We start from the raw sequence: 243,793 nt of genomic DNA, 5'->3' as shown, positions 1-243,793 counted from the left end.
TTTTAATTAGCCATTAGCATCCTGGAGGGCTAAGGAAGAACAGCTGATAAGCGGCGAGCAAACAAGTATACCTTTGGTCTTCACCAAATCCAGAGGTTGTTTTGAGTTCTGTGGACAATGGAAGCTTCAGTTCTTTGACATCTCTAGGACTGAAATGAACCAGAGCCACAGGTGACCTTGTCTGGAGACAGACAGGGTCTTCCCATCCATCTTCTGGAACAGGCAGAGCAGGTAGGAGGTGACGGGAGCTCTGTGTGGTACCAACAACCAAAAGTGAAGATGAGGTGACAAAGGCTAGAAAGGAGTCATTTATTAAAAAACAAAAACAAAACCAACAAAACAACAAAAAACAAAAACAGCCCTCAGCAGAATTTGAAGACACAACAGAGGAACGCACCCTCCTGATCGCTTTATGACCTCATGACCGCGCGACACGCACTGCCTATGAGCTCTGTCCATGGGGAAGCACAGCACACCAGTTCATTGCACAGGTCAAAGCAGAGGCAGGTCACCTGCTGAAGGGAGAGAGCGGGACATGTGGGCCTTTCTCCCACCTCTGCTGTCAGGTAGCCAGGCTTCTCTCAGCCTCTACAATGGGCCATTTTTTATCAGGCCGGGGCTGCTGAGACAAAAGCAAGCTGACATGATCAGACTAGTTATACCAGAACGCTGGCTCTCCAGCAAAGACCACAGCACACGGTCAAATTCTAAGGGGACAGAGCAGCTTGCTGTGCCTGGAATGTAGGGCCCAGCTCAGAGGGGCATCGGACATTTGTCCCCAATACCCAGTTGTCACCACAGGTAAACCAAGACTATAATCACAACAGCAAGGACAGGATCATGTTGCTTTTTCCTTTTTTTTTCTTCAAGGAGTGAGGGCATGGAAAATACAGCACACCAATGAAACAAAAGGCCAAAAAAAAAATACAAAAACAATAGAAAATAGAAAAATGTATTTACAAGTAGTACATTACTATGATCAGAAAGCACAAAGACACCTGCTGCTATATTACATGCATTGGTTCAAGAAGAAACTACTAAAAACCCTGCAAGGGAGAAGCCTGTAAAAACAAAACAAAAGGGCCAAAAAGTTTGAACTTTTCATCCCTAATTGGCTACACTGATCAAAACCAAACGAGAGCCCCCGAAGTCCATGAGTGTATCAGTACGAATACTATACTGGTTTTTAACTGCACGTTCAGTTGTGGAGGGGAGAGACAGCAGCGTATCCATATACAAGGAAGCCGGAGTAAACTGCTCTACATGCTAAAAATTACAGCAAGTCCCTGTCTGCTACACAGCATGATCTTAGCAGGTTTTAATTCTTGTTTATTCATATATATTGATGTGTGCGTGTGTGTATGTATAAAAACCGTGCCCTTGTTCACTGCCAACACAACATCTGGGTGGACATGAACTCATTACAACAAATTGTTGTGTATGTTGTAAGAAGTCACTCAATGTCTGTGGATTTAATAAGTCACTTCACACCACAGAAAATATTTAATAAATCCAGAAAAAGGAAAGAATATAACGACAGAAGCTCTTCTGTCTCAGTTCTCTGAAACGGAGTCCCCCATAGGAAACTGGTCCCAAAGTTCTTGAGGGTTCACTGAAGAAACTTCGGTTTGCTAATATTTTTCATCCTTTTAGTGTTCAAAAGGTAGAGAACGACTCCTCGCCGTGGTCAGTTTTAAACAGTCATATCTCCAACCCCCACAGGTAACAGTCTGGTGCAGGTTCATAAAAACGGGGGAAGGAAGGAGCGCTGGGGAGGGCCTGTCACTTCAGGAGGGGATCCGCCTCTACAACGGCAGGAAGAGAAAGAACCAAGCAGGGCTCCAGCACCTCGCTCCTGCAAACAAGCTCCCTGCAAACGCAAAATCCAGTCACACGTCAGTTCCTTATACAGGTACATCTCCAAGTACCAGGCCAGCTCTAAGAGGAAACAAAACCACGCGTTGACAGAAAAGGACTCAGATGGCCATTCTGGTCACTCTCTGGGATCCATCATACTTCCAGGAATCGGGAGCTGCTGGACTTGGAGTGGAATGGCTCAGACCACATTCGCCGAAGGTCACCCTGGGGAAGAAGGAACTTTACTAAGTTATGGATTTAAACATGAGCCACACACATCTATGAGTCCTTTCTGATTCTAGATCTCAGATTAGACAGCTTCTGTGGAGAATCAAAGAACATTCAAATTTTACTCACTGAAAAGTAACCCACCATTCCTTGAAGAACTCACTAAAAAAGCTCTTAGGCCCCTCTAGCAAAGAAGGGTGTGAGTTCTATCATTTATGGGTGAGATGCTAAAGCCAAGTTAGTTTACCTCTCTGCTTCCTCCTCTATAAAACGGGGATAATACAAATCTTGTAAATCAGGTAATGCTTCAAGTCTAGCTATAATCATATATTTCTTAAATATCTCCCAATTTTTTTTTTTTTAAGATTTTATTATCTGACAGCACAAGCAGGGGTAGTGGCAGGCAGAGGCAGAGGGAGAAGCAGGCTCCCCGAAGAGCAGGGGGAACCCGATGTGGGACTCGATTCCAGGACCCTGGGATCATGACCTGAGCTGAAGGCAGTCGCTTAATCAACTGAGCCCCCCAGGGGCCCAATATCTCCAAATTTTAATGCTGAGTATTAAAAAAGCTATTAGGTGACAATATGGTGCTGCTTTTAAGGGAAGTCTCTGTAGCTGGGCTCTAGGGATTTCAGTTAGTTCACCCATCACTGGGAGGCATAGTAGTCTAACTCCCTAGCATTTTCTGCCAGTGGCTGCAACAGGCTGGAAGAAGTTGCTAATACCAGGTGAGCAAAGACTCACCGACCCACCATCAAGGTCAAGAGCTCCGGGGGCAGACCCACCTCTGGCAAGGAGAATACATACCCAAGTCCAGGGTCAATGCCAAGTTACTGCTTTCACAGGTTTCTAACTGCTTCTCTCACCTTTAAATAGGCCATCGTGAGGAGCGGCAATAAGGTGAATGGCACCAAATAGAGAAGGGCGGGCTGGGCCGCTCGGTGAATGCGGGACGCCACGGTTGCAGTGAGCAGACCTATGAAGGGAGACGCATTCGTGAGCAACACCAAGGTGTCAGCCCTCAGAGAGGAGAGCCTGCTATCTGGCTGCTGCCTGCCAGGGTCTTGATCAGACAGCTCTCCTGTGACGCCTGCCGTCCAGTGGGATGCCCAGTGAGAGGCCCAGCTTGTGATCTCTGCCCAGCGTGGAGCAGCACAGCTTTGAAAGTCTTAAAATTCCAAGGATCGGTGAGCGGCCCAAGCCCTCACTCTGCCCTGAGTGTGCCTGTGCCTGGTCCTCCTGTCTCACGTAGTAGGTAATGCTGGACTCAGAGGCAAAAGAGCTGGGGTCAAGTTCTGACTATGCTGCTTCTGCAAGCGGTGTCACCTGGGTCGTTGTGCTTCACCTCTCCGAGCCTCAGCCTCCTCTACTCTGCAACGGGGCTAACGCCACTCGCGCCACCGGTCTCTTGAGCCTGAGTGCTGAAATGAACCACCCTGCTGTAGCCACTGGGGGTGCAGACAGGTTCCCACTATTCCTATAGCCCCATTACGTGGGTCTCTCCCTGCCTGTATAGAAGTGAGCTGGCTAGAGAAAAACTGGCCCAGGGAGAGTCTGAGGTTAGAGGTGACAGACTGGTTAGATCATTGTTAAAACATCTTCCCACAGTGTTCTTTGGACGTGCTGCTGGACAGGGAACTGGGTTGACAAGCACAGACAGCATCTGTCATTTCATGGGCCACTGTTATTCTTTCTCTGTGGCAGTCGACAACAGCAAACAGAGTTACTGCTCTCCTTCCATCTAGTGTCTGCAGCTGGAAGATCTGATTTAACTCCAGGGCTTGGAGGACAAGGCTCTCCGGCTCTCTCTTACCTACAAAGTATCCAATGAGGGTGCAGTGAAAGTAGGAGACCTTCTGCATGCGTCCGGAGATATTGGCGGGTCCCGAGGCACCGCAGGAGTCACCGTTGGCTTGTTTTTTGTAGTTGTCATAACGAAGGACAAAGCACAACAGGAGTCCAGGCATCACGATGTCCCCAATGCCCAACATAGAGAAGTGACTGCCAGTGGAGCTGGAATGCAGTGTCATAGGTCAGGGATGCCACCCTCACCAATCCCATTTCTCCTCCTCCTGTGCAGAGTCGTCTGTCAGCTTTTTAAGAAGGTGGACTTACCTGAATGGGAGATGGAAATCTCTAGAGGTGAAACAACACTAGTTTTTAAGAGTTTAGAGATTACAAGCCACAAGAGTACTGGCAACAGACGTATTCAACCAGGCCCCTCACTGCTTCAGGAGAGCACCCCTAAAGTGACTGCTAAAGTCATCTGTTTAAGTACTGCCACCTCCAGAAATATCAAGCAATTCAGTATTTGTCACACATTTGCTGCTGTGACTTTAAACAAGCACCTGACTACTACCAGACATGGATATTAAAGCAACACAATTTTTTCCAAGATTGTATCATCAGCAATTGTATAATTTTAGCATTAAGACATATTTTTACAAATGTTTTAGAAGTAAAAAAGATCCAGATTCTCCTGTTGATTTCCTCCAGCCAACTCTAAAATATGGTAACAGTAGTAACATACCATTGTTTGATAACATTAATAATAAAACACCTGTATCATTTAATGATAAATCTTTCCAAGTCAAATCAATATTCTCTTCTTCATTTGTAAAAGGGAGAGGATGACTCACAACCCTTTTCCAGGCTAGGATAAGAATGTTGATGACAAAGGCTAATCAAGGTTCGAACACAGAGGCACAGGGAGACAGTGTGTTCACTGTCACAACATGAGCCCGACATGCCGGTCCTACCTTGGGAAGACCAGTTTTCCAGGCAGGGACAGGCGAGGAACATCGCGCCCAACATTGGGCCCCAGGTGGAGCTTCCGGGATAGAACGTCAAGGGGATTGTCAGCCGGTTGCGTGGCCACCTTCACCATGACATTGCTATTGAAGATGTAGGCAGAGAAAAACACCTACCAAATGCCGAACAGAGAGACGTCTTTAACAGAGGAAGCTGGAAGCAACCTGACTTCAGCATCAGCCCTCCTTGTTCTTAAGAGCAAAATCTCAGAATACTGCAACATCAAGCTTTTTTGGCTGTAAGCTCGGAAGTGAAAGAAAATCTTTGCTCCCAGGGCAGAGAATCTTGTCTGCCTGCTCTCTCCCTCACCCCGAGAGACACACACGTACTGTTTAACACGTCTCAACAAACAAAGGCATGGACAGATGCCTGCTCACTTTTAACATGTACAGTTCAGGACCAGAGGGAATGATCTTAGGCAGGAGGTACTCACCCAAATGCCCAGCCAGCATTTGGATACTTATAGTTAAGAACTTTCAGGAATGAATGCTCCAATTAAACACAAGAGTGGTGGCTTCAGGGAAACAGACACTTACCCAAAAGACGTCGTAGATTAGAAGCCCTGAGAGAAGCAGGCAGGACACCTTGAGGCTGGGCAGGCGGACAAAGGCGATCATGGCGACACAGAGACCCATGGCCAGGGCTGGGGAGGAGACCACAGACACTGGTCAGTGTGAGCCAATGGGCTCATCCTCTTTCCACAAGCTATTCTGCTTATAAACCTAACAGTTTATAAGTCCCCTCAAAAATCAAGCAGCTCAGTTTAAGCTCCAGTTTAAGACATTTATACCCTACTTGTGCAAAGTGCCCACTTTAGACAATTTTGACCTGCTGGTCTTTGGGAACATCCCTTTTTTCATGTTCTTGGATAGTGTTCAACTGTGTAAGACCCAGATTCTGTTTTGAATGATAAAGCTCTCAGCCAGGCCCAGTTTGGGACTTCTTAGCTCTGTTTCTTGCCTCCCCCATCCCTGAAAATCCTTCCTCCTTGCTCCTGACTTTACATGGTCTGCCCACACCTGAGATCACATCCCCTTTTATTTACTCAGCAATTCATTCTTCTATCCTGGCCTTACTTTTTTTTCCCTCGCACCTCTGAAAATCTGACATATGCGCTATATATATGTATTTAAATTCTCTCTCCTCTCAACTAAAATGCCAGGTCCTTAAGGGCATGGTTCCCTGCTGCGAGACTAGAACAGGTCAGGCAGATGAATGGTCTCTCCCTGCCTTCAGCTCTCCTTTTTTTTTTTTTATTATTTTTTTAAAAGATTTTATTTATTTGAGAGAGAGAGAGAATGAGAGATAGAAAGCACGAGAGGGAAGAGGGTCAGAGGGAGAAGCAGACTCCCTGCTGAGCAGGGAGCCCGATGCGGGACTCGATCCCGGGACTCCAGGATCATGACCTGAGCCGAAGGCAGTCGCTTAACCAACTGAGCCACTCAGGTGCCCCTCTCCTCCATTCTTCTGAAACACAGGTCTGATTAGACCACATAGCTGCTTCTACACTTCCCGTGGGTTCTCACAGTGGGATGAAGGTCAAACAACTTGGCTAGGCACTGACAGGGATGTAAGGGAGGGTGCTCTCTACTGTGCATGTCCCCTGCCCTCAGCATGCAGTGTTGTGACCCTGTTCTCTAGCCACCTAAATATGATCACACCTCTCAACACCACTATGTTCCTTCCTGTTCTCCACAAAAGGCCCTCTTCAGGGAAGTCTCTCCTGTTCTAATCAGATTAAGTACCTCCCCCCCGCCCCCCCATGATGCCACAGAACTTGAATCTCTCTCAACTTGTTCATCCATTCTCTAACAGTGTGATTAATTTATATAAAAGTGAATTTATTCCCTAAACTTGGTGCTCCTGGTAGACAGAAACCATGGCTTATTCTTTCTGGGAAGGCCCAGCACTTGATACACATTCAATAAACATTTGCTGAATGAATGAAAAATTATGTTCTGTCTACTTTGAATTTCAAATTATTCTAAGGAAAGTAAGAAAAGCAAGTAAGGCCATATTATAGATGGGTATCATTTTAATAGAACTGATAGTAAATTGTCAATACATGTAGCTAAGTGGGCAAATACAGCAGTTTAGACACATCAATGCAACTAATATTTGCTGAGTTCCTACTGTGGGAATGGTGTTGCACAAACAAAAGAGAGAAACCATTCCCATCCCTGGAGACAGCACTAAAACTGGGAAAAAGAACAAACGATCTCAATTTCCCCTGTCATTGTTATCAAGTGGTCACTAATCTCCATGGTGTGCACTGCATTATATGTTTTGGAGAGATGTGGTCAAACATAATTTCTGATTTTACAATAATCTAGGATGTGCTCATTTTACTAGGGTCTCCTTTAATTTTTTATAAATTTATAAAAACAACCAAGGCCCCTGATATAATCAACTCATACCCATTTTTCAATAATGAGATTTTCCATTATAATGATCTTCGGAAACAAAGAGGGCTGTGCCATGAATCAATACACAGGACACTGACAGGGATAAGCTGGCTTGAACAACAACAGTGGTCAGTGGAGGGTGGGAAGCCCCCGGGGGCAGACGCAGGGGTGATGGTGGTAGGGGAGCAAGAAGTAATCTGTTCAGGAACTTAGAAGTGCATATGTGGAGTGCGAAGTGCATCAAGGGAACAAAGGAAGAAATGAAGGCCTGAGATGGACGGACAAGGGACAGGCATATGGCCAGTGAATGTCAGCGGACTGATGATACCTGAAAGTGGGGTATGGTAACGAAAGGGACAGACAAGCAAAAGGACAGGTTCCCAAGGTTAGATGTATATGCCTCTGTGACACACGCAGGTGACTGGTCCGTTCCAGAACTTTTCAATTGATCACACAGTTACTTAATCCTAAACTGGCAGGAGCCTTTCCAGCCATACGGTCTAAGCATCCACTTGTTGCTTTGCCACTCCTCTTATACGAATCCTACCCCATGCGAGAGGAAACCACCCATGGACAAGATAGAACTGCTCAGTAACAGGATTTTCCATGACTCCAGACAATGCCATTCGATCTCTCATCTTCCAAACTAGAAACTCTGGGTCCGTTTTCAGTTTATCACAGTCTTTCATCATGTATACTCACGCTGCAGCCATTCTGGGTACCACCCTTTGTGGTCACAGTACACCTGTTCATGCTTCCCTATACCTCCCTAGTTTGGCATGTGTCCTTTCCCACTCTGGCTCTCTCCCGCTTACTCTTCACTGCCACTGGAAACAGTCACTGTGCATTTCCTGCATATGGTACTAGGTTCCCTACTCTGTGACGGATCCAGTCTAATCACAAGTCGCACGGCCTTGGGCACAATTCACAGGACAGTGAGGCTTCAGAGTCTGTTTTCCTTTGCTCCCATTCCTCAGCTACTCTTTCGTCTCCAGCTAAGCTGAGTGATACCCTCTTGCAGTCATGCCAAGCAGCCCCACTGTGCTGTGAGTCCCACATCTGAAGAGGAAGAAGGCATCTCCTGACTCTTTCAGACAGTAAGTATCCCTCCTACCCCCAAACGAATATTACCACAATCTGTCACATCCCTGAAACACAAGTATTCATCTAGTTTGCCTCTCTTTTTCTTCATGCTTTCATTTAAATAACCCTTCAAAGTCTTACCTCCTCCTTAGGACTTTTCCAAGCCAAAATGAAGAGGAGCGGTAACTTTCCCTCATTCCATGCTGCTTGCGAAACTCAAGACTCTCCCAAATAGCTTTACTAACAATCTTAACTTTTGGTTAAATGTAAATTAACCAAAAGTGTTAAGAGAAGTAAATTACTAATCTTAGCCAGCTATCTAGAATTACTTTCAACGTATTATATAATCTTTGTGTCACTTTGCCTTCCACGACCAGTAGGGCCAGGGACAAAGACAGTAACACCGAACTCAGCGAAAATGTTCTTGAAAAGGAACACGTAACCTATAAGATCTTAAGCAGTGCTCAGTACTGTAGGATCTGTAGAGCCTTTATCTTAGCCCTATGTAGACTAAATGCCAGAGTCTAGCATTTTAAAACAATTACTAGATTTTTGGCACTGCACGTTTTCTAACCATAGATTAATAACAAGTGTATTAAATGAGGGGCTGGACTAGACATCTGTTCAAGACTTCTAGTTCCTGAACTGGTTAGTGGATATATACTGTGGACCTGGTTTAATGATCTTTGAACAGTAAATGTGTGTGCACAAGATTCATCAACTTTTAGCTAATGTACCACACCACCCATTGGTCACATTCTTTCAAGGCTTCCCAAATTTGAAAGGTTAATTTGCCAGATGAAGGTGAAAGTAGATTAAAAAAAAATTCTAGGTTTATAGTTCAAGAACATGCTGAACTCTCTTCTTACTATTAATGTTTTTTAGTATACAAGCTTGAAAATATACTTCATGCCTTGCCCTAAAACAACCACATTTATCACTCTGTTTTCACTCTAAATTAACTTCAAAGAACAGGCTTTCATTAAGAAACATTCATTTAAAAAATTCTACTACCATTCATTTAAAAAATTCTACTACCAAATTATCACTGCCTACGATGATTTTGATTCTGCAGAGAAGTCTACAAAGATAATTTCCATGTCAGACAAGAACAAGTTTCAAAACATTAAAGACCATGGCTAGAAAGCTACATTTTCTTAACAGCTGAAAACAAGTCACACACACATCAAACACTAGAGTCTGAAAAACAATTTAAAAAAGCTCAAAGGTTTCCCTTTTTGGGGGGTGGGGAAGGGGGAGAACTCTATTCTTGGTCACAAGGGCAGTTTAACCAGTGCAAACTAGTAGAGAGAAGAGACTCCTAGACAAGTAAATTTTGGGGACCAGCAATACTGACAGAAGGTGATATAAATGCCTACACATTGGGGTTAAGTGGGGTTTGGGTAACCTCACTGAACCCTCATAGAATTTTAGCTATCAGGTGAATTTCAGGATGGAAATGTATTTCTCATAAGTGATCACTGGGAAAAGAAAGTTGTCTTGTATGGGCAGCTCTCATTGACTCTACAGTCTAGAAGAAATCCTATAGTGCAACGGACTCTGCAGTCTATCTTACGGGGAGCTGCTTATCTCATTCTTCTGTTAGTGAATCTGGTAAGCCTGGCCCTGGCCCTGCCTGCAGAAGTATAATGAGGAAAATTCTGCTGACTTGTTCTAAAGTATGTGTCTCAGATGGCTGGGTAAATCAGTGTATTTTGAAAAGAATGTCACCTTCCAATGCCAACCTTTTCTTTTTTAGTTACATACTACTAGAAAATAGGTATTTTTCTGTTCTTTGCAATGCTTGGGAAGAGTAGAGATGAGAGTATAAACAACACGTTGTTTGCTGCTTCGAGAGGTTATCTTTTTGGGTCAGCAGGTTGGTAAACTTAAAACCCTTAGGTTTAACCTATAAATAGTATCATGTGTGTCTGGACACATGAATAAAGAGTTCCATGAAAGCAGAGCCACCAAAAGTAAGTGGGGTCATAAAGAACCTCAGAGGGGGCTGAGAGACTTCAAGTTTAATACCATCTGTCGTCATCTGGACTTTGAGTCTGCCAGCCTTGAGACTTATCAGTCTGGTTAGGTGATGACTGTCTTATATTACTCTAGTCAAAACAGTGGCACCTGAAGCTTTTGTCGTCTCATTTAACATAATCTTTGTATAGGGAGATCATTTATGTGTAATATTTATGGGACTGGGCTCTTTCATTTAAGGACATCAGCATAAAACACTTTCTTTTAAGAGTATATAGCTAACAGTCCTCCAGTCATTTTTTTTTTTTTTTTTAAGATTTTATTTATTTGACAGAGACACAGCGAGAGAGGGAACACAAGCAAGGGGAGTGGGAGAGGGAGAAGCAGGCCCCCCGCCGAGCAGGGAGCCCGATGCGGGGCTCGATCCCAAGACCCTGGGATCAAGACCCGAGCCGAAGGCAGAAGCTCAACGACTGAGCCACCCAGGCGCCCCTCCTCCAGTCATTTTAAATGGACTGAAATAATCTGGTTTAGATATTAACCAACCAGCATTTCTAAACAGTTTTTGTTCAGAAGTAGTAGAGGAGAAATATCTGTGCCGCTTGTTTCCTCATCAGGAAGCACTGGTTTAGGTGAGGTTAAAGGATATAATCATAAAAGCAGCTATGAGGCTGATTTGGATTAATATTTACCAGCCCTACTCCAATCATTATCATGACTAAGACTCCTTAATTTTCTATAACACAGATTTAAAAAGAGATTAGGCTCTATTAAAGTCTTTCAAAATGACCTATACGCTTTGGGGCACCTGGGTGGTTCAGTCGGTTAAGCGTCTACCTTCAGCTCAGGTCATGATCCCAGGGTCCTGAGATCGAGCCCCGCATCAGGCTCCCTGTTCCAGGGAGTCTGCTTCTCCCTCTCCCTCTGCTCCGGCACTCTCTCTCTCAAATAAATAAATAAAAAAAAAATGACCTATATGCTTTTAGGTTAAGTCATTATGAAGAAATCAAGAGTTAATCTCAGGAAAACTCAAATGGACACACTGGTATTTATCAATAATGCCTAGTATATAAAAATAGGCATTCACTCTTCTACTGTAAGCTGGGCAAGCAACTTGCATGACTTTAGATGTAATTTCTTTTTCTCAAACTTATTCTTTATCAACCTCCAATCCGTAGGAATACTGAAAGCACTGATACTCAATTTGGGAAAATGAATAGTGCTGGTAACCACTTAAAGACACTGCATACTTCAGGATGCTTATACACATTCCAAAGCAAATGATCACAGAAATGTTTTTTACAAGGCAATTTAAGAAGCTAAAACAAGTGACCAAACCTGTCAGAAATCAGCGAATGTGAATACCATACGGTCAGGCATTGGTGATTTTGACTCTGCCTTCCATTCCAACTCATTAAAGATCTCTATATAAACCTAAGAGGTAATTTGATCTGCAACCTCAAGGAACTACTTTTGAGTTTCAATAGGTTGGTATATGGTAGGCACTCAAAAAAAGCAACGAACAACTATGACAATAAATATATACAAATTATTTATAAAATTATAAATATATAATTTATATTTTATGACAACCACTCACCTGTTCTCCATTGCTGTAATTCTTATTTTTTTAAAAAATATTTTTTGCTGAAGAAGTTTATCAGATATTTGTATGGTTTACAATTTGAAAAGTCCTTTCTCCGTAATTATCACCTTGGGTTAAAATAATGTGCCATTTTAATATAGCTTTACAGAGCTCTCAATCCACTTGATAGCCTGTTCCATCATAATATTCCATTTCACCATTTAAATTGGCACACATAAATTTCAAATCCCTGAACTAGTCAAAGGAAATTATGAGGGAAAAAAAAAATCCCTTGAAACAAAAGGGTAAGTTTTTAGTTTCCTCAAGGTTTAAACTTACTTCCTTATCAAGGTTGTATTACTGATTCTGGATTGCATACACACATGTGCAGACAGTTTAAAATCCTTTTTGTCAAATTCTATCTGATTTGACCATGAGCAGAACATTGTGACACAAATGTTTGCTACTCCTGAACTTGAGGCGCGGACAGGGAGCATCCTCTGGGTGGCTCTGTGCTTAGATGACACTGAGTGACATTTCTACCATAGCTGAGTCATCCTCAGAGCTTCGAGGACACAGTGCCTTAGTGAACAGGAGCCTCTAAAGAGCCCTGTTTCCAAAGTCTTGGTTAGCCTTGTGTTCACTTGGAATGGATAACAGGAATAAGTGCAATCTATAACCATCATCTGACTTTCAAATTCCTCCCTTAAATATTCCTTAGATAGTATTACAACTTGTATAAAATTGTCTTTTGTATTTTAACTTCCTTCTCTTCTGAAACACCAGAAGAAAGGAAAAAGTGAACAGACCTTGTAGGGCAGAGCAGTTAGATAAAGCTTCTTGAGATCAGGAAAGTGAACTGTGAAAATGAAAGTAAGGACTGAATGAAAAAGGAGGTGGAGAGGCTTACGTGGTCTTTAAGAAAAGTTTTAAAATGTCTTAAGGGAGAGAAAAGAATAATGGGGGATTTTTGGAAATGTCCCTCCAAGATACTCTGATGAGAAGTATGAAATATACACAAGAGTTCTGTGACTGGGTAAGGGACTTCTCTGAACCTGTTTCCTCTTCTGTCAAGTGGGAACAACAGACGTATCTACTTCAAAGACTTTTCAGGATTAAATGAGATAATCCATGTAAACATCCAGGAAAGTGCCCAATGCATAGCACTCAATAAATGTTATTAGCTCCTCCTGCCATTCTTAGTTCATCCTGACCATCATCATCAACAAAGAGGGATTCTCATGCGCTACAGGCAGGAGTGTAAACTGCTACCGCCTTTCTGAAAGGCAGTACAGTAATAGAGAAAAAAAACCTTTTTTTTAATACAAAAATCCTCTGATCTAGGAATTTCCTATCTAGGAACTCATCCACAGAAATAATCATATTAACTAATCTGACATGTGTATCCAGAGGTGGAACAAGAATGTTTACCTCAGGGTTATTTATAACGAAGATTAAAAGCAATCTAAGGGTCCAGCAATAGTTAAGTAACATACAATGGAATACTCTGGAATTAAGAAGGATATGCTATATCTTTATGTAATGATATAGACATGTATTTATATCATTACATAAAAAGTCTATCGTATACAACACATGTATGACATATATTCCACATATATATTTATATATAATGTTATAGTATTATTCCATTTATGTAAGATAGTCTCCACAAAAACGTGTACATGAATGTTCATAGCAGCACTATTCATAACAGCCAAAAAAGCGGAATCAACTGATGAATGGATAAATAAAAGTGGCATAGCTATGCAACTGAGTATTATTGGCCAGAGAAAGAAATGGAAGTACCAATTCAGGTTATACCATGAGTGAACCTTGAAAGTATCATGCTAAGTGAAAGAAGGCAGACACACAGGTCATATAATGTATGATTTTATGTGCAATGTTCAGAAGAGGCAGATCCATAGAGAAAGTAGATTAGCGGATGCCTGGGGCTCCGGTGGGGGAATGGGGAGTGACTGCTGGGTATGGGGTTTTGGAGGGTGGGTGATGAAAATACTCCAAAATTGTAGCGATGGTTGCACAACTCTGAATATTTAAAAACCACTGAATTGTACACTTATACACTTGTGCATTATTCCTCAAAAAGCTGTTATTCAAAAATATCTTTTAAAAATATCTTAAGAATGTGCCTAAAAATAAAAAACTCAGCAATATGTAATACTGCCTAAGGACACCTAATATTCACAGTAATCAGAGGAAATATTACTAAAACACAGAAAGCAAAGGAAGAGAGGACAAATTTAACTGTATAAACTACATTAAAACTTCAACCTTTCACATGTTACTCACCATCCATGAGAAGCCAATGGCCAGTGAGAACCCAAATAAGGACAAGCATGACAGACAGAGAGAATGATAGTAATTCAGCAGCAGTGAAACGCCCACAGCAACCAAAGGAAATCCTGGAAAACACACATCATTTATTGGACTAATAGGCAATACATTACATTTCAATAACCAAACTCTACCTTGGTCCTTCATGATCAGAGCTCATGATGACCAGATGAGAATAGCAGGCAATACCCAGACACCCGGAATTCAAAAATACCCAAACCTCCTTGGAGTAAGCTACAGAAACGCAGAGGAATTAATTATATTTCTGCACCCATCTGATATTATACTTTTTATCCCAAATTATCAGCATGGATGTTTAGAAGTTAAAGTGACAACACCAATCTTTGGAGAATTAAGTACAGTATAGGGGAAGTTCTGTTTTTATGAGGAAAACAAAATGAGGAAATACTGACCGTCAATTCACTGGGCAATGATGAATACACATAAAATGGGCAATAACTCTATTTCGTTATCACTAATTCCTGGGAAAATCAGCTGCCCCAAGCGACTGGTTTCCTAAGTGCATACAGCGTCTCTGTTAGCACAGCATTTTGTTTCCATGGAGCAATGGCTTTAGGAGTTAAGGTGTGAAAGGTGTGAACCTAAGTGGCTAGTATATATTCTAGGTCACCAAAGATGAAAGGCAAAGAATGTCTAAGTCAACCACTATTTTCACATCCCATTAACTCCCTAGTAAAGGAACGAAAGCATTGCTTCAAAATAAAACTGCTCATCTTTCAATAATCTAAGCAGGAAGCATATTTCAACAACTCAGACTTCCTAAGATTTGTTTACATTTCCTCTGCCATGAAAAGGTCATACTTCCCAGTCTTAAAGATCAAACATCTCCCCCCTTCCTAATCTTCTGGCATTTGTGTGTTCTGGTCAATACCAGAAATTTAGACTCCTAACAATGCTATCAAGTGTAAGATAAAAACATATACAAATTAATAATTTAGAGGAAAATCCCAAGTCCTTACTTATTCTGAGGTGAACAGGGTCTTGTTAAATACTGGCACATCGGGAGGAGGAGGAAAGCAAAAGCTATTGTTGCAAGAACTAGAGAAAGAAAATATATGGTTAAGTTTTGTTTATTTTCAACAACCATAAGAAAAATGGCATGATTTATGGAAACACTGATAGCCCAGAAAACTTTTCTCAACAAGTAGATGCAATTAATTAACTAGAGACCAAAAAAAAAAGTCTTCTGTTAGCACTGTACGGATAGTCTTGAGAAGAAAGAAGTACCTGATTTGAAGTAGGGGAGGCAGAGCCATCTAGGGTTTCTCATTCTCTTCTATCTTAATACGAAAAGAGAAACAGCGGGCCAGGGGATGATCTGACATGTCCAGCATTTTGCTGATGTTTTATACACTTCCATTACCTCTTGGCTTAAAAACTGATCAAGGGGCTGACAGTCAAATTACTTTGATTAGTTATCAACTGTGTCTGTCTACAGAAACATCAGTGCAGGTTACAAATGACCACTCTGCCACACTGGATCTTCTGGTAAACCTCCCAGACAAGGAGCCACAGTCACAGTGGTCCTACTCTGGTGTCATAAAGCCCACACATTTTCAAACCCTTGGTCTTTTGTTCAGGCTGTGCTGGCAGTCCCAAACTGATGATATATGTATCCAGTGGTTCAAGGAGAAGTGTGGGGAGAAAAAAACAGACTTAAGAAAAATGTGCATGGCATGGTATATAAATCTTAAGTTTTGAATGATGATTAAAAAGAGGTGAAAAAAATTCCTTTTAGGTTAATGTTTAAGAAGAGAGAAGAAACTCATTTACCTGCTGTACATATTGTAAAAACTACTTGAACTGAGTCAAAGAAGAAGAACATTACTAGGAGAGAGACAGATGCTCCAATTGGAAGGAACAGGGCCTGGGTAGAGTCAATAGTTTGGATACCTGAAAAAGAAAAAAGAACATATTAACGACTTAAGTAAAAGGCGCTGTGCCCATGTACTCCAGAGACTTTAACACTTCTAGGGTTAGTATATAAGATATAAATTATCTAGGTCCCCCGATTCTTTCCTTCCCACTGAGATTATGAACTCCTTGCTCTCCTCATGGTGCCTTCATTAGCTACCTCCTGGTGCTAACAATGGTTGACAGGGTGCCAAAAAAAAAACAACACCCCAAAACAAACAAAAACAAAAAGAACATCAACAGCTAGTAAAAATTCAGATTAGTTGGGACGCCTGGGTGGCTCAGTCAATTAAGCATTTGCCTTCTGCCTCTGGCTCAGGTCATGGTCCCAAGGTCCTGGGATCAAGCCCCGCCTCGGGCTCCTTGCTGGGCGGCAAGCCTGCTTCTCCCTCTCCCTCCCTCCACCTGCAGCTTGAGCTCTCTCTCTCTCTCAAAGAAATAAATAAAATCTTAAAAAAAAAATTCAGATTAGTCAACTTCTGTACATTTGTAGTCTCATTTGCAGGTCTGGTAAAAGAGATGGTTTAAATCCACTGACTAAAATCATTTCTCATCATCTACGGATTTATTCATGTTCACTCTTCCCCACTGTTGCTGAGGATCAACTCTGGGTGGAGTCGGGAAGTGGAGGGAATATGACATCTGAAAGCTGAAAATCAGAAAAATTATTTTAGGGCTCCTGGGTGGCTCAGTTGGTTAAGCGACTGCCTTCGGCTCAGGTCATGATCCTGGACTCCCGGGATCGAGTCCCGCATCGGGCTCCCTGCTGAGCAGGGAGTCTGCTTCTCCTTCTGACCCTCCCCCCTCTCATGCTCTTATCTCATCCTCTCTCTCAAATAAATAAATAAATAAATAAAATATTTAAAAAATTATTTTAAGGAATAGGAGATAAATGGGAGAAAACAATTACTTGGGATACAGTAGGATTTAGCACGTTGGTTTTCAGTTCTTGGTTACTCATTAGAATCACCTGGAGAGCTGTAACAATTACAATGCTCAGGCCCAACCCAGATCAATGAAACTGAAATCTCTGGGGGTTAGCAGGCCCAGCTAAAAACCCCCACAAGTTTGCATATAGAGTTGAGAAGCATTAATAAAATATTTGGTAGAGAAGAGAAACATGGCAAAATCTGATAACCACTGAATTAAAAAATTACTAATCTTGTGTGTAATCTACTTCCAAATTAACCCTGCTGAGATAAAAAGTTCTTGAGAGGAGTCAAAGAAAAAACATTCATATGAGCTATTATAAAGAAATATCAGAAGCCTCTCTTCATTAAATTAAGGCTATGAGTAAGATATAAGGTGACCAGGATGAACATAACTAGGCACAAAGGGTTGCAATCATCAACCAACGCTTAAAAACTGCTCTTTGGTATTGAAATTTACCTGTCCCAAGAAAGCTATTTAGGTATTTTAGTTAAATAAAATATTAAATATTTCTACAAAACAAAATTACTTCTTACTGGGTAGGTGGATGAGTCAAATAATTCACCTATGAATAGGACATTTCTTCTTTTTCTATTTATTTATTTGACAGAGAGAGACAGCAAGAGCGGGAACACAGGGAGAGGAGCAGCAGGCTTCCCGCGGAGCAGGGAGTCCGATGTAGGGCTCGATCCCAGGACCCTGGGACCATGACCTGAGCTGAATGCTTAGCAACTGAGCCACCCAAGCGCCCCAGGGAGCAGTGATCTATGTGTCAAGACAGAGATGCTCTTAAGAAGATGGCTGACCAGAACTGCAAACTACTTCACTTGGCCCCTGGATCATTTGTGTATGGGGGGGTGGGTGGGTATCTTACTTAGAGTGAAGTGTCTTACGGACATTTATGAGACAAAACTCCATGAAATCTCTAATTGAATTTCACCTAATTGTTTTATTTGAGTGCTCTACACCAGGTCAAAGAACTACTAGAGGAAACTACAGATTTCAGGTGCCTTTCACAACAGAAAATAATGGTTTCTCAAATGAATAATTGTTATATGAGAAACAAATCTTAAAAAAAAATTGTAAATCTTAAAACACACATCCACACCCCCCTCTTTTGTAAAACAAAACATCATATAGTCTACAGATTAATTATATTGGTTTAAAATATGCACCAAAAATTTAAATGGCTGGCTAGAATTTAGTGAGTCAGGTATATGAGAAGTATTTGTTTAAAAAATCTAGGGCGCCTGGGTGGCTCAGTCGTTAAGTGTCTGCCCCCGGCTCAGGTCATGATCCCAGAGTCCTGGGATCGAGCCCCGCATTGGGCTTCCTGCTCCGCGGGAAGCCTGCTAAAAGCCTGCTTCTCCCTCTGCCTCTCACCCTGCTTATGGTTCCTTCTCTCGCTGTGTCTCTCTCTGTCAAATAAATAAATAAAATCTTTAAAAAAAAATCTAAATTTTAGAAGTTCAGTCTCCAATTAAGGTGCAAAACCGAATACAAAGAGCTTTTCTAGAATATTAGATAGAATGCACAGATTTTTGTTTTTTAAAAGTACAGATTTAGACCAAGAGGTATGAGACACTGCTTCCATTAGTTTTATATGCCCAAGGGAGTTTACCAAACAGCAATGTCACAGGGCAAGTGAAATTCCTTTAGTTGCTCACAATATGTTCCTGAAAAAAATGTATACAATTTTAATACTGTACTTCCTAAAGGTCTGGAGATAATGGTCCTGTAGGGGATGGAGCTAATTAATTAGAAATTTCTGCCAAATTTCAGTGACTTCAAAACAAAGCAAAGCAAAACAGAGTCGTCATAATTAGGAGTTACTCAAATGCAGTTGGCATTACCTTTAAAGCCAAAATTAACATCAGAAATAGGCACGGTTTTCTCTTCAAGGCGGACCCTAGAGATAAGGTACTTTAGGACAGTGGCAAGAAGCTGCTAAGAGATGGAGGGCAGTCGCAAAAAAAAAAAAAAAAAAAAAAAAAGAACAAAAGAAAAACAGGCATGGTGATGGAAAATATTATCACTATCACTATCACTTCATTATACAGAGAAATTATTTTTAGCATTTAGTGAACAAGGCTATAGGCTAAATATAGGGTCATGAAATAGATACTGAAAAATATACACCAGCATTATTATTGATAATTACTAAGAAAGTTACCGATTTTGCACCTCCATGAAAGCATGCTGAAATTTCCACTATTTACTGAGCACCTATTACACAGTAGGTAACATGAGGGCTTCAAAAATCTGTACAATCTTCACAGTTCAGATAAATTACATGGGAAGCCTGGTAAAGGACTTCAAGATGTCAGATATTGGGGGTAAGGGTGGGAGTTGTCCTTTCTTTAACCCACTTAATACTGATTAAATGAAGGACTGGTGTGCCAGGAGGAAAAATCTATAGATTTTTTTGGGGCAGATATAGGGATGAGACAGGATTTAGAGCCAGGTTCACGAAAATCAGAGAGGACCTAGAGGGCACTCCCTCTTCCCCACTTTCTTTCTAACTCTTTTTATTGTAAAACACAACAAGCATACAGCAAAGTACATAAAACAAAAATGTAGAGTTCAGTCAATCAGGTAATACCACCCGGGTCAGGAAACCCTGCCAAGCCCAGAAGTCTTTCTTGTGCCCCTCCCAGTCCCTATTCTTTTCCCCAAAGGGAACTACTATCCTGGCTTTTATGATACTTTCTTCTTTTCTCTGTTTTATATGTTTTCTACTCAAGTGCACATCCTAAAATACTAATTTTTGCCTATTTTTTGAGCTTATTTCATACACTGAATTACAGTAGCACGTATTTTTGTGTGTTTGGCTTTTTTTTTTTTTTTAAGGTTTTATTTATTTATTTGACAGAGACAGCGAGAGAGGGAACACAAGCAGGGGGAGTGGGAGAGGGAGAAGCGGGCCTCCCGCCGAGCAGGGAGCCCAATGCGGGGCTCGATCCCAGGACCCTGGGACCATGACCTGAGCCGAAGGCAGACGCTTAATGACTGAGCCACCCAGGTGCCCGTTTGGCTTCTTTTAACGCTCAACATTGTGAGCAGCATCCATGCTGTTTAGGTAACTGTATGTCACTCATTTTTGTGTCTTTTTCACAATTCTTTGATTCTTATTTATTTTGGGAGTAGGCAACTGCAACCTTTATTTTTAATTTTTTTTAAATTTTGCAACCTTTAAAAACAACTTCTACCTATTTACACTTTCTCCTTCAATCAGTTCAGAACACTCTTGCCAAAATCTGAACACTAAACTCATACCTTCCTTTCCTGAGAACTTCCCCGTAATTCTTCTACATTGTTATCATTCAGGACTTCAATCTCTTTAGCACCTACACAATCTCTTGTGTTTCTCTGTTCATCTTTCTGGCTGTTATTTCTTTGATTTTGATAAATGTACCCCATTTTCCATGCTGTCCCTTCAATCTGGAATGGTGTCATGCTCCATGATCAAGTACTGGCCTTCCCTGGTGCAACAGCCATTTCTTTCCTTGTGTTTTTCCTGATTATGTGGTAGTGGAATGTATTCTCTCCTAATCTGTGTCTATCCCTTCTCGTATCCACAGCCCAGATGAGGCACCAAGGAAACACATTTTATAGGATAATTCAGCACAACACAGGAGGTAGATTTAAGAAAATGACCATTTAAACAAACATCTACTACTCTTCAGAAGTCAGTGGTGAGAAATGAAACTGATGTCACCAGGTAACTTCCTTCCACTGTATGAACTGACCTAATCATTTATTTGAGGATAAAATTGTACTTAGACACACAGTGTCCATTTCTCTTAGATTTCTGTGATTCAATGTACAATGGATTTATAATCTGGTTTAAATACATCATTTGCAATATATTCTACATAACACAGGACTTGTAAAGGAGTTTCAGTTGTATAAAGTGATTTGGCCTAAAATGTTGATAGAAGATAAATGCTATAAAATCATTTAACCTTAAAATCAGGTATTGACCCTGGGTTTTACCTGGTTCCTCCTAAGTTACAGGTATGGTATTTTACCTCATACAAGGATCATTGTCATAAGTTTAAGAAAAGACTCATATTTAAATGATTCTATTTGTAATGCCCACTTTACACTCCTGGGGACAACGAACACATTTAACTGGGTGAAAACCAGGCAAGTATAATTTGGCGGGAAGGGTAGTAATTAGAGAAACCGAGTGATCTCTTTTCAATTTAGCTTCTAAAATTCTCCATCAGTATTCTAACTTTACATTGGATCCTCAGTATCTCCTCCCCATTAGGGTGGTAACTTGAGGCTGTCCTGTAAGTCATGCTCATTCTCTCTGTGTCTGTTATCAGATGCTCTTCCCACCCAGATTGACTTCTCCCAGCAATCCAAGTTCACTGTTTCAAATTTCAGGTCAAACTCACCTTCTCTGGGAGGGGAGTCCCTTATTAAATTGACCTATGGTGGCTCACCCTGACTTGCCTTTCTTTTTACTCTCGGTGTACATGGATGTCAAATGAGTTCATCTCTAGTGCTTACTCTGATCTAGTGACATTAGATGTTTGTTCAGAAGTACTCTGAGGCTATGGTCAAAGGGTCTGTGAGAGAAAGTTCTTATTCCAGGGACGGGAAGTGGTATTTACTATCTCTGTCTTAGTACTTTATTAACGCCTTACAAAGTGTTTTGGCCACACTGCCTAGTGATAGCTTGGGTACCAGCTCTTGTGCTTTTTCAGCTTTCAAAATATCTAATAGAATATCCAAAAAATATATATCTAATAAATTGCACGGTAGGAACCCAGTATCAAGCTCTTGATTATCAAATCAAGTCTCCTTATTTATAATTCAATTCCCCTTATAATAAGTATCACCATTTTCTATAACTCTACTGAGGCACAATATACATATGGCAAAATTTACCCATCTTAAGTGTCTAATACTTGCCAGGCAACTACAAATCCACTCTCTATCTCTCCATATTTGCCTTTTTGGAAATTTCATGTAAGTGGACTCACAGAATATGTAGTCTTTCCTGTCTGGCTTCTTAACATAATGTTTTGAGGTTCATACATGTTGTAGCATGTACATGTATCAGTACTTCATTCTCTTTAATGCTGAATAGTATCCCATCGTATGGATAGGCCATATTTTGTTTATCCATCAACTAGTTTATTATCTCTGAGTTGTGTTTCTACTTTTTGGCCATTATAAACAATGCTGCCAAACATTTGCCATCTAGCACACTTCTATTTCTTATAAAGCAAGCATTCTTTTTTTTTTTTTGAGCTAAGTTTGATTTATTTTTTTTATTAACATACAATTTGTTATTTGTTTCAGGGGTACAGGTCTGTGATTCATCAGTCTTACACAATTCACAGCGCTCACCATAGCACATACCCTCCCCAGTGTCCACCACCCAGCCCCCCCAGCCCTCCCACCCCCTTCACTCCAGCAACCCTCAGTTTGTTTCCTGAGATTAAGAGTCTCTTATGGTTTGTCTCCCTCTCTGGTTTTGTCTTGTTTCATTTTTCCCTCCCTTCCCCTATGATCCTCTGTCTTGTTTCTCAAATTCCTCATATCAGTGATTAACTTATTTCATAAAGCAAGCATTCTTATAAAATCTTTACTATCAGAAGAGGTTGTCACAATACTTAGTTTTACAAGTACTTCAAGTAACTATCTTCAAAGAATCCCTGAATGAATTTGTGATCAACACTTACAAAATTATCGACCTCACCAAAGGATTTAAATGAAATCATAAGCAGGCAGGATACCTACCTATCCTACTTGTTTTTAAGAAAATAATCTTAGCAGCAAGCTTTTAGGCATGAGTTAAAAGCAGTACACAAGAAATCACTGGTTTAGATTCAGAACATAAGAATTTTTACAAATTATGCCAATACAGATTAGATTTTATTATTATAACCAAACATAAATCTTTAAACCCAGTAAATTAACTGGGGTTATAGAAAGAATCTAATTAAGACCACTACATGTATTAAAGTTAACTGACATAAAATTCCTTACTATTATTGGTGCTGTTGCCATTGAAAGACCCAGAAGAACTGCTATTGTCTTTCTCCTTATCTTGATTTTCAAAGTCCATATTAAGGGACCTGTGGAAAAAATTATATAAGTTTTAATTTTGAAAGAAAGTAGGTCCAGAAAGTCAGTAATGAGACTATATTTTAATATGCTAAGGCATTAGGAACGATAGGAGAGGCTCTTTTGAACAACTGTGCAAAACAGTTTTTGTAGCCACATTTTGAAAAACAATCTACATTCCTTCTAATATGTCAGTTCAAGAGTTCTCCTGACTGCAAATAAAAGCATTCCATTGTGGCTGAATCTTCCAGCCATATCTCTGTGCACATCCTTAATTACTTCCTATGATAAATATCTAGAAAGAGAAAAGTTAGGTCAAAGGGCAAGCACAATTTTGAGACTTTAACGTACTACACAACTGCTTCCAAGAAGGTTGTACCAATTTACTCTCTGATAGCAGTATATGAGAACATTTTTTTTTTCTCTACACCTTGTCAGCTTTCATTTAACAACAACATATACTTGAGTTTCTGCTTTATATAGGACTGTTCTACATAATGGAGGGACAAAAAATAGTGCATAAAACAGGCTTTCATGGATTGTACATTCAAAGAGGGAGGACACTGACAATAAACAAGAAAAGTAAGTGAGATGTATGTTAATGGTACCAGCTAATGAGAAAATGCAGGAAATGAAAAGACTAAGTTTGAAATTTTAAATACGGTGGGTTGGGAAGGCCTCACTGGTGTGATTTCTGAGTCAAGACCTGAAGGAAGTAGTCACTGCCCATCTGGAGAACTAACAATGCAATCTCTGCTCTAATTTTGCATTCTTTAACTACTAAACAATTTTGTGTACATGAGTTCACTCCTTTCTTTTTTGGTAAACTAACTGTTCAAGTCCTTAGCTCATCTTTAACTATATTAAAGTGTTTGTGTCCTAAAGCACTTCCTGCAATGATGGAAACATTCTATATCTACACTGGGTAGACATTAGCCACATAAGTACTTAATATGTGGGAGTGCAATGAGGAACTGAATTCTACTTATAATTTAAAAATATGGGAGCTAAAACTATAAAATTCTTAGATGAAACATAGGGATAAATCTTCATGATCTTGGATTTGGCAGTGGATTCTTATACATGATGCCAAAGACACAGCCAAAATTGGTAAATTGGACTTCATCAACATAAAAATCTTGTGCTTCAAAGGACACAATCAAAAAAGTCCCAACCCATAGGATGGGAGAAAATATCTGCTATTATGTCTGATAAGGGCCTTGTATTCAGAAGATACAAGAACTCCTACAATTCAATAAAGACAAACCAATTAAACAATAAGCAACGAATCTGAATAAATACTTCTCCAAAGAAGATATGCAAATAAAAAAGATATGCAAATGAAAAAAGATATGCAAATGGATGCCAATAAACATACAGAAAGATTTTTCACATCATCAATGTCAGGGAAATACAAATCCAAACAGAATGAGCTAGCACTTCACACCTACGAGGAGGGCTATAACCAGAAAATCAGATAATAACCAAGTGTCAAGCAAGGACATTGCTGATGGGAATGTAAATTGATGCAGACACTCTGGAAAACAGTCTGACATTTTCAATTTCTTTAATAAATATAGGGCTATTCAGGGTATTGATTTCTTCTTGAGTGAGCTTTAGCAAATTGTGTCTTTCAAAGAACTGGTCCATTTCATCTAAGTCATCAAATTTACTGGCGTAAAGTTGTTGACAGTGGTCCCTTATTATCGTTTTAATACCTGGAGGCTCTAGTTATACCACCTCTCTCATTCCTGATACTGTTTTTATGGCTTCTCTTTTTCCTGATTAGTCTGGCCAGAGGTTACCACTTTTATTGGTCTTTAAAAATTAGCTTTTGGATTCACGAATTTTTCTCTACCCCTAGAGAAAATATTTCACTTATTTTGGCTTTGATCTTTATTCTTACCTTTTGCCTATTTACTAAATTGAGTTTAATTTGCTCTCCTCCCGCCTAGTTTAAGATTAAAGTTTAGATCATTGATACCTTTTTCTTCTATTCTAACCTAGGCATTTAGAGGTGTAATTCCTCCCCTAAGTATTGCTTTTGCAGCGTCCCATAAATTTAGCGTGTTTTCACTTTCTCTTAATTCAATGTATTATCCATTTTCCTGCTTCTTTTTTGATTCATGGAAGTGTTATTTTTGTTTCCAAATATCTGGGAATTTTCTAGACCTCTTTCTATTACTGATTTCTAATTTGATTCAATTGTGATCTGTTAGGGACTGAATGTTTGTGTCAACTCCCCTCCACCACCCCCCAAAAGAGTTCATTTGTTGAAGCCCTAACTCTCAATATGATGGTTATTTGGTGACTGGGTCTTTGGGATGTAATTCTGCTGTGATCATGAGGGCGGGGTCCTCATGATGGAATTAGTACCCTTCTAAGAAGAGATACCAGAGAGCTTGCTCTCTCTCTCCTGAGTGTGCACACACCAAGGAAAAACCATGCGAGCATGCATCGAGAAGGTGGCTGTCTTGCAGGCCAGGTAGAGTGCTCACCAAAACCCAACCATGCTGGCACCCTGACCTTGGATTTCCAGCCTCCTGGGATTAAGAAAAAATAAATTTCTGTTGTTTAAAGCCATCCAGTCTGGTATTTTGTTATGGCAGGCCCAGTTAACTAACAGAGATCAGAGATCATACTTTTTATGCCTTGTATCCACATATTGAGACTTGTTTTATGTCCCAAAATATGTTCTATCTTGCTAAATGTTCCATGTGCACTTGAGAATAATGCATATTCTCCTGTCAGATGAGTGTTCTACGAATATCAGGTCAAGTTGGTTCAGAATACTGTTCAAGCCACTATATCTTTACTGATTTTCTGACAATTTGTTTTATCAAGTACTAAGAGAGAGGTCCTGAAATCTTCAGCTGTATCTGTGAATTTGTTTTATTTCTCCTTGAAGTCTGTTATCAGTTTTTGCTTCATATATTTTGAAGATTTTATGTGATGCATAAACATTTAGGTTTATTATGTCTTGTTAATTGATTCCTTTATCATTATGAAATAACCTTGTCTGCAGTAATATTCCTTGCTCTGAAAGCTGCTTTGTCTGATATTAATATAATTAACTCTAGCTTTCTTTTGATGAATATAAGGTATATCTTTTCCCAGTCTTTTACTTTAAATCTTTTTCTAGCTTCATTATCTGTAATGTACTTTTTGAAAGCTGCAGATAATTGGATGTTGCTTTTTACTTTTTTAATTCAATCTGACAACTGTTGTCTTTTGATTGCCGTGCTTAGGCCAATTTCATTTAACATGATTACTGTTGTGATTAGGTTTGAGACTATCATGTTGCTGTCTGTCCTATCTTTTTTTGTTGTTCCCCTTTACCTGACTTCTTTTGTATTAAGTTTTTATTTTATTTTTAAAGATTTTTTATTTATTTGACAGAGAGAGAGACAACACAAGCAGGGAGAGTGGGAGAGGGAGAAGCAGGCTTCCTGCTGAGCAGGGAGCCCGATGCGGGGCTCGATCCCAGGACCCTGAGATCATGACCTGAGCCGAAGGCAGTCGCTTAACAACTGAGCCACCCAGGTGCCCCGATAGTTTTTTTTTTAAGATTTATTTATTTAGAGAGAGAGCACAATTGGGGAGGGGCAGAGGGAGAGGGAGAGAAATCCTCAAGCAGATTCCCTGCTGAGCATGGAGCTGGATGTGAGGCTCAATCCCAGGACCCTGAGATCATGAACTGAGCCAAAATCAAGAGTCAGCCACTTAACCGACTCAGCCACACAGGTGCCCTAGGATTAACATAGTATTTAAATGATTATCTTTTATCTCTTTTGTTGTCTTATTATCTGTAACTCTTGTTCTTTTATTTTAGTGGTCACTGAGCATTTATATTAAACATTTTTAACCAGTAGAGTGTACCTTCAAGTTACATTATAGTACTTCATGTATAGTATAAAAACCTGACAACAGTGTACAATTATTACTCTGAATCTTTGGACTATTACCATGCATTTTACTTTTACATGTTATCCTATAAACTGTACAGTATACTGTTATTTCTGTTTATACAATTATATTCTAAAAAGTTTTAAATAATAAGAAAATAGTCCTTCTGTATTTATCAATATTACAATTCCTGGTGATCTTTATTCCTTTGTCAGTAGTCCTCGATTCTCTGATGTGAAAACGGGCAGCAGTCATTTAAACTTGATCCAAACACTCTGCATCTTATAAAGTTAAAGATCTAGAAGCAGTAAAATAAGTATGTAACGCTTGTGGAATGTACAGTGCATATCGGCAGGACATGCCTCACATTACAATTTGCCTGCTTGCTGCTTCTGTTGTTTCTTTTGAGGGTAATTTTTCTCTTGCATTTCTATCTCCTTCAATTTTGACTTATTGAATTTCTCAATCTCAGCCATATCGGGTTTGTGAGACGTGGTTACAGGGACACAGAGTGAGGTGCATGAGCAAGCAGTGTCTGGTATGAGCAGTGGCTGCCACTGAGTGCCCATTCAGTGTATTTTTGATCTCAGATGTTGTTGTTTTCACCTCCAGAGGCTTAATTTTGGGTATTTAAGAATATCTTCCATGTATCTACCTAACTTTTTGTAGAGATGAATATAACATCAGTTTTGATGTACTTCTCTGCTAATTCCAACATATGTGTCAGTTCTGGGTTGGTTTTGATAGATTATTTGCCTCATCATTGGTCATGTTTTCCTTCTTCTTTGCTGCTGCCTGGTCATCTCTGCTTGTATGCCAGACACTGTGAGTTTTACTTTGTCTCAGTACTTTTATGTTCCCACAAATCTTCTTGAGCTTTGTTCTGGGATGCTGTTAGTTACTTAGACGTGGTATGTGTTCAGGTATTGCTTTTACAATTTATTAGGCAGTGCTCAATTTAGGGTAATTACTCTCTACCAACTGAGGCAAGCCCTTTCTGAGTACTCTCTACCCAATGCCACGTGAATCATAAGGTTTTCCAATCTGGCTGATGGGAGTAGGTACTCTGCTTCTAATCCTTTCACATTATTTTTTCCTTAGCTTTAGGTAATTTCCTCACATGCATGCACTAATCAGTATTCTGATGAATGCTCAAGGGGTGCACCTGCAGATCTCTGGGGTTTTCTGTCTTTCATACTCTGTCCTATTAACTCTGGCTGCCTCAGGCTTCCTGGACTCTCAGCTCTGTCTCCTTGAGGCAGGGGATGTTTCTCCCTGCACCATGACCTAGAAATTGTCTTTAATGTTTTCCCTTTTTCTTAACTTTTATTTTTGACTAGTAAAAATTGTACACATTTATGGTATACAACATGATGTTCTGATATATGAATACACTGTGAAATGATTACCACAATAAAACTAATTAACATATCCACTGCCTCCCATAATTACCTCTTTTTCTCAATGGTCAGACACCTGAGATCTACTCTCTAAGCAAATTTTAAGTATAGAAATACATTAACTATAGTCGCCACAATGTACATTAGGTCGCCAGAACTTACTCATCTTATACCTAAAAGTTTGTACCCTTTGATCAGTCTCTCCTCTTTCTCCTAACCCTCCAGTGTCTGGTACTACTATTCTACTCTATTACTATCAATTCAACTTTTTTGGGGGCATGGGGGCAGAGAGGACTATCTTAAGAAAGCTAGAAAATAGCTTTTTTTAAAAAATATTTATTTATTTGACAGAGAGAGAGAGCACAAGCAGGGTAAGTGGCAGGCAGAGGGAGAAGCAGGCTTCCCGCCGAGCAGAGAGCCCAACGTGGGGCTCGATCCCAGGACCCCGGGATCATGACCTGAGCCGAAGGCAGACACCTAACTGACTGAGCCACCCAGGCGCCCCTAGAAAATAGTTTACCATTTCTCAGAATTACTGTCCTCTGTTGTCTGATGAACAGTATTCCTGAAAAATCATTATTTCAGGTGGGATGGTAAATCCAGTTCCTGTTACTTCATCTTGGCTGGAAGTAGAAGTGCTTCTAGGTAGTTCTTTTAAATATTCAGGTCCCAAACTGAGCAGATTTTGAAGTGAAGGAGAGGTCTCCTTTCATTTCTTATTCATACTGTTTATAAGTCCTTGGGGGTACTGGAACATTGTTGCGTTTTATCCCTCTCTTCAGGAGAGGTCAGAATTCTTCCTGGAAGGGAATCTTAACCAAACTATGAGGCTCAGGTCCTACTGATAATGTTCTTCACTTCATAGCTTCCTGCCCTTAGAGGACTCCAAATCTGCTAGATCCAAGAAATTTGACCCTCTACTGTAATAGCCTGACTCTGCCATTTGGCTTCATGTTCTATCAACCACTGTCTAAAACTCCCTTAACTGTTACTGGTGCTGGAGAAACCTGCAACTGGTTATGTCTTCAGTTAGAATTGGCGACCTGCCCAGAAAAGTCTGTGGAGTATTAACTGACTGGTCCCCTATAAACTTGGCTAATTAGCTGTTTAACAAACTGTTGCACTGGAAGGGCAGCCCTAACAGTTGACAGATTTTCCAATAAGACCAAAGGATGGGTATTTATACAGATGTGAGAGATGCCCTTTAAAACATGGATAACACTACTCTTCTGAATATGGTCAGGGCCCTGATGTGTTGGCCTTCCTGGGAGTTTATAATTAAACAAGAAAAAAAAAAAGCCCAGTGTTTTAGAACAGTCATCTTCTCATATCTAATACTGGCGACTTCTATTTCTCCAGCAATCAGAGGAAGACACTTTAACAGAGATTAGAAAGTATACTAGCTGTTCTCACCTCAGTCAGCCCTAGTCATTGCTACAGTGACTGGCTCCTGGGACAAACTCTACCCTGTCAACTTTGATTAGTTCCACAACAAACTAGATACAATGTTTTGCAAATATTTCTCCTGCTAAGGCAGTTTTCAGTACATGGTTTTCAGTACATGGTTTCATTTCTATGCTTTTTAAACTTTAATTCATGTTTCTCATGGAAGAGCTAATCATTTGTGGAGAGTTAAACTCTAAAACTGGTGATGTAATTCATGAGGACCTATCTGGAGCCATGGGAATATGAAGACAGTCTTCCCTGTGGGCATGCTGTGGAGAAGACCTGTATTAATTTGAATCACATTTTTCAAGTTCACTTATGAATGGAACAACAACAACAACATTTGTTATGCCTACTCTGCTTCTTAGAATCTTGGAGACAGCGTGGTACATTTACAGAAATTGTTAACCCACATCTCAACCACTGCAGCTGGCTATTACACATTCTTAGCTTTTCCTATGCTTTCTGCTGGCCATTATAATGATGTCTGGACTGGAAAGTTCCAGTCATCTCTGGTTTGACCCTAGGCACAGTTGTTACAGAGCCTTTGTCCTAACATTGGGTAAATGAGACAGGTTGTTGAGAGGACTGTCAGATAGGCTTAGGGGTGATACCTAACTACAGTTCAATTTGTTATTAACTAAGGACTATTTAAGCCTATCCTGGCTGTTTTAAGGCAAGGATTCCCCTTCTTTTCAAATACCAGTAGGTTGTGATTAACTTAAAGCCAGTTTTAGCTGTAACATTTTCTTAGAACCTAGTTTGATAAGAACTGTTGCAGGGACAGGAAAGCTTTAGATAAGCTAATGAGGTACCAAGGTGGGGGTGGGGGTAAGCAAGCATGTTTTATGATTTGAAGCTTACTCTGAATTTCTTATTGCCATAAATAAGCTTAGCTAAAATCAAGCACTGCCTGATCATCAGACCATGGGTCACTACTCCACAAAACAGAAATCTGGTTAAATGAGGTTGTTGGGCCCCACATATTGGCTCAAACAGGAAATTTATGTATTGTAGCTTTACAAAACAAGATCAATGGACAGCCTAGATTTAGCAGATTCCAGGCCACTGTGACAGGGGTCCAGTAACAGTTACCCATACTGCACAAGTGACAGCCAACTTAAGCTGTTTAAATAAAGTCTTTGCTGCCTCCTGAGCAGAATTATGGGCCTTTATCCCACCTTAGGTGGTAATCTTTATTAACTCTACAGATAGGAAATTGCTTGGCTGGCCCCAAAGAGTTTATTCCATCTTCATAAAAGACTATCTTTAACTCCCCACCTCCCCATCCCATCCCAATCTCACTGTTATTACTATACAATAACACACATTAATTCATCATAGTGTTATCACTAGACATTCCAGCCAAACTGTATCTTGGGTATCTGCTTAACAGCAAGTCTGAGTTACTGAAATCTATGTTTAAACACTCACAGAAAGACCTGAGCTGTGGCTATTTCATCACAACCACCTACCATCGCAGAAAGAGCCATCTAAATTACAGCATATTATTTGCTACTTTTAGTTGCCTTCTCATCAACCATGACTGAAGAGAAAATAGTTATGGGTCAAGCTGTAGGAGGCATACAAATTTCTAATTATTGATGCTAGCAAAGAACCTACATGAAGAATCTACTACTAAGAATCCAGGTAAAAGAGATGGTCTTCTGACTAAGCAACTGAAAACTTCCTAAGGGTTAAAATAATGGTAATAGTTAACCTTTATTGGGCTTTTCCTGTCAGACATTATGCTTTACAGGAAAGATTTCTTTTGTTTCACAGAATAACTATAATTAGTAATGTTGACTGTATTTGGAGAAAGAGCATTTAAAGAGGTAATTAAATTAAAATGGGGGTGGAGAGGGTGGGCCCTAATCCAATTTGACTGATATCTTTATAAGAGGAGGAGATTAGGACAGAGAGAGACAGTCACCCCAGGCACATGCATACATGTGAGAGAAGACCATGTGAAGGGCACCATCTACATGTGAAGACAGCAACCTATACTCTGGTTTCTCTTCAGATCGTATAAGCTGTTTCAGAATGAAACCAACTCTGCTGACACCTTGATCTTGGACTTCTGGCCTCTTGAAATACCTGTTTTTAAAGTTAGCTAGTCTGTTACTCTGTTATGGCAGTTGTAGCAAACTACTATGAAGATGCTCTATTATTATCCCTATACGGTAAAGAAACGAAGGTTCTCACTATATACCCTGCCCTGACTATTGTATCAACCCTTCCAAAACAAACGAACTTCTATTTTTTTTTGAAAAAATATAATGATTACTAAAAAACTCAAACAGTAGAAAAAGGTACAAAATAACAGACTCCCCAAATCCCTATCTCCAGAGATCTATGCATTTGGTATACAATTGCCTTTTTTTTTAAATGAGGATTAATATACTATTCACAAATTAATTTTTCATTGGCTAGTATTCCAAGGATGTGTTTTTACATCAATACATACCTTTTCCTCATTAAAAAAACCAAAACAAAAAATGTACACAGTATTTCTCCTTGAGTTAACTTGACCTGATATCATTTTTGGATGAACTGCATATATCCTGCCTTATTACAGAGAAATATTAAGACAAGCAACCTTTTATAAACAGATGATATATGGTTTTATCTTGAACTGGGAAGGGTTCAACTGACAACTGAGCCTGCCAGCTGATTAGTGTCAGAAAGAACAACTGATCAATGTTCTTCAAATTTAAATTAGTGAATAAGTGAAAATCCTAAGTGTGCCTTTTTGGGGTCACTTTGATGTACATTTCATAAGTAATATATCACAGACACTAACGACATGAGGAAGTGGTTTAATGTTCTCTGAGTGCTTCAATAAGATTTTATTTTGGCTGAGGTGGAAATCTGGTTGTTATTTGCTCTAAATTTTTTCAAACTAAAACTAATTCAGCTGCAAGGAACAGAACTTTAGGAAATCAACTACTCATGTCTTTATGTACTGGACTGGATTATAAAGGATTTTCTGAAGAAAGTCCTAGGTCTGTGGGAATTTCCACTGCTTGCCCAGAACAAGGGGAAATATAGGCTTATCATAGGCCTTTTTAGGTTCCTTAGTTCTGATGAAAATACAAATGCGCTCTGAGCACTGTTAAGACAAAGAGGTCTGTATTCAGCTGGCAACAGAGTACATGTCTGGACTGCTGCCAACATTTATCAAGAGATCAATATTCAGGAATGATCACTTGAAGAATGAACAATCCATTCATTTCTCTAGATATTCTAAAATATAATGTTAGACCAGAGTAAGCTAGCAATCTGGACAACTTTCTGCTGCTGGCTGTGTGCCTCTAATTTTGGCAAAATTACTTTTGCTGAAATGTATTTTCACGAAATGACCTTCAACAGCTGATTTTGAAGGGTACTGTAATTCATTCAACAAACATTTGAATGCTTATTATGAAATGCTATGAAACTCCCAAGTTGTAACCTCTTTTTGAGGATCTTCGGGATAAAGGTCTGTCTGATCTTAAGACTAACAACAGTTGTAATTCACCTGAACAACTAGGTTCTTTTTATTCAAGGGCACTAAAAAGGTTTTCTTTTTTTCTTCTGAAAGTTGGCTGCTAGAAAGCTTACTGTGCTATTTGTGGACCACCAGTAGTAGGAAAGGTATTGGCCAATGTGGTTTACATTTTTAGAATTATTTTTGGCTCTCTGTCTCCACCCATACTTTTTCTTTTTTTTGGCCCCATTATGATTTACCTTATCTCATCACAAGTTGGCAAACCCTAGCAAATGGTCTGAAATCCTTTTGAACAGGGCAGAGCAAAAATAAACAATTGCAGGAAGCAAAATGGAGCTGAGAACATATTTACTGAGTTATACTTGTTCATTCATTTGGATTCTGATAATGGAGGACACTGAGTACTGCAGAAGAAAGGCAAATTGGAATCTTTTATCTTAATATTTTAAGAATACCGTGTTTTTTGATCATTCTAATATTAGAAGCAGGTGCAATGAAGAGGGGAATTCACTTGGTCAAGGTAAACACTACATGGTTGGATGTATTTAAGCTAAATGTGTGTTCCTAGAAAATTCAGTGGGTTTTTTTTTTTTTTTATAAATGGAACATTTTAAAGAGTTGATGGAATTGTTAAATATATCAAGGAACTTGTCCGCATACATTACAATGTCCATAACCATTCCCTAATAAATTCAGATTTCTGTATATAATGTTTTCTGAAGGTTATGAGGTGGCTACAAGAGCAGTTCAAAAGATAACATGTCACATGCCGCACCACTGTGTGATCAACACACATCATGACACTGTGGACCACGATGGAATTTGTTTCTATTAACCTGGTCTGACTTTACAATGATACACATTTAGTGTGAAGGGCAACACAATCACAGAAAATGCATTTCTTATATCCTCTGCAGTCTCATTAACTTGATGACATTGTCTTCCTAGAGTAGGTTTGGGTATAAGCAAATAAATTGAGTTTGCCATTAAAGAAAGCACAGGTAAATGTTTGTCTTAAAAAAGGTAGTAGTTACCCTCCAGTTATAGAAGTTCCGTTCTTCCTTCATATAGCAACTTTATATAGGGATTATAGATAAATATATATTAAATAATTATCTAGAGAGATAAGATATAAAGTATATCTTCCTTTTGATTTTCTTTTAGATCTACTCAAACCTGTTATTTTTTTGTCTATGATTCCTGACAGGACAGAACTCAAGTATCTTGCCAGTAAAGAACTGTGGTTAGAAGTCTGTTCTCTCTCTGTCTCACTCACTGTTAATGCTCTTCTACAGTTTGTCACACTTTTTGGGGACATAATGATTAAATGAGTAATTATGCTATTTTTTTCTGAGCAACTGGAAAGACTTGAGGAGAGACAGGTGTCAGTTTAAGTGATATAGGAAATCTAGTAAAGCTCAGCCAAGGGATGGCAAACATAAGGGTTCCTAAATTGAGGATCTGCTTTGGCTTTTAGAATCTAGTTTTACACAGTATAGTTTTTCCTTCTGTACTTAAAAAGTGAAAGCCTGGTGAGAAATAACCTATACAATTAAATAATCTTTTATCCTGTATTTTATGATATTCCCCATGTCTTCACAGCTTTGAATAAAATGTGATAATTTAACGAGTAAATAATATATTCTTATGGTCTCAGAGGAGATATGAACATATATGGTTGGATGGTGGGGGAGGGGGAAAAAGAGAAACAGTTCTATTCAAATTCAGGAACATTTTTTGTGCACGTCCTATATGGAGGGTAGCATGAAAAGTGAATCATGGAAGCTAATGGAGAAAATTTCAGTAGTAGGTGGTGGTAAACCATCAAGGACAGCTCAAGAATAAAGACTGGAGCGGTGCCTGGGTGGCTCAGTTGGTTAATTGTCCGCCTTGGGCCCCGCACTGGGCTCCCTGCTCTGCAGGAGTGTGCTGCTTCTCTGACCCTCCCCACTGCTCATGCTTGTGCACTCTCTCTCTCTCTAGCATGCTCTTGAATAAATAAAATCTTAAAAGACAAAAGAATAAGACTGGAGGGGAATTTTTTTCTTTTTAGCAAAAGGGAAAAACTGAGAACTTCAGGAGAGTTTCAAATAGATTTGTAAAGGGTAAACAACGTATCAATGAATGGGCCCTGAAAATGCTACCAGCAATTAAGAACGACTTAGAAAGTCAGGAAAGAATCTGCACAAAGTCTGTCATGCAGGCCACCTGAACAGGCTTGTGCATTGGGCCCCCATCCTAAGCCTAGTGAAGGAATCTTTCCCAGGTGATTTTCATGCACAATAAGGCCTAAAGACCACTGCTGAAGAAAAAAAATTCACCAAAAAGAGGTTTATTTATTATTTTTTAAGATTTTATTTATTTATTTGACCGAGAGAGCAGGAGAGCACAAGCAAGGGAGAGAGGAAGAGGGAGAGGGAGAAGCAGGCTCTCCGCGGAGCAGGAAGACCAATGTGGAACTCCATCCCAGGACCCTGGGATCATGACCTGAGCCGAAGGCTGTCACTTTACCAACTGAGCCACCCAGGCATCCCCAAAAAGAGGTTTATAAGAAAGCTTCTCATTCCTTCTGAGTTTACTACCAGATGAATTTATTTGGTTCAGATTTGAGATTTTGTTATTGTTCTCAACAGCCAGCAGTAGTAAAATACTTAAATCCCAGCTCCATCACTTATTACACTTGACTACTTAACATTTCTGGGCCCAGTTTCCTCATTTGTAAAATGGGAATAACAGTATCTATCTTGTTGAATTAATATAAGGATGAAATGAGACTTTATGTAAAGCACTTAAGCACTGTCACATAAATGCTCAGTAAAATATTAGCTGTTTTCTTCATCTTCGTCACATTTTTTAATTCAGTCAATGTCACAGTAAAAAGATTATAATAACCAACAAAAATCACACATCTCCACCCAACCCCTCACAGTAAGTAACAGAAGTCAACTTACAACAATTAAAAAGCATCTCAACTGTAGAAAACCCAAATGGTAGGAGTCAGACAGCATACAGACTGGGAAGTATCATTCAGAACCCACAGGGTCTCAATGAAGAACTCTCTGTAAATATTTTCATCAAGGAATCTATGTCCAAATAAGTCACAGGCCAGTTCTTCATCCAGCTATCTCAGGTTTATTTGAAATCAAGAATTAAGGAAATTACTTTGCTACTAGTTTTACCTCACTGACTACTTCGAATATCACTTCTGTTATCACAAAGACATATTTTTGAGAAGAGGCATACATAAAACCCCTACATGATCCTAAGTCCTAAAAAGAATCTGTCAGGTTGAACTACATAAAACTGCCAATATTTGACAAGTTTTGACCTACCAAGGCAGTAACTGCAGTACTGCTTGTTCACTAAATACTCAGAAAGAAAAAGATGTGAAACTTTGTTTCTACTACTAAAATATACTTACAATCCCTTCTGGAAAGCTTAAAGAGAGACAGCAGTACAAATCAGAATAAATGACACTACTATCATTATAAATCATAGTAATACTCATAATTAATGAAATAACAATTTTCCAGACAGGGGTCTACAGAGGTTAAGTTTCTTGCCCCAAATTAAACAGTGGGAAGAGAAACAGAATCAACATCAGTCTCTTGACTAAGCTTTGTTAATATCATGTTTCCATGAAAAGTCTGCTTCTTTTATTGAGCTTTCCATCTCAGAAATGGCATCATTACTGGATCCAGTTGTTTAGACCATAAACCTTGGGAGTCTTCCTTGACTCCTCTCTCTCACACATACTATCCATTCTATCAGCAATCTTGTCCTAAATCCACTGACATTTCACTCCACCACTATTAGCCAAGTTAAGGCCATCATCATTTCTTGCCTATACTTGGCCAACACTCTCCCAGTTTCCCTTATTTCACTTTTCCCTCTTACCCAACAAGCTATTTCTCATACAGAACCCAGAACAATATTTCTAAAACACAAACCAGATTATGTCACTTCCTGCTCTCAACCTTCTGTTATAGGTTGATTTTTCCAACTGCACATGGAACACTCTTCAGGACAGATCATATGTTAGGCCATAAAACAAGTCTCAAATTTAAAAGGACTGAAATAATAAAAAGTATGTCTCTGACCACAATGGAATTGAATTAGGCTCTTAAAATTCCTTTCAACAGAAAGAATTTTGAAATATCCCGAAACAGTAGGAAAATAAGCAACACGCTTATAAAGAACCCATGAGTCAAAGAAAAAAAATCACCAAGGAAGTTAGAAAATATCTTGAATTGAATGAAATGAAATACAACATAACAAAATTTATGGGATGAAGTTAAAGCAATGCTTAGGGAGAAATTTGCAGCCTGAATTGCCTATGTTAAAAAAGAAGGTTTCAAATCAGTAACTTCAGCTTCCACCTTAAGGAACTAGGAAAAGCAGCACAAACTAAACCCAAAGATGGAAGGGTGGAAGGAATAATAAAAATGGAAGCAGATGGAAGGAATAATAAAAATTAGAGTGGAGATCAATGAAATCAGAAAATAGAAAAAAAAAAAAAAGAAAAATTAATGAAACCAAAAGTTGTTTCTTTGAAAAGATCAACAAAATCGAAAAGCCTCTAGCTAGACTGACCAAGGGGGAAAAAAAAAGACCAAAGATACAAATGACTACAAGAAAAAATTAAAGAAGGAACATCACTACCAATCAATAAAAATTAAATGAATTATATATAAACAATATGAACAAACTGATGCCGACAAATGAGATCATTTAGAAAAGATGCACAAATCCTAGAAAGACACAAATTACCAAAACTGACTCAAGAAGAAATAGAAAATCCAAGTAGGCTTAGAAGAAGAAATAAAATTGGTAATTAAAAATCTTCCCACGTGCAACCGTAAGAGCGCTGGAATGGTTATACTAACATGAGACAATATAAGAGTTTCATGACAAAAATTGTTGCTAAAGAGTGACATTTTATCTCGATCTATTAGGAAAATATAGAAATTGTAAACAGAAAGTGAAAAGACAAACCCACAGGCTAAGAGAAACTCTTTGCAAGCATTTATCTGATAAAGGACTTGTACCCATAATATATAAAGAATTCTCAGAACAACAAGAAGGTGATACAATTTTAAAATGGGCAAAAGACATGAATAGACACTCTTCACTAAAGAAGATACACATGGTAAATAAGCACATGAAAAGATGCTCAATACATCATTAGTCACTAAGGAAATGCAAATCAAAACCACAGTGAGATACCACTTCGTATCCACCAAAACAGAACACAGTATCTATAATCAAAAGACAGATAATAACAGAAATTGGAACCCTCATACATTGCCAGTAGGAATGTAAAATGATGCAGCTGCTTTGAAAAACAGTGGCAGTTTCTCAAAATGTTAAAAATAGAGTTGCGTATGACCCAGCAATTCCAGTCCTGCTATCTACTCAAGAGAAATGAAAATTTATGTCCCCACACAAACTTGTACATGAATCACAGCAGCCCAGATGTGGAAACAACCTATCAATTGATGCATGGATAAACAATATATTCGGCAATAAAAAGGAATAAAGTACCGACACATGCTATAACACGAATAAACTTTAAGAATATTATGCGAAGTGAAAGAAGGCCATCACAAAAGGCCATATATTGGATGATTCTACTTAAATGGAAATTTCCAGAATAGGCAGATCTATATAGAGACAGAAAATAAATTAGTGGTTGCCTAGAGCAAGGGAGAAGGCAAAGGGGAAACGACTGCCAATGGATACAAGGTTTCCTTTGGGATGATAAAATTGTTCTAAAATTGGTGATAGTTGCACAATTTTGTAAATATAATAAAACCACTGAATTGTGCACTTTACGTAGGAGAATTTTATCTATGTATATCTCAATAAAGCTGTTAAAAAAAAAAACCCCAATACTTAAAAAAGAAAAAGGAATAAAGTATCGAAACAAGTAGGAAAAAAAAAACCAAAAAAAGCCTCCCACAATAGAAAGCCTGGCTTTAGACACGTAAACTCTTAACAAATATTTAAAGAAGAAATAATACAATTCTAATACAGTCTTTTCAGGAAAATGAAAGGGAGGAAACACTGCCCAACTCACTCAATGAGGCCAATATTATCCAGGTACCAAAGTCATAAGACGACCGGTAACAAGAAAAGTACAGACCAATTTCCCTCATGAATACAGACACAAAAATCTTTAAAAAAATATGAGCAACATTTAGAAGAGTTATATACCATGAAGTGAGATTTACCCCAGGAATACAGAGTTGGTTCAACATTAAAAAATTAATATACCTAGGGCCGCCTGGGTGGTTCAGTCAGTTAAGCATCTGCCTTTGGCTCAGGTCATGATCCCAGAGTCCTGGGATCAAGTCCCACATCGAGCTCCCTGCTCAGTGGGGAGTCTGCTTCTCCCTCTGCCCCTCCCCTTGCTTGTGCTCTCTCTCTCTCAAAAATAAATAAAATCTTTAAAAAAATAAAAATATACCATATTAACAGAACAATGGATAAAAGCCACATGACTAGCTCAATAAATGCATGAAAATATATGACAAAATCCATTCATGATAAAAACTCTCCACAAACTAGAAACAGGAGGAAATTTCCTCACTGATAAAGGGCATTTATGAAAAACCTACAGCTAACACTGTACTTAATGGTAAACAAATGTTTTCCCCTTAATATTAGGCACAAAGCAAAGAAGGATGTGTGCTCTTTTCACTTTCTATTCAACACTGTACTGGAGGTTCTATCCTATACAATAAAGGGGGGAAAAAAGGAGGAGAAGGAAAAATTAAAGGCTTTCAGAGTTGAAAAGAAGAAACAAAACTGTCTTTATTTGCAGACATTATCCTGTGTGTAGAAAAACCTATGGAGTCTGTATAAAAAAAACTATTAGCACAATAAATGAGTTCATCAAAGCCATAAGATACCAGATCAATGTACAAAAATCAATGGCAAGTTCTACATACTTAGCAATGAAAAATCCAAAATGAAACCAAGAAAAAAATTCCATCAAAAATTACATCCAAAAAGAACGAAATACTTAGGAATATCAAAAAGAATGACATACTTAACAAAAGAAGTGCAAGCCTTGTACACTGGAAATTACAAAGCATTACTAAGAAAAAGTAAAGATCTAAGTAAATGGAGAAATATTCCAGGTCCCTGAACGAGAATATTAGGAGAGCCATTCTTCCCAAAATGATCTGTAGACCCACAATACATATAAAATTCCAGAATTTTTTTTTTGTAGAAAATGACCAGCTAAATCTAAATTTATGTGGCAATGCACAAGATCCCAGAGTAGTTAAAATTCTGAAAAAGTACTAAGTTGTAAAACTTGCACAACTGGATTTCAACAATTATAAAAGCTACAGCAATCAAGACACTTTGGTACTGTCCTAGGAGAGACATATAGACCAAAGAACAGAAATCAGCATCCAGTGATAAATCCTTACATTTACGGTCAACTCTGTTTTCACAGTGGCACCGAGGCAATCAATGGGGTAACGGACAGACTTTTCAATAAATGGTGTGGGGACAGCTGGACAGCCATGTTCATAAGATGAATTTATATTTTACTTCATGCCACACAGAATAATTAACTCACAATGAATTATGGACTTAAAGGAAAGCAATAAAACTAGAAAAATTTTTAAAGAAAACATGAGAAACTCTTTGTGCCCATGAATTAGGAAACAACTTTTCACCAAAAACATGATACAAAAAGTTGGTAAGGTGGACTTTATCAAAATTTAAGACGCTTACACTATGAAAGACAGTATTAAGAAGATATAAAGGCAGGGCGCCTGGGTGGCTCAGTTGGTTAAGCGACTGCCTTCGGCTCAGGTCATGACCCTGGAGTCCCCGGATCGAGTCCCGCATTGGGCTCCCTGCTCAGCGGGGAGTCTGCTTCTCCCTCTGACCCTCTCTTCCCTCTAGTGCTCTCTATCTCTCATTCTCTCTCTCTCTAAATAAAATCTTAAAAAAAAAAAGGAAGATATAAAGGCAGAGACTAGGAGAAGACATTTGCAAATCCTATGACTGAGAGAGAACTTGTACCTAGAATATTTAAAGAAATGTTACAACTCCGTATAACAAAAACAACCCAATTTAAAAATGGCCAAAGATCTAAATAGACATTTAACCAAAGAAGAAAAACATATGGCCAATAAGCACATGAAAAGATGCTCAACATCTTTTCAACATTCTAATCTGCGTTATTAGGGAAATGCAATCAAAGCCAAAATGAGGTATTATTTCACATCCTAGTACTAAAATGGCTGTAATAAAAGAACAGTAACGTGTGCTTAAAAAAAGCTCCAACATGCTATGGTTTGAACTGTATAATTAAAAATGGTTAAAAATAGTAAATTTTATATTTTATCACAATAAAAAAATTTTTTATAGTCCTAATACTTAAAAAAAGATAGCAGTGAACAAAGTAGGAAAAAACAAAAATGATCTTCCCACAAGGAAAAGCCCAGCTTAGGTGGTATCACTGGTGAGTTCTATCATATACATAAAAAAGAAATAACACAATTTTGAATAATCTTTTCCAGGAAACAGAAGAAAACACTTCCAGACTTATTCAGTGAGGTCAATTTAAATGCCTTAAAGTATAAAAGACATAATGTATTGGACGGACCAGAAGTATTAAGAACTGGGTTCCAATCCAGAGTTTGTTAGCAAACAGTTGTGTAATCTTTGTGAAGTTACTTTATCTTGTTGGGCTTCAGTTCCTCCATTTGTAAAATAAGAGAGCTGACCAGAAAAATCCTTTCCATCTATATAATTCTACATTTATTATATAAAATTTTGTTTAAAATTTGCCCAGTCATATAATTGGTATAACCTTTCTGGAAAACAGTATGGCCATATGTATGTAGTAAGAGGCAATTCACACTCTCTGACAAAGTTTTTCAACTTCTAGATATTTGTCTTAAGGAAATAATTTAACCAGCCAAAGAACACATAAAAAGATGGTCACTTTAACAATCCACATGTCCAATAATAGTGGAGTAAGACAGTAACACAAAGAAATATCAAATTACTAAAAATTTGTATGAAGATTATGGAAAACATTTTTTGTTAGGTAAAAATAATCAAATATAAATGATTTACATATGAAAATGTACACGGTATATAAATTATATTTTTGCAAACAAAAAGTCATTTCTACTAATGAAAGTAGTATCAGAATTTTGAGTCTAAAAGATTTTGTTTTTAATTACAAAGTAGTTTTTGAAATGTTGATACACTATATACTCAAAGAGAAAAAATAAAAAAACTTGTCCAAAGTATAGATATAAAATATCAAGATTATGTTGATAAGGTTCTAAATTCCTCTAGTTTGATTAATGCTTCCTAAGAGTGGTTATGAACCTAGGGCTCTCAGTAGAAATCTCAATGATTAAAACTTTCATCAGCTGATACCGGAATTATCAATAGTATTTTACCTGTTCTACCCAGAGTTGAGATAAAGCCTAGAGGTCTGATTTTATCAAATACTCATTCAAGTACAGCTATAAAACTGGGCAGTTCAAAATCCTTATACCTGATTATTTCATTTATCACTGCCAACCCCTTTCAAGTTCTCTATTTAAAATTTCTCAGGCAGCCTTCATTTGTAAATATATAATCCACAAAACATCTCAGTTATACAACCACTAAAGTTCCTCTCTCTCAAATAAGGAGGGAAAAGAAGCAGCAAGCGCCTAGCTTCTGGATTTTCCTTTGTATTCCATTCCTACGGCTGCCTGGTAGGACAGGGATTTCAAGAGGATCCAGTCTCAGCATTGCGAAGTTCAGTAGAGAGAATACTTGGTGAATGATTCTTGGGCACAATCCTAGTAATAGTAGGTTGAACTGTATGAAATCATTTCTGTAGGTCAAAAGAGTAGACCATCGGTAACTGCATATGGCTCAACCAATGTCAATGCCTCTATATTAAGGAAAACTTTCTGTTCCCTTTCAAACTCTGTAGAATCACTGTCAAGGATTCTCTCCTTGATCTTTTCAATGAATACACTTATGTGAGTCATTATTTCCAAAACCAGAATTAAAGCAATCTTAAATTTTAATTTTTAAGCATTTTTTACACGTTTGCATTAAAATGAACTATTTTAACAGCAGCCAACCAAAGAATAAATATCAGAATTATTCCACTCTAACTCAATTCTTGTTAGTCATGTTTCTCTTCACAGAGCAGTAAGTTTTCACACTTTCAGAGTAATGCTTCTTCCACCTCCAACTGAAATCCATACATATTGAGAGAAACTCACCTGAAACTACCATAGACTATAAGTAGAATGGAAATCAGAAATGTAGACACTTGACTGGAATCCACCAGGGAATAGGCCCTAGAGAAATAAGAGGGGAAAAAAATTAGATCACATGCCACAAGTCCTCATGGAGTTTACAGTCTGGTGGAGTTTCATTATTGTTTTTAAGTTAAAAAAAAAAGCGTAAATTAGCATGAACAAAACAGCATAATTAAAATGAAATCTGTTTGTTTAATATAAAGAATACATGTGTGGGTTCACAGCTATTATTAGTTAATGCACTCAGGATGTTAAATGATATCAGTGTAAAAATCCCACCTCTGTATACCACATATGCCTACAACATCCACTCCCAATTTAAGAAGTATCAAAATATCTACCATCACTGTGCCAAAGATAAAAAGTCTCAGTGATTACACTGTTACCAGTTTACACTTGAACGGTCAATAGTATTTTACTGCTTTTCCTCAGTGATGAGGTGAAACCTGTATCTCTCTCCTGAATTCCATTTCCATTTTTATAATTGCCCACTGGTTCTCCCCACCTGGGTGTCCTACAGGAGTTTTTCCAAGACAACAAGGTCCAAAATTAAAGTCAGTATTCTTCCCTTCATATCTGATCCTCTCAAGGAATGGAATCACGATTCCCTCACTTCAAAGCTAGAAGTCGGCTGCATCCCTAACACCCCCTTCTCTTACTTCACACATGGTAACAACAGTCAGCAAGTCCTGCAACTGCCACATCCCCAACTACCCCACTTCTCTAAACCCTACTGGCAATTCTTTAGCTCCCTTCTATAGCTTGACCAACAGAAATCTTGTTAAGTCTGTCTCCAGGAGTTAACCCTTCATACCAATCATTCTTGTTAGGGATTTTCCTAAAACAAACTTCTCTTCATTTTTTCATTCAGCAAATATTTAATGATGCCTCTGTGCCAGGCACTCTGCTAGCGACTGGGGATACAATAACAAACAAGACTGTCTTGGACCCTCATTGAATGTTCTAAAGGAATAAAAAAAGTAAACTCCATTCTTTCCAAAGGAATGCAAACAAAAAGTTAACACAAGCAAGTGAATATAATCATGGAAAATGTTGCAACGGGGAGAGAGACAAGTACAAGGTCCTCTGAGAATATATAATAGGTGGATCCTATGGAAGAACTGGGCAGAGATGGGGGGCTTTCCTTAGGGGAATAGATGAATGAGTGAGATACAAGACACAATAATGGATTTGGTGATTGTTTACGGGAGCTAAGAAAGCATTCCCAGCTTTCTGCTGAGCAGCTGGTGGATGGCTGTATCATTAAGCAAAAAAGGCAACATATGGAAGCAGATTCCTTATATGTTGGGTTTTGGACTGTTGAGGAGATAGGTGGATATGTTTGTCTAGAGCCCAGAAGCAGCTCTAAGCCAAAGATATATACTGGGAGCTCATCACCTTCAATATGGTAATTGAAACCATAGGTGTGTGTGAGACTGCTGAGCAGTAGTGAAAAGAGGACCTGGGAGGAAAGCCTGAGAAACTCCTAAAATATAAAGGCCAGGAAGAAGGAGAAGCTGCAAAACACATAGACACACCCCCCAAACTGAAAGAGAAAGAGGAATAAAACCCAGAAAACCCAGGATAGCAGGGTGTGATGGGAGTGTTTCATAGAGGCAGCAGGATCAGATGATGCCTGAATTTAAACCCTTGCTCTGCCACTTACCAGTAGTTACTCAACCTCTCTTAAGTTCAGCTCCTTCACCTATAAAATGTGAATAATGGCACCTACCTTAAATAGATATTAAACAATCAAATGAGGGGTGCCTAGGTGGCTCAGTTGGTTAAACGTCTGCCTTTGGCTCAGCTCATGATCCCGGGGTCCTGGGATCGAGCCTCACATTGGGCTCCCTGCTCCATGGGGAGCCTGCTTCTCCCTCTCTCTCTGCCCCTCCCCCTGCTTGTGCTCCCTCTCTGTCAAATAAATAAAATCTTTTTTTAAAAAATCAAATGAGACAATTCCTATAATGAGCTGAACACAGTGCGTACTCAATTAACAATCATTCATTGTTAGTATTAGGAGGGAGAGGTCACCTGTGCTGAAGGCTGCAGAGATAGCAAGTAAGATAAAAACCGGTGTCCATTGGATTTATTTACCATGTAAGTCACCTGTGACCGTAGCAAGAACACTTTAAGGTATGGTAGTGATGGGGGTCAGGCTGGAACTGGCTGAGAATTAGAATTAGGCAAATGGATACTGACATTTTTTTCAAAGGCATGAGGAAGGGAACAGCAGAGGGAGGGGAATGTAAGGATAAGGGAGGCCTGAAAAAAATTTGTTTTGAAGATTTACTTATTTGAGAGAGAGAGAAAGACTGCATGCACGTGCAGCGGGCGGGAGGGGCAGAGGGAGAGAGAGTCGTAAGCAGACCCTGGGCTGAGCGTGGAGCCCCATTTGGGGCTCGATCCCATGACACCCTGAGACCACAACCTGAGCCCAAACCAAGAGTTTTGGCTTAACCGACTGGGTCTGAATTTTTTTTTTTTAAGACAGGAGATATTCAACCTTTTGTGTATGCTGAGTGGAAATTATCCCAGTGAGGAGGGAAAGACTAGTGAGTACAGAGGAGAAGTTTCCTTTATCTTTCTAAAAAATAGGACACAGTGAAATTTCAGGATAAGATACTGTGATCTGTAGTGTCATTTTTTTGATCTTCAGTTTTTAGAGGCACATACTGAAGTAACTGGGTGAAATGACAGGATTTAAGGTTTGCTTTAAAATGTCCCAGAGGGAAAAAAAAGGCAGGGAATAGATTTTTTAAAAGGTACAATTATTTTTAATTATTGAAGCTAGAATGATAGGTAGATGGGAATTCATTATAAAGCTGACCCTTGAACAACCTAGGGGTCAGGGATGCTGACCCACCTTCACAGTCGAAAATCCATGTACTTTTGACTCCTCAGATACTTAACCGTTGACCAAAAGCCTTACCAATAACATCAACAGTTGACTAATATATATTTTGTATGTTATATTACATATTGTACTCTTATAATAAAGCTAGAGAAAAGAAAACGTTAAGAAAATCATAAGGAAAGTACATTTATAGCCCTGTAGTGTATTTACCAAAAAAAAAAAAAAAAAATCCATGTGTAAGTGGACCTATGCAGTTCAAACCCATGTTATTCGAGTCAATTACACTCTTCTACTTTTGTGTATTTTGAAAACTTCCACAATAAAAAGTTAAAAAAGAAAAAAAAAACACCTTTTTCACAGTTAATGTGAAAATCGGTGAGACAGTTAAAAGTTTGAGAGGCAGATGAATACAGGAACGTCTGTTCTGGGTCATGAGTTCTGAACCACAGCATCCCACCGAACCACCCCTTCCTAAAATTTCACTCAGCGGAGGGAATGGAAGATGCAGGAGACAGGACAGCCACCCTAGCCTCTCTGCTAGCCTGTGTTCAGCGATGCAGCTGTGGTGGGCCAACGTGTCCTCTTTTAGACAGACAATCAGACGACGTAGACAGGGCTTACCCACCACAAGACTACATTTCGTATATTAGGAAAACTTAATCAATTTCTCTTTATTTTAGAATTATGTTTCTTGCTTCAACATAATCACTTTTGTAAATATCTCTTCTTAAAATTCTGAAAACAAATGACATCTGTTTAGAAGGAACATTTTCTTAAAATTAAAAACAATTTTTTTGGAAAACCATATAATCATATGGTACAAAAATCAAAACTATGTGTATCAAAAGGTGCACACCAGAAAGTCTCACTCCCATCTAGTTTCCCCCAAGTCCTCTTTAGATAACCACTTTTATTAGTTTCTTGTAGAGCCTTCTAGAATATATAATATACACATATTATTTCTCACCATTTCTTATACAAAAGGTAGGACTCTGTACTCCCTCTACCCTCCTTTTACAATATAGCCTAGAGATCTTCCTCTGTATCAGTATGTGCAGATTTTCTCTTTATTTTCTTTAAGCTGCACAGTATTCTATTGTGTGGCTACACTGAAAAACACAGGGTTTGTTTTTGTTTTGTTTTTTTAACAAATCCCTTTTAGATGGACACAGTGGTTGTTTCCAAAAATTCTCTTAACTGCACTTCTACAAAAAAAGCCATGTAAATTATACCTGCAATGCACACATGAAATGACACGTCTGTGTAGAACAAAGGTCTTAAAAGTGAGACTGCGGATCACAGAGGAAATACACATGCAATCTGATAGATATTGCCAAACTGCCCTCCAGAGAGCTTGTATCATTTTGCATTCTCACCAGCAACTATTAGGGTTCCTCTTTCCAAAGCCTTGCGAACAGTGAGTGTCATCTAATTTTGGAATTTTTACCAATTTGAAACATGAAAATTGGTATCTCAATATGGCTTTCATTTGCATTAATTTTCTGATGTAATTAAAATTTTAAAAATTGATTAAAAGTGAGCTTAAGCAGGTTTTCACATGATTAAAGGCTAGTAGGCATTTTTAAAAAAATTTAAATTTTTTCCAGATTCCAGGGTTATAAAAAACAAAGGCAGACTTTTTTTTTTTTTTAAGATTTTATTTATTTATTTGACAGAGAGAGACACAGCGAGAGGGAACACAAGCAGGGGAAGTGGGAGAGGGAGAAGCAGGCTTCCCGCCGAGCAGGGAGCCCAATGAGGGGCTCGATTCCACAACCCTGGGATCATGACCTGAGCTGAAGGCAGACGCTTAACGACTAAGCCACCCAGGCGCCCCTTTTTTTTTTCTTTTTTAAAGGATCTTTTCTTTTGCTGGTGTTTCACTTGGAGTGGATGCCTTGGCTTTTTTGTACCCTTTGTATTTTGAAGCCTATTGTCATTACCTAAAAGGTAGATTAGAGTCTAAACTTCCCAAACTCAGTATCTTAAGAACTCATATTATTGTTTATTCCTTTTCCTGCATCTCTCAAATCAGTGGAGACTCTCCAGAGACTCATCACTTAAGACTTCTAGATGTCTGGGGTTGAACTGTTACTAAACCAGCTCTTTGTCTTCCACAGATCCTCTGGGCTCTGCTCTTGTCTCTGTGGCTGACCATCTTGCAGTCACTGACTTTCTTCAGTCTTTTTCAAGGCAAGGGTTTGACCATGTGCAAAATGCCTTCTAAAGAGGCTGACCAGGGCTACCAGCCAATGAGCATGCTACCCATTGCAGAACTAAATGCATAGTTTCAGAAAATGGTTTCTTTTAAACAGTTTTATTTTTCCAATCTATACAAGAAAATTTGGTGAAAGCTGACTCCTGATATATCCATGGTATTTTATAATTTATAACATTTAAAAAAGTTATTACACTGCAAACTGTACCAAGTATCACATAATTAGAAGTTATGGGTTATTTGAAATGTCATACATTTTCAACTCAAACTACCATTACGGAAGTTTTACAAAAAGCTTTTTAACACAAAGAATTTATTATACAGAATACGGTTTAAATTAATTTTAGCCAATTTGCATTTTAAAAACAGTACTTTCTTTTAAAAAATTACAAAAATGGGGCGCCTGGGTGGCCCAGTCAGTTGAGTGTGCGACTCTTGATTTCAGCTCAGTCATGACCTCAGGGTTGTGAGACTGAGCCCCACACTGGGCTCCATGCTGAGCTCGGAGTCTGCTTGTCCCTCTCCCTCTGCTCCACCCCCTGCTCACGTGCGCGCTCTCTCACTCTCTTTCTCTCAAATAAATAAAAATATTTTTTAAAAATTACAAAAATAATTCATGTTTATTCTAACAATCCAAATAACAGGTTAGAAACAAAAGTACAACTGCCTCCTCCCTCCCCGTTTTCTGCACTCCCATTCCCTAGGAGTAGACACTGTTCACAATTGGGTGTGTGCATCCTTCTATATAAATTGCAGAATGTATACACAGCCATAAAAACAGACATGCACATATTCTTCTATAACTTACTCTTTTTGAAAACTCAACTACATACCAGGAGCTATTCTTTTCTATTGCCTTACCTTATTGGCCTTTGGGTATAAAATTAAGACATTAGAAAACCTGACAAAATAGAAAGCATTCTTCTTTTTCTTTTCTTTGAGAGAAATCTTCTAGGTTCAATGAATACAACTTTTAGCCACATACACACTATCTAAAAATTCTTATTTCCGAGGTATTAACTACGGCAGGATCTCCCAATGCTTCACACTTTTTCATCTCACTTTACTTTTTTTTTTTTAAAAGAACAGTTTATTTTATTTATTTATTTATTTTTTAAAGATTTTGTTTATTTATTTGACAGAGAGAGAATGAGAGAGAGAGAGCACGAGAGGGAAGAGGATCAGAGGGAGAAGCAGACTCCCTGCTGAGCAGGGAGCCCGATGTGGGACTCGATCCCGGGACTCCAGGATCATGACCTGAGCCGAAGGCAGTCGCTGAACCAACTGAGCCACCCAGGCGCCCATCTCACTTTACTTTCTAAAATTAGGAGGGTAGACTGTTGTTTCTGACCTCAACAGAAACAAATGGATGCCTGTGCCTGTGTTGCTCTTTTTCGTCAATTTAAGATTTAGTGAAGACAGGAACATTTCTATTGCCCTTTTTTCAAAGGCAAACTATGGAATCCCACAGGTAAAGATAACGTCCATATCCTGACACTGAACAGTCAAATCTCCTGTGAAAAACATGAGGAAGCACTTCATCTTGTGCACTGGCAGATGCGCTCTAACAACTCCTGTCAGGCCTAGAGGCTATCAAAAACATTGATATTATACATAATATTACATTTCAAACGTGTATAGAAATCATTTTTGGAAAATAACATCTGCTTACGAAATGTGAACATGCTAGCACATTTTGTCACAGACACTGAACATGTTAGAACATTCTGCTATCCTAAAACAACTTGACGATGAAGTTTTTCTTTTTTCACATTTACCAGAAAACCTTCTGCCACTTACATTCTCTAAGTTTAGGGACTCAGTCGCATAGATGCATTATGTTTTATCAATCACTTATGTTTACTTCACTAGAGGTTGCCTGTATCAAGTTTAAGTAGGAATATGTACACTTTACTATTAAGTCTTTAAAAATTCCTGAGGACAGAAGGAACTATTTAGCTGATGATAAGCCTAGGATGTAGTTAGAAACACAAGTTCTCCCCCCTCACACCAGCTGTCTTAGCCAACAGTCTGCTGGGTCATGTTGTATTTTAATCAATACAAATAGATAATTACAAAAATAGCTAAAGTAAAGACTGAATGGAACATAAACTCAAATATCAAACTGCACTGTCCAATATATATATAGCAGCCACTAGCACTAAAACGGCCATTAGCCACTAGCCACATGTGGTTATTTAAATTTAATTAAAAATTTGGTTCACTGGTTATACTAGTTGAATTTCAAGTGTCCAGTAGCTGGTGGCTATTGGATTGAATGGCCAGATAAAGAATATTTCCATCAAAGCAGAAAGTTCTTATGACTGCACTGACATATACTTGTATAGGAAGATGCCCATATTTTATTTAAAAACTGGGCTTCTGGGGTTTTCTTGGTGGTAAGAGTAACATCCGACATTTTATTGAGTGCTTAATTCTCACAACCATTCTGTGAGGTTAAGTCCTACATGTCCACAACCCCCTAGCCAAAACAATACCTTGTGAACAGATGTGTTGCAGAATTCCAAATTTTTTGGATCTTACACAGAAAACACCCTCACTGGGGTCTAGTGCAGTACCCCATAATCAAATATTAATGTTTCTGTAGTGAAACATGAATAACCACACTAAATAAGATAAAGATTAGAAACCGCTTCATATCAGCTTAGGTCAGGTTTTGCTTCCAGAAGAATTACAGAAAAACTCTGGGTTTTCAGAATTTGGGGTTTGGGAATTGTGGACATGTGTGATTATCACCATTTTGAGGTGAGGAGCCAGGTGCGGTTCTGAACATAGGCAGCCTCACTCCAGAGTCTCCCAAATTGACTCGATCATCTGATGACAAACTTGGGAGTCAGGAAGCTCTAGTTTCTATCTTTAATTATACTATAACTAGCCATGTGATCTTCCCTGGGCAAGGCTTTACATCTTTCTGGTCTCTATAAAATCCTCTTTTGGCTTAGATAAACTTGAAGGCCCAACTAATCTTTATTTTCAAGATTCTAGGTTTTTATATGTTTTTCCTCCAAAATTTTAAGTATTACCAAAAATATGTCTGTTTGGCTGATCACTGGCATGTTATAGGTAAATTAGCACTGTTTTCAGGCCACTGAAAACTGATTATTTACTTTTTTTGAGTATAGTTGACACCCAATGTTACATTAGTGTCAGGTGTAAAACATAGTGATTCACCAAGTTTGCACATTATGCTATGTTCACCACAAGCTACCATACAACTGTTACATACAACTATTATAATATTGTTGCTTATATTCCTTATGCTGTGCCTTTTATTCCTATGACTTATTAATTCCATAACTGGTTGGTTTAGTCAACCCAAGAAAAATCCTTCTCTTGAGTCACTTTTTAAAAAAACTGGCCAGCCCTAGGGTCTAACCCACAGCTCTTTTGTTCCTCACTGCTGATAATGACGGGAGAAGAGGGCCTCATCCATACCACTCTCTCCTCTTCTCTTGGTGCACAAAAAGAAGTGAGGAAAGAATCAACAGCACTTCCGAAGTATGCAGAGATCCTAGAACTTTACTACAGTATTGGGGTCTGGGCTTTGGGGGTACAACCAAAGTAGGGGAGGCAGGAAGGGAAAGGTATTCCAAGGAAAAAGGGGAGGTAGTCTGCCAATTCTAGGAAATCAAAGCCCTGCCATCTTCTTTATTTCACAACCTCCTCCTATCCCATACTTCAAACTCCCAAAGCCATCAGCAGAAATGTTTCATCTCTCAAGACCTCCTAGGGAGGTGTTTTTTCCAGAGACTCGATGCACATTAAAGACAGGAACACACTCTACACCCCGAAACAAGGGAATTCCTACTGAAATTTAAAAAGAAACTAAATACATGTATTTTAGACATGCCAAAATCAGGTTAGCCAAATGTACTTAAAACAGAGGTGGGAGACTTTGCCAAGTGATGTATTAGTACAGGTTAGCTATTGAGGTATTTTATATGGTCACTATGAAACCCCTAATTCTTTCACTACATTCCCCCAAGCCTTAATAGACAAAGACAAAAAGCTACCAGAAAGTTCTCTCATATACAGTAAGATTATATATTCTACACCCTAAGATTTTTAGAACCATGCTGGATTTTATTTAGTAATTACTCTACAAACATCTATTTCTAGCTGCTTTACCAGCAAGTGCTTATAACACAAATCATGCCAAACTGAGACACAGAGAGTACTGTTCTATAATGTGTTCTATGTGTCAGCCTTCCAGCTATACAATGAAAGCATTCTTATCCATCCAACAAACCAAGCAACTAATATTCCAACCCGGCACAGACAGTGCCCTAAACTAGCACTATGCAAACTTTTTCATCTTGTAACTATTTACACTCTTGAAATGAAGATCCCTTAGCGTTTTTGTTCCTGTGGGTAATAACAATTAGAAATTAAAACTGAGAAAAATTAAAAACATTTACTAACTCATTTAAATCTAACAAAACCATTACATATGAGCATAATTTTTTAAAATATTTATTTACTTTAGAGAGAGAGAAAGAGAGAGCAGGGGGGAGGGGCAGAGGGGGAGAGTGTCTCAAGCAGACTCTGCCTTGGGTTGGCGTTGAGCTTAGAGCCAAACACGGGGCTTCATCTCATGACACAGAGATCATGACCTGAGCCAAAACCAAGACTTAGACACTTAACCAACTGCACCACGCAAGTACCCTGAGCATAAATTTTTTAAAAGAAAAAGAACTATTTTCTAAAACAAAAAAGAATTTAGTGAGACAAGCGGCATTCTCTTACATTTCTTCATAGCTTTTTAATGTCTGGCTTAAAAGGAAGACAGCCAGACTCTTCATACCTGCTTCTGCATTCAGTCTGTTGCCATACACTGCTTTAGTTGAATGCTACAGAGAAGGATATCTGGCCTTACATAGGTGGGTAGTTGGAAAAGGGAGAGGTATTGTAATAACATTTTTAGATAAATGAGGATCCTCTTCTTTCATACAACACTGAACTTCAGCCAGTGGTAATTTCTTAAAGGTTAGCTTCAAAGTGAAATCTGAAACCGTATCAGTGAATTTTTGTTATTATGTTAAAATCCAATGGATTATATGTTATGTTAAAATCCAATGGATTATGCCTTACTTTGAATGGATCTTCTACCCATGGATGATTTTTATAACATCACATATTGGTCATCTGGAAAACACTGATTCACTGAGATACATAGCTTTTCCACATGTTGTCACATTTCGTTATACAGTATCTGAAAAACCACATTTGTTAATATCATTCCTGAGGCTAATGATAACAGATAGACATTTTCCAAAATTCTAATTTTCACTAAGAAGTTCAAATTTCATCACTGGCGAAAGTACTGTGTGCGCACGTGTGTGTGTGTGTGTGTTGAGTGACAGGCTCACTTTATTCATTTTGGAGAAACTAACTGTCAAACATCAAAGGGTGAGTAACTCTAGTTTGTCTGCTAGTCATTCTTTAAGTAAAAACAGTGTTCCAAGAAAAAAGTAGCCAATTCAGCCAGCATCTGACATGACTGACTGCACAAGTGTTTTTTCAAGAAAACCAATGATACTTTAGTAACAGCAGAAGTGCTTAATGAGAACTTTCCATTTCATTATTAAAAAATGTGTTCTCAAGGGCTGAGATTTAATAAAAGTAATTTTCACTGCTTCACCCTAAGTGAAACTGCCTTTTTTTCTTTTTTTAACAGTGTGTGCATGGTGGTGAAGAATACAGTGATTACGAGTATAGTTTGATGACACTACCTTGATTCCTGTTATAGCCCAGCAGTGGTTTTAACCATCACCACTTTTCACCATAAGAAAAAAAAAACAAAACTCAAAATGAAAAAGACAAATAACTTTAATGGCATTATGCAGTTTGACCCTATAGCCCCCCTGAAAGGGTCTGAGGAACCCTGAGGGATTTAAGGACCACACTTTGAGAATTGCTGCCTTATACATTTATCCACAAGCCCTGGCTATACAAACTGCTAGCATATTCTCATGTGCAATTCTAAAACAAAACAACAAGAAGTAGTGAACAATTTTTTTGCTATGCAAGATTTTTGGCTTTAAATATGGTATGTAAAATGACTTATATATAAGGCCTTAGAAATGCAACAATCTTTCCCTTTAAGGTAGAGTATGTTGAAAGAAGATTTAATGTGTATTTTTTTTAAAGGTTTTATTTATTTGTGTGTGTGAGAGAGAGAGAGCACACACACGAGTGAGGAGTGGCAGAAGAAGAATCTGAAGTAGACTCCACACTGAGTGGGGAGCCCGATGCAGGGCTCAATCTCACAATGGCGAGATCATGACCTGAGCCAAAACCAAGAGTTGGAAGCTTAACCAACTGAGAGCCACCCAGGCGCCCCTTAATTTGCATCTTTATCTAAAATATTTGTCTAACATTATAATGCCCACAATCCCCTTCCACATTTTTCCATATTATAAGGAAAAAAAACCCAAATATATATCCTAAGCTTAATAATGGAATAGGTAATCTTATTAAATAAAATTTTAATAAATTAAATCTGTGCAAGATACAAAGTAAGACACTTAAGATGGTTACAATCTAAGAAAGACACAGCATACAAGGTGAAAGAATGTAATGTTTTAGTAGAGAGATAAAGTGTTATGGGAGGTGCTACGGGTTGCCACATACCAGGAGTGGGCAAACTATGGCCTACTGCTAGTCAGTAAACACAGTCAAGCTCATTCATCATTCATCCAGGTATTGTTTATTGCTGCTCTAGTGCTTCACTGGCAGAGCTGTAAAGTTGTGACAGTCTCCACATGGCTCACAAAGCTCAAAATATTTACTATCTAGTCCTATATGGAAACAGTTTGCTAACCCTTGTATACTGTTGTTACTGTGCAAGGCCACCTGGCTAAGAGGGCCAGCAAATGTTAAAATACAACCTACCTCTTCCTCCTAGAGGATGCAGCCTGACATTGGGCACAAAGTTTGATGAGCAGAACCTTGTGTCCTAGTGGGTGGATGCAACTACCTGGTGGGAGGGTCATCTTTTCCTTTCACAAAAGTGACTGTTTATGAGCCTGAGCCCACTCGGCCAGGGAGGCACTATTTCCTGCTTTGCACAAAGAGGTGTGTGTATGTAGTCTAGCAAGAGTCACGAACATCTCTGAGTCACACCATGAAGATGGGTGGATTTCCAATATCAGAATCTTTCTGGATCAGAAATGAATTTTCATTCTTTCATATCCCTTCATTAGCACCAAACACTTTATGGAAAGAACATATATGAGATGTACCATATGTTAATATTTTACATTTTACCCAGCCAGTATAGTAAAAAATTATTTCCATCAGAAATGCAAAATCTGTGGACTGAGCAAATTCCTATGAAAGAAAGGTATTAGTCTCTAAGGCAGTAAAGATGATTTGTAGTCATTTTGTTTTCAGATGGATTTTACTGCGTAGGACAGATTAAGAAAGGGTTTACAGTGCTCCAGTGAAACAGAAAGACCACCCCATACTGAAGGATTCCATGGCAATATATGCTTCCTTTCTTTCCTGTGAACTACTCTTTTAGACAAATCCTCATATTGCAATTTCAAAAGCATGTGCATTTTTCTGTGATTTGAGCATACACTCAGCAACATAATTGTGACCTCTGTGTTAATACATCAGCAGCCAGAAGTAGACCTGTATTAGCTGTAACAGATGTATTTTTAAGGCAAGGGAAAAACCTAGGCAATTGTTTTTCTCAAAGTAGACAGGTACAAGCTGGAATAAAGAGGTTTGTGTATTTTCATTTGACCAAGGAACTCATTTTCAGAAAAGAAACTTATAACGCAGCTTTTCAAAGACATTTTGTATCATTATTCTAATCTCAAGATTGCCTTAGAACTTGAACTAAATAAATTTCCTTACAAATTTACAAAAATTTGTGTTGACATGCTGGCCAAAATTAATATTTCATAAAGGAACTGTTCCTGGATGTCTAAATACTCTCATAATATATGCCCATAAAACTAGTTAAGGCCTATGTATATACCCAAAACAATTGAAAGCAGGGACTCAACAGGTACTTGTATACATGTTCATAGCAACAGTATTCACAACAGCCGAAAGATGGAAGCAACCAAAGTGTCCAGCAATGAATGAATGGATAAAGCAAATGTGGCGTATATATATATACAACTGAGTATTATGCAGGCTTAAAAAGGGAGGCAATTCTGAAAATACGGTAAGCTAAATAAGCCAGACACAAAAGGACAAATAGTGTTTGATTCCATTTATATGAGGAGCCTAGAAGAGGTAAATTCGTAGAGAGACGAAGTAGAGTAGAGGTTGCAGGACTGGGAGTTATTGTATAATGGGTACAGAGTTCTGTCTGAGATGATGAAAAAGCTCCAGAAATGGATAGTGGTGATGGCTGCACAGCAACCTAAGTGAATGGACTTAGTGCAACTGATCTGTATACTTACAAATGGTTAAACTGGTAACTTTTGTGTTGATTTTATCACAATAATTCTTTTTAAAAAAAGGGATTTTTTAACATTGCTCTTAAAAACATGCAGCAAACTGATTTTCACTTCATGAGTCTCATTACAAGATTATTCTCTGCCATTTAATGCTGATAATATAATAACTTTACATATTATTCTGTAAACAAAGTCTTGAAAGCATGCACACAATTCCAAAATTTGGACTTTAAGAAGAAATTTGCAATGCTACAGGGGTGCCTGGTGGCTTAGTCAGTTAAGCACCTGACTCTTGATTTTGGCTCAGGTCATGATCTCAGAGTCTTGAGATCAAGCCCTACTTCAGGCTCCACGCTCAGCGGGGAGTCTGCTTGAGATTCTCCCTCTCCCTCCTCCTGCGCTCACGTGCTCTCTAAAATAAATAAATAAATCTTAAAAAAAAAAAAGTGGATGCTACAGGTTGACACTTAGTCATTTCCTGGTAGCTAACCTCTCCTAGTGACAAATCTATTTCCATAGAAAAGCAAAAAGACCCTGACAATTTAAGTCACAGTGCCTCCATTACTTCTGTCAAGATAAACCAGAGTTAAAAGGAAATGTCCAAGAACAAGGGGAATTTCTAAGACCGTCTGAATTTCAGTAAGAAATCTCCAGTGCCCCATGAAGGTACTTCTACCTTCACAGACTATAGTCACCACAAATTCAACACATCTAAAACCAAACAAATCTCCCCATCACCTTGCAAAATCTAATGTCTGTTATTCACTCCAACAGTAATAACTGCTTCTGTCACTGTCCCATCCTATCTAATGCATCACTGCATGCATGACTATTGAAATTAGTACTCTGATAAGTGCTGGCACTCCAAGATAAAGACCCAGCCCCCTATCACCCAACAAGAATTGTCTGATAAGGAAAGAGAGAAGTAAAGAGGCTATCAAGTTAAGTGGATAGGTGTAGAGGCTCAGCTTGGAGGCTTATGTGAGAGTACAGTCTGCTGGGAGATTACAAATAGTCCAGTAGTTCAGCTGGGCTAGAGAAGACTAAGAGAAGCAAGAGATGTGAGGGAGCAAGCATGGGTGGGAAAAACAGAGCAAGAGAATGAGCAAGAGCTAGAATGTACTTCCACAAGAGTATTTCTTGGGGGGTTACAATGGTTGGGGGAGGGGGAGAGGGTGGTGATGTAGTGAAAAGAACAACGGCCAGAAAGGTTAAACAGGCCAGGTCCAACTTTCTAGGGATTCAGGGTGGATTGCCATCTCTGCCAGTGTCTTCCTGACACAATCTGGCTTCTGCCCTCAGTACTCCATGCAACATGCTCTTCCCCTCCCCAAGATCAACAACAATCTTATTTCATCTATTAAACTTCAGTCAGTATCTTACTTGACATGCTCCCTCTGGCTCCTTGCAAGATCTGACAAGTGACTGCCTCCTTTTCCTGAAACAATTTTGTTCCAGCTTCCACAGTTTTCTTCTGCATTTCTTCCTGTACCTCTGGCTCCTAAACTTCTTAGTCTCCTTTTTCTCTGCCCATCAGGGTTCTGTCATCAGTTCTCTTCATTTCTTATTCCACAAATTGTCTTTGGGTGACACTGTCCACTGTCATGGGTTCAGTTACCATCTCTACAGGCTGATGACTCCCTCCTCTAAGCAATAACAATCTTCTATTAAGTAGTGCATCACGTAGATGAAGTAACTGAAACATAGGTTAATCAGCCTTTTTCTTTTTACTATAGTCATTGTGTTTTGTATAATTCACTCCACCATGAAGAAATTTTAAAAGGATAACATGGAAAACTATTACAGGAAGAAGCAGGCTAAAGAACAAGTTATCACATAATCCCACTTTTATTAAAAATGGGACTATTTCACATTTTTGTATTACGTGAATTTTTAAAATAACACGAACATTTTTAAAAACTGTGTTTAGGATCTCAGAAGACATGTTAAGAAAAAGAAGTGCTTGTGATTTCTGATTTGGCTCTATTTTTCATTTATTTTTAACCAAATGCTAAAAGCTTATGTTCTACAGTTAAATGTAACATCCCATCTACAGAATTTATTTTTAAAAAGCCAAATTTAAAGGTAAAAGTTTTCTTAAACTTTAAAAGCACCGACATTACAATTACATACATATTTTAAGATTTATTTAGTCATACAATCACACCAATTGAGATCCTGATTCAGCACTAAATGCTACTTGCAGGTAAATGTTATTTTTCTGGTTACTGACCACCCCTCTTTTGACACAGGAAATGACAACAAACTCTCACACTCTAATTCATTTGAAAAGGCAGCTTAAAAAAATTTTAAGCAGCTACTATAACAGATTTTTTTAAAGATTTATTCACTTGACAGAGAGAGAGAACAAGTCGGGGGAAGAGGGAGAGGGAGAAGGAGATTTCCCACTGAGCAGGAACCCCCCCTCCCCCCCAATTCAAGGCTGGATCCCAGGACCTGGAGATCATGACCTGAGGACCTGAGCCCAAGGCAGATGCTTAACCATCTGAGCTACCCTGGCGCTCGTATAACAGAATTTTTTCAAAAAGATTTTATTTATTTATTGAGTGAGTGAGCAAAAGCCTGTGAGTGGGTGGAGGGGCAGAGGAAAAGAGAATCTAAAGCAGACTCCCTGCTGAGTGCCAACGTGGAGCCCAACATGGAGGTCAATCCCATGACCCTGAGACCACGACCTAAGCCGAAACCAAGATTCAGACACTCAACCCACTGAGCCACCCAGGTGCCCCTGTAACAGATTATTAAGAACGTTTTTAGAAAGTTTATTTGCAGATAGGGCTGAACAAACATTAAAGAGTAGACAGACCCCTCAGTCCCTTTCCCATAGTATGTCCTCCCCTCTATGACACTACCTTAAATCGACTGGACAGTCATATTTAGTAACACAAATGGAACATCTTTATTACTAAAGTCTTAAACTCTGGGAAGAGGATATAGGTACAGAAGGAGAATAATATCAATAGGAGCAAGTCTCTCTTGTCTCACAGAAGAGTGGAATTCCAGAGAGACTAACTGAAAGATTAGCTTCTATTTAAGTGAGCAGATTACATATGGTATACTAGGATTCTGGGTTTGTCATTAGGATTTTATTTTTTTTTTAAAGATTTTATTTTTATTTATTTATGAGAGACAGAGAGAGAGAGAGAGAGAGAGAGAGAGAGAGAGAGGCAGAGGGAGAACCAGGCTCCCAAGGAGCAAGGAGCCCGATGCGGGACTTGATCCCAGGACTCTGGGATCATGACCTGAGCCGAAGGCAGATGCTTAACCATCTGAGCCACCCAGGCGCCCTATCTGCTGCAGTTTTAATCTCACCTAGAAATACTACTTTTGTCAATGGAATAAAATCATAAAAATGATACAATATTTTGGAAAATCAATCAGGTAGAAATATCCAATGTAGAAGGAAGGGGTAGAAGAGATGAGACTGGAATGAAGGAGACCAACTAAAACTCGTATAAGAATCCAGGCCTTAAGTGAGAAAGCCCAGATTAATAAGTGGAAACAGAAGAGGTAAAACAGTTACAAACTATATTTTGAAAGAAATACCGAGACCCGGTGACAACACTGGGCAAAGGGAATGAAGGAGAGACAAGAGTGAAAATTTCTACAGGATGACAAACAGTGATCCGGCCACTTAGCCTGACAGTGGGGACACCTGACTGGACACCAAAATCCAGGTCCAGGTACCTCACATTGGTAGTAGAGGCAGCTGGAAGTCACCAACCAAGACAGAAGAAGTCACAAACCAAGACAGAAGAATCCTCTAGACATAGACCATCTCCTTTTGGTCCAATGCTTCCCTAATCAGCAAGCCCCAGCAACCTGCAATACCCAGACACTCCACCTTCTTAATAAGGAACTAAGATACTCTGCTATTTTTTGACTTCAAAAGCCCTAATCCATTTCCTCTCCTTCAAATCTCATCTCCTAGAGCCTAGACACTGCTGGACTGGGTTCACTCTCTGACAGCAAAACATTTTCACCCAGCATTTAATCTTTGGTTTCAATTATCCCGAACAGTGGCACAATGGAAATTAGGAATTACTAAGAGAGAGTTTAGAGCTGAGGGGAAAAAAAGGTCATTTGGGGATACAACATGGAAGAGTTAAATGCTGAGCATATGTACTGAGCAAACTGGGGCGGTGAGGCAGATGCTAAGGAATTTGCCCCAAGTTATACAGAAAGTGTCAGAAACAGTATGTGAACACAGTATGGCTCCAAAGGTCCACACTTCTAACCACTACCCCATATTCTTTCCCAAAAAAGCAGAAGAGCGTGAGGGTTGAGAATAGGCCATTTGGTTTAAGAGAGATTATAGGTGATTTTCTAGAGCAGTTTCCATTGAATGGCAGATAGAAAGTGGAAGCAGTTAAGTCCCATCACTGCTGGAGGAAGTCTAGGACTAAACCCTGGAATGCAACTGAATGGTAATATGAAAGACAGGCAGGGTGACTTTGTTTATTGACATACTTTCAAAGATGGGAGACCTATGCCACTTGGAATAAAAGGAAAATGGAAATTCTTAGAGAAAGAGAGATTAAGGATAACCAGAGGAGAGAAATGATTATGTGGGCAAGATTCCAGAGAAAACAGGAAAGAAGGGGTTAGCTTTAGAGAGGAGGAAAAAAACACAAAAAACACAAAAAAACCACAAAACCACCTTCTCTACCAAGACCAGAAAGGTCAGATAAGCAATAATGGGCTGCCGTTACAGATGCGGTTTTATGAAAGTACTCATGACAGAAGGTCTCATCCTCTTCCGTGAAGTAGGATGTAGGCTTATCCAGTACGGAGTGAAGAAGGTGCAACAAGTTCAGAGAAGACAGCAGGTTTGGAAGTATCGTAAGCAGAAATTTCCTTAAATTCAAAGCTTGGTTTCCTAAGATAAATTAATCATGTACTTTTATAAGATTCATGTTAGAAACTCTTCATATTGAATTAATATATGAAAAGGGACAGTTGAATTCCCTTCAAAGAATAGTGAGTATCTAAGCACTGTGGAAATCAGCCAGGTAAAGACGCGAGACAGACATCAAGCGCTGGGTGTGGTGAACTGTGTGGAAGGTTTCCCAGAAGCCTGGTTGAAAAAAGGAGGTATTTTAAGCAGAAGAAATGACATATAAAATGGTAAGAAGATGGAAATGCACAAATTGACCTGAGGAGGGTAAATACCTAATAAAAATATGAGAACTGGGTCAGTGAAGCACGTGGAGCGCACAGAAGCGCCTGTGAGGCGGTACTGGTAAGACAGCAGGCTCTGCGGTCAGACGTCCGGGGTTCAGATCCTGACTCTGTCTTTTGCCAACTGTGACTCTGGGCAAGTTACTGCAGCTCTCCACTCCTCAGTGTCGTTACCACCACTCTCAGAGTTATTTGGTAGACGGAGTGTTAAATGTAAGTTCATGGGAATCACATATTCTTCAGCTAAGCGATGATGAAAAGAGAGAAGCTGGGAAATTTATTTTAATAATTTTATAGAGGATAAGAGCTAATATTTACTAAAGATTTGGCTCATTCTGAATAATTTTGTTATTTAATCCTCCTTACCACCGTAGGAAATGACTTTTATTATCCCTAATTTACATATAAGGAAACTAAGGAATATGGAGGTAAAATATCTTGCTTAGGTTACAAAGTATTAAGTGATAGAGTCCAGATTCAAATCTGGACAGTCTGGGTCCAGAAACTAGATCTAAAGTACACTGTTTACTCTGAATAGCTGCCATTTTGGATTTCCCAAGTAAAGGCTTCCCTCTGTTAGTGAAAATAATCAAGGACTGACTGCAGATACAATTATTTGTCATTTTCCAGCAGACAAATAAAGATCAGCTCCAGGGCCCAATTTTTTTCCAGAGAGACCCAAAGCTATGCTGAGTGACTACAGTGACTTAGGGCTGCTTGCAGCACGGAAGTGGGGGAAGAAATGTTAACTCTGTTGAGGTTAAACTCTTTTTACCTGATTTTACCTGAATTAGATATTACTCCAGATTATGAAGAAAAGGCATACCTACCCTTAATGTACCAGGTGCCAGGACTGGCCATAGATGAAGGTCCATAATAGGAAAACATCAGTAATTCGTGTGACAACTAAACTGGGAGGTAATTCAGTAATTTGCTTCCAAATCAATAGTGAAGTATGAGGTTTCCAAATAATATATTTAAAAGTAAAAGCTTATAGGATTCTGAACGTTGTAACATTACCTTTTATTCTATTTCCAATATATTTTATAAGGAATCTAAGACCACAGGTGCTGAGACTGACTTCAGAACCTGAATGTTCTAGTTACAGCATGTTAAAAATGGCCAACATTTATCAACTCAATGTAAAAGGCAATTCATTGTGCAACATTCATGTAACACACAAGTCTTCCAAAACCAATAAAAAAAGCTTTGTTGCTGCTTTCCCAATATTATAAACACATGTTTACACTAAGGTCATCCTTGAATTCCAAGTTCCCCATAGCCCCACCCCACCTTTATTTGGACAGGAGCCCAACTTCGACTCCTGAGCTTGCAGAGCATAGACCCTTGCAGAAAGAGAAATGCAGTTGTCTACTTCACCACTGCCTTGATTATACCGAGAATTTAGTGATTCAGAAGAAACAGGAATGGTAGGCCAAAACCTTAATAAAATTGGTCACAGGTGAGCTAATGTTTTACAACAAATATAAGGGTGATAATAGGAAAACAGCTGGCAAACTTCAGTATCACTAAACAACAACAAATCTCTTAAATAGTGTTTCCCAGATTCTATGGGACAAAAGTTTCTTAGACAATTGAATTGATTTGCATGACTAATACCGGTCGGTAGTGGACAAGGAGGTTTGTTAAATGCTGAGCTATACAAAATAAACTTAACTGCTGTGGGTTTTTGGTTTTTTTTCTTTAAAGTAGAGACCTTTCTGACGCTCATCATATATTTTCCCACAAAACTTATACTTCTCCCCCTTTTTTCCTTAGAGCAGCTTTTATATTCTATAACACACTTTTGGAGGAACTCTGCTCTAAAAGGAGTCTTTTTGCCAACACAAAGCCAGGTAAAAACTTGGTCTCTAACTCTTCATTCAGAAACTAAACACAAATAACCACAATCATAATAGCAAATAATATTTGTTAAGCATTTATCATGTGCCAAATATCAGCCTTCGGTATTTTAATTCCATTATTTAATTCTCATTACCACCCTATGAGACAGGTAACTTTCATTATCCCTAATTTAAGATGATGAAACTGCTGACCAGAAAGGTGTTCAAGAACTTGTTTGAGGCGCCTGGGTGGCTCAATTGGTTAAGCGTCCAACTCTTGGTTTCAGCTCAGATCATGATCTGAGGGTTGTAAGATCCAGCCCCATGTTGGGCTCCCTGCTCAGCAGGGAGTCTGATTGAGGTTTCTCTCCCCTGCCCTTCCCCCCACTCATGTGCTCGCTAAAATAAATCTTAAAAAAAAAGAACTTGTTCAATGGTACAAAATTAGTACGGGACAGAGTCTGGATTCAAATCCACACTATTTGAGCCCAGAGCTCTAAAGTACTCTGTGCTAAATAACTCCAAAAAGCAGACACTTTGTTGTCTAGAGAGGACTCTTCTGTCCTCAGCAATAACAAGAATATTTAGTTCCCTGTTTTTTTCAGAGCTACATGCAAAGAATCAGTGACTGAGGTCTTTAGCTGGAATTAATCCACTTTTATTACTCTAAAAAGATTCAGATCAATTAACTACTGTCTAGGACTCCAGGGAGCAGGGTGGGGCAGGAGACACAATAAAAATATACTATTAGAGACAGAAATAAGAAAGAGAAACCATAGGTGATTTTACTTATGAATTTTCAGATTAATCTTGAGCAAAAGTGAGACATTCATAAGAAAAATGTCAATATTTAAAAGTCACACTTCTAAGAAAAGACTATTTTTAGTTGGTAGCTATAATGGGTATAGGACTCTGTTCTATAACTGGAGATTTCTGCCACTTATGAGGATATTTTCAGAGGAAACTGTTGACTAAGAGTCACATTCTTGTTTAGAGTTTAAATTATGGTGTTTTAAAAGGTTGGGTTATATAGATTTTCCAAACTTTCCGTTTTCCTCTGCATACATATGACACAAATCCTCAAACAAGTGTTACCTGGCTTCCCATAAATAATAAACAGGAGAGAAAACTTTAAAAGGGGAGTAGTAATTCTTTAAAAAGTATCCAAGCAACCAAACCAGGCCCTATGAAAGTCCTGTGACACCAAGAAATTACACTGCTGTCATATAATAGTAACAATTACAACAGCTAATATTTTGGGGGTCTTATTATGTGTTAGACATTGTATGAGCTGTTAATATCCAACTCACTTTACCTTTACAACATCCCTTTGAGGAAGGCACTATTATTATCAGCTCTAGAGATGAAGGGATGGAGGTGCAGAGCAATGAACCACTTTGCCCAAGAAGGGAGCAGAGCTAGCAAGCCGACCCAGGCAATCTGGCTCCAGATCCAGAGGTCGTGCTCTAAACCACTGCACAATCTTCCTCCTCAACTTTGCTTATTCCCCAACTACAGTACAGGTCATTAAGTTGTGTATGATGGATCAAAACACACCTTCTAGGGGCACCTGGGTGGCTCAGTCGTTGTGTCTGCCTTCGGCTCAGGTCATGATCCCAGGGTCCTGGGATCAATCCCCGCATCAGGCTCCCTGCTCAGCGGGGAGTCTGCTTCTCCCTCTCCCCCCTTCCCCCGCTTGTGTTCCCTCTCTCATTGTGTCTCTCTGTCCAATAAATAAAATCTTAAAAAAAAAAAAAACCCTTCTAAAAGCTAACAGTAAACAAAGCACATGTGGACCATTTTCCAGGATAAGCTCATGCTAGGCCATAAAAACAATTTAAAAGAACTGAAATCATATTCTCAAACTACAATGGGATTAAATTAGAAATTACCCACAGAAAATCTGTGAAATCCCCAAATATCTGGAAATTAAACAACACACTTTAAATAATACAGGTCAAAATAAGAGATCACATGGGATATTAGAAAATACCTTGAACTTAATGAAGATGAAAACAAAACAAAACGTACTAAACTATGTGAAATGCAGCTAAAGCAGCCCATAGAGAGAAATCTACAGCATTAAATTATTATATAAGAAAAGAAAAAAAGGTTTAAAAATCAATGGTCTAAGGTTCTACCTTAGGAAACTAGGGGGAAAAAAAGGGCAAATTAAACTCAAAGCAAGCAAAAGGGAAGAAATAGTACAGAGCAGAAGTCAATGAAACTGAAAACCAGAAAATTTCTATAGAGATCAATAGCTAATTCCAAATTTTTATGGAGGTAAAGGAATTAGAATAGCCAAAACAATTTTGGGGGAAAAAGTTGGAAGATTAACATGAACTGACTTCAAGACTTACTATAAAACTACAGTATTTACACTGTGATAACTGATGAAGAATATATACACTGTTCTATGGAACAGAATAGAGATTCCAGAAATCCAAAAAGTTATGATCAATTGATTTTTGACATAGATGCCAAGTGGAAACGAATAGTCTTTTTCAACAGTGTTTGAACAACTGTACATTCAAATGCAAACCGACAAAAACCTCATACTGGATACAAAAATTAACTCAAAATGAGCCATAAACTTAAATGTAAAACTGAAATCCACAAAGCTTCTAGAAGAAGAGAGGAGAAAAACCTTTGTGACACTGGGTTAAGTAAAGGTTTCTTAAGACACAAAACACACTTATCATAAAAGAAAAATTGGTAAATCGGACTTTATCAAAATAAAAATTTCCGGGGGTGCCTGGGTGGCTCAGGTCATGATCCCAGAATTCTGGGATTGAGCCCCCCAGGGGCTCCCTGCTCAGCAGGGAGCCTGCTTCTCCCTTTCCCTCTGCCATTCCCCCTGCTTGTTCTCTCTCTCAAATAAATACATAAAATCTTTATAAAAAATAAAATAAGAACTGCTCTTCGAAAGACACTGTGGAGAAAATAAACTATGAAATGGGAGAAAATTCTGCAAAATACGTAACAGATAAAGAACTACTAGCCAAATATATAAATGACTCTCCCAACTCAGTAAGAAAACAGATAACCTGGTATAAAAAATAAGCAAAAGATTTGAACAGATACTTCAAGAGATACAGATGGCAAATACATAAAGAGATGCTCAACCACCATCAGTCATGAAAATTAAAATTTATATCAAGATACAACTATGTACCTATCAGAATGGTTCAAATTAAAAAGCGAAAAGCGGGGGCGCCTGGGTGGCTCATTAAAGCGTCTGCATGCAGCTCAGGTCATGATCCCAGGGGTCCTGGGATCGAGCCCCGCATCTGGCTCCCTGCTCAGTGGGAACCTGCTTCTCCCTCTCCCATTCCCCCTGCTTGTGTTCCCTCTCTCGCTGTCTCTCTCTGTCAAATAAATAAATAAAATCTTAAAAATTAATTAAATAAATAAATAAAACAAAAAGTGATTGTAACAAGTGCTGATGAGGAAGTTGATTGAGCTACTACTGGAAACTGCAAACAATGCCAGTGGGGATACAAAATGGTAGTCATTTTAGCAAGTCTGGCAGCTTCATATGAAGTGAAACAAGTTACCCTATGACTCAAGAGAAATGAAAATATATATCCACACAAAATCTTCAATGTGAATGAATGTTTACAGCAGCTTTACCCAGAATTGCCAAAACCTGGAAACAATCTAAATGTCCATCAACCAGGGAAGAGATAAATTATGGAATTTTTACACACCAGAGTACTATTCAGCAATAAAAAGATATAAACTACTAACAGATGCATGTGGATGAATCTCATTATGCTAAGTAAAGGAAGCCTGAGTCAAAAGACTGCAAGACCTCATCTCGTTTATAAGACATTCCAGAAAATGTAAAACTAAAAACAAAGGAAAGAGACCTGTTGCTAAGGACCAGGGATCAGATGAGGGGACTAATTAGAGAATGATTACAAAAGAGCATGAGGGAACTTTTTGGGGCAATGGAAATGTTCTCTCTCTTTCTCTTTCCCTCCTCCTTCCCTCTTTTCTTTCTTTCTGCAAAAGGCATTTATTTGAGCAATTAGAAATTCAGGAGGCACAGACTGAGGTAGAAATCTAACTTGTGTTCCCTCTATTTCTTGATTATGGTGGTCGGTATAAGACTCTGTGTGTTGTCAAAATTCATAAACTCTATGCTTTAAAAAAGTGATTTTTACTGTTTGTAAATTATACCTTAAGAAATCTGACTTTTTAAAAAGTGGAGGAAAAAGCGGATGACTGGCTGAATATTGAGAACAGATTATAGTGGGTTAAGGTAGAAGAGAAAACAGACTACTATAGTAATCCAGGCAAACAACAAGAGATGGTGGCTGGCACTAAGTGAAAGTTATGGTAGTGGTGAGAAGTGATCTGATTCTAGTTATATTTTGAAGATAAAGTCTATAGGATTTCCTCATAGATTGAAAATGGAGCATGAAGAGAAACAGGAGCCAAGGATGACTACCATGGTGTGGCCTGAGCAACTGGAAACATGAAGCCACCATCAGCCGACATTGGAAGGCTACAAGGGGAACATGGGTGGGGACGGGGGGATGGATTCTAAGCTCCAGTCTGCTATCAAAGACAGATAATGTCGTTATTTATCTCATGGTTTTGCATGTATGTGTGTTTTTTGTAAATGTCACTGTACTCCTCCATTTCAGCCAGAAGTCCTACCATGTAGACACTGTTGTGATCCTAGAAGGAAGCCCAGTCATCATATATGCTGCTCATAGTAGCTTGATGGTTCTACCAGCAATCATTTCCAAGTTAAGCAAACTCTTCTTTCAGGAAAGGCAAACTCTTCTTTCAGGAAAGGCAAAAACGTGTCCATGGCTCCTATTTAATCAGGCCTCACTCCTACTTCTCTAACAGAAATTCTTCCACGTCACTATTTCTATACTTCAATTATTATGCCGTTTGCCCCACTGTTTATGCAAGGGAGAGGTTGAATACTTTGGGGATTCATGTCAGAATCACCTGTATCTCTGATACAACATTCCCTTCCTATCATGGAGTTCTCCATTTCCACTAGTAAGCAGTATGCTTAAAACACAAAATCAAAACAAAAACTGCTTCTCGTTTCTCCCATCTCTTCAAGCAGTCAGTTCCTCTGAAGTTCTGTAGCTCCTGATGCTTTTGCAGAGGCTCCCTATTCTCTCCTTTACACTGACTAGCATTTTTTTTTTTTAAGATTTATTTATTTGGGGGAGGGAGGCAGAGGGAGAGGGAGAAGGAGAGAGAATCTCAAGCAAACTCCCTGCTGAGCACAGAGCCCTACGTGGGGCTCAATCTCATGATCCTGAGACCATGACCTGAGCAAAATCAAGAGTCGGACACTTAACCCGACTGAGCAACCCAGGTGCCCCTCACTGACTATCATTTTAATCTGAGAGGTGGGAAGAAAGAATCTGATAACAAAACAAAAAAGCCACCATGGATTCCCACTGAAAGCTTTTTTCTCTGAAGGGAGAGCCAGTCCTGTTTCCTATTGCAGTACTGTCACCTAGAAACCAAAATTCTCAGCTGACATAACATGTTAGGGCTAATCTAATTCCTAGGAAACCACTCCGCACAGTTCAAAACATAAAGCAGCACTTGCCTTTACACTACCACCAATCTAAAATCTCAAATTGTAAACTCCTAATAGTAATCACAGCTGCTTGGTTTTACTGACAATTTAATACGCGTGGGGTGCTGCGCTAGGTGCTTTAAATAAATTAGTCCATTTAATACTCAAAATAATCCTGTGACAAAGTTACCATTATCATTACTCCTATTTTATTCATGTAAAGTTAGCATTCAAGGTCACGTTTATAAAAACAGGAGATATTATGTCAACCTTAGAAATAAGCAAGCACCAAGTACCTAAAATTTGGTTTGAATGGGGGCGCTGGGTGGCTCAGTCATTAAGTGTCTGCCTTCGGCTCAGGTCATGATCCCGGGGTTCCGGGATCGAGCCCCGCACTGGGCTCCCTGCTCAGCGGGAAGCCTGCTTCTCCCTCTCCCACTCCCCCTGCTTTTGTGTTCCTGCTCTCGCTGTCCAATAAATAAAAATTAAAAAAATATTAAAAAATTAAAAATTAAAGAATAAAATATGGTGTGAATGACCAATATTTTGGCAGTATACTAAGGAGTATGACATTTAATTAATCCCCAAAGGATTAGAGAAAATGTTTTTTTCCTTATACTGTTAGTTTCTGGCTCTGACATAAAAAAAAGGGGGGGGAGGATTAAGAAAAATACAGATGTGCCTGCTCTTAAAGAAAACAGGTTATTTGAAAACATCACATTTATGGAAATGAAAATTCTTTTTATTTTACTTGGAAATCCTCATAACCAAGGGGGAACTCAAAGTTGCCCTTATAGCAATTCAGAACTCACTATACTATACAGGCACCTTGTTTTACACTGTAGTTTAATATCAGAGATCTAAAGTGCCCAAGAAGACTTTTAAAATAGTGTATTGGACAGATGTTTTACTGAGCCTTTCCAAAGTATGAGGGATTACTTTAGGTACCACCATCAGCACTAAGAGAATATGGTGATAACTCACGGCTTCTGACCTCAAGATTACAATCTAAGTGGGGAGACAAAAGTGCACAAAAATAACTCTAAATAAGCCACAGATAATTAACTTTCAATAAAAGGAAAAGACAGCTACAGGGACAAGAAAGAGACTACTTCCAACTACAGATGTCAAATTAGCCTCTTCTGAAGAGGTAATATTTGAAATGTTCTTGAAGGATAAGTAGGATCTGCGTATGTGGAATCCAGCAGGGAGAAGAACATTCAGAAGCAAGGGTACAACAAGAATGATGGCATGATGGCAAGGAAGTGTGGGTGGTGTTAAGTACTCGGCGTTCACATGGAGCATGGGGCTCTAAGAGGAAACAAGAAAACAAGGTTGGCCAAATAGGTTAAGTTGGGCTGTGACAGGCCTTAAAAAAGGGAGAGACCAGGTGAGAGCACAGAGGAAGAGCGATTAGAATACTCTAGGAGAATACCTGAATCAAGGCTGATACCAGAAACATTTTAAGAGGTAGGACAGACAGTGTCTGGCAGCTGACTTGGTATGGCGAAACAAGAGGGAAATAGGAATGAGGCTGAGTAAATGAGAGGATGGTAATACAGTGATAAAAATCTGCAGCAAAGGAGAACAGATGCATGTGAGTAGGGACAGGGGAAAGGAGTGCTGTTTTTTATATACTGAGCTTCAAGTGAGAGAGGAACATTCCAGTGGTAAGATCCACTTGTATTTTACATAACTGCAGTGGGCTGGAAATGTGGGGCTAGCGCTCAGGACTGAGATTTCACCTTAACATTTTTACATATATATATATTTCCATATATATATGGAAACTGCTGGTAAATTTGCATAGTGATATCTGAAGACTCAGAATAAACATGCGTCAAGGATTAGACACTTTCATTTACATTCTCCTTTAATCCTAATAAAATAGATAGGCATTTATCTCACATGATTACTTATCACCATTTCCTGAAATGATAGTATTTGGCCTATAAATGTTTCCTAGCTAATGAATTCACAGTTAGAACTAGTTTTATGTTAACCACAATCTGGAATGCAGAAACAAAGCTATCTCCCACAGAGTTTCAAAAGTCTTCATTTCATAACAGGCAACCAAGCTAGTATGAGAATCATTCAGTTCATTTTTACTCCTCGTAGCTCCCTGATCTCTTGAGCCCAATCATGTATGCTAAGCAGTTTGAAGCCAACTGTGCCATGGTTAACAGGGGGCAACAGGGTGGTGAGAGGGCTCAATGGTCCATGAAGGCTGCATGGTTGTCTCCAACAGGGGTTGAGGTGGGGAGCGGGTAGTGACAGGGATTTTGCCCTCTGAAGTACCCTTTGAGAGACTGCTGGGCAGACAGACAGATGGACCATGAGCAGTTTCCATGTGAACATCTAACATTCAGGAGGTGGGAACCAAAGAGGACCATGGATGTCACCAAAGAAGAAGTTAGCAATGTCTACTAAAACAAAGGAAAACCTTTCCTCCTCACTGTCTTAGGTAATACTACCTTCTGTAATTTTAAATTCACTCTCCTTTTCTATCAGACCGAACAGGAATCATCTGTGCCATTCTCACCCCTGCTATCTGAGAAGCACTAAATGAAAGTCTTGAACTACTCTAGTTTAACCAAAAAAAAAACCTTTTGTTTCCCTTTCTGTGTTTCATTAATGAATGCAATTCTTTGTTTCATTAACGAATATTAAAACAAGCGTCCATAACTGTGTACACACGGTGGGTAAAACATGCCAAAAATATGCAGCAATAAATCTTTCAGGACATCACATGGAATCTGATACATCTTATAAGAAAGTATAAACTGGGATGCCTGGGTAGCTCAGTTGAGTTGAGCAGCTGACTCTTGGTTTCAGCTGTAGCAGGATCGGGCCCAGTGTCAGGCTCTGTGCTCAGTGCAGAGTCAGCTTGGGATTTTCTCTCTTCCTCTCCTGCCCCTCTCCCTGTTCATGCATGCGCACGTGCTCTCTCTCTCTCTAGATAAATAAAATATTTTTTTCAATAAAATCTTTTTTAAAAAAAGAAAGGATAAACTACTAACTAATCATTAAAGCAGACATTTCAGAATTACTATCCTTTACAATACTGGAAGAGAGCCAGTCCGCATTTGTTTCACAGGTGTGAAAATGGAACTAAGGTTCAGGCAGCTTAACTTGTTGCCGGTCATGTTCTCTACTTGTTTTGAACTTCTATGTTATCACCATGGTATTATGTATCAGCTATTTGTGTGCATCTTTATTTGCCCTGTTCTAACTTTCCTTTAATGATGTCTAACAAAGTGCCCCAACATAGAGTGTATAGTAAATGTCTGTGAAGTCAGTTATCACTCAAAAGGAAGTCAGGAAGGAAACTCTCAACCAAATAACACACTGTTCTACAACTCAGAGTCAAAAAATTCATTTCTATATTTGAAACCACAACTATACATCCTCATGATTCACACTAAAGGCCCTCTAAGCACATGGCCCTCACTGGGCAACAGCTCTTTAGTTATCTGTCATTCTAGAAATTCTACAAACGCTTATTCCTTACAGTGTAACAGATAAACAATGATTCTTCCAATGAAGTCCAGGACCTAACCCTTGACCCACTCTACTGCCACTCTCACAGCAAAACGAATGCTCTCACAGTAACATTTCACAGTCCAAAAAAATCTTGAGAAAATGCTCTTCTGGTTCCAAATTCTTAGCTGAAATGAGTGTCTCCTTCTACAACTTTATTCCGTTATTAAAAGATCTTTTCTATTAAGTCAATATATCTTAAAAAAAAAACCTTTATGCCTTACCTAAAAAGTTTAATAAAAGAAGAAAATCTGTATGGTCTCTCAAAGTTAGCATTATAGAAATCTGGAAGTATGTATACAAGCCCCTGCTATTTTAAGATCACAAGAAAACAGCTAGCCTGGGAAAATAAAAGAGAGGTGAACCATTCCTAACATTTAACAGCCACGTCAAGCAACCACTTGTTCTGTAAATACCACAGGCCCCTTGGGAATCCTTAGATTTGGTCGATAACTTGAACTCTGGCAACTTGCCTTGCAAAGGAACTGTTCTATTTGAAACAGGCATTAACAGCAGAAAACTACGAATCTTACACTCTTTGTACTTTTTATGGAATTCAAACTAATTTTGTTTCAAAATGACAGACTGTCTGCAAAGCTGGCCACCAACAATCCCTGCACACACCTGGTGCTCCTCCCAAGAGGCGGTATCTACTTCCCCTCCCCTTGAACCTGGGCTATCCTTGTGATTGCTCCAACCAACTGGCTTTTTATAGAAGTGAGGTTGTGCCAGTTCTGGACTTAGGTTGGGAGAGACCTTGCAGCTTCCAATTTTTGGTTTCTTAGAGCCCTCAGCTCACATGTAAGGAAGTCCCGGCTCTACTGCTAGAAATAAGGGGCCATGTGGAAAGAGGCCCCGTAGGAGAGGAGGCTACATGAGAGAGGCCATGAGAAGGAGCACTTTAAGACACCCATACTAAAAGCCAGTATCAAGACTGCAGGCATGTGACCGAGACCATCTTGGATTCTCCAGGGCTAGTAGAGTCTAGCAGATACCATGTGGAACAAAGACAAACCATCCCTGCTCCAAAGGCAAATCCACAGAATCATGAGCAAATATTTCTGAAAAGACAAAATTTAGAAATGGCAGAGAGTGGTTACCAGGGGTTAGGGCTGGGAGTGAGGGGGGCATGTCAGCACTGAGAGGGAGGTGGGTATGGTTACAAAAGAGCAATATGAAGGGTACTTTCAATGTTAGTCCTGTTCAGTACCTTGACTCTGGTGGTGGATGTACAAACATACACAAGTGTTAAAATTGTTCAGACCTAACACACACACACACGTGCAAGTAAAACTGGTGAAATCTGAATAAGATCAGTGGACTGGATCAATGCCAGTATCCTGGCAGTGATACTACACTACAGTTTTGCAAAACTTATCACTGGGAGAAAATGGGCAAAGGATACGTGGGATTTCTCTGCATTATTTTTTTCATAACTGCATGTGAATCCATAATTATCTCAATAAAAATGTCAAAAATATTTGCTTAAGTAGCCTATTACATAGCAATAGATAACTGACACAGAGTAGTAATATTTTAATGTAACTTATTAGCTTAGTTTTATAAGAAAACAGTAACTGGGTATATAACTGATGCTAACAAGTACTATTATTAGTATGGTGCATTATTTTTGCCTAATTTCATTTGCATCTGACAGAACACTTCTCAGTTGCATGCAATAATTATTCCTTCAACAGCTAGTTAGAAATGGGAGGAGACAAAACCAGACATAAAAGAGGTTAACACTGTCTGTCACAGGCACCCTTTTCCCATATTTTAACGTCTCTGAAATCGGAGTACTATTTTACAACTGACAGCATTTTTTTCCTTAGTGGTACAAAAATAATGGTTCATTTTAAAGATTTTATTTATTTGAGAGCACGCGTGAGAGTCAGCACAAATGGGGGTTGGGGCAGAGGGAGAAAGAGAAGCAGACTCCCCTACTGAGCAGAGGACAACTGGGGGCTCGATCCCAGGACCCTTGTATCCTGACCTGAGCCAAAGGCAGATGCCTAGCCGACTGAGCCACCCAGGTGCCCCAATAATGATCCATTTTAAATCCACAGTCTCAGATTAGCTGAAACACATTACATTAAAATCTGAGCTCTTTTTAAGTCCAAATATATATTTAACTACATTTTAAAACACAAAAGAATTGTTTTCTACAGTTCTTTCCCAAATGAGCCACTATTATCTTGATTTTTTATCACATATAGTTAAATCTAATCCTAACTAATAAATACAGCCTACAACAGTGTTTTCCGAAAAGTACCCCCATGGAATCTTAGTTTTGAAAATATCCTTTTCTTGTTAAAGAGTTCCATATATAAGTGAGTAGGGAAAACACCATCCTACCCATTAAAACCTAGATTCCTCCAAGTCTACAAAATCACTTTTCTACCAGCACTGGAAACTTTCAAAACAGTAAAAACAAACCTACAATTCTTTCTATGGGAATGCATACAATGTTCCTGAAATGTTCCTTAGATGACCTAGACGTTTCTAAATGTCATTTTAGATGCCTCAACTTTTCACTAATTCTATATTCTAGCTGTTATGAGATCCCTGCCACAGCTGATGTATAAATTGACTAATTAGTAGTTTGCTAAATTCTAGAGAAAGAATGGGAATAAGAGTTGGTTAATAATTTAAGACTAATCACGAACAAGGATTTCAGCCCTTTTTACAATAAACATAAGAGGCCAGATTAAGAATCACCAAGCAAGGGGCGCCTGGCTCAGTCGTTGAGTGTCTGCCTTTGGCTCAGGTCATGGTCCCAGGGTCCTGGGATTGAGCCCCGCTCTGTGGAAAGCCTGCTTCTCCTTCTCCCACTCCCCTGCTTGTGTTCCCTCTCTTGCTGTCTGCCAAATAAATAAATAAAATCTTAAAAAAAAAAAAGAATCACTAAGCAATTTAGCAAATGTCTTCAGACACTGAGATGAGGAGTTGAACATAGTACCAACCGGGGTTGCCTTCTCAGAGGTAGCAGTAAATAAAATATTAATTTTAGTTTGAACATTTATGGTTTTAATCAGATTAAAATGTACCCAATTATACTCTTACATAATCCTAATTTACTCTAAGAAGTCTGCTTTTGTCAGGCAGTTTCATGCACCTTTATTTCTAGGATAATACCTATAAGCTAAACAGATTATCATTCCCAATACTTTACTCAATCCCTGGTTAGAATCATACACCCATGTTCACTGCTGTGTGACTTTACAATGCCTCCCACTGTAGGAGCAGTGTTATTTCCTGGCCCCATTAATTTTGGGCTTGGCCATATAATTTACTTTGGCTAATAAAACTGGGAGGAAGTAGGGGCGCCTGGGTGGCTCAGTCATTAAGCGTCTGCCTTTGGCTCAGGTCATGATCTCAGGGTCCTGGGATCGAGCCCCACATCAGGCTCCCTGCTCGGCGGGAAGCCTGCTTCTCCCTCTCCACTCCCCCTGCTTGTGTTCCTTCTCTGTGTCTCTCTGTCAAATAAATAAAATCTTAAAAAAAAAAAAACCGAAGCATCAATGTGCCAATTCCCAGATACAGCCTTAAGAGACACTGCATGTTTCTATTCACCCTTTTTCTTCTACTCCTGTGATCTTGTATGACAAGAACATGTAGCTACATACCCAGATAGCCACTGCCTCTCAGCCCAGGCCCCAGAACAAAAAATTATGAAACAGACCTGAGCCTGGCCAGAGGTTTAAAGTTCAGCCTGGTCTAGATGAGCAAAGCCTGTATCAGAGGAACTGTACCAACTCAAAAATCCATATGAATAAAAATAAATGTTGTTGGTTGTAATTCACTGAGGTTTTGGGGTTATGCAGCAGCCAAAAAAAAAAAAAGAAAGAAAAAAGCTATACAAAGAAATTTACTAAACTGAATAAAATTTATATGATACACAGAATGTTTATCTGCATTCTTCTCACTGATGCCCAGAAGAGAATATTTAAGCCACCCAATTTACTGCCTTGCCCTGTTACTTATTAGAATGAGCTAGGGGCACCTGGGTGACTCAGATGGTTAAGTGTCTGCTTTCGGCTCACGTCATGATCTCCAGGTCCTGGGACTGAGCCCCATAGTGGGCTCCCAGCTCAGCAGGGAGTCTGCTTCTCCCTTTGCCTCTCCCCCCTGCTGGTGCTCTGTCTCTGTATCTCTCTCAAATGAATAAATTTTTTAAAAATCTTTAAAAAATAGAATGAGCTGGAAGAGTCATATAGGGATGCTGCTTCAGATAAAATTCAAGTTGCACTGGTCACTAAAAACCCAACCCCTGTATGAAGCAAGACTATCACTGAGCAAAAATAAAACATTCTTTACCATGACAGGTGTCTCTTTAGTATTAAAACTCAGACACAGCGATTTATGAATACAGCCCACACTTACCATTTAAAAGAGAGGAACCATTTTTGTTTGATATAGCTATAAAATACTTTACCAAAACAAATACTCAGGAATAAAAAGGCTCAGACATCAAGGATCTGCAGGAAAGGCTAGAAAAAGAAAAGAGTCGTTGGTCTCTTGAGGAAAGATGGGCTTCCTGAATTCAGTAGGTTATCAGATACAGGCTCAAGTGCAGTTAGATATGTATTTATTTTTTCCTTATCAGCTCTACAGAGAGGTGTGACTGTGCAACGGACCCTTGCTGGATACATCTCAAGCATACATCCTTCTTTTCCTAACTTGGAATGTACTCATTCCCAGCTCTAGCTTATCCCAAATCCTGACCAAAGAAGAGCACACAACCCAAGGCAGATCAATCAGGGACATAATATTCAAGAGGGACTTCTGTTAGAGCCATCAGAGAACTCTTAGAGTGGAAGGACAAGTCTTGCCTGAAGCCAGTACTACCTGGACTTTTCAGTCACTGCACTACAGAAGCCTCGTAACTACTTACGCCATTCAACTGATAAAAATTTTAGAGTAATCGGGGAGCAAATGTGAAATTAGAATTAGAGGTATTACCAAAGTGCATAGCCATCATTCCAAGAAAGGCAGACTCAAAAAACCCAATGAACTTTCCTCAACTCATCTTATTTTTTTTTTTTTGAAGATTTTATTTATTTATTTGACAGAGAGAGAGAGACAGCGAGAGAGGGAACACAAGCAGCAGGAGTGGGAGAGGGAGAAGCAGGCTTCCCGCCGAACAGGGAGCCCAATGTGGGGCTCGATCCCAGGACCCTGGGATCATGACCTGAGCCCAAGGCAGACGCTTAACGACTGAGCCACCCAGGTGCCCCTCCTCAACTCATCTTGAATGTAAGAGTCTTATATTTAAATAACCAAAGGTGGAAAAAAGCATAATATGCCTAGCTCTGTGGCTAAATTATTTTTTCAGTATGTAAATACATCTAACACATTCCATTCACTGGACTGGTCAACAACGATTGTTATTTAAGAAACAATTGTTATTTAAATAAGTTGTTATTTAAGAAACAATAAGACTGTAAAACGGAGCAATTCCATTCTTTGGTACATACTCAAGAGAACTGAAAACACATGTTCACACACACAAACATATACATAGATGCTCCTATATCAGCAGTATTCATAGTAACTCAAAAGTGGAAACAATTCAGTGTTCACCACTGAGGAATGGATAAACAAACTGTGGTATAATCCAAGCAAAGGACTCTTTGGGGCCATAAAAAGAAATGAAGCACTGATACATGCTACAACATGCTACAACCTTGAAAACATCATGTTAAGTGAGAAAAATCAGACACACAGGCCACATATTGTAGAAGTCGACTTATGACACATCAGGAGAGGTGAATCAATAAAAAGCAGGTTAGTGGCTGCTTAGGGTTGGGGTTGGGGGGATAAGGGAATGGAGAGTGACAGCCAGTACACATGGATCTCTCATGGGGGGAATGAAAATGAGATGATGATGGCTGCGCAACTAAAAACGGAATTGGATAGGAAGGATGAATTTTACAGTATATGAATTATATCTCAATAAAACTGGTATTAAAAAAAGAAACAATAAAAGCTTTGAGCTGTTCAAATCTTTATTATTCATGGATTTTCTTTGCTATGCACTTTTAAGTAAAAAGAACAGATTACTTATATGCTGGGGTGTCTCCTTCCTCCAACTCAGTTTTTCATTATTACAGATTCCTGAGACCTTCCCATCTTGTAAAAGGATGAGAAATAAAAAGCCAAGTTACATACTTTCCTTAAAAGAGTAAAAAGAGACACCACCTCAGCTTGAAATCTTTATTATTCATGGATTTTCTTTGCTATGCACAAGAACAGATTACTTATATGCTGGGGTGTCTCCTTCCTCCAACTCAGTTTTTCATTATTACAGATTCCTGAGACCTTCATCTTGTAAAAGGATGAGAAATAAAAAGCCAAGTTACATACTTTCCTTAAAAGAGTAAAAAGAGACACCGCCTCAGCTTGCTCATTGATGTGAATTAGGTTAAATTACTTGACTGTGTAAGTCAGAAGTTCTGGAATATGAAACAAAATGTGTTAATTGGGCAAGTCCCAGTCTCTGCTTTAAACAATTAGCCCAATGTTACAAAACAAGTACCCCTTGTTGTCCAAATCTATTCAGTTTCTGAGTCTGAAAAGTGAAAGGTCAGACAGGGAGTGATAACCGAATTGTCCTTTAGTCAGAGAGTCTCAGTATTTGACTACCCAGCAACACAACTTCTTTCTTCAAAGCAAAATAAGCATCAACATAGTATACCTTTCTGCTTTCACCGGGCCCCTGGGTGGCTTAGTTGGTTAAGTGGCTGCCTTTGGCTCAGGTCATGATCTCAGGGTCCTGAGATCAAGCCCCACATCAGGCTCCCTGCTCAGTGGGAGTCTGCTTCTCCCTCTCCCTCTGCTGCTCCCCCTGCTTGTGCTCTCGCTCATGCTAATACATAAAATCTTAAAAAAAATACATATATATATATATATACAAACACACACACACACACACACACTCATACCTTATACATACACTCTTCTGCTTTCACTACTAATCAATAGCTTGAATCACAGAACTATTGGTTTGTACATTTAAATGTGCACCAGTACCATTAGGCTTTTAAGACAAAATATGACTTAATAACTATTTTATGTCCTAAGCTTCTATCATGCCCCAATACTATCTTACCATATGAAACTGTAAATCTAAGGATCTGCAGGCTCAATTAATTTTGATCACCAACACAGAGTGTCTATGTCTCTTCTGCTGGACTATCACAGTACAGATAGAAAATAAAGCACAGTTACCAACTGTGAGGACAAAAAGAACAGAAGGGCTCAATTTTTGAAATGATGGGTCAGACTCACAGACAGGAAGCTGATACTTTTTAGGTAGAGTATGAAGAGAGAAAGCAGTCATAAAAATCCCAATGGTCTAGCTGACAGATACAAGTAATAATGCCAACAGGCACTACAAAGTTACAGACATACAACATCAGAAACTCTTGTTCCTTAAGCTAAGATAGCAGCAGAACATTAAAACACACACCAAGAAGCTACAGATGGTGGGGGAAGGAAGAGAGGAACCTTGCCAATAGTTTATAAAATGTTCCTGAACAAATTATTTTTCAAAAATAGTGAAAGAGGAAAATATAGTGCTGAAGAGAGAGTTCTAACAAACATTCAGTTAATGGGGAAAAAACACCAAGAAGGTTTTTTTTTTTTTTTTTTAACACAGAAGGACCTGCTGACCAGTGATTTGGAAGCTGGAGGAGGCAACACACACACACACACACACACACACACACACACACCCCAACTTTGCAATATTTCTAACTTGAAATATATTGAATTACATCCTCAAACTAGTAAGTAAGGTTCTCAACACAGCCTATGCCACATTCAGTAGCATTCACACAGTGATGGATTACAGTTCTACTAATACATGTCTGGGTCCACAGGGGAGATACATATATAAATTATATAGTGACATTTCTGTAGATTTGTATTAGGAAAAAAGTATGTCTGTTATCCCAGTTCTCTCTTACAAAACATCATTACCTGTTCTATCTATTCTTGACATAATCCTTCATAATCTAAGAGTTGTCATTAACTGTCTCCTTCTTGCTTCTATTCTCTCCATGACCATTCATTCATATCAACTCCACTGAGAATGTTCTCATTAAGATCATGAATGGCTCTCAAAGTCAACATCCCTGTAGTTCTTATTTAATCTGACCTCTCAGGAGTGTTTGGCAGTTCCTATCCCTCCTTCTTGAAACTTTCAACTTTCGGTTTCTCTGATGCTACAATCCACTGGTTTCCTCCCACCTCGGTGGTTGTTCCTCCTCAGTCATTTTGCTGGCTTTCTCCTGGGGTCCCCAGGGTACTAGTTCTCCTCTTCCTCTCAATCTCCACAATTTCCTCCGTGATCCTCCAAGTCCAATGGTTTGAAATACCTGCTCTCTACTGCTTAATACCTCTCGGTTTGTCCCTCTCCCTGGAACTCGAGTCATTTATTCAGTTGTTAACTTAAGATCTCCAGTCGGCTACCTAATAATAGGTATCTTAAACTAAAATGGACAAGGGGCGGGGGGCTCCTGGGTGACTCAGTCATTAAGCGTCTGCCTTCGGCTCAGGTCATGATCCCAGGGTCCTGGGATCGAGCCCCGCATCGGGCTCCCTGCTCAGCGGGAAGCCTGCTGCTCCCTCTCCCGCTCCCCCTGCTGTGTTCCCTCTCTCGCTGTGTCTCTCTCTGTCAAATAAATAAACAAAATCTTAAAAAAAATTCCTCCAATGGCATCCACCACAGGGATAAAATCCAAGCTCCTGTATACCTATCTGACCACAATGTTATTCTTTTTCCTGAATCACCCCACCCCAGTGCCCCACACCACATGCCTTACCAATACAAACACTATGACTCAGCCTCACTGACCACCTTTCTGTTTTTGAATACTCAACTCATTTCTACTTTAGGACTAATCCTTCTGCTTAGAAAATGTTTCCTCTGATCTTTGCATAGCTGGCTCTTGTTATTCAGACATCAGCTTAAATGTCCCCTTCTCAGACAGCTATTTCCTGCCTACCCAATTTCAGTCATCCCAATTACTGTATCATTCTATACTCATTCTCTACTTACAATTCATTATTGGTATTTTCCTTGTTTACTGCTCCCTACTAGAAGGTAAGCTGCACTAGAGCAGGGGCTTGATACCTTGTTCTACTAAACCCCTAGCACCTAGAACAGTGCCTGACATAACTAGAGCACAGTAAATATTTCAAATGACTGAAAAGTAGGGACACTCTGAGAGGACTGACAAAATAATTTTCTCATTTCACAAATTCATTTCAAACTACATGGTATAGCACATTTGTTCAGCATGTCACTTTATTTTATTGAAGATATATGTGGAGTTCTTCAAATAGATTTTTAATTGTACTGAAGGCAATGAAATGTTACTCTTTTAAACTGATGAAACAACCCACAGTCTCTGGTTTACTTACATAGCTGCTATTTCAATTTAAAATAGTTGTTTTAGAATTTTAAAGCCTGAACATGTTTTATTCTATAAAGGCTCTGGAGAGTAAAATAGTGAGCCAGGGATGTTTTTTGCTTATTTAGTATATGTTACTTAAGACTACAAAGAGAAACAAGTCTTAAAATTGGGAGTTTTTAAAAACTTGGCATCCAGTTAAGTAAAATGTCTTAAGACTACAATCACAAAGTTTTCAAGAAAAATAACCTTTTTTTTTAAGAGAAAGCTGGCAAAACGGGATAGAAGTAGTAGAGTTTTGAGCAATTATTTGAGCCATTTATAAAGTTTCTAAGCCAGTTCTACAGTAGCTCTTGGAATGAATTCCATACTTTTGTTTGCCAGATAGAGGGCAGGAATAGAAAGCCCAAGGGAGTTCACAGGGGTGAAGTGTGGAGGCTTCCTTCAGGTCCTCGTCTGGGTGTTTATATTGTGACAGCAGACTCTGTGGCTAAGCTTGTACAGTAATTAAGTAGTGTGTTTAAAACTTAAATCTCAATGGACTTTTCTAAGATTTCCCCTTAGGCTCAGGAAGAAGTTAAACAGGATTCTGACTTAAAAACACAAATAAATGAAGTTTTATGTTACTCAACGCCTGCACCAATAGCCTCAAGCTTCACTATGCACAGAACCAAACAGACGGAAAAAGGAGAAAAGGAGACTCAACAAACAAAATAAACCAAAAGAAAAGAAGATATAACATTGATTTCAATGCTAACTAGAGAGAAAGGAAAAAAGAGAAAGACAAATTTAGTTAGCCTCTCAAGGGAAGCTGGAAATACCCATTAGGTTTATTTTTGAAGGTAGCCATGTGAACTGGCTTTTAATCTAATAAAAAAAATAGTGCTGATATTCATAATTCATGTTCCATAGCAGAGCACTGGTCTTCCTGTTCTCTTGTAACTACATACCATAATCACCTTGGGTGTGTGCCCTTGCTTTTAAATTGCCACAGTAAACACGAACTGTGTTCGTTTTAACTGCTGAGATAAAGGGGATAAGCTTTGGTTTGGCAGAGAGTGATTTTTTAAAAATTTTATTTATTTCTTTCAGAGAGAGAAAGAAAGAGAGAGGAGGACGGGGAGAGGGAGAGGGAGAAGCAGACTTCTCGCTGAGGAGAGAGTCCGACACGGGGCTTGATCCCAGGACTCTGGGATCATGACCTGAGCCAAAGCAGACACTTAACCAACTGAGCCACCCAGGCGCCCTGAGAGTGATTTTTATAGACTGCTGAATGTCTGGTGACAGAAAGGAAAAGGCATTATGCATGCCTCCCATCCCAAAAACAGAAGAAAAAAAAACCCACAAAAAACCTCAAAACTAGTCTTGTCCATGAACACTGGAATGGGATGAGAAGGTGTTACATGTGTCCAAGAGTAGCTTCAGACCTAGACTATTTACCACTTCTTGATGAACAGAGCAGCCAGAATCTGCGAAAAGAACATTACTAGCAAGGCCCTGACAGAGAAACTCAAGGCTGCTCTACTTGGCACTGTAAACAAAGTTGTACTTGCAGTGTCTAACCTTATTTTCTCCAAAGGCTACTTTCTAATATACTAGGATCAGGATATAAATCTCAAGGAAAGGGTCTGAGAAAACAGGCCAAACCACCGCCATTAGATCCTAAAGCCCTGGAATGAAGCTGAGGACTACAAGGATGCGTGTGGGTCTGTAATTATTCTCATACTCACAGAACTAAGCCCTCAAATTAAAATCCTTCAACATGGGAAGACCCAAGGCAGGTGGCACACCAGCACTGCTATTTCTTGTCGATTCTGAATGACTTAGAACATTGGTACCATTAAGAGAATGGCAAGAATTTATTTTAACTAATTTACTTGTCCCCCTACCCCACCAAGTAAGCTACCTTAACAGATATTAGAATTGCTATATTACTTTAATCATCCAACATATTTTACATGGACTTGTGGAATTAATCTATATATTTAAGATTAAAAGAAGACAAATTTATAGTTTTCATAACTACTTTCTGATTGTTTCATTTCCAAAGTCACACAAACCCAGAAAAGATTAGAAAGGGAAAGGCTAGATTTCTTACAGGTGCTTTAAATTACTGTTCTTTTAACATCTCATTACATCTAACGTATAAGGAAATAAAGAAAGTAAACAGGGCACCCAGATGGCTCAGATGGTTAAGCGTCTGCCTTCGGCTCAAGTCATGATCCCAGGGTCCTGGGATCGAGTCCCGCATCGGGCTCCCTGCTGCTTGGGAGCCTGCTTCTCCCTCTGCTTCTCTCTCTCCCTCTGTCTCTCATGAATAAATAAATAAATCTTTAAAAAAAAAAAGTAAGCAAACAGTAAGGAAAAAATTCTAAACAAATTGGTGCAGAAACTACTCTTTATCACCTCTATATGATAAATAACACCGATAACCAAAAACTGAGCAAGCTATAGATGATTTGTATGACATCCTATTTTTTTTTTTTAAACCACCTTTTGGGGCCCAGGGCATAATACAAATTGATTACTGTGTGAATGTTTTTACGTCAATAAAGTAAAACTAAAGCTAAACTTAATATATATACCTCTCATACTCTCTTCCCTCTAACAAAGTTACCAGGGATGGGATCATCAACTCTAAAAAGCTTTACGGTATATCAAACCATCTAAGTCAGTCTTCTAAGGTAAAAAATAATTTCATGTAATTAGTACCAACTTCTACAAAGACAGTTTCCTGAGCTATTGTTCAGGTAGCTACTAATGGATTAGTGAGCCACCACAGAGGCAGCTGAAATGACTGATCTGTTTACACTAGCAACTGCTTAAAAGATTTGGGACAGTTTGTACCTGGGTGGCCTAGTCAGTTAAATGTCCAAGTCTTGATTTTGGCTCAGGTCATGATCTCAGGGTAGTGGGATCAAGCCCTGCGTTGGGCTCCCCCACTCAGCTGGGAGTCTGCTTGAGTTTCCCTCTCCCTATGCCCCTCCCCTTTGTGTGCGTGCTCTCTATCTAAAATAAATAAATAGATCTTAAAAAAAAAAGATTTGGGGCAGTTAAATTACCAATATATAGCAAATACAAGTAAAATTATGAATTTTACTTAAAAAATCCAAATTGCTCAAAAACCAGAGCCTAACATATTCTGTATGATTTTTCCATATGGCACTGAGACTATGTCCAAGAAAATGTCTGGCTTGTACTAGGCTTTCTAGTTAAGCTGTGAAATAGCTTGATTAGTGAATAATACATATTTTCTATACCTTATAGGACTAGGAAAATCCTAGTTAGTTGAGACTCCTGAAAACAGCTCTGGGTTATAGGCTCTAAATTTTCTCACACATACCGTGCCCCTAAAGTTTTCATGTCCTCAAGACTACCACTTATTTATGACAGCTGCTGCTTTATAAATCCGTTAAGTCTAGGGTGAAAAAATTTTATCTGAAAACCGAAGATTGAAAAGATGTTGACAAAAACTCAGTAAAAATAACCATTCTTAACAGTGTAACAGATACATACAAGCAGACACGGGTCAGATGCTTTCCTCAGCTCAATCACTGGGCCATGGAAAACCCCAACTTTGCACTTCAGAGAGGCTCTGAAATACTATCCTCCGGTATGCAAACTTAAATGACATTAGGCTTGGAGAAACTGTTCTAAAGTAACTTGCTGCACCAAACTCATCATGATGGATGATCGGTAAAGGTCAGATCCAGGATCTGCCAAGGAAGCTCAGTTCCTGGAACCCCTTCCACTGCATTAAGTCTTCTGGAGACACTCTTATTTTAGATGTTCCAGAGGTTTAGGAATCCTCCCCACTACTCCTATCAAATCTAATTTCTTAGTCTCTAGAGCCATCTGAGTGTTAAGGCCAAAGGAAATCTCAACATGTACACACCGTGGAAGTTTAGGCTGCAGTGTAAAGAAGTCTAAAAAGCCAAGTGCTGCTATTCCAGACTTCATGTTATGAAAAAAAAAGTCTTCTGACACTGGTCTAATGGTTTCTTTCTTTCTTTCTTTCTTTTTTAAGGATTTTATTTATTTGACAGAGAGAGACACAGCAAGAGAGGGAACACAAGCAGGGGGAGTGGGAGAGGGAGAACAGGCTTCCCACAGAGCAGGGAGTCCGATGCAGGGCTGGGTCCCAGGACCCTGGGATCATGACCTGAGCTGAAGGCAGACGCTTAACGACTGAGCCACCCAGGCACCCCTGGTCTCATGGTTTCTTAAGGCAATTGTCCCCTGTTCAATTTAAGTAACACCTTGTATTCATTTTTCTATTGTTCCTGTAAAAAATCACCACAAACTTAATGACTTAAAACAACCCAAATTTATTCTTTTATCATTCTGGAGGTCATAAATCTGCAATGAGTCTTACGGGACTAAAAATTAAGGTGTTCGCAAGGCTGGTTCCTTCTGGAGGCTCTGAGGGGAAAATTAGTTTCCTTGCCTCTTTCAGCTTCTAGAGGCCCTCCTGTACTGTGGCTCATGTCCCCTTAATCACGTCACCCCCACCTCTTGCTTCCATCATCAACTCTCCTACTACTCACTTGGATCTCCTGCCTCCTCCTTTTAAGGACCCACCTGGAGAATCCAGGATAACTTCCCCCTCTCAAGATCCTCAACTTAATTACATCTGCAAAGTCTCTTTTACCATATTTACGGCAACAGGAATTAGAATGTGGACATCTCTGAGGGACCATTATTGAGCCTAGCCCCAACCTGTCTAGAGATTTTAAATTCTATAAAGCATACTTAACCTAGAATATCTAATTTAAAACTTACGAGGCGTTATTCCTATTTTATGAATACTAAGGCAGGTCTAGAAAAGTCAATTTCTCAGCCAGTCATATAATTAGCCAAAGAACCAGGACTGAAAACCAGAGTATATGGCCCTGAACACCATACACATCACCACATACTGCCTTCTCCTTGACTGTGCTGTTTACAATTCCCTGGCCTTCTTCCTCATTTTCTTGCACAACTTTTTACTGTACCTAAAGTCCTAACTGCAATTTATCAAAAAAATTTAACCACACCAGATGTTCCCACACTTCTTCAAGTCATTGTTCCCTTATAACCTTGGTCATTTTCTCATGTTGTCCACTGGGCCAAAAGAAATGCCAAATAGTTCCATTAGCTCCAAGCACACCAAGTATTTATGCCCTAACAACTTAGCACCTTTTGGGTGCTCCACAACTTCTCAACTTCTGATTCTTAGAGTCAGATTGGACACTGCCTCCCTTATTTCCGCTTCACATTGATTTTCATAATACAGAACTTGCTTGGTTACAGCAATGGTCAAAATCCCAGCTTCGCAAAAATATGACATCCTGTGGGAAAGAATGCAGTGATTTAATGTTGAATTGTGAACTACCTTACACTAGCAATTTGTGTGATGTCTGACAGATGTCGCTGTGTTTCCTGGAAAATTAAAAATATCCTGTGATGCCCATGTGGTTTTGGTGGGGCACCCCACAGTGCCCAGGTAAACTATTTGGACCTATGGGTATATGCTATTTGGTATTAAAAGGGATAGCTGTATCTCTGGATAATTGTCTAAGACACACAATATAGGGAACTCCTAGTCTGTTACCATACATATTGGCATGTCAATTTGACATTTTCTTTTCTTTTTTTAAGATTTTATTTATTTGAGAGTGTGTGCATGAATGGGGAGAGGGGCAGAGGGAGAAGGAGACTCCCTGCTGAGCAGGGAGCCCGATGCCAGGATCAATCCCAGGACCCTGAGATCATGACCTGAGCCAAAGGCAGAAGCCTAACCGACTGAGCCAGCCAGGCACCCCAATTTGACATTTTCTATTAAAAATACATTCTTTATCACTACCATATCTCCTCATCATATTCTCCTGAGAGAACAGGAGAACAGCTCAAGGGAAATATCTGTATATAGTAAGGATTTTTATTTATAATTTTCCAGGAGTATGTTGCATCTAAAAACAGAGAACCTGTGTTAGACAAATAAAATACACTGACATTTTCATCTGCCCAAAGGAATTGTACTTACTCATTAAGACATCACAATACCTGATACCAAACATCAAAAAAATATTTTCATGAACTTTAAAAATGGAGACAATATTAGCAAAGTAAAAAACTGTTAACATAAACTGTCTTATTTCCTGATTCTTTGGTATCCTTTTAAGACTAACGTTAGGAAGGAAGATATACAGATCAAAGCACATGGAGAGAAAGTTTCAGAGCTTGACCCAAATGATGCAAATTCATGGATCTTCTAGATCAGAGTTCTCAATCCTGAGGGTGCATTAAAATTACCTGGAAGATTTGTTAAAACACAGACTACTGGGCCTCATTCCCCAAGTTTCTGATTCAGTACACCTGGGGCAGAGCCAAGAATCTACATTTCTAAAGAGTTCCCTGGTGATGCAGATGCTGCTAGTACAAGGACCATACTTTAAAAGAAACACTGTTTTAGGTAAAATTCAGATATTTATGGCACCGGAAAAGCTACTAATTATGAAAGCTGGTGAGGAAACGAAACTGCAAAATAACAACAAAAACCCACCACAAACAACAACAAAAAACACCCAGAAAAAAATAAAACACAGTGACAGTCAGTACTTTCTCAAATAAGAAAACTGAGCCAACTCAAATTGAGCTCCTCATGGTCTGTGCAAGTTATCAATTTACCCTTCACTGACTGCTCTGCTCAATGAGACAATACATACATGCAGCAGCCAGCTGGGAGGTGGGCAGAGGAAACTAAAGCTCAGAGAAGCCAAGCGTTCACCATCAAGCATGAGAATAATTTTCCACATCCAGTGGGAGGTTATTAAATTTGTAAACATGGCCCATCCATCCCTCAACTGCTTCAGAATGAAGAAACAAGTAAGTTTTGGTGGTGTTTGTCAAATTACACTCCAGTAGATCTAAGTAAATCTAGTCCTGCTGACATAAAATGGAGAAGTATGCAAGTAGGCAGCAGGTTTTTATGGTTTTGTTTTTTTAATCAGGGGGAGATGTGCTGTGTTGGTCACCTCTCTTTTACAACATCTACATCTAAAATCAATAAAACAGTAAATGATGGACAAGAGTAAGAGGTGTTAAGTCCTTAATTAACTAAATGTCAAATTGCATTAGTATGTTTTATTAAGGCAAGAAAGCATCCTAATAATACTAAACAAACAAACAAAAATGGCTGTTAACTGGGTCAATCTAAAATTAGTCAGCCTGGGGGCGCCTGAGTGGCTCAACTGGTTAAGTGTCTGCCTTTGGCTCAGGTCATGATTTCAGGGTCCTGGGACAGAGCCCCACATCTGGCTCCCTGCTAAGCAGGGAGTCTGCTTCTCCCCCTCCCTCTGCCCCTCCTCCCACTCCTGCTCTCTCTAATAAATAAATAAAATCTTTAAAAATAAATAAAATAAAATAAAATTAGCCTGGGGGCACCTCAGTGGCTCAGTTGGTTAAGCATCCTACTCTTGATTTCGGCTCAGGTCATGATCTCAGGGTTCTGAGATCAAGCCCTGCATCCGGCTCTGCACTTGGGCTTGGACCTGGCTTAAGATTCTCTTTCCCTCTGCCCCTCCCCTCCTCTAAAAACAAAAACAAAAACAAAAACAAAAACAAAAACAAAAAACACAGTAAGTCAGCCTGAATGCCCCAAAGCCTAAGTATTATTAGATTACAGAACTTTGCAAAGTTTATCAATAATGAGAAACTAAATTTCCTGTTATTCCTATTCCTTTCATTTATTTTTTTAAAAGATTTATTTGAGAGAGCGAACGAGCACAAGTGGGGGGAAGGCAGGGGAATTCTACCAAACATTTAAAGAATTAATACCTATTCTTCTGAAGCTATTTCAAAAACTAGAAATAGAAGGAAAACTTTTGAAACTCTTTCAGTGAGGCCAGCATTACCTTGATCCCAAAACCAGACAAAGACCCCACCAAAAAGGAGAATTACAGACCAATATCCCTGATGAACATGGATGCAAAAATTCTCACCAAGATACTACTAGCCAATAGGATCGAATAGTACATTAAAAGGATTATTCACCACGACCAAGTGGGATTTATTCCTGGGCTGCAAGGGTGGTTCAACATTCTCTAATCAATCAATATTATAAACCACATTAATAAAAGAAAGAACAAGAACCATATGATACTCTCAACTGATGCAGAAAAAGCATTTGACAAAATACAGCATCCTTTCTTGATTAAAACTCTTCACAGTGGGGGCGCCTGCGTGGCCCAGTTGTTAAGCGTCTGCCTTCGGCTCAGGTCATGATCCCGGAGTCCTGGGATGGAGCCCCGCATCGGGCTCCCTGCTCCGCGGAAAGCCTGCTTCTCCCTCTCCCACTCCCCCGCTTGTGTTTCCTCTCTCGCTGTGTCTCTGTCAAAAAAATAAATAAAATCTTAAAAAAAAAAAATCTTCACAGTGTAGGGATAGAGGGTACATACCTCAACAATATTATAGAAGCCATATAACGAAAAGCCCACAGAGAATATAGTTCTCAACGGGGAAAAACTGAGAGCTTTTCCCCTAAAGTCAGGAACACAACAGGGATGTCCACTCTCACCACTGTTGTTCAACATAGTACTAGCCTCAGCAATCAAACAAAAAGAAAGAAAAGGCATCAGAACTGGCAAAGAAGAAAAACTCTCAATCAGCTGCATTTCTATACACTAACAATGACACAGAAGAAAGAGAAATTAAGGAGTCGATCCCATTTACAAGCGCACCAAAACCTGTAAGATTCCTAGAAATAAACCTAACCAAAGATGGTAAAGGATCTGTACTCTAAAAAGTACAGAACACTTATGAAAGAAATTGAGGAAGACACAAAGAAATAGAAAAACATTCCATGCTCACAGATTGGAAGAACAAATATTGTTAAAATATCTATGCTACTTAGAGCAATCTACACATTTAATGCAATCCCCATCAAAATACCATCAATGTTTTTCAGAGAGCCGGAACAAATAATCCTAAAGTTTGTATGGAACTAGAAAAGACCCTGAATAGCCAAAGGGATGTTGAAAAAGAAAACCAAAGCTGGTGGCATCACAATCCTGGACTTCAAGCTCTGTTTACAAAGCTATAATCATCAAGACAGTATGGTACTGGCACAAAAACAGACACATAGATCAATGGAAAAGAACAGAGAACCCAGAAATGGACCCACAACTCTATGGTCAACTAATCTTTGACAAAGCAGGAAAGACTATTCAATGGAAAAAAGTCTCTTCAACAAATGGTGCTGGCGAAACTGGACAACCACATGCAGAAGAATGAAACTGGACCATTTTCCTACACCATACACAAAAATAAACTCAAAATGGACGAAAGACCTAAATGTGAGATAGGAATCAATCAAAATCCTAGAGGCAGCAACCTCTTTGACCTCAGCTGCAGCAACTTTTTCCTAGACATGTCTTCAAAGGCAAGGGAAACAAAAGCAAATATGAACTACTGGGACTTCATCAAGATAAAAAGCTTTTGCAGAGCAAAGGAAATAGTCGATAAAACCAAAAGACAACCGACAAAATGGGAGAAGATAATTGCAAATGACATCTCAGATAAAGGACCAATATCCAAAATCTATAAAGAACTTAGCAAACTCAACACCCAAAAACCAAATAATCCAGTTAAGAAATGGGCAGGAGACATGAACAGACATTTCTGCAAAGACATACAAATGGCCAACAGCCACATGAAAAGATGTTCAACATCACTTGGCATCAGGGAAATACAAATCAAAACCACAATGAGATACTACCTCACACCAGTCAGAACAGCTAAAATTAACAAGTCGGGAAACAACAAATGTTGGTGAGGACCTGGAGAAAGGGGAACCCTCCTACACTGTTGGTGGGAATGTAAGCTGGTATAGCCACTCTGGAAAACAGTACAGATGCTCCTCAGAAAGTTAAAAATAGAGCTACCCTATGAGCCAGCAACTGCACTACTATTTACCCAAAGGATACAGTGATCTGAAGGGGCACCTGCACCCCAATGTTTACAGAAGCAATGTCCACAACAGCCAAACTATGGAAAAAGCCCAGATGTCCATCGAAAGATGAATGGATAAAGAAGATGGGGTGTGTATATATATATATATATATACAACGGAATATTACCCAGCCATCAAACATAACAAAACAAAACAAAACCTTACCATTTGCAATGACATGGACGGAACTAGTGGGTATTATGCTAAGTGAAATAAGTCAATCAGAGAAAGACAATTATCACATGATTTCACTCATGTGGAATTTAAAAAACAAAACAGAGGATCACAGGGGAAGGGAGGGAAAAATAGAATAAGAGGAAATCAGAGAGGGGGACAAACCATAAGAGACTCTTAGCCACAGAGTCTGAGGTTGCTGGAGGGAAGGGGGGTAGGGTTAACTGGGTGATGGGCATTAAGGAAGGCAAGTGATGTAATGAGCACTGCGTGTTATATGCAACTGATGAATGCCTGAACTCTACCTCTGAAAACTAATAGCACACTATATGTTAATTAATTGAATTTAAATAAAATTCTAAAAAAAGTGGGGGGAAGAGCAGAGGGAGAGGGAGAAGCAGGCTCCCTGCTGAGCAGGGAGCATGACACAGGGCTGGATCCCAGGACCCTGCAGATCACAACCTGAGCCAAAGGCAGATGCTTAACTGAATGAGCCACCTAGGTGCCCCCCCATTCTTTTTAATTTTTTTATTATGTTCAATTAGCCAACATATAATACATCATTAGTTTTTGATGTAACGTTCCATAATTCATTAGTTGCGTGTAACACCCAGTGCCCATCACCACACGTACCCTCCTTAATACCCATCACCCTGCTACCCCAATCCCCACCCCGCTCCCTTCTGCAACCCTCAGTTTGTTTCCCGGAGTCCAGAGTCTTTAGAGTTTGTCTCCCTCTCTGATTTCTTCCCATCAGTTTTCCCTCCCTTCCCCTGTGGTCCTCCACACTACTCCTTATGTTCCACGTATGAGTGAAACCATATGATAATTGTCTTTCTCTGCTTGACTTATTTCACTTAGCATTAACACCTTCCAGTTCCATCCATGTTGATGCAAATGGTGGGTATTCATCCTTTCTGATGGCTGAGTAATATTCCATGGTATATATGAACCACATCTTTTCATTCATCTGCTGAAGGGCATCTCGGCTCCTTCCACAGTTTGGCTATTGTGGACATTGCTGCTATGAACATTGGGGTGCATGTGCCCCTTCTTTTCACTCCCCAATTCCTTTTAAATAACAGCCACTGTCAAGTGTTTCCAAAACAAAGCATGTGTCTTTGGTACAATCTGGCTCACCGAGAGAAACAGTACAAAAATGAGAACATTCTTATATTTATAAATTCTTATATTTATATATTCTTATATTTATGATATTTATGCTACTTATGTGGACCTAACACCAAGTCAGGATTTTCAGTACATGTAACTGGTGATGACACTCCACAAGGGCAGGGAAAGAAAGAAAGAAAGAAAGGAAAAAGCTTGTTTGACCCTATCTCTAGTATGGAGGAAAGAGGATAGGGAAATCAGTATTCTTCCAAGCCACCATTTCTTCTCTTTATATGGAATGATCACAAGACCCCAGAAAGGCCAAGAATGACTAGGGAAGTAAAGACGACTATCAATAGTTATATCCTTTTTCTGTCACCCAGAAAAGCAGTAGAGTAAAAAAATAACAGGTGATGTAAAGCACTAGAACAGTGCAACCCACCTCCACAGTCACAGTTCTAATAATTTGTGAAGTAGACTCCCTGGTATAAGAGCTTCTGTGTAGCACAATAAATGAACAGAAATAACACAGTATCATTTTTCAACTACTCAATTAGAAATTGACAAATGTATATAAACCAGTTTTTGTCAAGTAAATCATAGCTCTCTGCCACTTAGCATTTTGACTCCAAAGCTTAAGTTACTGGTCTCAAGTAAAACAACACTCGCTTCAGAAATGTGTGAGGTCCTCTTTCAGGCAGAAAAATCTTACTCTTTTTCATAAACGGGGGAAATTCGTCACCCTGCAAAGAGAGTGGAGATGTACCTGTAGCCCAAGAGCCACACCAGGGTGGAACTGCTGTCAGATTCTGCACCTATTCATCATGCAGATGTCCCTGGAAGGCCACAGAGAGAACTCCAGTCTTAAGAGTGAATGTAATTCCAGAAGGCCCAGAGGATAAATCACCTTAATGGAAGCCAGCGCTGTCCAACAGAACTTTCTGTGATGACGAAACATTCTATATCTGCACTGTCCAATAAGTGAAATGTGGTGAGTGCCACTGAAAAACTGAATCTATAATTTTATTTAATTTTAATGAATTTAAATTTAAATAGCCACATATGGCTAGAGGCTACTTTATTGGACAGCACAGATCTAAGCAAATTCTGGAGATTCCAGTTCCCTTGACAGTAATCTGGTTTAGGCTTATGATACAATTCTGGCCAATGAGATAGGAGGAAAAGGTCTTCCCTGATCTAAAACAAAACAAAGCAAAAAGTCAAACACCACACACACACACACACACACACACACACGGAAGAAAAGGTTCCTTTTTTGCCTCTAGATGTGGTCTCAAGGAAGTGATGTCTAGGAAATGTTGCAGCCATCTTGCAAACAGTAGAGCAGCAAGCCTACAGATGAGGCAGATACACTGAAGAGAGCAGAGCAGAAGAATGGAAAGAATATGGGCCCCTGATACTATCACTGAGCTGCCCAACCACTATTATGGAGATAATATTTTCATCTGTTTACTCAGATATTTTAGATATTTTCATTTATTCAGATATTTCCTAAGCACTGACTAGAGATACTGCAACGAGCACAACAGATAAAAATTCCTGACAGTATGAATTCAACAAGTTCTAATTGTCAAGTCAGGATTATTGTTAATTATAGCTGAAGATATAGCAATTCATAAAAGAATGTAAAAGTGGATGAAGTAAACTGTCTTTCTTGGTAGAGCAGTGAAACAAACCTATCTATTTAATGATCAGATGTTGATGTCAATTCCATATTTGTACCTCAAAACAATTATATCCTAAATAATGGGGCATAAATACTTTGCTAAAATTCATTTTGTTAGCATGTATTAAGGCCAGACTATGAAGAAACATAAATAAATATGGTTAACAGTAAACTAACCACCTGTACATTACCATCCAATGACTAATTTAAGGTTGCCATTATTAAGGTATTGGTACAAACAGAACATTTTTCTAGCTTAATTTCTCCTCCATGTATCTCCCTCTCTATCACTTTATATGAATTACAAAATACATATTACTTAAGTTACCTAATTGTTCTCAAACCAAAGAATAGTCCAGTTACACATGAATTTTGCTAATCATATAAACAGATTAAATGTTTCCAAAGTGAAATAATTTAAACCTATTTGGTACTCCTAATGAATCAAGATAGTTTATCACACCAGACCTTTTTCCCACTATATTGTGTTAAACTACATGCACATCTGAAATAAAAAGCAAAAACAAAATACTATCATTTTCAATTTTCATCACTTTTCCGCTCAAAAAAATATTTAAAAAAAATAATTACAGGACAGGATTCTAGAGTGATGGCAGCAGCAAGGGCATAGTTGTTTTTGACTCCTCCTGAATTCTCCCATAAAAACAAACTGAGCAATCTGATTAGCAAAACTGAAAATCTGCATTTACAACAAAACTAAGAAATAAGGTCTGTTATGAAACCCAATATACAAGCAGGCAGGGGCCAACTACTGACTGCTAAAGACCCATGTGCAATTGCCATTCATGTGAGAAGCCGCAGAGGGAAGCAACAGGATATTTGAAGAACGTGAAATTAGGAGAACCCCAAAAGAGATGACAGACACTGTACGGAAAGTGCAGCCTGCCAATCGAGAACTGCAGTTGAAAATGAAAGGAGTTTTACACATTCCAACTCATGGGTGAGTTTCAAGGAGACTGCGGAGGTCTGAAGGGGACAGAGTACTCTGGCCCTACAAACTCAAAGCTAGCCCATCTAAAGCTCACTTTCAGGGCAAAGCCTTGTACTGTGGAGAAACTACTGGGAACAGAATCCAAGTTAAGCATAAAAGAGACAAGAGAGGAAAAGGAAGAATGCGGCCCAGATAAACAACTGGGAGGAGTAAGGGCCAGAAGTGTGACAGTACAAGCTTCCCTCTGCTCCCCCCACCAGAAAATTCAGAAAAGGGAGCTAGAACCATGAAGCTAGAAAAGTTTTCATGACTCTCTATTTTTTTCTAATAGTTCAGGAAATTAATTTCACTTACAAATGAGCAAGGGAAAGCACTGGGGTTATTATCTCAAAATCACTACAAGAAAAAAAAAGAGAGGGAGGCAGATATCATCCTTAAAGACAATGAAAGCATACTAGAAAAACATGCCTTTACAAGAGATGAAAATTATAACATAGTATTCCAAAATCAGCTTTAAAATTTTAAGAAAACTGGGGTGCCTGGGTGGCTCAGTCGTTAAGCGTCTGCCTTGGGCTCAGGTCATGATCCCAGGGTCCTGGGATCGAGCTCTGCATTGGACTCCCTGTTCGGCGGGGAGCCTGCTTCTCCCTCTCCCACTCCCCCTGCTTGTGTTCCCTCTGTGTGTCAATTAAATAAAATCTTTAGAAAATAAATAAATAAATATTTAAGAAAATGACATCATAATGACATAATGGCCAAAAAAACAAAAGCAAAGCAATGGAATATAAAAAAATATTAAACCATAATTTAAGAAAAATTTCATGAAATAAAAAACTGAAACTATCTATCGAATCTATCAAGCCCTAATGACCAATTCTAAGACACTCTAGTACAATGACTAGATTTTGAAAACAGCAAAAATTCTGGCATCCAGGCAAAAAGACCAAATCACTTGTAAAAACTATCAGAATATCTTAGTCTTTGACAGCAACACAATATGGAAGACAACAGAGAAAACTAAATGTGAGCCGAGAATTTATAGGCAGCCAAACTAGTAGGAGTGAAACTGTAGGGTCATACAGTATATTGTTTAACTTTTTATGAATCAATTTCTTTTCATAATCTATTAGTGTTTCCTTTACTTAGTCACTCTATTTAGGGTCCTTAAAATAAATAAGTTATGCTTTCACTTTTTATTTTGTCTCATGTTTCTAGGAGGCACAGTAAGAATAATTTCTAATAGGGAGATTTTATCTATAAAGAAAACTTATAGTGTGCTTATTATAAGCAAAATATAAAAGTAAGTGCTAACATCTCTTCCTAAATAAGGTAAAGATTACTGAATCTAAATGTTTTCAAGCAATAACTGAAGTTAAAATTGTGATTTTATATATATATATACACACACACACACACACACCATATATAGTAGTGTGTCTGTGTATATATAGTTTATTTTGACCCCCCAAAAAAGTACCTGAAACAAAAGTCCTATAGAAATCACCAATTTGGGATGCCTGGGTGGCTCAGTCAGTTAAGTGTCTGCCTTCAGCTCAGTTCATGATCCCAGGGTCTTGGGATCAAGTCCCGCATCAAGCTCCTTGCTCTGCGGGGAGCCTGCTTCTCCCTCTCCCTCTGCCTGCTGCCCTGCCTGCTTGTGCTCTCTCTGTCAGATGAATGAATAAAATCTTAAAAACAAAAAGTCTACTCGGTCACTAAACAGGGTCTTCAAGTTGATAAAGAACACATAAAATTATCCAGGAAAGACTTGGCTCACTCGTGGAAGACACATCACTTTCCAGATATATCTTCAGCATACTTTGGCATATATGCCAAATAAGTTACACAAATATTTTTATAATTATTAAACAAATTAAATAAATTATATAAATACAAAAGTTTTTAAATAATAGATTGACTACTAGAACAGGGCTATTCTTTTTTTTTTTTTTAAGATTTTATTATTTGTCAGAGAGAGAGCACAAGCAGGGGGAGCAGGGAGCAGAGGGAGAAGCAGGGTCCCCACTGAGCATGGAGCTTGATGTGGGGCTCCATCCCAGGATCCTGGGATCATGACCTGAGCCAAAGGCAGACACAATGGACTGAGCCACCCAGGTGTCCCTAGAACAGGGCTATTCAAAATGTGATTCAGCACTGGTGTTGGTTCACAAACTATTGGTAACTGACCCACTTCAAGTAAAGTACAAAAACAGAATAAATGATTTTGAAACCTTTACAGCAATTTGGTAATTTTATGTCTGTTGCCTGTAATAATGAAATTTGGGGGCATGCATTTTATAAGCTTTTATTACTTTTTTTTCTGGTAATTTATTTTAGTGTATTTTACCAAAAAATCTGCTCATGACAAACTGGAGGCAGGGAAGGATGAAAAACTGGCACTTCACCAGAAATAGTGTGAGAAGCAGAAGCCAACAAATATTTTCTTAAAAGGGCTAGATAGTAAATACTTTAGACTGCTAACCATAGGGTCTCTGCTCTAACTATTAACCTTTGCCATTACAGCATGAAAGCAGCCATAGATGATATGTAAACAAAGGGGCATGGCTGTGTTACAATAAAACTTTGTTTACACATAGGTTGATGGGTCAGATTTGGCCTTCAGGCCATATTCACTGATTCCTGTACTATATAACATCCAAGAAAAATAGAATAAGGAAGGAGACAAAGTATAAAATTCTCCAAAAGGACAAAACCTCCAAAAGGACAAAAGCAAAGGGTTTTGCCAATGACAGGAAGGGGAAAATAAGAATTTTGGAATCCAATCCTGAAGAGATTGTTATCAATGTAATCTAGATTTCATTTAGCTATGCCAGCAGCCACATTTTTAGTTAACCAGGCTGTAATGGATCCCTGCTTTATTACAGTAAACTAGTAAACAGAGTCTTGTGGTGATACTACCTAAGTAAGATGCTTTCATTTATATGCATCAGAGCAAAGGACTGAATCCTGGTTTATCTGGCAGGGGAGGGGACACAGTCTCCTTTTACACAATCAAATCTCTAGTAGCTTAAAAAAAAAAAATCACATCCTTAAAATCATAACATATAATAAACAATCCAATTTCCCAATAGGTTAGTCCTGTCCCTTATTATTTGTGTTATGAAATAGTTCCTGTACCTAATAGGTACAAAGCTCTGCTGGTGGTATCCCTTATTGAGGGTGTAAAAATAGGTTTGCCTTCAAAAAAGTTATATTCTAATGATTAAAATAAGATACATCTATAAATAACCAAAGTGCAAGGTAAAAATGACATTACTTTTCCTACTAGACCCTAAGTTACTTGACAGCAGGATCCATGCCTGATTCTTGTGTCTCTTCTACCAAGCACATGTAAAAAAGTCAACTATTTGCTGAATAAGACATAAGGGGGAGGGTGATTAGTATCTGCCTTTCACAGACGATGAAACCAAGGGAACAAAAAATTTCATAACTGGTTAAAAGTGGATTCAAGACCACACTCCAGATTTCCTAAACCCTATTATTCAGGCTTTCTTACCAGACCAAGTTTTCCTCAATATATATAAAGAACAAAGTCCCATCAGCATTCAGACTTCCAACCAACCATCTGAAATAAAACCATAAAACTTTAAAGATATCTGTAATATCTCTTGAGAACAATCTCTCAAACTGAGGGCCAGCCAATAACTATATTACAAGAGCAATAAGGATAACAGATGTGGTAGGGAAAGAGGAAAAAGCAGAAAGAACCTTTCAAATTATGCTCTGGATCCCTGATACCTAAAAGCTTTGAGATACTAAAAAGAAGATAAGGAAGCCTATAAGAGAGGGGCAAAAGACAACTGTCAAAGGATTAAGAATATGGCTTTGGGTAATGGTTCTCAACACTTTCATGTTTTCCACATGGTTTCAATTCTAGAATTTTGGGCAACACATTTAAGTGATTAAGACTTTAAAACAATAAACAAGTCAACAATAATTACAATACTATACTGTAAAATAATACCCACACTGTCTACAGAAGCTGTTTGCAAACTTTTTGATTTCAGGACTCCCACTGGGGACCCAAAGGCTTTTGTTTATGTACGTTATATCTACCGATATATATCATATTAGAATTAGAACTGAGAACATTAAAAATATTTATTTTAAAACAGTAAACCCATTATATGCAAATAAATCAATTTTTAATCGAAGTTTTCTTAGGGGCACCTGGGTGGCTCAGTTGGTTAAGCGACTGCCTTCGGCTCAGGTCATGATCCCGGAGTCCCGGGATCGAGTCCCGCATCAGGCTCCCTGCTTGGCGAGGAGCCTGCTTCTCCCTCTGACCCTCTCCCCTCTCATGTACTCTCTCCCATTCTCGCTCTCCCAAATAAATAAATCTTAAAAAAAAAAAAACATAAGTTTTCTTTAAAAAAAAGAATAGTGGCACTGTTTTACATTTTTGCAAATATCTTCAATGTCTGGTTTAACAGAAGTCAGTTGCATCCTCGTATCTACTTCAGCATTTAATCTGTTGCAATACTTTGCTTTGGTTGAAATATATAAAGAAAATATAGCCTCACACAAATCTGTAGTTTAAAAAGGGAGTTTGTAAATAGCCTTTCAGTAAATTGTGGATATTATTCTTCAATACTGCAACAAAACTCAAGAGATGGTAGTTTCTTAAAGGTTACATACAATATGGAATCTGAAACCACATCAATGTTACATTAAAATCCATTGGTCTACCTTGTACTTTGGATTTTATTCAGCAAGTATTATTTCACTGAGTTATATAGCTCTTCAAAACATTGATACACTTCCTTATTCAATATCAAAAATTCGTATTTCTTAACATTACCACTGATCTCTTCAGAGAAGCCTTTAAATACTGGGAAGCTCAAATTTTACCACTGGCAACAAATACTATCAGTTCTTTTTTTTTTTAAGATTTTATTTATTTTAGAGAGAGTGCATGCGCATGCATGCGTGCAAGTGTGCAGGAGGGGCAGAGGGAGAGAGAATCTGAAGCAGACTCTCACTCAGCGCAGAGCCCAACACGGGGCTTGATCTCAAGACTCTGTGATCATGACCTGAGCCAAAATCAGGAGTCGGACGCTTAACCAACTGAGCCACCCAGGCACCCCCCTCAGTTCTTTCATTTTTTCCCCAAGTTTCAAATATTCTTAATTCGTGTAAACCCCAATACAATACACCAACATGATTTCGTGCGTTTAGAGGGGAAATATTTCCTAGATAAGTGGAAAACTGTACAGATGGCTTCTGGAAGACCTCCATTCAAAGCAGCATTATAGTGAAACATTTCATTTAGAAGTCTGAACCTCCTTTCTTCAGTTTGCTATAATCTACATTCACTGAGTAGAACTTGTATTGATCACTGACATCCAGTTTGTTCCAGGGTTCTGGGTTATTCTTCCTATCCCACTGACAGAAGAGGGGGATCAAGCTCAGATGCCCGTGGATCTGCCATAACATGGCTGCAGCAGAGGCCTCAGGTCCAGATGGAGAAAAGATCAAATCTGCAAGGTCTGGCACTAAGTAGTCCCTACGATAAGGATGAATGGACATCCAAAGTCACACAGAACCTCCTACTTCTCAGTTCTTTCATTTTTGAGATGTCTGCTCATTACCCAAATCAGAATAACTGTAATTTTTCTTTCAATTAATCTTTCAAGTAAAAATGGGTGGCTCAGTTGGTTAGGCAGCTGACTCGATTTCGGCTCATGTCACGAACTCAGGGTTGTGGGACTGGCCACATCAGCTCCACACTCAGCCAGAGTCTGTCCCTCTTCCTCCCTATCTGCCCCTCCCCCACGCATGTGCACACTCTTCCTTCTCTCTCTCTCAAGTAAATAGACGGATAGATAGATAAAAAGTGTTCTATGAAGAAATCTGCTAGGTCAGCATGCAACTCTACTCCTCCAAGCGCTTTTTCTTAAAACCACCACGGTACTTAAATATGCAGAAGTGCCATCTCTGTACTCCTCATCACATTATATAAACTAATCAAAGGACGTGTACTCTTTTACTCTATTTTTTACTTCAACAAGAGCATTCTTTAAAGAAACTGACTTTTTTTTTTAACTGTAGAGTATATGGCAGTGAAGAGTACAATGGCTACTAGACAATCTGGTGTCAATGTGCTGTTTCGTGCTTAGGCACCAACACTTTATCTACCAGTGCGGCTGTACCAGCGGTACAAATTGTTAGCACACAGAAAAAGTCACAATTTCTCAGTAATGTTATGAAAATAGTTTGACCTTGAGGACCCCATTAAAGGGTTTCAGGGTTTCCAGGAGTATAGGGACCACATGTTGAAAACTGCTAATCTACAGAATCATTAACAGTTATCTAACTGATCCCTTTGTGGTCCTTCAGGATTGGTTACTATTTTCTGCTCTGACTCTCTCACATATTTAGGAGACAACACTCTGCTGGGCTTTCAACCTTCTGTCTCTCACCTCATACACATAGTGAATTGTACACTACTCTACGATGTACTGCACGACCGGCTTAGCTTAGCATTTGATTTGCAACAGCCAGTAGAGTGTGGTTAAGAGCACTGGCTTTAAGTCTGTTTGCCTGGGTTCCAATCCTGAATCTACCACTTACTAGCTAAAGACCTTATACAAATTATTTATCCTTATTTGCAAAATGAGAATAACAGTACCTATACCTCAAGAGTTGTGAGGATTCAACCCATTCAGTGTTTGGCATGGGGCCTGACACAAAGGAAGTACTTGCAAGATATTAGCCATCTTTGAAATATCACTATAACTAGAACAGATGTATCCTAAATTGTAGCAAAGAAATTTTGTATAGCAGTCAAAATTAGGAAGCATGCCCAGGAATGAGCCCAGGCTCTAGAGCTTCCCAAGCTATCCTGAAGAATCACCTAGGGTGCCTACAAATCTAGACTCCTGGGCTCTACATAGACTTAGTAGATCAGAGACTTCAAGGAAGAAGCCTAGGAATCCTGTGAGGGTAGGAAACATAACCTCTAGAGGAAACACTGTAATTGAGGAATTTAGATCATGTCTATCATCACATAATTTATACATTTTATTCTTTGAAAAGCGTGAAGTTCATTACAAATGTCACTATTAAAAGGCTGATACGTAGGGCACCTGGATGACTCGGTTGAGCGTCAGACTCGTGATTTCAGCTCAGGTCAGGATCTCGAGGTCATGGGATTGAACCCAAATCGGGCTCTGAGCTCAGTGTGGAGTGTGCTTCAGATTTTTTCTCCCTCTCCACTTCCTACCCCTTTGCCCCTTCCCGCTGAAGAGCACTCCCCCAGCTAAAATAAGTAAATAAATAAATATCTTTTTTAGATAAATAAAAGGTTGATATATAAAGTCAGTTTCTGAATAAACTGAAATGGTAAGGCATGATCTATCTTGAAAAAGCCATGTTTGAAAAGAGGAAAGATTTAAAAGGGAGAAATAACTCATTTCTTCCATTCTAAGATGCCATCCACTGTGAAATCACGGCAACACATTTCTCAAAACAATTACATACCACTTTCCTCTTCAAAATCTGACTGAAATTTGGATTGAAACTTTCTTCAAATTTAACAAGTTTAACAATTTTTCTGAACTTCTGGCCATCAGCAGTCGTGTGTCATATCAGGTTAACATGTCACTTTTCAAAAACTGCAATTCTGTTCTCTTTTGACATCTTTAGAACACATAATTTTGAGGCAAACAGGAATATTTGGGAATCCTCTAAATTTTGTATGTGGTTATACTGTTTCATTTTTTCTTAACTAGATAGCAAGAAGCTGAGCAATTTGTTAAAAATTAGATTTTTAGCGGCGCCTGGGTGGCTCAGATGGTTAAGTGTCTGCCTTCGGCTCAGGTCATGATCCCAGGGTCCTGGAATCGAGCCCTGCATCAGGCTCCCTGCTTGGCGGGGATGTCAAATAAATACATAAAATCTTTAAAAAAAATTAGGATTTTTAAAGATGTTTTAGCACTTGGGTTATAATCCACCACAAGTCATGAATCAGTCACATTCAACTCCCTTATCTTTCAAACTCTGAGATGTGTTCCAATGAGTTAGCAACTTCTATCTCTTTTAATTGCATCATCTGTCCTGGTACAGGCTGTTTCCTGCACATAAAATTATCTTTGTATCATATTCCTTTTGAAGAAATATGAAACAAATTCTGTATCTAAATTTAACTTAAAATTCAGCCATGTGTAATGCTGTCAGTGCAAATAACTTAACTGAGGTGGCAAGTGAGTGAAAAGACACCTCTACACATGGCTAAATTGATATATAAGCAGGCAATGACATTTGCAATACAAAGTGATCCATCAATAAATTGCAGATTTCACTTGCCATTAAGGACTGCAAAGGCACATCAAAAATGTTTAGAAGTGTTGAAAAGGTTCATCCTACAGTTGGTCTTACGGTATCAGATAGTTTATATATAAGAAAATTATAGTGATAAATGTAAAGGATCAGATTTTATGAAAAGTCACATCACAATGAATTAAAACCCAAATTCAATAACAGACTGTTCAAAAAGGATACACTAAAGGGTAGAGTTTACTACTGAACTAAAATAAAAAGCATCTTGGAGTATACCTGAAACTACTATGTTGTATGTCAGTTATACTGTAATAAATAAAATTTAAAACAAAACAGACAAAAAGAGGCTTGAAGTAAAAATTATATATAGAATTTAGAACAAAAACAGTAACTGAGAAAACTGTCAATATATAAAAGCAAGACAAGATATACAGCACTGTTTCTCAAAGTACCAATGGTATTGCCCAGTCATTCATGAGATAGTGGTATCTTCCAAAGAATACTGATAAAAGAATATTTTCACACATATCTGAAATGTACTATTAGTGATAACTTTTCACAGAAATACTACAGCAATCTTAAAAGACTGTGTATGTGCCACAAGGACTATGCAGCTCAGTCCTCTCTGCTATTCAATCAATTCAGTGGCTCCAAGCTTACCAGACTCAAAACCTATTTATTGTTTTTAAAGATTTTATTTATTTGAGAGCACGCGCGCGAGAGAGAGAGAGATTGAGAGAATGAGTGGGGGGAGGGACAGAAGGAGAAGAAGACTCCCTGCAGAGCAGGGAGCCCGACGTGGGACTTGATCCCAGGACCCTGGGATCATGACCTGAGCCTAAGGCAGATGCTTAACCAACTGAGCCACCCAGGCGTCCCTCAAAACCTCCTACTTATAATAAACTTTTTAACAGTTCCTTTATTAAACCATGAAATTATACTGATAACTTACCTAGCCACAAAACTTTAAAAAATCAATACAGTGCCATAACTATAATGTGAAGGAGGAAAAAAAGGAAACTGATTCATAATAAAACACTAATATGTAAAAACTTGGGCATCACTACACCAGAAGATATGATCTAGTAAGATGTCTGCACCAATACCATGAATGACCATGAACTTGACACCTACAAATGCTGACTGAATCAGGTGTGTGAAATGGTGACCAAAATACTGTGATGCATTTTTCCAAAATGGTAAACAACTCTTGGTAAAGCTCTATATGAAAGGACATTACTCACTCCTTGATGTACACACCATTGCATTCATTGACTGCAGTATATATTAACATCATGGAAAAATGCCTTGTGTATATATGTAGAATATTTTAGACCTGAGGCCATCACAGGAGCTTCCAACCTCATATGAGACAGAACAGTTATTCACTGTACAGCATTGTCCTGCACAATGTAAGACATCTCACAAACTTAGCCCCTGCTCACTAAATGCCTACAACAACCTCTAGCATGGTGAAAACCAAAAATGCCCCCCGCCCCAAATGGCACTACTCTAGCTGAGAACTACTCTGCTAAGTTACTAGGCTAGGATATTTAAGTCATTGGCATGCTACTATTTACTTCTTAAATTAGCATTTTTTGCTACTACACAGTATTATTTTGTAGTTACAATTCACTTTAACTGATCAACATAAAAGTAGTTATAAAAATAGAAACAAATACTACATCTAAGCATATCACAAATATATGTAATCAAACATGATTCAAATACCAGAATGGAAATATATATCTTCTGGAACAAAAAGAATTTCAAATATAGTGATTTCAAATAGACAGCTGAGAATCCAAAAATAGGAATATTTAAAAACTGGATTTTACTGGGTCAGCAATCTAACTCACTACCAGGAACTGTTCCTGAATGTCTCAATACTCTCTCAGGCATGTGTCCATAAAACTTAGTAAGACCTAGGTATATACCCAAAACAACTGAAAGCAGGGATTCCAACAGATATCTGTAAAGCCATGTTCATCGCAGTATTCACAACAGCCAAAAGGCAGAAATAACCCACGTCTATCAACAGACAAATGGATATGCAAAATGTGATATATCCATACAATAAAATGTTCAGCCTCAAAAAGGAAGAAAATTCTGACACATGCTACAACATGGATGAATCTTGAAGACATCATGCTAAGTAAAATAAGCCAGTCACAAATGGAGAAATATTATGGAGAAATGTTATATGATTCCAACTAATTTAAGAGTAGTCAGAAAGTAAAACAGTGGTTGCCAAGGCCTGGGGAGAGGGTGCAATGCAGAGTTAAGTGTGTTCAATGGGTACTGAGTTTGAGTCTGAGAAAATGAAAAAGTTCTGGAGATGAACGATGTGGTGATGGTTGTACAACAACGTGAATGTACTTAATGCCACGAACTGTACACTTACAAATGGTTAAAATGGTACATTTTTATTTATATTATATATGCCACATATATATTTAATACATATTTTATTATACATTTACGTATTTGTATATTTAAACCACTTTTAAAAATTAAATGGGGGGGGAGCTGGAAAATTAGAAAGTATAATTGACATAGAATTTGTTGGCCAGGGGCGCCTGGGTGGCTCAGTCGGTTAAGCGTCTGCCTTCGGCTCGGGTCATGATCCCAGGGTCCTCGGATTGAGCCCAGTGTCAGGCTCCCTGCTCCGTGGGAGGCCTGCTTCTCCCTCTCCCACTCCTACTCCCCTGCTTGTGTTCCCTCTCTTGCTGTGTCTCTGTCAAATAAATAAATAAAATCTTAAAAAAAAAATTTGTTGGCCAATGAGGGATACCTCGGTGGCTCAGTTAAGCATCTGCCTTTGGCTCAGGTTGGATCGAGCCCCACTGTTGGGCTTCCTGTTCATTGGGGAGCTTGCTTCTTTCTCCCTCTCCCTCTGATCCTCCCCCTGTTCATGCTCTCTCTCTCTCAGATGAATAAAATCTTAAAAAAAAATTTGTTGGCCAACAAAATGGATAAATCATTGAAAGTATTAATACAATTTAAACAGGAAGACTTCCAATTCTGAACATGAAGTTGTAACTACTACTGGAATTGCCCTACTCTTGTAAACAACTAGAAAACCTGACAAAATACATGAAATAGCAGTTTTTAGACATTGGGCAAACAGCAGCACAAGACTGTGATCCTCGAGAGAAAGGAAACAAAGAAAGTAAGTTCCATGATTGACCAAACTTTACTGCCTGAAAATAATTTCCAGGCTTTACTGCAGGGACAGAAATTTGAAACAGGGTTCAGGTGTCTGTATTGAGGGGACAACAGAGTTGGGGGAAGCTGAGAATTTGCAGCCAGAATTTGAGGAAGGAAGTGCTGAAAAGCAAGGAGTTGCATGCATGTAGGAATCTGATGATCTATAAAGGGGTTCCTTTTGATCCCGGAAACCTTCTCCTTAAGAGCAGGGAACAAACTACCAAAAAGCAAACAGCCCAACAATTCCCAGAGCTCACACAGGCTGGGAATCATTTGTGATCCTATTAGTCAAAATGGAGAAACCTCAGCATCACTAGAAGGATCACACTTCAATAGTGGGGCTACAGTCTAAGGAGAAAGACTGCTGTGACCAGCTATATAAGCCTTAAAAGCTTCACAAGGATCAAACTGACCTAAAAATTACTTAACTATGTGACAACAAAGTCCGACATTCTTTAAAGGAATATAGTGAAATTCACCATCCAGAAATGTAAAATGTAAAATTCACAATGTTCAGCCATAAAAGGAAGGAGGAAAATGATCCACATCCAGAAAAGTTAATCATTTGAAACAGAACCATAAATGGAATTAAAGACAAATGGACATTATCGAATTAAAAGACAAAGATGTTACAACAGATATTATAAATCTGGCTCAATTGGTTAAGCATGTGTCTTCGGCTCAGGTCATGATCCCAGGGTCCTGGGATCGAGTCCCACATGGGGCTCCTGCTCAGTGGGGAGTCTGCTTCTCCCTCTGCCTCTGCCTGCTGCTCCCCCTGCTTGTGTTCGCTCTCTCGCTCTCTCTGGCAAATAAATAAATAAAATCTTAAAAAAAAAAAAGACCCAATAGAACTTGAAGAGTTTTAAAATGAAAACTATGGGGCACCTGGGTGTCTCAGTTGGTTGGGTGGCCGGCTGAATCAGGGTCATGAGATCAAGTCCTGAGTCAGGCTCCATGCTCAGCACAGAGTCTGCTTAAGATTCTCTCTCTCCTTTTGCCCCACCCCCCACCACTCGTGTGTGTGTGTGTGTGTGTGTGTGTGTGTGTGTGTGTGCGCGCGTGCGCGCGTGCGCACGCATGTGTTCTCTTAAAAAAAAAAACCTTTAAAAAATACACTGAATGGGAAGAGACACTGCAGAAGAAAATATTAATGAAGTGGAAGACATAGCAAATAGAAACTATCCATGGAGACAAAGATGGGGGGGGGGGAGAACAGAGCCTCAGTAACCTGCTGGACACTATCAAGTGGTCAAACACAGACAACTAGGGTCCGGAAAACTGAAGGGAGAGCAGAAAAACAAACAAAAACCTTGAAGAAATAATGGCTGAAAATTTGATACATTTGATGAAAACTGTAAGAGATCCAAGAAACCCAAGTCCCACACAGAAAAAAAACAAAGGAAAAAAACACCAAAGCACATCAAACTGCTTAAGAAAAAAATGATAAAAAGAAAAACTTTGAACATCCAGGGGAAAAGGCCACACTACTCAAATAAGAGCACAGATGAAAATGAAAGCAGACTTCTCATTAGAAATCACACAGGACAGAAAAAAAATGTAAAATCCTGAAGTGCTGAAGAAAAAAACTTTGTCAACATAAAATTCTATACTGAAGTGTTTTTAAACACAAAGACAAAGGCTTTTTTAGATCAATAAAAGCTGAGATGATTCATCAAGAGCAGACCCTTGCTATAACAAATGTTAAATTAGGGAAGTTATTCACATAAAAGAATAATATCAGATGTAAACTTGGATCTACAAAAAGGAATAGTGAAACAAATGGTAAATATAAAGGACATGTTTAAAACAAAATAACACACTGTGGTGTTTACAACATACAAAAAATTAAAATGTCTGATAATAGAGGCACAGAGATATGGGAGAGCATTAATAGACTGCATTTTCCAAATCTCAATCCATATGTTCTGCTTCCAATGTGACACTGATATTCCTCCAGTAAGATGGGGGGAGTGTAAATGTGTGTGTTGGGAGTGGCATCTATGTTCCCTCTCCTTGAATCTGGGCAAATCTTTCTAACTACCTCCACCTAGAGAATACAGCAGGAGAAACAGTGCATGACTCAAGATCAAGGCTAGGTCATAAAAGACAAAATAATTTCTATTTGTCTGGTTTTTGTTAGGATACTTGCCTTCGGAACCCAACTACTAGACTGTAAGAAAATTTAGGCTACATAAAGAGGTCATGTGTATGAGTTCTAGCCAACAGACTAAGCTAAGGTCTCATCAGCCAGCCTCAACCACTTGACATGTGAGTGAGCAAAATCTTCAGATAATCCCAGTCCTCAGCTTTGAGCTCCTTCTGCAGAGGCCACATCATTGGACTGTCCCTACTATATGCCCCATTCAAATGCCTCACGATTAGAATAGGTTTATAAAATTAACAGTGTATAGTTTTAGGCATTAAAGTTACTGGTAGCTTCTTATGCCATGAAAGTAACCGGGACAGGAAAAATTAAAGTACACCATTGTAAATCTGATAAAGTTATAGGTGAAGTGGTATAAAATTATTTCAACATAGGAAGAAATTAAAGATGTATGCTGTAAGCCCTATATCAACCACTAAAAATATTAAAAACATAAACCAAGTAAACCAAGAAAGAAGATAAAATGGAATCATAAAAATTCTCAACAAATGTTAAAAAAAAAAAAGAGGAAAAATAGGAAAGGAGAAAGAACACATGGAACAAATAGAAAACAAACAGCAAGAAGGAAAATATGGGGATGCGTGGCTGGCTCAGTCAGTAGAGCGTGCGACTCCTGATCTTGGGGTCTTGAGTTTAAGAACCATGTTGGGCATGGAGCTTACTTTAAAAAAAAAGGAAAATATGATTCAGCGGCGGCCACTGAGCAAATTGGACTTCACTTGTACACGTACCTCGCTCCGCTTTTTCTGCAACCATGTCTGACAAACCCGATATGGCTGAGATTGAGAAATTCGGTAAGTCGAAATTGAAGAAGACAGAAACGCAAGAGAAAAATCCACTGCCTTCAAAAGAAACGATTGAACAGGAGAAGCAAGCCGGTGAATCGTAATGAGGTGCGCGCCGCCAATATGCACTGTACATTCCACAAGCATTGCCTTATTTTACTTCTTTTAGCTGTTTAACTTTGTAAGATGCAAAGTGGTTGGATAAGTTTAAATGACTGTGCTACCCCTTTTCACATCAAAGAATTGAGAACTACTGACAACGAAAGGCGCCTGCCTCTCCCATCTGCCTGTCTGGCTGGCAGGGAAGGAAAAGAACTTGCATGTTGGTGAAGGAAGAAGCTGGGTGGGACGACAGTGAAATCGAGAGTAAAAACCAAGCTGGCCCAGGGTGTCCTGCAGGCTGTAAAATGCAGTTTAATCAGAGTGCCATTTTTTTTTGTTCAAATGATTTTAATTATTGGAATGCACAATTTTTTTAATATGCAATAAAAAGTTTTAAAACCTGAAAAAAAGGAAAATATGTTTAATACAAGCATATAATTACAGAAAATATAAACAGTCTACTTCAATTAAAAGACAAATGTTGTCAAATTGCATAAAAAAGCAAGCCCCAACCATATGCTATTTATAAGAAACACTGTTTAAATATAAAAACACAGATAGATTAAAAGGACGGAAAAATACAAATAAAGGCAGACACTAAGATGAAGTGGTATAAATATCAACAAAGATTTTGGAACAATGAATATTAGGAGGGATATTAATAATAATAGAGGGATTAATTCATTAACAGGACATAACAATCCTAAATATGTATATACCTAGTAACAAAGCTGTGACAGTCAAAGAACTGAAAGGAGAAATATACAAAGCAAATAAAGTTGGGAATTTTCAACATACCTTTCTCAGTAATTGACAGAATTTTAAAAATCAGCAAGGATTTGAACACTATAAACCAACTTGACCTAATAAGATATTTATATAATATTTCACCCAGTAACAGCAATATACACATTGTTTTCAAGTGTCGTGAAACATTCACCAACATGAACCATATTCTGGACCACTTAAGAAAAACAAAACAAAACACTACTCGGGAAGAAGGGAGGGAAAAAAAAAAACCACTTGAATTTAAAAGGATTGAAATAATAAAAAGCATGTTCTCTATAAGAGAATCAAACTAGAAAGATGCATTTTTTTTTTTTGATGCACTTCTAAATATATAAGCCACGGGTCAAGTAGATTATAAATTAGAAAATCCTTTGACTTGAATGAAAATGAAACATCAAAATTTAAGGGACACAGCTAAAGAAGTTCTTAGGGGTAAATTTATAGCTTTAAATGGTTATACTGGAAAAGAAGAAAGGTTTCAAGTCAATGATCTAAGCTTTCCTCTTGAGGAACTACAAAAACAAAAGCAAAAGGCAAAGTAAGAAGGAAAGAATAGGGCACCTGGGTGGCTCAGTTGTTGAGCAACTGCCTTCGGCTCAGATCACGATCCTGGAGTCCCGGGATCGAGTTCCGCATCAGGCTCCCTGCTGAGCGGGGAGTCTGCTTATCCCTCTGACCCTCCCCCCTTTCATGCTTTCTCTCTCTCAAATAAATAAATAAAATCTTTAAAAAAAAAAAAAAGAATAATAAAACATCAATATAACAGAAAGGAAAATACTACAGAACAAGCAATAGAAAGCAAAGTGATTCTTTGAAAAGATAAATAAAATTAATAAACCTCTAGCTAGATTGATCAGGAAAAAGGGACAAGCCACAAATTACCAATATCAGGAATGAAAGAAGGTATATCACAACAGATGTTACATAAATAAAAAAGACGTGTTAGAGAAAATAAGAATATTATCAGAACAAGAAAATATTATGCCAACAAATTATACAACCTAGAAGAAATGAGAAGACAAACTACCAGTTGCAACATGATCTGTGAATACTTGAGTATTCATAGCAGTTTTATTTATAATAGCCCCAAAACAAGAAATAGTACCCATCAACTGGTGAATGGTAAACAAATTGTGATATATCTATACAAAGGACTATTGTCCAGCAATAAAAAGAACTTCTGATACATCCAACAACACAGGTGATCTCAAAAACATTTTTCTAAATGGAAGAAGCCAGAATGGACTGTATGCTATATGACTCCAGTTATACGAAATTCCCAAAAAAAGCAAATAATGACAAACAGCAAATCAGTGGTTCCTCAAGGCCTAAAAATGAAAGAGAAGCTTAAAGGATTATTTGGAGTGCTGGGAAAAATTTTTCTTGACTGTGCTGGTGATCCCTCAATAGCATTTATTTGTCAGAAACTCACTGAATTATACACATAAAATGGATGAAGTTTACTGTAGGCAATTATACCTCAGAAGGAAATTTTAAGAATTAAATGGAATAAGAAAAATTGCGCCTGGGTGGCTCAGATGGTTAGGCGTCTGTCTTGGGCTCGGGTCATGATCCCAGGGTCCTGGGATCGAGTCCCGCATCGGGCTCCCTGCTCCTTGGGAGCCTGCTTCTCGCTCTGCCTCTCTCTCTGTCTCTCATGAATAAATAAATAAAAAGTTTAAAAAAAAATCTCAAAGTTAGAAATAAGAAAGGAATCACAAAGGGCAAAATAAAAGTGAACAGGATTATTAGGGGATGCCGTGCATATTCATATGCTAATAAATTTTTAAAATTTAAGTTCAAAAGGTAATATGCTATTAAAATATTAGATGCCAAAACTGATACAAAAAGACATGAGTAAATAAACCTGCAACAGAAGACAGTGACCAAGATAACAAATTACCCAACCACTCCTTTTTTACCCTGACAAGAGCACTAAAATCCAAAACCCACCTTTACACAGAAATTTTGAAATTTCTTACAAAAATGTGGTATACTGCCCTTAAGGTACTATGGAGGAAACATTACTTGAGTCTTAAAACTGATAAAATTAAAACAGAAAACTACAGGACAATCTTATTTATGAATAATAATGTGAGAAATCAGAAATAAAATTCAAGCAATTAAAGCATTAAAGATTTTAAAAACTGGGGCGCCTGGGTGGCTCAGTTGTTAAGTGTCTGCCTTTGGCTCAGGTCATGATCCCAGGGTTCTGGGATCTAGCCCTGCATCGGGCTCCCTCCTCCATGGGAGGCCTGCTTCTTCCTCTCCCACTCCCCCTACTTGTGTTCCCTCTCTCGCTCTGTCTTTGTCAAATAAATAAATAAAATCTAAAAAAAAAAAAAAGATTTTAAAAACTACTAAATAAGTTTTGTTCCGCGAACGCAAGCATTGTTTTTTTAATAAGTAAAACTATTGATATCATACAAAAGATTTAAGCAAAATGTCATGATAATAGACTACATATTTGATAAAACTCAACCAATCCCATTCCTTTTTATAAAAAGCAATAAAAAACTTGTTTTTTAATATGATTAAAACAATCCACTCCACAAATTTGATGGTTAAACATTAGTGGTCTTCCACTTAAAAGACAAAGAGGCGCCTTATTCAGTTACTCATAATAGCATATATTACATATTCTTTGCTCCAATTTTTTTTTACTCCAGAGTAATTTTTTAAGGTCCAAATAAAACAAGAGAATTACGAAAATGACTGAAATATGTATATCACTACTTCAATCTGTATAAAATTTAAGCAAAGAATCATTAGAATAATTTGTCTACTATAGTTGTTGGGTATTAAGCAAGTCTGCAAAAATCAATGTAATTCTAGGGGTGCCTGGGTGGCTCAGTCGTTAAGTGTCTGCCTTCAGGGATCAAGTCCCGCATTGGGCTCCCTGCTCTGCGGGAAGCCTGCTTCTCCCTCCCCCACTCCCCCAGCTTGTGTTCCCTCTCTCGCTGTGTCTCTGTCAAATAAATAAATAAAATCTTTAAAAAAAATGAATTTAATTCTATACACCAGTAGTAACCAGCTAGAAAAGGAATGGGGAAATAACTCCATTAAAACAGCAACAAAAGGTATAAAATACTTGGTAACTGGTGTAGTAAATGTATAAAAAAAACTAAACTTTAATGGGAGAAAACTTGGTTATAGAAAATTAATATACCATAACATCACAAAGAAGACAATTCTGTCCAAGTTAAAAAATGTAATGTACTTCCAATTAAAATATAACGAGGTATGTTGGACAACTTGAGAACTTAAAAAAATAAACTGGGGGAAAAATCAAAGAACATTCGCTTAAATCATGAAAACAGGATTAGCCCTATGAAATACTAAAGCAATGCCTAACCAAGGGACTGGGTCTCAAACTGAAAAATGACCTTCTCTTGCAAAATAAATGCAAATAGACTGCTGATTCATTCATTTGCTGACCATCACTGACACTAGTTTCTGTTCAATGTTTAAATGGCACACTCCTAATAGAGACAATCTTCCATTTCCTAAATCATAGCTTATGTTATCTGTGGTACACTAAAATGAATAATTCATGACCAAGACAGAATCCTTAACTGAAAGCTCACGTGTAAGAGGTACTGCAGGCCAAATATTTTTTCTTCAATATTTCTAAATGAATGTCTTAAATTCTTCTGTTGTATTACAATTTTACCATATCATACACACTGAAATAAAGCTAGAACTTTTTACTTGTCATGTGGACAACGGAAGTTGCAGTCACATGCAATTCGCCTCTGGAAAAGCAGCTAGCTGTCCATCCGAGTTACCTTACAGATATTAGGATATAAACTGACCCTCACTCTCCAAAATACTACATGCTTGGTCTGTGTTAGGTAATTTCTATAGGCTGTTTCTCTTCTTCACCAAGTTAGGATTTAATTTCCTGTCCTTAGCCTTTGACGAGATTTGATACAAGAAAGAAAACACAACCGTGAGAGCAGCACTTCCCAAAATAGGGTTAAGAGAGAACTGTTCTAGGTATTAAGATGGCAAGCAAACTCTTCCCCTGAGCAAGTGTCTTTTAACATTTAAAACAAAATTAAACACGTTTCTTTTTTACCACCTGTCTTGTCAGACCTCATAATATGCTAGTTCAGACTATGAATTTCCTAGAGAAAGATTTAATATGCAGCCTTTCTCAAGCTTACTTGATTAAAGGTTCCCTTTATTCTCAAAGAAACATTAATGGCAAATAGCCTTTGGAGTTAAAAATGATCTGTGTTCAAATTCTAGATCTGCCATTCATTAACTAACTATATAATCTTGGGTGAGTAATCAGTTTTTCAACTATAAAATGTGGTGGGGGAGCAATAGCTATACTTCAGAGGACTGATTTAAAGATAAATTACATACACACAGAGTGTTAAGAATATATAAACCTGATAAACTCAACAAAATTGCAATTTGTCTTCCTGAGAACAAAAATTAATGACCTTATTCCCATATACTCCCTCTCTCTTTCTCCCTTCCTTGCTTTTGTCTTTTCCTTTCAGCTTTCATTCCTGGATTTAACATTCCTCTCTGATTTTCTTTTAATTTAACTGTTAGTTAAGGAAGCCATTCGCAGAAGCTCTCCTACATACCAACTTACACTGTTCAACTAAATACCGGATAGAACCAAAAAGGAACAGGTTAATGGGGTTGAAATACATTATTAAGTGAAAAAAGGAAGACACAGCATCATGCTGTGTAGAGCACACTATCACTTCATTAAAAATTAAACAAAATAATGAAATTGAATGCTTATCATATACAAAAATTATATGTCATCAAAGTCCTAAGCATAAGAGCCAACACAATAAAACTCAAAGAAGAAAACACAGAAGAAAAGCTTCATGACCTTGGATTTGGCCATGATTTCCTGGATATGACACCAAAAGCACAGGCAACAGAAGAAAAAATATATTGGGACTTCATCAAAATTAAAAACTTTTGTGCACCAGAGGAAACTATTAACAAAATGAAAACGCAACCTATGTAATGGAAAAAAATATGACTGATATGGGATTGATATCCAGAATATATAAAGAACTCCTACAACTCAACATCAAAATCAAACAACCTTAATAAAAAATGGGCAAAGGACTTAAACATTTCTTCAAATACATACAAATAGCCAATAAACACATGAAAAGATGTTCAGCATCATTCATCATTAGGAAAATGGAAATCAAAACCACAATGATACCACTCCACACCCATTAGGATGGCAATTATCAAAGACAAAAAACAAAAAAAAAAACAGAAAATGACAAGTGTTGGAGAGGATGTGGAGAAACTGGAAACCTATGCACTGCCGGTGGGAATGTAAAATGGTGCCGCCACCATGGAAAACAATACGACACTTCCTCAAAAAAATTAAAGAATTACTACATGATCTGCAGTCCCACTTCCAAGTATATATATATTCAAAAGATGTGAAAGCAGGAACTTGAACAGATATTTGTACAACCATGTTTATAGCAGCATTATTCAATAATACAACAGCCAACTGATGGATGAGTGGATAAAAAGAATGTGGTATGTACACAGAATTCAGTGTTATTTAGCCTCAAAAAGGAAGGAAATTCTGACTCATGTTACAACCTGGATGAAATGTGAAGACATTATGCTAAGTGAAATAAGCTAGTCACAAAAGGAGAAATAGTATATGATTCCATTTATATGAGATATTTACAGTAGTCAAATTCACTGAGACAGAACTGTGGCTGCCAGGGAAAGGGAGGGGGACAGAATGAATTAGTGTAACAGGTATGGAGCTTCCATTTTGTAAGATGAAAAAGTTCTGGAGATGGATAGTGGTCGTTGGTACACAACAATGTGAATGTACTTATTAATGCTGCTGAACTGTACACTTAAAAATGGTTCAAATGGAAAATTTTATATTTTGTGTATTTAACCACAATAAAAAAAGAGGATTACATAGGATATTTATACATGTACGTTTATGCATACATTTCTAGAAGAATGGAGAGAAAGCTGGTTATAAATTTTCCTGCAGAGGGAGACTGGAGGATCAGGGATGAATAAGACTTAATAAAAAGGGGTTGAATATAGGGGTCTACTACACACACACTAAAAACTAATCTACAATATATTTAATGGTATGAAAAGATGTTCAAGGAATTTTAAATAGAAAAAAGGAAGATAACAAAATACTATTTGCCATTTAATAACAAAATACTATCTACCATTTAACATTACTTAAACACACAAACACACCAAAAAGAGTCTCAGAGGTGGGGCACCTGGGTGGCTCAGTTGTTGGGCGTCTGCCTTTGGCTTGGGTCATGGTCCCAGGGTCCTGGGGTTGAAACCTGCATCGGACTCCCTGCTCAGCAGGGAGCCTGCTTCTCCCTCTCTCACTCCCCCTGCTTGTGTTCCCTCTCTGTCAAATAAATAAATAAAATCTTAAAAAAAAAAAGAGTCTCAGAGGTGACATTAGAGATCAATAAGAAAAGAAGGGACCATTCAATAGAGCTGTAGAAACTGGATTCCTATTACCCTCTACTAATAGGATACAATATAATTAATCATCCTACAATGCTATTATCCTATGTTTAAATTATAGATGCCTTAATTTAGTCTTACCTAAATCCATCTTAATTTAGATTAAATTCTAAATTTAATCTAGATTTTAGATTAAAAACTTGTACAAGAAAGGCAAAGTGTTAACACTAACCCACTCCTATTTAGAAGAAAACATAGGAGAATACCTTTAAGACCTTGGGCCAGAAAAGGATTTATGACACAAAAGCACTCACCTAAGAGAGACGGATAGATTCTAGCTGTAGGTATAAACCTTAGGAAAACTCTTAAACATGAACCCCAGGGAATATATGCTATATATATAAACATGAACACACCACAGAACTCTTTGAAACAGCTCCAACCTAGAAACCTAAATATCCATCAAAAGGAAAATACATAAATTATGGTGTAATTCACAGGATAGAACATTATACATTCGTAAAAATGAGTGCAATAAGTGGGACACATCTTGAAAACGATATTGATTGAAAAAAAGCAAATTATAAGACATTTTATCTTTATCACACTCAACTGTAAAAATTAAAGTAAAAATAAATATGTTGTACAGTAAAACATTAAAACATAGTAAACGTAAAACCAGTTTTTTAAAAAGCAAGGGAATGCTAAATACAAAACTCATGACAGCAGTAAGGGGAGGAGGACAGGTAGGAGGAGGGATCGAGGAGTGCACAGAAGCTTCAAGAGAATACTGGTAATCCTGGGGCGCCTGGGTGGCTCAGTCGTTCAGCGTCTGCCTTCGGCTCAGGTCATGATCCCAGGGTCCTGGGATCGAGCCCTGCATCGGGCTCCCTGCTCCACGGGAAACCTGCTTCTCCCTCTCCCACTCCCCCTGCTTGTGTTCCCTCTCTCGCTGTGTCTCTCTCTGTCAAATAAATAAAATCAAATCTTAAAAAAAAAAAGAGAATACTGGTAATCCTATAGTTCTTTAGGTGGTTGGTGAGGTTCATGAGTGTTTATTATGTCTCATAACTTATATATACACAGTATATTCTTCTGCAGATATGACATAAGAAGGAAAATACAGTATAAACCTATTCCTATTTTTGTGTAAAAAATGATCTATAATTCCTATAATACCCAGAAGAGTTGCATGAAATGTTGCCATGAATTTTCTAGGTAAGTTAAATTTTAGGTAACGATAATTTTCTTACTTGAGATTCTGATGTTTTATGAATCAGAATGTGTGTAATTAAACAATAGTCACAAGCATATACATTTTTTAAAAGACCTGCAAAAGGGACACCTGGGTGCCTCAGTCAGTTAAGCATCCTGGGATCAAGTCCCCCATCAGGCTCTGTGCTCAGTGGGGAGCCTGTTTCTCCCTCTGTCTGCCACTTCCCTGCTTGTGCTCTCTCATTCTCTGACAAATAAATGAACTCTTAAAAAAAAAAAAAAGACCTGAAAAATATGCAACAAACTTAATGAGGGATTGGCAGAGGAATAAGTGGTTTTCTTTTCATTTTTTGTTCATCTGCATTTTCCAAAACTGCACCAATAATATACGTATTAGAGTTCTATAATCTCTTACCTGATACTCTTGCAGCCAAAGATGTTCCAGAATCCCAATTTTTTTTTTTTGCTTTTAGAAGGGCAACACAGAACATGTATTAGGATTATGTAACATACCCTAACATCAGGCAGTACCCCATAATCAAACACAAATATTTCTGCAACAAAGTGAAGAGTCACACTAAGAGGGATAAATAGATAAAGAACTTCATGTCAGGTCTTGGGGTTTTTTTTGCCATGAGAAGAGGTCTAAATTAGGTTTTATCACCAAAAGAGTGGAACTGTTTAGTGCACAGGACCAGAGACGTAAGGCTTCCAATTCTGTCCCCACTGGGCCAACCAACTTGGAGCTTAGTCACTGCAGGCTGTGCACTCACTCAGTTGAGAACAAGTAAAATAGCTGTTAAATGAATATTTCATAATAGCAATAAATCAAAGCATTTCAAATTCTAAACTAAAAAACATTATTTTTCTCTTAATAAAGCTAAAGCTTTCAAGCACATTTAAAAAATGAAGCTAATGAACAAGTGTCAAACTAAAATATTTGGAAGTTACCAAAATCATAATGTATATCAAAAATGTGACATAGCCACCCAGTAAACTGTTGACCAAAAAGAGAGTACCACTCATGGTATTCTTTAATTCCACAATTGTGCATTGAGAACCTACAACTCGTAAGGACTTCAAATTCAAATCCATAAACCCAACAAATGGGCCCTGCGTCCACACTATCACAAATACCAAGAGTTCAAAAATGAATGCAATAGGATATATCAGGTCAATTAGGAAGTGAGCCTTGTTCTCTCGGTCAAAATACCATTCATAGACTACAATCCAAAAGCAAGTGAATTCCATTTAGAATAACTGCATGTCAATGCTGAGAAAAACCAGAACCATGGCTGATAGAACATTTGTTAGAACGTTAAGACATCCAATAGTCAGCAATACTTTTAATGCAATGGTCAAGTATGGTGAAACTATTTGTTTCTAGTGATGCAGGTGCTCTCAAAGTGTTTTAATCCACTGTCACTGGGGCAGTGATCAGCTATCTCCTTATCCCTAACCTTTGTGGCAATGACCTAGAACTGATCATAGACATCAGGGGGTCACCACTCAACTGCTTGCAGGGGCTAGATAAATCACATAAACTAGTGATGTAGAGATTCAGGGTACAGGAACAGAAAGTGGTGGGCACTGAGGCAAACTAGAAAATAAAAGCTATGGGTGAAGGCACTCAAGTATTAAGACACTTGACCAAATTCAGTCCCTCTAATAATCAAATAATTGACAGACACACCTTCTATACAATGAATGGCCCATTCTGAAATCTCCTCTTGAAGTTGTTTTAATTACATTTGCTGGCATTGGACCCAGCAAATGCCAGCAGTCTCTAACAACAGTGTAAACTCATGGAACAGAGAATCCTATTTATTCTGCCTTAGTTACTATAGTGAAGCCCCAGCAGGCATAAAGTCAGTCATTAATTACAGAGATCAAATCTACAGTCTTATTTTTTCTAACCAAGTGAGCTATGTGGTCAAACAGTACAAGTGGTAGATAACTGCTAAAGAACAGGCCAAAGGAGACTCTGAATATCTAAGAACAACCAGAATAAGGACCAAATAGTAGTTGTTCTTTTATTTACTAAGAACTATAGAACGTAGGGCATCCTTAATGATGAGGGAGACCAATTTTTTTCTTCCTCCTGCTAACTAATAACTACTCACAGCCAAAAATCTGAGCTCTAAGGAGCTTGTCCCTGTACCCCTCTGAAGACCCTCTTCCATGTTTAAAAAAGTAAAGAAAAAAGGCAATAACAATATAAAACTGAAGAACCAGAAACACAGGCTGATCAAGCACTCATCTTTTTCCTAAAGATACAGATCATCATACTTGTGAGGAGAAATTCAGATCATAACCTCTTAGACTTCCTTGATGGTGGTGTTCAATATGGCAGCTGCTAGCCACACGTAGCTATTTTTTATTTACTTGGCTAGTCGGAACTGAGAAGACTTTGTACAAAAAAATGTAAAATATCTCAATTTTTGTATTGATTACATATAATCAATGGTATAAATATTTTTGATACATTCGGTTAAATAAACTATATTATTAAAATTAATTTTGTGTGTTTCTTTTTACTTTTCAATGTGGCTACTAGAATACTATAAATTACATAGGTGCTTCATGTTATATTTCTATTGGACAGTGCTAACCCCCAAAAGGCCATGTTTTACAACTAACTCCTTTAGTGATCTTGCTGGCAAAGAATAGATATGGAGAACACCCCCCCCCGAAAAAAACCAACAACTTCCAGTCATTAAACCAGTCATAGTCCCAAGACTACTGACAACACAGCAGGCTGCCAGAGTAATCTGGGCACTCACTTAACCAAAAATAAAGAACTCATATAACAATCATCTGAGGTTAATTTCTTCCTAAATGATTCTAGCGTGCAAAATATGAAGTAGACTGAAGAAAAATCTGTGAGACAAAAGATTATTTTTTTTCCTTAATGCTAGATATTTTAGGTAACTAAAACTAAGGTGTGACTTTGGTACTACACTGTTAAGTACAAACAGATTTAACATTTTATTTTTTATTTACTTATTTTACAAACAGATTTAATTTTTAAACCACTGCTTTTATCCTCTATAAACCCTTCAATATAAACATTACACAAGTAAAAACCACTTCACACTCATTAGACTGGCTGTAATAAAAAACATGAACAATGACAAGTATTGGTGAGGAGGTGGAGAAATTAGAACCCTCACACACTGCAGATGGGAATGTAAAATGGTACAGCTGTTTTGGACAACAATTTGGCAGTTCCTCAAAATGTTAAACACAGAGAAACCCTATGAGTCAGCAATTCCACTCCTATTTACCCAAGAGAACTGTAAATGTACATATATCTGCACAAACACTTTTACATGAATGCTCATAGCAGCATTATTCATAATAGCCAAAAAAGAAAGAAAGAAAGAAAGAAAGAAAGAAAGAAAGAAAGAAAGAAAGAAAGAAAGAAAGAAAGAAAAGGAAGAAAGAGAAAGAAAAAAGAAAAAACAACCATCACCTGAGAACAGGTAAGTAGAATGTGGTATATCTGTACAATGGAATAAATTTGGCAATGGAAAGGAATGAAGCACTAATACATGCCACATGGATGAACCTTGAAGACAGTACACTGAGTGAAAGAAGTCAAAAGACCACATATTGTATTATTCCATTTATATGAAATAGGCAAATCCATAGAAACCAAAAGTACATTAGTGGCTGCCAGGGGCTGGAGAGAAGGGGGTAAAGGGAGTAAATTACTAATGGATACAGAGTTTCATTTGAGATGAAAAAAAAGTTCTAAAATCATGGTTGCATAACTAGATTGTACACTTTAAATGAGTGAACTGTATGGTACATGACTTATATCTCAGAAAAGCTTTGGGCGCCTGGCTGGCTCAGTCGGTGAAGCATCTGCTTTCGGCTCAGGTCATGATTCCAAGGTCCTGGGATCGATCAAGCCCCCACACTGGGCTCTCTGCTCAGCGGAGAGTCTGCTTCTCCCTCTCCCTCTGCTGCTCCCCCTGCTTGTGCTCCTTCTCTCCATCAGATAAATAAATAAAATCTTTAAAAAATTAAAAAAATTTTTAAAAATTAAAAAAAAATTTTGAGAGAGAGAGAGTGAGGAAGAGGGGCAGAGGGAGAGGGGAGAGAGAATCTTAAGCAGGCTCCATGCCCAGTGGAGAGCCCGACACAGAGCTCAATCTCATGACCCTGAGATCATTACCTGAGCCAAAATCAAGAGTCAGATGCTTAACCGCTTAACCGACTGAGCCACCCAGGCGCCCTGGAATAATACTTAAATAAACTATGTGTCAAACCACTGAGAATAAAAAAACAAACAAAATGTAGTCATGTCTTCAATACTTTACAAGGAAACAAATAAGGAAACAAACAACAATCGAGAGAGGTAAGTACAGTGTACTAAAGGAACACAAAGAAGGGTCATCCAGGAACAATGAAGAGACAAATTTGTTAATTTTATATGTATAAAATCAACAGGACTTACTGACTTGTTTGATGAGGATTAAGAATGTCTCCAAGGTCTCCAGCTGTGACACCCAAGCCAGGAGCTCTCGATGATAGCTACGGGACAGGCTAAGACTGCCTCATTACCACATGTTGACTCACTATCAACTTGGTTAAGTCTACACTGAAGCACAAAGCTAGATTTGCAGAGCTGTATGGGGCCATTTGCACTTCTGCCACACGATGACTCTCGTTCAGTTTCCTATTCTAGTAGCTGGCTATCTTTTCCATTTGGTCTCATTATTTGAGCTTCATGATGCTTGAGTCTCTAACCTTCACCTTGTTTCATGTCCAATCACACCTGCTATTCACTGTTCTTTCCTACTTCTACTTGTTATTCCCTTTTGTTCTAAGTTGGCTGATAACCTTTGGCATTGGTTCTTAGACCCTTTGCTATCCACAAACAACAGACCCTTAGGTCTGTAGGTTATTTTCACCATTGCACAGCATGCAAAGGTACAAAACAAAAACAAACTTCTGGTTTATGTCTATTCAGATGACCAGGTTATTTAATTCTGACCTAAGACTGAGGCACTGCTGTATCTATACAATTTAAAATATGCACACACCAGGCCAAGAGATTTTTTTAAATTGCCCTTTCTGAATTATAATTATTAAACAAGAGAAAAGAAATGAGTTAAAAGAGAAAATAGATTTAGAAATAGGGAAAAAAATGAAGGCAAGATAAGTTTCTATTTTTAAAAAATTTTAAGCTCCTTAAACAAAAGCTTAAATACAAGGAATGTGAATTTCTGAAACAGCAAAAGAGATAGAAAATGTTAAACTGCTCACAAGCTACTTTCCATATAGCTTATTGCTCCTCATACTTCAAAGGAAGTTTCCTGCAAAATATTTCATTTGAGCATGTGATTGAAACTTTCCCCCAATTACCCCCCACAAAAGGCAGAGCTTTTCCCCTTTAAAAAAATAATATATATCACAAAGTGCGTGTTTGGGAGATAAAGTATAAATAAATTGGTAGCAGTTGGTCTGTGGTCAGGTTGAAGAAGATGAGATAAATGAAGACGACGACTTTAAAGAGTCTGTGGTCCTCTGTAAATGTCTCCCTTAGGTGTTCGGTTCAGGGGCTGAGCCACTTTCCCTTCTCAAGGTGCTGTATGGATATTAGCAAGTTAGGCAAATCTGGCCACAGCCCTTGACCCAACTTTACAGTAACAATTTTACTTTTGTATTTTCTTCCAAGAGTTGTGAGATATTAGGTTAAGTATTCTTTTTTTTTTAATTTTTAAGATTTTATTTATTTATTTGACAAAAAGAGACACAGGGAGAGAGGGAACACAAGCAGGGGGAGTGGGAGAGGGAGAAGCGGGCTCCCTGCGAGCCCAATGCGGGGCTCGTCCCAAGTATTCTCTCTTTTATGTGCCCTGTCATTGTATTTTTAAGGTGACATTCTATTCTAAAATCCAGCACCTGGAAAATTTCACCTCTAAAATAGTCAATCTTAAAAAAAAGGAAAATCTCAATCTCTACTATGTGTAGGTCCTTCCACCGTGAAATGAATTATTCTGATCCTATCCTTACAGAATTCATGAAGGTGGGAAGATAGCCACGTCAATATACTCAATACAAGGTCAGAAAAATCATGAAAGTGCTGCCACATGACAGGATCAGATAAAGAACTACAGACATCAGAATATTTCTCCTGGGCCAATCAGAAGGTTCTGTAACAAGAGGACAGCATTTCAGCTGTACCTTGAAAGATGTGTAGGACTTACATATTTAGAGACTTGGGAGAAAGGCTAACCAGGTATAAGGAGTCAGCTTAAATAAAAGGGGAAACAGTGAGTAACCCAGTTTGGCAGAAATAACAAGCATTTTAAAGAAAATATAGGGAAGTAGGGTTACAAGGCAAGAGTGTTTCGAACGTCAGACCAAAGAGGTTGGATTTTATACTGATACAATTAAAAAAAGGAAACAAAACACAAAACAGAAAACAAGACCTTCAAAAGCAATTCAATCCAAACTAGTGGCAATGTAAAGACCCAGAGAAGCAAAGACTAAATATATACACATCAAGTGTTCATTCCCCATTAAGTTCCCTTCAAAATTCCTAACTGAAATCCATGATTAAAATAAACAAATAAAAATCTCTAAACTTAAACTACAGTAAAAGAAAAAAGTATTTCCAAGATCAATTTCTCCTTCTCTCTAGCTTCAGAAAATATACAATTCTCTCCCTAACCAAAAAAATTAAAATAAAACCAAAAGACTATGGCCCTGTCTATACCAAGCATTCTACTTTCTTTCCTTATCTCTTTCTCATCTTATCTTGCAAACAAATGGCCAGTAACCAAAGGATGCCTTTATTTCTTCATTACCCTGACCTAATTTGCCTCTCACCCTCACTACTCTGATCTTTATTAGTGCACTTTCACTAATGACTTCCTTTGCAAATTCAACAGTCTGTTTTTTTCTTCATTCTCTTTGAACCCTGTTGCCTTTTACACTCTTGCCGCCCCCCCCTCCAATTCTCTGTGCCTTTTCTTTCATCGCCGTTGAGCTTTGCTAATTATCCTACTTCTGATGGAGCTTCCTTTGACGACTCTTCTTCCTCCCATTTTTTCCAGGCCTCCATCCTGCCCTCAGAGCTACTCTCTCCATCTTGGTTAACTGACCCCATCTCACATCTTTAACTCTCACTAGCCTCACAGTGGTCCCAGGTGGCATTTCTGTAGCAAGACTAGACTTGAGTCCCTATGAAAGTTATGTTTGAAAATACTTTTAAGGTAGGGCGCCTGGGTGGCTCAGTTGGTTAAGTGACTGCCTTCGGCTCAGGTCACGATCCTGGAGTCCCAGGATCGAGTCCCGCATCGGGCTCCCTGCTCAGCGGGGAGTCTGCTTCTCCCTCTCATGCTCTCTCTCTACCATTCTCTCTCTCTCTCAATAAATAAATAAAAATCTTTAAAAAAAAAAAGAAAATATTTTTAAGGTATCAGACCTTAATACTTTTAAGGTACTGGTGCTTGCACTAATCAATGCAGAGGTAAGAGAATTCAATGTCTAAAACTAACTTTTTTTTAAGACTTTATCTGAGAGCGAGCGAGAGCCAAGAGCATGCACAGAGGGAGAGAGAGGAAGAAGTGGACTCCCTGATGAGTAGAGAGCCAAATACCGGGCTCAATCCCAGGACCCCGAGACCATGGCCTGAGCCAAAGGCAGACACTTAATCAACTGAGCCACCCCAGGTGCCCCTAAAACTAACTTTTACCTCTAAGAATATTTTTTCTTAAGGTTTTATTTATTTGACAGAGAGAGAGACAGCGAGAGAGGGAACACAAGCAGGGGGAGTGGGAGAGAGAGGTAGAGAAGCAGGCTTCCTGCTGAGCAGAGAGCCCAATTTGGGGCTCGATCCCAGGACCCTGGGACCATGACCTGAGCCAAAGGCAGACGCTTAATGACTGAGCCACCCAGGCGCCCCCAACAGTATTTTTGCAAGCATTTTTGAGAAATGAATGTAAATTTCGGGGAGTTTGTAAGTCAGTGGAGCATATAGTAGTCGAAGATTTAAAAGTTAAGGCTGTCAGGCAAAGCCCGAAGATTTACAAGTTTGGAAAGTAAAGCTAGACAACTCGGGCAAAAAATTAAGACAAGGAAACAAAGTCAAACACTGTACTTAAGTCAAAATGTCTGTATAATCAAATTGAAGAAAACAACTAAAACTTTGCTGCACATGTCCTATTTAGGTCAATAGTGAAGCCAAAGTCTGAGGCCCTCCTATGAGCGGAAGTGGGTGTGACTGGCAGACGTGGTATGGAGTAAGGAAACAGATAAGAAACTGCTAACAGCCCCTCCTTGGGCATTTTAGGGTATGAGTATCCTGTGCATTCCAAAGAAAACCAGGAAAAGACTAGCATTATCCACACCACTGTTCTCATCCCTCATTTGAAGGAAACTGCCTTCCAAAGATCAAAATAAAACTTTTATGGAAAAACTTATTTTTATAAGTTTTATTCAATTCACGATTTTTCTTCATTTTTGGACTATGAAATGTGACTAAAAGAAGATGGCCTTATAGTACATTTCAAAGGCAACAATATTAATGACAATTTGCAAACTATTCTTTCTTTTTATATGACATTATTTGGATATCTCAAAAGAATTCTCACTAGAATGGACATCTCAAAGTTTAAATGCTGGTTACATTGTGAAACGAGAAAAATCATTTCTGTAGTGAGGAACTCTGTATCTGGAACCTGTCTGGATCTAACAATGTAGAGCACAAATACCTTGCTTTTATATTTCACTTAGCAATTTACAAGGCATTTGCACATATGTTATCTCACTGAACCCTTGCAACAACTCTTTGGAGTATACTGGACAGGCATAACCACTGTACAGAATACAATACTGTGACTAAGACAACACTAGAGCACAGTTCATCAGAGATGGAAATCACCCTCAAACAAAAACCTTCCCCATTCAAAGAAACCAGAACAGAATTAAATATTAACATTTTGGAATTTCAATTTCAAACAAAAATTTAATCAGTGGCACTGGCAGAATTGAATACTTTTTGAGCGATCACATATATTCAATACAATTCACGAACATGTAAAAACCAAGCAGAGCACATCTCTACTTTAGCACACTTTGGTTTTTTTATCCCTTAGTGGTTCTTCAACTATAAATACCAGAACTCCAAAATAGAGATTATCAACTCTTCTTACCAAGTTAGGGTAAAACCTAAAAACCAAGAAATGGGATTTTCTATTAGGTCTCTATTAGGCTAATGTATATTCATTGGCCTAATACCTTAAAAATATTTTCAAACCTGACTTTTCACAGGCACTCAATCTAGTCTAATCATAGCTAATGAGTGGGTCTGTTTTAAGTTGTGGACCTAGTGAGACCTATTAATAAAATCTGGGAGGTAAGAATTCATTGTGAGGATCATGGGGACTAACTGTAGATTTTCCCTATAAAACTGAATTTGGTTACCTGGAGCCCCTCTAGACACCTAAGAGGTTAAAATTACAGAAGAGGAGCACTCTACCTCTAACCTTTTAACTGAGGATTGGAAAATATTACAGAAACTCGTTGCAAAGTTGTAAAAATTTGGTTTATACATACAACAAATAAAACCAGTATTTTCCTTTAACTCTCAAGAAGCAACCATTAAACTCCAGAAAATATATTCTAGAATTTAACAAATCAAGTCATACTTATGGCTCTATTGCCAGGGACAGCAATCACATAAAGTTCAGATGCCAAATGTAGCCAATAGGACTTGGCTAGACACCCTCCTCTTAGGACATCCCCTGATTTTCCATGAGATAGTTTGATGAAACACAAGAATGATAAAAATAAGTTATTAATGTTGAAGTAAAATACAATTATACAGAACTCCATTAACACCTCAATTCATGGCATTTGTCATCTCTAAAAGAAACGGTCACATAGAAATCTGTTGTAAGAAATGCATGGACATTAGGCATTTTAATTCATAATACCACTTGGCAAATTATAGGCTGATATGGTTACACACTCTCCAGCTTCCCTCTCCCCCATCCCCAGGCTTCATAAGAAACACTGAGGAAAATGATTTCAGTACATATTCCTGGTCTTAGTTTTGGTTAATTTCAGTCTGAATCATGCATCACCAAACCATTATTATAGCATATTAACTCTAAGCAAAACATGTTTTAAAAGTGAGCAAATCTAACATCTATAATGCTAGACACACATTTTCAACTAGTTCCTCTCTGAAAAACTTGCATAAGATGCAAAGACCACAAGATAGGAAGAAACAGGTATGATCACAACAGATACAATGACACACAACAGTAATTGCACAGAAGGGACTTCCAGAAAGTTCTGGAGATCTGTGTTATTTCTCATTCTCAGGTGTAGCACTATTTGCAAATACCTAGCAGGATAAAGCCCATTATCATCACAGTATATTACCTCAATATAATGCAATCCTTAGAGATCTTAAGATACATAGCCCAGGGGGAAGCGTTCTCATTCATTTGTTCAGTAAGTATTTACCAGCTACCCATTACATGCCAGGCACTGGAGAGAGTGCCAAAATAGATTCTTACCCGTGTTAACTTTTAGTTTGTTTATTGTCTGTCAACCCTCAGACACACACACAAGATGAGACTGTGAAGAGCCTACTGAGGAACCTGGATTTTATTCCAAGTGTGACCACTGAAGAGTTTTAAGCAGAGGACAGGCACATCTGATTTTAGTCAGAAGTCCACTCAGGAGAATGGCCATGATGTGGAGAATGAGGAGAGGGGAACCCAGTGAGGAGGCTAACAGGGAACTCAAGCAAAAGATGGGCTGGCTTACATTAGTGATTGTGGAAATGGAAGTAGAGAGATTCAGTGACAGAATCTTCACGTTAAACAGTCTTGACTTTGAGCCCTTTTACCATTTACATGTTATTTGGCAAGTTACTTCAATCCTTTGAGCCTGTTTCCTTACTTATCAATGCTTTAAAGCCCTAGCACCCAGAAAACACACAATAAAATATTATGATACTACTTTGGTAACAAAATTCATCCCGATGAAGTTCACATGTATTTATTTCCTTTTCCCTCTACACCAACATTAACCCTAACATAAGTCATTTTTACCACCAAGATTCAAACACTGCATTGACTCCATCAAGAGAGAAGTTCCTAAAAAAATTTAAAAAGAGAGACAAGTCATGTTTCCCACAGAACTTATGCTAAAACAACTGCTCATAAATATATATCGAGCAAGGTGTTTTCCTCAAATTAATAAAAAAATCTAGTTTGCACCTTCTATTTGTGTTTTCACAGGCGTTCTTTTACTTCCTCGGTACACAAGCAAAAAGTCTACAAAGCTGAATCTTGTGGTTACATCGTGATAAAGATTGTGGTGTTACTACCAATTATTTCAATTTCATCTGTCAATAGCTTTTATTTAAAACTTTATTAAGGATGGGATTCTCATTCTTACGGCACTGTGACGTTAGGAAACTAAATTACCAAAAGCTCTCTTTTACAAGGATTATAATAAACACTCACCTATCTGTAGCTTTCCCTTACATTTAAAATGTTTTTTCAACAAAGGATGAACCACCCTGAAAATTTATCATATTCAATCAATGTATTCTAAGTAGAAGCTATGGGCAAGACAATGTGCTAAGTATATGGGAGGACAAAGGGTAGTGTAACAGTGTCCTTACCCTCAAGGAGTTTACAATCTAATGAAGAAGCTAGATATTCACACACGTAAAGGAAAGAAAGATGCAGACGACTACAAGAATCAACAACAAAGAGATCACTTTCAGTTGGGGTGATCAGAAAATCCTTCCCAGCTACGTGGAATTTCAGGTGAACCCTTGGGTAATGGGATTGTGACAGAATTTGCTAGAAAGAAAATGTGATGAGGGAAACAACTTTCGAGGACAAGAACTTTGTTTTTCAGAGCTGCTGCCTAGCCATTTTACAGTATGATACCTGTAATCACACTCAGAGTCTGGACATTTAGATAAGGATTTGAGTTTAGGATGCCCACAAGTCCCTGCTTTGCTTTTCCCCGGGCACCTTTAAAAATAACCACTAGAGGTAAGCCCCCCAAATTACGGACCTCCACACCAATCACCTTATACGTAATAGGTATTTGCCATCCTAGTCTGTATCTCCTGTTCATGACCTGGGACAGAGCACTGCCCTTTCCCTGGCTCACCGGGCCCCATGGTTTCAGTTACCAGGGTCAACCACAGTCTGGAAGCAGATGATTCTCTTCCTCATGTACGGTCATAAGATTACAATAGTAGCCTAATGCTACATCACAATGCCTAGGTCATTCATCTCACTTCAGCTCGTCACATAAGCATTTTATCATCTCATATCATTACAAGAAGGGTGAATATAGTACATGAAGATACTTTGAGAGAGACCACATTCACATAACTTTTATTACAGTATGTTGTTATAATTGTTTTATTTGTTGTTAATCTCTTACAAGGCCTAATTTCTAATTTCAACTGTATCACAGGCATGTACATATAGAAAAAACATAGTATATGTAGGGTTTGGTACTACCCTCAATCTCAGGCATCCACTGATATCCTGGCATGTAAACCCCACAGATAACGGGGGACTACTGTACTTCCACTGTATGGGTATACTGAAACTGCACCTTCAACTGAAGTAACCCCTTGGGATTTCACTTCCCCAAAGTGGGAACTTGGATGCTGAGAGAGCTACCTGCCAACTACCTGGGTGGCTTGTGCCCCCTCATTCATCAGGTCATAACCTACATATTCTTAACTCAGTACACCCACTCTGGCTTCCCAACACAGAAAGCAAGCACAAGAAACCAGAAAACAGCATGAACAGCATGTGTAGAAGTTTTTTTAATTAACTTTTTATTATGAAAAATGTAAACATGTCAAAGTATACAGAACAAACCTCCAAGTACTCATCACTAAGCTTCAACAATTACCACCTCACGGCCAATCTTGCTTTAGAATTTACATATCTTATTATATGAAAATCTTGGGGCACCTGGCTGGCTCAGTCGGTGGAGCTTGTGACTCTTGATCTCAGGGTTGTGGGTTCGAGCACCATGTTGGGTGCAGAGATTCTTAAAAATAAAATCTTTAAAAAAAGGAGAGAGAGAGAGAGAAAAGAAAATTCTAAGGAACCTATTTTCATCCTTCTGACGTCTACTTTTATATTCTTCACTGACTCGATCGACTCGATCCTCAGACAATACCTCAGACTGTCATAACAGTCCCCACAAGGCTGATTTTCCTAAAGGCAACATACAAACGAAGTACAAGTCTGTTAAAAAAAAAAAAAAAAACAACTCCTATTTACACAAACCAAAGGAACAGTGACAAAGATACTGAAAAATGAGAGATAATCCAAAGCTCAGTTCACATGTACTTCTGGAATACCTTTGTCCACACTTATATTACAAGGAGAATGAAAACAATGATGAGAGAATTTGTGTCAAAACAAAATAAAGCAACACAGGTGAAGTATCTTGGACAAATCACTTGGCCTCCTGAGCCTAAGTTTCCTCCTCCATAAAACAGAAAATGATCACCTACCTCAGGGAAGGGTGGAAATTAAACCTGTACCTTACATGGATAATTACCTACGGTAACTATCAGAACCTAGAAAGCTGCCTGGTTTCCCAATCCTCTCTCCTCATACACCTCCCTCTCTCAAGATGATGCAAAAACTTTCTCCATCTCAAAACTTGCTAAAGGTGAGAGCCTAATAAGCATTCTGATTTCAAGGAGCTTCTCTAGCAAAAGGAGCTGAGATTGAAGTATTTCAGTAGGATAAATACTATAAACTACCAAACTTCACAAAATAGTCCCACCTTAACTAACAGAGCCATCCAACATCACGTATGGATAGTGTGTGGCCAAACTAACTAGTAAAACCCTCTCATTTTCCCCACTTCTTGGCCAGTGTCTGTCTACTCCTTCAACCATCCACAGTCTCTATATGGCACAGTAAAAGCACAAGGGCAGCCATCAGGACTCTCAGCTGGGGCAGTCAGTGTTAAGAGCTCAAGATGAGTTAGTTAAGTTAGTTATGGATATGTGCATAAGAAAGCTCAAATCTTGTGTTCCATATTACCTGCTAAGGAGAGGCAGCTCACTGTTGCTCAAAACTATCCAATTAGTTAACACTTTTAAAAATACACTTGTAGTCACAACTGTTCACCAATGTTTTAATTCTTCTTTTAGTGTTACCTTTTTTCAGACTCTCACACTTATCTTCTTTTTGAGCACTGAAGTTCCCTTTTGAATTATGATCTTCCATCACCAATCCTCTTCCCATATGGGAAGACACAATGAGTTCCTAACTTACCTATCATAACCTAAACCACCACAAAGCATCCACTCCATTAAAGCCCTTTACCTAAAACCATTCTTTATTTTCACATATTACCCATTTTTTTGCTGTTCCCCTAACTCACATATCACCCATTTCTTTGCTGTTCCCCTAACTATAATGTAATAAAAAGCAACACTTTACAGTTTGCCATGTGCTTTGTAAAGTTATTCTTTTACAGCCTATGAAAAAAGGCAATTCCCCTATTTAATAGGTAAGGGAAAGGGAATGGAGAACTTACTATCTTGCCCAGTTACAAAGTCAGTGGTGAACAGGACTTCCAAACAAAGCCTTCCAACTCCAAAAGCCATGCTCTTCCCACTCAATTATTCTCTTTTCTAACAAGGGAAAGCAGTACAATTCTGTCTCAAACCACGTTTGCTTCAAAGAGTAAACCATCTTCAATCTCTCTAGATTGCAACTAGATTGCAATCCCACACCTACCATCCCATTTCTTCCTTCCTCACCCCCCGGTTATTACTTCCTCCCCACTACCCAATTTCTACTCTTCAAGGAAACTATCATCATTCCTTCAATCCCTCCTGGAAATATTCCACCTCCACATGCTAAAGGGAAGCCTCTCACACCCCTCTCCCCAAACACTGCACTTCCTTCTCAGGATACGTAAGTTCTCCCTCCATGAACTACACAGCACACTTCTCAGTCCTTAACAAGCTATTTAATAACTTTGGAAGTCCCACAAAAATGGACATAACTTGCAGATCTTACATCTCCATACCTGATCCAGGGCAGCAGGCCACTTTAAATTCTGAAGAAGAGTACCAACCCTCACAAAGATTCTGCTCATGCCCCACTGCCACCAACGACTTCCTTTCCAGAACGTGGTTATCCGAACAGGATCCCCTCCCAACCTCTTCACAAGGGACTCCCCTCCATGGTTCCCAAGACGCTCCCTTCTTCCGCGGTTTTCCTTCGGTCACACCCGGGCCTCTGCCCACCCCACCAACTCTCCCTTCACTCGCCAGCCAGGTGCCAAGCAGCAGCTCCAGTTAGACGGCTCCTCCTCTTTCACAACTTCCAAGTTCAGCCTCTTATCACCTGTTTTTCCCACCAGCTTCCTCGCAGCCCAGTGGCCGACCCTTGCCCCGGCCCGCCTCTGCCCACCCTTCCAACCCTCCTGTCCAGGAACCACCCCCACGAATCAGTCCCGGGGTGCCCACGAGATTCCACTTCCCATCCGTGGGCTTCCCACCTTTGGGGTCATGCTCCCCTTCTCCATCACCTGCTCCGCCCATGACCAGGTGACATCTGCCGCGGCCGCGGCCGCCGCCTCCATCCCCCGTCTTGGACTCCGGGTCCCCGGCCACTGACCGCCTTCCACGAGCGCCAGCCGCCCCCTCTGGTGGGGACGAGGGGGGCGTGCACCCCCAACTCCCGCCCCCCCACCAACGCGCACCTGTTCCTCCTCCTCCTCCCCCTCCCCCCCCCGGGCCGCGCCGGCGCCCCGACCCCCACCTGCGCGGCGCCCCGGCCTCCCAAGCTCCGCACTCACCACGAGTAGGTCTGCTCCGCCATGGCGCTGACTCTCGTGGGCTCCGCTGCAGGCTCTGGCCGGGCCCGGCGGCGGCGGCGGGGGAACGAACGGGCGGCGGGCTCGCTCGGGCCGGGAGCGGAAGGCGCGGCCGCGGCCCGGCGCTCGCTCGCTGGCTCGCACGGCGGGCGGGCCGGGAAGGCGGCTGGCGGGGAGAGGCCGGGCTCCGAGGCTGCCCGCTCCCTGGGCCCCGGGGCGGGGCGGGCTCCGCTCTCGGCCTCCCTCACCGGCGGCGGCGGCGGCGGCTCCGCTGCGGCTCTAAACCCAACATGGCGGCGGCGGCGGCGGCGGCGCTGAGAACAAGGGGGCCCCGGGGCGGGCGAGCGGCGAGAGGGCCCCGCGCTCACTGCGCGCTGGGCCGCGGGAGCGCCGCGTTGGAGCGGCGGCGGCGGCGGCGGCCGAGGGACATGGCCGGCGGGCGGAGGCGGCGGCGGCTGAGGGGGGCGCTAGGCGGTGAGGCGAGGCTGCTCGGCTCACACCCGCTGAGGGGAGGAGAGGAGGGGGCGGGGGCCAGTCTTGGCCCCGCGCGGGTCACGTGCCCAAAACACGCTCACGTGATGCGCGCGCCCCGCCCCTCGCGCCGGGCCCTTGCGCTAGACGTCGGTTCGCTGGTTCGAGGCGACTGTTGCTCACCCAGCTTCTGGCGGTTGGGCCGCCTCCTGTCGCTTGGTGCCGCCTCCTCCCCACGCGGAGCGGTAGCCTCAGGCCCCCTCCCCTTCCCCTTTAAGGGGCTGCAGCCGCCAGCCAATCAGGAGCCCCGATGCGCGTCCGCTGGCTGCCACTCAGCTGTCAGCCGTCAATCAACAGTGCGCGGGCCGAGGGTCCCCCAAGTGTCAATCAACCTGTCAGTCCGCAGTCGGAGCACTGCATCCCTTGGTTCGTTTGTTCGTTGGTTCATTCATTCGTGTAGCAAATGTTCCATGCAGCCAACCTTTGTTGCGCCAGGCTCTGTGCCAAGTTCTCAGGGTGACAACTCAAATACCCCATACTTGCCTTCATTTAATCAATCAACAGATATTTATTGGGCACCAACCATGTATCAATTGATTCTGCTGGATCTCTGCCCTTCAAGAGCTTACATTCTAGAGGAAGAGACATAGCCCAGGCGACATATAGGTGAAGATAATTCCGGATGCTACGTTTCATGAAGACGATAAATCCAGGTAATGGGACAGAGTGTGTATGGATGGAGGTTACCTTTAGATAAGTTGGTCAAGGAAGGTCTAGCTGAGGAGATGACATTTGAGTTGACACCTGAAGGTTGAGAAGGAGCTGGTCATGCAGGAGCAAAAAGCTCAGGGAACTGCCCATCAGCATGCCTGGAGGCAGGCACAAAGTAAACATAATAGAGCTAGATCAGCGACCAACAGAGTGAATCTGGGGCATAGGAGGAGAGAGAGGAGAGAAGTATTGAGCCTCTGGGCATTGGGGGATGCTTCTCCAGGAGTGGCTTACTAGGAGAAAAGGCATTCTATGAAGAGAGAACAGCGTGAGGCAAGGCCCAAAGATGTGAAGGCTTGGAGTGAACTTGGATCCAGGAGTGGGATAGATGATTTGTGTTGGGGAGTATTGAAAGAAGGGACTGATAAGGTGCACTGAAGCCAGGTTCTGAAGGGCTGAGCTAAGCCTCCTTGCCGGTTAATGTGTTCATGAACGAAAATGATCAGTGGAGCTCCAGGTTTGAGAAGCATGCTTGGGCAACAGACACACTAGCCCCCAGGGCCCCAGTCTCCAACAGGAGCAAAGCTCGCACACCTGAAACCAGCATATTCAAGCTCCTCTGCAGCTTGCCCAATTTCAGGCCGTGATCTAGCTCTGCTCCAGTTTCCCAGGGCCTGCCCAGGCTTACAGGGAACACCACACCCTGAATCTATCTCCAAATGGATCAGTTGGCCATTGCCCATGCATCTGCTGCTTGCCTGTTCCCCAAGGGGAACCCATTAATGAAAAAGCCAAGTACACTTTTCCTTCAGGAGCAATCTCTCCTTCTTCCTCCTTCCTCCACTGCCAGCTGCCAGGACAAGTCAGGTTCAACATGTTTCCTGAAGCTCCACTAGAGAGGCCTGGGAAAGGGCCTGCTGATAAGATCAAAGTCCCAAGGTTTGAGGCAGGGCCCTAAGAAAATACCAGACCACCAGGTGTCCTTCCTCTGACCATTGACAGAAAGATACCAGCTTGCAAATATCTGCCCAGCCATAAATAGCACTGGATGAAGGGATATCATGGGGAGATAGGAAGGCAGAGAGCCTAAATTCTTGCTGTTCATTTAGCTGTTACAGCTTTGCCAGGTGTTTTACAGAACGCCAATATCCCCTTGAATGTGACACACAGTCATTCTGAATCTCAAAGGAGCATGAGTGAGGCTCCAGGCCCCTCGGGGAAGGCCAGAAGCCATTGGTACAAGTGGCTTTGAGAGGTGCAGAAGCTTCTTGTCTGGAAATCTAAGAACAAAACAGACCAGACATGTCACTAATGAGACAAAAAGAGACACAGAACCTTTGGGCAATTCATTTCGCTTCTAGCTCCCAGTGAGTCATTAACGGCAAAGCCAAGTGAAAAGTTGGTATCAGGTGGATGGGACACGAGGTGCCGAGGAAAGAAAGTCGAGGCCTTCCCAGAAGCAATGGGACCATTCTTTGCACTGAGAAAAATATGGTGGAAAAAGGAGGGAGAAGAAGAAAGGTGGGAGAAGAGTTTGGGGTGAAGGTATGGGGTCAGAAATGAGAAGTTTTCTTCTCTCCATCTAAACCAGAGGCTCTCAAGTTGTCTCTTGGGTAAACATGTGAATGCAGATTGTATAAGAAACCAAAGCATGTGACAGGGCTAGCAGCATGTCCAGGCCACAGAGACCCTGTGTATGTGGTCCTAGGAAGATGGAGCGTGAGCCCAGAATTAGCGGCTTAAGATCTCAGGCCAAGGTTGCCAAGATGTAGAAGGCACGTCCAGGTCCTGGGCAGGATCTCTGCAGGCCAGACTGAAATAAATCTGAAGCCTGTGGCTTGGCTAGAGTCTGCGCAGCCTGGGGAACCTGGGGAGTGACTCTCAGTCCCCCTGCCAGCAGGGCTCAGCTCCAAGCTGGAGCCATCCCAGGTGTATCGATGCACCTCTGGGCCTCAGCTGGGTAGTCAGGTGTCCTTGGCAGGAGATAGATGCAGGCATTGGCTTCCCCCACAAGGGATGCCTGGCTTCTTCCCCACCCCCAGCCCCCGAAGGTGAGAGGGTTTTATGCAATGTTTGTTGAAAGAAGCAATGGAAGTTCCTCTAATTATCACCACGATAATTATAGGATTGCTTCTTCTACCAAACGTGTTCAAAAGAGACTTGGTGAGTCTCCCCACGACGCATCATCTGCCTTAGGCACAGACTCCTGGGAGCAGGCTTTTCGGGTCTGGCTGGGCTGAGTAGGCGCTACTGAGATGGTCAAAGGCTTGGGTCTGACTGGTCACTGCCTGCTTCTCCAGCCCATTATCACCTCTATCCTCCACCCCCCCCCCAACACACACACACTTGCGTGCACACGTACACACACACTCTCTATTTACATTCCACAGTGACCAGCTTGCAGCTTTCCAATGGGCTCCCATCTTTTTTGTTTCCAGATCTCTGACCAAGCCCAGAAGGCATTTCCATTTCTTCTTAACTGCTGCTCCTCATTTTGAGGGTTGGCTTCTATGTCACCTCCTCTGGCAGGGAAGTCTAACTTGACCAAACCTGGGCAAGGTTAGATACTCTTCCCTGGGACTCCCCCAGATCCCTGAATGTACATGTATGTAATGTGCATGTAACACTTAGCATGGTGAACTGTCCATGTCACTGCTTGTTTACTTGTCATTCTCTCCCTCTGGATTGGGACTGCCTCGGGGGAAGGAGCTGTGGCGTGTTGCCAGTTACACTGTCAGTTCCCAGCCCACAACTCAGCTCAGGGTAGAAGCTCAAACGCTGTGGAATGAATGCTTGCGTGAGCAAGAGGGAAAACCAGGTTTCGAACCAGGACAACCGGTTTTGCCTGATATTCCCATGATTCTCTCCATGATCTCGTCCATATTCGGCATCCTGGCTGAGAAAGAGAATCCTTCAAGGCAGCTAAATCTCTGTTAGAGATGTTATGGGAAGACAGAAGATCGGAAGTATAGGTTTAGGTCTATGGTGAACTTATAAGGCATCGGCTCACCTACATTGTTTGGCCATGGGTCTTTAAAAAAAAAATCTTAATTTTTTTAGAGCAGTTTTCAGTTTATAGAAAAATTGATGAGAAAGTACCAAGGGTTCCCACATACTCCCTTCCCCCCTCAACATACAGTTTCCTTCATTATTTATATCTTGTATTAGTGTGGTACATTTGTTACAACTGATGGGCCAATAATGGTATGTCATTATTCACTAAAATCCATAATTTACATTAGGTTTCACTTTTTAAAAATCTTTTTTTAAAAAATAATCTCTACACCCAACATGGGATGAAGAGTTGCATGGTCTCCTGACTGAATGAGCCAGGCGTCCCTAGGTTTCCTTTTTTGTGTTGTACGATTCTGTGGGTTTTGGGTTGTTTTTTTTTTTAAGATCTTATTTACTGTCAGAGAGAGAGAACGAGCACAAGCAGGGGGAGCGGCAGGCAGAGGGAGAAGCAGGCTCCTGGCTGAGCAAGGAGCCTGATGTGGGACTTGAGCATTTCAAGTCTCAAGTCTCCTGGGATCATGACCCCAGCTGAAGGCAGACACCCAACCGACTGAGCCACCCAGGCATCCTGCAATTCTGTGGGTTTTGACAAAGATATAATGATATGTATCCATTACAGTGTCATACAGAATAGTTTCCCTGCCCTGAAAATCCCCTGTGTTTCACTTACTCATCCGTCCCTCCTTCCAAACCCCTGGTAACTTTTTACAGTCTCTGTGAGTTTACCTTTTCCAGAATGTCCTTTAGTTGGAATCATACAGCCTTTCTGGATTGGCTTTTTTCACTTAGCAATATGCTTTTAAGATTCCTCCATATCTTTTTGTGGCTTCAAAGTTCTTTTTTATCACTGACTAATATTCCATTGTATGAATGTACCAGTGTTTCTTTATCCACTCACCTATTGAAGGACATTTTGGATGCTTCCAGGTTTTGGCAAGTGTGAATAAAACAGCTGTAAATATTCGTGTGCATGTTTTTGTGTGGACATATGTTTTCAACTTATTTCAGAATATCATGAGTTTTTTAGAGGTGTGTTATTTAATTTCCAAATATTTGGGGCTTTCCCAGATATCTTATTGCTGCTAATTTCTAATTTAATTCTGGTGTGGTCAAAGAATATATTCCATAAGATTTTAGTCTTCTGAAATGTGTTAAAACTTGTTTATGGCCCAGGATATGGCTTATTTTGATGAATATTCTATGTGCACTTGAAAGGAGTTTGTAGGGGCACCTGGGGGGCTCAGTCATTAAGCGTCTGCCTTTGGCTCAGGTCATGATCCCAGGGTCCTGGGATCGAGCCCCGCATTGGGATCCCTGCTCTGCAAGCCTGCTTCTCCCTCTCTCTCTCTCTCTCTCTGTCAAATAAGTAAAAATCAAATCTTTAAAAAAAAAATTGAAAAAAGAGAAGAGTTTGTATTCTATTATTTGAGATGTAATATTCTGTAAATTTCAATTAAGTCAAGATAGCTGATAATGTTCAGATCTTCTATGTCCTTACTCGTTTTTTTGTCTAGTAATTGATTTTTTTTGTATCAATTATTGAAAGGTATTAAAATCTCTGATTAAGGGGTGCCTGGGTGGCTTAGTCAGTTAAGCGTTTAACTCTTGGTTTCAGCTCAGGTTATGATCTCAGGGTTGTGAGATCAAGCCCAGCATCTGGCTCCATGCTCAGCATCGAGTCTGCTTGAGACTTCCTCTCCCTCTGCCCCTCCTGCTCATGCTCTCTCTCTCAAATAAATAAATCTTTAAAAAATAAATAAATAAAATAAAATCTCTAATTATAATTGTGAGTTTGTTTACTTCTCCCTTTAATCCTATCCATTTCTGCTTTGTGTATCTGAAGCTCTGCAATTAGGTTAATACACACTTAAAGTTGTCATATCTTCCTGATGAAGTGCCTCTTCTATCATTGTGAAATATCTCTGTTACAGTCTTTGCTTTGAAGTCTACTTTATCTCATATTAATATAGTCATTGAAGCTTTTTTTTTAAAGATTTTATTTATATACTTGACAGAGACAGCATGAGAGAGAATATAAGCTGGGGGAGTGGGAGAGGGAGAAGCAGGCTCCCCGCTGAGCAGGGAGCCCGATGCGGGGCTCAGTCCCAGGACCCTGGGATCATGACCTGAGCCGAAGGCAGACGCCTAATGACTGAGCCATGCAGGTGCCCCCATTGAAGCTTTCTTATGATTTGTGTTTTTATTTTGTATCTTTTTCCACTCTTTTACTTTCAACCTATGTGTAGTTTTGTGTTTAAAGAATGTGTCTTGGGGGTACCTGCGTGGCTCAGTTGGTTAAGCGGCTGCCATCGGCTTAGGTCGTGATTCCAGGGTGCTGGGATCAAGCCCCGTGTCAGGCTCCCTGCTCAGTGGGGAGTCTGCTTCTCCCTCTCCCTCTGCCCCCCACTCATGCTTGCGCTCTCTCTCTCTCTCTCATGCTCTCTCTCTCACTCAAATAAATAAAATCTTAAAAAAAAAAACAAACTGGGACGCCTGGGTGGCTCAGTTGGTTAAGCGTCTGCCTTCGGCTCAGGTCATGATCCCAGGGTCCTGGGGTCGAGTCCCACATCAGGCTCTGTGCTCAGTAGGGTGCCTGCTTCTCCCTCTGGCTGCCGCTCTCTCTCTCTCTGACAAATAAATAAATAAAGTCTTCAAAAATAATAAAAATTAAAATTAAAAAATAAAAATAAAGAATATGTCTTGTAGATAGCATATACATGGATCTTGCTTCTCTACTCTGTCTGGCAATTTGTGTTTTTAGTCCATTTACATTTGATGTAATTACTGATGTATTTAGGTTTAATTCTACCATTTTGCTATTTGCTTTCTACTATTGCATCCTTTTGTTGTTGTTGTCTGTCTTCTCCTTCCCTTCTTTCTTTTGGTTTAATTGAATAATTTTTTGTATTCATTTTAAATCCTCTCTTGGCCTTTTCAACTATACCTTCTGTGAATTGTATTTGTGGAAGTTGCTCTAGTGATTATAGCATGAATCTTTAACTTATCACAATCTTCTTAAAATTAATATCGTTAGTACTTCACATACACTATAGGAACCTCACAACAATAGAGTTCCACTGTTCCCTATTCTCAGCCTGTGTGCTGGTGCTATTCCATAAATTACATCTACATTATAAACCCCACAATATAACATCATAATTTTAGCTTTCAAACAGTGATATCTCTTAAAGAAATCGAAAGAAGAAATGAAAAAAAAAGTAGTTTATTTTTTTAATTTACTCACATATTTTCCATTTCAAGTGCTTTTCATTCCTCCCTATAGATCTGCGTGTTTATCTGATGTAATCTCCCTTCAGTCAGATAAACTTCCTCTAGCATCTCTTATTATACAGGTTTGCTGGCAGTTTTTGTTTGTCTGAGAATGTGTAATTTTGCCTTCGTGTTTGAAGCATATCTTCACTGGATATAGAAATCTGGTTCAAGGGGCGCCTGGGTGGCTCAGTTGGTTAAGCGACTGCCTTCAGCTCAGGTCATGATCTCAGGGTCCTGGGATCGAGCCCTGCATCGGGCTTCCTGCTTGGCGGGAAGCCTGCTTCTCCCTCTGGCCCTCCCCCTGCTTGTGTTCCCTCTCTCGCTGTCTCTCTCTCTCTCTGTCAATTAAATAAATAAATAAAATCTTTAAAAAAAAAAAAAGAAATCTGGTTCAAGAGTTGCCTGGGTGGCTCAGTCAGGTAAGCAGCTGACTCTTGATTTCAGCTCACATCATGATCTCAGGGTTCTGGGATCAAGCCCTGCCTGGCCTCTACACTCAGTGGGGCGTCTGCTTGAGGATTCTCTCTCCTTCTCCCTCTGCCCCTCCCCCCACTGATGCACACTCTCTAAAATAAATAAATCTTTAAAAAATAAACACAATCTCCTGGCGATTAGTGTGCACATTAAAATTCGAGAGGCAAAATCCTAGAGTCTATTTTGCTGGTCAGTGGGGATTCAGTGCTGAGGCAAACAGACGCCTTACAATAGATGAAGTACAATAAAGAATGTGCAGCATTGGGTCGCCTGGGTGGCTTGGTCCATTAAGTGTCCAGCTCTTGATTTTGGCTCAGGTCATGATCTCAGGGTCGTGAGATCAAGCCCTGTGTGGGCTCTGTGCTCAATGCAGAGTCTGCTTGAGATTCTCTCTCTCTTCCTCTCCTTCTATCCCTCTCCCCACTTGTGCTCTCTCTCCGTCAAATAAATAAATAAATAAAATCTTAAAAAAAAAAAAAGAAATCTGGTTCAAGAGGGGATTTGCTTTGTTTTGTTTTGTTTTCCAGCGCTTTAAAGATGTTGACCTATTAGGTTCCAGGCTCCCTTATTTGCAATGAGAAGTCAGCTGTCATCTGTACCACAGATCCCATGTTTATGATGTGTCATTTTTTCCTAGCTGTTTCAAGATTTTTCTCATTCTCTTAGGATTTTGGTGATTTGACTGTGCTGTGCTGGGCATGGTTTTCTCTGTATTTATCCTGCTTGGGCTTCACTGAGCTTTTTGAACCTGTAAATTTTTCTTTGATTAAATTTTGAGAAATCATCAGCAAATATTTCTTCAAATATTCTTATGCTCCATTCTCCCTCTTTTTTCTAAAAATTGAATTATATATGGTTAACAGATCTTTTAATGTTGTCCCACAGGCTCATGAAACTCTTTAATTTTTTTCAGTTTTCTTTTTCTCTCTGGTTTTCTATTGATCTTCAAATTCACTCTTTTGTCATCTTCATACTGCTATTGAACCCATCAAGTCAATTTTTCACATCAGTTATTTTACATTTTAGTTCTCAGATTTCCATTTGTTCTTTTCTATAGTTTCAATTTCTCTGCTGAGGATCTTCATCTGTTTCTTCACTGTAACTATATTTTCCTTTAAGGCCTTGAAAATATTTATGAATTGCTTTCAAATCCTCAATGTTAAGTCCAACATCTGGATTGTCACTTTTCTCTTTGAGAATGAATTTTGAGTATAAGTCAGTTTTCTGTTTCTTCATATGTCTACTACAACTTACTTGGTTTTTGTGTGCTGGATATTGTCAGTGATCCACTGTAGAGACCCTGGATTCTGTTATGTTCCTGTCAAACATATTTAACTTTGTTTTAGCAGGCAACTAACTTGGCTGGAGTCAAAACTCCCAATTGTGCATCCATGTAAAGGGTGGCCCCTGAAATTCCCACTCAGTTCTTTCAGCTTCCAGCTGCTGATTTCACTGAGATCCCTGGGGCCTCCTGTGTATGTGTGTAGTCCAGTGGACAGCCAAGGATTTGAACAGACTTTATATATAGAGTTTGGGACTCATCTCCTCTACAGCTCATGTCTTTCTGGGATTCTCCCCACACACCTTAATTTTCCAACAATTAGCATGGCATTCTGTACTCTTGACACCTCAAACCAGTAAGACCACAGCTCTCTACACATCCCTACCTCCCACACAAATTAGAGAGTGCCTCAGGCAAGAGGCCACAACAATACAAATTTCAACCTGTAACTCTTATCTTTCAAGTGTTGACTCCCCTCACATTTCTGCCTGCTGTTGGATGCTCCACAGTGCCTTCAAATGACTGGAGGTTTTTGATAGATACTTCGTTCAGATTTCATGAGGGAGGGTTATTCTGGCCAACCCAATCTGCTATTACCACCGCCCTCCCTTTATTCCTCAGAGTACCACCTCAAGGTCAGTATCATCTGCCCTATTTTTTAAAAATATTTTATTATTTATTTATTTGCCAGAGAGAGAGAGAGAGAGAGAGCACAAGCAGGGGGAGTGGCAGGCAGAGGGAGAAGCAGGCTCCTCGCTGAGCAAGAAGCCTGATGCGGGACTCGATCTCGGGACCCTGGGATCATGACCTGAGCTGAAGGCAGATGCTTAAAGACTGAGCCACCCAGGCATCCCTAATCTGCCCTATTTTTAAGCTAAGGACACCAAGGCTTTGAAAAGTGAAGCATTTTGCCAAAGGTCACATAGCTAGTTCATGGCACAGCCAGGATTTGAGTCAAATCAGATGACATAACCCAATCCTTGCTCCAATTCACAACTCTTCCTATACATCTTTAAGGTGGTTTGGATCCCAGCCTAGAGCCCACTGGAAAATATTCAAGAATGGGAGGAGGTGAGATCCCTGAAAACCCCTGTTCAGGCCATGGCAGTAGTTTTTAACCCACAGTGTCAGAATCATTTGAGAAACTATGAAAAAGAGAGATGCTAGGCCCCATCTACTGGAGAGGTATCTCTAGCAGTAGAGACTTGAAGTCTACATTTTGTACTGCTTCTTAATGATTCTAATGCCCAGTCAGGGTTAAAAAAACCCATCTGGTAAAGGCAAAGTACCTGCCACCAGTATTCTTCTGTCTCCTGTAGCTCAGGATTCTTATTTTTCCATCATGCTTCACCTAAGTAGTGACCCTGGTGCCGAGGCTAAGGCTGCAGGCTCTGGAGTCTCTCCACCTAGAGTCACATCCTGGCTCTGTCACTTGTCAGCTGCGTGGCCCTGGGCAGAGAGGGCCCCACCTCTCTGAGCCTCCTGCTTTCTTTTATCTTAAATGCAGATCACAATAGTGCCAACTTTGGGGCGCCTGAGTGGCTTAGTCAGTTAAGTGGCTGCCATCAGTTCAGGTCGTGATCCCAGGGTGCTGGGATCGAGCCCCACATTGGTGTCCCCATTCAGCGGGGAGTCTGCTTCTGTCCTTCCCCCCTGCTCATTCTCTCTCTAATAAATAAATAAATAAATAAATAAATAAATTAATTTAAAAAATCTTAAAAAAAAACAGCACCAACTTCACAGGGCTGTTGTAAGTATTACGTGAAATAACTCAGCTGAAACATTTTGCAGAGTACCTGACACCCAGTAAGCACCCAATCAATAGTAGCTATTATTATGAACATGTCCTCCCTTAGCTTTTCTGCTTGCCATAAACTCTGTTCTATCTCTTACCTAAACCCAGCTTCTAGAGTTAAACTATACCTATGTCTTCTAAGGTATTTTAAAACCCCCCTCTCCCAAAAGTTAGCACAACCTCTGTCCTTGCAACTGATCCATCCCCACCCGAGCCCCTCTGCCCTAGAGCAGGAAGCGTTTTAAACTGAGCTCAGAACTTGAAGGGCTCCTGGGTGGCTCAGTCGTTAAGCATCTGCCTTCGGCTCAGGTCGTGATCCCAGGGTCCTGGGATGGAGCCCCGCATCGGGCTCCCCGCTCGGCGGGACACCTGCTTCTCCCTCTCCTGCTCCCTCTGCTTGTGTTCCCTCTCTCGCTGTGTCTCTTTCTGTCAAATAAATAAATAAAATCTTTAAAAAATAAATAAATAAACTGAGCTCAGAACTTGAAGGACTTCTTAGAAGTGACTAAAATGCCCTCAGCATCAGGCTGTGCCCCTTCTTGCCCGTGAGTTGGACCTTATAGGCCACACCTTCAGTGAAGCCCTGGATGACAACTTAGAATACCAGAATAAGGTGTTAAAATCACAAAACCAGACTTACATTGCTGAAACTAACCACCTCTGCTCCTGAGAGTCAGGCCTGAGTCAGAGTGTCCTAAGGGGAATCCAGGCCTGACCAAGAAGATCCGAGGAAGGCAAGCCTCTAACACCCTATTTCTAGGTACTGGCTGAGCAGCTGGGGGTTGGGAGAGAGGGCTCACGCATCAATCTTGAAGCTTGCCCCATCCAGCAGACTTCGCTATAGGACTCCTCCCCAGAGAAACATTTCCTATGCGGCACATGACACACCCCAAGGTGACTAGTGCCAGACACACTCTTGGGGCTCTTTTGCTGGCCAGAGCATTCATTCAACCTCCATCGCATGTCAGGTCTGTAGGTTTCAGGGAACACTGAGGACCAGAGGGGTTCCCAGGGCTGGTTACTAAGAAGGAAGGGAGGAGGACCACCCCCATTTACTGGGGACCCTCTGCATGCCAGATGCTGCACATTTTTTTTAATATTTTATTTATTTATTTATTTATTTATTTATTTATTTATTTATTTATTTATTTATTTTAGAGAGAGAGAGCAGGGGGAGGGGAAGGGGGGCAGAGGGAGAGAGAAAATCTCAAGCAGATTCCATGCTTCTGAGCGCAGAGTCTGACACGGGGCCGATCCCACGACCCTGAGATCATAACCTGAGCTGAAGTCAAGAGTTGGACCCTGGGCGCCTGGGTGGCTCAGATGCTTAGGCATCTGCCTTCGGCTCAGGTCATAATCCTAGGGTCCTGGGATCGAGTACTGCATCAGGCTTCCTGCTCCTTGGGGAGCCTGCTTCTCCCTCTGCCTCTGCATCTCTCTGTGTCTCTCATGAATAAATAAATAAAAATTAAAAAAAAAAAGAGTCGGACCCTTAACAGACTGAGCCACCCAGGTGCCCTGATACTGTACATTATTGTACTTCGTCTACTGTAAGGTGTGTTTTCCTCAGCACAGAATCCCCAACACCCAGTAGAACAGACATTAGGTAAATATTTAATCATGATAATAGTAAAATAGATACCATTTATTGAGTGGTATTATGTGCTTTATTCAAAGTGCTTTATATCTCTTAACTCATGCAGTATTTGCTGGATGAAAAATATGACAACAACCGTATGAGCCTCGACTCTTCGTTCCAATTTTACCTAAGAGGAAGCTGAAATTCAGAGAAGATAAAAGGGTGCTGAGAGGGCAGGCAGGTAAGAAACAGACAGCGGCGAGGCCAGGCTTTGAACCCAGGGAAATGTGGCCTCCCAGGAAGCGGAAGGGAGGTTCTGAGTTGAGTGGATGAGGTTGGGGTGCAAAGGGAAAAACCAAGTGGATTTTGAAGGAGGCACCTCTGAGGAAGAAGGAGCAAAGACTAGCGATTGTTGGCAGGGGCTGCTCCCCACTGGCCACCCCTTAGAGCAAGTGTTTCAGTTACAGCAACACAACCCCAAGCCAGTCCCCTAAGAAATGCTGACATCATGTCCTCAAGGACCACACCCTTTTCCCACAGGAAGAGGTGGGGGGAGGGGCGTAGGACTGTTGCCCCAGTAATCACAGCCCCTATTTGTTTGAATGTCTCTGGTCAGATCCTCTTCCAGAGTCCTAGAGCCAGGGCAGTGTGTGTGTGGCGGGGGGGGGGGGGGGGGGGGGGTGTCCTCGCGCGGGAGTGCTGCAGGCAGCTCCCCAGCTCCACCCCAGATGAGTCAGAGGTGACACCCCTGCCCTGGACTCTGGGCACACCGGGGCAGGGACTAGCACGTGGCAAACCCCGCCAGTCGTTCAGAGGACACCCACCCGCTTGGCCTCATTCTTAGGTGAGACCCCCTAGAGTTGGCTTGGTGAGGGGGCTGCAGAGCTGGCCTGCCCTCCTGTGCAAGCATTCAGTGCACCTGACTTCTGAGGTGGGACAGGGGCCCCAACAGGGCAAGGCCTGGAAGTGGCAGCCAAGAAAAGGAAAGAGCTGTGACCTTTCTATCCCTGGCTCACCGCATGGTGACACAAATGACCACGCCTGCCTTGGTCACTCGCCCCCCACCACCCACTCCAGGACATCGCATTCCCTTCTTCACAGCGCACATGACCGCGGACTTCACTTTGACCCGCATGATGCACTTGCTTGTTATCTCCCTGCTGCCTGGAGGCTCCCGCCCACTGCTCCTCCCTGAGCATCTAGAAAGGAGCCCGGCATGGAGCAGGTGCTGAATAGCTGTGGGTGAGTAGGATAGGGCCTCGGTCAAAGCCACGCCTCCACCTACAGTCTCGGTGCTCCAAGCACCGCCCCCAACCCCCCCACCAGAGCCGGGCCAGCCGGAAGTCCCCACTTGCACGTGGGTCCCCTTCACCAAGTATTCCAGCGATGCTCTGGGTGATGCTCTGGGTTCTGCTCGGGGCTGTGGCTCCCTCCGAGGTCCAGAACAGGAGGAGCTGCTTCAGATGTGGCCGGAACTGCTGCCTGCCGGCCGGAGGCCCCTCTACCCACCGTCTGCGGGGCTCAGGCACTACCCCACGGCTGACCTCCCTTCAGGGCCTGCCTGCCTGCTCACCCCTCTCTCCGGCCAGCCCCCTGCAGTGTCTCCCGTTGAGCTCCTTCAGAGAGGGGGATCCCTTGGCAGAACTCTCCTTGCCTTCACCCCACAGCCTTCTCATCCCAGAGTAAACAAGGGCTGTGTGGATATGAAGAAGGGCAAACAGAGCCACAGACTGCTCCTCGAACAGCTGTTCCCACCAATCTCGCAGCCTAGCCCTCTGTCAGGCCCCCTCTGCCTGGTGTCTTCCTCCCGCGATATTCTCACTCAAGTGCCTTTCCTCCTGCCAATGCTGTTGGGCTGGTCTGACCCTCTCTGAATCCCAGGTGCAGACACCTGGACAGGGTGTCAGTTCTTTTCCATGAAGCCCATGGGTCCCATGCAGATCGGGGAGGGGGGTGGAGGGGGGACCCGGCCATATTTCAGGAGGTGTCATGCCCACCCCCTTCCACTTAATGTTCCATAGCTACTCAGGAACCAGTCTATTTCTAGCCCACGGGTCCCGTTTGGAGGGTACCGTGGCCTGACTGCTCTGCCCTGGCTCAGTCAAAACATCCCTACCCAGGAACCCAGCAGTCAAGAAGCTGGGAGAAGAGAAAGCACGTTTCCTAAGCACCCACTATGAGCCAAGCAGCCTGCTGGGCCCTTTCAAATGTAAGATCTCAGAATCCACTAACTCTTCCATAAACTTTTAGTGAACACCTACTCTGTGACATGCTTTATCAACTTCTTTTTTACATTGTTTTTCTTAAGATTTTTATTTATTTATTTGACAGAGAGAGAGACACAGCGAGAGAGGGAACACAAGCAGGGGGAGTGGGAGAGGGAGAAGCAGGCCCCCCGCCGAGCAAGGAGCCTGATTCAGGGCTCGATCCCAGGACGCTGGGATCATGACCTGAGCCGAAGGAAGATGCCCAACGACTGAGCCACCCAGGCGCCCCCTTTTTGACATTGTTGTACATGATTTCCATTTTGGAGTTGAGGAAACTGAGGGTCCAAGAGGTGAAGGGACCTTTCTAGGGTTACACAGCTAGTAAAGGACTCCAGAGTCCGTGCTTATCTCATCCTGCCACGTCCTATCCCCAGGTGTGGCCTTAAGAGGCACACTCAAGGAAAACAAGGCATGAATCACAACATTCTACTCAGCTAAACAAGGGGTGCATATTCAAGTATCTCCTGGACCCAAAGAGATAATTTAAACCAGGGAAGCAGTCCAGGGGTAAGACAACAGGGAGGGGTGGAGACTGGGTTACTGGAGCAGGTCATGCCCCATCAAAAGGCAGTAGGTGCTACTCATCTCCAACAAAATGTTACCATATGGGGCTGTGGGTCATTGTGGCCAGATCTGATTTTTCAAGAAAATCTGGAAATCTGAAACTTTTATAAGAGATTTACAAAGCATTTCTGCTCACTGGCTGTACCAGGATGACAATTTGGCCCTCTGAATTAGAAGATGCTCCACACTTTCGGAAAGGATCCCATGTCTACAGACCAGCTGTTCTGAGTTTTGCACTTTTTGGGTCCTCCAGATAGCCCTCTATCTGGGAGGGAAGACATAAGATATATACATCCAAAAGGCATGCTACACTTGAAGAAAGACACACAGTTAAAAAAAAAAAAAAAGACACACGGTTATAATACAGGACCACTTGAAGGTCTGAGCCCAGCAGTTGCCAACAACAGAACCCAATTCTAGGTAACTTAGGCGGATAGGAATTCATTGGAAGGACGCCTGGAAGCTTAAAGAATCAGTGAGAGAAACAGAAGCAGAAAACTGGCAGAAACCCAAGGGAGGTAGACAGCTGGGACCATACCTAATAGCCCACAACCACCACTGACCCCTGGAGGTCAGATGAAGTCCAGATCACCTCTTCTCGTAGGCAGCCCTCAGCCTGTGCTCCCAGAGGTTCCAGCCAAATGATCCAGCTTGGTGAAAATGAATATTTGATACTTTCCTTCCATACAAAATCTGATATTTGATCCAGAAGCTGGAGGCCCCCCCCAAACACCGGTATGAAGTTCAGATGCTGGGAAGCCACACACACACACACACACACACACACACACACACACCGTCCAACTCATAGTCTAAGCTGGAAGGGGTCTTGAAGAGCCTCTTGTCTTTCATTTTCAGAATGGAGAAACTGAGGCACCAAGCAGGCCAATGACTTGCTCAAAGCCACACATAGAGGGGCACCTGGGTGGCTCAGTCTTTTAAGTGTCTGCTTTTGGCTCAGGTCGTGTTCCTGGGATCCTGGGATTGAGCCCCGTGTTGGGCTCCCTGCTCAGCGGGGAGTCTGCTTCTCCCTCTCCCTCTGTCTGCCACTCCCCCTCCTTCTGCTCACTCGCTCGCTCTCTCAAATAAATAAATAAAATCTTTAAAAAAAACCCACCACAACAAAACAAAAAACATAGCTTCAGGAGTGATCATATTCTAGCTCATGAATTAGGGAGTGGGTTTACAGATAATGTTCATTTTTGATTTTTATAACATATTTCAGGGTTTTGCTCAAAAGTTACCCCCTCAACAAAGCTTTTATAGTTGCACTATTCAAAATTCTATCCACTCTGTCCTCCCTTGCCTTTTTCCTGCTTTATACTTCTTCCATCTGAGAGATGAAAAGTGTCAGTTTTTTTATTTGTGTCTTGTCTCTCTCTATATAAGGTACAAAAGCAGCACCTGGGTCTGTTTTAGTCCCCACTATATCCCCAGCATCCACAACAGGCCCTGGTACTCAGTAGGCCCTCCATTAATGTTTTTGGAATGAATATGTTATATGGTATATATATTATATAATAACATGGCTATGGAAATTTAAAAACCATCCTTAACAATTACTGGGCATTGCTACGTGCCAAGTCCTGGGTTGAACACTTTATGTGTCGTAAGATCTCACTGAATCCTCATTGTACAGACGAAGACACTGAGGCTCAGGGAGCATGTCATTTGCCCAAGGTCAGAGCTAGGACGTGGCAGGAGCAGAATTTGAACTTTGCTGAGACAAGAGGCTGGAATGATTTGGGAGGTGAACTGGGGACAGGGCTGGGCTCAGGAAGCAGAGGCACGGAGGTGAGGTGATGGAGGGAACATGCTCTAAGTCAGGGCCATGCTGTTTAAGAGCTGGGCTTGGCCGGGTGGGATCGGGTTTTTACCTGGGGGACTCTGAAGCCACGCGGACAGGGCAGCTGGTGGACTCTGACATTGTCAGGGTAGCACAGAGCTTGTGACCATGCACTCCGATTATAATGCGCTGAGACACGCTGGGAAGGCAGCTCAGAGCCTTATAGACTCACCTTGCCAGTCCATCTAGGGGCCCAGGAGGGCAAGCTAATTGCAGAAGGACAGGCAGCCCAGAAGCCATGGAGTGGAGGCCTCACAACCTGAGACTTTCTGAATCCCTGTACCACACAGTCTCCATCCTCGGAGTAGCTGGGGGAGGGGGCGAGGGGGGGGGGAGGTGGGGAGCTGGCCACTCCCTGTGAAGGGCTCCAAGGCTTCTGCTGCTTCCCTCCCAGGATTACATTTGAGGGGAGAGGGGGACTCCCACAGAGCCTCTCTCTGCCCCATTCTGTTCCCTGAAGTGACCCATCTTCAAAATACATCCCAGGGCCGCCTGGGTGGCTCTGTCAGTTAAGCATCTGCCTTCAGCTCAGGGCATGATCCTGGGATCCTGGGATTAAGCCCTGCTTTGGGCTCCCTGTTCCCCGGGGAGTCTGCTTCTCCCTCTGCCTCTGCCGCTCCCCCTGCTTGTGCTCTCTCTCTCTCACTCTCAAATAAATAAATACAATCTTAAAAAAAAATACATCCCAGATTTATCCATTTTCCTCCACTGGGTCCAAGTCACCCTTCTCCCTCTCCCTCTCCCCCTTCCTTTCCTTCTCTCGGTTGAGATATAGTTCATATATATATATGTATTAGCCAAGGTTCTCTAGAGAAACAAAATCAATAGGGGATAGGGAGAGGCATCAATATAGATAGACACAAGAGGAGATTTATGGGGCACCCGGCTGGCTCGAAGAGCATGTGGCTCTTGATCTCAGGGTCATGAGTTCGAGCCCCACATTGGATATAGAGATTACTTAAATAAATAAATGTTTTTGTTTTTTTTTTTTTAAAGAATGGGGTGCCTGGGTGGCTCAGTCAGTTAAGCGTCTGCCTTCAGCTCAGCTCATGATCCCAGGGTCCTGGGATTGAGCCCCGCATCAGGCTCCCTGCTCAGCAGGGAGCCTGCTTCTCCCTCTCCCACTCCCCCTGCTTGTGTTCCCTCTTTCTCTCTGTTAAATAAATAAAATCTTTAAAAATTAATTAATTAGTTAATTAATTTTTAAAAAGGAGGAGCTTTATTATAGGAATTGACTAACATGGTTATGGAGGCTGAGAAGTACCACGATCTGCTATCTGCAGGAAAGTCTGCAGTATAATTCAATCTGAGTCTGAAGGCCTGAGAACCAGGGGTGTTGATGGTATAGTTCCGATCTGAGTCCAAAAGGCCCAGAACCAGGAGCACTGATATCTGAGGGCAGGAGGAGATAGGTATCCTCGCTCAACCAGAGAGAGCAAATTCGCCCTTCCTTTACCGTTTCGTTCTATTCAGGCCCTCAACCGATTGAATGTTGCTCACCCACACTGGGGAAGGCCACTTGCTTTATTCCGCTCAGCAATTTAAATACTAATCTCCTCCAGAAACACCCTCACAGACATGCCCAGAAATAATGTTTCACCTGCTATCTGGGCGTCCCTTAGCCCAGTCCAGTTGACATGACACATAAGATCAACCACCACAATATACTAAAAATTCACCTTTTTAAGGGCACGTGGGTGGCTTAGTCAGTTAAGCATCTGCCTTGGGCTCAGGTCATGATCTCAGGGTCCTGGGATGGAGCCCCACATCGGGCTCCCTCCTCGGCGGGAAGCCTGCTTCTCCCTCTCCCACTCCCCCTGCTTGTGTTCCCTCTCTCGCTGTGTCTCTCTCTGTCAAGTAAATAAAACCTGAAGAAGAAGAAGAAGAAGAAGAAGAAGAAGAAGAAGAAGAAGAAGAAGAAGAAGAAGAAGAAGAAGAAGAAGAAGAAGAAAGAAGAAGAAAGAAACAAGAAAGAAGAAAAAGAAAGAAGAAAGAAGAAAGAAGAAGAAAAAGAAAGAAGAAAGAAGAAGAAAGAAGAAAGAAGAAGAAGAAAAAGAAAGAAGAAAGAAGAAGAAAAAGAAAGAAGAAGAAGAAAAAGATAGAAGAAAGAAGAAAGAAGAAGAAGAAGACGCTTTTGGTACTCTGTCCGGGTCCTATTTCCCAGCATCCACTGTCCAGCCCCCAGGAGTGTTGCTGCTTTTTTCCAGAGAATTGCCTTCATCTAAGGGGTCCTGCCTCACCTAGGAGGTTCTGACACCTCCAAGTGCTCCCCCACCCAGGAGCCTGCAAGGCAATGGCTAATAGAAAGACAGGGAAGACTGGTCCTCTTGCCTGTGTGGAACAAATCTGTGGTGTAATTTAGACTCCAAAGCACCTTGCTCTCTGCCCCAGCTATGGATAGATCCCAGGCCGAGGCTAGACTTTATTATGCCCCTCCCCTGCCCTAGCCTGCTTTGCTCACTCCTTCACTGGATCAATGCACCTGAGTCAGACTCAGCCTAAGATCACCACATTTCACAAGAGATTGAAAAATTATCCATGTCAATATCAGATACATCCCCTCCCTGCTTCTGCTGATGGAAATGATGGGGAAGAACGTGATGCCCTTCCCCAAGTCCCCTTTGACACTGACCCTGTGACTGGGCACCCCATCTGCACTCCCCAAGCATCATGCACTTTCCTTTGTGCCCTTACACCCTTCACTGGTTTGTTGACTGTCAATTGTCTCTTCCTAACTTGATCTGAAGTTCTCCAAGGGTACAAACCACATCTGTCTCAGTTTCTACCTTATCCTCATTATGCACCAGGCACCCCAGGAGAGTCTGACAAATATTTGGTAAAGGGTGTTTCCTGCTGCAGCGTTTATGATACCAAGCGATGGGAAACAACCCAAATGTTCATGAAAGGGAAATACCTTTTCATCGGTGCCCATACCAGAAACCCTGGTCCGCTGGGCTTGCTTACCACTAGGCTTCTTCCTTGCTCAATTTCATAGATTCACATGCAGCCAGCAGCTCTGGACCCGGCTGGCTTGCTTCCTTTCTTGCTTTCAAAAATTTTCTTTCTTTATTTGACAGAAAGAGCAAGAGAGCACAAGGAGGGGGAGCAGCAGAGGGAGAGGGAGAAGCAGGCTTCCCCCTGAGCAGGGAGCCCAATGTGGGGCTCGATCCCAGGACCCTGGGATCATGACCCAAGCCGAAGGCAGATGCTTAACCGACTGAGCCACCCAGGCGCCCCTGGACCCAGCTTTCTTGATGCCTTAATTGAGGTCACAGAAGTCAGAGAAATCTCAAGGTGCCTTCCAATCATCAGCCACCTACTTGGGAGCCAGCAGAGGGCAGAAGAAAGGGCATGGGACTAATTTGGCTACCAAATTTGGCTTTCCCATATATATATATATATTTCCTATATATATATATATTTCCTATATATATATATAGACACTATGATCTAGAAATTCCATCACTAAGAATTTATCCTAAAGGAACAATCAAGGATTACACATAAAGGTTTAGCTAGAAGGATTACTTATGAGAGTGGGGGGGGCAAACGGCAACACCCCTCACTAGTGGAGAACTGTTAAGTGAATTAGGCTGCCTTCACACAAAATGCTGCGTGCATTCTTTATGCAGTTTCTAAGAAGCTGTTTGAAAAGCGAAAACAACTAGCAAATGAGAGATGTCAAGTGTCAGGCAGAGCTTGATTCCAATTCTTGCTGTACCCTTTATGAGGAGGGTGACCTGAGTTTTACTTCATTAGCTTCCCTGGACCTCTGTTTCCTCATCCACACAGTGGGCGTGCTATCAGATACCTTGTATGAGCCAGGAGTGGCTCACGGCTGAAACAAGTACCTGAGTTCACTGGTGCAACCCCACAAAAGTTTATTTCTCTCTTGTGCTAAGTCTGATGCAGATGCGCCTGGGTAGGTAGACAGCCTTATGCCAACCCATAGACTCAGGGATCTGGTTCCTTTCCATCATAAGGCTCCACCATCTTAAACTTCTTTGTTCCCTTCCTGATGGACAGGAGAGAGAGTGTGAAAGACTGGATGGGATGCTTCATGGCCAGGGTGGTGGAGGGTACGTTGTCCCTTCTGCCCACACTCTATAGGCAGCGCAGGCACATGCCCCCCCCCCCCCCCAGATGCAAGGGCGCATGGGGATGTGGTCTGGTCAGTGCCTGGGAAGAGGAAATGGGTTCCATGAACCCTTGGCTTTGTTTCTTCATTCCTCTGAATGAATGAAGTGGCACATAGTAGGTACTCAAATATGCCAGGGTTTTCTCATTCCCTTTCCTTTATGATTGATTCTAGGTGTGACTGCCCTGACTTCCAAAATCCATGTCCTCCTGAAAAGTTTTGTGTAAATTGAGGCAAGAAGTTTATCCTTGGGGGCAGGGTAAACTGGGGGGCAGGGTGTCCATTTAAAGGAGCCCTAGAGAAGAGGTGATCCCGTCCGCCACTCCACCCTCTTCCCACTCAGATTACTCTCCAAAAAAATATGAGTCCCACAATATTTCTTTTTCCCCTAAGGCCTTCAGTGGCTCCGCATTGTTTTAAGGGCCGAATCTAAGCCCCCTCCCCACCTCATGGGGTCTGGCCCCAGCTCATCTCTCCAGCCCCTGCTCCTTTTGTGGCTTTCTTCACCCTGTCCCCACTTCTTTCACTTCCAGAACGTGCCCTGCTCCACACCACTTTCCATGCCACAAAGAGGCCCACCCAGCACTTCCTCAGGAAAGTCCCCCTCTCCGACTCCCCAGTCTAGACAAGGTGCCACCGCTGTACCCTCATGTAACTCTCTCTGCTTTTCCTCCACGGTGATGAGCTGCTTTTGTAATTTAATACTGGTCTCTCCACCAGACTGTAAGCTCAGGAGGGCAGGAGTAGCATTCATTTATATAAACTGTAGGTACCTAGTCCTTTACTCTCCTCATCTGTAAAATGGGGATGATAACTGCCAAGGACTGGATGTCACCCCTCCCCACTGAAATTCACAAATTCACATGTTGAGGACCTAATCCCCAATGAATGGTATTTACAGACAGAGCCTTTACAGAAGTAAAGAACCTTAAATGAGGTCATAAGGGTGGGGCTCTGATCCAATAGGATTAGTGTCCTTATAGAAGAGACCCTAGAGGGGCACCTGGGTGGCTCAGTCGTTCAGCGTCTGCCTTCGGCTCAGGTCATGGTCCCAGGGTCCTGGGATCGAGCCCCGCATCGGGCTCCCTGCTCCGCGGGAAGCCTGCTTCTCCCTCTCCCACTCCCCCTGCTTGTGTTCCCTCTCTTGCTGTGTCTCTCTCTGTCAAAGAAATAAAATAAAAGACACCAGAGAGCTCAGTCTCTCTCCCACAAAGAGGACACACGAACACATGGTGAGAAAGTAGCCACCTGGGACTCCTGTGCGGCTCAGCCTGTTAAGCATCTGACTTTGACTCAGGTCATGATCCCAGGGTCCTGGGATTGAGCCCTGCATCAGGCTCCCTGCTCAGTGGGAAGCCTGCTTCTCCCTCTCCTTCTATTTTTGTCTCTCTCTCAAATAAATAAATAAATAAATAAATAAATAAATAAATAAATAAATAAATAAATAAATAAAATCTTAAAAAAAAAGTAGCCACCTGCAAGCCTAGAAAAGAGTCCTCAGGAAGAAACCTACCTCGGGGCACCTGGCTGGCTCAGGTAGTAGAACGTGCGACTCTTGATCTTGGGGTTGTGAGTTTGAGTCCCACATTGGGTGTAGAGATTACTTAAACATAAAATCTTCAAAGAAAAGTGAGGGATGCCTGGGTGGCTCAGTTGGTTGAGCATCTGCCTTCGGCTCAGGTCATGATCCTGGGGTCCTGGGATCCAGTCCTTTGTCGGGGAGGGGGGAGGGGGTTGTCCTTGCTCAGCAGGGAGCCTGCTTCTCCCTCTGCCTGCCGCTTCCCTTGCTTGTGCTCTCTCTGACAAATAAATAAAATCTTAAAAAAAAAAAAATGAAACCTACCCTGCTGGCACCTTGATCTTGGACTTCCAGCCCCCCGAACTGTGAGAAATAACATTTCTGTAGCTTAAGCCACTCAGTTATGGCAGCTCAGACAGACCAAGATGGAACAGAACCCACCTCAATGGTTTTTTGGGGACTAACTGTTAATACCTGTAAAGCCCTGAAAACTGTGCCTGGCATCTAGTTAGTCCTATTAACTGTTAAGCTGGTCACATACCAGATGTAAGTATTTGTGGAATGAATAAACAAACCCATTTTGCAAGTTTAAGTTCTTATGCAATGGTTTCCTTGAAATGCACTTAACTGCATTCTTATCCCACGATATTTGGACACAGATGAACTCCTTAAAAAGAGAATTTATAAACAAAAATACGGAGTTGTAAGAGGCTGTTTGCATCCCCAACTCTTTTTTTCCTAGAATGCCCACCAGAGGGCCCCTGACATCTTTCTCCTTCCAAATCAGGGTAGGCCCCAGGAAGTGACAGCAGCGGGGGGGAAAGAAGAGAAAGCTGAGTTTTCTCCCAGGGTTTACTCCACGCGGGTAAAGAAAGCTAACACAATCGTACGTATAGTCAGGTGGGGAAAAAAACCCAGGCGGGGTTGAAAAGAAGCAAGGTGGAGTCTTGGTTTCACTGGCCCTGGGCTAGTCTTGGGGACACCTCTGAACCTCAGTCTCCTCTTTTAGAAAACCGAGATAATCTTCTCTAGCACACAGAATTGTAGGGACAACCAAATAAAAGCCTTTTGTAAAAATGTTAGCTGTTGCTATGGAATCACTAAGTTGCAAGTACTTCTTTAACACACAGTTATCCAGTCAAGGTAGATAGTGCCGTGGTCCCCGCCCCCCACGCCTGGAGACTTGCCCAACGCAGTCAACCAATGTCTGTTGTTCAGCACTCATAATCTGAATGCATTCAGACCAGACATAAATTCTTTTTGCCATAGTCTCTGCCATTACCTATTTGTAGACACTTGTCTTACTTTGCTTGTTTTGTTTTACCGACCTGGCCCCTAAAGGCCTCTTTTGAGTTTGTAACGTCTGGTCTAAATAGAAAGTTCTGTGCCAGTCAGGTGATATCTGGAAGGCAGCATTATTAATCCCAATCACTGCTATTTATTGAGGTGGGCCCCGAGCTGTATGCGTAATATATGTAAGCCAAATATAGCCAGAGCTTCTGCATGGTGACTGACTTGGCAGAAAAAAGGTAATTGGAAATAACTCAAATCTTTTCCCAATCCCTTGAAAAAATGCAAAGGGGTAAGTAGACTTTGAAATAGAGCTTTGTTATGGTGTAATTGACTTACAATAAATTGCACGTTTCAGGTGTGTCATTTGGTAAGTGTTGGCAACACCTGTGAAGCCATCACCACAATCATGATAATGAATACACCTAGAACCCTTGAAAGTTTCCTTGTGCACTTTGTAATCCCCCCCCCTCCCTGCCCTGCCTCTCTCCATTAAAGTAGAACTCAAGTGGGGCGCCTGGGTGGCTCAGTCAGTTAAGTGGCTGCCTTCGGCTGGGGTCATGGTCCCAGGGTCCTGGGATCGAGCCCCACATCGGGCTCCCTCCTCGGCGGGAAGCCTGCTTCTCCCTCTCCCACTCCCCCTGCTTGTGTTCCCTCTCTCGCTGTGTCTCTGTCAAATAAATAAATAAAATATAAAAAAATAAAATAGAACTCAAGTAATATAAGACTAGAACTTTTTAATAACTTACCTTTGGTTTTGTTTTTGTTTTAATAAACATTGTCATCTACTTGTAAGGAAGTTAATTCGGAGAATTCACAGTGATACGGCTGGTCTCAGCTCTCTTGGTTTCAAGAGTAATTTTGTAATGATAGAAAATCACTGGGGCTGGTCATGACTCCAGCCCCTATGGTACTACATATTGCTCATTATCCACAGCGGACCTGCAGGGCCCACTGAGGAGGACGTTCTTTCCCTCCCTGCCCTCCTGCCACCTCACCTACCTTCCTCCAAAATCACCCTCATGCCTGTACCTTGAGGGTGGTTTATGAAGACCTTTACTTAAAGCAGTGGTTCTCCAGTTTGAGGCTTCAGAATCCCCTGCAAGTCTTAGGAAATGCTGACTCCCTGGGTCTGCTGTTGGATCTGCATTTCTAACAAGTTCTCAGGGGAGGCTGACGGGGCTGGTCCTGGGACTGCACCCCTGAGAATCGCCACCAGACTAAATCAATTGTGGTAATTCCTTCTCCTTTTTCCCTTGGTTGATTCAGAGCTAGCTAGACTAATGGGTGTAAGCAGCTCCTCCCTCCGCTTCTTCCCCGAGGAGGCCAAGATGCCTCAGTGAGTGGAGGCAGCCACTTTATGACCATGAGGGGAGTTGTGACTCAGTGAAGCTGATGCTATGGACTGGTGAGAAGGCAGATGGAGAGAATCTGGGCTCTTAATGATGCCACAGAGTTGTCCTTAGCTGCCCTGGGGAAGGCTGTGGGTGGAGGTTTCTGGGGAGAAGATGGGAGAATTTTAATCAAGGCTAAAAAATCACCCCTTCTTTATAGCTTTCACTTTGTTTCCCTTGTTTCAAGAACTACACTTTTGATCAGTCTTGACGTTTTCTTTTTTTCCATTCCCCCACTCATTCCGAAAATCTAAAAAGGGCAAAGTGAGGGTGGCCTGGGGACCCCCCCCACCAAACTTGCAACTGGTGTCTTAGGTGAGGGCGGTTTTGTGGAAGGTCATGTTCCTCTCCTGGAGTTTTGCTGACTCATTGCACAAGTGTCTGGCCATCTGCCTAAAATGACACCCCCATTTCCTTGCAGGTTGGGGGCAGGGTATGAATTTCCACCACAGATTCTAGGGAACAGCGGTTTACTGATCTGAAATCCAATTATTCCTGACCCATGATTTCTGCGCGTTCAGGGAGGGTGGCATTCATGCTCAGTCATAACCTGGCTTCCTATTTTTAGTCTTGTACAAAGGTCGTGGGACTTCTCTACAGGCAAACATGTTTGAGAGGGGCCTCCTGGCCTTTCGTCTATACGGGTTACCCTGATATGCCCTCGGTCCAAGCCTGTGGAAACCCCCAAGGCTGGCAAGACCACTATTTCTGTGCCAAGCTTTGGTGCAGGTGTCTTGGTTCAGACTGGCTCCTGCATACCCAGGATCCAGCCTCCGTCAGTTTTGCCCGCATCCCGGATCCTGAGGAACCCCAAACCATGTCTCCAGTCTTGGGATAGTTTCCATTTCTCAGAGGATGGGCACTGCTGCAACCTCTACCTCTCCAAGCTCCTTCCTCCACCAACCCTCCCAGAGGGTCCAGTGTCAGCTCCTTTCTACGGGCCTTTAGGAACAGTCCTGGCCTCTCTTCTCCGGGGGTGGGCATGACCCTGGAGTTGTGCAAAATGGCAGCCCTGTGATGTCCCCTTCCTGTCCGTACCGCCTACTTCCGTCTCCTCCCTTTGCACCGCTCCAGCCATCACGCATCTCTGTAAAAATGTCAGAGTCCCCACCGAAGCCCCTTTTTGTAAATTGCTAAGTACACATTTTCCCGGAGTCTGCTGACTATCAAAAGCCTTTCTTCTCTGGAGTTTCTGCTGACTCGCAGAGGGGAACAGAGGGACTTTGGTCTCACCATTTGTTGACTCCTCTGGGGGCAGGAGCGGGGAGGATGGGGTTGGCTGGAACAGTGGGGGTTTCCATGCCAGACAGGGGCTGGTCTCCTCTCAGTGCATGTAAAATCAAACGTATCTCCAACCACCAAGATTAATTTCCTTCTGAAAACATTCCCTATCTGCATGGAAAATTAATATTTCTCCAAGTCACAGTGTTTTGATTGAATTTCGTGAGAACCAGTAACCCTGACCTTATTATGCCAAGGGAACATTACCCCTCCCAGCTTGGGGTCACATTACAAAGACTTCTCACATGAGCAGCTCACAGTGAAGGGGCCAAAGTGCCCAAATAGCTCCTCTTTGTGTGTGAGTGTGTGTGTGTGTGTGTGTGTGTGTGTGTGTCTGTCTGTCTGTCTGTCTGTCCCTGGCTAGAGAAGGGGCAGAGGTCAATCTTGTTTGCCCACAGCCACACTTATTAAGCGCTTGGCACTGTGTCTGGTGCATAGTAAGTGGGGAATGACTGGAGGTGCTATTATCATTTGCAGCTAGTTACACATCTAATAGACATTCTTCCCATTTTTCCTTAGTAACAGAATCCTGATCTTGTCTAGAATAAAGATATTTCCCTGCTTCTCTTGCAACTGGGGGTGGCCATGTGACTGCATTTTGTTCCATGAACTGTAGGTAGAAATACCGTGTAAGGCTCTAGGAGTCTGGGGAGCCTGGATCAGTTAAGCATCCCACTCTTGATTTCGGCTCAGGTCCTGGTCTCAGAGTCCTGGGATCGAGCCCCACGTTGGGGCGTCTTCTCATCTCCTTACTCATGCTTTCTCGCTCAAATAAATAAACAAATAGATCTTTTTTTTTAAAGATTTTATTTATTTATTTGACAGAGAGAGACAGGGAGAGAGGGAACACAATCTTAAAAAAAAAAAGACGGGGCGCCTGGGTGGCTCAGTCGTTAAGCATCTGCTTTCGGCTTAGGTCATGATCCCAGGGCTCCTGGGATGGAGCCCCGCATCGGGCTCCCTGCTCTGCGGGAAGCCTGCTTCTCCCTCTCCCACTCCCCCTGCTTGTGTTCCCTCTCTCTCTCTCTGTCTCTCTCTGTCAAATAAGTAAATAAAATCTTAAAAACAATAAATAACAGCTCACAGGATTCAGGGACACACTTTACTCACCATTATTGGTTTATCAGAAAGGATATCATAAAGGATGCAAATGACCAGCCAGAGGAAGAGGTACCTAGGGTGGGATTCGAAAGGGTCCCTAGCACAGGAGCTTCTGTCCCCATGGAATTGGGGGGCACCACCCTCCCAGCACAAGGATATGTTCACCAACCTGCAAGCTCTTCCAACTGTCTCATTTAGGATTTTAACGGAGGTTTCGTGATGTAGGTATGGTTGATCAAATCACTGGCCATTGATGATTAACTCGGTCGGCAGCCCCTCCCCCCTCCTTAGAGGTCAGGGGTGGGTGGGAGGGGCTGAAATTTCTAATCCTCTAATCGGGTCCTGGTCTCTCGGGTCCTGGTCTCTCGGGTGGTGAGCCCCCACAGCGCCCCCGCCCACCAGCCGTTAGTCATCTCGTTAACATACAGAAGGACAATTTTATCCCTCTGGAGATTCCAAAGATCTTGGAAGGTCTTAAATCTAGAACGGGGGACTGAGGTCAAAGAGCAAAACAAAAGATGCTCCTATCACCCCTGTCACTCGGTTTTACAAGGGCTCTGTGCCAAGATCCAGGGACGAAGTCCAAATATATATTTCTTAGCTCATCAGTACCACGGTAACCTCCATTGTGTGGTGGTCTGGTCTGCCCTGCAGTGGCGATCTATCGTCTGCACCCTGCCCGGTGCCCTGGGAGTCTCTCTGTCTCGGGTGGTTGCCTTGAGCAAGTGGAGAGACCAGCAGGAGATTGGAGGGCAGGTCAGGAGCCGGGTGGAGGTGGAGGGATTTACTCCCTCCCACCTCCTGGCTTGGAGTCAGTAGCTCTGGCCCCTCGTGGCAGCCCTTTCCAAAGCACTGGAGGCTAGTTCCCACCTCTCACCTGTCCGGGCCCCAGCCCCCACCCCATACTCCAGCCCTTGGGTTTTCCTACATCTGCTCCCACTTTGGGAAAGAGCCCCTTCACGGAAAGCCTGCCCACATCATCTCATTTGAGAGTGCTGGCTGTATCCTGCCAGGAGGAAGTAGCCCAAAGGAGAAGTCCTCATCCCACTCTGTCCCCCCGTCTTTGGGTTTCCCTCCCCCAGAAACAACCCGTGTTCCCAGGCTCCTGTGTATCGGTCCATCCAGAAAGACGATCACATGGTTCTCGCCGGTCGATCTGTTTTAGATTGTCAATTACCTGCGAATCTCGAGGCCCGCGGAGGCGTGTGAATGGACGTGACTCCAATGCTGGGTCCCGAGGACCCCCGCCCGGTTCCCCTGGATTTCCCTCTCGTCCTTTCCTATCCCCACAAGGGCCCTGTTTGCAGGGGGGTGCACTCCGGACGCCATGGCTTTCTGGAATGGTTGACGTCCTAGATGGAGGCTATGACTGACTGATTAACATTTGTCCATCAGCGCGACGGCTCCTTGGGCTCCAACTCCAGTTCTGCCGCTCCCTCGCTGGGAGACCTTGGGCGAGGCGCTTCACCTCTCTTTGCCTGTTTCCTCACCTGTGAAATGGGGAGAATAACACCACCTACCTCACAGGGTTATTGCGAGGGTCCAAGGAGCCAATGGAGTAAAGCGCTTAACGTGAGGCTGGGCGCATAGTATGTGTTCCAAATATCTGCTATTCTATTAGGCTGAAGACTAACGTTTCATCAATGCCGGCGACAGCTATACAGACACAACCGCGGCTTCCCTCACTGGATTATCACAACCACCCTGTGAGGACGGCATTAGCCCTGATGAGGAAACTGAGGCGCAAAGTGCTTCTTGGGACTTGTTTAGTCACGGAGCTAGTACACAGCAGAGGTGGCAAGTCTGGTCTGTGGGCAGCACGGCCTAGCTCTGGGGCTGACGCGGGAAGTCCTGGCTAATGCATTTGTTTGTTCACTTCGATTCCTGGTCCTCGTCTTCCAGGAAGTCTCCCTGGGCTGTGGCTTTTGCTTCTAAACACACGGAGGGCAGAAGCCACATCGGAGACTCGCAAGGAGCTGTGTGAGGCGGAGTTTCTGCAACTTGCTTGACCCTGAGAAAATCGCCTAAGGTCTTGTTCAAAGAGGAGCTCTCCGTCCGCGTCTGCCAGAGTCTGATTCAGGAACAATGAGGGCGGGGCCTTGGAATCGGAAAGCTTTTTACCCGGCGCCCGGGAGTTCTTAGGCGGCGGAGGTGGGAGGCTCGAGCTGCTGTGCGCCCAAAAGACGAATCGGGGCCTGGCGTCCCCTCCTCGCCCCGGGCCGGGCCCTGCCCCACCTTATTCTTCCCGGTTGAGATGGGCTCAGCCAAGAGCGCCCCAGTCACTCCGGCGCGGCCTCCGCCGCACAAGCTTCTGGCCCGAGTGGCGGACCTCCGTTCACCTAGTGCCGGCATCCTGCGCACTCCCACCCGGGGTGGAGAGCTCTCCACAGCCAAACCTACCAGCAGGGGAGCAGCTGCAGGGTCCCAATCAGGCCCAAGACACCTATGAAGACCAGCAGCGGAGAACCCCCAAGCCCACTGGTGAAACAGCTGAGTGAAGTACTTGAGACCGAAGCCCCCAAATCGAATCTGCACCCAGAGCCTGTTCTGCCCTTAGAGGCAACTTCATCTTCTGAATTGGACTTGCCTCTGGGCACCCAGTTTTCCCTTGAGGACCAGATGCCACCCTGGAGCCAGACTGAGCTCCCCTCCAAGCAGGTGTTCTCCAAGGAGGAAACAGACAACCCTCAGAAACCCCCATGGCCAGCCAGGGCTCAGACAAGCCCTTGAGAGACCCTGAGACTCCCCGATTTTCAGGTTCTAAGCACAATAGACGGAAAGCAAATGGCAAGGTACTAGGGAGCTCTCCCCTCACAATCCTACAGGATGACAACTCCCCTGGAACTCTGACACCACGACAGGGTAAACGGCCTTCTCCCCTGAGTGACAATGCTAGGGAGCTAAAGGAAGGGGCGCCATTCTGGGAACTGGACGACTTCTGAAAACTGGAGGCCGAGTGGGGAGCAGGGCCAGGACCAGGGCAAGGAAAATCAGCACTTTCCAAACTTGGTGGAGAACTAGGCCGACTATGGCCCCAGCACTGGCTTCACGGGGGGGGGGGGGGGGGGGGGGGAGGGGGCTAGTGATGTTGCGTCCCCTCAACCCCATCTTTCCCTGGGAGACTGGAAAGGCTTGTTGTCTTCAACCCCCCCACCCAAACTCCCAGCTCGGGGACTGAGTGCTTTTTTTGGGCTCTCTTTCTGTCTCATGTGTTTCTTGTATATTAAAGAAAGTGGTTAAAAAAAAAGGCGGCGGAGGTGGAAATTTTTTGCAGCGTGGAAGTAGAGCGCCCTCTGCTGTCCCTGAGGAGGATGACATCAAGGCGGAGGAAGGCACTCCGGGTGCAGGTCCCTCTCTTCCACCGGTGTTTGTTCTACCCTTGAGGGTCACTAGGTACCCATATCAGGACTGGGCAGGGGTAAGGGCACTAAAAAGAAGGCAGGGTTCTCCTGCTCTCGCGGAGTTTACAATCTGATTGCACTGACAAGACACCTTCAGAAAAACCGTAACAGGTTCAGAAAGTGTGGATTGGGCTCCATCCCACAAGTATTTCCTGGGCATGTGCTGTGTGTATAGACTCCAAGAGTGTAGGATCAGCATTTATGAACTCTGTGTGCCCAGGAATAGACATACCGTGGGTTTTGCCACCAGGTGGGGGTCCAGAGAGGAACTCCCGAGATGGAAAACAGAACTGTGGATGCCAGGATAGCCTGGGGAGCCTGGCTCTTGGGGGCGGGGGCAGGGAGGAGTCACCACTCAAATAACAATAACTTTATCTTAGGGCACCCGGCTGGCTCAGTCGGTAGAGCATGTGGCTCTTGATCTGGGCTGTCATGAGTTCGAGCCCCATGTTGGGCGTAAAGATTACTTTAAAAAAATTAATTTTTTGACATAAAAATTAAGTATTCATATTAAACTATTCAAATCTTATAGAAAAGAATAAGTACAAAAGTAAAAACTACCTGAAATCCCACTATTTAGACATAACTGCTATATATCTTTGGAGACCATCTTTCCATACAGCTCACCTGTGGTTTATCCTAACCCACCTACACACACCAAATCATTATACATGCAGTGTCTTTCAGAGACTCCTTTTCTTTCTTTTTAAAAATTTTTTAAGGGTTTTATTTATTGGGGCGCCTGGGTGGCTCAGTTGGTGAAGCATCTGCCTTTGGCTCAGGTCATGATCCCGGGGTGCTGGGATCCAGCCCTGCCTTGGGCTTCTTGCTCAGCAGGGAGTCTGCTTCTCCCTCTGACTCTCCCCCCCCACCAGTGCTCTCTCTCTCTCTCTCTCAAATAAATAATTTTATTTATTTGAGAGAGAGAGAGCATGAGTGCTTGATCCCAGCACCCCGGAATCATGACCTGAGCCAAAAACAGATGCTTCACCAACTGAGCCAGCCAGGCATCCCTCTTTTTCTTTCTTTCTTAAGAGCTTTACTGAAATATATTTCATATACCATATTCACCCATTTAAAGTATCAGTTTAATGGTTTTAAGATATTGCAACAAAGCTGTGCATCTATCACTATAATCTAATCCCCACCCCGTTTTGTAGACCTATAATTGACATTAAATATTGTATTCATTTAAGACATACAATATAATGATTTGGTATATGTATATACAGCAAAATGATCACCACAATAATTTTAGCTAACATCCATCACCTCACATAGTTACAATGTTTTTTTTTTCTTTTTGAGGTTTCTTTTCTTTCTTTCCCCAACCCTGCTGTTGTTTTTGTTTGTACATACCTTCCCACCCCAGGTAACTGATGTTGACAGCTTAGAGCACATCCTTCCACATCTTTCTCAAACACTTCATATACAGAGAATACTCAATTCTTTTGCCCTTTTGATGCAAAGAGCTTGCATATTTGGGCCTCACTTGGGATCCACAAAATCAAACCCTTTGAGTGTGGAGCCACGAATCTGTATTTCTAACCCTCAGTCTGGGGCTTCCTGATGCTGCTGGTCCTGCTCCAGGGTGGTAGGGAAGGCTAGCTCGTGAAGGCTCCTGTGGTTGTTGGCAATAGAATGGGTCAGGAGGAGATCCAGGAGGACCTTCAGGACAACTTAACAGGTGGTGGTGTCCAGGTAGAGAAAAGAACTTGTGCCAAAGCATAGATGTGAGAGAATTCCAGGTGTGCTCTGGAGATGGCTGATAGCGGGGTTGGGGAGAGGGTGGAGTTTGAGGTATCGATGGCCTGGAATGCCGGAATCAGGGCTTATGAGTCAAATGGGGTGGGTGGCAGGGACTCTTCTGGGAAGAACTTTTGAAAAAAAAGAGAACTCAGCCTGGCCAAGGGGAGTGGGGCACTCACGTTAATAACCACGTAATGACAATCATTCAATATTGGGGGGTGCTTACAGTATGCCAGGCACAGTGCTTCATGTGTGTTACCTCATTAATCCCCTTAACAACTCACCGGGCAGACAGTATTTTCAGGCCCATTCCAGCGAAGAGGAAACTGAGGCACAGAGGTGTTAAGCAAGTTGCCCAAGGTCACACAGCTGGTAAGGGGCAGAGCCAGGCTCAAACTCAGGCAGTCGTGGCCACAGTCTGTGCTCTTGACCCCTGTTTTTTTGTTCCTTGGCACCTTAGTCTCTTGATCTGCAAAACCAGCTAGAAAGTGACAAGGCTGATAGGCAGAATTACCCAGAACCACCACCGCCACCACAGTAATAATAACAAGTATTTAGTGAGAGCAAACTGCCTCAAAGAAAGAGGTAGCATGGAATAGTGGTCAGGGCTTGGATTCTGCCATCAGAGGGATTTGGGTTCAAATCCTAGCTTGATCCCAGGATCCTGGGATCAAGCCCAAGTCCCGCATCGGGCTCTCTGCTCAGTGGGGAGTCTGCTTCTCCCTCTCTCCCTACCTCTCCCCCTGCTGTGCTCTCTCTCTCTCAAATGAATAAATAAAATCTTAAAAAGAAAAAAGTACCTACCCCATGGGGCTGTTGAGGAGTTAAATGAGAAAACAGATGAACAATGCATATGCTAGCCACGGTTTGATAAGGGTGAAGAGTACTGGGGCTGGGAAGAAGAATGATCAGAGTTTGAATACAGGTGGGCCCTGAGTTGGGATTGGGAGTGGTAGTTGAATTCCAATAGAGCTTTGAGACTGGCTGAAAGGACACCCTTCATGTGCTGCCCCCTATGGCCAAGGGGGAAGCCTTATGCCTTACCTGAGCTCTACCTTTGCAAGTCTTTGCAGACCGTGGGCAGGTGCCCCAGGGTACCGCACACTATTTTACAGGAGTTTTGAGAGGTCCACAGCGACACCTGCCGGACACCGTGCAAAACTGCTAGCTCAAGGTAGCTTGCAGTTTGAATGTTGGAGCTTCATTCCTTCAGAGGATGTGGTAACTCGGTAAAGCTGGGCTTATGGCAGTTCCAATAAAAAGCAAGTTATCATACGAAAATTATTGTGGAACAGGAAATGAGGGTGGTAATGCCCAGTCTAATTTCAAGGGTTGAGTTGTGTAGAGTCCAACAAGCTCTCATTCCATTAGTAGGTACTTAGGATTATTCAAGAAGGAACTAAAATAATATTTTTCTTTCAATTTATGTGTATTTTTCAAGTGGCCTCTAAGTTGTTAGGACATAAATATTTAAGAGTTGTTTTGGCCTTACTTACTAGCTGTTAGGTTTTACTGAGGGGATGTTGTTTGTTGTGCAGGTGGGAGTAGAAGGTGCCCTGAAAAAATTTCGGAGACACTGGGTGCCTTGAACCAAGAAAGCCTGGGGTCTCTGCATCATGCTTTTTACAAAAAGTTGTCTTAAGCAACCTTACCTCTGTTTTATAGATGAGTCAAGAAAGGTTAACTCACGTGCCTGAGCCCCCCCGCCCCGGGGTGCGGCTGGGGGTGGTATGTGGGGACAATGACATTCAAACTAGGTCTGTGTCATTCTCTGGAAGGCAAACAGCTTCTCAATTTAGATTTGTCTCCTGATTGTGGGAAAGGGCAGCCTTTTTGGTTTGCGGAGGAACAGGGTCATGTTCCTGACGAGTCCCTTCTTATTCATCCCAGGGAGCCCCCTACTCAGGGGCCCCAGGACCGCAGCCTCTGTGCGTGGGAGCAGAAACTTTCCGGAGGCTCTGCCACTGCCCACCCCCCCCCCCCCCCCCCCCAGCAAATCCACGTTCAGTCTCGAGTCCCAGTCTCAGCCACCAGGCTGCGGGAGGACTCCGCAGTTAGAATTCAAACGCCGGGGGCCGGGGGGGGGGGGGGGGAAGGATCCAGGTCCCGCCCCTGTCCCGCCCTCCGGTTCCCTCTTCTAGCTGTAAAGTCACCACGGGACCGTTGTAGGCGGCAGGCAGCCTCCTGCAGGGGATGGGTAGCAGGTAGAACAAGACCAGGAAGGGGCAGCCCCCAGCATCTTCCCTGTCCTTCAGCTTGGACTTGAGAATTCTGCCCCCAGCAGTGAGCTGCCTGCTCCCCAGGGCAACTTGCTTTGGAGGAAAAGCACTGGGGGGGAGAGGTGGGGTCCCACCTTCCCAATGGGGCAACTGCCAGCTTCATCCTGCAGAGGCAGACTATTGGCTCTGGGGGACTCTGAGCCAGTCATTTAACCCCTCTGTTTTCCCCCCTCTGCAGATGGGAATCGCAGTACCCGCTAGGTGGAGTTGTTCTGAGAATTTAGTACATTACTAAAGCTTATACTTCGAGCACGGCTAAGTATAACATGGTCTGTTTGCGGTGAAATTTAGCTGTCTATTCATTTTCAACAAATAATTATTGAGCACCTACTATGTATGTACGAGGCAATATTCTAACCACTGGGAATACAGCAGTGAACAAGGCCGAGGCAGGGGGCTTACAGTGTAGCAGAGGGAGACAGACCATAAATAAACACAACAGGTAAGTCAATTACAGACAAGGACCCACATATGTAACTTAAAATTTTCCAGGTGTACTGTTACAAAAGTAAAAAGAAACAGGTCAGATTAATTTTTCTAATTTTTAATTTAGAAAATTTTACATTGTGTTCTAAAAACATGTTAACTCTCTCCCAATACATCCAAAATATTATCATTTCACCCGGAGGCATTACACCACATTTCAAGTACTCCGTAGCCACGTATTGTGGACCATGTTGGAAGGTGAAGGGAAGGGGCTCAGTCGGTTGCCGACTCTTGGTTTTGGCTCAGGTTATGATCTCCAGGTTGTGGGATCAAACCCTGGGTAGGGCTCCGCGCTCAGCAGGGAGTCTGCTTAAGATTCTTTCCCTCTGCACACCCCCCAAAATAAATAAATAAGTCTAAAAAAAAGAAAGGTGATTGGAACAATAAAGACATAATTCAGGGAAAGGGGGACAGGAGCTTCAGGTAAGGGGGGTGGACAACCGACAGGGAAAGCGAATTTGCTCTGACAGAGCCCGGTTACCGCAGTTAAGCAGTTCTCCTTGCTCTGTGCTGGCCTGGCCTGGCTCCTCGGGGAGGGTTTTATGGCCAAGGGCATGTTTTCCTCTCCTCCGCTGCCAAGCATGACCCTTCTGCAGAGCCCTGAGATGCAGGCCTCCCGGAAATGCTGCAGCCCTGGGGGGCAGCCCCTCACCACCACCTTGCTCACTCCAGGAAATGGTGAGCACTCTGTCTTCTGGGAGCTGAGGGCCAGCACAGGGGACAAACTTCAGGAATTTTGTCAAGGATCTGACTGGAACTGGGAAAGAGGCGTGGAGGGGTTGTGGGGGGTTGGAGGTGTGAGGGAGGAGTTCTTGCCCAGGGCTGGGATTAGAGGGGAGGTGAGTGAGGGTTGCAGCCTGTCTTTATTTAAAATTGTGGTATTTTACGAAATCTTGCCATTTGCAATGGTGTGGATGGAACTAGAAGATATTATGCTAGGCAAAATAAGTCAATCAGAGAAAGACAATTATCATATGATCTTGCTGATATGTGGAATTTGAGAAAAAAGGCAGAGGATCACAGGGGAAGAGAGGAAAAAATGAAACAAGACGAAACCAGAGAGGAAGACAAACCATAAGAGACTCTCAATCTCAGGAAACAAACTGAGGGTTGCTGGAGGGGAGGGGGGTGGGGAATGGGGTCGCCGGGTGACGGACACTGGGGAGGGTATGTGCTATGGTGAGCACTGTGAACTGTGTAAGACTGATGAATCACAGACCTGTACCCCTGAAACAAATAATACATTATATGTTAATTTAAAAAAAAGTCAATTTCTCCTAAAATTACTGGGACTGTATACATATATCAGATTATCACATTGTACACTTTAAATATATTACAATTTTATCTGTCAATTATACCTCAATAAAGCCAAAGTTATGTTAAAAAAATAAAATAAAATTGTGGTATTTTAGGGGTGCCTGGCTGACTCAGTTGGTGGAGCGTGGGACTCTTGATCTCAGGGTGTTGGGAGTTCAAGCCCCGTGTTAGGTGTAGAGCTTACTTAAAAAAAATAGGGGCGCCTGGGTGGCTCAGTCGTTAGCGTCTGCAAAATAGGGGCGCCTGGGTGTCCCAGTCGTTAAGCGTCTGCCTTCGGCTCAGGTCATGGTCCCAGGGTCCTGGGATCGAGCCCCACATCGGGCTCCCTGCTCCACGGGAAGCCTGCTTCTCCCTCTCCCACTCCCCCTGCTTGTGTTCCTGCTCTTGCTGTGTCTCTCTGTCAAATAAATAAATAAAATCTTTTAAAAATAAATAAAATTGTAGTATTTTGTTTATCACAGATATTTTTGCCTGAACTTAAAAAAAATATTGACTCTCGTATCATAAAATTCACCCTTTTTAAAGTGCTCAATTCAGCGGTTTTTAGTATTTTCAGAGTTGTGTGACATCACCTAGTCAATTTTAGAGCGTTTTCATCATCTTGAAAGAAATCCCTATACCCATTAAGCAGTCCCTCCCCCTCAACGCCCCACCCTCCCCCCACAACCACTTACCTACTTTCTGTCTGTATGGATTTGCCTCTTCTGGACATTTCCTATAAATGGAATCATGTGTAGCCTTTTGTGACTGGGCTTCTTGCACTTTGCACAATACCTTCAAGAGTCACTTATGCTGTAGCAAGCGTCTGCATTTCCTTTTTTACGGCCAAACAACATACCACTACATGGTTACACTACGTTTACTTATCCACTTGTCCGTTGATGGGTATTTATGTTTTCTCCCCCTTTGGTTGTTGTGAATAATGCTGCTATGAACATTCATGAGCGGGCTTTTGTGTGCACATGTTTTTAATTCTTTTGGGGTTTGCATTAATTTTTTTTAAATTTATTTATTTGAGAGAGTGAGAATGAGAGAGAGAGAGAGAGAGAGTACACGAGAGGGGGAAGGGTCAGAGGGAGAAGCAGGCTCCACGCCGAGCAGGGAGCCCGATGCGGGACTCGATCCCGGGACTCCACGGTCATGACCTGAGCCGAAGGCAGTCGCTTAACCAACTGAGCCACCCAGGCGCCCAATTTTGGTTTTTAACATATTGTATAAAGATACAGTTTTTCTCGATTACTGAGTTTTTTGATGCCCCCTTAAAATTTATACGTGAGCCAAGTGCCTGCCTGGCCACACCTTGTTCCCACCTTAAAGTCTGGTCCCTTGCTAGCTGTGTCGCTTTGGGCAAGTTGTTTAACCTCTCAGAGCTTTTGGATTTCTGGTCTGTAACATGGGGATAATCCCTGTACCTACACATTTTACAGACCGGCACGCAGTAGGCTTAAGTCAATGTGTCTTTCCTACGGGGAGGCCTGGTGTAGGGCCACACACCCAAAATGGATGTGACCTAGCCCTGACCTTCCGGAGAGCTGGCCCACCTGCCTAGAACCCCTTCCTGCTTTATTTCCCAAGGGAAACCTGCTCTTTTCTCTCTCCTGTCTCAGCCTGAGCCCCCTACAAAGTCCTCAGGGGCGGGACCCAAAGCTGTTCACCAAAAGGCCTCCGTGGCCCCCCAGCCCCTTCCATTCTGGCTGCCCTCCCCCTCCCCTGCCTACCCCACCCTCCCCTCTGCCCATTCCTGTTGAAGGCCTCAGCTCCCCTGTGCCTCTGCACTGCCGTGAGGCCTGCACTTTGCAGGGCTGAAGTCCAAAGTTCAGTCCCTTCGCTAAGCACACGGATAAATATGAACCTTGGAGAATTTCCCCAGCTCCAATGTAAACAGAGCGGGCAGGGGCCCTGATTCACTGGCCGCTGGGGCCAGTGTTGGGGGTTGGGGGTGCCCACAGGGCTTGGTTCGTGGGGTTTGGGGGGGCAGTAGGTGCAAGGATCCTGGTTTGTGCCTGCCTGCTGGTCGGCCAGCAAGTAGACAGCCCACTCGGTGGGGGAGGCGGCCGTTTTGGTGGCCCCAGGCCGCGTGGCCCAGTGGTAGCAGAGCCATGGTTTCTAAACTGAGCCAGCTGCAGACGGAGCTCCTGGCCGCCCTGCTCGAGTCGGGCCTGAGCAAAGAGGCACTGATCCAGGCACTGGGTGAGCCGGGGCCCTACCTGCTGGCTGCCGATGGCCCCCGGGACAAGGGGGAGTCCTGTGGCGGCGGTCGGGGCGAGTTGGCTGAGCTGCCCAACGGGCTGGGGGAGGCCAGGGGCTCCGAGGACGAGACGGACGACGATGGGGAAGACTTCACGCCGCCCATCCTCAAAGAGCTGGAGAACCTCAGCCCCGAGGAGGCGGCCCACCAGAAAGCCGTGGTGGAGACCTTGCTGCAGTAAGGACCCCCCCCACCCCCGTCCCCAGCATCCAAGGAGCCCAGGGAGGCCCACCCTCAGCTCCTGACTAGCCCTTCCGAGTCCAGAGTTCCCTGAGCTGTAGGTAGCTTTTAGCCTGGCTGTCGGGAAGGGGGACAGGGCCCACGCGAGCTCTGGGGCGACCTTGCTCCCAGGCTGGAGCCTCCCAGCCCCTGACCTGGCCCTCTGCAAAGTCCCGAGTCCCCATGAGCGAAGGCTTTCAGCCCAGGGCTTGGGAAGTAAGGGCACGCCCCAGGGGGGCTCTGAGATGGGGGGAAAGCAGGCACATCCATAATTCATGTGCCTGGAGAACCAGAGGGTGGTGGGACTTGTTAGCCTCCACGGCCCTTTCTACTCCCCAAACCCTAACCTCCCTGGCTAAGCATTCAGATTTCAGGCTCCGGGGCCAGGAAGCACGTTTAGTGAGAGGGGAGCCGAGGCTGGGGTTTTAGGGGCTCCCTCAGCCACCCAGGGACTCAAGCATTAAGCCAGGAAAGCCCAGGTCTTACCTGAGGGAGATGGAGCCTCGGGGCAGGACCTGCTCCCCTTTCCTGCACAGCCTTAGCTGCCCCCCACCTCACCGGCAGGCACCATGAGAGGTCTCCCCATTTACACCCCCATTGACTGGCTGGCTCCCCAACTCCCGGAGAACTGGGTGGGTCTAAGCCCGATGCCTCCCCTCTCCTCAGCAGAGCTGACCTGGTTACTAATTACCCATGAGCTTTATTATTTCTCTTTTGTTTTATAAATTTATAAACGGTAAAAGGCTCTGATAAGGCCTGTGATCATTAACTTGTAAAGATGGCGGCCTGGGGAGGCCTGGGCCAACCAACCTCCTACCCAGCAAGGGCGGGGGGAGAGGGGTCTAGGGGTTGCCGGGACTGCCCTCCCCAAAGGCTCCTAAGCTCCAATCCTAACAGGCCCTTTGCTGAGGTTTCACGTGCATAAGGTCTGATAATGTCAAGATGAATGCTGGAAAGAAGCTAGGAATAACTCTGCTTCACAGATAAGGAAACTGAGGCCCAGAGAGGGGAAATAGCTTGACTAAGGCCACCCAGCTGGGACTCCACAGCCATTCTGTTTGGTGCTCTCCATTGCCATGACTGGGCAGTGGGAGGAAGAGCCCCAAAGAAGCTCTCTATGGAACCATCTCTTTTCTGTCCAAGGTCCTGATCCAGGCTTGGGGTGGGGGGAGCCCTCAGGGTCTGCCTGGCCTTGAGAGGGCCTGGGCAGGGGGCAGGGGAGCAGCCAGGGCCCCCTGACATGGCAGGAAGAAGAGGGCAAAGGGCCCTGCTGTGCTGCAGGGGAGGGGCAAAGAGTCAGGCCTTGCCAGACCCAGGGCGAAGCCACTGGGACAGGGTGGGGCTGGGCCAGACCTGCTCCGGGCCCCAGATGGGACTGGGGACTTTCGGGTGGGAGTGGGGGCAGGGGGTGCCAAGGGCCTTTCTTACCTGGCTGGGTGGGGCCTCTGGATCAGCAGCCCCTTTGGTGGAATGGTGGGTGGGGGGGAGGCTTCATCCACAGCACTTGAGCGGGGAGCAGAGGTCAAAGTGCTCCCTGGGGACCAGCAGAGACCTGGAAGTTGAGGGAGAGCGAAGAACCGGAGGAAGAGAGAAAGAGGGCGTGGGGGGCGATGGAGAGGCCTGGATAAGCACAGGAGAGCAGGAGAGCCGGGAGGGCAGAGGGGCTCCCACCCAGCTGGGAGAAGGGGCTGCGGAGAGAGTGAGACACCCCAAGCTGCAGAGAAGGCTGGAGTGCTTCCCGCCTGCCCCGATTGGGTTTTCTTTAATGCTAACAGCATGCTATTTACTTTCCATTTAAATTTGAGATGTTGCTATAAATTATCAACCAGCTCCTTGTTCCTGTGGAGTTTATAACTAACTACCTGGGTTACTTATTGTTCAGGTAACAAAAGGGATCTGAAAACGCCCGGAGGGGGGAAAAAAAGCGGGGCCTCTACCCTCAGGGCACAGGAGGGAGTGGGGTGGGCACCCTGATGAAGGCCTGGACGGCCCAGGGTTGGGGAGGTTAAGGTTGGAAAGGATGATGCAGAGGCAGGGTTTCCGTGGACGCCATTTCTTTGGAGAAGACAGTGTGGGAAGAGGCAGGGTGGGTCCTGGGCGCTGTCCCCCTCCCCAGGGTGCCTCGTGCCTGAGGCCACAGCAGGAAGCTGAGCTCTTCCCCCAGACCTCCCACCCTTAGTTCACTGTGTGACCTTGGGCAAGTCTCGTCTCCTGCCTCAGTTTCCCTAGCTGGCCAATGCATAAAACTCAAATTCCCTGCCCTGGTTCCCTGACCTCTTCTTGAGGGACCTCTGTCCCTCACTCACTTTCCTCCAGTTATACTGAATTTGCTGATTCCCACTTCAGGGCCTTTGCATGTACTGCTCCTTCTGCCTGGATACTTCTTTCTAGATCTCCCCGTGACCCATTCCCTCTCCTCCTTTTGCTCAAATGTCACCTCCTCAGGGAGGCCCTCCCTCACTGTCCCCATCTAAATGAAGTTCCTCCCAGAGTCACTCTCTTCCACTACCTTCTGTTACTTTCTCTTGTCTCTTAACTTACGATTGTCTGTTTTTGTCTGTTTTCTATCGCCTGCCATGAAAACAGAAGCTTTTCAAAGGGAAGGCCGGCGTGGCCTTGTTCACCACTCGCATCCCTGATATCCAGCCCAGTGGCTCAAAGACAGCATGAATGAATGAGTGGCTAGGGTTCCTGAGACATGCTGTTACGGCCAAGGGAGGAACCTGTACCCAAGGTTCCTTCCTGGGTGTCCTCCTGGGTCCTCTCTGTCCCCGAGCAGCTCAAACCTCAACCTGAGGGTCTCTGATGCTCTCCGTCAGGCAGCACCAGGGCATTGAGACCCAGGAAGACAGTGGGCAAAGTGGGACAGTCTAACATCCCCGACTGAGGCCAACCTGCCTGGGTTCAAATCCCAACTCAGCCCCACCCTAATTCCCGCAGGTGATTTCATGTCTCTGAGCCCTGGTTTTGCCAGCGAGGCAGAGATGATGATAACATTTACCCACAGGGTTAAATAGCTTGTAAGTGCAGTAAACCGTTGCTACGAGTAATAGTCCCACTTTACAGATAAGCAAACTAAGGCTCAGAGAGGCAAAGTGACTTGCCCAAGGCAATTTACAAAGTAGTAAGGCTGGGACTTGGACCCAGGTCCTCCTAATCCCATACTCTGCACAGCATCCTTGAGGCTGCGTGCTGTCCTCGATCTGTTTATTTCCCTTTTTATCCTCCCGAGTCATTCTTGCTGTTAACCTCACATGTACTCACTTCCATGCGGTGCTCTAAGAGCTCATGGGACCGCTTACAAATGCATTAAACTCGTTTTCTCCTCCTGACAGCCTATGAAACATTTTAGCCCTGTATTACAGTTGGGGAAACTGAGGCACACAGAGGTTAAGCGATTGCCCAGGGCCACCTGGATAGTGAGTGGTAGAGCTGGGATTCAACCTGGGAAGGGAAGCTTCTCCACCCCACCCCACCCACCATGCACTGAGAATTCCACTCCCCCTCCAGACGTGTGGCCCTTCCGGTTGGTCTCTGAGCTCCATAGCCTTGGACCCTCTGAAACCCCAGGGGCCAGTAAGCCAAAGGCCCAAAGTCTTAAACCTCTGACCCACCCCTCCCAGAACCCGTAGGAAGTAGGAGGAGATGTGGGCACCTCTCCTGGGCCCTCTTCCCTCTGCTGCAGGGCTGGGGGTCCCATGGCCACATCATCCATGATGATGATGATGATGATGATGGTGACAAATTGTTGTACTTACTGAGCACTTACCATGTACCGGGTTCACTTCTATTTGAAAGTCAGTCCTCCCAGGGGCCCTGTGAGGCAGGCGTGGGCTTACTGCCGTGGTACGGAAGGGCGTGGGGCATGCACACGGGAGGTGCTAGGGCGCCATTTTGGGATGTGAACCCAGGTTGGCTTGACTCTTAAAACCATTACAAGGAAAGCAGGAGATATCTGGAGACGTGGCCTGCTAGTTCTGGGTTGGGGAAACTGTCCTGGAAAGAGTCAGGTCCCTGGAGACTGAGGGTGAGTGAGTGAGTGAGTGTGGTAGGGAGTGGGTGGGAGAAAGAGAGCGAACAACAGAGACACACAGACAGAAGGAGAGACAGAGAAAGAGAGAGAGGGAGAGAGCCAGGCAGAGAAAAACCAAGACACACACAGAAAGACACATGGAGTCAAAGGGACAGTGACAGGACAGTGAATCTTCAGTTTGAGCCAAGGAGGCCCAGCTGAGAGGAAGACTGAGCTCATTCTCTCCCTCCAGGGAAGGGAGAAGGGAGGGAAGGAGGGAGGGCTGCTCAGGAAGGTGATGCCTGCAGCTGGGGGAGGAGGGAGGCCATCAGGCAGCCCGGCTCCAGAATCAGATAAACATGTTTGCCACGAAGCACAAGGCTGGACTTTGTACTGCCCTTCCCTCCAGGCTCTGACTGGCACCTGGGGAGCAGGGGAGGGGTGGAGGAGGAGCCTAGGAGCCCCTCGATGCAGGGAGGAAGCAGAGCTTGCTTGGGGAGGGCTCTGGGGAATCCGGGCAAAGCGATGTATTCTGGAGTCCCAGCTAGGTCCCTTTGGACAAGTGCTCACCTTTCTGAGGCTCAGTTTTCCCATCTGTGAAATGGGCATATGAGTAGCCCCTACTTCCTAGGGTTATGGTTAAGATTTACATGACCAGCCCTTAGCACAGTGCCCGGTTCATGGTAAATACTCAAGAAACATGAATTCTCACATCCAGCATTTTTACACAACTGGGATCTTGCCGTACCGATTGCTGACCAATTCAAATTGGAACTCTCCCCGCCTCCCTTTCCTCCCTATGCGTATGGGAACTGCTGGTAAAAAGGTGGGAGTCACGGGGCCCAAGCTGCTGAAATGCTCTGTGCCTTCACACCCTAGAAGGGCACTGTCAAGGAGGGCAAGGCCAGGCTGGCTCCTTGGGAAGGAGAGAAGGGGAGATGGCAGTACGGGGTAGGCTTCAAAGTGCTGGGGGCTTCTTTGCTTTTTGGTTTTCTTCGCAGTTTTCAATGTTCTGTAGGCAAGTATAGCATATTATCCAACATTGTATTACATTATTTGAAGAGCACAGAGAAGTGACAGAAGACACGGTCCCTCCCCCCCCGCCCCCCTGTCCCCAGCACCCCAATCCCGTCTTGAGACAACCGATGTTGCTCGTCTCCTCTGTGTTCTGGTATTTTATGCAAACACAAGCAAATACACAGGACTCTTTTGTGCCATTTCAGATTTTACACAAACAACACAGCAGACCCACCAGACTGTTCCGTGTGGGTATGGGCAGAGCTGCCTCAGTGCGTGTTTACGGCTGCGTCTACTCGAGGCACCACCAACCGCACCCTTCTGCCCGACACTCAGGTCGTTTCTGATATTTTGCTGCGGCAAGCAACACGGCGACCAGCTGCCTCCTGCACATGCCCCTTGTCACACGTGCAAATGTTGGAAAGCTCAAATTCTTAGAAGCAAATTGCTCAAAGGGGTGAGGACCTCAGGCTTTGGAACCACCCGAGCTGGGTTCAAACGCCAGCTCGGCCTGTTTTCAGCACTGTTGTATGGAGCTGCTTTTATCTGCCACCATATTTGTAGTACAAGCTCGGGAGAGGACCAGAGCAGGAGAGGGTTGAGACAGAACAGGAGAGGGAGAGAATTGTGTGGTACAGGCCGTCAGACCCCCCCGGCCCCCAAAAGTGAGCAGAGGATGGGAACATGAATCATAGATGGCTGCAGGTCCCTTGAGTCTCTCCAGTGAGAGTCTCAGCCCACAGGGTGCGATTTGGGGGCACACACACACACACACACATTTTTTGTACGAAGGCTCTGAATACCAGCCCGTAACTCCTTCACCTGGACCTGCCTGCCCCCATGCTGTAGGGAAACTGGCCAGGCCACAGCCAGGGTTTAGTGTAGATTATCAGGTGTTTTGATTCTATGTGATTTTTACCCAATAGGTTGACTTAGAATGGAATCCCTTCAGGGCCGGGACTCTGCTGGGCTGGCTCTGTGACCTTGGATGGAAGATACGACACAAGCACTCTTAGCCTCAGTGGCCCTGGCTGTAAAGTGAGAGAATCATGTTTCTCTCCTTGTTTTCAGAGCCATTTTTTTCCCCAGTAGGTCTCCTTCATCCATTCATCCACCCACCGATCCACCATCCCATCCACCCATCTATATATTCCCCTACCCACCTACCCCTCCCATCCATTCATCCATCCACCCATCCACCAACCCATTTACTCATTCACCCATCCACTCATTCACTGATGCATTCACCATGGACATACATTACGTCGGGCCTATTCTGGGTGCTGAGAACCTGACAGTTCCTGCCCTTACAGTGTTTACATAGTCTCTCACAGCGGGTAAGACATAGCCACAAATAACATTTCCAGGTAGGATGCAGGGAGGATCTTTGAAGGAGGCACAAAGGTGAGGACCTTCCCTATCTGGCTTGTAGGGCTGCCGGTGGGAGTCCGTTCATGTCTTCATGTCTGTCCATATGTCCCGGCATGAGTGCCTTTACCTTGCTGTCCTGGAGTCTGAGTGTAGGTCCTGGGCTCCACACCCGCTTCCACCCACAATCCCCACTCTCAGGGCTGACAGGACCCCCAGCCCTGCCTGCACCCCCCTGCACCCCCTGTGCTGAGCAGGCTCTGTCCTTTGCCCCCCTCCTAGGGAGGACCCATGGCGTGTGGCGAAGATGGTCAAGTCCTACCTGCAGCAGCACAACATCCCACAGAGGGAGGTAGTCGACACGACTGGCCTCAACCAGTCGCACCTGTCCCAGCACCTCAACAAGGGCACCCCCATGAAGACACAGAAGCGAGCCGCCCTGTACACCTGGTACGTCCGCAAGCAGCGAGAGGTGGCCCAGCGTAAGTAATGAGCACAGCCCCATCCTCCTGGCAGGGCCCTGGAACTCTCTGTGGCTCGGGGGTGGGGGTGGGAAGCTTCTCCCATGTTGCCGGGACAGGTTGCCTGAGAGGAAGTCAGCAGGATTCAATGGGCACATATTTCCTATTCTGCACAAGGCACTCTGGGGGAGGGGAGGAGGCTGGTCCTGGGCATCTGGAGATGGATGAATTGGGTCCCTGCCTTCTAGGAGCTCTGGGTAGGAGAACAGATCATTATGCTGCAGCGAGACATGTATTATAATACAATAAAAACAACAGTAACAGCTACTGTTTATGGAGCGCCCAGGGCAGCGTAGTACCATGTCAAATATTTCAAAATATTAAGCTGGCAGAGGACCAGAGAGTAATCTATTCTTCCACAGGGAGGCAAGGGCATCAGGAAGGACCACACCAGAAGGCGAACTTTCAGACTAAGTCTTAAAGTCTGAGTGGAATTTTGGCTCATGGAGACAACAGGGAAGGGTGTTTTGGGCAGAGGGAGTGGCCTGAGTAAAGGCTCAGAGGCAAGGTGTATGCTCAGGGAATCCTTCACTGAAAACCCTGGGAGAGCTGGCCACACTATTGTTCAGGGAATGGTGGGTTTCCTTACTCAGACCTCACACCCCACAAAATCCCAAGTGCACTCTCACTTTTTAGCCTATGTGTAAAAAAAAAATTTTTTTTTAAAGATTTTATTTGTTTGTGAGAAAGAGAGAGTGCGTGCACAAGCAGGGGGGAGTGGAAGGAGGAGACTCCCCGCTGAGCAAGGAGCCTGATGCAGGACTCAACCCAGGACCGGGGGATCATGACCTGAGCTGAAGGCAGACCCTTGACCCACTGAGCCACCCAGGTGTCCCTAAAAATTTTTTTTAAATTTATTAATTATCTTTTTAAAAAAGGTACTACATACTAGTTTAAAAAAATAGTGGAAAATAAAGAGTTTACAATAGAAATTAGGTGTCCTCCCTAATGGACATCCCTAGTCTCATGCATCCTTCCAGAGATATTTTATGCATATACAATATATAATATATATATATTTTCCTCTATTCTTTGAAGGGCTGCTGGCTGTTCTGTTATTTGGAGGTACCATTATTTGGTTAACTGGTTCCCTACCAAAGGACTTTTAGGGTTTTTTCCAATGTGCTGTTAGAACCAACTGCTTCAAAGAACATCCTTCTTTGTATATGTGCTCACACGAGACTACGTCTGTAAAGTAATTCCTAGAAGTGGAATTCTGGGTCAGAGTAGGTACTTTAAAATCTTTGATAGATATTCCTGTAGCTCCTTATGAAGACATGGTGACAATTTGCAAGTCTGGTAATTAAAAAAATAAACTTTTTTCCCCATGCTTCCTAAAAATATATTAAAATGTTAAAGCCCTCAAATTCACATATTGATTTGCTCACTCATTTAATATTTACTTATCTATTTTTACAAGCTGAAAAGTTGCTTTTTTTTCAAGCTGGAAGGTTTATTAAGGTGAAAAGTTTATTCAAGTGAAAAGTACACTCTTGAGATATGAGAGCAGGTTGAGCTTGAGAGAGCAAGCTACACCTCATTTAATATTTATTTATTTATTTATTTTTTAAGATTTTATTTATTTGACAGAGAGAGAGACAGCAAGAGAAGGAACACAAGCAGGGGGAGTGGGGGAGGGAGCAGCAGGCTTCCCGTGGAGCAGGGAGCTCGATGCAGGACTTGGTCCCAGGACCCCGAGATCATGACCTGAGCCGAAGGCAGACGCTCAACGACTGAGCCACCCAGGTTTTATTTTTAAGTCATCTCCACACCCAAGGTGAGGCTCGAACTTACAACCCTGAGCAAGAGTCACATGTTCCACTGACTGGGCCAGCCAAGCGCCCCGCCTCATTTTATATTTATTGAACATCTACTATTTACCATTTTTTGTTGAACGCAAAAAAGCAACTTTTAAAAGCTGTGATGATCACTTATATTATAACTTATTTTTTTAAAAACTGTGACATTGGTAGGGGCACCTGGGTGGTTCAGGCATGTTATGCATCTGACTCTTGATTTTGGCTCAGGTCATGATCTCGGGGTCATGAGATCCAGCCCCACCTCAGGCTCTGTGATGGGCATGGAACCTGATTAACATTCTCTCTCTCTCTCTGTCTAGCCCCCCAAAACTATGATAGTGGCCTTATCAAGGGGCTGATTAAAACATTAAGTTAATTGGACTGCCTGGGTGGCTGTCGGTTGAGTGTCCAATTCATGTTTTCCGCTCAGGTCCTGATCTCAGGGTCCTGGGATCGGGCCTCGCATTGGGCTCTGTGGTCGGCGTGGAGTCGGCTTGAGATTCCCTCTGCCCCTTCCCCTGCTTGTGCACACTCTCTCCCTCTCTCTAAAATAAATAAATGAATAAAATCTTAAAAAAAAAAAAACCCCACCCAAAAACCCCATTAGGTTAATTAAAATTTACCGAGCGATCACTATGGTTAAGTGTTAATATTTTCTTACAAGGATGATCACTGATCGCTTATTCACGCAGAAATAGCAACACATACCGATGCCCAAGGAGCCAGTGCCCCCGCCACTTGTACCCGACAGGGGCATCCTTCGGGTCTCAGGTGGCTGGGACTGTATATGACATACTTTGAAGGCACTATCACTAAGTGTTTTTAGAAAACTAGCATGTCTTTAATTTACCCTTCTTAGCAGGTAAAACTTAAATAACACATAATAAGCTCTTATCTTTAGAGTAAGTGTAGACTTTTGGAACTTCTGGGCAGGTAGTACAGAGAAATCCAGTTTACCCCAGACCCAGTTTTCCCTATTATTTACACGAGTATGGGACTATTTGTCACAATTAACGAACCAACACTGTCACACTATTATTAAGTCCGTACTTACTTTATTATTCAGATTTCCTCAGTTTTTCCCTAATGTCCTTTTTCTGGTCCAAGATCCCATCCAGGTGTGGACATACTGCATTTCGTTGTCATGTCACCTTAGGTGTCTCTGGCTTGTGACAGTTTCTCAGATTTTCCTTGTTTTTGACAGCCTTGACAGGATAAATTTTTTTTTTTTTTTTTTTTTTAAGCTGAAATGTTTTAGTTTTCTGGGCCAAGTCACAGTGTCTGGTACTCCAGATCTTGGTCCAGCCTGCTGCCAGGTGAGATGGCCAACTGAATCAGTGTGAGTGGCCACCGGTACCTCAGCTGCTGAGAATGTTGGAATCTGAGTCAAGCAGGCTTCTAGCGGCTTCTAGGGTTGGCTTTTGGTGGATCTAAGCCCGCGTCTCCCCAGAACACTGGTGCTGGCTTCTGCCTCTTGGCACTTGGGTGGTGAAGGCACAGAATTTGCACTATCTCTAACTCACTCTCCCTGCCTCCCCTCCCGTAAAGATGGCTTTGCATTTATCTGTTCTAGTCTCTTGGTTGCTTGCTCAGGGAGAATCTAAGAGTTTCCATTAAAGTGGAACTAGCTGACAAGGGCTGGCTGGGTCTCTCCTCTCCTGGCTAACGCTTGCATTTTAAGTGTGATTTACAGGTCTGCAAAGTTTAAAATAGCTCTGAATCTACTCAAGAGATGTGGCTCGAGTTTCTGTTCTATTGTGCAGCCCTGGAAAGATATTCAGCCTGAGCCTCAGCTTCTTCATCTGTAAAATAAGATAGCAAATGTGTTAAATCTGAACGAATGCTAATGCTTTCCTGGAGCCTTATATTGAGGATTATGACCTTCCATTTTGGCGCACTAGAAAAACCGTGCAGGGGCTGATTAGCGATGTCTGCCTGGGGCACAGGTTAAGACAGGGGTGGTACGTGTGCTGTGTGTCTGTCATCACTGGATTAGATGATTTCTAAGTTCTAGCTGTAAGCTCCTCCTGGCTCAACAGCTTGGGACTGGGAAAGAATCAGGAGCATGGTCAGATGAACTGAAGTGGGAAGGTGGGAGTGGCCAGTGCCCCGCTTACGGCTCTCTGTGTGTGCCTACAGAGTTCACCCACGCAGGGCAGGGCGGGCTGATTGAAGAGCCCACAGGTGATGAGCTGCCAACCAAGAAGGGGCGGAGGAACCGTTTCAAGTGGGGCCCAGCCTCCCAGCAGATCCTGTTCCAGGCGTATGAGAGGCAGAAGAACCCCAGCAAGGAGGAGCGAGAGGCACTGGTGGAGGAGTGCAACAGGTACGATGGGGGGTGGGTCAGCAGGGCTGGTTTGGTCTGGGCTGGGGCAAGGCTGGGGGACGGTGGCTCTGGGTTCTGAGGGAGGCTCCCCAGTCCTTGAGTGCTCCTGCTGTCGGCCCAGGAGCACTCAAATCCTGCTCAGCATCTGGAACCTAGCTCCATTCCTAGCACCCACTCCCCACCCATCCAGGCAATCCTTGAGTGGCTGCTCATCCCATTCACCCTCATTACGACCCTATGGCTATTTTGCCCACTTTATGAATGGAGAGGCTAAGAGAGGTTAAGACACTGGCTCAAGGTCACACAGCAGCACTGGGATTGGAACCCAGATCTGCCAGCTTTACACACTATGGGAGAAGCCTACCTCTCAGAACTCTCTCCCCTACCTCCAGCCCGGGGAGAGGGTTCCTTTGAGCCTGGCCTGGAGGCTCACGAGTGGCCATTTCTGCAGGGCAGAGTGCATCCAGAGGGGCGTGTCGCCGTCGCAGGCACAGGGACTGGGCTCTAACCTCGTCACGGAGGTGCGTGTCTACAACTGGTTTGCCAATCGGCGCAAGGAAGAAGCTTTCCGTCACAAGCTGGCCATGGACACATACAGCGGGCCGCCCCCGGGGCCAGGCCCGGGCCCCGCCCTGCCTGCCCACAGCTCCCCGGGCTTGCCCCCACCCGCCCTCTCCCCCAGTAAGGTCCATGGTGAGTGCTATGTGGCGGGGGTTTGAAATAGTGGGTAGAGGGGGCAAGAGGGTAGGCTGGAGAGCTGGGGAGCACCACGCCAGTGGCAGTAACTACCCAAACCTCTTGGCACTTCAGCTTGGTTCCTTATCACTCTCCTCTACTCATTACCCTCCTCGATCCAGTCCTCTCCTCTCCACCCCAGTGACCACGCCATGCCATTCAATCCAGCCTAACTTGACTCAGGTCACTTCCATTCAGTTCATTCATTTAAGATCAACTCAACTCATTTCAGTTCAGTTCAATTCGATTCAATTCCGTTCTGTGCAACTCACTATAATCCAACTGAGTTCCTTTCAATTCCACTCGGTCCAGCTAAATATAATCCAAGGAAATTAAGTTAATTTTGTACAACTCAGTTCAGTTCAATCCAATTCGATTTGATCCGATTCGGTTCAACTCCATCATGCTCAATCTACTTCAATTCATTTCGGGTTCAGTTCAACTAGATTCCAGTTCACTTAACTAATTCCGGTTCCTTCTATTCAACTCTGTTCACTGCAGTTTCATTTCATCAGTTTTCGTTCATTTTGACCCAGATGTCTTTCATTGCACACCTACTGCCTATCACATATAGCTCTGGCCAGTGGGGGCCATGGAGCTAATAAAATGCAGGTCTTGCCTTCAGGGAGTTGGAAGCAGCCAGCCCAGGACCTGGCAGGAGGATGCTCAAATGAAGTTTGCTGGGGCAAAGATGGGGCAAGTGAGCAAACTGAGGCAGTTGGGAGAGATGAGGGCCACGGAGGGCAGGGAAGTGGGGTGCTGAGGCTGGATGCAACTCCCATTCCAGGTGTGCGCTATGGACAGCCAGCAACCAGCGAGGGGGTGGAAGCGCCCTCAAGCAGTGGTGGTCCCTTGGTGACAGTATCTGCGCCCCTGCACCAAGTGTCCCCCACGGGCCTGGAGCCCAGTCACAGCCTGTTGAGCACCGAAGCCAAGCTGGTGAGTGTCCCCACACCCCGCAGGTGGGGAAGACCCGTCCAACCCCATCTCCTACCTTCCCTTGGCTGGGAGATTCTGGGGTGGTCCCCAGGGACACTATGGGGCCCCACCCAGACTCAGCTTGGTTTCCCTTCCAAGGTCTCAGCAACTGGGGGCCCTCTGCCCCCTGTCAGCACCCTGACAGCACTGCACAGCTTGGAGCAGACCTCCCCAGGCCTCAACCAACAGCCCCAGAATCTCATCATGGCGTCGCTTCCCGGGGTCATGGCCATTGGGCCTGGTGAGCCTGCCTCCCTGGGCCCCACGTTCACCAACACAGGTGCCTCCACCCTCGTTATTGGTAAGTTGGTGGGCATGGGGCAGGGGCACTTGGGTGGGAGGGCTCATGGGGCTCCCACAGAATCCAGAAGCTGGAGGAGCCACTGGAACTCATTCATTCATTTGTAGACTTAACTGAGTGCGTGCACTATGCTACCTCAGTGATACACAAGTGAACCAAACAGACCAAAATCTCAACGACTCCACTGGGGAGGCAGACAGCAAACACAATATAGACATTATATAGTGTCTTGGAAGGCAAAATGTCTATGGGAAAACTGAGCAGGAGAAGGGAGATCAAAATCTTGTAGGTTTTTGGGTTTTTTATCCTATTTTTTTTTTAAGCCCAGAAAGACTTTATTTGCAGGAACCATCATGCAGGGGCTGAATACGTAAGACAGATAGGGAGCTACTGGGAAGGGGGTTAGAGGCTCAGAGAGGGGGAGTGACTTGCCAAGACCACGTAAGTTAGAGACAGGTCCTAGTGCAAAGGTGTCTCCTGGTCGCCTCTCCCCTTCCTCCCACCCACTGGCTCTGGGAGGGAGGGACAGTGCCCCGGGATCAGTGCTGGGCCAGGTGGTAGGAAGCCGGACTGACTCCTGTTCCCCCCTCTCCAGGCCTGGCCTCTACTCAGGCACAGAGTGTGCCGGTCATCAACAGCATGGGCAGCAGCCTGACCACCCTGCAGCCAGTTCAGTTCTCCCAGCCGCTGCACCCGTCCTACCAGCAGCCACTCATGCCTCCCATGCAGAGCCATGTGGCCCAGAGCCCCTTCATGGCCACCATGGCCCAGCTGCAGAGCCCCCACGGTGAGCACCCCTAGCCCCATGCTGGGGGAGGGGGTGGGAGAGGCTGGGTGTCCACGAGCAGGTGGGGCGGTCTGCAGGGGCTCAGATGCGTGTCTGCGGGCGTGAATGTGTGTGGCCGTGTGCGCACACGAGTTTCTGTGAGTGGATGTGCATGTGGGTGTTCATCGGTGTTTGCAGGTGCACACCCACGTGTGGGAGGAAGGTCATAGGTCTTCCTCTGAAACGCGTGGGGCCATGTGTATCTCAGACTCAACTACTTCTCTGACTTGAGAAAAAGGTGATACGGGGTATCAACAGTCTACTCTAGCACACTCCCGGCAGGGCTCGGGGCAGCATCTTGTCATCTAAGCCCTGGGATTTCTGCAGCAGAAGGGAGAATGCCATGGAGTGGGTTAATAGACTTCCATAACCTCATAACAGGTTCTGGTCAGTTTGCCACCAAATGAGCTCCACTGCTGACTTTATGCAAATCTGTTGGTTTTCAGACCTTTTTGGAATTTGGAATTGGGGGTAAGGGCCTGTGGGCCTGTGGATCTGTGTGGGTTTGCTTGAGGGCCCGTACTTGTGTGCGAATTGTTTTATCTGAAGTCGATGTGAGAATATGTGGTTTATGTGCTTTTCTGCTGGTGCCTGTGTGTACTGTGGGGCTGGGCTGTAGGTGAAACTCTGGGTTACATTTCAGAGAGGCGTCCTGGAGGGGGAGCTCTGCTGCCCCCCCCCCACCCCCCGCAGCCTGTACTTAGTGTGGCAGCGCTGTCTCCCACTGCCCTTCGCACTGGTCATCCCCGGGCAGCGGGTGTGGGTTCCTGGGCCTCCCCAGCCTTCCCTCCACCAAGCCAGCCTGAGCAGGCTCTTGTAGTTGGGGCGAGGGTCTAGCCCCTCTATCTGGAGTGCCCAGTTTTGGAAATCTGTCCTGAGTCCTCAACCACTGCTCCATCGGGCCATTTACCAGGCCCCATGCCCCACTTCCCCTGGAGCTCCCAGCTTTGAGGCCCCCTTGGGAGGGGTCCAGCCTGGCCCAGGGTGTCATGTCTTTATACCCCTCTCTCTCCTGGCCAGCCCTCTACAGCCACAAGCCTGAGGTGGCCCAGTACACCCACACAGGCCTGCTTCCGCAGACCATGCTCATCACCGACACCACCAACCTGAGCGCCCTGGCCAGCCTCACGCCCACCAAGCAGGTAAGGCCCAGGTCCGCCTGGCCCCTTGCTCAGGCCACTTCCCAGAGTGCACCCATGTGGGGCTCAGGAGGCTGCTCTGTTCCCCCAGGTCTTCACCTCAGACACTGAAGCCTCCAGTGAGTCCGGGCTTCATACGCCGGCGTCTCAGACCACCACCATCCACATCCCCAGCCAGGACCCTGCAGGCATCCAGCACCTGCAGCCTGCCCACCGGCTCAGCGCCAGCCCCACCGGTGAGCAGCCTTTCCCTGCTCCCTCAGCTGGGGAGGAAGGTGTGTGCAGCAAACGGGAGGGCACCCTGCGCTCCCCTGAAGTGAGCCAAGAGGGGTACGAAACCACAGGAAAATGGCCCTATCTTACGGGATTAGCTCACTGACTCGGTTGAGGAAAAAGATTAACTGCAAGAGAGAGTAGAGGGTACTAGTGAGGAGTACGCTGGGTTTGCCATGGGCCAGAAGGGGCTCACAGGCGTGTTGGTTTGGCTCAGGGCCTGGCACTGATTGAGTATGTTGCCGACATTTAAAAATTAGTTTTCACAAAGAAATCGTGGTTTCTGGCTTTTCTTGGAAAATTGGAGACTCGTGTTCCCACGTGGCAACAACAGAGTGTGGGCTCTCCAGGTCACCACATCCCCCTTGAGCAATTCGTTTCCATCCCCTGATGCCCCGAGTCTGCAATAATGAAGAGTGGGCACTTGGGAGTCGGGCTGCTGGGCTCTGAGGCTGCGGGCGATCACTTGTTATGTGCGTGACTTTGGGCGGCTGCTTCCCCCACCCTCCCAGCCCCCTCTGTGGGCCTCAGGTTCCTCCATCCAGCCCTGGAGGCTGCGGGGACAGTTACTGAGGGCACCACAGGGCCAGGCTCCATGCTTTCTCCCCCAGGTACGGGTCATCATCCCCATTTTACAAATGAGAATGCAGACACTCAAGAGCTGTGGGACTTGGCCTTGCCTCCAACAGTGACTAGGCGGCAGGGCCAGGATTTGAACCCAGGTCCAAGATCAAAGCCCATTCTCTTAGCCATCATAGTCAGTCAGGGTTCTGGTGAGACAGGACCAACAGGAATACAGCTGGCCCCTGAGCGGCACGGGGTTTGAACGGCACGGGCCCACTTATACACCAATAGTTTTTGACACAGCACAGGGCTGTAAGTGTACCTTCTCTTCCTTACGACGCTCTCAGTAACTTTCTTTTCTCTAGCTTTGTTGTAAGAATACAGTGTATAATACCTAGAACATACAAAATATGTGCTGTTTAGGTTATTGGTACAGCTTTGGGTCAGCAGTAGGCTGTTAGTAGTTGAGTTTTTGTGGAGTCAAAAGTTATATGCAGATTTGTGACTGTGCGGGGGTCAGTGCCCCTGGCCCCCCTGCACTGTTCAAGGGTCAACTATACATACACCTGTATTTAAGGAAACTGGCTCACATGCCTGTGGGGCTGGTAGGTCTGAAAGCTGTAGGGCAGGCAGAGGCAGTTTTGAGGCAGGATTCCTTTTTCTCTAGGAAACCTCAGCTTTTGCTCCTAAAGCCTTCAACTGACTAGATGAGACCCACTCATGTCATCAAGAGAAATCTCCGTTACTTCCAGTCGACCAATTTTAGGTGTTAACCGTAGATACAAAACACCTCCATGGCAACACTTAAATGTTTGCTTTGGTGCCTGTCCCAAGGCCTATCAACAATGATGCGTGAAACTAACCACACCGTCTCACCCGGGCCTCTCGAGTTTCCGCCAGAAAGCCCTGAGGCAGCCACTCCCCGGGCAGCTGCAGAGCCTGGCTGGGGGGTTGATGAGACCCAAACACAGACGTCTGGTTTTGGGGTATTGTTATCTGTTGCAGTTCGGGGGGTGGTGAGGCCCTGTGCCCCCTGTGCCAAGTGCCCCTTGGGGTGGGCGGGCGAGGCGGGGTCAGGAAGGGCCGGGCCGGCAGCCAGTTGACTCACTTGCCCCCGCAGTGTCCTCCAGCAGCCTGGTGTTGTACCAGAGCCCCGACTCCAGCCATGGCCACGGCCACCTGCTGCCAGCCAACCACAGCGTCATCGAGACCTTCATTTCCACGCAGATGGCTTCATCCACCCAGTAACCATGGCAACCGCCTCCCAGGGGCTGGGCCCTGCCTGGAGCCTGCATGGCCTGCTTGGGGGGTGACTGGGACATCCGAGCCTGTGAAACTTCCACTGCCACAGGACAGCAGCCTTCCCTGGAAAACTGTGCCTCGGTCCCCACGCTGCTCTGTCGGCGTCGGAAAGGGTTCCAAGGCTCTCCGACCTCAGGAGGGACCGTTCCTGATGCTCAGGGTCAATTTTGTCACTTGGAATAGAAGGGAGCAGCCTTTGGACTCTGGTGCCCCCAGCCTGTGCCTGTGGAGCGCCCCGGAACCCCCAAGGGAACCGCACTTCTCAGGACACGAGGCTATATAGCCGTGACTCACTGAGCTCCGAGAGGCCCAGGGTCAACATGGCCCCATTCTGTCCCCTATGTCCTGATCAGGCCCCTCCCCCCTGCTCCCCTTCCAGCTGTAAACCCACATGGCCCATTTGTACCAACCCCTGTCCGCCAATCACATGAGATTTCCCCAAGTGGCTACTCCGTGCTGGAGCCCGGCGCTCAGAGGCCCATGCCCTGCGAGAGCTCAGGCTAGCAGTGAAGGCACGCAGGGCTCTCCAGCTTCTCTTGTCCTGGGCCCTCCTTCTCCCTGGCTTCCAAGATGGTCAGTTTTTTTGGCCATTCGTCCCCCTGGGTATCATACCTTCTCATGCCAGCCTGCCATCTTGCCTCTATGGGAAAGCCCCCCTCAGGGCTAGGAAGTCATCCCTGCCCCACGGGAGCCTTGTGACTGTGCCTGGTGTTTGTCAGGATTCTGGACAACAGCGCCTCTCGCCTGTGGGGCCTTGTGGCCCCTCCCTGGTTTGGGGGAGAAGCTGCTGAGCTCAGAAGGCACCAAGGCCTGAGCAGGTGGCAGAGCTGAGGTGCCCAGAGGGAAGAGGGAAAGGTCCAGGCAGTTCACAGCCACATCCTGGAGCCTGCGGTCCCAAGTGCCACCAGGAGAGACAAGGCAGCTGTGTAAACCCAGGGCTCCACGACCTCCTCTCCCTGGGGCTGCTGCAGATCACCTGGCCTTGCAGACAACTCCCACCCTGGGACTGAGGACTGGGGCCGGGGAAGAACCAGCACCCCCTGCAGCTTGCAGCCAGCTAAGGGCGAACCTGTACATTTATTTAACTTTTAGTAAAGGAAATGAGGAACGGAGTATTGGAAATGAGTACTGGAAACTTCTTGCTTGTCCACACATTGCCCAGACGGGGTTGGGCGGACAGACGGAGGCGGAGGTGGGCCAGGGGCCTGAGGGGAGATGGGTTAGCACACACGCTCTCACGTCCCACACCTCTGTCTTTCTTGCTCTGCCAAACCTTGGAGGTAAGGCCATGAAACCAGAATTTCACCTTAACCCTGAGCTTCTCCTCTTCCCGGCAGAACACTCCTGGTGTGTGAAACCCCATTCACAAGTGCTGTGATACTTCCTGAAGTCTTGAGGCTGGGGTGCAGGAACACACCTTGGGGTGTAGGCAGGAGGACACCACCTATGTGATGTTTACTTAAACGGTCTCATCAAGATTCAGCATTGATATTGGAGGCAGCACCCCGATCACTTTGTTAAGTTTGGGGTCTCTCGACAATTTATTTTCAATAATCTGGTTGGCTCAGAGACATGATCGTGCATGGTATATTCACAAACATGGAGAAAAAAAATTCTGGAAACCTAGCGGGGGATAAAATCTCTCTTTTTCAGACAAGGTTATTATCAAGTCTGTGCGGCCTGGAGACAAAAGTACAAAACTCTTTCTGGGCCGACTCCTTCCCTCAGTTTCTTAAGGATGTCTCCCACACCAGGTCGAGAAGGTGGAGGGCAAGGAAAAGCTCTCCCTTCACTTGCTCTCCTCTGTCCCGGGAAGATAGAAGCTTTACCACTTGACCAATAGTCTTGAATAACTGGATGGCTCCTTTCTCCTGAGGCCATGGAAGGTGCTGGTACCACAGGTCTGCGCCAGCCCCCAGTGGGAGCCCGGACGGGCAGGCCCTGATTAGTCTTCTCATCCTACAGCTGTCTTTGTCCCGACCCCTGGGCAAGCCCCAATCATGGGCCAAGTACGGACTTGCCAGCCAAGTCCTTGAACTTGGAGAGGGAGGTGGGGCTTGGAAATGCCTTGTCCCTGACGGGCACCTTGTCCTCAGGGCTAGCTAAGCCTTGTGCCCGTGGGCAGGGATCAGTTTGCAGGCATGGCCACTGCGCTCTTTGTTGGTGGGAATGGGGAAGCCTCACTGGCCTTCTTGGCCTTTTTCTTCCTTCTCTTCTTTTTGGTCCCAAGTGATGCCTGGTCTCCATTGAGCTTGGGTGACTGCTTTTCCGGCTTCCCAACTGCGGTCCCACTTGTGGTGGTGGAGGCGACCAAGTCGGCGCTGGCCTCCTTCTTGGCTTTCTTTTTCAATTTCTTTTTCTTCTTCTTTGCCTCTCCGTCCACTCTGATAGGGCTGTGGATGGCAGAGTCCTGGAGGATGTCGGAGGCCGACACCGCTGCCTCCCGGAACCGCTGCCACTCCTCCTCGCTGTCCTCACTGCTGCAAGGGGAGGGCACCGAGTGGCCATGGGGCCTGGAGCCGCCTCTCACCACCCTTGGTCTCAGCCACAGGGAAGAGCTCACAGCGAGAGGTGGCTAGAGGGCTCTGGCTTGGGAGTGAGGCCGGCCAGGTTCCAACCCCGGCTTCTCTGCTTCCCAGCTGTGTGACCTCATTAAGTGACTCCACCTCTCTGACCCTCAGTGTCTTCGTCTACGAAATGGGGATCTTAACAGAGCCCAGGCCTCACAGGGATGCCCCAGGAGTGAGGTATCTGGCACAAGAGGGTGCTCAAGAAGCAGTAAAAATCCAAAGCCAATGCCCAACAGAACCTTTTCTCTCTCCCACTGAGGGCACCATGTCTCGAGCTATCTGACAGGGCTCCTCCTTGGCCTGGATCTGATCAGATTCTGCTCGGCTATTCCAGGGGACTGGCAAATATAGACAAAGGGCTAAAAAAGGAGGGAATGGGAGGACACGGTGTGAGACCTCACCTGGAGCTAGGAGGTAATCGCTTTCGGCCAGGCTGGGGAGCAGCGTTCTTCTCCGAGCCTCCAGGGACGGAAGTGAAGAAGAGGCGGAAGCCTGAAATCCAAAGGACCGGAGTAAGCACTGCCAGGGGCCGGCCCCTCCTCCCAGGCGCCAAGGCGGCCCTGCCCCTGCCCTCAAGGAGCTCCACGTAGAGGGGAAGACCCAGGAATCACTAGTGGTTGGCTGACTACAAAAAGATGCCTTTTGTGTCGAGAGGCACGCGTGATGCCTGCCGGAGCCAGGGGATGGGGTGCCTGAGGGGACGCCAGCTGCCCCATCAGGGCAGCAAGCCCTAAGAGGAACCGGGAGCCAGCAGGTGAACCTTCTGCGTCAGGCAGCTTCCACAGTGGCAAGTGGGCTGGGCACGGGACAGGCTCCCCTGGGAGCGGCTGGGGCGTGCGGCGGTGAGACAGCCCCCCTCTGGCTCCCACACACAAAGGTACTTCAGGCGAGAGACTTCCTTTCTCAGAGCCTCAGCTTCCCCTATGGCTCCCCCTGTGAACGGGGGTATCATCATCATCATGCCTGCCTCAGAGAGGGCTGTGTGGATCAGAGTGCACCGAAGCGCCGTCTGCTGCCCCGGACACACATCAGGTGTGTCATGAAACAGCACATGGCATTAACATAATAGTATGACCGCTCACCATCATCCTCTGCGGGAACTTTCTGTACCTCGGCCTTTGCCGGCTCCTTCACAACTTCTGAGATGGTAATTGAGCTACGGAAGGAGGAAATGGTTGATTTAGGATGAGATTTTGGGGTAACAAGAAAAAAATTAAAACTTTTTATTTTTTTAAGTGGAGGGGACAGGGGCATGTGCTCTTAAATGCTCCAGCAGCAAGCACACTGGCCCGATTAAGGATAGTAACACCTATAGCCACAACATGCTGAACAGCCCCTGTTGGTGCAAATGGCAACACTTCCTCTGTTCGAACCCCACTTTATTCCAGAAAGAGTTGAAGAAGTTTTAAAGATACCCACAGTACAACAAAATGAATGCATGGGGCGCCTGGGTGGCTCAGTCGTTAAGCGTCTGCCTTTGGCTCAGGTCATGTTCCCGGGGTCCTGGGATCGAGCCCCGCATTGGGCTCCCTGCTCCGCGGGAAGCCTGCTTCTCCCTCTCCCATGCCCCCTGCTTGTGTTCCCTCTCTCTTGTATTTCTGTCAAATAAATAAATAAATAAATAAAATCTTAAAAAAAAAATGAATGCAATTTAAAATAGAACGAAGAGAAAATAGGCTAGGAGGGACAGAAATTGCTGGAGAGAGGGCGCATGGTTTGCTTTGAGTGTCCTGGCAGCAAGCGTGAAAAGGGAACTAAGACCAATCTGGAGAACTGGTTCAGAGGTCAGCTTCTACAGCAGGGCAGACCTATTTTTTGTTTCTTTTCTTAATTTTTATTTTTATTTTTTTAAAATTTGAGATAATTATGGGTTGACATGCAGCTGTTAAGAAATAAAACAGAGATCCCATATACCCTTCCCTTTCCACCCTATGGTAACATGTGCATAACTAGAGTCCAGGATCACAACCAGGAAACAGACATTGATATAACCCACTGACTTTATTTACCCTTCAGAGACCTGGCTTTGAATCCTGGCTTCGTCACTTCCTTGCGGTGTCCCCTTTGGCAAGAGACTTCATCTCTCTGAGCCTCTGTTACTCACCTGCACACTGAGAACAGTAGCCCTATGTTTTAGAGTTGTTATGGGATGAAATGACATAGTGGATATCAAGCACTTACTTAGCATAGAGCCTGGCCACAAGGAGATGCTCAGTAAATGGCAGCTATGATGATGATCAAGCTGAGCAGCGAGAAGTACTGAGGTCAGGAAGCACTTCTCTGGTGAATGCTGATGAAGTCACCATGCACTGCAAAGAACAACGCTCTCACAATGTCCTGGCAGCAAACACAGCCACGCCCTGGGTGCGATGTCCTAACTGCCTTCCCTATATGCCAAAGGCATCCCCAAGAGCGCTGTGCAGGAAAGCAGGGAAAGGACACAGAGCAACTGCTGCCCAGGTGCCTAACTCCAACCTGAGTATCTGACACAGTGGTTCAATGTTGGTCTGCAGGGGACATCAGGCAACGTCTGGAGACATTTTTGGTTGTCACGACTCGTGGTGGCGGCGGTTTGGGGGGCAGGGATCACTATTAGGATGTTGTGGGTAGAGGCCGGGGATGCTCACTGTTCTACAATGCACAGGGTGGCTCCCCACAAGCAAGAAAGATCCAGTCCAAAATGTCAGGAGTGCCAAAGCTGAGAAACCTTGATCTAACACAAGGAACCAACTAGAGTATCATTTAAGTCTCTTTTCAGAGAAACACAGAAACACCACGGGGAATATGCTGACCGTGGTTGACCTGTATCCTGCGGGGTTTCCACCTGGGGAAATGTCCAATGTGGATCACTGCAATGCCGCCAGGCCTTGTTCACCCTGGAGCCAAAGGGTCATGAAGACAAACTGCTCCCACGTGTTGAAACACCACTAGATACTTCCTACGCACGTTTACCACATTCGTGAGCTGGGGGACTGGTACTGAGGCTGTGACGGCTCAGGCTGCGAAGGTCTGGCCCAACATTCTGTCTCAGAGTGCAGCTGGCTTATACTTGGGGAGGACACGTTTGTCTTTTTGATAAATTGAAGGACTATGGCCTGAACATCTTCATCTCCCTTTCAAAAGCTGGTGGGGCTCTGCCAATCAGGAATGGATCTAGACCAGCGTATCCTGAAATGTGTTCCAGGCTACACGGATCAGTCTTCCCTGAAATAAAGCCACTGTGGCCAAATGAGTTTGGAAACTGCCGGGCCAAGCAAAACCACACAGGTCTCTTGACTGTAGGATTCTCAAAGCCTTGATTATACTGTTATGAATCTAAGTCTCCAAGGGCACAAGGGGGTGTATAGATTGCAGTGTTTCCCAACTTCTTTGCTGTTGGACCCCTTCTTTTGAGAGCCATGCTTTGGACTTGGCGCCTACTTGAGGAATGCTGACCGGGATCTGTACCAATTATATTCTCAAATGCAAGAAAGAGAACCAGTAAGGCACAGGGCATAAAGAAAGTACCCCCAAAATAGTAGTTTTGGCTGTCTCTAGTCTCTAGCCCTCTTGTGGTGGGAATGAGCTCTTGCTTCTTGGGTTCCTCTTATTTTCTTGGTAGCAGGATAATGCAGTAGTTATTTGTTTTTTTTTAAAGATTTTATTTATTTATTCGACAGAGAGAGAGAGACAGCGAGAGAGGGAACACAAGCAGGGGGAGTGGGAGAGGGAGAAGCAGGCTTCCTGCGGAGCGGGGAGCCCGATGCGGGGCTCGATCCCAGGACCCTGGGATCATGACCTGAGCTGAAGGCAGACGCTTAATGACTGAGCCACCCAGGCGCCCCGATAATGCAGTAGTTAAAAGACTGTGGCCTTTAGGGCCAAACACATTTGGGTTTGAGTCCCAGCCTTGCTCCTTACACCCTGTGGCTTCGAGCAAACAATCCTTCTCCCAGAGAGCCCGTTTCCTCATCTGCAGAATAAGGACAACGATGGCACCTGTATGGTGGGCTGATTACAAATGCCACGAGGGGATATATGCCACGTGCTTGCCCAGTGCCTGCTTGCACACCTTGAGCTCCCAGCTGATGTGAGCCATCCCTGTTCGTATTAAAGGAGGCAGGAGAAGAGAAGGTACATCTTTGGTTACCTGTCCAGCAGGGCTCCCAGTTTCTTGGCTATGTGGGCTCGGAATTCGGGGGTGGTCTGAAGTTCATTGCCATCTTGTTCATGTTCATCCACTTTATGCCTACAACACACACAAAAGCACCTCACCTCCTGCCAGCTCAGCAGCTGCCTCCTCCATGAGGGCAGGGACTCCGTGGGCTCGTTCACCCTGACATTCCAGGGTCTAACCTTGCGTCTGGCACATGGCAGGGGATCACTATTTGTTAAAAGGGTGGATTAAATTTATTTTCTTTAAATTTTTTATTGTTATGTTAATCACCATACATTACATCATTAGTTTTGGATGCAGTGTTCCATGACTCATTGTTTGTGCATAACACCCAGTGCTCCACGCAGAACGTACCCGCTTTAACACCCATCACCAGGCTAGCCCATCCCCCAACCCCCTCCCCTCTAGAACCCTCAGTTTGTTTTTCAGAGTCCATCACTCTCATGGTTCGTCTAAGGGTGGATTAAATTTGAACCCAACAATGCACAGTACCTGAGGCTCGGCTGGGTGGCTGGCCGCTGATTATTTCTGGCATCTGTAGAAATAAGGAAAATTGAGGCATTTATAGAGGAAATGATAACAATGTCCGTTGGGCATCAGACGTGATTTATACACATTAACACACTGAATGCTCCCAACAACCCTGTTAAAGGAGTTACTAACCATTTTGCAAAAGAGGAAGCTGAGGCAAGGAGACGTAAACTAACTTGGCCAGAGTCACACAGCTAGTAAGTGACAGAGTTGGGGCAAGACCCAAGTCATCTGGCTCCAGAGCCCCCTCTTAACCACCATGCTGAACAAGAAAGTCTAAGTGTATTTGATTCCGGTGTTGACTGCACACCTATTATGTGCCTGCCTGTGTGCTAAGGGCCTGGTGGTCATTCACTCAACCAAATCCTGAAGCTCTAATACTACCTAGGTGGTGTTCCAGTTGCTGAACAATTTAGATATAGGTCTCAGCCCTCACGGAGCTTCCATTCTAGTTGGTGGTTATGGATGACAAAAACCACACAATTAAAATATAAAATTAGATAATGATAAATACAGAGGGAAAAAATAAAGCAGGGGAAGGATGTAGCGGAGGGACCAGATGGGGGATCACTTTATAAAGGCGGACAGGGAGGACTTCACTGATAGGTGACATGTGAACAGAGATTTCAGAGAGGCGAGGGAGTGAGTCAAGTGCATACCTGGGGAAGAATCTTCCAGGTAGAGGGAAGAGCACCTGCAAAGGCCCTGAGGCAGAAGTTTAGAACTAGCCAGGAGGCTGGTGTAGCTGCAGCCCAGTGAGTTGGGGGAGCAGCAGAAATGGGGACCTCATGGGATCAGGAAGGGCCTGGTGGGCCAATACAAGGACCTGAGCCCTGAGGGAGGTGGGGAGCCACTGGAGGATTCTGCACAGAGGAGGGACATAAGTGCACTTGGGATTTTTCAGCATGTCTCTAGCTGTGGCGTGGACCCAGACCATAGTGGGGCGATGGCAGAAGGAGGGGGCCTTGGCAATCATGGAGACGATGAGAAGTGGCAGGGCTCTGGATGCATGTATTTTGAAGCAGTCAGCAGGATTTTGCTGATGGACCAGATGGATGATGTGAGAGACGAATGAAAGACGGCTCTCAGGTCTTTGAGTAATGGGACAAAATGCGCTTGTGTATTGAGGGAGCCAACTGGACAAAATGATCACTTGGTAACTCTGGGCCCCAAGCAGGGCCTCATGGTCTTGAATGACTCCAGAGCATGCGTTCACATGCAGCAGGATTTTGCTGATGGACCAGATGGATGGTGTGAGAGACGAATGAAAGACGGCTCTCAGGTCTTTGAGTAATGGGACAAAATGCACTTGTGTATTGAGGGAGCCAATTGGACAAAATGATCGCTTGGTAACTCTGGGCCCCAAGCAGGGCCTCGTGGTCTTGAATGACTCCAGAGCATGCAGTTCACATGTGCTCTGGGGCACAGCACACAATGCAAAGTGCCCGGTGCTCCTGGAGTTGGGGAACCTGGAAGCCTGGGATGGACCCCCGTTCTTCCCTCTGAGCACACAATCACAAGGAGGAGGAGTACTTCCTCCATCATGACTACACAGCCAGGGCAGTGACATAATGTCATGGAACAGCAACAGTATGAGGCCCCAGACCCCAGAAGACAGGGTTCAGTTCTGGTTCTTCCACTGTGCCTCTGGGCAAGTGACTTTACCTCCCCAAACCTTTGTTTTTGTCATCTATAAAATGGGGATAAGACCACCAACTTCCCAGAGTTCCTGTGAGGACACAGTGAAGGTTTACAGTTTTGGACACTTTGTCTGCAGGTTTATCTCCTCCCTGCATTTGTAAGCTGCTGGAGCACATGGTCTGCCCCTTGTTATCTTTACATCTCCAGCTCTTGGCGTAGTACCTTGGTGTGAAAGAAATGTTGTATAGGGTATTCAAAGTGTATGGTTTGAGGTGTGGGTGATCAGTTCCTCATTACTGGATTAAAGAGCTGTATCAGGGGTTACCTTAATAATATGGTCACTTATGGGGTACCTGGGTGGCTCAGGCAGTTAAGCGTCCAACTCTTGATTTCAGCTCAAGTCACAATCTCAGCATTGTGAGATGGAGCCCAGCATCAGGCTCTGCACTGGGCGTAGAGCCTGCTTAAGATTCTCTCTCTCCCCCTGCACCCCCACCAACTCACATGCACATACTCTCTCTCTTTCTCAAACAAACAAACAAACAAACAAAACTTAATAATATAGTGACCTACATTTCCACATGGTCATGGACGAGAGGATGGGAGTTTTGCCCACAATAGGCACTTGTCTGTGGCGGGGAGTGGCAGAACAGCAGTTAATAGCATGGGCTTAGAGTCAGAAAGACCTGGATTTATGCCCGACTCTGCTACCGACAAGCTGGATGACCTTTCTGAGCATCCACATTCTCATTTCTAAAATGGCACTAATAATTGCTGGAATGGTACTGCTGGAAAAATTAAACTAGACAACAAATACGAAGAGTTCAGAACAGGGCACACAGGGGTGCCTGGGTGGCTCAGTCGGTTAAGCGTCCGACTCTCGATTTTGGCTCAGGTCATGATCTCAGGGTTGTGAGATTGTGAGATCGAGCCCCATGTTGGCTCAGCATGGGGTCTGCTTGAGTTCCTCTCTCCCTCTGCTCCCTGCCCTGCACACGCTCCCTCCTTCCCTTTCTCTCTCAATACAATCTTTAAAAAAAAAAAATGGGTGCCTGGGTGGCTCAGTCGGTTAAGTGTCTGCCTTCAGCTTGGGGCATGATCTCGGGGTCCTGGGATCAAGCCCCACATCAGGCTCTCTGCTCAGTGGGGAGTTTGCTTCTCCCTCTCTCTCAAATAAATAAATGAAATTAAAAAAAAAAAAAAAAAAAAAAGAACCCGGACACACAGTAAACGCTCAACTCGTGGTGGCTATTATTATTAGAATGGCCCAAGAAGGTATGTCAAGTGTTCAGTATTTTACCTGGCACACAAAAGGTGCTCAATAAGTAAGAGCGCTGATTATCAGCAGCTACATCTACTTTGGTCAGCAGAAGGTTTACGATTTCACAAAAACAATGAGCTGGCAAAGCTGCTATCTTGGATGCCACTTCTCCCATGTGCATCTCTTTTGTTGGTCAAAGCTGTTCATGTTTGAGACTCACGACAATCCTAGGACGCAGGCATTTTACACATGAGGAAATTGTGGCTCTCAGAAATGATTTTACTTGTCTGGGGCCAGCTTCAGAGCTGGCACTTCATATCAAGTCCTCCCTTTACTGCCATAGAGAAATCCATTCTGTCAAGGCAGAAGCAACTGGACTGGAAGTCTGGTTGGAGTCTCAGTCCCTCACTCATCAGAGAAGTGCCTTTCTGGCAAGTTCATTAAGAACTATTTTCCTGAGAACTGTGCTAGGCCCTGGGGATACCACGGTGAAGGGACAAGCCAGATCCCAGTCTTCGTTAAGTTCACACTATGTAATCTCTCACTAAAATATTTGTGGAGCAAGTCAGGCCAGGATTAACTCCCCCGCAAGTCCTAGGGATGCAGGGATGAAAGGAAAAAAGACAAGCGGCAATCGTAGGGAAAAAGGAAGCACCATCTATGAAGGGAATCGCACAAGGTATGATGGTGACACTGTGAAGACATGTAACCAGCTTTTCTGAAGAGGTGGGATCTCAGCTGTATCAAAGGGCAAGCAGGAGTTAAGCGGGAGACAGAAAGTAGTCTATGTAGAGAGAATAATCACATAACTACTGCCACTTATTGGGCCTTTAATATGTGCCAAGCATTGTAGATGTATCACCTTAGTTATTTCTCAACCTTGGGGAGGGGAGGTGGGACTACCATTAACCCTACAAGTGCCTTGCCCAAATTCTCATTGCTACTGAGTGATGGAGTTGGAAAGGCAGACCTGTATGTAGAACCTGAAGAGAAAAGTGCTGACTTATGGTGTCCAGGGATGAGGCGATATAATTTGAAGTCTACCTATGGGAAATGCAATGTGGCAGGACAGCAGGAAGGGAGAGGTAGGCAGGGAATGGATTACCAAAGGCTTGTAAGTCCTTTTAAACAAAAGCGGGGGTTCCTTTTTTTTTTTTTTAAAGATTTTATTTATTTATTTGACAGAGAGAGACATAGCGAGAGAGGAAACACAGCAGGGGGAGTGGAGAGGGAAAGCAGGCTTCCCACGGAGCAGGGAGCCCGATGCGGGGCTCGAGCCCAGGACCCTGGGACCATGACACAAGCCGAAGGCAGACGCTTAACGACTGAGCCACCTGGGCGCCCAAAAGCGGGGGTTCTTAACCTTGCTTTGCTATGGCCTGCTTTGGCAGTCCGGTAAAGCCTGGATTCCTCCTCAGAACAATGTTTGAAATGCATGAAACACAACACATATGATTACAAAGAAAGCCAATGATACAGAAATCCAGTTATCATTAATAGTAAAAAAAAAAAAATTGGCACATTACTGAGTAAGGGACAGGTCAGGGTAGGTAGCTAGAGACAGGTAGGGGGCTGTGTAACCAGGCTCAAGGATATCCTAGAGGTAGAGAAATGTTATAGACAAGATATTAACCAGAGAGCAGGGAACAAAACAAATCCACCTGGTTTGTTCTAAATATAGACAAGATACTTTCATAATATTTACAAATCTACCTTGTCCTCAATGTTATAGACAAGGTATCTAGGATAAAAGCCCACAGTGGCAACCCATTCCCCACCTCTCTCTAGAGAGCTTTCCTCTCCATTCTCACCTTCCCTTAATAAACCTTCACTTCATTTCACCCTTTGTCTGCCAGATTCATTCTTTGACTCTGTGAAACAAGAACCCTGCAACTCTGCAACATTACTATATGTGCTTCTTTATTAATGCACTGTCTTTATTAATGCATTAAGTAAGATCTACCGATGGGTCTAAAAATGACTGCAATGTTAAAGCAGGGATGAGTGTACATTATTTTTTCCCAACAACTAATTGTGAATAAAGTGATATTTTGATACATATTCAAACACTGTGATGGGATATGAAAATCTGTGATTTTGTTAGGACCAAGTAACAGGTATTGCCCAAACGACTGTAGTCTGTGGCTCACATGCATGATAGAAAGGGATGCTAAATTTCAAATGCAGGTTAATGAAAGTAAAGGTGAAATATCTTTCCGATTCCAAATTCACGGATCCTCTGGATTCTACCCATGACTAGGAATCCCTATGTTGAAGGGCTTTGGATTTATTCTCAGGGTAGTGAGAGTCACGGTCAGACACATGTAGGACTCAGCGCGCTGGCTGCCCCAAGGTCTGAGAACGAGCTCGCTGGACGCGCGGTAAGGCTGGAGACCGGTATCCAGGAAGGGGGGCTGTCGCAGTCATCTCGGAGAGATGGCGGACTGCGAAGAGTGCGACAGTGACGATGGACCAAAGGAAGCAGAGGGAAGAGACATTCAGGTGCCTCAGTTTCCCTGACTGGGATAACGGAACAATCCTCCCTCTTGCACCTGCCCGCTCTCTCTCTTTTTTTTCCCCAAGGATTTTATTTATTTGAAAGAGGGAACACAAGCAGGGTGGAGTGGGAGAGGGAGAAGCAGGCTTCCCGCGGAGCAGGGAGCCCGATGCGGGGCTCGAGCCCAGGACCCTGGGACCATGACCTGAGCCGAAGGCAGACGCTTAACGACCGAGACACCCAGGCGCCCCCAGCCTGCCCGCTCTTTGAATCTGAGTTCCATCCAGTCCCTGGAGCTTTCTCAGGGAGAGAAGTCGAGTCCGGGTCACACCCTCCTCACCATCCAGCCTCTGAGACCCCAGGGGAAGATCCCACGCCTTTACGCCAGACTCCCAGAACACAGCCTCCTACCGGCTCTTGGCTTCTCCGGCCCTCCCTGGCGCTGCTCCAAGCCCCAGGCCGGCATTGCCGCCTCGCGGCACCGTGCCAGCTCCTCCGCATCGCTGCTGCTGCTGCTCTCCAAATCGCTCAGGGGGCCACAGGGCACCGCCATCTTGAGTTACCGCAAAGGATTGTGGGGAGCACTTCTACGAGCGACCTCCGCAACCACAGAAGGGTGGAGAAGCGCAAGGTATTGTGGGGATTGTAGTTCTCTGACTCCGGCCGCCCTCGGCCACGAACCACCCAGAGGGTTTCCTCAAAGGTGAGAGCTAGAAGGGCCTAGGAGGTGAACTTCTCCATCCTTTTCTTATGAGGAGAATGAGACCTACAGAGGAGACGGAATTGCCTAAAGTCATACAGGGAGTTAATGACAGAACCAGCATTGGTTCCTAGGCTTTGATCCAATGTAGTTTCAATATTATCCATTTGTTCAGTAATTACCAAATTCTTCTAGGCATGAGAAACACCATAGGGAACTTGTTAAAATTTGGATTGTTGTGTCCGTCAAAAATTAACCAAAGGAAGGCGCCTGGGTGGCTCAGTCTTGGTTAAGCACTTGCCTTTGGCTCAGGTCATGATCCCAGGGTCCTGGGATCTCCCCGCCCCTTCCCCCGCCCGTTCGCCCGCCCTCCTTCTCCTTCTGCCTCTGCTCCTCCCCCTCCTCCTGCGCAGGCCCTCTCCCTCTCTCTGACAAATAAATCAAATCTTTAAAAAATATATTTAAAAAGGAACCAGGGCAAGGGGAGGGGGGGAATGAAACTTTTTATTGGGTGAATGGAGTAAACCTGATCACATGAAGTCCTCTGATGATAGAGGTACTGTTCTTTTCCTAATGTCCTTGGACCGTTATGTACTGTTTGTGTGTGTGCATCGGGAGTTGAGAGAGTTGTTTTACGCTTCATCATCCTCCCTGTCCCTGACTTTGCCTCCCAACATCTCAGTTTCCCTGCAATCCTCATTTCCCAGAATTAGGCGGCTCAAATGATTCAGCAAGAATCACCAGGACAGCATTAGCACCCGTGGAAAGAGATTAAGACCATCCAAAAGAGAATAAACAAAGGTTATTTATTCCCAGCTTCCTATTGCAAGGGAGTCAGCCACTGTCTCCTGCAGACTGGCGGAGACTCCAAGCAAAAAGCTTTGTAGTGGAAAAAAGAGAAGGCTTCAGGTACGTCCTGATTGAAGCTGTCGGCATGGGGAAGCAGTAGGTGGCTAACTAGAAGCAGGGCGTCCTCACTGTGATTGGTTAGGGGGCTTATTTGGCTTTTTCTGGTTGGTTCTAAGTTGGAAGTGAGGTGGAATTAGGGAAGCTGACAGTTAGTGACCAAGTCCTGACGATTCGGGGTTGACTGCTGCGGAGGTGGTGGTTTGGCTTCCCAGGCTGGGGGCTGCAGAGGTTGTGTGGGTCAGAATCCTGTCGTCCTATGTGGTCTGGCCATTGTCCTTTGTATACCAAGTGTCTCACATCCCTCCTCATTCTCCCACTGGCAGGGCTAGGCTAACTATGTACAAAGCTGGTGAAGACATGGCACCTCCCCAGGCGAGAGCTGGAAGAAGTGGTTGATATGCTGAGTCCTGGGTTAGCTGGGTGGAAATGGAAACATTTCAGCTTTCTTCTTGGAGAGGATAAGGGTGTCACTGTCCTGGATCCCATAGCTGTACAAAGACAACCAATCCTGCAGGACTTGACCTTGGAACTCTAGCTGCTGCTGCTTTCTGGGCAGCCCCTGCTTGTCTTCAATCTGCTGCTTCAGGCCCAGGATGAAGCTTTTGGGGTCAATGGCATAGGCACGGCTCCCCCCATCGGGATTCTTCACAAAGACCTGGATCTCGAGGGAGGTGGTCTCCACCAGACAGAGGCAAATGTTGAAGAAGATGCTGTAATCAGCCAAGGAGCACTGGCTACTGAGGAGCTGTCGCTTGCCACCAGGCTCCTGGAAGGACAGATGCTGCAGGCCCATGGAGTCCCGGGTCTGCCAGATCTTCTGTTGAACCTTCTTTATGGGCTCGTAAGGGTTCACCTTAAGGATCAAGTCTGAGTAACCCCACTGTTCTACTGTCACTTGGATGTCTCGTGCCCTCTGGAAGGGAGAGAAGAGGGAGAGGCGGTTATTCCACACTCCTCTGCCTGACGTGCGAAGGTTCCCCTCACCTGTCCCCATGTTTCTAACAGCAGCAGCAACACATTTGGGTTGTGCCGACCACCTTCCAGGCCCTGTACTGGGCGCCTGTCACACTCTTCTGAATGCCTTTCATTCTCACACCAGCCCTATGAGGTTGGTTCCTATTATCCCCTTGTACAGATGAGGAAATTGTGGTTGAGCAGGGTTAAGTGACTTACTGACCATCACAGAGGTAGGGAGGAGCATAGCAGGTATTTGAACCGAGGTCAGTCAGACTCCAAAGTCTGTTCTTCGCCACCACCAGAGGTCATGCTCAAGGGTCTGGGAGTCCCTGGTGGCTGAAGAACAGCACCTGGAAGGTGCTGGGGAGGGCAGGACCCCTAGCTGATCTTTTCCAGAAAGAATACAGGCCCAGAATTCCCATGTCTTCTGATGTTTCAAGATAAACATCTTTGCACAATGGTTTTTATATTCAGGAAAAATCCAGAGGCATATACTTTACAGTCTGTCTGTGGGCCTCACTTGGCTGGTGGGCCCCACAAAGACCTGGCCTGGGTGTAAATCCTGACTCTGCTCTTAGCGTGTGATTTTGGTTAATTCACGTAACCTCTCTGAGCCTCGGTTTCTTCATCTGTAAAACGGGGATGCTAACATTCAAGATAGTGATAATAAAAATACTTGACCTCTCTCTTTTACACACTTGTCCTGGGGCAAGTGCTTGACAAGTTATTAAGTACAATAGGAATAGGATAAAATTGATTATTATGATCTTTGACTGCACGGTAGGTTTGCCATTACATAATAATATTATTTAGCATTTTTTTTTTCCCTGAGTAATTCCCCTGGCAATTCTTTTCTTTTTTTTTTTTTTAAGATTTTTATTTACTTATTTGAGAGAGAGAGAATGAGAGATAGAGAGCACGAGAGGGAAGAGGGTCAGAGGGAGAAGCAGACTCCCTGCCGAGCAGGGAGCCCAATGCGGGACTCGATCCCGGGATTCCAGGATCATGACCTGAGCCGAAGGCAGTCGCTTAACCAACTGAGCCATCCAGGCGCCCCCCTGGCAATTTTTTTCTTTCCAGCAGTTCCGTGCAAATTTGTTTCAAGGGCTTGCTTCCTACCAAAATCCAGTGAGTTCTTTGAGAGTAGGAGCCATGTTTGACTTCGGCACCACTGCTGCTTGTCCCTACCAGCCCCCAGTGCTGGCACAAAACAGCTGCTGAATTCACTTGCCTGGCCTTAGCTCATGTGCTCCGTGATCGGGAGCATGACCGATTCTCCAGTAGGTTATGGGAAAGAGAAAGAAAAAGGAGAACATGACTTTGAAAGGAAGCAATCTGAGGCTCAGAGGGTTGCAAAACGTCCTCAAGTTCACAGAGCTGCTGGGTGTTGCAGCCAGACCTGTCTGGCTGTAAAGCCTTGTTGGCGCCATCAACACAGAAGGTAAATAGGTAAATTCTGTGCAGTTACCTCCTTCTGAGCTTCAAGCCCCTGAAAGCCCCACAGAGGAGGCATTACCTTCATGGTCCAGCTGGGGACCGGGTTCTCCTTGTCGTCATAACAACAGTTCTGTTTCAGGCAGTGGCAGGCCCTCTGAGCGACTATGTCCCATCTGTACCCTTCGGCCACATTGTGGGTGGGGTCAGCTGGATCCAGGATGATGGGCCTGCAACACAGGGAGAGGGTGTTCCCAGGCTCTTTCCGGTCTGGAGGCCCGCAAGCCAGAAAGAAGCCTACTCAAGCAGTCATCTAATCAAACCACTGAGCATATGCTGGGTCCAGAGCCCCGGGGCCATCAGTCCAGGAGGGCCCAAGAACATTGCTGGAGAGGAACAGAAAGGGGATGATTATATTTGCAAGAATTCCTTTTTGGCATGTGGAGTGTTGAGATCCCCAAGGGCATGCTGTAGCCATAATAGATGCCCACTCAGGCAGGCGGCCTCTTAAGTCCAGGGCTTTTGTTTTGCTGAGCAGGACACATATGTAAGTTTGAGGCCAAGGCTGCTGAATTGCTTTGGATAATAGAAACACCACCACCACCAACTACTGATAGTTATTGAGGCACTGGGTCAAGCCCTGTGTGAATTAACCTGTTTTAATCCTTATAACAGTTCTTTTTTTTTTAAATTTTTTTTATTGTAATCCTTATAACAGTTCTAAGAGGGAGAGACTGTTGGTTTCTTTTTTTTTCTTTTTTAAAGATTTATTTATTTAAGAGAGAGAGAGAGAGTGAATGCATGAGCAGGGGGAGGGGTAGAGGAAGAGGGAAACAAGCAGACTCCTGCTGAGTGAGAGCCAGATGTGGGGTTCAATCCCAGGACCCTGAGATCATGACCTGAGCTGAAATCAAGAGTCGGATGCTTAACCGACTAAGCCACCCAGGCGCCCCGGGAGAGACTATTGTTATTGCTGTTACTGCTGTCCCCATTTCACAGATAAGGAAACTGAGGCACAGACTTCTCTAAGTTCTTACAGCCAGCAAATGGGTATTCTTTTTTTTTTTTTTTTAAGATTTTATTTATTTATTTGACAGAGAAAGACAGCACAAGCAGGGGGAGCGGCAGGCAGAAGGAGAAGGAGAAGCAGGCTCCTCCGCAGAGCAGGGAGCCTGATGTGGGGCTCGATCCTGGGACCCTGGGATCATGACCTGAGCCAAAGGCACTCACTTAACCAACTGAGCCACCCAGGCGCCCCAGCAAATGGGTGTTCTTACCTATCTGGTCTGCTTCAGCAGAGAAAGTTTGGGCTCCCACCAAGTGTCTCTCTTATATATAAATGGTCAATTAATACTTAAAGAATATTGGCTTGAAGGGGGTCTAACAGCCTCTTTCGGTTGCTTGGGGTGACCACATGTGTTGGATGCCAAGCCCATGATTAAGACCTGGCTCTTGCCCCGCAGGAGCTTTTGGCTTAGGAGGAAGCTGTGATTTTTTTTCTATGACAGAATGTGACAGTTTACTACGGGAGTGTGCGGGACACACTGTAGGCTCTATGCTTGCTACTCCCAACATCCCTGCATCCCTGAAATAGCCCTGCCTGAAATAGGGGGCTGTCCTATAGGGTAAGATCACCTGACTCAAAGTGACCGGCCAGGCGACCCAACATGTAGGGCCTGGGCCCAATGAGTAGACTGGTTCCCTCTGGGGTTTGGACCAAGGACGATGGAGGTCCCTCATCAAAGAGAAGTAAGAGCGGAGCAGGGCAGGTGTGGAAGAGAAGCAGAGGCTTCTCAGAGGAAAGAGGGCATGTGGACCGTGAGAGGGAGTGGCAGAGGAAGGGGGTGTCTACAGGTTTGCCTCAGGTCCTGATGGTTTTCAACCTCAAATTTCTGGGCATCGTTATAATAAATCCTCTCTTCTTCAGGAGACTGGGTTTTTCTTCCTTGTTAAAAAAAAAAAAAAGGCCCAACATTCATACATTCTTGGGATATTGCTTGCACTGACCTAGAGCTTCTAATATAAAGAGTTGTCTCAGGTTGGGTTTCCCCAGAAGCAGATCCCAACAGAAGGATTTGAGTGCCAGTGGCTGACTTGGAAGGACAGGTCAGGAAGTACCAGTAAGGGAGTGGGAGAGGGAGACAGGAAGGGAAGAACACCGATGAAGGGTTTGTATTGAGGTGATTACCACTGTGGGCAACTGGAGGTTTGTCCACCAGCCTCCACCAGGCACTGGGGGAGGCTGAAAGCCCTCAGGCAAAGGGACGCAAGTGCTGACTGCTGGAAGTTGAGCCAGCCTCCACATAAATGGTGACGATCCAGAGGTTGGGGGTGGGTGCTGGTGCTACATAGAGCTACATGCGCTACAACAGTGAACATTTCTCTGGCATCTACCATAGACCAGACACCATAGGCCCTTTGCATATTTCTCTGAGCCTTACAACAGCCTGCATTACAGGTTCCACTTAACTCCTGTTTTGCAGATGGGGAGCTGAGGCTCACAGAGCTGAGAAAAAGGCGAGCTGGGATGAAACCTGGCTCTCTGTGATTCTTTCCGCGTTTCCATGCTGTTGCTAGAATGCACCGAAATGGTCTTTTGGAAGCAAGAGAGCTAAGTAAGGTGGGGTTCCTTAAGGTGCAAGGAGACGGCTTACAGCCCTTCAGCCCACCCGGTGATTCTGAAAGGCGGCCAACTTAAGATGGATCCCGTGTTGGTTTGAGATGCCGGTACAGTTCTACTACTTGATAAAACCCACCCATTAAATGTGATACCGCCTTTGCCTCTGGTCTTTCTGTTCTCTGTGACATGTGGCGGACACAGGGGCCCCAGTACCTGTCTCTTTTGAGCTGTTTTCTGACAAAATCCTTGATGACTGGGTTCTGGAATGTGTAGTACTTGGTCCAGTAGATGCAGAGGAACTTATACTCCTGGAGTAATTCCATCACAGTGGTGAAGCCTTTGTCCAGCCTGAAATTCTCTTTTTCCTGAGTACCCATCTCCCAGGCGTAGATGGTCAGCAGCTCGAGGGCATAGTCAGGGGGCAGCGCAGCCCTGGGGCACTTGGCTTTCACGTACTGTTGAAAGAGACAGGAGAGACCCCAAGATCCTGTGTCAGGATCGCTCTGGATGGACCAGAAACTGGAAAATTTCCAACTTCTTGTTTCAGCTCTGCCACCTGCTGACTGTATGATCTTGGCCACTCACTTTCCCTCTCTGGCCCTAAATGGTTTCCCTGTTTTAGAATTAAGGGGCAGGGCGCCTGGGTGGCTCGGTTGGTTAAGCGTCTGCCTTTGGCTCAGGTCATGATCCCAGAGTCCTGGGATTGAGTCCTGGGATCAAGTCCTGGGATCGAGCCCTGCATCGGGCTCCCTGCTTCTCCCTCTCCCACTCCCCCTGCTTGTGTTCCCTCTCTCGCTGTCTCTCTCTGTCAAATAAATAAAATCTTTAAAAAAAATAGAATTAAGGGGCTCAGTTGGTCCAGTGGGTTTCAAACTATTCTTTTTTTTTTTTTTTAAGATTTTATTTTTAAGCAACCTTTGCACCCAATGTTGGGCTCCAACCCACAACTCCAAGAGCAAGAGTTGCACTCTCCACCAACAGGTGCCCCACAAAGTATGCACGCCATAACTCCTGGAATCGACTTATGAAGAGGTATCCCAAAGAGTGAGGCCAAGCAGCCCCGTTTCTATCAGTTTTACTGTACTGGGCTTCTGAAAGAGTTCCTTTAAAGAAAAGTCTTCTTAGCTGATAGAAAAAAAGAGGGGTGGGAGGCTCCCTATAGAACTTGGCAATAGCTGAGATTCTGTGGGGAACACAAAGTGCTCTAGGAAGCATTTCTTTCTTCTCCATTGTATAGTAGCCATGCTGTTTGGATGGGATTACCACCCCCCTCAACTCCAGGGTGGATCCTGACCCAACAGGGTCCTCAGCATAAATCTATTCTCCTCGCTAAGTGATTAGTTCAAGAGAAGCTTGTGACATAGGCTGGCTAAACTTGAGTGAAGCCCAGTTCTTTGGTTTGGTGGCCGAAAGGAGAGAAATCTCCTGTGTGTGGATGAGAGGGCAGGAATAGCTGTGGCCATTTTGCCATCATGAGGTTAAACTGGCCTGAAGTCCAAGGTAACAGAGAGAGAGAGAACCCAGGGTATTATAGGGAAACAGGCCTGGACATCCCACCAAACAGTGCCTGAAGCCCCCTTCCCACCGTTACGGGTTTTCACACACAAGCTGATAATTGTCCTTATTGTTTAAGTCAGTTTGAGTTTGTTTTTCTCTTACTTGCAAAAGAAAGCATTTTAACTGATACCAGTCACTTCTTTTTTTTTTTTTTTCTAAGATTTTATTTATTAGAGAGAGAGAGATAGCGAGAGCAGGAACACAAGCAGGGGGAGTGGGAGAGGGAGAAGCAGTCTTCCTGCTGAGCAGAGAGCCCGATGTGGGGCTCGATCCCAGGACCCTGGGTTCATGACCTGAGCCGAAGGCAGATGCCCAACGACTGAGCCACCCAGGTGCCCCAATACCAGTCACTTCTTGTCTAAAGAATCTTTCTAGGTGCACCTGCGTAGGTCAGTTGGTTAAGTGGCGGACTCTTAATTTTGGCTCAGGTCATGATCTCAGGGTCGTGAGACTGAGCTCCACGTTGGGCTCCGTGCTCCGTGGGGAGTCTGCTTGAGATTCTTTCCCTCTGACCCTCTGCCATGAACGCATACGTGCGCGCTCTCTCTCTCTCCCAATCAATCAATCTTTTAAAAAAGAGAGAGAGAAACCATATGTGATCAAATTTTTGTTTTAAGGAGGAGGCTTGAACAGAAACAGAAGGGAGGATTCTGGAAGCAAAGGTGATATATTGTCCTGTGGACATTACAAAAAAAAGGTGCCTATCATCTGTAGGAAGAAAACACTTTGCACTCTTAAACAGATGAAGCAAGCAAATGAATCATTCTGTGGGGTTCTCGTTCTCCAAAGCCACAAAACCTCGCATCATTTTCTGTAAGTGATTGACTTACCAACAAAACCAGTTTTATTCTTGGCTTTGGCAATACTGATGTCTGAAGATATATCACAACCTTGGTTGATGTGATAATCGTGTAAGAAGAAAATGGCTCTTTCCCCCACCACAAACAGAGTAACTGTAAACTTATTAACCTCGGAAATTTTCTGATTTTGTTTTTTTAAAGATTTATTTATTTATTTTAGAGAGAGAGACAGAGAGAGAGAGTGGGGGGGGAGGCGCAGAGGGAGACTGAGAGAGAGAATCCCCAAGCAGACTCCCCACTGAGTGCGGGGCTCCACGCCGGGCTCGACCCCAGGACCCTGAGATCATGACCTAAGCTGAAATCAAGAGTTGGGCGCTTAACAGATTAAGCCACCCAGGTACCGCTGCTTTTTTATATATATATATATATATATAAGAAAGCGTTTTTTTCTCCCCCTTTCTAACTTTTGGGTTTGTTTCTGAGTCTTCCTTTCATAAGTTTAGATGACTTTGTTCACGGGATATTTTGCACTATACTTGGTACCATGCGAGCCATCACATGTGAAGTCTGAAAATTAGCTGTTACGGATATATTCACTTGGTAATGATCATGATAGGAACACAGCTATTTGTGGGCGAAACTGGTGTGGGTGCAATTAACGGAAACTTTGCTCTTGTTAGTCCTTAACCAGCTGACATTAACTAACATCCGGACAACCCAATGAAGTCGGTGCTCGCCAGTATAGACCAAAACTCGGGTGTTACCAACCCTTGTGTCCTGGGAAATATTGTCTATTCCTTACTTTTCTCCTTCCTTCTCTTTTCCTCTTCCACCTCCTCCACCTTCTCCGCTATTTCACTTTACAGTTTAAATGATTAGCATTTTCCGCCCCCTCCCCCACTACCATCTTCTCGCTTGATGCAGGTCCCTGGGATGGCAAATCAGGCCCAGGCCTTCTCTTCCCCACCTTTTGCCAGCGCCCCCTCGTGCCCCCATCCTGGCAGCGCCCTCACCTGCAGGTACCAGTGCTTTACTAGCCGGAGGAGGCTCTTCAGCTTGGTTGGCCGATGTTTCACGAAGTTTCTCTGCAGCTCGCTGAAGGACGGGGAGAAATTTCCAGGGTAACCGTGGGCCTCAATCAGACTCACATAGACCTCAGGCTGTGGCTGAGAGTTGGAAACAGAAGGCTCTGGGGTGGGAGGGAGCAAACGTAGAGAGTGGGGGGTTTAGGAAGCTCCAGGTTGATAAGTGGGGGGGGGGGGGGCGGAGCCTGCTAGTTCATTGGACTGTCTCCCCACGGAAACCGGACACCTCACAGTTTAAGAGAATCAAGGTTTGCCTTACTTGATCATCCTTCTGGAAAACCGAAAGTGGGCTTGCCATTCCCCAGGCCACTCAAGGACTGTTGTCCTCTCTCAAAGTCCCCAACACCCCAAGTTTCCCTTAATGTCTGTTTGGAATTTCTTTCTCAGTGAGTGATTCCAACCTCCTGACACCAGGAGCAGAGAAGCAGGTCTAGATAAGAGAGCTGGACCCCCCAAGTGCATTTGCTGAAGGGTATGCCTCCATGGCATGCATCACTAATGCATCCAAGCACTCTCTTTCTTACCCAAGTGGGATCCCAGTTCTGCCACCTTCTCTACAAGGCCGATCCTGGCAGCCACTCTAGGTACGAGAAGCTGGCACAAGATGACACCTGATCCATCTGGGGTTGTAGCTCATACTGTTTACTCCAAACACTGAGGGCTCTTTGCCTGAGGACGAACCCAGCCAAGGGTGATGGGAAATTGGGGAATAAACATCCTACTTGGGATTCGGTTGAGGGGTACTCTGCGCTGTCACCTAGAGTTCTCCAGGGGCATGAAGCCCAGTGACTCGTGATGGTGACCTTGTGACGCTTCCTCCCTTCCTTGTCTCTCTCCCCTACTTCCCGCTCAGCATTTCCTGGGACTGCTTATCCTCACACCCTTGTCTCAGGCTCTGCTTCTGGAAAAGCCCAAACAATGACAGGCCACAGCACCCGAGATAAATGCCACAGAAGGGACCCCATGCTCTCCTTCTAACACCTTCCCCTCCGCCGGTCTCATCTCCTCTTGCGATCATATATTTATCCACGTGATTCTTTGATAAGTGTTTCCCAAGTTGAGTGACACAACGGCCCGAGTTGGGCCAGTCTCATGTCCTGTGGTCGCCAAGCCCCCAACTCAGGACATGTGTCGAACAGATGACTGCAGGGGTCTGCATGTGGCCGTGAAAGAGAAGTGAGGGAGTTCAGGCCTCCCTGGGATGGCAAGTGTGTGAGTCTGATGGGCTTCCCCTCCCCTTACCGAGGGCCCTGTAGGCAGGTATGATGGTGACAGTGATGGGCTCCGCAGTCCCCCTGGTCTGGATGGTGAAGACCAGAGCATCGGGGACTCCCTGGACGATTTCCACGTCCTCGAGCCCAAGGGCCAGCAGATCCTGGCAATACCACAGCTTTGTCCGTATCAGATTCAGAATGGCTTGGTGCTGCTTGGCCTCTTGCTGGAAGCTGTGGAAACAGCTCAGGAACACCACCAGGTCCACCTCCAAGCTGTTCCTGAGTGCTGTGCCGTTCCCGAAGGAGCCTACCTGTGGAACACAGAGCCCCGTCACGTGCCCCTGCCTGTGCCAAGGGATCCCTGATGCTCTTTATGTGAATTATCCCATCCAGTGCTCCCACAAGGGTAGGTGGGTGGTACCAGCATCCCCTCTTTACAGGCGAGAAAACTGGGATTTCAAAAGAAGTCACTCACCCAGTGTCACACACAGTACCCAGCAGAGCCTGGGTTTGAACTCAGGCAGCCTGACTCCAAATCTAGGCAGCCTGACGCCAGAGCCCAAGCTCCTTATTTATGACATTGTATTGCTTCTGAGATGGGGTGTCCTCACCTGCAGGGTGATGCCTCCTCCAAGAAACCGCTGGTGCCTACTCCACAGGGTATTCTGAGCATTCCGTGCATCTGAATCATTTCATGACATTAAAACGTGGGGAGCAGGATTGCCTGGTGGATAAGGGCCATGGGGCAGCCTGACTTTGACCGTGATACTTGCCCTTGTTTCTCAGCTGTGACCCTTAATCGTGAGCCCTAATTCCTCATCTGCGAGATGAGAGTAACCACGGAACACGAGTCATTAGGTTCTTGCGAGGGTTGGGTAAGAGAAGGTGTGCTGGGGGCTTGCCATGTGCCTGGCATGCAGGTAGTCAGCCATGTATCTCTCGTCCTCTTCTTTGTCTCATTGACTTAGATCATCCCTGCTCTGCCTGGGATTCAGTTTCCCCATCTGGATGGAAGGAGCCTGAGCTGGATTATTTGGAAGTGGTCTATTTGATGTTCTGAGAGTCTAGACCTGCTCTCCAGCCCCTCTTGTCTCTGGTATACAAAGCTCTGTGGCCTCCTGTCTTTCTCACCCCAGGTTGGGAGATGGACTTGCTAGCGATGGCCCAGACCTCAGGGTGGCTACCTCTCCTGGCAGGTGGATTGATTATATGACTATGGGTCATATCATGGGTTGAACACTCACGGTGTCTGGCACTATTGAAGGCCCTTTATGCACACAATATCTTTTAACCCTAACACCCACCACTGACTGAGGTGGGGACTAGTGTAATTGTTCCCAGTGTACAGATAAGAAAGCTGAGGCAGTAGATTCAGGGCCAGGAGGCATAGTCATAATCAGATAAAGGGTCAGAAGACAAGGTGTGGTTCTTCTACCTCTTTCTTTCCCAGGCCCCAAGTCCCTGAGCCAGGCCCTGGTTCTGAGGAGGAGAAGTCTGCCATCTTTTCTTTCCCCTTCCTTTTGCATTCTCTTTCTGTACCTTCATTGGGCCCCAACATTTCTGCCCCATTTGGCAGGGCTGGGGATGGAACCCTGTGTGTGGATGAAGGGCACATCCCCCTGAAAGCTGTGCCTAGACTTCCTGCCTTTTTCAATGAAGACCCAGGTGGAGAAGAAAGAACATTCTAGAGTAAGTTTCACGAGTTGCTCCAACCCAAATCTATTTAAACCCGACTCATTCAAGGATAAGCACTCATACATGTGAACCGGCCCAGCTCACCGGGTTTATGTGGGGGTGGGAAGAGGGTTTAGAACCTGAATAAGGCATTTTTTTCTCCTCTACCATTGCTTTGGGGGTGTGTCTTTTATTTTATGGTTTTGGTGAAGGGGGAAGTGGCTATGGTCTGCAGGCAGAATTTGAGGGCTGGGTAAATACCACTTCCTGTCATCGAAACTGATTCTGTTGGTACCATCCTCCAGTCTCTGGACTTCCCCCTTTTCATCCACTTCACCTTCAGGATTGTTAGGGGTGGGGTGGGCTGGGAGTGTCTGCTGGACTCAGAGCAAGAATTTATAACAATGCTTTTGTTTGGCGCATTTACCATGTGCTAATCTTTTAGCCTACATTGACAAGGCTTTTCCTGGACAAGGAAGAAAAGATGATGATGATGATGATGAGACAGAAGGTTTGAGAGATAAGAGGAGTCTAAGATCACACAGTTGGGAAGGAAAGAAGTCAAGGTTCAAACCCTTGTCTGTCTGAATCCTATGGCCTCAGGCTCTAGGTGCTGGGGGTGGGCGTAAAGAAGGGCTGGGGACCTGAGATTTCTAAATCCTTCCCTGAGGTGGCTGGCCCTGCAGAGAGAACTAGAGCACTGGGATGGGAGTCAGGCACCCTAATTCTAGTCCTGCCTTTGCCACTAGCTCACTGTGTGAACTTGGGACATCTCTCACCACCTTTTGCTTCAGTTTCCTTAATGTTTAAACGAAGGGATGGCTAAGACTGTCTGACCCTCTAGGGCCTTTCTAGCTTTGAACCCCTTGAATTTTGACTCTAGCTAGGACAAGCAGCAGCAGAAGGAAGGGTGTGGGGGAAAAAATCAGTGGGGGAAACCTAGAGCACTGGCTGTGGAATAGATAGATCCTGGTTCAAATCCCAGGTCCACCACTAGCTGTGTGACCTTGGACAAGTCACCTTACCTCTCTGAGCTTCCATTAAAGAAACCTTCTTCTAATAAAAAACTTAAAACATAGAAAAATAGGAAAAGACTCCAATGAGCACTCATAAACCCAGCCAGTTAGATTCAACAAGTTTAAACTCCTTGCCACATTTGCTTCATCAAAACCACCTTAGAGTAATTATAGATACTAAGGAACTTTGTCTCTGAATACTTTAGCATTTGTATCCAGCCAAAGAGAGCATTTCCCCCTTGCCATAACCACAAAATTATTACACGTAACAAAATCAACAATGACTGCCTTCTATCATCTAATATCCAGGCCATGTTAAAATTTCCCTACTTGTCCCCAAACTGCATTTTGTGGATGGTCTATTCACACCAGGATTGAATCAGAGACCTTGCACTGCATTTGGTCATTACGAATCCTAAGGCTCCAAACCTCCATTTTGCTCATCTGTAAAATGGGAAAAGGATGGTGCCTACCTCACAAGGTGCATGAATTAGAGCTAGTGTATGTTAAGGGGTTAGGCTAGTGCATCCCAGAAAAGCGAACTATTATCATGAGTTTCCTTACCAGTCTTGTTCCGCTTAAGGCAGCAGTAGGGTAGGGGGCAGGCAGCTAGGTGGGGTGCCCTGACATGTCAGCAGCATGGGCTAAGGATAATGAGGCAAGAGGTCCCCAGCATCCTCTGGGACGAGGACTCTCATGCTGCCTTTTGCCTGGCCCTGCTCTGGGGATGGAGGGGACTGATCTCACCTTGAGCACCTTGAGCACCTGCACCTTCTGGACCAGTCCACAATCCCCCTCAAATTTCTCTTCCCTCAGGAATTTTTGCACGGTCCACACAGCCTCCAGAACCTCTTCTTTCTGCTCCCGGTGGGGCTGCAGCCACTGAGCCACGAAGGAGTCCAGCCTGGAGGCAGGGGTGCCATAGAGCTCCATGGTCAAAGCCTTCTCTGAGCCAGAGGACCACTGCGGCACAGATATATAGCCACACACCTACCCAGCTCCCTGCGCACCCACTTCTTTAAGGGGGCTCCTCCTCAGCTGACTGCCAGCACCCTGGGGGGCAAAGGGGCCAGAGTGAAGAGGAAACCAGGAAGCAACTGGGCTGACCTGGGTTCCTCTTCTTGGAGACCCTTTGCTGCGGCAGGGGCACTGAGGGACACTGAGTCCAGCTGGGAGTTCTGGAGCCACCTTAACAAGCTTGGCTCCCAGCTTAATCTTTTTGCTATCAGTTTCGATTCTCAGCTTTAGTTTTCCTTTGATGACGTCTGGAAACTGAAATTGGCTTCAGTTTGGCCCTAGAGGAGGTGACGCTCCCAGTAGGTCAGAGTGGGATGGTATTCATCAAACCAGTCACCCCACTTTGTCATATTGAAACTGAGGCTCAGAGAGACGGGGACTTGCCCATGGTCGATAAAGTTGAGAAGAGGGAAGCCAAGAGTCCGGAGTCCCGTAGAACAGACTTTCTTTTCTTTTTTTTTTTTTTTTTAAAGATTTTATTTATTTATCAGAGAGAGAGAGAGACAGAGGCAGGCAGAGGGAGAAGCGGGCTCCTTGCTCAGCAAGGAGCCTGATGTGGGACTCGATCCCAGGACCCTGGGATCATGACCTGAGCCGAAGGCAGGCGCTTAACCGACTGAGCCACCCAGGCGTCCCTAGAACAGACTTTCAATTCCAGTCTGCCCTTTGCCACACTCTTAACTTCTCTGACCCTCCCATAATTTATCCATAAAAATGGGGTTAGTAATGATACCCTACCCCATAGGTTCTTGTCCAGATTAAGCATGAGAACACTGAGCACAGAAAGCCCTCAATAAATGCAAATACTATTATTCATTCATTAAATACCTATTGAGCACCCGCTAGGTGCCAATGTGTTAAAAAGACAAAATTAGACGTGGTTCCTATCCCAAGGGTCTCTCAGAACAGTAGAGGAGACAGACAAGAGACTCTGAGAGTCCAGTGTGAGCCTTAAAAGACTGAGGATCTGGCCAGGAGGAAGAGGAGGGCAGACCACAGGCAGAGTAGAAGTTTGAATGATCTTGGTGTGTGCCCAGGGATTCCGTTGTCAAATATGCATCAGCACAGAAGGTAAGGAGGAGAGAGGTGAGAGATGTGCCTGGACAGGTGAGCAGGGGTTGAATATTAAAGTGCCATCATTCATTCATTCAACAAGTATTTATTGAGTAGCTACTATGTGCCAGGCAGGTGCTGGGGATACAGCAGCAAATAGACAAAAATCCCTGCCTGCAGAGGCCTTACATTCTGATGGTGGAGACAGACCATAAACAGGATAAGTCAAATTGTAGTAAATAAGATGGTGAGAAGTGCTAAGCAGAAAAAATAAAGCAGGGCAAGAGGTTAAGATATATGGTGTGTATGTGTGTGTGCGCGTGTGCGTGTGTGTGTAGGATTATTTAGATGTTCAGTCTCAAATAAGGTGATTAGAAAGGCCTGAAAAGGAGATATTTGAGCAAAGACATGAAGGAGGCGAAGTGAGCCTTGTGTATGCCGGAGGGAAGACGATAATTCATGGCAGAAGGAGCAGCAAGTGCAAAGGTCCTGTGGCGTCAGGGTTGCCTGGTGGGTTTGAGGAATAACAGCATGGCTGGAATGGGATGACCAAAGGGAAAGAGTGTGAGGAGATGAGGTTTAAATGGTAACACGTTGGGGGGCAAATAGTGTAGGATCTTGAAGACCCTTAATTAAGACTGACTTTTACTCTGAATGAAATGGGGAGCCATTGGAGAGTTTCAAGCAGAGGAGTGAAATGGCCTGACTTTCATTTTAATGAGATCACACTGGCTGTGGGGTGGCGGGGGGGGGGGGGAATTTAGATTAAAAGCAGAGGTTGGCGGTGGAGGTGAGAGGGGAGCAGGAGCTCAGTTAAGAAGCTACTGCAATAGTCCCAACAGGGGGCACCTGCGTGTCTCAGTTGGTGAAGCATCTGCCTTCAGCTCAGGTTATGATCTCGGAGTCCTGGGCTCGAGCCCCATGTCAGGCACCCTGTTCAGTGGGGACCCTGCTTCTCCCTCGCCCTCTGCCCCTCCCCCACCCCCTCCTCGTGCTCTCTCTCTCAAATAAATAAACGAAATCTTAAAAAAAAAAAAAAACAAAACAGTCCCAACAGGAGATCTGGCAGCTTGGATCAGGATGGTAGTGGTGCAGGTGGGGAGAAGTTGTATGATTTAATTTTTTTATCATGGAAAATTTCAAACATAACAAAAGTGGAATAATAAAAGGAACCTCTGTGGATCATCACACAGCCTCCACAATTATCAAACTGAGTAAGGAAGTGGTTAAGGTCTAGGTAGGGAGAGACAGGGAGTCCCTGACTAGGCTCTGAGACTATTCCTGGCAGGCAGAAGCTCTAAGACAAGGTGAACCAGAGGTAAGGGAACCGAGCAGACCACCTGGCCCCAGATGTTAGCGAGTAAGTTTCTTTGGCCGCTACAGTGTAATTACAGAAAATGACCAGATCTCAAAGAAATAAGTCATGAAGGGTGTTATCAATAGTCCTTGCTCAACCCAAGATGGCCCAAGAATCTCAAGGCCACAAGCTTCCTGGTCAAGTTTTCAATAAAAGACCAGCCCTAAAAACCCTCAGTGGCAACCGATGTGGGACCCCTCTCACTTCTGAGAACTTTTTCTTTCTGTTCCTGCTCTCACCTTCACTTAAACTTTCACTTCACTTCAACCTTCTGTGTCCGTGAGATTCATTCTTCAACTCGGTGAGACAAGAACCCAGCAATCCTGCAACAAAACTGCAGACAATCTTTCAATTATACTCACATCCACATCTCCTCTCCCGTGTTATTTAAGCGTGAATCCTAGACATCACATCATTTCACTGCTTCTATTTTGAATACAAACAGGTCTTGCTAATGGATAGAATACGACGTGAGGCCAAGACTGGACTCAAGGACCACTCCGAGGCTTTGGTCTTGACGACTGCAGGGATGGAATTGTCCCTAAGTGAGACAGGAAGGAAAGACTGGGAAGGGCGCAGTGTAGAATACCTCTAAGCCTCAGTATTCTCATCTGTAAAAAGGGAGGGAGGGCGTCATTCCTACTCTTCCCCCTAAGTTTCTGGGCAGCTGTGAGGACAGGAATCCAATGACATCGTGTGGATAGAGACTCTTGGTGTCAATGCCATGCAGATGCACGGAATTATTAATTTACTGAGGAATAGAAAAAAAATAATTTTATTGAGTTGCAGAAGCAGATCTTAGTCAAGGCTTTTGGGGCAAAAAAAATATACCCCACCTACTCACATTCACTCAATGAGTAGGTGTTCATTCAATTTAGGTTGATGAAAGGATATAGGGGAATTTGATTTTTTAAAAAGCAGGCAGGTGTAACAGCACCTTGCAGCGTCTCTCCCTGGAGCTGTGTGAGCGCTTCTGATTCTCTCTTGCTTTGCGTGGCTCCATTCTCTGTGCGGGGGGAGGTCTTTTTACTCATATGTACACTTGAGCTTGGGCTGCTCTCTTCCGACCGCATTTCTGCTTAGACATTCACCCTCATTTAACTATACCGGGAACTGCTGTACTTGGTCCCACCCGCCAGGGCTCAAAATCTGATAGGCTAAGTAAAACCAATAGATGGAGTCTACGCTTGGTCAGCTGATCGCTCTTGGTCCAATTCGGTTTGGACAGATGAGTGATGCTTTTGGGTCGGAGCATAGCCTGTTGTACCCACTACAGCATGGGGTGTATATGGGTGAGTGTGGGCAATCAAAGAATGAGACATAGCAGGGGTCATCCCAAACCATGTGGTCTCCAAAATAGCATTGGACCGAGACCCTCACAAAGACAATAGGGAAGAATTCAAAGTCATTCTTTGGTTCATTCATTTCCTCAGCAAGCATGTGCTGAACATGTGCACGAGGCAGGTAGCATTCTAGACCACGGGGACAAAGGAAGAAGGCACTTGTCAAGTCTCATTAGACCAGGGAGACCGATAATCCAACAAAGGAACACAGTGAGGGTCCCAAGTGCTTTCACGGAAGTTTGAATTGGGTGTAGGGGCAGGAAATGATGCAGTTGGCTGTATGGGGCTTCTAGCAATGGTTCTCAAACTTGAGCATGCACCAGAATTACTTGGAAGGCTCGTTAAGACACAGATTGCTGAGCCCCACCACCAGAGAACCTGACTCAGGTAAATCTGGGATAGTTGTTGAGAATTTTCATTTCTAAGATGTTCCCAGGTGATGTGCTGATTCTGCAGGTCTGGGGTCCATACTCGGAGAATAATGACTTAGAGCTTTGAGTGTTGACAGATGGAAACACGAGGGAAAGGGATAGTTGAGTAGGTCACAGTGTCACGATCCGGCATTCAGTGCTCTGGGGCTGCAAGAGTTTTGGCACATCTGGTGTGTTTTGAGAGTGATGGGGAGAGATTGAGAAGTAAGCAAGGGCTCAGTTGTCAAAGACCTTGAATGCCAAGCAAAAGAACTTGAACTTTATTCTACAGGTAATAGGAGCCATTGGAGGACTTCATGCAGGGAAGGGTGCATTCATATTTGTGCTTCCGAAAATCACAGCGGTCTGGGTGGGAAGGGGTGGGTGGGGGAACAGAGCCATAGAAGTCTACATCATGTGCAGCCTGACCATGGGCACTCCTGGGGACCTGTGGCTTTGAAACAGGAGAGCTAGGTTCTTGTCTCGCAGAGTCGAAGAATGAATCTCGCGGACAAAGGAGGGTGAGTAAATTGATAGTTTTATTAAGCAAGGGTACAGGAAAAGCTCTCGGGAGTGGGAGGGGTCCCGATGGGGTTGCCACTGAGGGCTTGTAGGCTGGTTTTTTATTGAGAACTGACTGGGAAACTTATGACCTTGAGTTTCTTGTGCCATCTTGGTTTGAGCATGGACTATTGATAACACCCTTAATGACTGACTTCTTTGAGGTTTGGTCATTTTCTGTGATACTGTAGCCGCCAAAGAAAAATACTGCCGACCATCCCAGGCCAGGTGGTCTGTTCCCTTAACCCTTGTTCACTCTGTCTTAGTGCTTCTGCCTGCCAGGAATAGTCTCAGAGCCTAGCCAGGGACCCCCTATCTCTCCCTGCCTATACCTTAACCCTTTCCTTACTCAGCTTCTCTTCATGAGTATGATGGTGTCACAGTCTTTGATTTGCAGGTCTGAGAGGCTGCGGTGATTCCATAGTATCCGATTCTGGAACTGTAGTACCTGATCCTCCATGTAAGGTCCTCCACCTTCCTCAATCTTCTCTTTCAAGCCACGGATGGAGTCCTCAGGGTGGATGGCATAAGGCTTGCTATGACCACTAAAGTCCTTCACGAAGACCTGGATCTCAGGAGGGAAAGTCTCCAGCACCCGGACGCTCACCTTAGAGAAGATCCCATAATATGCTAATGTCTTCTGACTGCTGAGCAGATGCCGCTCCCCTCCTGGCTCCTGGAAGGAGAGACGCTGTTGCCCGCTGAAACCCCATGCCCTCTTGATCTCGGTTTTCATCTTCCAGATGGGACTGTAGGGGTTCACTGAGAATATACAGGCCTTCTCTCCTGCCTTTTTCACCGTCACCTGGACATCCCTTGCTGGCTGGAAGGATAAGGATGTCTCGTGGTCATGGCTGTTGTCTCCAAAGCCTCCCCTTTCTGCCTAGTGACGATATAATCTATTGCCTACCAAGACACTTAGGGTAGGAAAAGGTGCTATCGATAATTACCTCAGCCAACAGGCATAAACTGGAACTGTCCCAGGCAGAGCAGAACATTTGGTCATCCCTAGGCTTACCGTTGGGTCACCTGACTCACCTGACTTGCCTTCTGACTCACCCTGATCAGAGTAACAACCGGCAACAGTTCTTGAAATAACCACTCCTCCTATGTGAAACTGTTTTAATGAGTCCCGATCTGTCACGGGGGGATAACGTTAGCACCTACTCCATAGGTACATCATAGGGCTGTTCTAGGTTAAATCATTCAACAGATGGAGTCACAGGGACGTATGGTCAAGGATATTCATGTAATAGCCAAAGTCTGGAAGCAGCCTAAAAATCTTTCAGTGGGGCAGTGATCCTAAAAGAGAAGGTACTTTCCTCCATTGGATCATGATATAGCTGTTAATCCAGGGTGACTCGATATCTAGGGCAGTCCACATGTGCGTCCCTTGTCCTGGCATAATGAGCATCACCCCATTTCATGCTCAAAAATATCCTGGTTTGGACTTTATGTTATATGGTCACGCCCTTTTAGGTCTATAGGTGTGGATATGGAATTGTCTTTCTGATAATTTAATTGAGTAACCCAAATAGCCTACTCAAGTAAATAAAAGTAAAAAGGCAAACGAGTTAGACAGGAATGTGCTAGTGTGTGGGTGGCGTGTCTATCCACAGAAGGAGATGCAGGACATTGATAAGTGGGTGTTGGGGAGAAGGTCGTACCGCAAGCCTGGGGGTCAGGATTTGGAGGGCAACTTACTTTAGTTGTGTGTTCTTTCCAACAGTTTGATTTTTTATTCTTTGCTGAACATGCGTGTTACTTTTTCACAAAACAATAATATTAAAAAAGGTGACTGGGGAAGGTTCTTAGCAAGAGTTGGAAGACTGTTCAGTGAATCTTGCCTCGCGGGAGCCTCCCGGTCTGCTGGACATGCCAGTCAATGGGCCAGGGCTGGGTGGCAGGGCCTTTCCATGCGTGAGTCATCCACCTTGCTGGAGCTGCTGCAGATCTGCCTTTGAGGCAAGCCTCAGGATTTCCCTGCAGGCTATGAAATGTGGGAGTGGCAACAAGATTTCTCGGGGAGTAGCAGGTTAGGGAAATGAGATCCCTCTTAGTTGAGCTGATAGCAACATCCTGGTCTTTGAACTCTGGATTCCTACGTAGTGTTCAGACCCAGGACTCCCATGGTCATGTCGGGGAAAGCCGTGCACAGTGGGGCCACACAAATGATGTTGCTGTCTGCAGTGGAATCCAATGCTCCTTACTGATTATTTCTGGATGCATCTATTAAATCTCTTTCTCTCACTTTTTAAATAAAGCTTATTCTTAAGTTTTTTCAGTAATCTCTACACCCAACACAACCTTGAACCCCAAGAGCAAGAGTCGCATGCTCTTTGACTGAGCCAGCTAGGTACCTCTTAAATCTCTTTTTTGGACAGCAAGAAGTTGAGCTTTCAACAACCTATAATAGGGAAAATGTAACCCCACAGGGTGTATGTATGTGATAAATTCTTTGTTATATCTCTCTAATGGTTACAGAGCAGGGCAGAAACTGACTGCCCATTTTACGGATGAAAGAACTGAGGCCCAGATTCTTAGAGCAGAAGGGGAAGACTTGCACACCTGGTTGGCTGGGACATCTCCATGGAGGGGGATGTTAACCTGTCCTGGGGTCTTAGAGGTGCTGTGGCCAGAAGTTGAGGGGATTCACCGGTGTGTGTGTGTGTGTGTGTGTGTGTGTGTGTGTATGTGTGTGTGTGCTGAAGTAAGGTCAGCACTGAGTCATGACTGAGGGGTGGGGGTGATTGTACCTGTACATGCCAGCCCTGGCTGGGGTCTTCAGTCCAGCAGCAGGCCTGCCTCAGGCAGTGAACAGCTTCTCTGGCCACCAGGTCCCATCCCTTTTTACTTCCCAGGTTGTTGGTAGGATCAGCTGGGTCCAGGATAACTGGCCTGGGAGAGAGAAAGGGAGTGGATCTCCAACACACTTAGGACTCTGGTGTCTGTCCTTCAAGTCTATGGGACTGTGCATGCCTCTGCGTAGGGAGGCCTTCTTGCAACCAAACCTCTTGGTTCATGATAAGAGGTGTAACCCAAGTTGGCCCAAACAGAGTGAATCTCGGGGATTCCCTTTAGAAGGCTAGGGCAAAGGTGCTCTCCCTGTTGTAGTGGAAGGGATGAGTGCAGATGAGACTGGAACTGATGTAGTCATGTTAGTCTGAATTCAAAGGCAAAACCCAGGGAAGGGCAGGGCTGAGCAATTTCACAGGATGGGACCCTGATGAAATAGCAATCATCTGGATCACACCATACCTGAAGCTTCATTTATCCTTGGACTTCTCAGTTCCAAAAGCCAATAAATTCCCCTTGTTTAAAAAACTGTATGAGTTGGGTTTTCTGTTCCTCGCCGCTGAAAATAATGCACCCAACACACTCACCTGTGTTCCTTCAACTGTTGTTTGAGATAGATTCTGACAGTCTCATTTTGGAAATCATAGTACTTGGTCCAATATATGCAGATGTTTTCATAATCTATGAGGAGTTCCATCACAGCTCTAAACCCTTCACCCAGGTTGAAATTGTTGCTTTTGTCTGTACTTATTTCCCAGGCATAGATGGTCAGTAGCTCCAGAGCATATTTTGGGGGCAATGCTTTGTTTTGATATTTACGTTTCAAGTACTGCGGGGTTGGGGGGAAAGGGGGGAGAGAATAAATATGAGATGCTATCCTGGAAATTGAGAATTTCCAGGTTTCTCTGTTTCCAGATCCCAGTAATACTTTGTCAATTTAGGGAACGCCTGGCTGGCTCAATTGATAGAACATGGGACTCTTGACTTCAGGGTTGTGAGTTCAAGCCCCCTGTTAGGTGAAGCACTTGCTTTAAAATAAATAAATAAAAATAATAAAGAAAAGAACTACTTTGTCAACTCCATTTTGTATCTGGGTTATGTAGCACATCCATGAAATTTGAAATGGGTCTAGGAGCTTGGTCTCTAGATGGATTACATCCTGCAGCCATCAAAATTTCAAATTGAAGCCTCTCATGGACCTTCTGGGCCTCATCAATCTATGTTTTTGAGTTGCAATGGGGGAGACAATGCAATATAGTGAATATAGGCTCTAATTAAAGAAAACAAAAACACACAGACACACTGAAAACATAACACAAAATCAGAACAAATGGAAAGATGGAGAAAGAGTAATGTGTGAAATTTTCAGTTCTTCAAAAATTAATTTAGAAATTTATTGCAGTTACAATTTGAGTCCCACCAGTTTTTTAGTGGGAGAAAAATGATCTTAAGATTCAAATTCGGTAGTAAATGCTTAGGAAATCCAAGAAAATTGTGAGAAGTAAAAATAGAGAGGTTGGTATTTGTTTTCTCGGATATGTCTTATAAAGCAGTTGTCACAAAAACAGTATGTTTTTGGTGTCAGAATAAACAATAGCCAAGTGTAACAGAATGGCTAGCCCAGAACTAGTTCCCAGTAGATACAAAAACTTAACAAAGACTGACAAGGGTGATGGAAGATGGGAAAAAAATGCATAATCCAACAAATGATGCTGGCACAATTTGTCCACCATCTAGAAGAAAATAAGGGTGATCCTACTGTCTCACCAAATACCAAAATATTTTACAAATGGAGTGAAAGGATATATGAAACATAGTAGAAAAAAATTAAAAGACCACCCACACACTGTGAGCAAGATAGAAAACCCACAACCTAGAAAAGTCAGACCTATTTGTGTGTGTGTTTTTAAGTAATCTCTACACCCAATGTGGGGCTTGAACGCACGACCCCAAGATCAAGAGTCTCATGCTCCTTCAACTGAGCCAGCCATCTCATCTGCCCCTCTTTGTGTATTTTATTTTATTTAAAGATTTATTTATTCATTTTAGACAGACAGACAGAGAGAGAGAGATTGAGTGAGCATGGGGCGGGGCAGAGGAAGAGGGGGAGAGAGAGTCCTCCAGCAGACTCCCCGCTGAGCATGGCGCTTGACTGGGGGCTGGATCCCAGGACCCAAGACCCATGACCTGAGCTGAAATCAGGAGGCTGCCCCTCAACTGACTAAGCTACCACCGCTTTGTGTATTTTAAACATTAGAAATAATTATATTGTCAGAGATACTATAATTACGGTCCGTAGAGGAGTGATCTATTGGCGAAAACATTTGTAACACATGAGAAATAATAGTAAATATCTACATAATTTACAAAAAGGTCTTAAAACTGATAAGAAGACAAAAGTCCCAATGGAAAAAGATGCAAAATATGTTAACAGGTTAACTCCCCAAAGTTCAACTCCAAAGGTCTCATTTTGGAAATCATAGTACTTGCATAGTACTTTGCATTTTTGCAAAGGGTGGACTACAGGGTGGGCAAAGGGTGGGCATGAGCGGTGTGAACACAAAGAGAGGAATGAAGGCATAGTCTCCAAAAATGTTTTTGGTGTCATTTCAGGCATTTCATGTGAATTTTACCTTCTTTTTTATACTTTTTTCATTACTTGAATTTTTCACGAGCCCAATGTAATATTCAAATAACCAGAAAAAGTGATTATTATGAAATAAATTATTATTCTAAAAACTAGCCTTGTTGATTAAGAGCCCACAGCTGGGCACCTTTGTGTTCAAATCTCAGCCCACCTTTAGCCCTTGAGCCTCAGTTTTCTCACCCCCGAAATGGGGCTAATGTATAATATCTACATTACAGAGCTGTTGGAAAGACGGAGAAAAAATATGCAGAGCACTCAGTATAGATCATGGAAGACAATTAATGCTCAATAAACAGTAGCTTTCTACTCATTGCTGTTATATTAAATGCCTGAGGTCTGAAGTCTGTGGAAAATCACATTGGTGGGGCACCTGAGGTGGCTCAGTACCTTACACATCTGACTCGATCTTGGCTCAGGTCATGATCTCAGGGTTGTGAGATAGAGCCCTGCCTTGGACTCCTCACTCGGCTGGGAGTCTGCTTAAGATTCTCCCTGCCCCCAGCCGCCCCAAGCAGGCACTTTCTCTCTCTATATATATAAAAGGAGGGACACGTGGGTGGCTCAGTTGGTTAAGCGTCTGCCTCTGGCTCAGGTCATGATCCCAGGGTCCTGGGACTGAGTCCCGCATCGGGCTCCCTGCTCAGCGGGGAGTCTGCTTCTCCCTCTTGCCCCTCACATGGCTCATGATCTCTCTGTCCCTCTCTCTCTAATAAATAAATAAAATCTTAGAAAGAAAATGTTAGCATGCGCCCGCCCTCTCTCTTGTCCCTGCACCTCCCAGCCCGGCACTTCCCAGCTCCGCAGCCCCGCTCCCGCCAGCCCTGCTCCCACCAGCCCGGCTCCCAGCCCCGCACCTGCAGGTACCAGTGCTTCACCAGCCGCAGGAGGTCCTTTAGCTTAACAGGTCGACTTTTCACAAAGTGCCTCTGCAACTCTGTGAAGCTTGGCGAGAACTCTCCAGGCGTGGCATGACTGGTTATTAAGTTTTCATAGATTTCTGGTGATGGTTTAGAGTCCGGGCAAAAATGCCCTAGGAGAGAAAAGGACCTGGTTTAAGAAAATCCACCCTCGGGCGCCTGGGTGGCTCAGTTGGTTAAGCGACTGCCTTAGGCTCAGGTCATGATCCTGGAGTCCCGGGATCGAGTCCCACATCGGGCTTCCTGCTCGGCAGGGAGTCTGCTTCTCCCTCTGACCCTCTTCCCTCTCGTGCTCTCTATCTCTCATTCTCTCTCTCTCAAATAAATAAATAAAATAAAATCTTTAAAAAAAAAAAAAGAAAATCCACCCTCTGAGGAGAAGAAGTTGGGAAAAAACTGCTAGGTGTAGAGGGCTCATAAATTATCTCAGGCAGCCCTCACTACTGCATTCCTTTTCCCCTTTTATATCAAAACAGGTGGAAGCTTATGGGGTTTGGTAGCCCCCTCAAAAGTCACAGAGATTTTAAATAACTGGCATTGGCCAAAGACGTACCATGTGGCAGGCAGTAGGCTAAGCTCATGAAATCCTTAGAACAGCTCCATGGAGTAGGTAAAATTACATGGAACCATAAGGAGTGCCATTTTTGTGGATCAAACATGGTCAAATATTGTCAATTTCCTATGGTTCAACCTGATATTATCCCATTTAACAGGTTGGTACATTGAGTCTTAGAGGTGTTAGATACCTTACCCAAGATCACAGACTTTTTTTTTTTTTTTTAAAGATTTTATTTACTTGACAGAGAGAGAGGGAACACTAGCAGGGGCAGAGGGAGATGGAGAAGCAGGCTTCCTGCTGAGCAGGGAGCCGGATGCAGGCTCGATCTCAGAACCCAGGGATCATGACCTGAGCCGAAGGCAGACGCTTAACAACTGAGCCACCCAGGTGCCCCCACAGTAAGTCTTAAAGCCAAAATTAAAAGACATTAAGAGCCCTGTTTTTAAAATGATTCCAATCTAATGCTAACCCCAAAGATCTTGAAGTGCTTGCTTGCCCTGGTGTTTCCCAGAGGGTCAGAGACAAGTGTCCTCCTTAGGCTGGGTGGGAATCCAGAAGTCCCCTATCTCCCCAACATGGGACATGGCAGCACATGAGTTTATGGAAGGACTTAACTTCAAGATACAGTTCTAGTTGCAGCCCCCCAGAAAAAAAGCGAACTCTACTCTTTCTTCCCTGGTTTCCACTTTCCTAAACCTCCCCCAAGGCTGGGTTGGTGAAGGGCCCCTGACTAGTTTCTCTGGTCCCAAACCCATCATTGTCTTTACCCAGAGCATCATAGGCTGGGAGCACATCCACTCCAATGGCTTCACTGTTCTTCCTGGGCTGGACCTGGAAGGACAGGGAGCGGGGGACCCTGTTCGTCTCTCTCCACGGGACCATGGTGATGCTGTAGGCCAGGCTCCTGCTGTACTGAGTCAGTCTCTTCTTGATGAAGCTGATGATCAATCCGCGGTGCTTTGCCTGGTCTTGGAAGCTGGGGAAACAGCTCAAGAACAAGACCAAGTCCACGTCGGAGCTGTAGTTCAACGTTGTTCCCTTCCCAGAGGAGCCACCCTGTGGAGGAAATTAATGTTGAAGCTTCACCTCCCTTGGAGCCTGAAGCTTTGAGGTCGGGGTGAAGCCAGAGGCACCCATATTAGGCTGTTTACATAGGTGCCAAAAGGAGCCCTTTGTCTCCTCCATACATGGTGGACTTTGCTGACCTCATCTTTTCATTGATTTAGACAAAATAAGTACATGATTAACTATTCAAAGGATGTAAATGAAATGTAAAACTCCACTGCACCTGAGGCCCTAAGCTCCTTCGGCAGAGGCACCCATAGTTACCAGCTTGTTATATATCATTCCAGAGACGTTTGATGCCTAAACCCATGGTGTCCAATATGGTAGCCAAGAGCTACGTGTGGTTATTTACATTTGAATGAGATGAAATTTATAAATTCAGTTTCTCAGCCATACTAGCTTCAGTTCAAGTGCTCAACAGCCACCCACAGAGAGTGATGGGCAGCGCATGTATAGAACATTTCCATCACTAGGAAATTTCTATTGGGCAGCTCTGGCCTAGACAGACATACTTTTACATATATATTTTGTATATACATCTTGTGTGTGTATGCACAAATATATTTTTTGGACATTGTGTGTGTGCATGTGTGTATATGCAAGGATGCTGGAAACATGGCGCATCGGTAGCATACGTGTTCATAGAATGGGGCCCAGCCGTAGCCTTGAAAGGTGCATCATAAATCTTTCCTCCTGGATAAGAAACAAGCAGGAAAAGGAATTTAGATGTCATGGATAAGCATCCAAATTCATGGACAAGGTGATGATGGAGTTCCCCCATTAGAGGGGGCTGAGGATGATGGAAAGTCCTGCCTGCCCTTAGTTCATTTGCAAATGATCTTCCTCTTGCCTGGTCCTTTCCCCCACTTAGTGCTGATGCCCTTGCAGAGAATCAACCAGAAAACTACATGTTCCTAATATTTGGTCAACAGAAATCTCAACAAGAACAGCAGAAATTATTCCCTCTTTATCCGAAGTGTAGAAAGGCAGACACCGTCCTGGGGAATGCTATTTTTAAAGACTCCCACATTTCAGTGGTTGTTGCTAATGCCTGCAAAGCACCTTCAACCTCTAAATCCCCACAGTTCTGAGGGGTTGTCTCTGCTCCTTGTCTGGATAAATAACACTGAAATGAACATGTCCTCTGAGGAAGGATACCTGGGGGTCTCCTTTAGTAGGCAGGGAAGGGGGCTGGCCCTTCTCCTCTCTCCCATATACAATAAGTTGTTTTTTACTTTGAAATAATTATAGATTTATAGGAAGATAGTTTAGAGAGGTCTGCTGGGCTCTTCATCCAGTTTCCTCCCAGGGGTCACATCTTATGCATATATAGCCAGGAAATCAACACTGATACAATGTATGTAGTTCTAAGACATTTTATCATATGTGTAGATTTCTATAGTCACCACTGAAATCAAGATATAGAAATATTCCATTCTACTTTCTCCTTCAACTCCTTTAGAGTCACACCCACCTCCCTCCCCCAGACCACCCCAAACCCTAGAAACCACGGATCTGTTTTCCATTTCCATAATCCTGTCATTTCAAGATCGAAACAAATACAATCATACTGTATGTGACTTCTAATTTTTATTTATTTTTATTTAAATTCAATTAACATATAATGTATTATTGATTTCAGAGGTAGAGGTTAGTGATTTATCAGTCTTATATAATACCCAGTGCTCATTACCTCATGTGCCCTCCTTAATGTCCATCACCCAGTTACCCTATCCCCCATTCCCCTCCCCTCCAGCAAGCCTCAGTTTGTTTCCTGAGATTAAGAGTCTCTTATGGTTTGTCTCCCTCTCTGATTTCATCTTGTTTCATTTTTTCCTCTCTTCCCCTATGATCCTGTTTTGTTTCTTAAATTTCACATATCAGCGAGATCATATGATAATTGTCTTTCTCTGATTGACTTATTTCGCTTAGCATAACACCCTCTAGTTCCATCCACATTGTTGCAAATGGCAAGATTTCTTTTTTTTTGCTGGCTGAGTAGTATGCCATTGTATATACATACACCACATCTTCTTTATCCATTCATCTGTCGATGGACATCTGGGCTCTTTCCATAGTTTGGCTAATGTGGACATTGCTGCTATAAACATTGGGATGCAGGTGCCCCTTCGGATCACTACATTTGTATCTTTGGGGTAAATACCCAGTAGTGCAATTGCTGGGTTGTGGGTTAGCTCTATTTTCAACCTTTTGAGGAACCTCCATACTGTTTTCCAGAGGGGTTGCTCCAGCTTGCATTCCCACCAACAGTGTAGGAGGGTTTCCCTTTCTCCACATCCCCGCCAACATCTGTGGTTTCCTGACTTGTTAATTTTAGCCATTCTGACTGGTGTGAGGTGGTATCTAGCCTTGTATCTCCCTGATGCTGAGTGATGGTGAGCATTTTTTCATGTGTCTGTTGGCCATTTGTATGTCTTCTTTGGAGAAATGTCTATTCATGACTTCTGCCCATTTCTTGATTGGATTATTGTTCTTTAGGTGTTGAGTTTGATAGGTTCTTTATAGATCTTGGATACTAGCCCTTTATCTGTTCAGGTTTTCTATTTCTTCCTGTTTCAGTTTTGGTAGTTTATATGTCTCTAGGAATGCATCCATTTCTTCCAGATTCCCTAATTTGTTGGCATATAGTTGCTCATAGGATGTTCTTATAATTGTTTGTATTTCTTCAGTGTTGGTTGTGATCTCTTTTGTTCATGATTTTATTTATCTGGGTCCTTTCTCTTTTCTTTTTGATAAGTCTGTCTAGGGGTTTATCAATCTTATTAACCCTTCCAAAGAATCAGCTCCTAGTTTCATTGATCTGTTCTACGGTTCTTTTGGTTTCTATTTCATTGATTTCTGCTCTGGTCTTTATTACTTCTCTTCTCCTGCTAGATTTAGGCTTTATTTGCTGTTCTTTCTCCAGGTCCTTTAGGTGTAGGGTTAGGTTGTGTATTTGAGAACTTTCTTGTTTCTTGAGAAAGGCTTGTATTGCTATATACTTTCCTCAGGACTGCCTTTGCTGCATCCCAAAGGTTTTGAACAGGTGTGTTTTCATTTTCATTTGTTTCCATGAATTTTTTAAATTCTTTAATTTCCTAGTTGACCCATTCATTCTTTGTAGGACGCTCCTTAGCCTCCATGTATTTGAGTTCTTTCCAAATTTCTTCTTGTGATTGAGTTCCAGTTTCAAAGCATTGTGGTCAAAAATATGCAGGGAATGATCCCAGTCGTTTGGTACCAGTTGAGACCTGATTTGCGACCCAGTATGTGATCTATTTTGGAGAATGTTCCATGTACACTTGAGAAGAATGTGTATTTTGTTGCTTTAGGATAGAATGTTCTGAATATGTCTGTGAAGTTCATCTGGTCCAGTGTGGCATTCAAAGCCCTTGTTTCCTTGTTGATCTTCTGCTTAGATGATCTGTCCATTGCAGTGAGTGGGGTGTTAAAGTCCCCTACTATTATTGTATTATCAATGCATTTCTTTAATTTTGTTAATTGGTTTACACACTTGGCTTTTCCCAGGTTAAGGGCAGAAATATTTACAATTGTTAGATCTTCTTGTTGGATAGACCCTTTAATTATGTTATAGAGCCTTCCTCATCTCTTATTACAGTCTTTGGTTTAAAATCTAACTTGTTTGATGTAAGGATTGCCACCCCAGCTTTCTTTTGATGTCCATTAGTATGATAAATTGTTTTCCATCTCCTCACTTTAAATCTGGAGGCGTCTTTGGGTCTAAAATGAGTCTCTTGGGGCACCTGGGTGGCTCAGTTGGTTAAGCATCTGCCTTCGGCTCAGGTCTTGATCCCAGGGTCCTGGGATCGAGCCCCGTGTTGGGCTCCCTGCTCTGTGGGGAGCCTGCTTCTCCCTCTCCCTCTGCCTGCCATTCCCCCTGCTTGTCCTCTCTCTCTCTCCATCAAATAAATAAATAAAACCTTAAAAAAAACACAAAATGAATCTCTTGCAGACAGCATATCGATGGGTCTTACTTTTTTATCCAATCTGACACCCTGTGTTTTTTGATTGGGACATTTAGCTCATTTACATTCAGAGTAACTACTGAAAGATATGAATTTAGTGCCATTGTATTACCTGTAAAGTCACTGTTTCTGTATATTGTCTGTTCCTTTCCGGTCTATGCTACTTTTGGGCTCTCTCTTCACTTAAAGGATCCCTTTTAAGATTTCTTGGAGGGCTGATTTGGTGATCACAAATTCTTTCATTTTCTGTTTGTCCTGGAAACTTTTTATCTCTCCTTCCATTCTGAATGACATCCTAGCTGGAAAAAGTATTCTTGGGTGCATATTTTGAGGGGGTTTCTCTGTGCCTCCTGGACATGGATGCCTGTTTCCTTCCCCAGATTAGGGAAGTTCTCTGATATAATTTGCTCCAATACACCTTCTGCCCCTCTCTCTCTTCTGGGGGAGATAAAGCTCCTGGTGAGGGAGGGGAACCGAGAGCTTTGCCGTTTTGTTGTTCCAATCCAGGGTTGTTTTTTTTTTTTTAAATAAACTCTTTTGCAGAACTATCTTGAGCATCCTGAGTGTGGGCCCCCTGTGGATTGGCTACTAAGGTGTGCCAATCAGGGCTTTGATCATGCACCGGTCTACCTATCAGGTTATTGTTACCGTGCTGGAGACCAACTGTCTCAACTTGTGATATTGATCAATGTTTTGTGGTTAACTGTTTTGTTTCAGGATATTTTGTAAGAGTCACCCCTACAGAGGCTGCTAGACAGGATGCTATTGTGGTCTTGTCTAAACTGTAAAACAGGATGCCAGCGTGGTTTTGTTCTAGCTGTCCTGGCTCCCTGTTTTCTTGTTGGGGACCGTGGCCCTGACACCTAAGTGTCCAATTAGCTCCTAACAATACCACCCCTAGGTAAAGCTTGATTTACTTAAGAAATTAGATATATGAAAATTAAGGGAAGCCTCACAAAAAGGAGTCTGAGACCAGAGGGGGAGGCCAGTAGGGGGAGTGGTACCAACTCCAATTATAGGAATTGTCAATTACAGGCCCCAACAGAATTGTAAACCTGAAGAAACATCAATTACAGTCCCCAACAGGAGCCTTTAGAGCAAGAGCGAGAGAGCACGAGAGAGAGAGAGAGAGAGAGAGAGAGAGAGAGAGAGCACGATCGGAGGGAGGGGCAGAGAGGTAGGGAGAGGGAGGACTCCGTGCTGAGAGTAGAGCCTCAGTGCGGCTCTATCTCCCCATCTCCCGACCCTGAGATCATGACCTGAGCGGAAACCAAGAGTCCCATACTTAACCAACTGAGCCGCCCAGGCGCCCCTACAGGTCTTCTTAAACAAGAAACAAATACATACATTTTATAAGAGACCTGTTATTCACATTCCACCTGTCACCCGGGCAATCAGCTGGATCCCCAATAATCATCATCACCCTCCTTCAGATTTGTAGGATAATTTACAGTTTAAAAGCACTTTCCCACAGTTTATCTCATCTATTCCTTACAACAGATCTGGATTAAAGAGGGGGAGTCCAGAGATGAAACGAACTCTCCCCCAAGGTCACATGGTCCCCAAGTAACAGGTTAGGATTCAAACTCAATCTTAAGTCCCCAGGTGCTCACCTTCACCACCTTCAGCACCCTGACTTCTTGGTCTAGAACCAGCTCATCTCCGAAGCACTGTTCCCGGAAGAAACGCTCAATTCTCTGCCAGGTATCCTTCACTTCCTCCTTCCAGTCCCCCTCGGGCTGAAGTTTCTGCCCCACGAAGGCAGACAGCTTGTCTGCAGGGGTGTCATACAGGGCCTGAAAGAGTGCCATCTCTACCAGCCCAGGCGGCCCCTCGGGATAAATTCTCCCGGCTTCCGCCTTGCCCTGCAAGGGGGGGCTAGCCTTTCTCCAGAGGCTGAAGGGCTGGGAAGCACATTCTATCCCTCCTCAGTCCCACAAGCCTGTTCCTTCCGATTCTTTCTTGCTCACGTCTTTTGGAAACCGAAAGTGAATTTGTTGAACTGTAGTTTTCTTTCAGTTTAAGGCTGTCAGGAAACAGGGCTGAGTGTAGAGCCAAACGCCCTCTGCAGATCGCTCACAGACTCTCAGTGTGAGCATTTTCACCCCCTCCCTCCGCCCCGGGGCCTGGAGCTGGCCTCCCCACCCCCATGCCCCATTTCCTGCTGCTTGGAGGGGAGACCCCCAACCCCTACAGGAGGTGAATTGTGTCAACTCCTGGGGGTAAGGAGGTGCTGATGCCTGGGTGAGAAAGTGGGGGGCTTGGGCTGAGCCGGAGAAGTCCTGGAGCCAGGCCCAGAATGAACTGAGAGCTCTTTCTTTCCTAAGAGCAAGGGGAAACACACCCTTGATTTGCTGCTTTGTTCCTTAGGTCCAGGTGAAGTTCACCTTATCCCCAGGATGTGCAAAAAATAGCAGAGATCGGTGTTAGGAATTCAAAGCTGCCCTCATCCCAACTCCCTCAACAAAATGCCAGAAAGATTTTTCTTCTCTTTTTTTGTTAGTGGCAAAAATAAGATTTTGCCACTCGTTGAAATCATAGGTATGGAGCATGTTTGGGGAACCCATGACTATGGGGAGGAGATTGGATTTTGGAAACACGGATGTATAAGGTGTGCCGAGGGGGCAGGAGCAGCTGATGGCTGGCTGCACAGGCCAATCCAGATTTTGTGGGAGGGATAAAATCAGAAGATGCACATAAAGTGCCAAGTCCAGAGTCCACAACATAGGGGCCGATGTGGGGCGCCTGGGTGGCTCAGTCGGTTAAGCGCCTGCCTTCGGCTCAGGTCATGATTCCAGGTCCTGGGATTGAGTCCCAGGTCAGGCTCCCTGCTTGGTGGGGAGTGTGCTTCTCCTGATCCCTCTACCCCTACCCCTCTGCTTGTGCTCTCTTTTGTGCTCTCTCTCTCAAATTAATAAAATCTTTAAAACAGAAAAAAAAACAAAACATAGGGTCTGATGTGTCAAGGATACTGTGGGTTTCTTTATGGTTTTGTTTGTTTGTTTGCTTTGCCATTCTTATTCCATCTTGTTCAAGGCAAGTATTTTTTCATTCTTACACATTTTATTTTAATAAAAAAAATAAGTCATCTCATATCAGGATCGATCATTTACTGCTCTTCCAGCCTCCTATTTTCCAGAAAGAAGCAAGGTAATGCAGTGAAAATCAAGATTTATAAACGTGGGATTGATTTTACTATTCTCCGAATTTTGTCCTCTTCTATTACTCACTCTGCCTACTCAGATTATTGTAAGGGCTTCCAGTCCAGTCTTTATATTACTACTGGTTTTATTATTTAATACTTCCAAAGGACTAATTCACTGAGTTTCCCAGGTTCCAGGGTGGTTGAGAGAATTTCAGGTGATGATGCACATATAAAGCACTCAGCATAGTCCCTGGCATATATAAGCAATACATTAATGTTAGTAATCATTTGATTCAGAAGAGTAAGCCAACTTGGCGCCCAGTTCAGTCTCAAAGCACTTTTATTTACCCTACTTTTCCCCCAAACCACTTAGAACCCACTGCTACCAATGCCCACGTTCAATTAATTAGAGATAAGAAACATAAAAATAGCGAACAGTGTTAGCGCATCCCCCGATGCCTGGTACTGCGCTAGGCGCTTCAGCTTCTTTAATACTTTTAAATAAAGCTAGTGACAGTCTCTGCAGAAAAGGGTGCAGGGTTCCCGCTGGGGCACAGCCTACCTTCTACAACATCGGCCTCCCCTCCGGAAGACCAGAGGGGGCGCTAGAGGAGCGGGTCAGCGTCCCTCCTGGAGGCTGGCGGGCGCTGGTTGGACGCCTTGCGGAGGGTGCGCACATTTGGATACAGGTTTTCATTTCTCTCTCTCTCTCTCTCTCTCTCTCTCTCTCTTTTTTCTTCCGTTTTCATTTCTCTTGAGCGTCTATTGGGAGTGGGATTGCTGGGTCACACGGTAACACTGTTTCACTATTTGACCACCTCCAGGCCCGACTGTTTTCCAAAGGGTCTGCACCATTTACTTGAGGATCGCGCTGCAGTGGATGAGGGCTCTGATGGCTCCCCATCCTCGCCAAAACTTGTCATCATCATCGGTCTTTTCGATTATAAGTCACCCCCTAGTGGTTGTGAAGGGTTATCTCCTTGTGGTTCTCATTTGTCTTTTCCTAATGGCTAACCGCGTTGAACATTTTTTCATGAGCTTGATGTCAATTTCTGTATCTTCTTTGAGGAAACTGTTCAGTTCATTTGCCCATTTAGAAAAATTGGGTTTTGCAAACTGAGGGTTGCTGGAGGGGAGGCGGGTGGGAGGGATAGGGGGGCTGGGTGATGGACACTGGGGAGGGTGTGTGCTATGGTGAGCGCTGTGAATTGTGTAAGACTGATGAATCACAGACCTGTAGCTCTGAAACAAATAATACATTATATGTTAAAAAAAAAAAAGAAGATAGTAAGAAGGGAAAAATGAAGCGGGCGGAAATCGGAGGGGGAGACGAACCATGAGAGACGATGGACTCTGAGAAACACACTGAGGGTTTTAGAGGGGAGGGGGTGGGGGGACGGGTTAGCCGGGTAATGGGTATTAAAGAGGGCACCTACTGCATGGAGCACTGAGTGTTATATGCAAACAATGAATCATGGAACACTACATCAAAAACTAATGATGTAATGTATGGTGACTAACATAATAAAATAAAATTTAAAAAAATGAAAAATTGGGTTTTGCTTTACAACGATGCTTTTTATACAGAGCTCCTCCCACTTCCCTTCTTTCTCTTCTTCAATCCTCTTACCACTCTTGTACATTGCATGTTTTATCATTCTGGGTCTGAACTTGAAACAGCTTTCTTATTTATAGGTCACTTTGTTATCATAATCCTTTACAAGCTTGGACTGTGATTTTTTTTTTAATTGAAGTCTTTATATAATTGAGTGCTAGTAGTTCTTTATATATTCTAGGTACAGGTTTCTTATCAGATACATGATTTTCAAATTTTTCTCTATATTGTAAGTTGTCTTTTTCACTTTTTATTTATTTTTTTAAAGATTTTATTTATTTGACGGAGAGAGAGAGAGACAGCGAGAGAGGGAACACAAGCAGGGGGAGTGGGAGAGGGAGAAGCAGGCTTCCCACGGAGCAAGGAGCCTGATGCGGGGCTCGATCCCAGGACCCTGGGATCATGACCTGAGAGGAAAGCAGAAGATTAACAACTGAGCCACCCAGGCGCCCCTCTTTTTCACTTTTTAAATTATGTCCCTTTGAATCACAAAAGTTTTTCATTTTGCTGATGCCTAATTTACGCACAATGGAGTCTTACTAGTTAAAAATTATTTAGACCTTAAGTCACATTCTCATCAATATTTTGGTTCTATAAATTAAAAGCCAACTTTGAAAGGGTTAGGGGAAGATTTAAATTAGTTCTAGATCAGAAAAAGTACATCAGGGGGCACCTGACTGGCTTAGTTGGTAGAGCATGAGACTCTTGATCTTAGGGTTGTGAGTTTGAGCCCCACGTTGGATGTAGAGATTACTTGGAAATGAAATCTTAAAAAAAAAAAGTTCATTACAGACAAGTCATTCTCCTTTTGAAACCCTCTGGTGGTTTCCCACCTCCTGTCTGTGGTTAAACTACAGGCTTCTTCATGTGGTTGTGGATCAAGGTGTCTCTGATTTCAGCCTACCTCATCTCTCACTACTCTCCTTCCTATGTTTTCATCTCTGTTGCTGCTCCCCAAAACTTCCCAGCCTTCAGATCTTCTTGTGATGAGCTTACTACTCCGTGCCTCACTCCCCGAGTCCATCACTGTCTGCTACAGGGAGTTGGACCTGAACTTGAGCTTACTGTCTGAAAGGCGCCTTCCAAAGAAGGCAGAATGCGAGAGAGAAGTTCCTATGGAAGGCAGACCAAGATTCCCTTGCTCACAGCTTGGTCTTGAGTGCCTATTGGGTTATTTGCTGAATGAAAGATTATTGAAGTTAATTGGGAAGATATTGAGGTCAGTGGGTTTCTCTGATGATTATTTACATCTTTGTTGCCTGGTTAAAGTAACATGAAGTACAGGGGTGATTCCCCATCTGTCTTTCTGGTACCCAAGTCCAGCTCTTGCCAAAAAATTGCTCAGATGTAAAACTGAGTGTTTGAAACATTTTCCCGAGGGCAGAACCTTCTCATCCAGGTTCTTTCCCCCTAATGAACAGTGATGACTGGTGCACAGCCTTCTCAGTAGGACAGATGGCCAGGGAACAGTTTTAGTTTGGTATGATTTAGCCACACCAAAGGCAGCAGGCCAGTCCTGATGGTACCGAGTCGGTCAGTCCTGGAACCACCCCTGTGTACACCTGATGACGGGTGTAAACTGGGTTTTCAGGGCACACGCTTCCTTGCCTTTCATTCTTTGGTTCAAGCTCTCGTTTCTCTCAGAGCATCTGAATGTTCCTTAGTTATTTTTTCTTATGTTCATTTTTTTCTTGTATTCATGGTACATCTTTTTCTCATCCCTGAATTTTTTTTAAGATTGTATTTGAGAGAGAGCGAAAGAGCACACAAGCAGGGGGGAGGGGCAGAGGGAGAGGGAGAAGCAGACTCCCCTCTGAGCAGGGAGTTTGATGATGGATGATGTTGATGTGGGGCTCAATCCCAGAAACCCTGAGATCATGACCTGAGCTGAAGGCAGCCACTTAACTGATTGAGCCACCTAGGTGCCCCCCTCATCCTTGATTTTTTTTTAAATAGACTATTTTTTTAAAGATTTTTATTTATTTGACAGAGAAAAGCGAGAGAAGGAACACAAGCAGGGGCAGAGGCAGAGGGAGTGGGAGAAGCAGGGTCCCCACGGAGCAGGGAGCCCGATGTGGGGCTCCATCCCAGGACCCTGGGATCATGAACTGAGCTGAA

At 43.2% G+C, this 243,793-nt stretch overlaps 6 protein-coding genes and 2 pseudogenes across 10 annotated transcripts; 3 read left to right on the top strand and 5 right to left on the bottom strand.

The window, feature by feature from the left end:
* Positions 1 to 838: 838 nt before the first annotated feature.
* SPPL3 (signal peptide peptidase like 3) lies at positions 839 to 136,218 on the bottom strand. Its single transcript, XM_028116494.2, has 11 exons — positions 135,702 to 136,218; positions 43,770 to 43,847; positions 23,182 to 23,270; positions 16,102 to 16,221; positions 15,288 to 15,366; positions 14,263 to 14,375; positions 5,433 to 5,539; positions 4,845 to 5,008; positions 3,899 to 4,098; positions 2,952 to 3,061; positions 839 to 2,082 (listed from the first exon to the last, which is right to left on the bottom strand). Exons 1-11 carry the CDS (start codon positions 135,722 to 135,724, stop codon positions 2,011 to 2,013), a joined length of 1,155 nt encoding a protein of 384 aa, XP_027972295.1. The 5' UTR covers positions 135,725 to 136,218; the 3' UTR covers positions 839 to 2,010.
* On the bottom strand, positions 102,006 to 102,375 carry LOC148162322 (cytochrome c oxidase subunit FA4 pseudogene; annotated as a pseudogene).
* On the top strand, positions 111,204 to 111,495 carry LOC114219074 (thymosin beta-4-like). The gene has a single exon (XM_088019760.1). It carries the CDS (start codon positions 111,239 to 111,241, stop codon positions 111,371 to 111,373), a length of 135 nt encoding a protein of 44 aa, XP_087875886.1. The 5' UTR covers positions 111,204 to 111,238; the 3' UTR covers positions 111,374 to 111,495.
* A 29,681-nt stretch (positions 136,219 to 165,899) lies between the features above and the next one.
* Positions 165,900 to 166,740, top strand: LOC114219200 (cell division cycle-associated protein 3-like; annotated as a pseudogene).
* Positions 166,741 to 175,053: 8,313 nt separating this feature from the next.
* On the top strand, positions 175,054 to 192,528 carry HNF1A (HNF1 homeobox A). 4 transcript variants are annotated; one of them, XM_028116676.2, is made up of 10 exons: positions 175,054 to 175,379; positions 182,101 to 182,300; positions 186,278 to 186,464; positions 186,916 to 187,157; positions 187,987 to 188,138; positions 188,277 to 188,478; positions 189,074 to 189,265; positions 190,325 to 190,446; positions 190,535 to 190,679; positions 192,401 to 192,528. In XM_028116676.2, exons 1-10 carry the CDS (start codon positions 175,054 to 175,056, stop codon positions 192,526 to 192,528), a joined length of 1,896 nt encoding a protein of 631 aa, XP_027972477.1. The 4 variants fall into 4 exon arrangements, with proteins under 4 accessions (XP_027972477.1, XP_027972476.1, XP_087875483.1 ...); XM_028116675.2 differs by having other exon boundaries at positions 190,514 to 190,679; XM_088019357.1 differs by lacking the exon at positions 189,074 to 189,265.
* A 1,097-nt stretch (positions 192,529 to 193,625) lies between these two features.
* Positions 193,626 to 205,798, bottom strand: CUNH12orf43 (chromosome unknown C12orf43 homolog). 2 transcript variants are annotated; one of them, XM_028116677.2, is made up of 6 exons: positions 205,650 to 205,798; positions 199,801 to 199,843; positions 199,282 to 199,380; positions 196,235 to 196,308; positions 195,554 to 195,644; positions 193,626 to 195,062 (listed from the first exon to the last, which is right to left on the bottom strand). In XM_028116677.2, exons 1-6 carry the CDS (start codon positions 205,789 to 205,791, stop codon positions 194,711 to 194,713), a joined length of 801 nt encoding a protein of 266 aa, XP_027972478.1. In that variant the 5' UTR covers positions 205,792 to 205,798; the 3' UTR covers positions 193,626 to 194,710. The 2 variants fall into 2 exon arrangements, with proteins under 2 accessions (XP_027972478.1, XP_027972479.1); XM_028116678.2 differs by having other exon boundaries at positions 193,626 to 195,059.
* Positions 205,799 to 206,725: 927 nt separating this feature from the next.
* On the bottom strand, positions 206,726 to 220,376 carry OASL (2'-5'-oligoadenylate synthetase like). The gene is made up of 6 exons (XM_028116633.2): positions 219,952 to 220,376; positions 216,543 to 216,825; positions 215,229 to 215,404; positions 212,072 to 212,313; positions 209,321 to 209,468; positions 206,726 to 207,760 (listed from the first exon to the last, which is right to left on the bottom strand). The coding sequence occupies exons 1-6, from the start codon at positions 220,135 to 220,137 to the stop codon at positions 207,260 to 207,262; spliced, it is 1,536 nt and encodes a 511-aa protein (XP_027972434.1). The 5' UTR covers positions 220,138 to 220,376; the 3' UTR covers positions 206,726 to 207,259.
* A 4,529-nt stretch (positions 220,377 to 224,905) lies between these two features.
* LOC114219155 (2'-5'-oligoadenylate synthase-like protein 2) lies at positions 224,906 to 238,916 on the bottom strand. The gene is made up of 6 exons (XM_028116652.2): positions 238,529 to 238,916; positions 232,632 to 232,920; positions 231,243 to 231,418; positions 228,329 to 228,570; positions 227,702 to 227,843; positions 224,906 to 225,768 (listed from the first exon to the last, which is right to left on the bottom strand). Exons 1-6 carry the CDS (start codon positions 238,724 to 238,726, stop codon positions 225,295 to 225,297), a joined length of 1,521 nt encoding a protein of 506 aa, XP_027972453.2. The 5' UTR covers positions 238,727 to 238,916; the 3' UTR covers positions 224,906 to 225,294.
* Between the last annotated feature and the right edge of the window lie 4,877 nt (positions 238,917 to 243,793).

Source organism: Eumetopias jubatus, unplaced genomic scaffold (genome assembly GCF_037043125.1).
Source record: "Eumetopias jubatus isolate StellerSeaLion01/CBP00866 unplaced genomic scaffold, mEumJub1_p1.0 scaffold_16, whole genome shotgun sequence".
NCBI classification, from domain to species: domain Eukaryota; kingdom Metazoa; phylum Chordata; class Mammalia; order Carnivora; family Otariidae; genus Eumetopias; species Eumetopias jubatus.
Note: the sequence above shows the minus strand (reverse complement) of the source record. Positions and strands in the feature narration are given on the sequence as shown.

Excerpts from the sequence above, each read along its gene's own strand:
- SPPL3 (XM_028116494.2), bottom strand. The coding sequence starts at position 135,724 with ATGGCGGAGCAGACCTACTCGTG. Across the intron at positions 23,271-43,769 it reads ATAGTCTATGGTAGTTTCAG|GTCCCTTAATATGGACTTTG; the intron begins GTGAGTTTCTCT and ends TTTTTTCCACAG. Across the intron at positions 5,540-14,262 it reads CCATTGGCTTCTCATGGATG|CCCTGGCCATGGGTCTCTGT; the intron begins GTGAGTAACATG and ends TCTCCTCCCCAG.
- LOC114219155 (XM_028116652.2), bottom strand. The coding sequence starts at position 238,726 with ATGGCACTCTTTCAGGCCCTGTATGACACCCCTGCAGACAAGCTGTCT. Across the intron at positions 232,921-238,528 it reads GGGTGCTGAAGGTGGTGAAG|GGTGGCTCCTCTGGGAAGGG; the intron begins GTGAGCACCTGG and ends TTTCCTCCACAG. Across the intron at positions 231,419-232,631 it reads CCCAGCCTATGATGCTCTGG|GGCATTTTTGCCCGGACTCT; the intron begins GTAAAGACAATG and ends TTTCTCTCCTAG.
- HNF1A (XM_088019356.1), top strand. The coding sequence starts at position 175,054 with ATGGTTTCTAAACTGAGCCAGCTGCAGACGGAGCTCCTGGCCGCCCTG. Across the intron at positions 175,380-182,100 it reads GTGGTGGAGACCTTGCTGCA|GGAGGACCCATGGCGTGTGG; the intron begins GTAAGGACCCCC and ends CCCCCCTCCTAG. Across the intron at positions 186,465-186,915 it reads CTGGTGGAGGAGTGCAACAG|GGCAGAGTGCATCCAGAGGG; the intron begins GTACGATGGGGG and ends CCATTTCTGCAG.
- OASL (XM_028116633.2), bottom strand. The coding sequence starts at position 220,137 with ATGGAGCTCTATGGCACCCCTGCCTCCAGGCTGGACTCCTTCGTGGCT. Across the intron at positions 209,469-212,071 it reads AAACAGCTCAAAAGAGACAG|GCCCATCATCCTGGATCCAG; the intron begins GTACTGGGGCCC and ends CCTGTGTTGCAG. Across the intron at positions 207,761-209,320 it reads TCCCCAGCTGGACCATGAAG|AGGGCACGAGACATCCAAGT; the intron begins GTAATGCCTCCT and ends TCTCCCTTCCAG.
- CUNH12orf43 (XM_028116677.2), bottom strand. The coding sequence starts at position 205,791 with ATGGCGGTGCCCTGTGGCCCCCTGAGCGATTTGGAGAGCAGCAGCAGC. Across the intron at positions 199,844-205,649 it reads GCCGGAGAAGCCAAGAGCCG|ATGCCAGAAATAATCAGCGG; the intron begins GTAGGAGGCTGT and ends TTATTTCTACAG. Across the intron at positions 195,063-195,553 it reads CGATTACCTCCTAGCTCCAG|CAGTGAGGACAGCGAGGAGG; the intron begins GTGAGGTCTCAC and ends CTCCCCTTGCAG.
- LOC114219074 (XM_088019760.1), top strand. The coding sequence starts at position 111,239 with ATGTCTGACAAACCCGATATGGCTGAGATTGAGAAATTCGGTAAGTCG.